Source organism: Artemia sp. Qi Xiang Cuo, chromosome 3, assembly GCF_049724085.1.
Source record: "Artemia sp. Qi Xiang Cuo chromosome 3, ASM4972408v1, whole genome shotgun sequence".
NCBI lineage: Eukaryota > Metazoa > Arthropoda > Branchiopoda > Anostraca > Artemiidae > Artemia > Artemia sp. Qi Xiang Cuo.
In genome coordinates, this window is record NC_142796.1 from 37,343,937 (window position 1) to 37,632,294 (window position 288,358).

Consider the following 288,358-nt stretch of genomic DNA (forward strand, 5'->3'; position numbering starts at 1 on the left):
TCTTGCAACTGCGTTGAACAAAATCGCTATCTCAAAATTTTGATTGGATGTGTTTGGGGAAAAGGTGGGCATGAGAGGGGTGTTAGTTGCCTTCCAATCACTTTCGACTATTAAAAAGGGCACAAGCTATTCCAATTCCTAATCGAATGAGCCCTTTTCGAAGTTTCTACGACAACATCTTCAATACGAAGTGCCCATGTCTAAGACCAACCAAAAAAAAAAAAATTAATTAAATAATACATTGTACCAATATCGTTCTTCAGTTAGGCAGCGCTATTGCGCTGCCTATGAAAAGAATGCAAAATTCCACATTTTGTTGATAGAAGCTTAAAACCTCTAGAGTAGGATCCTCTAATTTGATGAATCTAATGGAAGATCCTTTGGATTTTCGGGGTTATTCTGCACGCTTTTGAAAATCCAGAAAAGTTTATCAGGCTCTTAGCTTCTGATGGCTGACATTAGACTTCATGAATGTTGCATATTTGGAATCAGCATAAAAAGACAATTCTTTTGCTTGATTAGTTGTTATCAAAATACCGCTTTTTAAGATTTTTGGTTATTATTGACCCGATTCACTCCCTGCTAACAGTTCGTTGCCACGAACTGTTTGATTTAGGGAGAGGGTTACAAATATTGTCCAAACTTTAGTTAGAATAGCTGCAAGTAAAGAAGAACAATTAAAAAGTGGAAGGTTCAAAATCCTCCAGCCTAGTTCCTTAGCCCGGGGAAGCGAAAAACATAGAATCAAAAAAGAGGAAAACTGTGTTCAAAACTATGAACTGTTAAACGTCAAAAATATTGTCACAAATCCCCCAAAAACACTATATCTATTTCATGGTACTTTTCAACAAACGTGTCATGATCCCAAAAGGGAAGAGATTCCTGATTTAATTGACAGAGCATGCCAAATCTTAACACATAAGACCATCTCGCCACATCGACATAATGCCAGCTGCCCAAGGAACCAGTAATTACAAAATCCTTCCATACTTATTCGTTATCTCAAATGAATTTAACTAAACCATAAATGGGTTGAGTTTAGTGTCATACCTAGGGACCCATAATGGCAAGAATATGGCTATGCTAACACCAACATAGATGTGGCTAATTCCACACTTAATGATACAAACTGCATTTGTGCAACAAAATTAACCTAATACTTCAGTCGGAAGAGGGAAATCTAATTTTGAGCCCTACCGGACAGGAGTGTTTCAAAAAAAGAATTTAGAAATGCTTCTTGCGTTCCTTACAATGTATGATTTGGATCACTGTCAAAACATTGTAGCTAGGAATCAGAGCAAGTTGCACCGTAATTTCTTTGGAAAGAATGATGGAAAAAAAACAAGAAGACCTTTTAACATAAAACACAAGAATACAACTTATATAGCATACAATACAGAACCGAAGAAGGGAGGTTAGCAAAAGCTATTGTTTTTAAGACCATTTGCAGTAATTTTCGCTGCTTTTACTGAACAGGGAAGTTTTACTCCCAAGATAGATCATTAGTTAAAAGTGTAAAAGAGATATGACAGAAGAACCAAGAACAAAGAAAAATAATCAAGAAATAAAAAACCAACCTTATATGCCCCCAGGGCATAAATTACAACCCTTGCCCTGAAGACTGTTGGAGGAGTGTCCTCCTCAAAGACATAATTTCTAGATCTTTCAACTACGTTGAACAAAGTGGCTATCTCAAAATTTCAGCCAGTGAATGAAACAAAAAGAAAAAGTAGATATTTTGGCAAAGACTCCACCAATCATTCCCCCATGCAAAAGGAAAAAAATAATATTTTGCAGTTAAGCAAGTAAAAAAAACAAAACGACAATCGAAAATACAATTCACGGATGAAAGATCATTCAACAATTGGATTGCATATGAACTCTTTCGCTGCTATTTAATACAGTAGGTCTACTTTAATGGTTTTTATTGAGATGAGACTAACTGGTTGTCTCTTTTAAATAGAAACGATATAAGTTATATGTCTTTGTTTTAAACTTTCATAAATAGAAGTAATAGAAATGCCTTTAAAGCGAGATCTATACATATATTTTGATTCCTTTTTTTTCTACTCCTTGCCTAAAAATCTGTGGTAAACTATTTGCTGGCGAAGCTAAGGTTCCCTCATCAAACTAAGAAACTAAAACTAAGTAACTAAGTAATCTGGGAGTTCAAAAGACTAGAGGGCTAGCGGATAACTAAAGTCATGATTTTTACTTTTAGGCTTCAGATTATTGTCTAATGAAAATTTGTGTTCTTGTAGCCTTTCTCCCAACTGTTGACAGTTTCTTCTAATATAAAATTTTCCACAGCAATACTGGTCTATACAGGCGACGACCAAGAATAAGAATCTATTTTTCCCAGAATTGAAATTGAAGGAGACGGAAGGATTATTTTTACACAAATTTTTCAAATTTTATCGCTAAATTCAAGGATAAATGATTGGATTTTGAAAATTTTGCTTATTTTGTGAGGCTGGCCGAAGAATGGGGTATTGGGCTTATGATTGTTTTTTATTGGCTTTTTAAATCTTTTATTCTATGTTTTACTCATTAAGTTCAATGGGATAGGCATCATACGAAGAACGATGTGGGCACTATGTGTTTTTTTTTTTTTTTTGTTTTTTTTCTCCACCCGGGCACTTCGTATCGAAGGAGTTGTCGTAGAAACTTCGAACAGGGCTCATTCGATTGGAAATTGGAGTGGCTAGTGCCCTTTTTAATAGTCGAAAGTGATTGGAGGGCAACTAGCCCCCCCCCCCTCACGCCCATCATTCCTCCTAACGCATCCACTAAAAAATTTGAGATTGTCATTTTGTTCAGCGATGTTGATTTCCAGATAGAAAATATATTTTTGAGGAGGACACTCCCCCACAACCCTCTGGGCAGCGGTTTTAAGTTATGCCCTGAGGACATATAAGAACGGTGTTGGCACAATGTACTGTTTTAACTTTTTCCTTTAGAGCAGGGCACTTCATATGGAAGGGGTCGTCGTAGAAACTTCAAAAGGGGCTCATTCGATTCGAAATTGAGAGTTCTAGTGCCCTCTTTAATAGTCGTAACTGATTGGAGGGTAACTAGCCCCCCCTCACGCCAATCATTTAAAGGTTTTATAGAAGGTGTTGTCGTAGAAACTTCAAAACAGGTTCATTCAATTGGACATTCGAAGGGCTAGTACCCTTTTTACTAGTCGAAAGTGATTAGAGGGAAAATTAGCCCCCCCACCACGCCCATTATTCCCCCAAACACGTCCAATCAAAATTTTTAGATAGCCAGTTTGTTCAGCGTAGTTGATTTCCAGATAGAAAAAATGTTTTTGAGGAGGGCACTCCCCCACACCCCTCAGGGCAAGGGTTTTAAGTTATGCCCTGGGGGCATATAAGGTTTTTATAGAAAGCATTGTCGTAAAAACTTCAAAAAAGGCTCATTCGATTGGAAATTCAAAGGGCTACTGCCCTTTTTAATAGTCAAAAGTTATTGGAAGGCAACTAGCCCCCCCCCCCATGCCCGTCATTTCCCCAAACACATTCAATCAAAATTTTGAGATAGCCATTTTGTTCAGCGTAGTTGATTTCCACATAGAAAATATATTTTTGAGAAGGACACTCCCCCATAACCCTCAGGGCAAGGATTATAAGTTATGCCCTGGGGGCATACAAGGTTTTTATTGAGATCTTTGTCGTAGAAACTTGAAAAAGGGCTCATTCGATTTGAAATTCACAGGGATATTACCCACCTTTTCCTCAAACACATCCAATCAAAATTTTTAGATAGCCATTTTATTCAACGTAGTTGAAAGTTTTGGAAATTAGGTCTTTAAAGATGACAACTCCTCCACCCACAGCCCTCAGGGCAAGGGTTGTAAGTTATGCCCTGGGGCATATAAAGTGTTTATTGAAAGCGTTGTCGTAGAAACTTCAAAAGGGCTCATTCAATTCGAAATTGAAAGGGCTAGTGCCTTTTTTAACAGTTTAAAGTGATTGGATAGTGACTAACGCCCACCAGTTTCCAAAACACATCGAATTAAAATTTTGAGATATCCATTTTGTTCAGTGTAGTTGAACGTTCTGGAAATTAGGTCTTTTAGGATGAAAACCCCCTCAGAGCCCTGGGCAAGGGTTACAAGTTATGCCCTGTGGGTATATAAGGTTTATATAGAAAGTTATTGTATAAATCATAGGCAGCACGATTGCGCTGCCTAAGTAAAGAGCAGGGACACTCGAGAACGAGACAAGAAATGGGGACTAAGTAAAGAGGAGGACACTCCCCCACAAATCTCAGGGCAAGGGTTTTAAGTTATGCCCTGGGGGCATAAAGAACGATGTTGGCACAATGTATTAAATTTTTTCCCTTAGAGCAGGGCACTTCGTATCGAAGAAATTGTCGTAGAAACTTCTAAAAACGCTCATTCAATTGGAAATTAAAGTGGCTTTAATAGTCGAAAGTGATTGGAAGGCGACTAACACCCCTCTGACGCCCACCATTTCCCCAAACACATCCAATCAAAATTTTTAGATAGCCATGTTGTTTAACGTAGTTGAAAATTCTGGAAATTCGCCCTAACATACCTTAGGGTAAGGGTTGTAATTTATGCCCTGGGGGTATATAAGGATTTTATAGAAAGCGTTGTCGTTTCCAAAAGGGCTCATCCAATTAATAATCGAAAGGCATAGTACCCTTTTTAATAGTCAACAGTGATGAGAAAGCTCGGCATTGTAATACAAGAGATTGATTTGGGTAAAATGCATCAGCTGTTGCTGTTGTTGTTCTTCAGAACAGGGCAATTAATATCGAATAGTTTTTCGAAGAAACGTTAATAAGGGCTCAATCAATTAAAAATAAAAAGGGATGACTCTCTTTATAATAGTCGAAAGTGATTGAAGGGTAGCTAATCCCCCTCCCTCTCCCACCCTCCCCCCCCCACCCCCCCATTTCTGCTCGTAAAATTTAAACAAATCAAAATAGCGTAAGTGTATCCAAGCTATCAAAGAAAGTAAACAGATTTTTTTGCGAATGGTATCAAGTTTTCCATTTCAGGTCAACAAAAGCATGAAACTAAATTAAACAGTACTATTTGTGTCCAGATTTTTAAACGGGTGTATGTTGTAAAAATTGCTGAAAACGTTTCTCCAGCATACAAATAGCAGGCCAAACTATAAAGTCTTAAAAACGAAAAGATTTAAAGCATTATTTTCTTTTTCCCTGAAAAGACCGTGTCAATACAAATCGAACAGAAAATAATTTAAAAAATTTTTTGCACAAGATAGGTTTCTCAAAAGAAGGTAAAGAACTCCATTAAACAAAAAGTGAGGAAAAATAAAATCAAATAATCTACCAAGCGTGAAACTACCACAAATCAGCATCGATAAATAAATGAAACCCAAAACGAACATAAATTACAATAATTAACCGAGTTAATCTCAAAATGAGCAGAAATTAACATAAGTTGGGCGCAAAACCCCTATGCCTTCCCAAGGCCAGAACAAAATTTGTACTTTACTGAAAAAATACAAATGAATACGCATTGTCAGTTTAATATACGTATACTGATATTTAGCAATCAAAATGTTAATATTATTTGATTTATTAAAGTTATAAAAGTAAAAACATCTATATTTTTTCAGTAAAGTGCAAATTTTGTTCTGGCAAATCTTTGATATAGCCATTTTATTAAACGTAGCTTTAAGTCCTGGAAATTAGGTCTTTGAGGATGACAACTCCCCCCCCCAGCCCTCAGGGCAAGGGTTGTAAGTTTTGCCCTGGGGGCATATAAGGTTTTGTATAGACAACGGTGTCGTAGAAATTTCAGAAAGGGCTCATTCGATTGGAAATTTATTTGGCTAGTTCCCTTTTTAATAGTCAAAAGTAATTCTAAGGCAACTGACACCCCTTCCACGCCCACGATTTCCCCAAACACATCCGATCAAAATTTTGATATAGCCATTTTGTTTAGTGTAGGTGAAAGTTCTAAAAATTATATGTTTGAGCAGGACATTCTCCCCACAGTCTTCAGGGGCAAGGGTTATAAGTTATGCCCTGAGGGCATATGTCGTTGTTATGAAAAAAATGCTCGTATAAACTTCAGATAGGGCTCATTTGATTGGAAAGTGAAAGTTCTAATTCTCTTTTTAAGCGTCAAAAGATATTGGAGGGTAACCAGCTTCCCCCCAAAAAAACCCTCTTTTTTCCAAAAGTATCCGATAGACCATTTGAGATCTCTATTTAGTCCAAAACAGTTGAAGGATCATGTAAAAAGTCTCCACCGTTGACACAACCCCCCAAGGCCTGGGTGAAGGTGTTGTAAGGTATTACAAGGGAACAGATCTGGTTGTCCTGGAAGATATGCTCATATAAACTACAAAGACGGCTCATTTGATTGGAAATTGAAGTTCTAGTTCACTTTCTAAGAGTCAAAAGAGATTGGAGGGCACCTAGACCCCCCCCTCCATGCCCTTTTTCTCTCAAACCCATCCGATAAGAACTTTGAGACAGCTTTTTTTAAAATAGTTCAAAGACCATATAACGAAAACTCTGGGGTCAACACAGCCCCCCAGGGCCCGAGGGCGGGTGTTGTAAAATATGCCCTGGGGGAATATATGATTCTTATTGAAGGGATGCTCGTAAAAAATTCAGAGATGACTCATTTGATGCGGTTTTAGTTCAGTTTTTTTTAGTCAAAAGAGATTGGAGGGCAACTAGACTCCCCCCCCTGCCACTTTTTCCCCACATGCATCTAATAAAAACTATCCGGAGGCGGGCGTTATGAGTAATGCTCTAGGGGCTTATATAGTTCTTATGGAAGAGATGCTCGTATAAACTTCGGAGAGGGCTCATTTGATTGGAAATTGAAAGTTCTTGTTCACTTTTTAAAATTCAAAAGAGATTGGAGGGTAACTGTCCCCCCCCCTCCTCCACGCCCCAAATGTATCAGATTAGAATTTTGAGATAGACATTTTGTTAAAAATCGTTCGAAGTTCTGATAACAAAAAACTTCGGTGTCAACACAGCCACCACAGCAGAGGAGAATCTAAGGGGTCAGACCCGAATTTTCGGGACTAAACCTTATCTGCTTGATTAGTAGCTCATTTTAAAACCCATTTTCCTCTGATTCATAATATATACGTCTTACCACGTTTAAAAGTCTTGAATTCAATTTAGCTCCCAAATAAAGTTTTGAAACATGGTATATTATGAATCAAAGAGAAAAGGGCTTTAAAATGAGCATTTTTAAAGCTAGTCAAGCAGATATGGTTTAGTCCCAAACAATAGTGTCTGACCCCATAGAATCTTCTCTGCTATGAGCCAATAGCCAATTGTGATTGTGCTCCGATTTGTGGCAAGTGACAGCTCATTTGAAACGTCTCATCTGTCTGATGATAGAACTTTACGTTTTGACAAGAATAGGAAATTTATTCTCATTCTTTGACCATATAGATGTAAATTTAAGGCTAGGGCGATAAGGAAATCGCCCCGGTTAAATAAGAAAGTCACAAAGAGCTGTAGCAAAAGGAGAAAATATTGAACTCTATGGTAAATTCAAGGGCTATTGTTTTTCACTTCATAAAAACACTATATTGGGCATAATAAGCCAAAGCAAGGCCATCACCCGCTTTTTTGTAAGACATGAATTTTGAATTTCTTAGAAAAACTTTATTTGGGAACTAAATTAGAGTCAATACTTTTAAACGCGTTAAGATGTAAAAACAATTAATCAGAGAGAAAGGGGCATTAAAATGAGTTAATAGTCAACCAGATTTGGTATAATCCTCAACAGTGGTGCCTGATCCTTAAGAACCCCCTCCGCTGAGAGCCAATTGTGATTGTGCTCTAGGTTATGGTAAGTTACAGCTTATTTGCAAATCTTTTTCTGTCTGATGATAGCACTCCACGTTTTGACAAGAATAGGAACCTTTTTCTAATTCTTCGACCTTATAAATGGAATTTTAAGACTAGGGCGATAAAAAAGTCGCCCTGGTTAAATAATAAAGTCACAGAGAGCTGTAGCAATGAATAAAATGTTGAATTTTATGATAAATACAAGGTCTATTGTTTTTCACTTAATAAAAATACTGTATGGGGTACAATCAGCCAAAGTAAGGCCATCGCACGTTTTTTTGTACGACAAGGATTTTTAATTTCTTAGAAAAATTTTATTTGTGAACTAAACTGAATTCAAGACTTTGAAACGCAGTAAAACGTATATAATATGAATCAGAGAAAAAATGCCTTTAAAATGAGCTACTAGTCAAGTAGATATGGTTTAATCCCAAAAAATAGCATCTGACTTCTTAGAATCTCCTCTGCTCTGAAGTAATTGTGTTAAAGTATTTTTAATAGTCCTTTAGGTTAAAGGAGACAGAATTCGGCCACCAGGTAATCAATTTGAAATATTGGGTGATCGGCGAGGGATGTTTGCATCAAAATTTGGCAACACTAAACATAGGGTGATGGCCAAGGCGATGGGCGATGAGGTATTACTTCAGGCTGGTCAGAAATTCCAATAAATGACCGAGTAAAACTCAAAACGAGCTAAAATTAACATGAGTAGTGGTAACAACCCCTATGCCTTTTCAAAACTAGAAAATTTGCATTTTACTGAAAAAAAGGACCGTAGATTTTCAGTTTAATATACATATACTGATATTTTTCCTTGAAATTTTAAGAACATTTTTATTTATTAAGTCAAAAAAAGTGAAAACATTTAAATGTATGTTGTTTTCAGTAAGGTAGCAGTAGCATTGGCAGCAGTAGTAGCTGTCGTGTTAGTAGTAGTAATGGTAGCATGCAGATATTCCCTTTTTGATGATCTCCCTTATCATTTCCTGAAAATTCCAAATTAAAATACCAATTCATGAGTTACGCTGTTTTGACAATTCGTATACACATTATGTGTTTTGATTTAGTTGAACACTCCCCTCAATATTCTCTGAAAGGCTCACCCGAATCCCCTTCGTCTTTTTGGAAAATAAAGTTCAAATAGGCGTACTTTTCACAATAATATATAAAATATATATAAACCCAACGAACGAATTGCCTAACTTACAGCCCTTAACTTGAGGACTGTGAGGTGGTTGACATCTCCAAAGACACAATTACTGGATCTTTCAACACTGCTAAACAAAATAACTCTCTTAAAGTTTGTATTCGATGTGTTTTGGGGAATAATAGGCTTGTAGGGGAAAGGCTGGTTGCCCTTCATTCACTTTTGACTATTAAAAAGGGCACTAGCCCTCTCAATTTTCAATTGAATGAGCTCTCTTAAAGTTTCTACGACAACTCCTACTATACTAAGTGCTGTGGTCTTAAACAAACCAAAAAAGAAAAAAAAATGTGCCCACGTCGCTCTTTACTTAGGCAGTGCAATTGCGCTTCCTATGATTAGAAACACTTTGTGTTTTGGCTATGAACGTCTCAGGCCCAAAGTTTTTGGTCTTTGAAAACACTAGGCCCTGTATGTTTGTGTTCAGTTTCATGAAATGCTTCCGCTCTCATAGAGGAATTGGAAACTTTGAAATACAAGGCCTTCATTGTACACGGGCGGTATGTCCAATGAATTAGTTAAAGTAAATATTTCCAGGTGTTATTTTTATGCTTCTGTATGACTCTCCTGTACGACCATAAGCCTGTCCATTTTATTTACGACAATCATTAGGAATTATAAACGTTCAAGAATTCAGACATTCGTGTAGCCTCTATGCTAAAGTAATTAAAAAGAACTTTCTGAAAAATAAGTTTTTTTCAAGAAAAGTAAAGGCCATTCAAAAACTTAAGCTCAGCAGATACAAATACCTTTTAAAATTCAAACTCAAAACGACCAAAAATTACTATTAAAGAATAAATGAAACTGAAAACGAACAGAAATTAAATAAACAATCATAGCAAAAACATACAACAAGTAATAATATAAATGAATAAATAGATCTTAAAGCGAGTAATGCTTAGATTGAATATGCAAATCAAGCTTAAGACGAAAAATTGTTTTTCTATTGAAGTACAGCTGAAACTTAAAACGAACAGAAATTAAATAAACAATCAAATCAAGCAAACATACAATAGATATTAATGTAAATTAATAAATAAATCTTAAAACGAGTGAAACTTGAATATGCAATCAAGCTTGAAATGAACAAAAATCACCACAAACAAGAGTTTGGGTATGACATCCTTCTCTCAATGTAAAAGTCTAAAACCTACTGCGTCATTGGCGCTTTACTGAAGACCAATTTTTTGACAAACATTTTCTTTTGTACTTAATATTAAAAATAAACATTAAAATTATAGTAACGTTTTGAACTAATGAGCTTTCAGGAATTAATATGCTTATACATGTAATATTCATTTTAATTTATTAGCTCTTTTTTAAGTTGTTAAAGACGAATATAGTTTCACTACAAACAAGTGTTTGGATACTGCCTCCTTTCCTAACTGTAAATAAAAACCAAAGCCTACTGCGTCAATGGCGCTTAACTGAAAACGGATTATATTACAAATATTTTTATTTTCCAGTTCTTACAGCATTAAAAATAAACATAAAATTACAGTGAAATAAATTCTTGAACTGATGGATCTTTGAACAATTAATATCATTATTCATCAAATAATCAATTTTATTTTGTTTATACGCTCCAAGACTGTTCAAGACGCATATAGTTTTCAGTAAAGCGCCAATGATGCAGTAAATTTTAGACTTTTATAGTGAGAGAAGGAGGTCATATCCAAACTCATGTTTGTGGTGATTTTTGTTCGTTTCAAGCTTGATTTGCATATTAAATTTAAGTTTCACTCGTTTTAAGATTTATTTATTAATTTACATTTATATCTACTGTATGTTTGTTTGCATTGATTGTTTATTTAATTTCTGTTCGTTTTTAGTTTCAGTTGTACTTCAATAGGAAAACATCTTTTCGACTTAAGCTTGATTTTCTTATTCAATCTAAGCATTACTCGCTTTAAGATCTATTTATTCATTTATATTATTACTTGTTGTATGTTTTTGCTATGATTGTTTATTTATTTTCTGTTCGTTTTGGGTTTCATTTATTCTTTAATAGTAATTTCTGGTCGTTTTGAGTTTGAATTTTAAAAGGTATTTGTATCTGCTGAACTTAAGTTTAAAAGGCCTTTACTTTTCTTTGAGAAACTTATTTTTCGGAAAGTTTTTTTTTTAATTATTATTTTTCATTTTTGATTGCAAAAAATTTCAAGTTTTTAAAAATTCCTTATTTCAAAATCAAACTTTAAAACAAAGTCAAATATTCACCAAAGTATCAAAACTGATATCAAAGTAACAATATCAAAGTGAAAAAATCGGTTTTTGTCAGCCTCGGAGTTTTTATTATCTGATGTTTGAACTATTTTTAACAAAATTGCTATCTCAAAATTTTTATCGGATGGGTTTGGGGGAAAAGGGCAGGGGGGACTAGATTAAGCACTGATGTATTTTGAATCTTTAAAAGTGACATATAGCTTTTTATTTGAAAATAGATAAGCCTTCTCTTAAGGTTATACGAGTATATCTTCTGTAATAACGATTTATAGCCCCAGAGTATAACTTATAACTCCTATCCCTGGGCCCTGGGGGGTTGCGTCGACCCTGGAGTTTTAATATCTGATGGTTGAACTTTTTATAACAAACTGGTCACCTGAAATTTTTATCGGATGGGTTGATCCATCCTATACACCCAAGGCGTGGAGGGCGGGAGGGGTTAGTTGCCCTCCGATCTTTTTTCACTCTGAGAAAATGAACTACAACTTTTAATTTCCATTCAAATGAACCCTCTCTGAAGGTTATACGAGCATACCTTCCATTAGGACCATATATGCCCCCAGAGCAATACTTACAACACCTGCCCCGGCCCTGGGGAGGGGGTTGTGTCGACACAGGAGTTTTTCTTATCTGAACTTTGAACTATTTTTAACGAATGACCATACGTATAAGAGTTTTGTTATATGATCTGTGAACTATTTTTAAAAAAATGACTACCTCAAATTTTTATCAGATGTATTTTGGGAAAGAGGGCTTGTGGGGGGGCAGTAGGCCTCTGACCCCTTTTGACTCTTAAAAAGGGCACTAGAACTTTCGATTTCCAATCGAATGAGCCCCCTTTGAAGTTTATGCGACGACCCCTTCTAAATGAAGTGCCTTTGGGAAAAAATAAACGGAGTGTGGGGAGAGGCTAGCTGCCCTCCAATGAACTTTATAGGAGGCTAATTTGATTGGAAATGCCTAGTTCTAGTTCCATTTTAAGATTCAAGCGTGATGGAGAGAAAATAGCCCCCCCTCCCTGGAGAGAAAACATAACAATGTCTTCAGTAATCAAATATAAGAAATATTTAGGCGGACGCTGAACTAAATCAAAACAAACTATGAGCATTTAAACTTTCAAAAAGGTGACAAAGCAATATCTCAAGAACAACTTATATTATTAAGTTGGATGTTTAAGAGTAAGTTTAGGGGATTTTTGAACTAGCCAGAAGGCACCATGTGTATACTTTTAGCACTACAACTAGAGTTACTGCAACTAATGACGCTAAGGGTATTAAAGTGAAACTTCTAGGAAGTGTTTAGGGGGCATTCCAATTAAACGAAAAAAACTGTATACATTTAGGTTTTCAAAAAGGCATATAATATCATAGGCAGCACCACTCTATTATAGCTAGAAATATCATTGAGACTTTTAAAGGAGTTAATTCGATGCAAAATTAAAAGTTCTGGGGTCCTTTTTAAGAATAAAAAGATACTGAAGGGCAATAAGCCCGTCTCTCGAGCTGATTTATTTCCCAAACACATATAGTCAAAATTTTGAGACAACTATTTTGTTCAACGGTCCAGCAACTAAGTCTTTAGGGATATTACTCATGTCAAACCCACACAATTATGCCAAACTATGGATTCTTATAGAAAAATAAACGAAAAAAAAATATTATTTTTTTTCATGTAAATGACTTTGTCAATAAAAAATGAACAGAAATTCATCTGAAAAAACTTTTTCTACAAAACTAGCTTTTCAAGGAAAATTAAAGGACTCCAAAGAAAAAAATAGGCACAAATGAAGTCAAGTAATCATCCAAGCGTAAATCTACCACAAATCACAATCAATAAATAAATGAAACTCAAAATGAACAGAAAATAGAATAAATAGCCGAGTCAAACTCGAAACGAGCAAAAATCAACATTAGTAGGGCTGATAATCCCGATGCCTTCTCAAGAACAGAACATAATTTGCGCTTTACTGAAAATCAAATATGTTGAAATGTTTTCACTTTTTAATTAAATAAGTAAAAAAAACTTGTTTTACTCACTTGTTTTACGCATATTTTATTTTAAGGAATAAATGTCAGTATAGGTATATTAAACTGACAATGCACGGTCATTTATTTTCTTTTTTTTCAGTTAAGCCTAAGTTAAATTCTGGTCTTGAGAAGGCATGGGGGTTATCAGCCCTAGCAATGTTAATTTTTGCTCCTTTTGAATTTGACTCGGCTATATACTATAATTTAGGTTTGTTTTAAGTTTAATTTGCTTGTGGATAGTGATGTGTGGTAGTTTTACGCTTGTAAGATTATTTGACTTTATTTCTACCTATTTTTGGCTTAATAGTAAAGAGCTCTTTACTTTTATTTGAAAACTTATTCTGTGGAAAGTGTTTTAAATTGATACAAATATATGACACCGCTATTTGGCCATGGGGGATGTCTCCCCCCCCTCTTTGCTCCCCCATATGGGTGCCCATGGTCACAACTATGTGGCTTTCCCGATTTCCAATTATTATGCGGTATCTCGAACAGTTGGATCGTTTGATACTTTTCTTTCGGAGTGAAAGCTTTAAAAAAGGAAATAAGTCAGCCAAAGCAAGAGCTATACGTGAAAAATTGCTTACTCCTACATTCAAAGCTTATTTTGCTTTCTTTACATACATCCCACCATTTGTTACTTACCTCAATCAGTTGTTTTAGTCGGAGGATACCTAAATTCACATATTGTACGGTCGAGTTTGTGAGCTGTATAAAGCGATTATCAACCATTGTATGAAGCTAAGCAACGTGGAGACGACAAAAGCACCTTTGATACAGCTCAGGGAACCACAGTAATTTCGAGACATGAAAGAAGTAGACTGTGGCAGTTGTGTAGAGGTTATATTTATCAACTACAAAATTGTGTTATCAGCTGCAACTGCCTTCAAAATAGTGTGTACGGAATACATGATAGAACTGAGCGACGAAATAAGGGAAAGGTTTTTCAGTTCAAAATATTCGTCAGCTAAAAACTTAGCCAGACTGGACCCAAAGATAGCTGTGTCTTCGGATCACTCACCTTTAAGCATTGTCCCACTACTCGCGCAGTCTCCAAATTTGCCAAATGAGACTGATGTGGAAAATATTGCCAAAGAATGGAAAACCGGTCATTTTGCGCTGATGTCAAGGAATGTGCAGATTCTGACCCATTTTATTTCTGGTTTCAAGTACTAGAACGATGTGATGGCCCTCAAGTCAAAAAGTTTCTCATTCTTGGGTGAATTCATGATAATAATGCTTATCCTACCATAGTCTTCTGCTTGTTCCGAGAGGGCCTTTTTAACTATCAATTTAAACAAAATAAAATTGAGAAATAAACTAGGCTTTACTACCCTTAATGCTGTTCTGGGTGCTAAAGGAGTCGTTACCAAGGACATTAAACTCCCCCATGAGCATAGTGACACACCTCAGCTGGTGAAATACTGGAAAAGAGTACAGTAAATCTGCAATTGCGAGAGCCGCCATGGCTTCTGATTAAGATAGTGATGTTTAATCTCATATTTTTGGTCATTTTTTATGTACTGTTTTTGTAGTATAGAGTAGTTGGAACCTCAGATAATACAAAGTTTATAAAGCCGGTTCCAGTTTTAAAAATAATAGATGCCGTTATCTAAATGTTTAAGGTGATTTAAAAAATAGTTAAAGACGTATCTGTTGTACCATTTGTGGGGATTTCTCCAATTCAACTTAAAAATGTGATTGAAGGATCTTTTAAAGGCATTTCGGAGAAAAATATTGTTTCAAAATTAAAATCTCCAGTACGTTTTGGACCAGACCATAACACCCAAAGTTGCTTCTTTAATCAGTCTCAATTTAAACAGAACTTTTTTCCTGTATTGTTTGTAGACGGTAGCGTATATTAGGGGAGGGCTGCAGGAGCAATCCTCCCCTCTATAAATATCTTTATAAAAGGGAAAAGGGGGATTTGTATGCAAACTATTAAATGGAAAAACAGGTCCCAGCAACTGCTTTTGGGCGATAATCTGTAAGAATACAAGGTTAAAATTCGCTTTTAGCCCCTCATTTGTATTGAAACCGTCATTGGGGACCAATTTTAGATCAGTACTATAAACGGTCGTAAATGGCCGAAAAACAATGGCATTTTTGGGCTGTAGTAAAATGTTACTGTAGTAACATATATTACTCCGAACGATTTCTTCAAGTACTGTCAGGATTTATCTACTGTATTAGAAGAGAAAGAAAAATGAAGGAATGGAGAAAGAAAGTCAATGAAATTTGCTGTACAAAATTTTTAATGATAGTACTGTACGTCACAGATGATCCGCGTGCAACATGCGGAAAAAAATGGGATATGGTACGATTTCGTTGTCTTTGGTACATTTTTCGTGCAATTTTGTGGCACATTTTGTTTTGAAATGTTGGCAACAATGATCTACACATAGTTTTCAATAGAAGAGCCAGAAGAATAGGCTTCTAATTTACCTTCCAGTCAAAAAACTGTATAGTCTAGCTAGACTGAAAAGCCCATTCAATACCCAATGGAAGAACAACACCATGTAATTTGACAGTTCCCTGAACTGTTTGTTTGTAGTTTGGCTGCTTTTGATAAGAAATAGCATAGGTCTACTAAACTAGCCTAATTTCTAACCATTACAGATCCGAAGTTATTTTCCCCCCTGTTCAGAGTGACCATCTGAAAATTATCTCAAAGGAGAACATCTGGATAAGTTTTTGGTAAAATTCTACTTTAGCTACTTTTGGCTATCTTGGAATGGGTTTAGGTTAGGAAAATGAAACTTTCAGGTATGGGTCTATAGGCCAAAGAATGTCCTGGGAAGGTATTTTGAAGTACCTACCTCCACTCCTTCTCCCTCTAGAGGGTCCTGAAATTTGCCTACATGACAGGTCTTTACCCATTGAAATTTTGACAAAACAACATTTTACCTTAATTTTCAGTTATCAGCTTCTTTTTCTCTGGCTTTAGCTCTGAAAGTGCAATTTCAGTTATTTGAGCAGAAATTTAAGCCATATCAATGTTTTATTTCCAGAATTTAGGAAATGTATTTCCATATCTTTAAACCTTATAAATTAGGATTGAGCAAAGTTGTGAAGCTGAAAATAATTTTGTTGTACTTCATTTAAGTAGAAGATCTATTTTGCAAGGTTTCACTTCTGTAACTCACAGATTTTTAAATGTCATCAAATGTCAGGACCCTCTAGAGGGAGAAGGAGTGGAGGTAGGCACTTCAAAATACCTTCCCAAGACATACTTTAGCCTGTAGACCCATCCCTGAGAATTTAATTTTCCTAACATAATCTCTTTCTAAGATAGTCAAAAGTACCTAAAGTAGAATTTTACCAAAAAAGGCATCAAGTGGTATGTTTACTTTATTTGTAAGTCAATAATATGGACAACAAAAAATTTACCAACATCAGTTCAAAGAACAATACGATATTTGCTATTCTTAGAAGTTTTAAGATATAAATTCTTTGGAATAAAGAGTGTACAACCAATGATTGTATAAAAAAAAAATAGAAAATGCCAGTTCACTTTTTTATTAGGCTATCAATGTACATTTAGGACTGTTGAGAAGAGAACATGTTAAGAAAATAATTCTTAGCCTCCTCTATGATATGTGGAAAAATTGTAGTTAACCATTTGTATGTGCTTCACCTTACTTTACACCCCCCCCCCCTAATTTGCAAATATATAGAGGGCTAGTCCAAATTACATATTTTCCATGCATTTTTCTGTTTCTGATTTTGTCAAAAGCCTAATTTTTCAATTTATGGATATTTAATTGAAAGAAAAGAGAATCATATGAAAACAAACAAAGGAAATGTATAATTTGGGGGGGGGGGGTAAATATTGAGCAGCTCATATTATTGACCTACAAATAAAGTGAACATACCACTAGATGCCATTTTTTATGCTCTTTCTGAATATAATAATCACTTCTCTCACAAATTCAATTTTAAGTCCTTTTAAAAGTCTTGAAAATAATAATTTCATTCTAGGCTATATTTTTTTTTTTTTTATATAAGAATTGGTTATAATAATTGTTTCAAACCTAATATTTCATTACAAATCCATTTTGTAAAAGTTGCATAATTCACAAACATTGGTTTTTCAAGATTAAGTTGGATAAAAAGAAATTAAAAACAAATCCACCATGTTTTCTTCTTATTCTGCTAGGCCACTTAAAAACTACTATTTCACCTATATGTAAAAAAATATCAAAGCTGAAAGAAGAAACATGGTGGATAGAAAAATGGAGAAATTGAATTCTGAAACAGAAGAAACAACAGCAACCTTATAAGAAAATTAAACTATATTTTCTTGTGAATTATTATTGCTTCTAATCAGCAGTTGTACCAAACCAATCCTGCTCAACTGATACTCAGGGCTATACTGTCGTGTTTCTCCTCCCCATATTATAGTGCAGACAGTTTGATGTCATTCTATTTTCCCTTCTTGTTTTAGTTTTTTTTGTTTTTTTTTGTTTAAATCTTTTTCCAATAGGCAATGTTTAGAATTCCTCCAAAAAAAAGTCCCCCCAAATCCCAAATCAAATTCCAGTGAAAGTGCCATAGTGAAAGATACCCATCTTGGCTGGTCAAGCACACTATCTCAAAGTACAAATGATAGCTCCAATTCAGAGTATAGGACAATGATAAGTTTAGGGGTTAATGTAAACATAAATGATGATAATTGGTTTCTAGAGGTCCTCTCTAGAAGCACTAAAAAAAGGAAACAAATCTCACCAACCAAAGGCAATTCCCCTCTTCCTGCCCAAGATCCTTCCTCCAAAAACTTAGGAATTTACCTTAAAATTACTCCTACTACCCCCTTTGAAATAAAAATGATCACTGCAATAAGAGTTGCAATTTTTAAATTGGTAAAATCAATGTTCTCTCTTAATATTAACCATGATGGATCTCTGCTAATAGCTGTAGAAGATCAGAAATCAACAGATACAATAATTAACCTAAAATCCCTTCTGAATACCCCAATTATTGCATCTAATTGGAACCCAAAACAATCACCAACAAAAATAGTAGTTTATAATGTTCCCCCAGAGATATCCACTCAGGAATTAAAAGAAGGGCTCTCAGATAGGGCTGGAAACATAATCCAAGTTGAGGATGTTACCCAACTTGGCAAACCTAACTCTAATGCCCTAAAAACTAGTAGATCCTTCTTATTCACACTGAAGGAAAAAATTAATATCCCAGAAAAATTATTCCTATTTGGGCAAATCAAACCACACAAGGAATACAAACCTAAGCCTATCCAGTGTCAGAAGTGTCACAAACTGGGACACACGTCAAACAAATGTAATGAAATTCTCCGAGAGTGTAGTAATTGTAAAGCTTTCCATCCTAAAGAGCTGACAACTTGCAACAACACTCAGCCTACATGCATTAATTGCAAAGGCCCACATGAATCTACAAATAAATCATTATGCCCTGCATACAAGAAAAGAGCTCTAACACTCCAAATATCAACAGAGAAGGCCATCCCATACCCCTTAGCAGCAATGGAAGCAAATGCTGCCCAACAATACCAAATAAAGCCTTTAATGAAACCAACCAATCCCCCCCAGTCAAACACCCCAACTGCATCAAGCCCCCCATATAAAACACCATCTTCTAAGCCCCCTAGCTCAAATCCCTATCAGAAGGAATCACCAAGCCAACAAGCCTCCTTTTCCGGTGAGATGAGGTCAGCCTGGCCCCCCCTCCCAAGAAGAAACAAACCAGAAACACTACCAGGAATTAATTCCCTAACCGACAAACAGGATGCACAACCAAAAATGCAATCCCCAAAACTAGTAGATCCTTCTTATTCACACTGAAGGAAAAAATTAATATCCCAGAAAAATTATTCCTATTTGGGCAAATCAAACCACACAAGGAATACAAACCTAAGCCTATCCAGTGTCAGAAGTGTCACAAACTGGGACACACGCCAAGCAAATGCAATGAAATTCTCCGAGAGTGTAGTAATTGTAAAGCTTTCCATCCTAAAGAGCTGACAACTTGCAACAACACTCATTCTACATGCATCAATTGCAAAGGCCCACATGAATCTACAAATAAATCATTATGCCCTGCATACAAGAAAAGAGCTCTAACACTCCAAATATCAACAGAGAAGGCCATACCTTACCCCTTTGCAGCAATGGAAGCAAATGCTGCCCAACAATACCAAATAAAGCCTGTAATGAAACCAACCAAAACCCCCCCGTCCATTGCCCCCCCGGCGTCACGCCCCCCATAGAAAACACCCTCTTCTAAGCCCCCAAGCTCAAATCCCTATCAGACGGAATCACCAAGCCAACAAGCCTCCTTGTCCGGTGAGATGAGGTTAGCCTGCCCCCCCCTCCCAAGAAGAAACAAACCAGAAACACTACCAGGAATCAATTCCCTAACCGACAAACAGGATGCACAACCAAAAATGCAATCCCCAAAACTAGTAGATCCTTCTTATTCACACTGAAGGAAAAAATTAATATCTCAGAAAAATTATTCCTATTTAGGCAAATCAAACCACACAAGGAATACAAACCTAAGCCTATCCAGTGTCAGAAGTGTCACAAACTGGGACACACGTCAAACAAATGTAATGAAATTCTCCGAGAGTGTAGTAATTGTAAAGCTTTCCATCCTAAAGAGCTGACAACTTGCAACAACACTCAGCCTACATGCATCAATTGCAAAGGCCCACATGAATCTACAAATAAATCATTATGCCCTGCATACAAGAAAAGAGCTCCAACACTCCAAATATCAACAGAGAAGGCCATTCCATACCCCTTTGCAGCAATGGAAGCAAATGCTGCCCAACAATACCAAATAAAGCCTGTAATGAAACCAACCAAAACCCCCAAGTCACACGCCACCCATGCCTATAGCACCCCATATAAAACACCATCTTCTTAGCTCCCTAGCTTAATTCCCTATCAGAAGGAATCGCCGAGCAAACAGGTCTCTGTACCTAGTGAGATGAGGTCAGTCTGGACCCCCCGCCCACGACAAAACAAACCAGAAACACTACCAGGAATCAATCCCCTAACCAAAAAACAGGATGCACAACCAAAAATGCAATTCCCAAATATATGCTTATTCATTCTAAACTGTAATGCAGTTCAGGCCATGAATCATACATCACCTACAGAAAACAAAAATCATTGCAGAATTGGCAAAAATCTACATACCAGATGATATGCTCATTCAAGCAAAAAAAATCTTGCTTTACTTTTAACAAAGCTGAACATTCATACACAGTCATATGAAGAAAAAATCAACAACACAACATATATCAATGCTCCAATGGAATGTAAGATCACTCACAGAAAATAATCTAAATGAACTATTATCTTTTATGAATAATAATGACATTAATATTGCTTGTCTCCAGAATACTCATTTAACCCAAAATCAACAAATTAAGTCTCTGGAATATACTATCCTCAGAAAGGATAGATCTTCAAAGAGAAAAGGAGGTGGGGTAGCTTTATTAGTGAAAAATAATATAAAATTTTGTGGCATCAATTTTCCAGATTTTACAAATGATGTTGATGTATTTGGTATCAGTGGTTGCCTGAATAATTTAAAAACCTACATAATAAGCTTTTATAACCCTAATGGCCAAACTACAGATGCCAAGGATTTCTTTAATTATATAAATAATTCTAATATGTTAAAAAATATCATTATTTGTGGAGATTTCAATGCCCACAGCCTTTTGTGGGGGAATAAAGCAGCAAATAAAGCTGGTAAATTCATTGAGCATATGACTTCAAATAATAATGAATTAGCTGTTGCTACTCCTCCAAACCTGAACATATATATCAACCCCAAACGTGGCAGATTCTCCACATTTGACCTTCAAATTGTGTCATTAAACATTTTGAACAGAATTTAGATAAATACAATTGATAGTCTATCTACTGACCCCTTTGCTATAGTTTGATCTCTAAATGAACCTGCTGAAACTTGATCTCATACCTCAAAATATATCAACACTAAAGCAAATTGGTCTATGTTCCAAAATAAGCTAAATGATGAAATTACAAGTTTCACCCAAAGTTCATGCATTTCTAACACAACAGTTGACACACATGCTGAAGCCTTGACATCTTTACTAATAAATACAGCTAATCATGCTATCCCCAGGACAACACCTAAGAAAACATTCCCTAAACAAATTCTTAAAGCATGGTGGACAAATGAGTGCCTAAATAAATGGAGGATAAAAAAGGCAGCTAGGACAGAATTCATAAAAAAGACCATCACTTACTACATTTTAAAAAAAATTACAAGCAGAATCTAATCTAAAAAGGACTATAATAGATGCTAAGTATAAATACTGGAATAATTTTGCAAATAATCTCTCCAGAGAAACACATGAGCCAATTATACATAAAATCATAAGCCACATCTGTGCGAAAAAGACTTCCCTCAGCCCACTCCTGTATTAGCTTATACATAATAATACCCATTATGACAATGATAATGAAAAAGCTAACCTATTGGCAACTCTTTGTTTATAAGCTAACATCAAATAATCAAAAGAAACTGTCCCCCATTCCTATGAACCCATGTTACCAACCGCGCCTAGGATCCGAGTACGTAACTAACCCATTCTCAATCCAGGAATTGAACAAAGCAATACAAAATGTTAGAACCAAATATAGCTGCAGCTATGACAATATACACCCTACATGGATAAACAATCTCACACCCTCATACAAACAAGAGTTGCTAAATTGTTATAATCATGCTTGGGCATCTTCTATATTCCACAATATTTGGAAATGTTTGTCCCTCCTACCAATCCTAAAGAAAAATACACCAAAAGATAACCATGAGTCTTATAGTCCCATAATGATTACTCCTGTGATGGGGAAAATAATGGAGAAAATGATCTATCACAGACTCCTCTGGTTTGTTGGAAAAAATAATATGATACCTCACACTCAAACTGGATTCAGGAAACACCACTCCTCAACAGATGCTTTCATTTTACTAACAAATGCAATAAATGAATCTTTCTAAAAAAATAATGTCCTAGTTGCAGCTTTTCTAGATTTTTAAGGGGCATATGACAGTGTGAACCACCAAATCCTTTTAAACAAACTTGCAAACCTTGGAGTACCCCCTAAGCTAGTATCTTTTATTAAATCCTTCATAGAAGTGCGAAGTTTCATTGTTTGTGTTGGTTCAGCCTCTTCACCCCAAAAGACAATAACAAAAGGCCTACCTCAGGGAGCAGTCCTCAGTTGCCTCCTATTTGCCCTATATCTCTGGGACATGAACCTACCCCACACGAATCTACAATATGCTGATGATCTGGTGCTATGGTCATCTGGCAACACCTTTCAGATAGCACAGTCAAATCTGCAAAAGTCACTTTTCCAGTTTGAAAAATTCTCTCAACATTCAGATTTACCCATTGCACCCACCCAAGTCAAAAATAACGCAATTTCACCGGAAGCGAAACCATGTTAATGCAAAACTAACTCTAAATAAAACAACTATTCCAGAAGATAATCATATTAATTACCTAGGGGTCATGCTTGACCAGAAACTTAATTTCCACCTCCACATTTCCAACACAATAAAAAAATGATATAAAAAAACAAATATACTAAAAAGACTTCTTTCCACACCCTGGGGATGTAAGGAGAAAACCTTTCTTCAGTTTTATAAATCATATATAAGACCCCATATTGACTATGGGCTCATCTTCTATGGTGCATGTGCAAATACCCAGATGCAAAAAATTGAAACAATACTAAATGATATAATACGTTTCATATTTGGTCTTAGGAAACCCACAAGCACCAAGTTTCTGCTTATGGAGAGTGGATTAACAACAATAAGGGAGAGACATAGGTTTCTCTTGACAAAACATCTGACAAAAATTTAATCAAATAGCTCACACACATTACATAATTGGTTAAGAAATCCAGCCATGTATAGAGGCATTGCAGATGAGTATGCCAATATTCAGAAGAAGTTCCCCATACCAGCAAAGTCTATTGCACCCACTTTCCCCCGATCCCCCCCATGGAATTGGTCAAGTCCCATAATAAATAATGAATTCTCAAAGTTGAATAAAGATTTAACCCCCATTGCTTTTGTCCAGAAAAAATTTGCAGAACTTAATACAATTACCTATAAAAATCACTTCCAAATATTTGTTGATGGGTCAAAAATGCATGAGAAGGTTGCAAGTGGTGTTTTCCTTCCTCACCTGAAAATTGCAAAGGGGCAAGAGATTATATAATAATTTATCTATAATGACTGCTGAGTTAAATGCCATAATCATGTCATTAGAACACCTTAAGTAAAACCAACCTTTTATTGCAAATTTAAATAATATCATCGTATATTCTAGCCCTCTATTAAAGCTTGAGGTGCTAACGTCAGCTACTTAGTATAAGTTGGATATTGAAACTTATCATTGTCTTAGTATTATTTATAATCTTGCTTCAAGTGGCATAAAAACTTACTTTCAGTATATTCCTAGCCACTCTTGCATAAGTGGTAATCATCAGGTTTATGAAATAGCAAAAAATGCTATAAATATTGACCAGCCAAGTGGGAGACCAATCCCAATTAGAGATATTTACCGATGCAGGCTATCAGATATTAATTTTAATAGGATTAATCCTATCCTTTCCCTTTTTCCCAATAAGTATCTTTCTAAAATTTATCATAGAATTCGTTCTGGAACAAATGGACTAAATTTCCTTGCATTCTCATACAAGTTTTCTAATTCAAGTGGTTCAATTCCCCTGTCCCCTCTTTGCAGGCATTGCAATATGAATAATGAAACAATTGACCATTGTTTATTTGAATGTAATATGGTGATATCTGCTCAGCAGACCTTTCTTTGTGAACTGTTAAAATGCTTCAAACATCACAAAATATGATTATTAGTCAAGATCCTAGCCAACTATACCTGTACACAGAGCACAGAAATCAATATCTGTCATCTTATATTTGAACTCCTTGAGTCAAAAGATCTAATGAAAGATATCTGAGAATATCTAATAAACAAGAGACAACCAAGACAGTAGCTCTGTAGCCCACAGAGTGAAGCAAAAAGAAGAGGGCTAAATAGTATTAACTGAATAGCCCACCTGCTGTGAATTAGAAGAAGTTACAAATCAATGCTTGTGGGTTATATAACTTTAACAAAATAGATTTTATAATGAAATAGTAAGTTTGAAACCAGTGTTTTAACCTTTTTAATACCAAAAAACATCAAACAAAATTACCATTTTCAAGGGTCCAAAAAAGACTAAAAATGAATTTGAAAGAAAAGCTATTCAGAAAGCATGAAAAATGGTGTCTAGAGATATGTTCACTCTATTTGTTCACTGTATATGTTCACTCTATTTTTCACTCTATATATTTTGGATGATAGTGATGCAAATATGGCCACTTTAACTAGTTTTTGATAATGTGAATTAGTTAAATTGAGATAGCAGAATAGTGAATCCCAGAGAAAGAGACTGAGAAATAGAAACCTCCATGCATAAAGAACAATAAATTTAATAAAGGGACCCACCTGCTCCCCTTTGAAAGAAGATCTTTGGACATTGAAAAGTAAATGGATTAAGTACCATCTATTAAGTTGTTTGAATATTGCCACGTAAATAAAGACACCTATGGTGTTAATAAACATACACAGCTATGAAGTTTATTTGTAAACATTGATGTTCCAAAACATTTTTCACGTGATCTCGCTTTTTCTAATATTGTACCAATAGAGTGAAACCACAGTGCGCTATTCGTCCTATACTTGTAAAAATGCCGCCGAAACGACCTCGCACGAGTCCGAAAAAAGGACCTGATCAGTGTGCAGCTTGTGGTTGTAATTTAGATGAAGAATCAAGTGCGATGATTTGGGATGGTTGCAATCAATGGCTTTGTGTAGATTGTCTTGAAATGACTGAGCTGGAGTATGCTCTCTTAACAAAGATGACAAGGCGTATCGGATGCGAGTGGCATTGTCCTATGTGTAAAGGTGACAAACAAGCAAGACTAAATGCAACGGATATCCAAAATGCTATTACCAAATCCCTTGATCCGGTTCAACCAGCCCTAGCAGTCATTCAGGATCTTGATGTGAAAATTAAAGATGCCGTCAAAATGTCCTTTAGTGAGTTTAAGCATGAAGTGATTGAAGGTATGGATCATAGATTTTTAAGCCATTGAGACACGGATAGATAACCTCGAGCAAATGTCTAGTGCCGCCGTCGACCAGGACTTGCTGAATAGTCTTCTAGTCTCGCAGGTACAGGCTTTAAAAAGCGATCTTGATAGCCACTTAGAGAACAAAATGAAGCAGTTAATAGTCGAAGATAGGGACAGACAGAGACGTAAACTGAACCTTTTTGTGTTTGGAGTGCCAGCAACACCAGACGACGGACAGTTTATCCAGCAGTATTTGTCCCAAGAGTATAGCCTCTCAAATATATCCGTCATAAATCCCTGTTGCTTAGCTAACCCAAATAACCAAACTAGCTCAAACTCACCTATCATTTTTTCCATTGTCAACCTTGAAACAAAGAAACAAATTCTCCAGAAGTCATATGAAAAGAGAGGAACTGGCAAAATTCAGTTCAGAAATGACGTATCCAAAGCAGACTGGACTAAAAGAGCCAAGCTATATGAAGAGATCCAAGCTTGGCGAGCAAATGGAGAGACTGATATTGTGATTCAGGGTGGCAAAATCGTATAAAAAAACTTGCTACCTCCAGCCCCTCCAACTCAGATGGAACTCTAAGTGGGCTGCCAAAACCTGTACATAGTATCTCTTCTAGTGCATTATTAGATGTAAGTGATACTTTTGCTAGCGGGGAGTTGGACGATTGTTTTTACAGTGCTAGATCTGGACAAACTATTGATTCGCCGAGTTCTGAAAGATCATCAACTCCCTCTGATAGTGGAAGTTGTGGGAAGATTAGTGCCCTTAGTGTTATTTTCAGCAATGTTGACTGTCTAACTTCAAAATTTCAAGAAATTAAGTGTGTTATTACATCAGGCGCTTCAGATATTTATCCTTCTGTGAAGTGAAACCAAAAAGGACTACTATCCCTCTGACAGAACAACAGATACAGATACCGGGATACAAAATAATCAGCAACCTATCAAAGCAGGAAGGAAAGGGAATCGTCCTATACATCCGAGATACTTTCCAGGTAAGAAATATTAATATTGAATATGAGCCTTACCTAGAACAAGTGTGGATATCAATAAACCTACCTGGTGAGCCAATACAGATTGGTACGACTTACAGAAGTCTGAGTTCCCCTAATTTAGAAAGGTCCCTTTTTGAAGTAGTAAAATCAATTGATAGAAAAGTAGCGCTGACAGGAAACCTTCTCACAGTCGGGGATTTTAACCTACCTTCTGTCCAATGAATAGATGGTTGTGGCTATTCTGGACAGAAATCAGTTGTGCCATTTCTTGAGAGTCTAGCTAACTATTCACTTTACCAAGCTGTAAATTTTCCGACTAGGCACCGGGATGCCACCCCCTGTCATTGCTGGACCTTGTAATAGTTAACGACCATGAAGCGCTCTTAAACGTGGCCCCACTATCGCCGTTCAGTGCAAGCGATCACGCTGCCATACGATGCTCCCTTAGACTGTATCCCGAAAAATCCGTTTTTACCAAACATGTGTATAGAGATTACCATCTGATGAAGCAAGAGTTGCTGGGGCAGGATTGGTCCTTTATCACTGAGAATGATGTTGATAAATCGTGGAATATGATGAAGAAAATACTGCTAGAGGTCTCAGAGAAAAATACTGCAGTAAGATGGGCTTGTAAACCCAAATCGCAACCATTTATGACCAAAGAATTAAAGAGAGCAAGAGATAAAAAGAAAAGGTATTGGCGACTATATAAACAGAATATACACAATAAGAAACACTACACAAAATATACCAAGACACGAAATCAAGTCAGAAATCTATCCAGAAAGTTATTTGAACAACATGAGGAGGCTGTAGCAGCAGCAAGCAAGTTAAATCCAAAACGCGTTTGGAATAATGCCTCAGCCCGTAAACCTGGTAGACACTCTGTTACGCGACTTAAAGAGAATAACCGTATAATAGATGACCCAATAGAAATTGCCAATGCCGTAAATAGGCAGTTTAAATCTGTATTTACTCCACCTGATAATGCCCCTCTTCCAGACCCCCCCCCCCACCTATACCATCATAACCCCTATGCCCCCAATTACAGTCAATAGGGTAGATGTAGAGGCTCGCCTAAAAAAGTTGAATCCAAATAAGTCGGTGGGACCTGATGGTGTACACCCAAGGCTTCTTAAAGAATTGCATGTTGAACTATCAGGCCCGCTCACTCACCTTTTTCAGAAATCCCTTGATGAAAAGTGTATCTCGCAGGATTGGCGCACGACCCACATAACCCCCATACATAAGGGTGGCCGCAAAGTGGACGCAAGCAATTACCGGCCAATCAGTGTCACCTCTGCAGTCGGGAAGCTACTAGAAGCGATTGTTAACACTGCAATCCTGAAACACTTGACAACCAATAAACTATTCTCATCATGTCAGCATGGCTTTAGGTCTGGTCGGTCGGTTGAAACAAACTTGATTGATTCTTATAATTATATCACCAACCTTCTAGACCAGGGGTTCCCAGTCGACATCATACAACTCGATTTGGGAAAGGCGTTTGACAAAGTCTGCCATAAAAGACTTCAAATCAAGCTCCAAGCTATTGGGGTGAGTGGTGGTGTGGTTGAGTGGGTGATGCAGTTCTTAACAGATAGGAAACAGACGGTTAAAGTATTTGGCGAGGATGAAGGGATGTTTTTCTCCGAGGTGGCTGCTGTTGGAAATAGTGTCCCCCAGGGCACAGTTTTGGGTCCGACTTTATTTAATATATATATAAATGAAGTGCCAAAAAACCTAAACAGCAAAGTAAGCCTCTTCGATGATGACTCGAAACTTATCCATTATGCCGACACAGTGGAGAATATTAAGTCTATCCAACTGGACCTCGATACATTCACTCACTGGACTAATATTTGGAGGCTTGAATTCAACGCATCAAAATGCAAGACTCTCCTCCTTGGGAAGAAAAACCCACACACTCAGTACCATATGGATTGTAGGGATGGGTCCCAAAATGCCACTTCCAGCAGCCATGCGGAGAGAGATCTTGGTGTCCTGGTAGACGACGAATTGAAATTTCATATTCATGCACAAGCAACTATTGTGAAGGCTAATCAGACTCTTGGCTTAATCAAAAGAACGTTCACTAGCAGATCTCCAACTGTTGTGACCAAGCTATACAAGAGTCTAGTTTGACCAAGGCTAGAGTTTGGAATGTGTATCGCATGCCCAATCAATAAGACAGACCAAGCAGCTCTAGAATCAGTCCAGAGGAGGGCAACGAAATGTATTAGAGACCTCTATGATGTCCCTTATCCATCCCGTCTCCATAAGCTTTAACATATTGTTACAAACGAGGCAATGTGGTAACAGCAAACAAGCTTCTAAATGCTGAGGATACCATTCCTGGCCTTTTTCAACTGGACAATTCAAATAGAGCTCGTGGTCATTCTCAAAAGCTTTCCCGGAAATAAGCCAACACCAGACTAAGGAACAAATTCTTCTCAAATAGAGTTGTCAGCTTATGGAACTCACTTAGTGAAAAAACAGTAACCTCTACCAGCATGGATGCGTTCAAGTCATCAGTGGATAGGGAGTGGCTCAACAAACCGTGGTGCACCATTTGGGATGCCACAGATGATGATTAACTATCATCACTGAAGCTGGCGGACACAGGATTCGTCCTATCGCTAGCAAGTGCGATTTAAGGTAAATTTTAAGGTAAATTTGTTGGTCAATAATATGAACTGCTCACTATTCACCATTTGGGCTACATATTTGCATATTAGGGGAGGAGGCCCCTAGGGGAGACAGATTTTTGGAGAAATCCCCAAAAATATTGGGGACAGTAGAAGTACTGAACAGAAGGCAACTGATTAGTGATAAGCCAAAAGTTATGCAAGAGAGAGTTGATACTGAGCTCTCTGCTGTCATTCTTTGGGGACATCTGACAGTTTATAAGTGGCTACAGAATTCCTGTGTTGTTTTAAAATCTCTTTTCTATGAATAGGCAGCTCAGAAGCTAAGTGTAACTGGCACTTTGATGATAAATCACATCAGTCCAGTTTTCTGAAGAAAAAAAATCATCACTTTTTTCTTTTGTGCCCATTGGCATTGTTCACCCCTAGGCCTGGCCTATGCATAAATCCTGGCCTGACAATTAAAAAAACCTACAAATTAATTTAAACTTTCATTAGAACACTTTTTCAAATAAATGGTTGATAAGACCATCCATTAGGCTATCCAAAACTCTAAAGAAAGGGAGGGAAAGTTGAAGAGTGGAATAATCACAATGGTACTTATCTGTTAGCCAGTACACACTTGAGAACTTGGATGTACAGGTATGGGTTTGAAAAAACTGAGATGCTTGGGAGATAGATAGGATACATATAATTTGGACTTTACATTTGCACATTAGGGGGGTTGGGGTTAAAGTATAGCAGGGCTGCATGCAAAATGTAACCTAGCCAAAATATTTATTAAAATATAGCTACAATTTAGTTTTCTACTGAGTCAAAGCTAATTGTCTCCATATGCAAACAGCAATAAACTGGTTATTATGTGATTTTACAGATCTAAATTCCCAAGTGTATACTGGCTAACAGATGAGTACAATCACAACTTCTTAATGCTCAGAGTACCAAACTGTCTAGAACTAGATAAATTCTACCCAAAACTTTTGTATGAAATAATTTCTTGACCAGAGCAGCCATTAGGCTAGTTTTTTAAAGATAAATGTCATTTAGGATTCTAAAACAAGACACTTAATTTTTGAAAGATCCCATTATCTATGTAGAGACAAGATGAACACTAAGCTACTTGAAGCCATTTTTGTGCTTGTATATATATATATATATATATATATATATATATATATATATATATATATATATATATATATATATATATATATATATATATATATATATATATATATATATATATATATATATATATACATTCCCTATATATATTTAGGAATATAAATAAGACCATGAGTAGGATACATTTTGAGGGTAACAACTATTATAATGAAAAGGAGCATTAAGTAAGGGCAGCACTACTTTTATTGTTACCACTCTTGTCAAGTAGTGACAAGTTAGATTTCACTTTAGGGTCATTTAAGGGCTTCAGATTGGATTTGTGAAGGAAACAATCAATATATTTGGGAAGAGTATAAAAAGGTACTCAAGTAGTGTTTTTACTTTGTCCCTATGGATGTACTGTAACTGAAACACTACAGACAACTGGGTGAATAACAACACTAATCATGTGTGATTTAAGGTAAACATAGCCTATTGACTTATCCCTTAATGTGTGTCACATTTCACAATTACTTTGCTTTTTTGTTCTCTGTTCAAATTTTGCAACTAATGTAGTACTGATATAGCTAAGAAATAGACATACATTTAGAATCATATTTCATCATGAATCTAAATATATAACATTCATTTGTGCTGGAAATGATCTTCAGCCCCACTACCTTAATGTGCAAATATATACCTAGAAGTGTAAATATGCAATGAATTTTCCATTATTTTGACAAACCATTAGGCCTAAATCCTTTTAAGAAAAGAGTGATTTACAGAGAATTAAGTGTATATAAAAGTCTGGGTATATATTTATACATGGCGAGGGGAGGTTGCTAAGGTTCATTTCCAATGCAAGTGAATGGTATATTTGGTTCAGCATGGAATTTTGCTTCTAAAGGTATGTCTATGTCTTAGCTATCTTAATAGTACATTAATCAGGGAATTTATCAAATGTGATCTTATTTAAAAAGGCATGTTTTTACTATTATTTAGTGTTTGGTCTGGGAATTGTGGTTGCATATATTTTTTGTTGTGATTAATAACCAAAAGAAACGTAAATTATTTTATTAATAAAATGAGGTGGAGCAGAGATAAAAAAGGAGGACATCTGGTTCCAAGCCCCACTCAACTGTTGCTTGGTCTACTCTAGCTACACATTTTGTTTCTGCACCCTTTAAGTCACTCATAGTACATGGATTTCTTACTTTGGTAATATTCTAGCTGGTCAGCTGCATGAAATAGCAATATTAAAGCCTAAAACAAGCAGAAATGAAGTAATAAAATGAATTAAACTCAAACAGCCTAGAAATTACTACAACTGAATAAACAAACAGAAATTAGAACTCATCATTAGGTCAAAATTGAAACAACCAGAAAATACCACAACTAAGTATTGGATTACTCCCCCCTCAAACCCTCTGAACACTAGAGTGTCAGTTTCCTATATGGTTAAATGAAAATGATTTTTTTTGGGGGGGGGGGTATAGGTTTTTTTTAATGTCAATAAAGTAAATTGGAGCTAGTCTATTCTTCTTTTTATTATAGTTTTACCATTGAAACTCAACAGATTTTTTTTACAGTAAAATATTTCAGAGCAGCTTTTTGGTAACTCCAAATGCTATTGTGTTACACAAATGAAATTTTAAGGAATAGATGTACAAGCAAAACTAGGGTTAGGGAAGGCATTTGGAAGCCCATACCTTTATATTTTCTTAATTCTAAAGTATGAAGATGCTTTAAATCTTTAAATGGTTCCCTCACACTGAAAAAAGAAATGGTAAAATTATATTTTATCTCCATTTCCAGAGAAAGGGGGTAAAATAATCTAGTTCTTACCTTATTATTTAGCTTTATGTTGGCAACATAAAGTTTGAAAGTTCATTTTTTTCAATAAATTTTGTTCTAAAAAATGATTACAAAATATTTGTTGAAAATTGTAAATGATTCATCCATAATGCAATAAAACTTGGAATTAACTAAGGGCTCTTATAAAAAAAATTAGTAAAGTTATGCTGACACGAAAGAATCTGAGGGGTCAGTATCACATGTGTGGAATAGATGGTGTTGGGCAAATCATTGGTTCCTCTCATGCTGAAAGAGACCTGGGTATACTTGTGGATAATGAATTGAAGTTTGACCAACATGCTCAGTCAATTGCCTCCAAAGCACTCCAGACTAAGCATGGGCACTGTTCTGTTTTTCTGAAGAAACAGAAAAAAATAAACAGGGCTTGAATAAAACAGAACAGAAACAGAACAGGTCAACAAAAAACAGAATACCTGTTTCTGTTTCTGATCTGTTTTTTGGCAAAAACAGAAAACAGTTGTTTTTGATCAAAAACAGCTGTTTAAACAGCTGTTTTTGATCAAAAACTACACTTGCCATGGGTAGTGCTTTTGTGTGGCGGTAACACTTTTGAGAAAACCTAGTACTCTTGGAGCATTTTTCCACAAAAAAGTGCAGTTTTTCTAATATAGGGACGAAAAATTGTCTGCGCCCTTAAATATCGCTATCATTTTTTCCTTTATGGTTATTTTACGTCCATTTTCCCATTCCAAAAATAGACTTTTATGTTTATAATACATATTAGTTATTCGAGACATTTGGGAAAAAAAAAATTTCAGTATGAAATTACGCAGTCAGCTCAAAGCCATTAGTATTTAAGCAGAGCATATAGTTGATTTGGGAGGAGAAAATTTTCCCCTCTAGACAATACTTCCCCCCTCCACTCTATCCTGACGTGTGGAAGTCATCTTAAACAAAAGTAAGAAAGAAGAAAAATGCACGGGAAAATGACACTTCTTACTGCCAATTAAAAAACTTTTTGTTATCTTACAGCTTAAGGCAGCCTTTTAAGAATAATTATTTCCAAGCCAATTTGTGTGAAAATTTTTCAAATCATACCCCTCAAATAAACCCCTATGCCTTCCCAAGGCCAGAACAAAATTTGCACTTTACTGAAAAAATATAAATGTTTTTACTTTTATAACTTTAATAAATCAAATAATATTAACATTTGATAACTAATTATTAGTAATATGTATATTAAACTGACAATGCACATTCATTTGTATTTTTTTATTAAAGTGCAAATTTTGTTCTGCCTTGGGAAGGAATCGGGGTTTTGCCCCCTACTTGTGTTAATTTCTACTTTTTTTTAGTTTGACGCGGTTATTTATTGTAATTTCTGTTCGTTTTGGGTTTCATTTATTTATCGATGCTGATTTGTGGTATTTTCACGCTTGGTAGATTATTTTTGATTTTTATTTTTGCTCATTTTTTGTTTAATGGAGTTCTTTACTTTTCTTTGAAAAATTTATATTGTGGAAAAAGTTTTTTAATTAATTTCTGTTCGTTTTATATTGACATAGTCTTTTCAGGGAAAAAGAAAATAATACTTTAAATCCTTTCTTTTTTTAAGACTTTATAGTTTGGCCTTCTATTTGTATGCTCGAGAAAAATTTTCAGCAATTTTTAACAACCTACACCCTTTTAAAAATCAGGACACAAATAGTACTGGTTGCTTTAGTTTCATACCTCCTCTAGTTGACCTGAAATGGAAAACTTGATACCATCCGCAAAAAAATCTGTTTACTTTCTTTGATAGCTTGGATATACTTATGCTATTTTGATTTGGTTAAATTTTAAGAGCAGAAGTAGCAACGAAAGTTTGAACATAATACCCTCAGTCGTTCTTGGGATACTGCTGAGATGCCTAATTGGGAATTGGCATTATCACAGTGCATTTTGATTTTATCTTAAGGCAACTTTTTGTTTATAAACATAATGGGAAAATGGGAGTGGGGGCGGGGGTGGGGGGGAGTGGAAGGGGGATTAGTTGCCCTCCAATCACTTTCGACTATTAAAAAGGGCATCAGACCTTTCTATTTTCAATCGAATGAGCCTTTTCGAAATTCCCACGACAACTCCTTCGATACGAAGTGCCCTGGTCTAAACAACAACAGGAACAAAAAATATTACATTATACCCACATTGATCTTTACTATAGAAATGTCAAGCCTTCCAATCACTTTCGACTATTAAAAAGGGCACTAGGCCTTTCGATTTCCAATCGAATGAGCCCTTTTTGAAACGACAACGCTCTCTATAAACACCTTATATGCAAACAGGGCATAAATTACAACCCTTACCGTAAGGTCTGTTAGGGTGGTTGTCATCCTCTAAGACCGAATTTCCAGAACTTTGAACTACGTTAAACAAAATAGCCATCTCAAATTTTGATTGTATGTGTTTGGGGAAATGTTGGGCGTGAGATAGGTGGTAGTCGCTCTGCAATAACTTTCAACAATTAAAAATGACTCTAGCCCTTTCAATTTCTAATCAAACGAGCCCTTTTGAAGTTTATACGACAACACTTTCAATAAAAACCTAATATTCCCCCACGGGATAACAGACGACCCGTCTCCCGAGGGCTGGGGGAGGAGGGGCTTATCCTCAAAGGCCTAATTTAAAGAACTTTCTACTATACTGAACAAAATGACTATCTGAAATTTTTGCTTGGATTTGTTTGGAGGAATGGTGGGCGTGAGAGGAAGTGGGGGGGGGGGGTTAGTTACCCTCCAAACACTTTCGACAATTAAAAAGGGCACAAGCCCACACAATTTCCAATTTAATGAGCCCCAATTGAAGTTTTACGACAACTCTATCTATAAAAACCTTATATGTCCTCAGGGCAGAACTTACAACCTTTGCCCTTGGGGCTCATCCTTAAATACATATTCTCCAGAGCTTTCAACTATGTTGAACAAAATGGCTATCTCTAAACTTTGATTGATTATTTTTGGGAAAATTGTGTGCTTAAGAGGGGGGTTAATTACTCTCCAATCACTTTCGACTATGAGAAAGGGTAATTTCTATTTCCAATCAGATGAGCCCATTTTGACATTTCTATAACAACTTTATATATAAACTTTATATGCCCCCAGACCATAACTTACAACCCGTACACTAAGGGCTATGAGAAGGTCATCATCCTAAAAGACCTAAATTCCAGAACGTGCAACTATGTTGAACTAAATGCTTGTCTCAAAATTATGATTGGATGTGCTTGTGAAAATGATGGGCATGAGATGGGTGTTAGTCGCTATCCAATCCCTTTCAACTATTAAAAAAGGCACTAGCCCTTTCAATTTTTAATTGAATGAGCCCTTTTGAAGTTTCTACAACAACGCTCAATAAAAACTTTATATACCCCCAGGATATAACTTGAAACCCTTGCCCTGAGGGCTATGGGGGGAATGGTTATAACTATTAAAGATCTAATTTTAAACACTGTCAACTACGTAGAACAAAATGGCTATCTAAAATTTTTGAATAGATGTGTTCTGCGACAAAGTGGGCGTGAGAGGGGGGTGAGTTGCCCTCAAATCACTTTCGACTATTAAAAAGGGAACTAGCCCTTTGAATTTCAAATCAAATGACCCATTTCTCAAGTTTCTACGACAAAGATTTCAATAAAAACCTTATATGCCCCCAGGGCATAACTTATAATCCTTGCCCTGAGGGCTGTGGGGGATTGTTCCCCTGAAAAAAGTACTTTCTGTGTTGACATCGACTACGCTGAAAATTACTATCTCAAACTTTTTTTTGGATGTGTTTGGGGGAAAGATAGGCGTGGGGGGGGGCTATTTGCCCTCCAATCACTTTTGACTATTAAAGAGGGCACTAGCCCCTTGAATATCAAATCGAATGAGCCTTTTTTTAGTTTTTACGACAACGCCTTCTATAAAAACCTTATATACCTCCAAGGCATAACTTAAAACCCTTGCCCTGAGGGTTATGGGAGAGTGTCCTCCTCATAAACGTATTTTCTATCTAGAAATCAACTACGCTGAACAAAATGGCTATCTCAAAATTTTGATTGGGTGTGTTTGGGGGAATGATGGGCGTGGGGGAGGGGCTAGTTGCTCTCCAATCACTTTCGACTATTAAAAAGAGCACTAGCCCTTTGAATTTCCGATTGTATGAGCCTGCTTTGAAGTTTCTACGGCAACGCCTTCTATAAAAAAACCTTATATGCCCCCAGGGCATAACTTAAAACCCTTGCCCTGAGGGCTGTGGGGGAGTATCCTCCTCAAAAACCTATTTTCTATCGGGAAATCAACTACGCTGAACAAAATGGTTATCTCAAAATTTTGGTTGGATGTGTTTGGGGGAATGATGGGCGTGGGGGGGGGGGCTAGTTGCCCTCCAATCACTTTCGACTATTAAAAAGGGCACTAGAACTCTCGATCTCCAATCAAAAGAGCCCCTTTTGAAGTTTCTACGACGACCCTTTCTATATGAAGTGCCGTGCTCTAAAGGAAACAAAATAATAAATGATACATTTTGCCAACATCGTTCTTATATGCCCTCAGGGCCTAACTTAAACCTCCCTCCCCCCCTAGGGTTGTGATACGAAGTGCCCGGGTATGGAGAAAAAAAAACATTGTGCCCACATCGTTCTTTACTATGACTAGAAATAAGGAATAGTCGTATGTCTACTCTTCTTATTCTATATTTCAATAATTCATTATCCTCTTTGTTACTTGCTATGCTATTGGGAGCTTTCTTTAGGGCAGCAGCCTGACTTGATATATATATTTTTTGAGTTGATTTGGGTTTGTTATTTACTTCACCAGCCGCATATACTTTATTTTTGTGCACATCAATTATATCTTTCCTTTTAAGATGGTATATAAATCTCAAGGTAGAGACTCCCTTAGCCTTTAGAGACGCTTTGCAGAAATTTCGCCTGATACTTTCTGTGATTCCTGTTTCAAATAAGATACCCAGAGAGATAGCTTAGAAGTTTTATTTGGAACATTCAAGTCGTCTTCAGAAGATTACATCATGCTTTTCTTAGCACAAAGGTTGATTTTAGGATTTTTTACAAAATTAGAAGCACCTTCCAGTAGCCTACTATTTTAAAAATTGCACCTCCACCCAAATATCTGACCTCTTTCACCTCATTGGCATAACTAGGGGGAAAGGGACCAATTGCCTCCTTAACTGTTTTGTTGGCAGAATAAGCCAAAGAATCTGTCTGCTTATAAAAGCAAAATGAAATATCCCAACTACGGTTTCATAACAACTTAGACCATTTGAAGCACAATATTAATTTTTACGGGAATTAGCTTGTCTGTAATTGGTATTTATGAGACAGATATATGAAATAATTCACCGCTTAGTGTTAATTTTTTGAATTTCTTTTGCTGTATGGTAAAAAATACTGTGTTCACTGGAAGATTGGTATCCTATTGAATGAGAGAAGAATATCAGCATTTTATAAGAATTTGTCCCTTCCAGAAAATCAGCTAGTTTCAACTCTAGACTTTTCCTTGAAAGGATTTCTATGGATTTTAGAGATGATTTTAGTAACATGAGAAAAAGTATATTTGGCTATCTTGTTACGTTGATGCAAAAAAGATTTGCCAGCAAAAACTTATATTTCTACTGGACAAGACTTCAATACATTTACATTACTCTCTGACTAAGCATTTAAGAGAATTTTACAAATTAATAATCAGTATTTATCATGTATAGGTCAGCACGGTAATCGTAGCAAATCAATGTTATTTAGCAGCATAAATTCCATAAAAAAAGTTAGATTAAAGTTCTTGTGGTTAAAGGTGCAAATTATTTCCCATGTAATGTAGGAGACACAGGCCCTACCCCTACCACTAGAACCAGTATATACAGTAATAAGTGATTTGTTTGTATCCTGCTTCTCCTGGACAGTAACTGTGCAACTTTCCTGCTTAATTGATGGAATAATAGCCTATACTGTAAGCAATACATCGTTTTAGTGGAATTAAACTGCACCTTTACCGTCTTAACATTCAGGGGCGCATCTAAAGTAAAATCTCCGGCGAGGCCTACTGTGACAAGGCCACCAATGAGCAAAATCTTGGGGGGACCCAATGTGACAAAGGTACCAATAATTGACAAAGTTGACAAATTTATTCTAAACAAAGGAGTGAAAAAAAAGTAAGGAATGAGGGTGCAGGAAAAAATCTTGGAGGGGGGAGCCGGGTCCTTCCTGAATTCACCACTGCTAACACTTCAATACCTACAATCATCTGACTCCTAGTCCCTAATTCTGCCTAGCTGAAACAATCAAGCAGCACTATTTGATACGCTTGACAGACTGAGTTCCATCATTTTACTTACGTTCCAATTCTAGAAATTGCATGAGGCATAACCACGCTTCTACACAATTTAAAATTATGTTTTAAAAATCATTTTCTAAGTTAAAAATTCTCAAATATCTCATTCTCGTATCACTTAAATAAAATCAGAAACAGAACAAAAAGAGGTAGGAAAAAAACAGAAACAGGACGAAATAGCTATTATAAAAATAGAAACAGAACAGAACAGGCAAATAAAAAACAGGTCATCTGTTTCTATTCTGTTTTCTGTTTTTTGCATGAACAGAACAGAAACAGGTACTTTAAAAACAGAACAGAAACAGAAAACAGTAACAGTGCCCATGCTTACTCCAGACCCTTTGAATTGTAAAAAGAACATTCCACAGTAGTTCACCAAAGCTGATGTCAAAGCTATACAAGGGACTTGTTTGGCCAAAACTGGAATTTGGTGTGTGCATGACAGCCCCATTAAATAAAGGCAACAAAAAAAAAAATTATAGAGTGTCCAAAGCAAGCAACTAAATCAATAGAGGATTGTTAAAGCCTGAACTACCCATCCCATCTAGAGCAGTTACAGATTTTTACCCTCTCCTATCAACGGAAGCGTGGGGATGTCATAATGATGTATAAAATGCTGCACACTCAGTGCTTGCAACAAAATATGCTTGAGCTTGACCAATCAACAAGAACTAGAGGACACACCATGACACTGTACTGCCAATTCCTGACTACAAAACAACTTCTTCCTAAATAAAGTTGTTGGGCTCTGGAACTCCATTAGCAAATGAGCAGTCTCAGCCGCTAGTGTGGAGGCCTTCAAGGGAGCTGTGGACAAAAATTGGTTGTCTAAGCCATGAATTCGAGAATGGGATTCAGCTGACGCATTGGCTCAACATCTTCACTAACCAGCACCTACAGGATAATTCCTTATTTGCTGGACATTGCAATTTAGGGTAAGGAAGAAATAAAAGTTGAACTGTTTTTTCCCTAGGCCTTGGCATTGCAACTTAAAGAAATTTTCCTTTTTTTCTAATTCCAATGCAAGAAAGTTCTCTCAGTATGCTAGTAGAAATTAACATTTTTTTACATTTTAGTACATTTTTTTTATTTACTAATGAACTGGTTTATGATGATTCTAAAGAAGTGAGCTAATCCTTAAAACTTTCAGCTCAATTTGTGTTGATTTGAGTAATTCAAACTTAACATTGTGTATTAATAATGGTAGTAATTATTATTCTTATCATTTAAATGATACTGCAATAACTCCAGCTGAAGTGCTTGAATTTAAATTTGAGCTTTATATTTCCCTAAATGCTTCTTTTTTCAGACATGATACCATAATTTAATTTACACAAAAACCTAATATCATAGCACATCTAATGTAGGTAAAAGTACATTGAGAAACCCAACAGCATTTGGATTCCTCATGGACAAAATCATTTACCTTTGTCTTACTGTTATTGAAGTTAAACTCAAACTGCTGTTGATAACTATTGTTTCAACTAAGAAATGCAGTAATATGACATAATGGTGCTATAATATATTATAGCAAGTGTAGATAGAATTCAAAATTTGTCCAACCTAAAAAAATATAAACTCTTAATGTAACCTTTATCTGAAGCATATAAACCCCAGCATAAAATCCTACACAACGATCACATAAACTTGAGTACAGCTTTTTATTGCTTGCCATCAGGAATGTCCATAACTACCAATAATTTTAGAATACCCCAATTTAGCTTATTCTTCATATCTCAAAGTGTTTGAGGGTGAGAAGAATCCTAGAGAATTGCTGGCAGTAATCTCAAGCCATCAAAAAGAAGCCACTTATGCAAACGAACTATAATTCAAAGGATCAGATGGACTAGTTACATTAAAAATGAGATATCCACAGTTATCAACGTTTATCAGTAATCCAATATTTGGACAGAATTATACAGCCACACATTGGACAGAACACACCAAACTCAGTTTGACTAGTAAGATTCAAGTCATTAACATAACAAAGAAATGATACAGCAGTGAATCCCAAAAAGCAAGAACTATGTGTACCAGCCAAAACATTGTTAATGAAATCATTAAAGATTTAAGGAAAGAGAACTCTCCCTCTGTCTAACCCTACCCTTAACTGGTATGAACCAAGTTGACAAAGGGCATAACAAGTTTGAGCATGTCAATTATTTATGAATGCTGTAGATGTATCAAAGAAAAATTAAATCTGTAATTATTCTGAGTAGCTTCCTTAATATGCTTAATGAAAACATGGTGAAGCATGCTGACACCACATAACACATTGATTAGTCTCATAATTAACAAATTCCTTAGTTGATGTGAGTAACACGTATTCAAATAAATTAGACAGCATACAAGCAGCAGTAATCAGCATTTACTAATTACGTGAATTTAGATCTTTTCTGTTCTTTAGTACTGAAGTAAGACTTCCACATAAAAGTGAATCAGAGACAATATTTCAGTACCCATAGATCAAACTTTGAAAAGATGATACTTATAAGCTGATTTTGTTTTCAGCTTAATGCAAAAAATTAGCCCATTAACAGGTCTACTAGAAGTAATGCTCATCTTTTACCAAAACATGTCTTGGTTCTTCACTTTCTCAAGTTGGAGATCCAAAAACTCCTAAGAGTGGTAAGTCACATGTTAGTCAATTGAACAGTTATTGCTTCAGTTTCTATAATTGATGAAGTAATATTCCTGAACAATTTAGCCCACTGACGAGTAGCCATGAACAGCCATAGGATTCAGTTTTGCTAATTAGACCTTGTAACTTATCACAAGACTTGGCAAATCTGGAGAACAACTGTACCAATTTTTATCATGTCAAAGATCAGCATTAGTTTCTGTTATGTCACCTAGTAATGCAGCTAGAGGAGTCTTAGATGAGTTGCAGAACACCAGGGATAAATCAGCAAGGATCTGTCTTATATACCATTTAAGGTGATACAGGGTCATGAATATAAGTGGCTGAAGTGGATCCATTAATTTTTTTTTTAAATTTTGTGAAACCAGTAAACAGTTTTAAACCTAACTCGCAGTGATTATTATAATAGCGTTTCAATGAAATTTGAGAACAACAAAACTCTTTTTGATTGGGTTCAGTACTGCTAAGAAAAGAAAATTTTTATTTTTATCTATTCAGGCTTCAAAAATAGCTTAGCTAGTGTACATTTTTATGTTATATATATATATATATATATATATATATATATATATATATATATATATATATATATATATATATATATATATATATATATATATATATATATATATATATATATATATATATATATATATATATATATATATATATATATATATAATTTTATTATGTTATATATACATTTAGTTTCAGGTATGGCTTGATTCAAAATTCCCAAGTACTTTAAAAATGTCAAGTCCTGCATACATTAGTGATTGACTTTTTGCTTTTTTTCAGAGGCCAATGAAGAAAAACAATAGAAACAAGAAAAATGATGAGAATACCGGTGAGTACTGTCAAAACAAAGAAGTTAAAAAGCCAGAAACATTACCCAATGACTCACCATTAAAACGAAGTGTGCCATGCCTAAATTTGAATGGCCTGAGTAACAGCCCAAAACGCTCAAAAGAAGCTACTGCATCATCAGTATACTGCCCAATGTGTAGCTTTTTTAGTGCTGAACCAGATATAGTGGAACAGCATATCAACATCTTCCATTTTGAAAGTCCAGAGATTGTTATTCAAGACTCTGACTCAGAACCAATTTTAACTTGTCCTATATGTGAAAAATCATTTGAAAACGTTGCGTTGCTTCAGTTACATGTTGATAGTGACCATTCTAGTTTTTTTTCTGACTCAATTGAACAAATTAATGTGTGTCCAGTGTGTCAGCTAAATCATTTTAGTGATTCTGATCAGCTAGCAGTGCATGTAGAGCAGCATTTTTCCAACGTTTCCCCATGTACTCCTGTTACACCTGGCAATGTTGATTACTTTTTAGCTAAGGAATTCCAGATTTATGAAAGAGAGAAACAATATGAAAGGGAGAGAAAAGAATTTCATGCACTCCAAAATCAATATGGTATGGATAACAAAGGGAATTACAAGATTCAAAGTGAAAATAATATGGCAAAAGCAGTTGAATTAGGTGCAATGTCAGTTGCAGAATACCAAGAAATGAAAGTGACCATAGGCCTGTCTGAAAGACTTGGGATAGATGACGGACATTCTTGTACTAAAAGAATATGTTTTGTGATAAATTCCTTTAATGAAAAAGCAAAAAACAATTCAACATGGGTAACATATCTTGCAAACGAAACTAGTCATTTTGCAACAACCTATGGAGATACAGGCTGGGGCTGTGGCTATAGAAATATTCAAATGTTGTTAACGTGTCTTGTGAATAATCCTGATTATAAAAGCTGTGTTGAAGGGCTATGTCAAGTGTCTAGGCAAGACAGTCAAGAGAATTGGCTTTTCTCATCTAACCATGAAGGAATTGATATCCCCTCAGTATCAAGAATACAGTCATTTATTGAAAAAGCTTGGAAGGCAGGTTTTGATTTGCCAGGTAATTGAGCATTTATTCAAGGTATATGAAATAATATCCAATCAGAGTTGCCACTGAGAACTAAATTATCTTAAATCGCACTTGCTAGCGATATGGACGAGTCAGGTGTACGCCAGTTAGTGATAATAGGGCTGCGGGACATCTGATAAAACATCCTAAGGTTCATTTACAAATATCTCCAGGTTTGAAAAAAAAATGAAATCCTCAAAAATTGAAAAATATGTTATAGAGTGGCAGCTCTGTGCAGTAGTATGTTGCTTATTCAAAGAGTTCCAAGTAAATACTTCATTACCTGCTCAAATGACTAACTTAGAAAATTCTATGCACTACAAATATATGGTACAAAAAATTAAAGCCTTTTCATTCAGCTGTAATTAACTGTAATTATTATTTTGTTGGATAGGTCTTTGTAACAGGTTTATTAACACTTGTTGAATATATGGTATATGCTCCCTGTAAAGCATGCCATTTTGCAACAATCTTCCACTAAAAAGACAAGATACTTATGTAATCGAATTCACTAGTTTGACATCTAACCTTTCACTGAGCCAGATATGCTTTATCTTCAAGAATAATGTAAGTTACTGATTCAGTAGAAGTATATTTGTTATTTTTGTATGTTGTTGCAACCTTTTTAATGTACCCTATTTTTCAATTTAAACAAAACTGCAAAGTAAATTCCAAAAACTTTGTTCAATAAATTAATTTCATAAAGGAGAAAGCTGAATCTCAGCTACAACATTATGGAAAAAGTGTTTATCTTATGTTGAAAAATTAGAATGATAGAATCACAGAAAAATAAGATAGGATGAACTGGGGTAAGTGCAACACAGGGGTTCTTCTTCTTTCTTCTTCTTCTATTTAACAGCAGGCGGGCTTTTCAGTAACACTATTTAGCTCTTTTCCTTTTGCTTCACTCTGTGGGCTACAGAGCTACTGGCTTGATTGCCTCATATTTATTAGATATATTCAGATATCTTTCAGCAGATCTTTCGACTCTAGGAGTTCAAATATAAGATGATAGATGTCGATTTCTGTGCTCTGTGTGCAGGTATAGTTGGCTAGGCTCTTGACTGATAGTGGGATTTTGTGGTGTTTGAAGTATTCTAACAGTTTAGAAAGCAAGGTATGTTGTGCAGACGTCAGCATATTACATTCAAATAGGCAATGGTCAATTGTTTCGTTATTCATATTACAATGCCTGCAAAGAGGGGACAGGGGAATTGAACCACTTGAATTAGAAATCTTATATGAGAATGCAAGGAAATTTAGTCCATTTGTTCCAGAACGAATTCTATGATAAATTTTAGAAAGATGCTTATTGGGAAAGGGGGAAAGGATAGGATTAATCTTATTAAAATTAATATCTGATAGCCTCCATCGGTAAATATCTCTAATTGGGATTGGTCTCCCACTTGGCTGGTCAATATTTATAGCATTTTTTGCTATTTCATCCACCTGATGATTACCACTTATGCCAGAGTGGCTAGGAATATACTGAAAGTAAGTCTTTACGCCACTTGAAGCAAGATTATCAATAATACTGAGACAATGATAAGTGTCAATGTCTAACTTATATTGAGGAGCTGAGGCCAGCAACTCAAGGCTTGATAAAGAGTCGGAATAGATGATAATATTATTCAATTTTTCAATCAAAGATTGTTTTTGCTTAAGGTTTTCTAATGCCATGATTATGGCATTTAACTCAGCAGACATTATAGATAAATTATTAAATAATCTCTCGCCCATTGCAATTTTCAGGTGAGGAAGGAAAACACCACTTGCAACCTTCTCATTCATTTTTGACCCATCAACAAACATTTGGAAGTGATTTTTAGAGGTAATTGTATTAAGTTCTGCAAATTTTTTCTGAACAAAAGCAATGGGGGTTAAATCTTTATTCCATTTTGAAAATTCAGTATTTATTATGGGAAATGACCAATTCCATGGAGGGGATTGGGGGAAAGTAGGTGCAATAGACTTTGCTGGTACAGGGAACTTCTTTTGAATATTGGCATACTCATCTGCAATACCTCTATACATGGCTGGATTTCTTAACCAATTATGTAATGTGTGTGAGCTATTTGATTCAATTTTTGTAAGATGTTTTATCAAGAGAAAGCTACGTCTATCCCTTATTGTTGTTAATCCACTCTCCATAAGCAGAAACTTGGTGCTTGTGGGTTTCCTAAGACCAAATATGAGACGTACTATATCATTTTGTGTTGTTTCAATTTTTTGCATCTGGGTCTTTGCACATGCACCATATACAATGAGCCCATAGTCAATATGGGGTCTTATATGTGATTTATAAAACTGGAGTAAGGTTTTCTCCTTACAACCCCAGGGTGTGGAAAGAAGTCTTTTAAGTATATTTGCTTTTCTATAGCATTTTTTTATTGTGTTTGAAATGTGGAGGTGGAAATTAAGTTTTTGGTCAAGCATGAGACCTAGGTAATTAATATTATTATCTTCTGGAATAGTTGTTTTATTTAGAGTTAGTTTTGCATTAACATGGTTTCGCTTCCTGTGAAATTGTATTATTTTTGACTTGTTGGGTGCAATGGGTAAATCTGAATGTTGAGAGAATTTTTTCAAACTGGAAAAGTGACTTTTTCAGATTTGACTGTGCTATCTGAAAGGTGTTGCCAGATGACCATAGCACCAGATCATCAGCATATTGTAGATTCGTGTGGGGTAGGTTCATGTCCCAGAGATATAGGGCAAATAGGAGGCATCTGAGGACTGCTCACTGAGGTAGGCCTTTTGATATTGTCTTTTGGGGTGAAGAGGCTGAACCAACACAAACAATGAAACTTCGCACTTCTATGAAGGATTTAATAAAGGATACTAGCTTGGGAGGTACTCCAAGGTTTGCAAGTTTATTTAAAAGGATTTGGTGGTTCACATTGTCATATGCTCCTTCAAAATCAAGGAAAGCTGCCTCTAGGATATTATTTTTTGAGAAAGATTCATTTATTGCATATGTTAGCAAAATGAAAGCATCTGCTGAGGAGTGGTATTTCCTGAATCCAGTTTGAGTGTGTGGGATCATGTTATTTTTCTCAACAAACCAGAGGAGTCTGTGATAAATCATTTTCTCCATTATTTTCCCCATCACAGGTGTAATCATTATGGGCCTATAAGACTCAGGGTTATCTTTTGGTTTATTTTTCCTTAGGATTGGTAGGAGGGACGAACATTTCCATATATTGGGGAACCTAGACGATGCCCAAGCGTGATTATAACAATTTAGCAGTTCTTGTTTGTATGAAGGTGTGAGATTCTTTATCCATGTAGGGTGTATATTGTCATAGCTGCTGCTAGTTTTGGACCTAATATGATGTATTGCATTATTCAATTCCTGGATTGAAAAAGGATTAGTTATGTACTCGGATCCTGGGCGTGGTTGGTAACTAGGGTTCATAGGAATTGTGGACAGATTGCTTTGATTGTTTGATGTTAGCTTATTAACAAAAAGAGTTGCAAATAGGTTAGCCTTTTCAATATCATTGTCATAATGGGTATTTATATGTATAAGCTCATACAGGAGTGGGTTGGGAGAAGTCTTTTTCCCACATATGTGGCTTATGACTTTATGTATAATTGGCTCATGCGTTTCTCTGGAGAGATTATTTCCAAAATTATTCCAGTATTTATATTTAGAATCTATTATAGTTTGTTTTTAGATTAGATCCTGCTTGTAATTTTTTTGAATATGTAGTAGGTGATGGTTTTTTTATGAATTGTGTCATAGCTGCCTTTTTTATCTTCCATTTATTTAGGCACTCATTTGTCCACCATGCTTTAGGAATTTGTTTAGGGAATGTTTTCTTAGGTGTTGTCCTGGGGATAGCAGGATTAGCTGTATTTATTAGTAAAGATGTCAAGGCTTCAGCATGTGTGTCAACTGTTGTTTTAGAAATGCATGAACTTTGGGCGAAACTTGTAATTTCATCATTTAGCTTATTTTGGAAAATAGACCAATTTACTTTAGTGTTGATATAATTGGAGGTATGAGATGAAGTTTCAGCAGGTTCATTTAGGGAGCAAACTATAGCAAAGTGGTCTGTACACAGACTATCAATTTTATTTATGTAAATTTTGTTAAAAAAATTTAAAGACACAATTTGTAGGTCAATTGTGGAGAATTTGGCACTGTTGGGGTTAAAATATGTATCTAGGTTTGGAGGGGTAGCAACAGCTAATTCATTATTATTTGAAGTCATATGCTCAATAAATTTACCAGCTTTATTTGCTGGTTTATTCCCCCACAAAAGGCTGTGGGCATTGAAATCACCACAAATAATGATGTTTTTTAACATATTAGAATTATTTATATAATTAAAGAGATCCTTGGCATCTGAAGTTTGGCCATTAGGGTTATAAAAGCTTATTATGTAGGTTTTTAAATTATTCAGCCAAACACTTATACCAATTACATCAACGTCATTTTCAAAATCTGGAAAATTGATGCCACAAAATTTTATATTATTATTAACTAATAAAGCTACACCACCTCCTTTTCTCTCTGAAGATCTATCCTTTCTCAGGATAGTGTATCCCAGAGACTTAATTTGTTGATTTTGGGTTAAATGAGTTTCCTGGAGGCAAGCAATATTAATGGAATTATTATTCATAAATGATATTAGTTCATTTAGCTTATTTTCTGTGAGTGATCTTACATTCCATTGGAGTATTGATAAATGTTGTGTTGTTGATTTATTCTTCATATGACTGTGTATCAATGTTCAGCTTTGTTAAAAGTAAAGCAAGATCTTTTTTTGCTTGAATGAGCATATCATCTGGGATGTAGATTTTTGCCAATTCTGCAATAATTTTTTTTTTGTGTAGTTTATGTATGTTCATTGCCTGAAATGCATTACAGTTTAGAATGAATAATAAAATATTTGGGGATTGCATTTTTGGTAGTGCATCCTGTTTGGTGGTTAAGGGATTGATTCCTGGTAGTGTTTCTGGTTTGTTTCTTCTTGGGAGGGAGGGCCAGGCTGGCCTCATCTCACTGGAAAACAAGGCTTGCTGGCGTGGTGATTCCTTCTGCTCGGGATTTGAGCTAGGGGGCTTAGAAGATGTTGTTTTATATGGGGTGCTTGATGCATTTGGGGCATTTGACTTGGGGGTTTGGTTGGTTTCATTACAGGCTTTATTCGGTATTGTTGGGCAGCATTTGCTTCCATTGCTGCAAAGGGGTATGGGATGGCCTTCTCTGTTGATATTTGGAGTGTTAGAGCTCTTTTCTTGTATTTTCTTGCATAATGATTTATTTGTAGATTCATGAGGGCCTTTGCAATTGATGCATGTAGGCTGAGTGTTGTTGCAAGTTGTCAGTTCTTTAGGATGGAAAGATTTACAATTACTACACTCTTGGAGAATTTCATTGCATTTGTTTGTCGTGTGTCCCAGTTTGAAACACTTCTGACACTGAATAGGCTTAGGTTTGTATTCCTTGTGTGGTTTGATTTGCCCAAATAGGAATAATTTTTCTGGGATATCAATTTTATCATTTAGTGTGAATAAGAAGGATCTACTAGTTTTTAGGCCAGTAGAGTTAGGTTTTCCAAGTTGGGTAACATCCTCAACTGGGATTGTGTTTCCAGCCCTATCTGAGAGGCCTTCTTTTAACTCCTGAGTAGATATCTCTGGGGGAACATTGTAAACTACAATTTTTGTTGGTGATTGTTTTGGGTTCCAATTAGATTCAATAATTGGGGTATTCAGAAGGGATTTAAGGTTAATTATTGTATCTGCTGATTTCTGATCTTCTACAGCTATAAGCAGAGATCCATCACGGTTAATGTTAAGAGAGAACATTGATTTTAGCAATTTAAAAATTGCAACTCTTATTGCAGTGATCATTTTTATTTCAAAGGGGGTAGTGGGAGTAATTTTAAGGTCAATTCGTAAGTTTTTGGAGGGAGGATCTTGGGCAGGGAGAGGGGAAATGCTTTTAATTGGGGAGATTTTTTTCCTTTTTTAGAGCTTCTAGAGAGGACCTCTTGAAACCCATTATCATCATTTATGGTTGCATTAGGACCTACAGTTATCATTGTCTTATTCTCCGAATCGGAGCCATCATTAGAACTTTCAGATAATGTGCTTGACCAGCCAGGATGGGTATCTTTCACTATGGAATTTGATTTGGGATCTGGGGGGACGTTTTTTTTGGAGGACTTCTGAACATTGCCTATTGGAAAAAGCTTTAAACACAAATATAAAACTAAAATAAGAAGGGAAAATAGATGATATCAAACCGTCTGCACTATACTATGGGAAGGATAAACACCACAGTATAGCCCTGAGGATGACTTGAGCAGGATATGTTTGGTACAACTACTGATTAGAAGCGATAATAATCAAGAAAATATATTTCGATTTTCTTGTACGGTTGCTGTTTTCTTGTACGCTGAAAGTGGAAGTGGGGTTACTCCAACAGGGGTGTAACTCCAACACCCCTGTCTTATCTTCTTCTTCTTCTTCTAATTCACAGCAGGCGGGCTATTCAGTTGGTACTATTTAGCCCTCTTCTTTTTGCTTCACTCTGTGGGCTACAGAGCTACTGTCTTGGTTGTCTCTTATTTATTAGATATTCTCAGATATCTTTCAGTAGATCTTTTGACTCAAGGAGTTCAAATATAAGATGATAGATATCGATTTCTGTGCTCTGTGTGCAGGTATGGCTCTTATATGGCTCAGTGATCAATCAATCTTCTTCTTCTTCTATTTAACAGCAGGCAGGTTTTTCAGTAGTACTATTTAGCCCTTTTCCTTTTGCTTTGCTCTGTGGTCTACAGGGCTACTGGCTTGATTGCCTCATATTTATTAGATATTTTCATATATCTTTCAGTTGATATTTCGACTCTAGGAGTTCAATTATGAGATGGTAGATGTCGATTTCTATGCTCTGTGTGCAGGTATAGTTGGCTAGGCTCTTGGCTGATAGTGAGATTTTGTGGTGTTTGAAGCATTTTAACACTTTACAAAGCAAGGTATGTTGGGCAGACGTCAGCATATTACATTCAAATAGGCAATTGGTCAATTGTTTCATTATTCATATTACAATGCCTGCAAAGAGGGGACAGGGGAAATGAACCACTTGAATTAGAAAACTTATACGAGAATGCAAGAAAATTTAGTCCATTTCTTCCAGAACGAATTCTATGGTAAATTTTAGAAAAATACTTATTGGGAAAGGGGGAAAGGATAGGATTATTCTTTTTAAAATTAATATCTGATAGCCTCCATTGGTAAACATCTCTAATTGGGATTGGTCTCCCACTTGGCTGGTCAATATTTATAGCATTTTTTGCTATTTCATCAACCTGATGATTACAACTTATCCCAGAGCGGCTAGGAATACACTGAAAATAAGTTCTTATGCCACTTGAAGCAAGTTTATCTATAATACTGAGACAATGATAAGTGTCAAAGTCCAACTTATACTGAGAAGCTGAGGCCAGCAACTCAAGGATTGATAAAGAGTCAGAGTATCCAAGTAATATAAAGTATTTGCTCTCAAATAATAAAAGATATTTAGATGACCTTCTGGTGATAAATTGTTCAAATTTTGTAGAGATTGCAAGTAAAAATATATTCACCAGAGTTAAAGCTGGAATCTAGTAATGAAAATGGACAATATGATCATTTTCGAGATTTAGAGATTATTGTGATACCTAATAATACAATAAATTTTAAAATATATAATAAAAGAGACGATTTTTATTTTGAAATATTTAATTTTTCATTTCCAAAAAGTAATATTCATTCAAATATAACATATTCATCGTATTTTTCCCAACTATTTAGATATGCAAGAATTTATACTAATTACATCGATTTTAGAAACAGATGTATGTTACTTAGCAAGAAGCTAATCGTAAGAGGTTTTTCCGCCAATAAACTTGCTTGGCAATTTAAAAAGCTTTGTTTTAAGTATAATCAGCTTTTACATAAGTATAATAAAAGTTATCAAGATATCTTGAATGATATTCTACGGTGGCTGGTTGATGGAACAGGTTTATCTTCCTGCTTGTTGAGGGTTTTATTGCGACATTTGTGGTAAAGAGTAGGGTGGAATGCTCTGAATTTAATTCTTAGAATGTGAATGAAAGTGAAATTGTTCCGGGTGGAGGACTAGTGTTATTTATTTGTTTGTATTTAAATCGGTTGAAGTTCGGCTCTCAGTGTTATTTGAAGGTTGGTCAAGAATGTTTGAAAAATTTTTTCTGGGGTTTATATTTTTAATTCTTGGATTTTTCGGATTTTTTTTATGTTTATTTCATTGGTGGCACTGTATAGGGGTACGCCAGATTATTGCATGGCGCCCTCAAATTGCCTGGGTAATGAAATTTAAGCGCCGAAACCCATTTAGGCAATGAGTTTTCATCTGACGAGCCCCGATATATGGTGATCACCTTGGGAATATAATGTTTTTGTAGATTTAAGGTGCTATAGCTTGGTTTTGGAACATTGACGTATGCTTATTGATGCTGATTTTGCTCTATTTTGGACTTGAGTTTCGGATTGTCGGATTGGTTATACTGTCTTGTCCTGGGGAACTGGATGGGTGAGTAGGGTTTAGACCTTGTTCAAGTGCTCATTTAGCTCAGTTACTAAAGTAGGAAGACAGTTTTTTTTTTTTTTTTTTTTTTTTTTTTTTTTTTTTTTTGCCAGGTGATTACCGTAATACACTATAATATTATTTGAATTTGCAATCAAACGTTGGTTTTCCTTAAGGTGTTCTAATGCCATGATTATGGCATTTAACTGATCAGACATTAAGATACATTATTACATAATCTCTCGCCCATTGCAATTTTCAGGTGAGGAAGGAATACAGCACTTGCTACCTTCTCATTCATTTTGACCCATCAACAAATATTTGGAAGTGGTTTTTATAAGTAATTGTATAAAGTTCAGCAAATTTTTTCTGGACAAAAGCAATGGGGGTTAGATCTTTATTCCACTTTGAGAAATCAGTATTTATTATGACTTAATAGACTTAATACTACAATCAACTGTAGTAAATTACAATACTTCAGCTTCTTCATTTGGCTTGGTACTTGGCAACAGTTTTCATTATTGCCGCCATTTTCAATTCCTTTTGTAGTGAAGGAATTTTGAGGAGGGTATCTTTGCTGGCCACATGTTTGGTAGTAATTTTTAATTTATAGTTTAGAAAAATTGAGAGAGGATAGAATTATTCTAAACAGCTGAAGAGATAATAGGATAGTAGAAGTATTTACTGTAATTATTAGCGTTTTATTCTCATGGAAGTCAGGAGATACAAGAGGTGTCAGACTCACCCCAGAAAGCTCCTTCCTTTGCGGTAACTCTGACAAGTCGGACTTAACCTATATGGGATAAATTTCGACACCAGGGGCAGAATTTACCCTGTGTGTACGAGTGGCTAGTCTCTTGCAGGTCTAGCCTGGATTTCAGTGAAGCATATTTCTCAACTATTCATAATGTTAACAAATCTTAATCCCAATGGTGGTTCTGCTATAAACTGTAAGCTTTACTATTATTACTGTATCAAATTGTTATCATATCCAAAAACCTAATAGTAAACAACTAGAAAATATTACAATAAATATAAACTAAGTGAATAATCAAGCAAGGTGTACCAAACATATGAACAAGGTGAAGAATTTTGGTCCCAGCCCACTTCTGATATCTTAGAATCTACATGTTTTCCCTGTCATTTTACTATTTTCACCAATGTTTTGAGCTTTTCTCAAATATATGTGATTCAAGTGAGAAGCCGCCACCACTGGTAGTCTTCTTAGGAAAAAACGTTTTGAGTTGATGGCTAACCATTAAAGACCATCCATATGCATGTAATTTAGTTACTAAGAAAGGATGAATTACAGCAGACCTTTTCTGTAACTGGTTTAGAGAGGTTTTCTTGCCTCAGGTAAAAGAAAAGGCACTTCTTATTCTTGACAGCAATGACTCCCGTTTATCCTTTGCTCTTGTGGAGCTCGCCTCAGAAAAGAATGTTACCATCCTCAAGTTGCCAGCCCATGCATCCCATGTTCTGCAGCCCCTTTACAGGGTTATTTACAAAGGGCTGAAATCATCCTATGAGCAGAAGCTTGTGAACTAGCAAACCATAGTTAAACCATGATTATGTTACCCTGCCCTTCCATTAAAAATGAAAAAGAGTAACACCAACATGAATGGGCAAATAACTTCCATAAATGATAGTGGAACTAAGATACAAATAGATTCGGATATTTTGTATAACATCTACTTCTATTGGAAATCAAAATTTAGATAAATAAAAAGGACCAGAAAACCCATAATTTAAGCATTAGAAAAAAAAATTTAATAGCAAACTATCTCTTGCATCTAAAGAAACAGACTTGTTTAGCTTTGAACTTCAAAAACCAGAATGGTATATTAAATCAAACATGGCATAAATGAATTGCCTTCTGTTACAAGCATATATTCACACTGTGTAGTTGTATGTGATGAGAAGCATTTTTCATGCTTTTTACAACATTTAGCTATTAAGACTTGTTTGTTTAGGCATGATTGTTTCTCTCTTTTTTTATGTTGTCTAAATTGTTGTCATCTTTTTGTAATCTACCTTTTTCTGTTTCCATTGATAAAATAAATTTTGATGTAAATTCAAAATATGTGGTAACTATTCAGTTGTAGTTCCTTTGACCCATAATCAAAAGTTGATTACCCATGTTTTCATCAATTTTAAGTAGTTTTTTATCTTTATTTCTTACAGAGTAGAGACACCCAGCATTACTAAAAATATTTTAACAAAAGGAAATCCAAATAAAATATGCAAGAATAATAATAATAAAAGGTTATTTTGCTTTTGATTGGTGCATTTAAGTCATTTGATTGATTGATTGATGTAATGCATAAGGGCCTGTGTGTGAGAGGATTTCTTGTAAGGGTAGGGTGTTAATAGGAAAGCCCTCTCCCCTCTGTGCAAACAAGGTATTTTGTTGATATCCCCCCAAAAACTAATGTTAGCAACACTTCCAAGAATAAACCAGTTTGTTGTGGTTAGTTTATTTTTTATTTCAGGTCCAACAAATTTAAATTGCCAAAATCCACACAGTCATATATGATAATGAAAGAGTACTTGAGATAACCAACTACACAAAGAAACAAATACTACTACTACTGATAACAACTCATTGCAGCACCAAGCCGCCTAAGGTCAACACAGTTGCGCCTGCTCCTCCATCTCAATCTGTTTAAAGTTTCTCTCTTTACCCCCTTGCAGAAGTTCCCAATTTCCTTTAAATGCTTTCTTACGAACTGTTTCAACCCCATTCGGGGACGACCTGGTTTTCATTTGGTCTTAACAGGATAGCCAAAAAGGACAATCTTTCATTCTACAGCTACAAAACTTGTCCTAGCCATCTCAACCCCCTACCATTATAGCCCTAGAAAAGATGGAACCACTTTTTTTGTATATCTTGGTATTTGAAATATGGTCAGTCAAATGGGTATCCAAAGCTATCCGGTGACAACTCCTCCTCTTCTTTGGAAGCGCACACATTTCAGAACGATACCTGACCACTGTCGTCACTGCAGCTTCCAATATTCTAATCTTGGTTCACAGACTTATTATTACAAACATTTTTCAACTAATAAAAAAATACCCTGGGCCTTGGCTACTCCACTTTTAACCTATCCACTGCATCCAGCATCTTTTTTAATAACATACCCTAGTAAATGAAGCTGTCCACTTCATATCATTACCCAACATCACCTCTTTGTCTTCATTTATTCCTTGTCGAAGCAGCTTAGTCTTCTTAACAATAATGTTCAAACCTATTCTTTTACCCTGGACTCTCAAAACCTCCAAAAAACTATTCATGTTGCTAAAATTATTACCTAGGACACACAAATATTAAAATTGATAAGGATCAGTCTAGTAGAGTTTTACTTCCCCATTTGATTCAATGCTCTCCCATTGCTTTTGACATGCCATTTATGGCAAAGTCCATCAAAATGACCTGTATAAATGGGAATAAAACGCAACCCTACTCAACTCCATTCAATACCACACTTCATCTTTAACTACAGCAATATTTTTCTTGAATATAGCACTAGTCATTTTATTATATTTACCTGGTATACCCTATTAGGATAAGACCTTCACTTAAAGCTCTTTTATTGGCTGAATCAAACGCCTGTTCATAATCTATAAAACTGAGGACTAAAGAGGACTCAGTAATCAATCTAAGAGTGACAATTTGGTTAACACATCCTCTCCCTTAACTAAAACCACACTGTTCTTTTCTTAAAACTTTATCTACAGTGTCTCTAAGTCTAAAAACTATCATTATACCTAGTAATTAGCTTCCTACAGAAACCAAGCTAATGCCTTTATAATTACCACACTCACTCTTGCCACCTTTCTTATACAGGATCGCTACAAAAAATAGGAAGTACATAACCACTATTGAAAAAAATTACCCTTGAGGTAACCACGAGTCCAGTCGAATTTGCGACTTTCCAATATACCGAAACCAATATAGAGCAATTCCAAATAGAGAAAATAACGATTTATCTTTAAAAGTAATAATTCCTAGTGCCTTGCCCCTGAAAATAAAATGAATCAATATATCCTCCCTGAACGTCCTCTAACAGAAACTGTCATAAAGTTGAAAGTAATTTATACGTAGTTGGATTCAAATCCTAACAACTCATGACATTAGTCACAATCTAACACAAAAATATGAATTAAAAACACTTCCCACTAGTCTTTAAAGCATCTGGTAGGGTACTTGTGATAACACCCCTGCCAGTGGGTTCAAATTATTGATATGTTCTTTCAAAATCACCAAAGGTACATTATCAATATTTCCCCTAAAGCCATTTTGTTTATTTGAGATTAAAATGACGGATTTTTAAAGCTCTTGCAAAATTATACTCTGCATGGATATTTCTGCATTTTATAATCTTTCCAAAAGGTCAACAGTACTAGCAGCTTATTTTTTATTACCTGTAACTTTTAGGCCAAGAGCAGCTTGGTGGCACTTTAGTCAACACTAGGAAATGGATTGGTGCTACTGAAGTGGCAACACTTTTTTCATATATAGGAATCAAGTACAGATTAATTGATTTTCATCAACCAACTGCCGAAGGGAAAATGCATCCTGTTCTTTTTGAATGGGTCTTCAACTATTTTGCAAAAAGTGAAGCTTTCAAGCCATGCCTGTATCTGCAACATCAAGGTAATTTTTCTGGATTCTTGACTCAAACATTGTAGGACACAGATTTTTACTTCAAATTTTAAAAGTAAGTTAGCTATTAAAGACACCCTGTTGAGTATTGGGGTTCAAGGGGAGGAGACACATAGGAGGCAAAGAAGGATGCCATTCCTACAAAAGGTTGTAAATAAGTAACTAAGATAAAATGATGTAATATTCCCTACAAAATAAGACTTCATGAAAGACTTAATTTTGAATATCTCCCTTCCTCCTCTACTGTCTGATGAAGTATCCACAGGATTGTTCTCTTCATCATTGGGAATATTAGCGTTGGTATCATTGCTGGCTTCAAACATACAAATAGTGAGTAAGAGCTTTACTGTTTTACTTTGGGGCACAGAAATTTGCTAATTTGGTTTGGACAAGAGGGCCAAAAGCTGGAATTTTATGTGAGGTAGACCAAAACGCAAGAAACCCCTGTTTTGTTGGATTTTTAATAATGTTTCTCTTTTTTTACAATAATAGTTTTCCAAAGTACCATAGTACTCCCCCTTCCACAACAATATACACGAATGAAGTCCCTGATTTTTCGCCATTTGTCAACATCGTAATATCCTAAAGAATTTGGAAAACAATTTACACAACCAAACCGTAGCAGCATATGGTGTATATGCATCCTTAAGTTTGGACACTGCTAGTTGCTCTTTAGTGAAGTTTCAGTCGCCTTTAAAGCTATTGAAAAGCAACATAAATAAAATATTAGACTGCACTGCCTTTCTACTTATAAATCGAACGAAAATATAGAAAAATTGGCCTGTAAGATAAAAAAAAGCATCATAGGCGATTCCTATCTAACTGAGTTTCCCATTTTAGCTCTGTTTAAAAGACATCACTGTAAAGTCATCTTCACGGTAAAGTTTTTATCACTTTTAAAAATGCTTCGTGTTCTAATTAAACGGTCCTTGTGTTTGAGGAGTCGTTCTTAAAAAATTGAGACAAACAGTCAAACTTTAGTGTAAAGAGCAAGGTATTGAGGAAGGGGGTAATCCCTTAGGTACGGAATAATATCTGTTGGTTATGAGTTTTAATTCTGCTCCTTACTTTCAGTTGAAATCACCTTGTTTTTTTTTTGTTTAATTTCTTATCGTTTTTCAAATAATGTCGGTAAATTTGGCTCACCGTAAAATACTCCCACCTACCCCGCAAAATTCTCTTCGGATAATTCCATCCTCGCTGAAAATCCCGCCCTCTCTTTAAAATTTATTTCTAATCCTTTCTTTCTACTGGAAATCCAAATCCGCTAAAAGTGTCTCCTGGATAATTCCCCGGGGACGTCTTCACATGTAAAATTGAGATGGAAAAGAGAAAATAAGACAAATAAAAAGAATTTCATATAGGAATTCTGTCAAATCTCCCCAGTGTAAAATTTCCCCAGAAAAGTTCACCCCCGGAAATTTCGATCTGCACGGAAAATTCTCCCCATGGAAACCCGCCCCAAGCACGAAATCCACACAAAGACAGACACAGAGACAAGCAAAATGTTTGTATACTTCCTTATAACAAATACCATGTGCAAACAACGGGCAAATTTTGCAACTTACAGGCCTCTCCTCTTGGGCTGTGAGGGGTCATGTTACCCCTAAAGGCATAGCTATTGGGTCTTTCAACTATGCTGAACTAAATGGCTATCTCAAAATTTTGATCGGACGACTTTGAAGAAAAAAGGACGTGGGAGGCGGGCTAACTGGTCCCCAATCTTTTGGTCACTTGAAAAGGACACTAGAACTACTAATTTCCGTTCGAGTGCACCTTTTCCCGATATTCTAGTTCCATTAGCTCGATAAGAAATATCACCCCAAAAAATAAAATAAATAAATAAAGGCGCATCCGTGACCTATCTTCTGGCAGAAAATTCAAAATTCTGCATTATTATATATAGGAGCTTGAAACTTCTACATTATGATTCTCTGATAGGCTGAATCTGATGGTGTGATTTTCATTAAGATCATTTGGGGAAGCACCCTTTTAGGGGATGTTTTCCTCCTTTTTCGAAAATTAGGCAAATTTTCTCAGGCTCGTAGATTTTGACAGGTAACACTAAACTTGACGAACCTTAAATATTTAGAATCAACATAACAATCCGATTTTTTATATGTATCTTTTGATATCGAAATTCCGTTCTTTAGAGTTTTGGTTACTATTGAGCCGAGATGCTCCTTACTAACAGTTTGTTACCACGAACAGTTGGATCATAAATCCTGAATCTGTATAAGTCATAAAAACCCCGCCCATACAATATTTGATTTTCCTGCACAAGTTACCCAGATATTGAGATAGCATAATAACTTCAAAGCAGGCTCGTAATACTGAAGCAAAAGCCATGTACTTGAAACTTAGTTTCTAATTTTGTACTTATTTGTCCAGTTATTTAATACTTGATGCTTAAGTATGAATTTGGAAGTGCTCAATAATTAAAGTGCCAAGTACAGTAAAAAAAAAAAAAAGAAGAAAAATCGTAAAATGAAGTACAAAAGAAACGGTACTTTGGCCAGTAAAACGATAGGAAAAGACAAACTAAACGACCGATATTTGGCCTGTATAAAACTAGGCATCTTCAGCGTCAAATATAGAAGAAACTAATTAAAAGCACTAAATAAATCTGAAATGATCTATAAAATCTGTTAAAAAAATTTTAATACAAAAACAATGAAAGAATAAGAAACGACCCAATGTCTATATATACACAAGTAATACTACTGTCATTAACACCACAGAGTATCATAGGCAGCGCAATAGCGCTGCCTAAGTAAAGAGCGATCTGGGCACAATGTATTATTATTTTTTTATGAGTGACTTCAGCGAACACACAAAAGCAACCGGATAAAAAATAAGAAAATGGGTTTGAAATTAATTCTTTTGTTGTGAAATAATGCTTCTGTTGGCATCCAATGCTGCAATTCTTTTTGGTCTTCCCCTGGTGATTTACTTAGTCCCCTGGTGATTTTGCAAGGCCTTAATGCAATTTTTCACTAAAGGTTCATTTTTAAGAATAATATCAAAAATTGGGTCAATATTTAAATTTCTCGTATCTGTATTTATAGAAAGATTAGAAAAAATAGGTTTTTTATTTCAATGGCTATGGCCTCCTCAAATTATACGAAATGATCAGGGTGGTGGAAAATGTGTTCTGTCAAAGCTGAAACGAAAGTTTCAGGAGGTTTTATAAATTTTAGAGCCATATCGGCCGAATTTCGATGCTCAATAAACCACTCTACAACTGTTGGTGGGTCCGACCAATGTAAAATTTTCCACAAAAACAAGGAATGCTATAAACGCCACTCTTTACATTGCCACAAGTGCGATCCTTCTCAGAATTCAGAAAGCTACTCAATGGTCTAATTAATTCAAAGCAAGTTTCAATGTTATATTTACGTAAATTCGTTTAGGTTTTTTCACCTAGGCCAGGTACATAGGGTAAAGAGATATAAATATTCGTCATTTTCGATTCTGAATACTGTGCTACGTGGTACGTCATTTATTTTATCATTATGTTTACTGCGCCTATTTCTATTATTTTATTAACGAATTTAATAGGATAACCCTTGCAAAACAAGATTAAATACAATAATTCTGAATCAATATATTCCGAAGAACAAATTCTAAAAACCCTGTCAACTAATAAAATAACAACTCCATTTAAATAGCTTTCTTAAACAAACTAAGTTTACAGTTGAATACGAAGAAAATAATAGGCTACCGTTTCTTGATATTTTGCTAGTTAAAAGAGATAACCGTTTGTTTTTCTCAATATATAACAAATCTATACATAGCAATAGATATCTAAATTTCAACTCGTGATACCCGGTTTCAGTAAAAAGAAGAGTCGTTATTTCATTAGTGAAAATGAAATCTAAATTGCTCGAATTGATTTTGTTCAAGGTTTTATTATTAATACCATATTTATGCAACATATCAAATTCCGAACAGAGAGAAAACTTGACAGATTCGGGAACAAAAAACATGTAACACATAAATTTAAATTAATCGTACCTGTACTAATATTCCACATATATATTTAAACCAAAATCTTTAATTTTCTATTTCAAACTATCCTAAAAAAAAAAAAAAAAACAATAAGTAACTCACGTTTCCAGACTCCTCAACCCATAAAAAGGAAAAACAACCGAAAATCCAAATTTTATTACCATTTGTTCAACTCGTCAACTGGGGAAAATGGACCAACTTCCCCCAAAGACGCCACACAAAAAAGGCGTACAGATTTATGTACAGGTACACACTCGTACGCATACCAATATACACATATATACATGTACACATATACACATTTATTAAATAATCTACATCCTCATTAGACATTCCTTTAATTTTTTAGTGTTGACAGGGGAGGAGATAGATTACAATTTTTAACAAACTTGTTCCATACTGTCACTAAACTATTTTCAGTGAAAGACGCGATCTCTCGGATTGGAAACTTACGCATCCATATATCCTGAAGAATTAGGAAAAAATTCACATGGAGGTTTTGGTAGTAGCGGCCGTCAAATTTGAAAAGAGAAGAAGAAGGAAAGTGGGTGAAAAATTAGTAAAGAAAATAAAATAAAGACAAATAGCACGGAGCAGCTCAAGCAAATGTAGCTTTCCTTTGAAAGTGTAGTTGTCTTTGGGAATCGATAGATTGTTAGTATTGGAATTCTCATGAACGAAAAGCAGTGTCAAATTTAACTTTTTGCCTGTTCACTTTCATGGTTTTACGTTGCAACGCTGATGAAAAGGTAGTACTGCCCTACAGCTTCAAAATTTTCAAACAGTTAAAAGAAAAATTTTAGAAATTTTTGGTTTCTATGTATAAATAGACCAAGGAGGGGTCCATGGTATTTACTTTGATGTCCTTAGTACTTTAAGTACAGATTTAAGAGCTTTTTTGGTGTTGGCATTTTTTCAATATTGAAAATACCCAGGTCAATCATTAAATCATCCGTCGGTGAAATGAGAAATTCATGCATGAGTCGAGTGTCATATCAATGCCATTGTCCTTTTTTATCTTAAGATGCCGCTACTTTAGTTCTTTATGGCATAGTAGTAACAATTGAGTTATTCACCCGTCCTTTGTGTTTCATTTTCAAGGAGTTTTAAGCTCTTTTTACCGGGAAATTTACATTTATTGGTAAATAATCTTGGTGTAGAATAAAAATTTAAACAAGAACAATTCTTGGTACTTACGTGTTATAGCGAGCACACTTTGTTCTTGATCTGTAATAAAACCGGTTTTCTATGTCCACTCGGAGATAATCACCTTAGCCTGAGTGAGATAAAGTACTATGCAGGTATATTTTTATTAAATATTTTAATATATAGAGGTGGTTAGGTTAGGTATTTTGGTTCTAGACGTTTTTAGTTCTATTACGCTATGTAAAACTCGAGAACAAACCAATTTCTTCGTTAGTTTCTTTCAGCTTAGCGCAAGACAAGACAAAGACAAGTGACAGAATAAATGAGAAATACATAATTTGGGCTATATATTTGCACTTGAGGGGGGAGGGGTAAAGTATTTAGACAGTTTGAAGTCAGAAAACACTTGTTTTTACTTTAACAAATAAAAAAGTATTAAGACTAAGGAATAAATATCAGAATATGTATATCAAACTGACAATACACTATTATTTGTTGCAAATTTTTTTCTGGTCTTGAGAAGACACGGGTGTTGTCAGCCATAATCCTTTAAATATTTGCTCATTTTGAGTTAGACTAGGTTATCTATTGCAATTTCTGTTAGTTTTGGTTTCACTTATTTATTAATGGTTATTTGTGGTTGTTTTACACTTGGAAGATAAGGAAAACTAACTCGTAGAATTTGACAACGCTTTCGTCCCTAAAAACTTAAACAATAAGAATTTGTTGGTTCCCAAAGCCAATTATGCTTTCAAAGGATAGCTAAACCTTCTTAAATTTTTTGGTGCCATATGTTTTAACTTAATTTTGATGATTGTTGGCCTACATTTTTTTTTCTTCTTCAATTTTTTGTTTTTAATTTGGCACCCCCTACTGCCAAAAATTGCAGAATATGCAGAACTTTATAAGTCTTTTCAACAAAAATTTATTTGCGGTTGTTTTTTTTTCTAAGTTTGTAAGATACCTTTGGTGTGTAAATTCCTTTTTTTCTCGTTCCTTAGCACTTTCCAACAAAACTAAAAAAAAACTCAAATAAAATTCTCAAATTTGGAAACCTTGTTTTCCACGGGGGGGGGGGGGGGTATTTTCCGTGATGGTACTTTATTCTGATATCTATTCCTTATAGTCTTAATACTTCTTTATTTGTTAAAGTCAAAAAAAGTGGAAACATTTAAAATGTATTTTGTTTTCAGTAAAGTGCAAATTATGTTCTGGTCTTGAGGAGGTGTGGGGGTTGTCAGCCCTACTCATGTTAGTTGTTGCTCGTTTTGAGTTTGAATCGGTCATTTATGGTAATTTTTGCTCGTTTTGGATTTAACTCATTTATTTATGGTGATTTGTGGTAGTTTCACGCTTGGAAAATTATTTGAACATACTTATACTCAGTTTAGTCTTAATAAGGCTCTGTACTATTCTTTGACAAACTTTTTTTGTGGAAATTTTTCTTTTATATTAATTTCTGTTCGTTTTTTAATTGATAGTCTTTTTCACGTAAAAAAAATATTTTATATATATTTTGTTTCTATTAGACTCCATAGTTTTTACTTTGAAGATTATTTGACTTTATTTCTGCTCATTTTTGGTTTAATGATGCTCTTTACTTTTCTTTAAAAAACTTCCTTTTCCCATTAACAAATACTATCACTAAGTAATTCAATAAAAAAAAAACAAGTTTTTCAACTAAAAGTAAGGAGCAACATCAAACCTTAAAACAAACTGAAATTATTACATATATGAAAGGGATTGCCTCCTCCTCAAGACCTCGCTCTTTACGTTAAAGTCGTTTTAATAGAGTTTTAAAACAAACCTTATTGTTCTGATTAAACGGCCATGTGTTTCAGGAATCGTTCTTAAAGAATTAGGACAAAAAGTCAAAACTTTAGCATAAAGAGCAAGGTCTTGTGGAAGGGGTGACTCCTTTCTTATATTTAATTAAATAAAAAAAACAAGTTTTTTTTAACTGAAAGTAAGGAGCGACATTAAAACTTAAAACGAACAGAAATTATTACGTATATGAAAGAGGCTGTCCCCTCCTCAACGCCTCGCTCTTTACGCTAAAGTTTTCATTGTTTAAAAAAAAATAGAGTTGTGAGAAAGTCAAACTTTAGCGTAAAGAGCGAGGCGTTCAGGAGGGGACAGTTGTGTATACTACACAACTACCGAAATTCCTTCCCCCTTCGGAAAAAAAAACTCAAATAAAGTTCGCAAATTCGGAAAGCCTTATTTTCCCAGGGGGGCATTTTCCGCGGGAGGGTATTTTCCTCGGAGTATTTTCCGCGGGAGGGTATCTTCCGGGGGGGGGTAAACGCCGGTCACCAGGTATTTTATATAGTGCGTTCTGGGTGGCCTGCTTTCTATATTTCTCAGTTGTAGTTTCCATGATTTTGTTACTACAGTATTATGTTTTCATCATATTTTGGTATATTTCATTAAGATTAAACTAACTTCACTTCTTTGGTGTGGTCGCTATAATACGTAATTACCCAAATCTTCATCTGAAAAAGAAAATGTAAAGCTTCAGAAATTTCTTGAATAAGACATGGGTGAGCACAGACCGTTCTATGACACCACACTTCTCTGTCAAAGTGCAAAAATAATGCTAACTTACAGCTAACTCATTGATGACATATGCTTTATAAGGATGTACTTATTTTACATGTCCATATGCAGATAATCGATGCGAGGAAAACATTTCTGTTAAAGGTTTAGGAATATAGTTCTTGATGTGTCAGGATCGTCGCATGCACAACTTGTTTCAGGGAAAAATGTAAACTTTGCAGGAGGAGGAAGAAACTGCTTTTCTAAATTTTTTCATTTGACATGAATATAAATTAGGGTTGTCATTTCAAAGGCTAATAGAAAAAAGAAGACAATTTGTAAAAAATTTAAGGAAAAACGTACGAAAAAGACCTATTTCTTAGATTTAAGCAAGAATATCAGTTATCCATCGTGCTGTTATCTTTATACCTAAGTCTCAGATTTTTTTTTTCAGCTGTACCATCCCGCGAAATTTAACGTAAACTTTATATGGAAAAAAACTTACCTAAATGCAAAAGCTTATCTAAAGTTGATCACAAGGTATGCACGGTTGCCTTAAGCACTTTGTTATGCAATAAAGGTGAAAATATCGGGTTACAAGTGGTCAAAATGGCGCTCTGTGAAATTCAAATCTAGGACTTTAATGGGGTTTTAACTAATCATCACAAACTTTTTACCGTAATAGGTACTATCGGTAAATCCGAAATAGAATAAGGGACTGTTTGGATATTTTGTTAAATACTCTGGAACATACTTGAATTTATGCTCCTTGTCACTTCCTTCTTCTATATCCCCCCTTAAGGCTTTAACGTTTCTCCTTAGGGCGGTTTGTCTTTTTGAGAATAGTTTAGCTTAAGGCTTTTGGCAATTATCTCAACAGTGGGAAAATGTCAGATGCGGTCTTTAGGTATGACAGTGACGAATTACCAATTTTTATTATTCATATCAGATAAAAAACAGGATAAACTTTTTTCGGTGATCACTAAGAATTACTTTAAGTTTATTTAAATGACCCTGTTGAATAGCCATCCTAGCCGAGTGGTTGGTGTGCTAGACTTGAGTCCTTGACCTCGCCTTGTTCTTGAGACAGGGGTAGGAGTCCTGATGTCGCTCTTTATTTGGCTTGGAACGAGGGTCAGTGGCGTGACTGTAAGCTCAGCTAGAGTCGAACCAGCTCTAAATGAGTACCTGGAGAAATTTGGGGAAGGTAAACAGGAAGGGTGTGCGAAAGCAAAGGATAGCTGGCCGCCAGCAACCCCTTATTGCACTTCCTGGTCGAAGGATCATGAAACGGAGATCAGCACTGCCGGTAGAAAAATAAACTAGAAAACGGTAGAAAATTGTAAAATCTAGTGCCCTACTCGCAAACTGAATTCACACAATTGTATTTGATCATTTTTCAGGTCATAGTCGAACTATAGTTGGAGCGGAGAAAAGCTTAAAAAATGGAGCCATTCGTCTTCTAGTATTAGATCCCGGTCATTCGAAGGAAAGAATGGAGAAAATTATCTCTCAGGGACCTGATGGATTAAAACACATTCGACGCTATCTTACCTCATTGCAGGCAGAGCAGTACCAAATTCTGGTGATAGATGGGGTCATTGACAACGATGGAGAATATCAGGTTAATTTTAGCGTCTTTCTCTCTCTGAAGTATGGATACTAAAGAACGAAAAAGATGATATTAAGAGATGTATTCTGGAGAAGGGGCTTTGCGTCTGATCCACACACCCCCTCTCTGAAATAAATCGATATGTTTGTGTCATGGTATATGCTAGACCTTTTCGAAGCTATTGTTAACAACAAGGGGCGCAGCTCAAGCGTTTTTATTGGAAGGCCAGAGGGGTCTACATTCGGAGAGTCAAGGGGTATGGGCTACATAATAATTTTTTCTTCGAATTATTGGGGGGCAACTGCAACCCCCCCCCCCGAAACGCCGCCACTGTTAACGTGATGTACAAAAAATTATTCATTTTAATTTGTCAAAGATATGGCAATAAATATTGTGATAGCAATAGCTCTATTCCAACACTTAGCCTCCTAAATAAGTCGTAGTTCATTTTGTATGGACTACAGTCGTTTTCTAGTTAGCAAAGTTTGATTTTGAGAAAAATAAATAGGCCTAGGAGAAGCCTCTTAATTAATGAGAGGTGTTATTATGCTTAATGAGATGAGAACCACTAATGAGAAGTAATTTATTAATGAGAAATATTAGTAATAATTAATGAGATTTATTGAGAAATATCAGAAACTATTGTCTTAAGTGTTACCAGGTATATACACGGGGGGGGGGAGGAGGGAAAGGTGCTTCAGTAAAAAAAATTGTATCAAAAAATAAACGGTCTGTTGCGGAATAGCTAATAGAAAGAATTAGTAAAGTAGCCGTTGTAAAGGATGTATCTGATCAGCGATAAATGTTTCAAATAATAAAATGCTTGAAATTTGGTGGTAGTTGGTAAAGTGGAAAATGTAAATGAATTTGAATGGAAGAGGGACATTGGGAACTCTGTTGCCCTCTTAGGGCAAATTATAGACAAGACAAGTTTGGAGTAGTAGTAGCTGCAGTTCTTTTGCTCTCCGATTTAATCCTGTAAGGTCAGGAACCTTGTTGGAGACAAATCAAAATAATTTTTCTTCTTTACTTGAAAGAATTTTCTTGTTAGTGCAATTTACCTTTTGTAGCCAATTTTTGTCTTTCTGCTTGCATTGTATCTTTTAAAATTCTTTTATCCCTAGTACCATTCTGCTCTGTTCCTTGCATTATTACTCTCGCTTTCTAGACATTCCTTTGACGATCCTAAAGTAGGCAATTTTAGTTTCATTTTTTTTTTTTTTTTTACCAATTAATTCTGAAGGCATTAGTACTTAGCTAGTTAGGTCATCCTGGTGGTGAAGTTTTTGTTATGCTTGTGTTCTTTGTGTCTATTATTTTTCTTTTTATTTGCTCTGATGTTATCTTGGCGTATCACTTGTTTGTTCTTTTTCTTCCATTTACTATTTAACGGTATTTTCTAAGAACATAAAAACTTCTAACGACAAGAATACTTGTTAGTTTATTTTTTAAACATAGTTTTTATATTCTTTCCACAAATTGGTTGCAAACGCGTATAAAATTTTTTGGAATAGATGTACGGCTTATTAATAAAATTCCCAACATTCAATTAGTCACAAGTATGAATAGATCTGGATTTTGAGAATATTACCTTGAACATGCAACCAACACTGAAGGTTAAAATTACTAGTCTGTTAATTCAAATACATATATATTTTTTTTTATTCTAGGGAGGGGAAAAAAATAAACCATGTCTTCTTTCTTTGTTAATTTTTTCTGGGTTTGACACAATAGAACCCCACATATAATTCAGCTTCATACTTTTCCCAGAAATTTATTTTAAAAACTAAAGAATTACCTGATTGATAAGTGACATCCAACCCCCACCCCTGCAAGGCCGAAAATACGTAGAAAATCTGCATTGTTTATCTATAAAAAACACAGGTTACTATACTGGCTAAAAAAAATCTTGAGCCTTTGCTCCTCCCCCTGGGAAAATAAAGGAAATAAAAATAATGTATTGTTTATCTATGAAAAACACAGGCTACTATACTGGCTAAAAAAACCTTGAGCCTTTGCTCCCCCCTCCCCTGGGAAAATAAAAATAATGTATTGTTTATCTATGAAAAACACAGGTTACTATACTGGCTAAAAAAACCTTGAGCCTTTGCTCCCCCCTTCCCTGGGAAAATAAAAATTATGTATTGTTTATCTATGAAAAACACAGGCTACTATACTGGTTAAAAAAAACCTTGAGCCTTTGCTCCCCCCTCCCCTGGGAAAATAAAAATAATGTATTGTTTATCTATGAAAAACACAGGTTACTATACTGGCTAAAAAAAAAAACTTTGAGCCTTTGCTCCTCCTCCGGGGGAAGTTAAGGAATTAGATAAGGAATTAAAAATAATTCATTGTTTATCTATCACAGGTGACTATTATTGTTAAAAAAAAAAGCTTGAGCATTTGCTCCTCCTCCTGAGAAAGCTAAATGAAATCAAGGAAATAAATAAAGAAATGAAAGTAATGGATTGTTTATCTATGAGCAACACAGGTTACTGGTTAAAAAAACATCTTTTAACAGACTACTCTGGTTAAAGAAAAAAATCTTGAGCTTTTGCTCCTCCCCCTTCTTAGGAAAATTTTTACAGACTTGATCTGTCCTCTGGAAAAATGATGCGGGCTTTATTGTTTATTGTAAGAGATTCAAATTTCAAATTCATTTAATTCAAAACAAGACATAGGTCTCGTGGGCAAAGCCCAAATATGATGTCTCTTAGTCATAATTAGCAAAATAAAGTTGTCTGATAAAACTTCGTCAGGATAAATAAACTAAAGGATAAAAACACTTGAGATTGAGAATAAAATTAATCGTTTAAAGTTTAGAATAAATCATGCGATAAATCTTTTTTTTGTGTTTCTCCATTTTATTCAAATGTGTTTCACGGAGAAAATTATACCGATAACATTTGCTACGCGTAAAATGGTAAATTTCTTGGAGTTAAATTGAGAAATTTGGAAGGCAATCTTAAAAGTCCGAGTACTAGGTTTAATGTACATTGGAAAATGGAAATCTAATGTACAATTATATTTTTTAATAAAGCTTGATACAGAGGCGGTTTTATGGAAGGGATAGAAGGTGGACTTGTCTCGGGCGCAGAAACTTTAGGGGCGCAACATTTCAAATAAATGATCCAACGGTTATAATCATTTTGTAATTTTGCAAATTTCGTTTTTATTGAAATGAAGCAGAGGAATAAATAAAAATAATGAGACAATTAAAAATTAATTGATGAAGCAAAAACAAATGAAAAAATAAAAAATAATGAACTAATAATAATTTAAATAATTTAGTAATTTAAATAATAGATTAAAAAATAATTAAACATCAAATTATTAATTAATTTATAAATTGAAAATAATTTTGTTAATAAATAAAATGTTTGTTTTTTAAATTAGGCCTGGAAATTTTGTGGGACACAGGGATGTGGGGGGGGGGCGCTAATGAAGGTTTTGCCCCGGACGTAAGAGAGGTCAGAACCGCCACTGGCTTGATAGTGGAGTCGTTTTAAGATATTGGGAATATTTTCTCGGTTCTAATGCCATTTTTAGATGTATGAGCTTCTCAAGCTTATGGCTTGCTGTTTTTTTTCTTTTTTCTTTACTTTGTGTGTGCATAATGTACAAAGGTAATTCTAAAAGACTATAGACACTAAATTACTTTTAAAACTTCTCAACTTTTAACAACCTTTTCTTTAATACTCTTGTTCTCTTTTTTAGTCTTGATATATTTTTTTTCTTCTTTAATTCTCCTCTTTACCGAAAGTGTACGGTATTGTTATATTTGTCACGGTATTTTTACGTGCTCTTTAACAATGGATTTCTTTTCTATAGTCCAGGAATAGAACGGTTTGACCTGCATCAAATTGCAATAGGAATGATTCTTTCACTACCCGACTCAGAAAAATGCGCTGATTCCAAATATGCAAAGTTTGTTCATCTAGCTGTTTCAAAAATATGTTTTTTGAGGTTGAGTTTGATTTTGAGGAGATGAAATTCGTGTTTCCATATAAAGGCGTAGCAGCGCCTTTATCACGCTTATTTGAACGTAAAATTAAAACTTACAGTAATCTTTTTAGGTCGAACGATGAATATGTAGCAAACTACTTTTAAACTTTAAATTGTTAATATGAATTGTATCATTTGCAAAGAAGAAATAGTGGAAGAGTCGGGAAAGGTCATCATGGAACAGAAAGAAACAGACTCGGTGAATGAAGCTAGTCAATCAAGGAAGCGTGAAGGTGTCACCGCTGTTACTGGGGCTGTCCATAAGTCATGGAGGTCTAACTTCACAAACAAGAAATCTATTGTACTTGTCATATCACAGTACTATTGTAACAGTACTTGTCATAGTTGTCGCAGGTAAAGCAAAGTCATAGGCGAGAGTCTTCCCGTTGATCTAGAAACTTCAACTTCAAATCTGATCGTCTCTTTTGCTCTACGTGAAATATCTTTGACAGAACAAAGAAGAAAGAAGACCGTTTCATCAAGGTTAGAACGAGAGATTCTGAAAATACACTAAGAGAGGTTTGTGGAACGAGAAATGATGTCTGGTCAAGAGCAGTGATGACTAGAATTCTTGCTGCCACTGCCGATCTACTCACTACTGATGTGGTTTACCATAAATCCTGCTGCTCAAACTTTAAACTTTCAAACTTTCTTTCTAAACTTTCTAATAAAAATTTCTGTAATATCCCCAACAAGTATAGCGGAATTCCTTCACAGTCTGTAAAATAAAAATTTGAACGCGACAACCATGACACTAGCAAGTTCCTTTGTTTTCTTGCGGAGAATACCCCTTTCGCAGAAGACCCAACATTGCGAAACATTACTTCTGGAGTTACGGCTGATGAAAAAGTCAACGTCGACACAGCTAGATCCGTCGGACAAAAAATCATGGATAGCATGACATAGGAAAACGTCAACACGTACACATTCAAGAAAAGGTTTATGGCTGTAACGCTTGCTAATAAAGCTGCACCAGTTATTGACAGACAGTCATCTGCCGTTGATTCAGCATTGATGTTTGAACAGCTGATGACAGTTGCTGGAAATAGTGAAGACGATTTGGATTTGTACTTTAAGTATGTGTTCACGGTCTCCGTCACTTTTTGAAGCAGACGGACTTCCGCGATTACACGATAAGCCTGCCCTCGCCAATACGATTTGGCGTCTAGTTACAGAGCAGCAGCTGAAAACTGAAGACTTCTTTGACTTCGTCAAAGATTTGAGTGAGAAACATATAGTTCTCGATGGTGGGGCACTGCTTCAGCAAATTTTTTGGAAAAAAAATTCAACTTATGATAGTATCGGCCAGAAGTACGTTGACTAAGTTGCACGGAAATTCAGGGCGCTAAGGACGTCGGGGGTTTCCGACGGATACGACCAAGCACCTTCAATGAAAGACATCACTCATTTGAGATGGAAAGGGAAACGATCGTACCCACAGATCAATTTTAGCAAGAATGAGGTCTGTTGTATAAAGAAAGAAGTTTTCCTACGCAACTTGAAGAATAAGCAAGCAATCACAGCCATGACCACTGAGTACCTGACCAAATCTGGGTGTTAGGTATACCAAGCAGAAGATGACACTGGTCTTCTCATTGATCTAACTGCAGTTCGTTTCGTTTTTTGTTACCATACGGAAAGTTGACGAGCCATCTTTTTATTCCAGTATCTAAAGAGAGTATTATTTATTTAGTGTTGAGTCTATAAACCCACACACGAGTTATCCTCTCTGTGGGTCATTAATTTGATAGTTAAGGTTAAGTAATTTTATAAAACATTTTTGATTGATTAATACAAAACTTGAGCTTTTCTTATGCCTAATGTCCTGGTTGGATACGGCACAGATATGCTTATACTCATATGTTATCACGCACAGACAGGTAGCCCGGCGATCTACTTTTACTCTGAACCTCGAGCTGGAATCTCAAAGAATAGAATTTGGCATTTAATGAAATTCGAACTTGGACCTTGCATATGCAGCGCAATCTGTGTGTACAAGCCTTCCTTGGGTGTCATTCAACTTCTCGTGTCTATGGCTTTGAGAAGTCAGTGGGACTACAGCTTCTGATAAAAAAAAAAACGAGTTTTGCAAATCCGCTAAAGTTTTAATGGACCCACTATCCACCAAGCATCACATTTCAGCAGCTGAGGAAAACGCAATGATGCTTTTGTTTAAGTGTCCAGGCTCAATTTCAACCCTCAATCAATTGCGTCATCTCAAATTCATCGAGAAAGTTACAGCATCTGCTTCATATGTTAAGTCTAAAGTTCTCCCAAGAACCAAGAGTCAGGCAGTGGAAGAATCGTTTCTATTGCAATTTGTTCTGGGTTACGCCCTTATTTTCACACACTTCCTTGACTAATATGCCAAATTTAAATTTTGTAATGTTGCATTTCTCCTCTGTAAATTTTCGTATCCATTATAAAACAGGATCGGATCTTTACGAGGCGTAATAAGTCTAGCTATTTTTTTCTTTTGTTTAAGAATTACTTTCTGATTCGTACAGTTCGAACTAGTTATAAAATAACGGTGAATTATTGACCCTAGACAAGGTTAAAAGCATTAGAGAATTGTTTTAAATTAGCCCCCTTCCATGTTCTGCCTCGCCACAATCATCAGTAATTGAATAATATTTAAAAAACAGTTTAAAATTTTAATGCAAGGGATGTGAAGAAATCTTATTTTCTTCGAAGAATAAGTAATTTTTTTTTACGTTTAAAAACGCTTAAAATTTGTCCTTGGTAACATGAAATAATCATACAAGTCGTGTAAACAGAGATGATGGTGATAGAAAACAGTGACTAATAGGAATTCATCCGCGTGGTGACGCTGTTTGGAGACCAATCTCTTAGAACTCTACTGTCGAAAATATTAGTAAAAAAAAAAAACTTGGAGAAGATCCCTCATCTTCCAAAATTGACCTCTTTCATTCATTGATATATATTTTTGTCACAACACGATTGTCTAACCTGACTGTGAATTCTCCTTTTTTTGTACTTTAGTTCTAGTGTTTTTTCTTATTTTTTGTTAAGTTTTAACAATTACTTGATGAGGTTAAGTCACTTTGTAAACTCTATTCTTTTTTCAGAGGAGCAAGAATATAAGGTCTACAAGAATTCCTTGAGCATATCCATCCAGTTCATCTTTTTGGTTCTTAGCCGAAATTTCCTGCCGTCTTCTGACCATCTTTTTAAAAGAGTTTTCTAGGGTAGCTACGCGTCATGATTAGTTTCTAGGGTAGGTAGGACATTGTCGGCATGATGGAACCGAAACTTGGGTGTAGAAATTTAGTACTTCCATTTATGTTCTGCCAACCCAGGAAACTATTATATGCTTTCAGCGCGAACACGTGGGTGGGAATTTACTTCGACAGGGGTTCTCATAATTTTGGGATCCTGCAGATTGCTAAAATACACCTGAATTACGCGAAAATTACACTAGAAATATGCTAGTCGCTTGAATTGAATTAGGCTTGTCAACAGGGCTAAAATAGGAGACCCTCCCCCCTCTCCTTGTGTAGGGCGCAAGTTCCGACGTATTTGTAACTTTAAACATAGTCTGAGTATAGAAAATACATTCTACCATCGGCTTTGTGATAGATTCATAGTCAATCCCCCTGATAATTTTTGCTACATCATCATTAATTTGAGTGCATTTGTACTTATCCATTTGTAAAAAGCCATCCAAAAGTTTGGCAAGATATTCGTGTTCTTTCTTTTTTTATTATGAAATAAAACTGCCCAGAATATATATATATTTAAGTAAAACTGTTGAATCTTGCTCAAAAGGGATTTCCAATTTGCTATTGATAAGCATGCAAACCCAGGAAACGTTGTTGTTTGGTATGTATGTTAGGCAAACCATCAGTGCATAGTTTATTTGAAGATGCTGGACGTGGTATAAATTTGAATTGTATACGAAACTAATGAAAGATGTGGTTTAAGGTAAAAACTGAAACACGTTTCCTGTGCGAATTTTATTCCGGATTTTTTTTTTTTTTTTTTTTTTTTTTTTTTTTTTTTAACTAGGTCATTGAAATTCAAAAACAGTAGCCTGCCATAGTAAAAATAAATAATTTATGTTAGTTTTCTTTAGCTTTTCTGTTTCCGTCCGATAAATTTTCCATAGAAAACAACAAAAAAAGGAAATCTCCTGGTGCTTACGCGGGGGGGGGGGAGGGGAGTGGTGCTGCAGTTTCCTAGGTGGGGAGGGAATTCAGAAAGTCCTATCTTTACCTTGCATTCAAGGACCACTTTTGCTTTTGCCCAATTTTTTTTTTCTATTGTTATACGTGTAATACGGTGCATGTAGTAGTTGTATGTAATTTCGAAAATTTTCTTAAACTTAATGCGAAAATACCCTAGGAATGCCCAGCCGCCTAGCGACGAGATTACAGGGGCCGAGGTATCAGGCAATAGCGCTCGGTACGAAGGCACTATATCTGTTGCGGGCATGCAGGGTGGCATATGCTATTCCGTCTAGACGTCTAGGTTCTAGGGCCAGGGACTTGGCAGCTTAATTGTATTTTTCTTATGCCAATTTCGATTTCAACCGTTTTTAAAATGAAAAGTTTTTCAGCGTGAAATTTTATAAAATGGTCCTTTTAATTTTCAGCTAAAATCTTATGGGGTTTTTTTTCTTTTGGAAAAGTAGAATAACTACTAGCAAGGCAAAAATAACTAATGACCTACAGATAAACAATATCCTCGAAATAATTGTGAAATAAATCCAGCAAGGTGTGAAGTCTCAAAAATTTGAGCCGATTCTTGTCCATACAGCTATTTTCTACATTTTACTCCAATTAGGATTCTAGTAGATCATATTTTCAATAAAAAGACAGATTGAAAAACATATGAATATTTCTGTTGTATTAAAATAAGCATCTTCTGCAATTTCCGGATGACCTTTATAGGCAAATTTTTAGACATTCTTGACCATCCCAGAAGCCCAAAATAACTCTTGGATTTACAACCCTTGGAACAAGGAAAGCTACCCAATTGAACCGACTCTGATACTGTTCTATGTTTGAGAGTCAGCTAGAGTGAGTGACTTATTGGCATGAATATTTTAGTACCCAGTAGCCTATATATTGAAAGGTATATTTGATGATACTGAAAAGTCAAAAAAGTTGTAAAAAACAGACTATTTAATATAAGTTATGAAGAAAGACACGTAAATAATGAATAAGCTATATTAGTTCAAGTATAAATGTGTGCTTCTAGTCTGATCCCGTTTTTTTTTCTGGTTCGACACTGTAGTTAGTTCTTTGCTACCTTCACTGCATTTTGCTCTCGATTTTACTCTGGGGTTTTATTTAACATGTGTTAGATATCGGTTGATAATCACATTAGCGTTGGGGAGTTAGTCGTGAGGAAATGAGAATTAAGCGTGGAACACGTCCTACATATTTTAATTTTGTACTAGAACGCTAAATTACTGTTATAATCTTACTCGTTGAAAGCCGATGTTACAGTCTATCAAATAAACTATTTCATCTTTTAACTTCTGTGATTTTAATCGATTATTACTAGATTTATCTTGGCATAACCCTTCTAGATTGTCTAACCTTGAAAATTCAAAAAGCAAATCGTTAATCCGGTTTCAAAAATGCATTTCTACGTTACCGCATTTCTTAAGAGGGCAAAAGCACTGCAAGTCCTACTAGATGAAGTTTGCCCCTTCAGAATGCTAGTTTTGCATGATCACTGAGAATAACCGTGTCTGGTGAACGAAGCTTTAAAAAGCGTTTGTCAAACGAGGGACAAAGAAAACTTGAAAGATATCTGTAGGTTGGTCTTAAGTTATCTACAGCACAAAAATATCTGGTTTGGTCTGCCCCCCCCCCCTAACATAGCCAGGGTTTGGTAACCACCTAAGCTGATTTCTAAGCCAAACTCAATTTTTTTGCAAGACAGACGAATTTCCATAATCTTTGAAGCATTCTTGATAGGGAAGTGCGGATAGGAACTGAACAACACTTTCATGAGACTTAATTTGGGTCATAGATGCATTCCTACAAGATTAATGTGCCAAGGGTAATTGGAAAGCAACTTTCAATTTCAAGCAAAGAAGCCGCTTTCCCGTCTAGACCCCCCCCCCCAATAAAGAAAGAAAGAAGTAAACGCTAACTGAGGTAAAATTTGTATTTTCAGTTTAATAAAATACATATACTAAGCAAAACGCCTTAGAATGTTGTTTTTATGGGGTATTATTCCTTTTGATTGACTTGTGCATTTTTTGCACATTTAGTTTTAATGGCTTAACAGACGTTGAGTTTCCTTTCTATTTTTAAAAGCTTAGGTGTACAAACAGTGTTTTGGCTTTTTCCAATGAATAATCAGCATTTATTGGCATGTAATCTAGTTTTACGAAGCATGAATACTAAACAAAAGATATAGTTAGTAGCTCAGCATCATGGACGCCGGCAGGGGGGGGGGGGCATGGTCCCCCCGGGAAATTTGAGACTATAAAGTAATTATAGGGAAACCAAAGGAAAGAGAAAAGAATAGCGAAAAACCATGGAAAAATGTGTGTTGCACCATTTTTGGCTGCCTACCAATAGATTTTGACCCTAAATAAGGAAAATATAAGTTCTTATTTGTGACTGAGTGACCCCTTTATAGTTTTCCAGAAACATCTTTCTATATAACTGGGTTGGAGTAACAACCGATCCTCGTCAATAACGAAAGTATAAGAGCCTAACTATTGATAGTAAATCAAAGAATCAGCTTTTTATGGTGATCTGCAATATGTATTTGTTTATTAGTAATTAGTGCAGTTATTAGTACACAAGAAAGTTTGTATAATTATAGAAAACAACTTAATAAGGGGTAATTGCGGTAAAAATGTGCCGTCAACTTTTCCTAGCATTACAAGAGTATCCATGAGCTGATATATGAAGCCACCATAATCAGAAATGTATCGTTTGAACGGACTGTTGGGAATTTCTGTATTTTCCCCCTGAACAGATACGTTTTTGTGTTTTATTATCATTTTTTACAGTTATGAAGTATGAAGGTTCAACGATATTGGTTTTTGATTTTCAAAATTAAATTAAAAATATTGAATAAAAATTTTTATTTGATCTTCTTCATCTTAGTTTCAATGTTTTACTTTGAACAAACTACTTTGATAATGTGTTACTTTTTATAAACACCGAGTAGTCTAATGACATTAAATATTTTGGTGTTTGATAACAAAGTTCAATACTTTCGATATTGTTAAAAAATATCCATCCAGCGCTTCGGTATTGTTCAACAGAACTGAATGCTGGGAGTTTATATCTTAGGTTTTTGTAAGTAGGCTATTGTTTTGTGTATTTTTTTTTAATTACTTACTTTTTTAATTTTTATATACTTTTACTTTAATTGACATACTTTTTCTATTGCCTTTAGAAAAAGGTTTGTCTCTAAGCTTCATTAAATTAAAAAACAACAAGATGTTTCAACTGAAAGTAAGGAGCAACATTAAAGCTTAAACGAATAGAAATTATTACGATGAGTAGGGTTGCCCACTCCTCAACACCGGTCTTCATGCTACAGTTTTTTGGCACTTAAAAAACGTTACGTATTGTTCTAATTAAACGACCCTGGTGTTTCAGGAGTCATTTTTAATTGTGACAAAATTTTAGTTTTAGCGTAAAGAGCGAGGTGTTGAGGAGGGGGCAACCTCCCTCATATACGTAAAAATTTCTCCTTACTTACAATTCATTACCACGAACTGTTTGATTACCCATCAAAATCCAAACAGTGATCATTGAAATATTGATCGTTTTTTCTGCGTTACCAAAAGTATTATATTCATAATTCTTTACAGTTTCATGAAATGTAATATACAAATAGAAAAGGTTTTTCAACTAAAATAAGGAGCAAGTTTAAAACAAATATAAATTACTCTGTATATAAGGGGGACTGCCCCTTTCTCAACACCTTGCTCATTCAACAGAAGTTTTTTAGTGCTTTGCATTTTTCCAATTGCAAATTTTCTTTAAAAATTTGGACAAAAGCCAAATTTCACAATAAAGAGTAAGGACCTACGGAGGAGACGGCCCCCTAAATATTATAAGCAATCTGTTCAAATAGGTATCAAATGTGTCCCTTGCTTTGTGTTGAAAAGCTCATTTTTTTATTCAATTTCTAATTGTTTTCCAAATCAAACCCAGGCCTAACCAGGATATAATTTGAGGTACCGGTACCTTAAATCCCTGTTTAATTGCTTTTAAAATGTGTAAATCAGTAATTGTACGTTGATTAGTACCATCCAGTGTTTATGAAAATTCTGTGAGACTTTTGATCTTCTACATAACTGAAGCCATCACAACCTCTACAATAGGATTTTCTAATCGATAAATACATTACATACATTTGTTTAAATACATTGAAGTACTTCATATAAATAGAAAAAGAAAAATATTACCATTTAAAATTGCAAAAACTAGGTTCCTAGCAGTATTTGCCACCCCCAAAAAAATTCCTGGCAGGGCTGATGATGGCCTGCCTTGCCTCTTCACCTCTGGGCTGGTAGATATGGGAATGTAATATTTTAGCTGTGTAGAGAAACATTTTAATTTTTTCCTACTCCCCCCTACCTCTTTCAACATTTATCTGAAGCCTCATGAAGAGGAAGTAGTTTGTCCATTAAAAAGTACTTTTTTATGAATCTACCATATCCCCACCTAAACAATGGCTCACCCCCCCCTCATTATAGATGATATGCAATTACAGATCGCCGGACGTAGCCTAATTTCATTACAAATAAAGCAAATCAACTTAGTTGAATCCATTACTGCCATCGTATAGCATTACTTTTTTTGCAACTGGGAAGGTCTAAAATATAGTTATTGATAATTTAAATCAATTAGCTTCTCAGAATTTTGAATTGATTTTTCTCCTGGCCAAACCTGTATGGTCACTTAAAAAAGAACTTTAAATTTACGTTTGAATGAGCTCCCTTCCAATTATCTTGGACCTTCGGTTTGATACAATCATCCCTGGGAAAAAGCAAACAAATAAACGTGCATCGATCATGTTTCTTCTGAAATACAAAGCGAAACTCTACATTTTGAAGATTGGAGCTTGAAACCTCTACGGTAGGGTTCTCTGATATGATGTATGTAATAAAGGGATTTTCACTAACATCACTTACTTTCTTGAGGGTGTTTACCCGTTCTTTTCAAAAATCAGGCAAATTTTCTCATATTTTAACTTTTGGATGGTAACAATAAACTGAAAGAATTTTATATATTTAGAATGAGCATAAAAAACCAATACTGCTGGTGTAGCAATTGTCATGAGGATTTCATTTTTAGTGTTGGTAAATATTGGCCCAAGTTACTTTTTACCTCCAACTTTTTATCACAAACAATTTGATAAGTCTCTTGTGACAAAATTTTTTTGAACCTTTTGAACCTTCATTTTACTTAGTTGAATACGACAATATAGAGAACAACTGGATGCAACTTAGTTGACTGATTGCAGTTAGTTGAATAGGGCAATAAAAAGAACAACTGTAGAACAATTTTACAACTGGATAGTAAGTCTAGATTTTGTTTTTCTTTCGCTATTTTAATTTTTTAATGTCTGATTATATAAGGGATTTAAGTTTGAGGGGGAGAATCGTCCTGTTATGAAAGAGGTACATTTTACATGGCCGCTATAAAATCCAAACGTGGTATCTATGCAGGCAGGCTGATTTTTCAGTATCTCTACTCCTTCTGTAAACTATTCTAAGGCGTAGGAAATTGCATAAAGACAAGTCTACATCTGTTTTAATCTACGGAAGCAATAAATCTTTCTGTAATTTTGGTTTGAGTGTGCATAATAATTAAATATATTGATCCCTTTACCCCTTAATTGATCTATGCAGGCAGGATGATTTTTGAGTATCCCTACTCTTTCTGTAAACTATTCTAAGGCGTAGGAAATTGCATAAAGACAAGTCTATATTTTTTATAACCTACGGAAGCAATAATTTGGTTTGAGTCTGATTTTCTTTTAAGATTAAATGCATAATAATTAAATATATTATTGATTAAATAGTTATCCCTTTGCCAGGAATCCTTGTTGCTTGAAATTTATTTACTCTGTTTCATTTTGCATGCAATCTAATTGCTCTTTTTTATTTGAGTTTTTCATAAGAGTATTTAAAAATAAACTTATTCCTACAGAAAATATCCTGAAATATATTCCCTGTCACCCAGCCACGACTGCTATTTTAGCGTCTGCCCCCCCATGGAAAATTTTCTGCCGGCGCCCTTGCTCAGCATTAGACATGTCATTCGATGTGCTTAAACCTCTGATACAAGTATTTTCATAAATTCAGTGTTGGAAACATCCAGTTTTGTTGTGCCAAACCCTCAAAGTAAAAACTTAGTACTTGGGAAATGGGAAATTAAGTACTTGAGAAACGGGAAATATGAGTTTGAACCTGAAAATTATCCTCAGGTTTAAAGCTGGTATGAAACAAGGTCATAGTGATAAAATATGGCCATTTTTTATGTTGCAAAACGTTATATCTATCTAGCCTTTTAGGCAAAATGAAATAAAACACAGGTTTTCTTAACTGAAAGTATGGAGGGACATTAAAACTTAAATCGAGCGGTATACAGTACTATATATTCGTACTTGAGAGGGGCTACCCATTCTCAGCCCTCGGTCTTTACCCTAGTTCTTTACAAACACTTAAATTAAACGGTTCTTGTGTTTAAGCACCTTGTCTTCTTAAAGAATTTAGACGAAAAGTCAAACTCTAGCGTAAAGAACGAGGATTTAGGAAGGGATAGCCCCCCATCATATACGAAATAATTTCGGCTCATTTAAGTTTTAATGTTGCTGCTTACTTTCAGTTGAAAAAAAAACTAGTTTTTGTTCATGTAATTTCTGGCCGTTTTTCAAATTATCCCAGGATATCTCCTTCCCTCCCACCCCGGTATAAAATTTCCCACCGAAAACTCCCCCAAGTAAAATCCTACCGGTAAAAAATCCCCCCCCCCCCAAAAAAAAAATTATGTATATTTCCGAATAACGAATACTATACATGGACAATCGACAAACTGTGTAATTTACAGCCCTTTCCATGAGGGCTATGGGGGGGGGGGTGTTATTCCCAAAGGCATAGTTATCAGACCTCTCAATTATCCTGAATCAAATGGCTATAACACAATTTTGATCGAATGTTTTTGAAGAAAGAAAGGCCGTGGAATGGGGTTATTTGCCCTCCAACTTTTTTTGTCACTTAAAAAGGGCACTAGATTTTTTTTTTCTGTTCGAATGAGGAACCTCCCAATTCATTTGTTCGATAAGAGCTTGAAACCTTTACAGGACGGGTTCTCTGATATGCTGAATCTGATGGTGCGATTTTCATTCTGATCACTTGACCTTTTGGGGGTGTTTCCCTTTTTTTTCAAAATCAGGCAAATTTTCTCAGGATCGTAGCTTCTGACAGGTAACATTAAACGTAATGAATTTTGTATATATTCAGAAGGAGTGTAAAAACCAATTCATTTTAATACATCTATTATTACCAAAATTCCATTTTTAGAGTGCTGGTTACTATTGGGCCGAGTCGCTCCTTACTTACAGTTCATTACCAGGAACTGTTTAATTCGTACACTGGAATAAGTTTCGGTAAATTTTACAAAATAGCATGAAACTAGGAGATTACATGGACATTATGAAAACAACCCTTCGGGGGGATAAGGCCCGCTTCTCCTATTTATGTGATAGTTTTTAGCATACATATTTCATTTGTTACAAAAACTATAAATTAGCAGAATTCGCATGTAAATCAGGCTACGAAATGACTAAAAATAACAAGACACTCTTTAACCATTATCAGTTTAATTATAGTAAAAGACAAATCACCTTATTGTATTGAACACAAAGCACATATACTTGTTTGTACTCACTAAATTAAGTGATATAGGCTATTTGGAACTGGGAGAGAATTCACTCCTGTGATTTACAAAATTCTGCATACATTTTCAAATATAAAAAACATAGGCCTAGTAGCAGGTACTTTTAACTTCGGGGAAATCCTTATCATGAAAAAGCGGAAAACACCACAATGCTGGAATGAACTTCCAACTTATGAACAAGCTAACAAAATCACATATAGAAGAAGAGAACATCTGGAAAATCACTTAAAATGAAGAGGAGGAATCTAGAAACTTCTAGATTCTAGTTACTAAGTACTAAGTTTCAATTTTTATTTCAAATTAAAACTTTGATAGCAGATAACCACGTACATGTATGGGATAAATGTCACCAATGAGAAAATTTGGAATCACGCTATATTCATAAAAGGTCACAGTAGTAACATCATAACACTACCTTAATTGCAACGCCTATCATTAAAAGTGAACACATTTACTGAAGCTTACTCAAATCCAACATTTTTCAACCTCTTCATGAAATTCTGATTCATGAATCAGCCAGGATATTGCAGCAGTAGTCGGACAACATTTGACATCTTTTTAGATAAAATGTGAACCACGGCCATTTGCTTTTCTGTAATCAGGTTTTATTAGGGTATCATACTTCGCACACAAATTTACGCTCAAATATGGTCAGCGCTTCAATTTCACCCATTTTAATTTGGAAAAGATGCATCGTAACAGCTGCCTTATTTCCCGTCTTTTTAATAGCATCAATTGAAGATGGGTATAAATACAAAATGGATTTTCTGAAGTGATTTGAGCATTTGCTAGCCAAAATCCCCATCCAATTTGCCCCGCTTATTTTGCAACTTGCCTGCCTAGGTTACGCCCAAAAGTTCCGTGGAATTAAACATTCAGTTGCAATCGATTTTCAGTAGGTATGTAAGTTTATGAGAAATCAAACCCTGTAAAATCAAAATTAAACCTGCATTAAAAGCCTCAGTTGACAGAAATACAGAAAAACCGAGGTTTCGGAAAAAAAAAAAAAAATCGCAGGCCTATCAAACAAATATCCAAAAAAATATTGGAACATCATTCATTTTTCAATACCCCTGTTCACGTAATTTAAAGCAGTGTCCAAAAATTAGGATGCGGGATGAGGAACGGGGGGGGGGGGGTGCTTTCTTGCTATAACTTTAGTTAAGAATAAAAATTATTCAAAAAAGGCAGATACCGCTGTGAACTTCTCTTCTTTTTTCCGTTAAAATTAAATGGAAAGGCAATTAGGAATAAAGCAGTTTGACAACTAGAAAAAACTTATATAAGCAACAATTTTTAAGATATGTTGGAATAATAAATAAACCAGAAAAAAAAATAGCTGCAGTAATTAAGTTATAAAGAAAATACTGTAAAACTCAAATGAAAAAAAGAGAAGTTGTGTATAAAAAGTATAAAATAACACTGCAGCTTTGACAAAAACCTCTGCCATCCTCACGGGTGAGGAACTTGTGATGATTCTTCCCGTAAGCGGAATATACATAAGTTATTCTGCAATAGTTGTACAAATTAGCCATAGGAAATTCCAAAAGCTATATTGGCTCTACAGGGTAAACTTTACCCACAAAGAAAATAAACATGGAGATCGCTTAAAACAGCCTCACTTGAGTAAAACCATGGGGGTTATAACTTATAAAACTACAATAAGCGTAGGTTTTCACGAGCTCTAAACGCTTTTATTCGTTCTCCAGCAAAGGTTTCTTAAGTATTCCCATTAAAAGCCGTCTAAGCTTTTCAACTTGGCTCTGTAGCGCTTTGCTGCTCTTGGTAATAGTAGTCAATTAAACAAGTGAATAAGGCTGCTTACTCGCTTATGTCTTACAAGGAATCTTCAATGTTATGTGGTATCTATTCAACTTTTAAATATATGAGTAAAACCCACAACTTAAATTATTCACAATTACGAAGCGATTAAGTGATGTCGTGCCAACAGTTTATTTTTTTTACCAAACATTTTTTTAGTCAAAATTTGTTAAAAATATCAGCACTAACGTTTATTTACACCTTAGCTCAGATAAATTAGCGAAAAAGATAGACTATACAGATAACCGGGTAAAATAAAATAGTTTCAAATCACATTTCTAAGAAAAATCTTAGGGTACTCCAATACATCTACAAAAATGCATTAAAGACTTGCAAGTTGTGATTAATAGTTGAGTCCATCATGATAGTGTTAAATATCTCAAAGACCAAATAATTTCAAGGGACTCTTTGTTGCTTCTTGTGGCTATTATGAAAAATTTAAACCATTATATAAAGGGGCTCGTTGGCCCTTTAATGGAGGTGGCTCCATAATTCCGAAACAACAACAATTGTGAATCGTTTTTTTTTTTTTTGTTACAACGAAAAAAATACATAGATTTGAAAGATTGTTCAATGTGTTCAAATGAACAGATTGATTAATTCTTTGATTCAATGAAGCAGTTAAAATTCCATACCAAATTTAGGACCCAATAAACAAAGGGAATTAATTAATTCTGACATGAAATATTCCTAGATAGAGGTATATGCACACAGGGGAGGGGAATAGGAGAAGTTCCCCAAAAGACCCCCGCTCTGGGAAACTCAAAATAACCCACAAATGGCACTGGCTCATTTAAATCCTCGTCTCCTCCCCCCTCCAAAAAAATCTTCTTATACCCTCTGTCCAACACATAGTTTAGTTCTTCTCCAAAACTAAGCCGATGGTAATGTTTATATTATTCCACAATGTTATGATTTTAAATGCCCCTCCCCCCCACCCCAAGAAAAAATTCAATGAATATCAAATAGTTATCTCCATACAATATTTGGTTTGGAGATCTTTAGCACTTCCAAGATTAATTTAACACCATTCGTATTTACAACGCTAGAGCTCTTATTATTTTGTGACTTATTACAAGACGTAAATAAGCACTTGAATGTTAAATCATGAGAGATGTATCTTATTATCATTGGAGGTTTCCGAAATCCCGTTTTACCTTATTCTTCTGGTTTCTTTTTGAACTGAAGCACCCTAAAACAGTTTCGGAAATCTCATGGTTGATACGCCCCTTTCAAGTCATGCTAATTGTCTACTTAAAGTAAGCTACTTCGGAAACCTCTCTATTATGAGGAGTGTAATCCCTATTAGAAAAATACTTATCAGAAGTGAAGGAATAGACAAAACAAAAATCTACAAATAAAAGAAGGCGAAAACTGTGTAAAATGTCCAGAAATACTCAAAACTTACAAAATACTGCTAGATATAACAGTGCATAATCATAACATTGAGAACATTAATAACAATAATCAAAATAAATGGATTAAAAATGCTAGAGTAACAAATTAGAGAACATATGTTCAAATAAATTAAAAATGAAATTAAAAAAATTCATCATACTGGCTTTATAAATGAACGTGGGGGAAAATCCACCCATTTGAATAACATTTCTGGAACATACATTTCAATAGTAGATGATTAAATAGTATTTTTGACCATTATAAATCGAGATTCAGCAACTTTGTGATTCAATATGTTAAATTTCTAAAACCAGTTTCCTCAGGATAAAAGAGAGAGCCTGCTAAAAAGAGAGGGCATCACAAATGCACACAACTAGAAGAGTGTGAAAACCCTAAACACAGGGAAGGGATCCCCCCCCCCCTAAAGATCCGGCATGTGTGCACCGATCTTGTAGCAAATGCGTGGTTTGAGGAAGGGGCTTTCTTCAAAAAGGGTTATGGATCCAACTTTCCAAACGTTTGTACACATTTAAGTGTTTTTATTTAAATTATGCAAGGACTGGGTTTACTTAGACAGTTTTAATAGGGAGTTCTTTTTTGTCTGTAATGGCAGTATTTGGTTTCGGAGGGATTGAAGATATAGAGCAAAATTACGTCCTTCAATTTGAATATCCAAGATTTAAACGTAAAAATCTAGAAAAAAGCCTTTATCATTGATAAGTGACGATAAACGCCACCCCCTGAAAACCCCTCTAAACGGTGTACATTTGGATTAGAAACTTGTTCATAGTACTAAAACTTAAAAGAGACTCATAGCATGACAATGGCAACAAAATAGAATTAAAACGTGAAGTCATTCCATGTTAAATTAAAAGTTTTCACTCCACTTTATCACTTGATTTCTTTGTTTGCATGCCAGAAATGATTTCCCCTAATAAGTCACCTGTACCACTGGAACTGCTCATATTAACCCTCAAGGCTATATCAGCTTTAAAGTCTTTTTTCTTAGGAGTTTGATACTCCTTTCGTGAATTATTATTTTCCATTCCTTCAAACTTCATTCGCTTTTTGATCTTTTCAACACCCTCGTCGTTCCTCCTTTTTTCAAGTGGCAAAGTTCGATCATGTTTGGTTGTCGAATCCTTCTTTTCACATCTACGCTCAGATTTGCCACTCTGTTTATCTTTTCTATCACTTTTTTCATTATACTTCACCTTATCTTCTTTGATCGTATGTCTCTCAGATTTTAGACTTTGAATAATATTTGGATCTTTGAGATCTATCTGTGCATCATTTATTTTACGCACTGATTTGTCCTCTACAGGTAGTTGGTCTAGCTCTGTGCATTCCTTTTTAACTTCACAGTCAGTTTTAACTAGAATTTCACTTTCATCAGTATTTTTCCGCTCGTTTTGTCCAGTATCACATGTCACCACAATATTTACATCTGTTTGATGGACATGCAATTCATCCTGTTCTGTAGCTTTATATTGATTTGAGTCACTTTCTGGTAAGTCCTTTGATACTTCAGGACATTGTTCAGAAATACAATTTTCTTTAGAGGTGTTGCCCACTTCTGGAGATTTGATACATGGCGGAGTTGCACTACTAGCAGGTGGTGATGCAGCCTCGTTTTCTTTATCACTATTTGAGCTTTCAATTGCTCTTACATCATCATTTATAAGAGATGTAATTACACTTTTATGTTCTTTATATTTACTTTTCTCTTCTCTATGCTTACTTTCAGTCTTTTTGTCTCTGTGCTTCCTCGAATCTTTATGATGTTTTTCGGAGTCTCTCTCTCGTTTCTTCTCCTTTTTAATTATATCCTCATCAAATTTAACACATTTCTTTTCATTTCCCTCTTCTTTCTTATAATCTGTCTCTTGTTTTACGCCATAATCAGTAACATCACCATCATCATTTTCTATTTTTGTAACACGCGTCTTCAGTTTAACAGGAGAATTAGGTAAATCATAATTTTGATGAGTTGCACTCTGAGAGACGTATCTAATAGCTCCTGATCGGCAAAGGACTTCCTTTACTTCGTGCATGTTGTTATTTCGCTTGCCCTCTTTTACAAGCTTAGTTATGTCGGGATGGTACATCTTAAGTCGAACATGCCAGGCTGAAAAAAAATCAAATAGAACATCTTTAATTTATTTGTTTGTATTGGCTGAAAGTAGAAAATGCACTTAGCAAAAATATTTTTTATTGAGCAAAGGTTTATTATACACCATAAATTAGTACTGTGTGAATTATCTTTTCCCGTCCCTTTTTAGAAGCTGTGTGCTAACAGAAGATAATAAAAGTTATCAAGTGAGGACAAATAAGATTGGCACGAGGGTGAAAATGTATTTTTAGCTTATTTTTTTGCCATTTTTCACCAACGTTTCTCTTTTTAAATCGTCAGGTGAAGTGCGGTTGGCATGCCTGAACAAAAGTAAGCCTCTCTGGGAAAATCGAGAATACCCCGAGAATCTAAACAAAATCTTAAAAATGAAAATTCAAAATACTTTTAATATCTAAAAGGAATAGCAATAGTCTATTTTCACCATTGCACAAATAGGGGGCTTCTGATATTTTAAATAGAATTTTCTCAGTACAAGAAACGATTTTTTCAGTAAACATTTTTACCTCTGCTGGCTATGTTCTTCAACGGATATTAGGGAATATTGCTGTGTGCAAGGCATAATCCAGCTGTGTAAAATTATAAAGCTCTCCTTTCTTATTGGGCTCTCTTTTTTCATAACTCTTCAAACTGGTTTTAGAAATTCAATAAATTCAATCTAGAAATTACGGAGCCTCAAGTTATCAAGTTATAAACGCCAAAAACACTTTTTAGTGGAATATTATCGAGTTTTGTGCTAAAAAGATGCTATTCAAATTGTCAGGATTCAAAGTATTCCCTCAACCAAAGTTGGTCACAGGGAATTACTATAAATTTAACTGTTGCTCTTGCTCTAGCAGGTCATCATTTTCAGAACACATTCCCAGATTGGACAAATTTACTTTTTCATGAAGACTCGGAGAGACGTAACCGGTAACGGTTTTAATCAAATAATATTTCAGTGCTTACAACTCAAACTCCATCTGTCACAATATTGCTTGTTTTTTCTCATTCAAATTCTCAGGAAATAATTTCTCATTGACTATATTTTTTTTTCTCTCAGGTAATTATGAAAATGTTAAATATGCCCTTTTGTTTTGCTCTTTAGCTTTTTTTCGCTATACTTGAGATTTGTTATGATGCATATTTCTATTAACAATTTTAACTATTGTTTGCACTGACTATATGCTTTACCAAATAGCTTAGATCCTGGGCGATCTTAGCTGTGGGTTTTTTCGACACAGGCTGCAGACATGTATATTTGGGTTAGTTTTGCGCCAAAGTCAAACTGTGAATCTAGAAGACGAGAAAGATATAAGTGTAAAAACAAAATAAAAAAACAAAAAAGGGGAGAAAAAAACAGAAAATGTAAAACTTAGCTCTTAATGTAGAATACTGAGGAACCAGATTATCTCAACCACCCAAAAGTCTTCTTCAGCAGCCCAAAACTAGTTTACTTAGTAAGTCTAAGTCTTCCGTCTAAAAGAACTACCCTCAGTAGCGACAAAGATGCAAGTCTAATACCAACTATGAATCAGGATAATATTATTCCGTGAGCCTAAATTTCGAAATTTTGTAAATTAGTTGTGGTTGGCGTTTTCTTTTTTCCCAAAAATGAATTCCACTTCTTGTGTTTAGTAAACCAGTCTATTACGAATACCAAAAACTTACCAATACTAGTGACGGCAGTGACTGTCCGGAATTGATGAACAATATTTCTTGGCAAAAAGTAGATATCATTGTCAAGCAACTGGATTCGGGAATAGCGTACACCTTCTCTTCGGAGCTGATTTAGCTTGGCATCCTCTAGCCAGCCAACACACTAAAACAAAATGAAAATTAAATATTCAAGCGTCAAAGTTGCCATCAACACGACGGTACAATACCAATTGGACCTAAGTTACAAAAGAAAATGTGTCCACTGATTCTAAATTTTCCTGTAAAAATGGTCTCTCAGCTCGTTTTGAGAACCAAACTCCATTTTTCTCTATGACAGGTCAAACCTCTAAAATTTGAAAAATATTCTAGTATGAACACAAGATCTTTTTTCATTTTACCAGAGTCTGCACATACAATTACCTTGAAAATTTTGCGTCATACCCGAGCGTCAGTGTTTTATTATTTCTTACTCAAACAAGAACTAATGTAATTTTAATTATATTAATTCATATACATCCATTATGTGACATAATTATTCATTATATATATATATATATATATATATATATATATATATATATATATATATATATATATATATATAAAAAAATATATATATATATATATATATATATATATATATATATATATATATATATATATATATATATATATATATATATATATATATATATATATATATATATATATATATATATATATATATATATATATATATATATATATATATATATATATATATATATATATATATATATATATATATATATATATATATATATATATATATATATATGTCAGTTAACAATATTATTAACAATTAACGTCCCACATGATTCCCTCGAGCCAAAAAGATTAGCACTTCCTACTATGCACTAATGAGCCCTCAGTTTACAAACGAAGCAATTCCCAAAATCTAGAGCCCCATTCTAGAGTGATGCACACAGCCCTACCCCGAAGCTATATTATGAGTATTCTTGAACCTTCTGAATCAAATGTTTATCTTAAAATTTTGAACTGATGACATGCAGTCCTAAAGGCATATAGGACAGTAGTAAAGTAACACGAGTGATTTTAGTTTTCTTTTCTCAGACTAACGTTTTAATGTGTGCAATGAGGGAAATAACAATTTTAAACCTTACAAAGCTTATACACAAATTGCGGAGAGCAAATTTCGCCTTGGCTTAATTCATACATAAGACAATTATAAGAGACGCACCATTCTTTCCTTTAAAGTAGATGAGACAATTAGAATAGACCACGCCTACCTCTCTCTACATAATAACAATCATTCCGAACGTGTAAAAGGTATTACTTCAATACTTAGATGAATAAAAAATATACTGATGTTTCTGCTTTAGCTTTATTAGGGGCATTTTCCTTATTCACGTTATTGCACAAAAATATAGAAGCCTTATCGTTGTTATCCAAACCTTTAGATTATTTTTCTTAATAAGGATCTAGATACTGAATATAGAAATCTTCAGACCCATTTTCGACGTCCTGAAAAGCCTTCACCAAATAATATGTATGTGTTCAGAATAGGACAAAGCAAACCCACAAGATCCTAATAGATTTGTTCTTGGGTCGCTTATCAAGATGAAGAAAAAGATAGGTGAGAAAACACTTTAAACTGAATAAACTTGTTAAATTATTACTTTACAGCAATTGAAGCCATTTATAGTTCGGCTTTAAATATGAGGCAGGTTATTTTCTTATAGTTATTTATAATTATTATCTCATGGTTATTCTTTTATAATTCGGTTATTTTCTAGATAGGAAAGTTGCAGCAAGTTCATACTTGCTTGATGTAAGCATTCAATTTTTTTTGAAATGCTATGCAGAAGTTCCTTGTTTTATCTCTGACCTGAACCTTTTTCCGGTTTGAACAGATTTTTCTATTGGAAAGTCCAGAGAATTCAATCTACGAAAGTTCCTCATTATTTTTTTTTTTTTTTTTTTTAAGGAAAGGCCATACTCGTGTTACTTTATATATTCTTCTAAATTGGTTGCTGTGTGCCCTTTGGTGGCTTAAAGATTTTACTGAACAAGAAGACAGGAGATCGTTGAAAAAGATTTTGCATAGGATATTGAGTACATTTCCTTGTTCATCTGATCAAGGGTTCAATGACAGCCAAAAAACGCTTGAGGACTCAGCACCTGGTTTTCTGCAAAACTTATGCCCGTTTTTGTCATAGACATTTGGTCTAAACAGTAGGAATAGACAAAAAATGACTAATCCCTTAGCCACACCACAGTAACACTATCAGCAAAAAAATAAGTTTATAGAAGACATCTGCTTTTCCTTAATTAGAACGTTATACGTGTGCTACTGAAGCCGATAATTAACGAATGGCTTGTATCAACACTAATTTGTTCCAAACAATTGCCTACTAATACTATGTCTTAGTCTATTTTCCCATATTCATCTTATGGATAGAAAAATTGCTTCTCCAAGTTTACATCTTTTTTAATTTCAAAGAATTAGGCCTAAAATCTTTTCTCTGATTGGTCAATCTTCCACTTAAATTTTTGCACTTACACTTAAAATTGGTGCAGTAAACAGGCATAATTTGAACTTTATCCGCAAGTGCGACTGTTAGTTGAGATAGGTAAGGCCAAATCAAGGTCAATGCAAGACAGGCGAAGTAGAAAGGTCAGTTAATGCAGTAAATCTTATTAGTAAAATAGTGGTAAATTGGCCATATCCAGTTCAGCATCACCTGGGAGGAAGGGGGGGGCGGATGGTTGCGGAAATAACTTTTATAATTAATCGTTGTGACAAGACATACTTTACGCATAAAACATATTAAAAAATTATCAATCTTTCTTGAAAGCAAATTTCTTCTCTTTTCATTATTTCCAAAAAAAAGTCAAATTTTATTCTAGATTCTTATTCTAAGCTTTCAAATGTAGTTTTAAATATTTCGCAACTTCTGATAACGGTGAGAAATGGGGCGGAGGTACTCAGACAAACGCCTCAGCTCCCTTGGCACTGACCTTGTCTAGGGTCAATCTTATTTTACCTGAGACATTGGTGGTTCATGTAAATCAAGCTGAAGCTTTTCAACAACACTGTCAAAATCAGCACCATGGAATGCAATGACATCTTTGGTGATCCTGTTCTCAGCTGCTGATAAGGGTGCATCCTTACCACCATAAACAGCTTTCAATACACCTTTAAAAATAAATTGAATATTATAGACAGCAACAGTCAGGAAGATATAGTTTTTCACTTTGAGCTTTCGGTTTCTAGATTTAGATCCTTAGAAGGCAATATATATTTACTTATTTGTTTTAATTATTTAGAAGTCAATTTGAAAATATAATTGGTTCCTTATTTTTGTAAAGCCAATTAGAATTCATACTATTTCATATGGAGTAAATCAATTTAGGATCCAATTTAAAATGGATTTAAAGGCCTTTAAAACTTGGCTTAGTTTTAAAGTCAATATAATCTTATTGGCTGGATACTAACTAGATACTAAGTTTAGAAAAACTCAATTCGAAAATTTAATTGCTTGCATAACCAATTTAACCTGGATTTCCAGAAAGGATTTCGAAAACTTAAATCCCCCCCCCCCCCAAAAAAAAACAATGCGACAAAGTCGATCCTAAAATTGTGTTTAGAAAATTATCAAAGTTTTGAATACAAGTTCTTATATTCGACTAGCATGTACTTGGCTTCTAAGTTTTTGAATTTCAATTTACGTTGGCATATTTTTAAATTGTTTCTATTGGCTTTAGAAACCAAAAACATTTTTGGCCTTAAAGAAAAAAAAGAAGTTAAATACACGGCTTGTAATTGGCTTCTGAGGATTCTGAAAATCTAAATGGCTTTTGAAGCCAAATCAAATTAGCTTCTAGAGGGCTTTGGTCTATATGGACTAGCATGGACTCAAATTGTATTTTGGAGGCTTAGAAGCCAGTTGAATTTCTAATAAATTTTTAAATCCTTTAAAAATAAATTTCGAAAGTATTTTTTTTCCTATTTTTTTTTAAGCTGCAAGTGCATACAAGTATATATAGACTAAGATTCTTTGGAAGCCAAATAAAACTGGAATTAAAAACCTTTAAAATTTAGCTTAAAGCCTTTGGGTTTAATCGACTTTCCAATTCTAAGACATTAAGCCCTAACTTCTTTTAAAGCTTTTAAAGTCTATACTAGAATTTAATCAGCTACTAACTTTTGAAGTTTATTTTATATTTTGGCACGTCAAATTCACTTCTATCGACTTCATCGAAATGGTCCTCAAGAACTTAGAAGCCAACTACATTCTCGAGTTAGCTTTTAAAAAATTAGAAGCCAAAAAACTTCCTTTTAGATAATAATTTTCATGATTGGCGGGGGTCCTTTCACCTATAGATACAGATTGAAATGATCTTAGGGATCACTACTGATAGTGAGAATTACCCAGTAAAACTAGACAAATTTGAAACAAGTTTGAATTGAATTTCATTTGGTGTTTCATTCAATTGAATTGAATTTCAATTAAATATTAAATTCCACTGAAGACTTCGGTTTATTTAAAACAAAACTAAAATTGTCTGAAAGTATGCATATTCTTTTGTTTTTAATTCTATCTAGATTATGAAATAGTTAGGAACATTGGTTAATTTACAGATTATACGCCAGAATTGAAGAAAAATTTCGAAAAATAAATCTAGCGTGTTCCTCGGGTAAAGTAGGTCTTCTATCTTCGATAGTCTTTTATTCTATCTTTAATATAAAAATAAAAGATAAATAAAATAAAGACAACAATTTTTTTTAGATTGTATAATTAGCTTTGTAATTTTGATGGGTAACACTAAATCGCATTACTTCATGACTTTCTTCCTTGTTTATCAGAGACTATTCTCTAATAAGTTTTATATAGCATTATTCTCTAATAGGGTCCCTCTGCTCGCTCTTGCTGCGTCTTCTATACATCTTTCTATGTGGTAAAGGTTGTATGTAAGGTTACGTTTTGACTTATCATTACCTAAGAGAAAAGGAATAACAAAGATCACATGATTCCAATTTACAAGGGTTCAGTAGAAAAGTTTTTTTTTTCCTTCTCTTTTTTTTCGAAACCAGCAACTGGTCCCATTATCTCAGATATTTGCAATATTTACATTTTTAAATAGATCAAATATACAAATACACTAACTGAATCTCAAGCGCGGGCTCTGTAGCCTACTTGAGGATAGCGAACGGTTTTAAAATTTATTTGATCGGAAGGGAAACAGAATGGTAAGGAAACAAATGGTATAAGGTACAGTTAATTCAAAAGAAAAATACCATGAAGTCTAGAGTCATTAATAAATTATTATCTCAAGATCCAGTATTTGGCGACACATTTTTTTTTTACTAGGCCTTTATACGAAATCACTGTAGCTAGGATAGTAGCCTTTTGTCATTCAGACAAAACTCAAAATTTGAGAGTAAAAGGACGACATTTGGCAACTATTTGTGTGGTGAAAAACGATAGGAAGTTCACAGATAGATTTACACATCACAAAGAACAGGGAGCAATCAGCAAAGAGGTAGGTAATATATGTAGTAAGTAGTAGAAGATACCTATAAAAGGTGAGACGAGAGTAGCTTTCCAACTGCCAGTCCTAGAAAATACCTACAGACCATCACCAGTACATAGCCCACAAATTAAAAAACACGGGTTTACCATGTTGCAGAAATCTCGATGACACGGCTTTTTATATTAAAGTTGCCCCCCCCCCCTAAAAATGTACTTCGATCTCCCTAATATTCAATAAAGATTTTGCACATCAGCTTTCAGTTACAGAAAGTGTTTTGAAGAATAAAGAGCCTCCTCATCACTCAGAGTCTTGACTAGTTTTAATTCAATTTAATCTTCAAAACCTTCTTGTTTCCCACAGTAGCGCCAATTGGAGGAGGAGGGGGGAGCATGTATCCCATAATTTCATTTTACCCTCTCCCCCAAGTTTTAAATAAATACCTTTTTCTGAGGGTATTTTCATTGAAAAATGCCTTTTTTACTATTGTCATTGAAAAAAAAACGACAAACTTCAACCATACCTCTCCCCCAAATTTTAAAACATACATTTACCCCCACCCTCCCTAGGGTCCGTGAATGAAGGCAATAGAATTTCTTAATTCTTTCCATAATCTTAAGCCCAATTTTCAAAATTATGAAGATTATGAAGAGATTGCTTACCAACTGCTCCTGTTGTTTGTCGATCTGGTCCATATCCAACGTGGTCAGCATGGGCACGCGTTCTGTCTTCAAAGAAAATTTCTCTAGCTTCAGTAGTTCTGGGCAAATACTGGAGATTCCGTAATTCGTTTGCACCACGACTAAAAGAAAAACGACAAAATAGGAAATTCAAAATTCTTATGTTAAAAATGATAAAACTAAAAATCGCAATATGATTTGCAGCGTGTGCTTTGGCATCATCACTGTTCTGTGCAACAGATAAATAAACGAAAGTATTATTTTGTCGACATGTCGCCCCATCCGTACTGAAAGGAGACCAGTGCAAAAATCCCAATTTCGGACGAGAGTGACAAGGTTGTTTCAGAAGAAGCTTTTTTTATTATAGGAGCCATAGAGAGCCTCATAACAAGGTAAAAGGTACCCTCTTTGTCTTCAAAGTGATATGATACATTGAGTGAGAGTGAAAGCTTCATCTTTCCCATGGTGATTTATAGTGAAAGCTTCATTTTTCCCATGAAAAACCAGTGAGGTTCAAAATATGAACACAATATGCTCAATTGATGCGTAGATATTAAATTTATCATTTACCAGTCGCAAAAACGGGACGGTTCGCCAAAGACAGGTTTACCAAACCCTTAGCTCAAACAGGATGAGTTTAAGGAAGTAGTAGAGAACAGCGATTTAGACAAGCAATATGAATCTTGCAACCAAACTATTTTCAGGTTCACATAATTTTCTGAATTTAAGGGAATTATTACAATTACAGTGGGGAACCCCGTCCTCCTAGGAAGTTTTATACATGAAAGAAGTCAAAATCTGCAAGAGTATAGGTATTTTGGGATAAAATATACATTTTCAAAACACAATATCCTCTAAGAACATCAAAATTAACAAATTATATGGAAACTATAAACATGTATTGCAGAAACTTCGAAAATCTATGGGAGAGGGGGGAATTTTGTCAAAGGCACCCTTCTCCTTTCTTTCCAAACCCCCCAAAAATAAATAACTTTTAAGTTCATAATTTAGAGAAAAAAAATTATGGAATATACAACTATTTATTGTAATCCAATCTCTATGGATATTTTGGTGGGATATTTGCCGAAGATCCCTTCCAATCCTGCTCAAGAGTCATTTAGAACCTACCAGATGCCATCGTTCTAAGTTCACTGCTTACAGAAAAAAATAAAAACTTGGTAAATTAAACGGAAAATATCAGAATTAACAGAATTAATCTTGCTATTCCAGGGAAGAGTTGGGGGTCATTTGCCGAAGGCTTCGTTCCCTCCTGCTAAAGTGTACTTTCCAATCCCCAAAACACTTATCTTCTAAGTTCAAAGCTCACATAAAAAGGTAGAAATTTAGCAATTATAGGGAAAAATATAAGAACCTTTTGAAAAAATTTCAATGTTCAATAAGAGGGCGAGGGCAATGCTAAAATCCTTCAGTCTCTTGTTTAAGTGTCATTTAGGTCTATGGTCTCTTCAACACAAAACGGCAAAAACGTAATAAACGACACTCGAGACTGAGTAGAAAGCAAAAACCAGTTTTGGATTTTAGGAGAAGCCACGTAAGTTTTTTAGCCAACTGATTATAAATTAGCCAACTGATCATAAATACAAAAATGTAAAGCATCCTTTTTTAGTACAAAACAAAGCTTTTGTGAGCCCAGGGTGGTACCGTTTTGGTATAATTTAGAGGCCCTGGTACAATGCGGTACATTTGAAAATGTTTTGGTACAATCCAAATTTTAACGTCGTTCAGAAGTCGTGAACGATGTTATTGGCGAAGTGGGTTTCAGAGATCTGTGCGAAATCATCAAGAAGCAGAAATTCTCGATAATAGTTGATAGACCAGAATTGAGTAACAAAAACAGCTTGATTACAGTAGTTTGACATCTCCAACCGAATGTTGCTGATCGAAAAGACAGCTTTTTTGTAAGAAACTCCTTCTTGTGACTTATAGAAGTTGAGCAATGCACAGCCGAAGATATTTACCGGGCCATAACTGAACTACTTTTTCAAGAAATTGGAGTTCCAAAGGCAAACCTAACAGGATTTGCCACAGGCAATGCCTTGGCTATGATGGGGGAGCAAGGTGGTGTGCAGGCGAAGCTATCAGAAGACTGCCCAAGTTTATTTGTACTTGATCGTTCATGCCATTCCATTCAACTATGTGCTTCTGCTGCCGGCAAACAACTGCAAAAAGAAGTTGAAGATTTTTGTCAGTATGTATACGGCTATATTTGTCGCAGCCCAAAACGGGCCAGCGAGATTTTAGAATTGCAAGTAAATTTTGAGACATATAGCAACTCGATGGTTGTCTAGACAAGCCGTTGTAGCTCGATATTTGGAGCAGTGGGATTGCTTGACTTTATTCTTCCGTGCAAAGTCTTAAAGAGGCCAATAAGCCGGGGAAGGCCATTGTCATACTGAAAAATCCGTTGTCACCGGTTTTCAAGGCTTACTTTGCCTTCATGGCGTATATTTTGAAGTATATCAACGACCTAAACAAGCAATCTCAGTCAGGAGACACCCATATTCATCTTGCCTATAGTAGTGTTTCTAAAGTGTACAAGACAACAGAATTCCACTTTTTGTTGCCTAGTTATACCAAAGAAAGTGATTTCAGCCTCATAAACCCACATGACACCAACCAATACGTCGATGTCAAGGACGTGGGGGCCGCAGGTATTCATCCGTAAGAAACTTCGATAGGCTTCATTCACGCTACGCTATGGGAGTAGAGTATAATCAGCCAAACCTAGCACCGCTTCTGGCTCAGTTTCCGAATTGATTCAGTGACAAGTACCTGGAAGATATCGTCCAAAAGTGGAAAATATTACCCTTTAGCTCTGAATCAGATCCAGCCGTGTTTTGGAATCGGGTTTACAAGCAAAAAGAAGACAATGGGTCAAAGTTTCCTCTGCTCGGGCCTTTCACTTTAAGCCTATTTGTTCTCCCACACACTTCCGCGGCTGCTAAGCGAACTTTCGCTCACCAGCCACGTAACTCACCGGTGGGTAGCCTAATCCGTGGACCCATGGGAATCTGTGGTGTTAGCCACTTTCATGGCGTGATTGCTGATATGTTTTGTTTGTAGCTTCTGGCGCTCGTTGCCCATCCTGAAAGTGAATTATAAGTTATCGACACTACATTATTGACCTTCTTACTTTATCGATTATTCACCTTAATGCCCAAAATATCGAAAGAAGGGATTAACCCCAACAATCAGCTTTGCGAATGGTTTCAGAAAATTTTACTGAAACTTTCATCTAAAATACTTTTAGCGGTCTGGGACTGCTATTTTGCTAAGCTGAGAAAGTCTACGGAAGTATTTTTCATATTTCAAGCTATGAGGTTGCTATTGCCTTGGGATTATTTTTCCTGCTCTTGCCCTAGAACTTTTTCTCAGTTTTCAGCGAAATCAGTTAAACACAACTGCCGGCGAGCGTCGCAAGGCGACGCAAGCGGCAAATTTTCAACCTACCATTCATATGGTAAAAATTAATCTCTTGTGGTACAATTTTGGTCGGAAAACTGGTATAGTTTATCTCAAAGTGTGGGCGACGCTGGTACTTACTGGAATGCTTATTATAAAATGATCGTCAAGGCTTGAGCAAAATACAAAATAAAAGCGTCAGAGTATTTTAAAGGTAACAGAAAGAACTGCTATTTTCATTAATACTAGAACAAAATACACTTCCATTAGGGCATGCTCTGACATATTTGTTCCAGCATCAAGAAAAACTATCCCTAAACCAACATTAATATCCAAGAAATAGCACAAATGAAAAACAGTCAAAACCAAAACAACACTATCAGCGTAATAGCCAATGCCAGTTGTAAATATAGCAAATATTTGAACAACTATATATTACATTGCTAGTTGTTGACCAGGGTAATAGCAAGGAATAGGCCGCAGTGGTGAAAATAGACAGAAAACTGCAAAAACAAGATTACAAAAATATCTGTAAATAGTCTATGCTTAATCTAATCCAAACTATACATTATTTGGATATCCAACTTTCTTCCTAGCATTATACTGAATTTTTTTTTTTTTTTTTTGCAATTTTCATTCCTTTTCACTATTATGAGATGAATCTTTTTATACTTCTTCTTTGGATTTGGATACTTTAGAGTAGTCTCACCCCTGAAACAAATTCATGGCCCTATGGAGGATCGCTACAGCTGAGATCGAACTCCAGGTCCCATATTACAAAGCAAAGTCAATCTCACTCCGCCATCTCAAGACATCCTTTGTATAAATGTTAATTACTTTAAATACTATATACCAGTAAGGCACTTGCTCAGACCCACTTCCAAATATAGGAGGGTTGGTAAGAAGTAACTCTATTATGCAGCGTCCCTTGTTCTATACTTATTAGCCCGTGACCCTATGCTAATTTCAGGCTCCAGAAAAACCATCTTCATAAATTTTACATCTCAACGTAAGTAAATTTTCTAATACCATCTTTAATTGTGAGTAATTGTAATTTAATTGTGAAATTTATTGTGCTTTAAAGGATTTTCAAAACGCTTGGGACATTATAACTTTTTTTTTCATTAAACCAGGGATTTCCAACGTTTTTCAAGGATTTCAGCCCATACAACTCGTATAGCACTGAATTATACCCAATTAGTACAAGATACACGATTTTTTCTTAGACATTTTTGAAAATGTACCATATCATGTGATTATATAAAAATGTAAAAAAGTTGTTTCTAGAAATTTTTTATTCCCCCCCCCCCCTTAGGCATATTTACTCTCATTTGGGAGCCTCAGTGCTAAACAATACGGAATTTGAAATGATTATTAAAACAATTGCTAATGGTAGATTTGTACCCACCTTTTCCGCTTGAAAGGAGATTTGCCTGTCTCTCCGGTGGGTATCATTTGTTCACCAGGACGAATCCATAGAATTGGGCCGTCGTTGGATTCCATAGGATTTTCCATTGGCACTGATGATAGAGAACCCCAAGGCATAGTCTATAAAATCCGTAAAGTTAAGTATAGCAAGCAAAAACATACAAGTCAGATAAATATTCAATGAATAAATCACAAATACTCTTTAGAAAGGCCATAACATCCTCACTATAACTCCAATTGATTGTAAAATGGAACAGTAGATACAGATTTTTATAGCTTCTTCTGTTTTAAACCGTTTTTAGCAGGTTAGTCCTTGCCCCCCCCCTGTCAATGGCCCTAGACGATATCCTTTTGTTTTAAACACCATAGCTAAATCGATAATGTTTTTTTTTTTCATCTAGTAATTATTGTATCTGTTTTTTGTTGTTGTTTTTTTTAATTTGACTAACCTAGTTGTCTTTTTATCGTATTTCATACAGAATTTGAATTCAAATATTGACTATCATGTTCTCAATTATTTTATCAGAGGTAACGCTCTAGCATTGCATATAGTAAAGAGCCATAATGATTTTGATGTCTTTTTTCCAGTCACTTCATATGGAAGTGGTGATCGAATAAACTTCGAAGCAGATTCATTCGATTGGAAATTGAAAGTTCTAGTGGCTTTTTAAGAGTCAAAAGTGATTGGATGATAAAAAGCCCCCATCCCATACCCTTCTTTCCCCAAACAGATCCGATCAATATTTTGAGTTAGCCATTTTGTTCAAAATAGTCCAAAGGTCAAATAACTATGCCTCCGGACTTGACCAAATCTCCCAATTCCCCAAGGCAAGTGTTGTAATTTATGCAAGTTGCCCATTGTTAACATATAAGGTATTTTATTTAGAAAAGGGGGCATTTTTGATCCCGGGTCTCCAAAAAGCTTTGGCTATTGAGGTATAACTTGAGTCAAAACTGATCGGATGATAAAAAGCCCCCATCCCATACCCTTCTTTCCCCAAACAGATCCGATCAAACAGTGTTGTAATTTATGCAAGTTGCTCATTGTTAACATATGAGGCTTTTTATTTAGAAAAGGGGGCATTTTTGATCCCGGGTCTCCAAACAGCTTAGGCTATTGAGGTATAACTAAGGAAATGTTCAAGGGATGCTGAATACAATCAAAACACACTATATGCACGCTGGTTGTCAAAAGCGAATATCAGCAATATTAAATCAACGACTGATGTTATTAAGCTGAAAGTTTCAGTGTATATTGAAGAGCGATCAGAGGGCAACTAACCCCATGCCCTTTTTAGATGTCTCCTCCCCTCAACACTGATCATAATTTTGAAAAACCCCTTTTGTTCAAATTTAGTCAAAAGGTCTAATAGCTATGCCTTGTATGCAATTTACTGAAAACAATACCTTTTAGACACATTCTTTTACGTTTATAACTTTGAAAAAAAATGAAAATTGAATTGCTGATTTTCCAGGGATCAATATCATTATAAATTAAATATTCAGTTTATTTTCATTAGTTCTTTCCACCATCTTGATTCCTATAGCAAATTAGTTTTTTGTAGTCGTCGATGTTTTCAAAAACAAAGCACACTGTTTACAATACAAATTTTTTTCAATAAAACGTAAATGACGCAATAGGCTTTAGAACTTTTAAGCTTTGAGGAGGGGGAAGGAGCAGTGGCCAAATTCCTGTTTGTTGTAATTTTTATTCGCTTTAAGTTGGACTTCAATATATTGAAGATAGGGATTAAACATAGGGAATCATGTTTGAAGGGATAGCCTGTTGCTGTTTTTAGGATTTGAATTTTATTATGACTAGTGTTTGTTGGTTAAAATGTTGAACCTTGGTGTGTTTCTGTTTTGTCGTTTGTTGTTCTTTTATCTTTTTTGATTTGTATTATCTTAAGTTGTATTTTGTTCCTGAGCTTTGTTTGTAGACTGTATTATGTTTTGCTATGGCCCACAGGCTTTTTGCAATAAATCTTATATTATCTTATCTATATAATTTAATTTTTACACGTTTTAAGCTTTAGTCTATATTATTATATGTTTTCTTTTTGTGGCATGTAATCATTTATTTTAATTTCTGTTCGTTTTGGGTTTCACTTATATAAAAGTCATTTCTGGTCATTTTGAGCTTGAATAAATATAGGACTTTATTTCTTGACATTTGCTTAACAAACTTCTTTTCCGGGATTGTTGGACAAATTAATTTTATATATATATATATATATATATATATATATATATATATATATATATATATATATATATATATATATATATATATATATATATATATATATATATATATATATATATATATATACATATATATATACATATATAATATATACACATATATATATATACTATAAATATATATATATATATATATATATATATATATATATATATATATATATATATATATATATATATATATATATATATATATATATATATATATATATATATATATATATATATATATATACATATATATACATATATATATACATACATATATACACATACATATATATACATATATATATATACATATATATATATATATATATATATATATATATATATATATATATATATATATATATATATATATATATATATATATATATATATACATATATATATATATATATATATATATATATATATATATATATATATATATATATATATATATATATATATATATATATATATATATATATATATATATATATATGTATATATATATATATATATATATATATATATATATATATATATATATATATATATATATATATATATATATATATATATATATATATATATATATATATATATATATATATATATATATATATATATATTGACTTTAAGTATAATATTTATATATATATATATATATATATATATATATATATATATATATATATATATATATATATATATATATATATATATATATATATATATTTATATATATATATATATATTTAAGAAAGCAGGAGTTAGCCCTTGGGACAAGAAAGAAATGACAGGGTGGTCCTTGCTTTTGCCTATGTGTGATATAATGCGCTAGATGAAAGATGTCAAGTGATTACCATGAGTGATGAGTGTTTGATCGCGTGATTTATAAGGCTGGCAGTGGAGCACAGGAAAATATTTTTGTAATTTGTGTAATGCTTTTGTTCTGCAGCTTTAAATAATAAGAGTTGAACTTTTCATTTTGTATTGCCATGGAATGAGCAAAAATAAAGTCAAATAATCTTCAAAGCATAAAACTGCCACAAATCACTATCAATAAATAAACGAAACTCAAAACGAACAGAAATTACAAATAGCCGAGTCAAGCTCAAAACGAACAAAACTTAACATGACTAGGGCTGATAACCCCCATGCCTTCTCAAGACTACAACACAATTCGCGCTTTACTGAAAACAAAATACATTTGAAATGTTTTCACTTTTCTTAATTTCAGAAATGAAAATTAACAAAACTTTAAGGAATAAACGTCAATATATGCCAATTAAACTGACAATCCATGATCATTTGTTTTTTGTTGTTGTTTTTTTTCACTTTATTTGACTTTATTATTGCTCATTCATGGCTTAATTGAGCTCTTTACTTTTCTTTGAAAAACTTGATTTGTGGAAAAATATTTTTAAATTATTTTCTGTTCGTTTTTTACTGATATAGCTTTTTTCATGGACAAAATAGTATTTTATATCTTTTCAGTTTTTTTCTATAAGAATCCATAGTATGAGTTGCTATTTGTATGTTGGAGAAACTTTTTCATCAATTTTGAATCCTGAAAATAACAGTATTTTTTAATTTCATTTTATAGCTTCTGAAGGCGACCGGTAGCGCGTGGGCGGTCATTTATCCTACGGGGGGAGGTGTTGGGGTTCCATCCCTGTTTCTTTTCCTTTCAGATAAATGACCTGTTTTCGTTTTAATTACATTTTTTTTTAAATTTGCCTATTGTATAATTTACGATGACAATTTAAAAGTCTCGTTGCTAAGCTATAGTCGTGTTGCAGTAAGTAAGCTTTGAAGTAAATTCTAGTTTTGTACTTCCTGGTTTGAGTCATTGAATAATAGGACTGGGAAGATAGAATTGGTTATGAATGGGGATTGAGATAATTGGCTGGGCCAAGCGAAGGTCCACCCCTATGAACAGTTGTGTACAGAATATTATTTTTGATTTAGTCTGCGTTTAGACCCCACGCGGGGAAACATATTTTTGTGTTATTATTGTGACCATTTGGAAGAATACAAGTAAGGTATTTTCTGCAAACTGTAGCCTACTAGTTTCCATAACCCAGGCAGGGTAGGAATAGAGTTACGAGATACCGTCATTATTATATTGACAGTGGGAGTTGTTACCTCCAAGGAGAGAGTTAGAGATTTTCTAGCCATAACCCAAGGCGGGTACATTTAGCTTTAGAATGTGGCCATTTGACCAGTTGATCGCGTTATCATACCCTGGGACAGGATATACTGTAAATAGGGTAGTACCAAACCCGATATTAGCAGAACCGGTGTGGTAGACGCGGGCATCCCATTATAATTTGGGGCCGGGGCTTCCCCCTCCAATAAGTGGTGACACCTGTATATTACCACGCCAGTGGCGTTGTGGCCTACCGGTATAACACTGGTGGCTAAATACCACAAACATATCCGCCTAAATATTCCTTAAAAGCTTCCCCTCAATACCCTTAGTTTGCGTGGTAGCAATAATTGTATCATCATTAGCAGCAGTATGCGCATAGCACCTTTGGTTTCTTCAACACACGCTGAGATTTTCAGCTTAATACATAAAATCAACCATTCCTGAAGAATTTCTGATGTGGCCACTTGACAACCTGTGTGGGCATAGTATGTTTCGGTTTAGTTCCATATAGTTTCTATATATCCAAAATTTTTCGCCTTAATATCCTTGGTTTTAATAGCACTAGCACTAGTAGTAGCTGTAGAATTAATTGTAGTAGCCTAAGCTTTAGTGTCAGCAGTAGTAACAGAAGTAGTAAAAATAGTAACAGCAGTATGAGTAGAAGCAGTAGTATTAGGATGCAAATATTTCTGTTGGTTAGTTCAAGATCTGTCACAACAATCACTGTTAGTTTCAACTTCACACACCAAACTGTTCCTAAGATATTGCTGTTACACCCTTTTGACAACCTGCATACAGAAAGCGTATTCTGATTCAGTTCATCTTCCCCCTTAAAATTTCACCTTCATGCCCTTAGGCATAGTTGTAATAGTAGTCACAATAGTAGTATTCATATTACTAGTAATAGTATTGAATAGCGGTAGTACTGCTAGCAGTAGTAGCATTAACCTATTGCAATTTGGTCAGTTGAACTCATCTTGAGTAGTCTCATCAAATCCTGGAAGTTCCAATTTAATACAATTAACCATTTCTATGACATTGCTGATATGTCCTTTTAATAACCGGTATGTTCATGCACTTCTTGAAATTTTCATGTCAATGCTCTTAGCCATACAAGTAGTTGCAATAGAAGTAGTAGTAGTAGTAAATGTGGTAATAGTAGTAATAGTGATATTAGCAGTAGTGTGCACATATTTACTTTGAGTGAGATGATCTTCCCCTTTTAAGTATTAATTAAAAAAACTTTTTCCACAAAATTAGTTATTCAAAGAAAAGTAAAGAACTCCATTAAACAAAAATGATCAAAAATAAAATCAAATAATTTATCTAGCGTGAAACTACCACAAATCGGCATTGATAAATAAATGAAGCCTAAACGAACAGAAATTTCAATAATTAACCGAGTCAAACTCAAAACGAGCAAAAATTAACATAACTTGGGAGCAAAACCCCTATGCCTTCCCAATGCCAGAACAAAATTCCTTCAACCACATCGAATCGGGTGCTTCCGATGTTGACTTAAATTACAGTATATCGGGACGCGGAGGTCTGAAAGAGCATAACTTTGTATTTCTGCCAGTTGATCGTCAATACAGCTTTCAAGGCTTCTTCAGATTGTACATGGAGAGTATCCGTCATATTATTAATGGTGCTCGCACCTCGCGCTAAGTCGTTGGAGTAGTCAGCATCAGAGAGTACCCGGTCTCCGAACTGAAGACCAAATTGAAGGCGATTTATCGTGCTGGCCATAACATGGTCTATGACACAGTTGACAAGCTCGGGAGCGGCGGTGCAACCTTGCCGCACGCCAGTCTTCACCGGGAAGGTGGGACTGCGTCTTCCATTTACTTGCACGCAGCTTTCCGTATCCTCATACAGCTTTTCAAAGAGTGAGCAATATTTCTTGGGTAGACACGTAGTTCTTAGTATCAGCCAAAGTGAACGGCGATCAACAGAATCGAAGGCAGCCTTAAAGTCCACAAACGCGATGTACGCTTTTTGGTGGAACTCCCGCGTCTTCTCGATCAACTGGCGCATAGTAAACGATAACGCCTTCTATGACAATACCGTCTATAAAAACTTTGTATGCCCCCATTGTATGACTTACCACTGGGACCATTAGGGCTGTGAGGGAATTTCCTTTTTAACATCATAGTTTCTAACTTGAAATCCTCAGCTCAGGACGGAATAGTTGAATCAAAATAATGAGGGTATGTGTTTGGGGAAATGCAGGGCGTGGGGGGGCTAGTTGCCGTCCAATCACTTTAGACTATTAGAAAAGGGTACTAGCCATTTTAATTTCAAATCGAATTAACCTTTCTTGAAGTTTCTACGACAACGCATTCTATAAAAACCTTATATACCCCAGGGCATAATTTAAAACCCTTGCCCCGAGGGTAGTAGAGAAGTGTTCTCCTCAAAGAGACATTTTCTATCTGGTAACCAACTACACTGGACAAAATGGCTATCTCAAAATTTTGATTGGCTGTGTTTGGGGGAATGATGGGCGGGGGGACGGGCTAGTTGCCCTCCAATCACTTTCGACTATTAAAACAGGCACTAGCCCTTTGAATTTCCAATCGAATGAACCTTTTTTGACGTTTCTACGACGACACCTTCTATAAAAACCTTCTATGCCCCCAGGGCATAACTTAAAATCCTTGCCCCGAGGGTTGTGGGGGAGTGTCCTCCCCAAAATGGCTATCTCAAAATTTTGATCGGATGTGTTTGGTGGAATGATGGGCGTGGGGGGGGGGGGGGGGGTGCTAGTTGTCCTCCAATCACTTTCGACTATTAAAAAAGGGTACTAGCCCTTTGAATTTCAAACCTTATATGCCCCCAGGGCATAACTTAAAACCCTTGCCCCGTGGGTTGTGGGGGAGTATCCTCCTCAAAAAGATATTTTCTATCTGGAAATCAACTACGCTGAACAAAATGGCTATCTCAAAATTATGATTGGATATGTTTGGGGGAAAGATGGGCGTGGGGGGGGGGACTAGTTTCCCACGAACCACTTTCAAATCTTAAAAAGGGCACGAGCCCCACCAATGTCAAATCGAATGAGCCCTTTTTGAACTTTCTACGACAACTCCTTCGATACGAAGTGCCCGGGCATGGAGAAAAAAAAAAAAAATAGAACAACAACACATTGTGCCCACATCGTTCTTTACTTAGGCAGCGCTAGCGCTGCCTATGATTCTCTGAAAGTTTTAACTTAATACCCAAATCAATTCTTGAGATATACTATTTTTAAAGTGTGCACGCGCATAGCGTCTTTTGATTTAGTTCAAACTTCTCTTCAATGTTGTAAATGTAGTAGTATGGTAGTAGTAGTGGTGATAGTTGCAGTAGTATTGATAGCATGCAAATATTGCCTTTTTGATCATCTCCCTCATCACTCAATTTTCCTAATTAATATACTCAGTTATTCCTGTGTTGTACCCTTTTGACAATCCGTATACACATAACGTGTTTTGATTTAGTTCAAAACTACCCTCAACATTCTCTGAAAGGCTCACCTGAATATCCTTCGTCTTCTTGGAAAGTAAAATTCAAACATAATTACCTTTCTCAATAACATATATAATGTCTAAACAATGAACGAATTGCCTAACTTACACCCCTTGTCATGACGACTGTGGGGGGGGGGGTTGACATCCCCAATACTGGACATTTCAACAATGCTGAACAAAAATAGCTCTCTTAAAATTCCGATCGGATGTTTTGGGGAATGATAGGCTTGGGGGGGGGGGGCTGACGTCCCACCATGCACATTTGACTCTTGAAAAGGGCATTAAAACGCCCAATTTGCAATCAAATGAGCTCCATCCGATCCAAAGTTTATGCAACTACCCGTTCCATAAAAACCTTGTATGCCCTGGGCTGAAGTCCCTCCATTCACTTTTGACTCTTAAAAAGGGCACTAAAACTTCAGACTCCCAATAAAATGAGCTACATCCAATCCAAAGTTTATAAAACCACCCATTCCATAAAAACCTTTTATGCAAGGGCATAACTTACAACCCTTGCCCATGGGCTCTGGGGGATTGTGTCCACCCTACAGACATTGTTGCATGATTTTGGACTATTGGTAACAAATTGGCTATCTCGCATTTGGATTGAATGTGTTTTGGGAAAAGAGGATTTCAGGGTGGGGGGTAGTTGCTCTCCATCATGTTTGACTTTTAAAAGGGACTAGAACTATACATTTCAAATCAAATGAGCCTCTTCTAAAGTTCACATGACCACCGCTTCCATAAAAAACTTTATATGCCACTGGGGCATAACTTACAACCCTCACCCCCAGACTCTGGGGGATTTTTTCCACTCCAAAGGTCTTATTATATGATCTTTGGATTATTTTTAAACAAATAGCTATTTAAAATTTTATCAGCTGCATATGTGGAAAAAAAACGCAGGGGGGGGGGGGTGTCCCCGATCACTTTGACTCTTAAAAATTAAACTAGAACATCTGATTTTCAATCAAAAAAGCCCTCTCCTGAGTTTATGCGACCGCCCTTTCCATAAAAACCTTATATGCCCTCGGGGCATAAGAGGGTGTGTGTCATCCTCAAAGACATAATTACCAGATCTTTCAACTACGCTGATCAAATGGCTATAAAAGTTTGATTAGATGTATTTTGAGAATTGATGGGCATGAGGGGGGGCCTTGTTGCCCTTGAAATGGATTTTGATTATTAAAAAAGGCCCTTTCAATATCCAATCGAATGAACCTTTTTTGAAGTTTCTACAACAACACATAACCATCTTAAAGTTTCTATCAGATGCATTTTGGGAAAATACGAGCTGTTGGGGGGAGGGGGTATCCACCTTCTGATAGCTTTGAATCTGAAAAAGGGTACTAAAACTTCTGATTACCAATCCAGTGAGCTCCTCCGAAGTTTATACGACCACCCTTTCTATAGAAACCTTGTAATTTACAACCCTTACCCCGAGGGCACCGGGGGGTTCTCATCCTCAAAGACATAATTTATGACCTTTTAGCGGAGCCTTTTTCGAAGTTTCTGCAACAACAAATGACCATCTCAAAATTTCTATACGCTGCATTTGGGGAAAATACGAGGTATGGGGGAGAGGGGGTGGGGGGGGGGGGTATCCACGCTCCGATCACTCTGAATTTTAAAAAGGGCGCTAGTACCTCCGATTACCAATCCAATGAGCCCCCTCCAAATTTTATAAGATCACTCTTTCTATATAAACCTTATATGCCCCAAGGGCCTGTTTATCCCTATTTGAACTTTTATTTAATGCCTCAAGGGCATAACTTTCGGCCTTTTCCCTGAGGGTTGTAGGGTTGTCATCCTCAAATACATAATTTCCGGACCTTCTCATCTACTTTCTACAAAATAGCTATCCCAAAATTTTTAATTGGATGTGTCTGGGGGGATTGTGAGCGTGGGGGGATGTTAGTTGCCCTCCAATCACTTTCAATTATTAAAAAGGGCACTAGCCCTTTCAATTTCCAATCGAATGAGCCCTTTTCTAAAACATCTTCTTCGATACGAAGCGCCCTGGACTAACCCCCCCCCCCAAAAAAAAAATATATAATGCCCTGTGCCCACATCGCTCTTTACTTAGGCAGCGCTATTGCGCTGCCTATGATCATCCTTTACTAGGTTGCAAACGTCCTCAGCGTCGAGTCAGTTTGGCAAGGCCACCCACATTATAAAATTACATATACCAAATACAATACATAAACAAATACAAGATAATAACTTTACTCTAATAGTTTACAAATCCAGAGGCAATTCATTTTTTGACATTTAAACTGTTCCAAATAACTGCTAAAAATTAATGCCTGAAGAAGAAAATTTGTGTTCCTTATCAGAGATGAGCAGAACAAACAAGACAATTCTTTTTTCTTTGACAGATATTTAATTATCGGATAATTTGTTTTTAGTATACAATTATTTATCTTTCTTTCTTCTACATTTTTGGCGATTTTAAACACATTCACTAATTTTCTCAAGGTCGCATTGTCACTAGAATCTCAACAGGGTTGCCACCAAAAATGTGTACTTAGTTTAGTTATTGTCTCATATGAACATGAAATACGGCAATAAAATAAGCATGCTTACGAGACGTAGAAATACATTTTGCTCCAAAAGACTCAATAGTTTTGGAAAATAGCCTCCAACTTCCTCTGGAACAGTTCCGACTACTGACACAGTATGAAGAGGACCATAGCGAAATGTACCGCACTTATATGTCTTAGCCACCTAAAAAATTGAATATACTTACAAATTACCCTCTTTATATCTCCTCAGTTTGGAAGTCTTCATAGTTCTACAATAACTGAAAGCAGTAAATTAGGCTAGCCAAAACATTTACGAATACCTTCGTTCCCATGAACCATGTCCAAGAACTTCCCGTGTTTCATTTAATTATTAAAGTTAATTTACACTGAAACAACATGGAGAGACATATGGCCATCCCAAAATTTCTATAAGTTGCATTTCGGGAAAATACGAGGTGGGGGGGGGGGGTATCCACCCACTGATCGCTCTGAATTTTAAAAAGGGCACTAGAACTTCTTATTACCAATTTAATGAACCAATTTTTCTATATAAACCTTATATGCACTCAGGGCATAACTTATAGCCCTTTCCCTGAGGGCTGTGGGGGTTGACATCCTCAAAGACATAACTTCCGGACCTTTCAACTACGTTGAACAAAATTGATATCTCAAATTTTGAATTGGAGGTGTTTGGGGGAATAATGGGCGTGGGAGGGGTGTTAGTTGCCCTCCAATTACTTTCGACTATTAAAAAACGAACTATCTCTTTCAATTTCCCATCGAAACAACTTTGGGAGACAGTGTGACTAGGATACATATTTTTTTTTTTTTTTTTTTTTTTTTGCTTTAAATATGATTTTCAAGGATGATATGTCTTATTGATGCATTCCAGACCACGCACAAAACTTAATTTTAGAATGACCGATCATTTTCTGGTTATCTAGGGACTAGACAGAACTCCCAGTTACTATCAATACTGACTATGAAAGTAGAGTGCTTTCATAAGTTTACTATTAATTTTTTTTCAAGTTCTAGAACACCTTGACATATATACCAGTTAGCCTTTTATGTAAAGGGTTAGCCCTTTTTGTGGATTACCAGGACATTATACACAAAACTAATCACAGAGTTCATAGCATATATTAAAAATAAGTATGAGCTAGAATTCAAATTGAAGCAACAATTAAAGAATCTGAAAACTGAGCTTTTATGCCAGAGAGTGCTTTCTCTGCCCCCAACCCAGGAACATCAATTCACTAATATGTAAAGGGACAGGGTTTTTTTTTTAATTTTTGATTAATGAAGATACAAAGAAGAGATTTTTCAAAATCAAGGGGGGTGGGGGATCTTGCTTTTATTTTTTCAATGAAAATATCAAAAGAGGTACTTTTCAAAATCAATGAGGAGGCTATATAATCTAAGGGGATAGTTACACACGTCTCCCAATTGGCACCCTTGCTCCCTTCCTCCCTCATTTAGAAGAGCCCCATAATATCCACCAGCACCGCGGGGAGATTATTGGGTACCTTAGAAAACTAATGCAAAGGACATTTCTTCCAATACAGATTTTGAGAAAATGAGACATGAGAAATGAATGACATATCTCACTTGAGAAATGAGATAAATGCATACAATTAATACATTTGACATTAAAAATTAAACCAGTTTTGATTATCAGACATCCATTTTTTCAAATATCTAATTTTCCCAAGATATCCTATAAGAAAACCTGAAAGAAGTCCAACCTAAAAAAAGAAGTCGAAAGAAGTCGATCATGGTTTTATTACGTTGAAATTACCTGTTCTCTATATGATGCCATTGTACAAGTTTCAACATCAGAGGTTTTTCCAATAGCACCATTCTGTACTGTAAGTAAAGGGTAATTGTCAGCCATATAGTCCAATAGATCTGGTAAATACCTGGCAGCATCATGCACAATTCCCATTACATGTTTAGCATGGCCGTTTTCATCTTCAGCATATACAACCTACAAAAAAGAAAGAAAAAAGTATCAACAGGATCTCCATGTCAAACGCCCAAAAATCAAAAATATTGTCACAGCAAAAACTGAAATGTCATAAAAAAAGAAGGGAAAGAAGAAAGAAAATGCAGTCAATCAGATTTAGAATACTTTGGTATTTTCTTAAGAGTTCACCAAGTGGGAGGGACGAAGGACCAAAAAACTGGGGAATCATAGGCAGTGCAATAGTGTTGTTTTAATCTCTGTGTTTTTTTTAATGCACTTATTATAGAAGGGGTTGCTGCAGAAAATTCGAAAGGGTCTCATTGGATTGGAAGTTGAGTTCTAGTGCCTTTTTTCAGAGTCGAAATTGAATGGAGGGCAACCAACCCCCATCCCACACCCCTTTTCCCCCAAAGGTATCTAATCTAAATATATACATGACCATTTTGTTCGTCATAGTTGAAAGGTCCAATAACTATGTCTCTGGGGATTAAACTCCCCCCACCCCCACACAGCATTACGATTCACCCATTGTTTACATATAGTATTTGTCATCAGGAAAGGTAGGCAAGTTTAAACCTTGGTCTCTAAAAAGGCCAAAGGTATTTAGCTGAAGCTTTCAATTAATGCTGAGGGAAGGGTTGGACTATATCAAAACATGCTATGTGCATGCAGGTTGCCTAAAAGGCGCAACTTAGGAATACAATCAGGAAGTATTAAGTTGAAACTTTCAGGGAACGATGAGGGGGGTGATCAATTGATCAAAAGGCAATGTGTGCTTGCTATAACTAATACTACTACTATGCTAGAACTAATACTTTTACTGTAACTACTACTAAGGCAAAGGGGATTAAGGTGAATATCTCATAGAATGTTGAGGGGGAAGTTGAACTAAATCAAAAGATATTATGTGCACACATGTTGTGAAAAGGGTGTATGAGCAACGTCTTGGGTATGGCTTAGAGCATTATTTTTGAATCTTTCAGGACATGATAAGTGAGGTTCAATTGAAAAAAATGCGAATCGTGCAGTGCAGTACTACTACTACTGCTACTACTCTTGTTACTACTAATACTAAAGCTAAGGGCAATGAAGTAAAAATTTCCAGAGACATTGAGTGGTAAGTTGAACAAAATCAAAAAACGGTATGTGCATACAGGTCATCAAAGGGTGTATCAGAAAAATGTTAGGAACTTGCAGGGCATGTTGTGGGGGATGTTGAACTCTCCAAAATGCAATATTTACATATTACTACTACTTCTACTGCTGCTAAAGCTAAGGGTATTAACGTGAAAATTTCAGGGAATGTTGAACTAAATCAAAACACACTATGTGCATGCAGATTGTCAAAAGAATGTATCAGAAACGCCACAGGAACTGTTTAGGGTATTAAGTTGAAACTTCAACAGGTGTTGAGGTGGATGTTGAAAAAAAGGTGCAATGGGAATACTGCTACTACTATGACTGCTACCGATGTCTAGGGTATTAAGGTGAGGTTTTAAGGAACTGTTCAGGGGGGATGCTGCTTTAGTGTTGATATATTTGGAGGTATGTGATACGGTCCCAGCAGGTTCGTTTAGGTAGCAAACTATGGCAAAGTGGTCAGTACATAGACTATCAATTTTATTTATATAAATTTTATTCAAAATATTAGAAGACACAATTTGTATATCAGCTGTAGAGAATCTGCGACTTTTGGTGTTGAAACATGTCTTCAGGTTTGGAGGAATAGCAACAGCTAATTCATTACTATTTGAAGTCATACGTTCAATGAACTTACATTCTTCATTTTCTGATTTAGTCACACAAAGAAGGCTGTGGGAATTAAAGTCACCACAAATAATGATATTTTTCAACATATTAGAACTATTTATATGGCTGAAATAACCCCTGACATTTGTAATTTGTCCATTAGGGTTATAAAAGCTTATTATGTAAGTTTTTGTATTATTTTGTAGCAACATCATTTGCAAAATCTGGAAAGTTGATGCCACAGAATTTTATATTATTTTTGACTATTAAAGCTACTCCAACTCCTTTTCTCTCTTATGATCTATCCTTTCTCAGGATAGTGTATCCCAGAGACTTAATTTGTTGATTTTGGGTTAAATGAGTTTCCTGGAGGCAAGCAATATTAATGGAATTATTATTCATGAAAGATATTAGTTTATTTAACTTATTTTCTGTGAGTGATCTTACGTTCCACTGGAGCATTGATATGTGTTGTGTTGTTTATTTATTTTTCATTTGACTGTGTATCAATGTTGAGCTTTGTTAATAGTAAAGCAAGATCTTTTTTTGCTTGAATGAGCATATGATTAGGGATGTAAATTTTTGCCAATTAAGCAATGATTTTTGTTTTCTGTTGTTGTTGTATATTCATGGCCTGAACTGCATTGCAGTTTAGCATGGATAAGCATATATTTGGGGTTTGCATGCTTTGTTGTGCATCCAGTTTGTCAGTTAAGGGATTAATTCCTGGTAGTGTTTCTGGCTTGTTTCTTGTTGGGAGGGGGTGCCATGCCAACCTCATCTCACTAGGCAAGGAGGCTTGTTGGCTTGGTGATTCTTTCTGACAGAGATGTGAGTTAGGGGGATTAAAGGATGGTGTTTCGCAAGGATTACTTGGTGCATTGGGAATGTTTGACTTGGGGGTTTTATTTTGTTTCAATATGGGTTTGATTTGCTGTGAGTGGACAGTATTTGCATCAATTGCTGCAAAAGGGTATGATATAGCTTTCTCTGTTTTTATTTGGAGTGCTAGTGCTCTTTTCTTGTATGAAGGGGATTGCGACTTATTTATGTATTCGTATGGGCCTTTAAAATTGATTAAATAAAAAAAACAAGTTTTTTAAACTGAAAGTAAGGAGCGACATTAAAACTTAAAACGAACAGAAATTAGTCCGTAAATGAAAGGGGCTGTCCCCTCCTCAAAGCCTCACGCGTTAAGCTAAAGTTTTTTTTTTTTTTTGAAAATAAAGTTTTGATACAGTGTAAAAATTTAGCGTAAAGTGCAAAGTTTTGAGGCCGGCACGACCCCATCCATATACAGAATAATTTCTGTTCGTTTTAAATTTTAATGTCTCTCCTTACTTTCATTTAAAAAAAATTATTTTTTTATTTAATTTATTATCGTTTTGTTAGTTAATGCAGCTTTTATTTGCATAAAAATTTTACTTTTCTTTTGCTAAATGGATGTCTTTACAAATTAACTTATGTAACTAACTTCTATATTTGTATATTATTCTTCTGGGAAAAAATAAAAAGTTACAGATTTTGGCAGATATGATCTTGAAACCTATGTTAGAAAGTTTTTCGATACTTTGAATTCCGACGGTTTAATTTTCATTAAAATTCTTTCACTGGTAGGGGATGTTTCCCCCCCCCCTCTTTAAAATATCAAGCAAACTTTCTCAGGCCGGGAGTATTTGATGAGTAATACTTAACTTAATAAAACTTATAAAGAGCGAGGTATTGACTTGGGGGAGAACCCCCTCACATACGTTATAATTTCTGTTCGTTTTAAGTTCTAATATTCCTTCTTACATTTCAGTTGAAAAAACTTGTTTTTTTATTTAATTTCTGATCGTCTAATGATCGATTTAATTTCTAATGCTTGGAAATCCGGCGCCCCCTTCATAGAACTGTCTCTTACCCCATAGAAACATCCTCCACGGAAATATTCTCCAGAGTAACTCCCTCCTCTAGGCCCCCCCCCCCAGAAAAAATCCTTCCTGAAAATGGTTGTATACTTTCCAATAACCAATAAATAATGCTGGCAAGTCCGGCGCCCCCTTCATGGCAATTTCCCTGCCCCCATGAAAACTTCCTTCAGGAACCGATCCTCCAACCTAACCCCCGACCCACCCTTCCCGCCCCCTACCAGAAAAAACCTCCTGAAAACTTCTGTATACTTCCCAATAACCAATACTATATGTTAACATTGGGTAAAGTTCATAACTTTTAGCCCTCCCTCTGGGAACTTCGGGAGATTAAGTCACCCTAAAAGACATATTTATCATATTTTCGACCATTCTGAACAAAACGGCTATCTAAAAATGTTGATCGGGTGACTTTGAGAAAAAATAAGCATGGGAGGGGGCCTACTTGCCCTCCATTTTTTTTGGTCTCTTAAATAGGGAACTAGAACTTTTAATTTCCGTTCCAATGAGCCCTCCCACGATATTCTAGGACCACTGGGTCGAAAAAAAAAAAAAAATAAATAAATAAACACGCATCCGTGATCTTTCTTCTGGCAAAAAATGTAAAATTCCACATTTTTGTAGATAGGAGCTTGAAAACTCTACAGTAGGGTTCTCTGATACGCTGAATCTGATGGAGAGATTTTCATTAAGGTTCTAAAACTCTTAAGGAATTTTTCCTCCTTTTTTTGAAAATCAGGCAAATTTTCTCAAGCGCTTGACTTTTTATGTGTAGGACTAAACTTAATGAAACCTATATATTTGAAATCAGAATTGAAATCTGATTCTTTTGATATATCTATTGGTATCAAAAACCCGTTTTCTAGAGTTTCGGTTACCATTGAGCCGGGTCGCTCCTTACTTACAGTTCGTTACCACGAACTGTTTGATACATGTAGGCTGAGTGTTGTTGCAAGTTGTCAACTCCTTAGGATGGGAGCCTTTACAATTACTACAAGCTAGGAGAATTTCATTGCATTTATTTGTTGTGTGTTCCAGTTTTAGACACTTCTGACACTGGATAAGCTTTGGCTTGTGTTCCTTGTGTAGTTCGATTTGCCCAAATAGGAATAACTTTTCTGGGATATTAATTTTTTCCTTCAGTGTAAATAGGAAAGATCTACTTGTTTTTAATCTATTAGAGTTGGGTTTACACAGTTGAGTGACTTCTTCTGCAGGGATTGTGTTACCAGCCCTATCTTAGAGCCCTTCTCTTAACTCCTGAATTGGTATTTCTAGGGGAACATTATATACTACTATTTTTGTTGGGGATTGTCTTGGGTTCCATTTATATGAATTAATTGGGGTATTCAGAAGAGATTTTAGATTAAGTATTATATCTGCTGATTTCTGATCTTGGACAGCTATTAGCAAACAACCATCACGGTGAATGTTAAGAGAAAACCTTGATTTTAACATTTTGAAAATTGCAACCCTTATTGTAGCAATCTTTGTTATTTCAAAGGGGTTATTAGGAGTAATTTTGAGGTAAATGCCTAAGTTTTGGGAAGGAGAAACTTGGACAGGGGGAGGGGAAATACTTTTGATCGGGGACGTTTTTTTCCATTTTTTGGAGCTCCTAGAAAGGACCTCTTGAAATCTATTATCATCAATCGCTACATTATCTCCAACATTGATCATTGTCCTATTCTCAGAATTTTACTTGTAGTGTGAGCTTTGTGATAGAGGGCTGGCCCAACCGAGATAATGCAAAAATGGATCAATTCAGTTAGTAGTTACGGTAAGATCCGGAGGGACTTTTTTTAGGGGAAGCTCTTTCAATCGCCAGAATAGATAAACTTTAGTATCAGCAAGACAGTATATTTATGTTATAAAAGACCATCTATACAATAATGCGGAGAAAACATCACCATCCACAAAAGAAAACACCACATCTTGGCCCTGAGGAGGCTTTTGAGCACAATTGGTTTGGTACAACTACTGATAAATCGAGACAATAATTCACAAGAAACTTATTTTTAAATTTCTTAAAATGTTATTTTAAAATTTTCACAATCTTTTTTCTTTTTGTCTTCTCTTTTCCTCTTTTCTTTCGTTTTCATAGTATGATTGAAAATTCCAGAAATCTACAAGTTCAAATATCCTTTTTTGGGATATGAAAAATAAATCAACAACACAACACATATCAATACTCTAGTGGAACGTAAGATCACTTACAGAAAATAAGTTAAATGAACTAATATCTTTTATGAATAATAATTCCATCAATATTGCTTGCCTCCAGGAAACTCATTTAACCCAAAATCAACAAATTAAGTCTCTGGGATACACTATCCTGAGAAAGGATAGATCATCAGAGAGAAAAGGAGGTGGAGTAGCTTTGATAGTTAAAAATAATATAAAATTATGTGGTATCAACTCTCCAGATTTTGTAAAGGATGTTGTTGCAATTGGTATCAGTGTTTGGCTGAATAATACAAAAACTTACGTATTAGGCTCTTATAACCCTAATGGCCAAATTACAGATGCCATGGATTTCTTCAGCTATATAAATAATTCTAATATGTTGAAAAATGTCATTATTTGTGGAGACTTTAATGCCCACAGCCTTTTGTGGGGGAATAAACCAGCAAATAAAGCTGGTAAGTTAATTGAGCGTATGACTTCAAATAATAATGAATTAGCTGTTGCTACCCCTCCAAACCTGAATACATATTTCAACCCCAAAAGTGGCAGTTTCTCTACAATTGACCTAGAAATTGTGTCTTTAAATATTCTGAATAAAATTTATATAAATAAAATTGATAGTCTATGTACTGACCACTTTGCCATAGTTTGCTCCCTAAACGAACCTGCTGAAACCCTATCACATACCTCCAATTATATCAATACTAAAGCGAATTGGCCTATGTTCCAAAATAAGCTAAATGATGAAATTACAAGTTTCAACCAAAATTCATGCATTTCAAACGCAACAGCTGACACACATGCTGAAGTTTTGGCATCTTTACTAATAAATACAGCTAATCATGCTATCTCCTGGACAACACCTAGGGAAGCCTTCCCCAAACATATTCCCAAAGCATGGTGGACAAATAAGTGCCAAAATAAATGGAGAACAAAAAAGGCAGCTAGGAGAACATTCTTGAAAAAAAACATCACCTACTACATATTTTAATAAATTCCAAGCAGAATCTAATCTAAAAAGGACCATAATAAATGCTAAATATAATTACTGGAATATTTTGCAAATAATCTCTCCAGAGAAACACATGAGCCAATTATACATAAAGTCATAAGCCACATCTGTGGGGAAAAGACTTCCCCCGACCCACTCCTGTATGAGCTTATACATAATAATACCCATTATGACAATGATAATGAAAAAGCTAAGCTATTTGCCACTCTTTTTGTTAATAAGTTAGCATCAATTAATTATAGCAAAATGCCCGCAATTCCTAAAAACCCAAGTTACCAAGCACGTCCAGGATCCTAGTATCTAACCCACCCATTTTCAATTCAGGAAATGAAAAATGCAATTCATCATATTAGGATCAAGACTAGCAGCAGCTATGACAATATGCACCCTACATGGGTAAAGAATCTCGCCCCTTTATACAAACAGAAGCTTCTAAACTACTGTAATCATGCTTGGTTTATATCTGTGTTCTACGCTATCAGGAAATGTTCGTCCCTCCTACCAATTCTAAAGAAAAATAAGCCCAAAAATAACCCTGAGTCTTATAGGCCCATAATGATTACTCCTGTGATTGGGAAAATGATGGAGAAAATTATCTATTACCGACTCCTCTGGTTTGTTGAAAAAAAAAATATGATTCCTCACACTCAAACTGGATTAAGGAAACACCATTCCTCAACAGATGCTTTCATATTGTTAAAAAATGCAATAAATGAATCATTCTAAAAAAATAATGCCCTAGTTGCAGCTTTCCTAGATTTTGAAGAGGCATATGACAATGTGAACCACCAAATCCTTTTAATTAAACTTGCAAACCTTGGACTACCCCCCAAGCTAGTATCTTTTACAAAATCTTTCATAGAATTGCGAGGTTTCATTGTTTGTGTAGGTTCAGCCTCTTCACCCCAAAAGACAATAACCAAAGGCCTTCCTCGGGAAGCAGTCCTCAGCTGCCTCTTCTTTGCCCTATATCTCTGCGACATGAACCTCCCCCACACGAATCTACAATATGCTGATAATCTGGTACTATGGCTATCTGGCAATACCTTTGAGATTGCATAGTCAAAGCTGCAAAAGTCACTTCCGATTTGAAAAATTCTCTCAACATTCAGATCTACCCATTGCACCTACCAAGTCAAAAATAATCCAATTTCGCCGAAAGCAAAATCTTGTTAATACAAGACTAACTCTAAATGGAACAACTATTCCAGAAGATAATCATATTAATTACCTTGGTCTCATGCTTGACCAAAAACTTAATTTCCACCTCCACATTTAAACACAATAAAAAAATGCTATAGAAAAACAATTATGCTAAAAAGACTTCTTTCCACACCCTGGGGTTGTAAGGAGAAAACCTTACTCCAGTTCTATAAATCATATATAAGACCCCATATTGACAATAGGCTCATCGTCTATGGTGGATATGAAGAGACCCAAATACAAAAAATTGAAAAACGATACCACAATGGAATATATCTCTTTTTTGGTTTTTAGAAATCCACAAGCACTGCGTTCATGCTAATTGGGAGTGGATTAATAACGCAAAGGGAGGGAGGTTGATTTCTTTCGATAAAATATCTTAGAAAAATTGAATCAAATCGCTCACACACCCTGCATATTTGGTTAAGAAATCCAGCCATATATAGAGGCATTGCAGATGAGTATGCCAATATTCAGAAGAAGGTGGAAATACGTGGATGATGACTTGACGATCCTCGAAGTATATCATAGGAATATTAAAAGTGACCCCCTTGAAATTCTATCCCACATTTCGGATGAAGCTAAGAACCTAAATATGAAAGTAAATTCCACTAAATCAAATATAATGACGATAAATTTCTTGAAATCTATTCCCGCATTCCTTGACCCTATCCCCCCAGATATTTCTGTGTCTTCCTTTAAATTACTTGGGGTTACAATTTCCTCTAATTTAAAGTGGGATATCCACGTGAATGATATTGTCCGTAGAGCTAATGCGTCCATGTTTCTCCTTAAGCTCTTGAATAAATTTAACGTCTCCCCATCCCATTCTTTAAGGATTTATACTTCCTTTTTCCGCCCGCATCTTGAATATGCTTGTCCAGTTTGGCAACCTGGTATCTCCCGTGATGAATCTGATAAAATTCAATCTATTCAAAAAAGAGCCCTAAGACTAATTTTTAAAGAAGCTTTGGTATCATATTCACTCCTTCTAAAAAAAGCCAAGCTGGAAACTCTTGAGCACAGGAGAGGAATGCTGTTCCTCCGTTTGGCAAAAAATGCGATAATAAACCCTCGCACAGAAAACATTTTCCCCAAAAGACACTCCCCATCCAGACACCGCCTGCCACGTACTGTCACTGCACCCGTCCCTATCTTGTCCGCCATCCGTTGTTCTACCTCCAGATATAAAAAAAAACCTTTGTCCCCTTCATTACTGATCAAAAAAAACCACTATTTTTTTTTTTTTTTTTTTTTTTACTGGTGATACCCATGCTGGTGTCCATTTGGCTCTTCTGTTCCCTCCCCTTTTTATATATTCTCTTTTAAACCTTTTTAACATTATTTTTATCTCAATTTTCTTTTTTGGTTTTGTTTTAATTTGTGCCTTTTTAACTTTCTTACATTTGACACTTTTTGTTTTTTAGACTAATGAATGGCTTTGCCTTTCTGATATTGTTGTTTTTGGCATTGTTTAGCCAGTTTTTTAGTTGTTGTGATAATTCTATGTCTTTTTTTGTTATATGACCCCGAAATGCGAATTCGGCCCTTCGAGGCCTGTGATAGTCATTTTTCGAAATAAATATCTTATCTTATCTTATCTAAGTTCCCTGTACCCGCAAAGTCTATTGCACCTACTTTCCCCCCATCCCCTCCATGGAATTGGTCAATCCCCATAATAAATACTGATTTCTCAAAGTGGACTAAAGATTTAGTCCCCATCACTTTGTCCAGGAAAAATTTGCTGAACTTAATACAATCACTTATAAAAACCATATCCAAATCTTTGTTGATGGGTCCAAAATGAATGAGAAGGTAGCAAGTGGTGCCTTCCTTCCTCACTTGCAAATTGCAATGGGTGAGATTGTACAATAATGTATCTATAATATCTGCAGAGTTAAATGCCATAATCATGGCATTAGAACATCTTATGGAAAATAAACCATTGATTGCTAATTCAAATAATATTGTAGTTTATTCTGACTCTTTATCAAGACTTGAGTTGCTGTCTTCAGCTCCTCAGTATAAGCTGGATATTCACACTTATCATTGTCTTAGTATTATAGATAATCTTGCTTCAAGTGGCATAAGAACTTATCTTCAGTATATTCCTAGCCACTCTGGCATAAGTAGTAATCATCAGGTTGATGAAATAGCAAAAAATGCTATAAATATTGACCAGCCAAGTGGGAGACCAATCCCCATTAGAGATATTTACCGATGGAGACTATCAGATATTATGTTTAGTAAGAAAAATCCTACTCTTTCCCCCTTTCCCAATAAGTATTTTTCTAAAATTTATCATAGAATTAGTTCTGGAGCAAATGGACTAAACTTTCTTGCATTCTCGTATCAGTTTCCTAATTCAAGTGGTTCAGTTCCCCTGTCCCCTCTTTGCAGGTATTATAATATTAATAGTGAAACAATTGACCACTGCCTATTTGAATGTAATATGCTGACGTCTGCACAGTATACCTTGCATTTTAAACTGTTAAAGTGCTTCAAACACCACAAAATCTCAGTATCAGCCAAGAGCCTAGCAGACTATACCTGCACACCGAGCACAGAAATCGATATCTATCATCTTATATTTGAACTCCTTGAGTCGAAAGATCTACTGAAAGATATCTGAGAATATCTAATATATAAGAGACAACCAAGCCAGTAGCTCTGTAGCCAACAGAGTGAAGCAAAAGGAAAAGGGCTAAATAGAATCAACTGAAAAGCCCGCCTGCTGTGAAATAGAAGAAGAAGAAGAAAATTGTATTGATTATCCTCCTATAGCAAAAATCGATGCTTGATGGTGCGCGTGCGGCGTAGCCGCACGCGCAAAATTTTTTTTTGAGCATTTAGTAAAAACAGATACGATCTAGTAAATTTTTCCTCTCCGATTTAGTAAATTCTTCCAGGTCAGGGTGGCAACCCTGGTTCAAATAACTTGCAAAGAGAAGTAGCAATCGTGATTGGACGGAAAGAGGAGTATTGCATGGTAATTTTTCCTTTTTTAAGAACTGGCGTAAGATCTCCAATTGAGAAAGTGGTTGGGACAATACTCTGAATGAGGATAATCTGCATCAGGAGTTACGTGACTAATGAGAGCGGGCCCAGCACTTTTTAAATGGAGTGCGCTGATCTCATCAATCCCGAAAAATAAATATTATTTTCTTAACCAATAGAAAAGACTATGTTAACCAATAATGAGCAAAAATTAATTTTAAAAAACTTTCCCACAAAACGTCTTTCAGAGAAATGTAGAGCTACATTAAACCAAAGATAAGCAGAAATAAAGTTACATAATTTTGCAAGTGCAAAACTGCCATAAATCACCATCAATAAATAAATAAAAAGCAAAACAAACAAAAATTACAACAAATAGGCAAGTCAAACTCAAAACAAGCAGAAAGTACCACAGAGGAGTAAGGCTAATGTACCCTGTGCCTTCCAAAGACTAGAAAATAATTTGCGCTTTACTGAAAACGAAATATATTTTAGACGTTTTCTCTTTTTTAACTTTAATAAATGCAAAATTATTAACACTTTTAGGAATAAAATCTTTGAAAAACAAAGATTGTCTACAGCAAAGTGAAAATTATGTTATGGTCATTAGAAGGCACAGGGGTGTCAGCACTACTCCTTTGTAGTAGTCTCTATGCCTATACACCTTATTTCTGTCCTAGGATAGATTATAGAATATCATCAACAAGCAAAATGAATCATTTTTATACAACTCTGAAAAACTTATGCCAGCTTTGCCTCTCACAGAGACTATCTGTCTTGGCTTTACTCTAATTAGCCATGGCTCTCAAGTATGTATTCATTTCCACCCAGTTGTCTACAAGATCAATTTGAAAAAAAAAACAAATAAATTTTGAGGTTCATGTATGTACACTTGACACAGCTGGTATTTGGAGAAAAGATCCACTATGTGCATCCAACTGTTTTTTGTTGTTTTTTTTTCAATCTGCATCTTCTGGTTGAGGTATTGAAAAGTCTGCCTTTAATACGTTCTGGCCCATAAGGTTTCTTTACATAATTAATAAAACACTATTTCTATACAGAAGCACACACAAAAATTGTCTTACCTCATGAATAGTTTGATTTTCCAATCTATTAAACGTGCATGTAACAGTCATATTATAATACACATAGACTTTCACTTTCAGGTAGCAGTCTTAAGAATTATTAAATAAAAAAAAAACAAGTTTTTTAAACTGAAAGTAAGGAGCGACATTAAAACTTAAAACGAACAGAAATGATTTCTGATATGAAAGGGGCTGTCCCCTCCTCAATGTCTCGCTCTTTACGCTAAAGTTGCTTATTGTATTTAAAAATAAAGCTGTGAGACAGAGTGAAACTTTAGCGTAAAGAGCGAGGCGTTGAGGAGGGGACAGCCCCTATCATATATGGAATAATTTCTGTTTGTTTTAAGTGTTAACGTTGCTCCTTACTTTCAGTTAAAAAAACTTGTTTTTTTTAATTTAATTTCTGAACGTTTTGGAATTAATGCAGGTTTTGATTTTGGCTCACCATACATGAATAATTAAAACAAAATTTGTATATTAACTTTACTTTTTTTGGTAAATGGCTTTCTCTGAAGTTGTTTAATTTTATTTACGGAAGTTTTATTAGCAATAAATATACATAACTTACGAATTGACTTACGTAACGAACTTCTATATTTGTATATTTTTATTCCGTATCTTAGGGGGTTGGCCCCCTTAGTCAATATCTCGCTCTTTACGCTTAAGTTCGAATTTTTTTTTCCAATTCTTTAAGAATGGCCCCTTAATCACAAAGACCGTTAATTAGAATAAATAGCTCTTAGGAAAGTACAGAAGAAAACTTTAGCGTGAGAGAGGTTTTGACTAGGGGGTGAACCCATTCATATACGTAATAGTTTCTATTTGTTTAAATTTTTTATGTGGAAAAGTTTTCAGTTGAAAACTTGTTTTTTTTTTATTTAATTTCTGATCAGTTTTTTAAAAATAATGCTGGGAATACGGCGCCCCCTTCATAGCATTGTCCCTTCCCACATGAAAACTTCCTCCATGTAAGAATCCTCCGACGTAACCCCTAACCCACCAACCCCCACTACCAGCAAACATCCCCCCTGAAAACAGATGTATACCTCCCATAAACCAATACTATTTTTACGCATTGGGCAAAATCCATAGCTTGCAGCCCTTCCCCTGGGGACTGTGGGGGATTAAGTCATCCTCAAAGACATAGTTATTATATTTTTTGATCTTGCTGAACAAAATGGTTATCTCAAAATTTTGATTGAGTGACATTGGGAAATAAATGAGCGTGGGAGGGGACCTAGTTGCCCTCCATTTTTTTGTCACTTAAAAAGGGCACTAGAACTTTTAATTTCCGTTCGAAGGAGCCCTCCCGCGATAATCTAGAACCATTGGGTCGATATGATCACCCCTGGGGGAAAAAAACAAACAAACAAACAAATGAACACGCATCCGTGATCTTTCTTCTGGCAAAAATACAGATTTCCACATTTTTGCAGATAGGAGCTTGAAACCTCTATGACTTTTACGGGGTGTTTCCCCCTTTTTTGAAAATAAGGCAAATTTTCTCAGGCACGTAACCTTTCATTGTTATGGCTAAACTTCATGAAACTTATATATTTGAAATCATTATAAAAATTTGATTCTTTTGATGCATCTATTGGTATCAAAATTATGTTTTTCAGAGTTTCAGTTACAATTGAGCCAGGTTGCTCCTTACTTACAGTTTGTTACCACAAACTGTTGGATTAGCTGGCTTTACCTTCCAGAACTATTCCATCAAATGCATTTAGTTCATCAGTAAAATTTCAGATTTTTATCTAATGGCTGCATCTATAAAATCTTATAAAATTTCCTTTGAAGTTTTTATAAGGTTTTTGAAATAAAATGATTTTTTTATATTTGGCCCCAACCTCCAAATATAAATTCACTGCTACCTCCAAAAAGATTCTTCTGATCCTATTCCTCCTAAGAACACATACTTACCCTTTTCTCTGTTTTTTTAAGGGTTGACTCTAAAAAATGAAACTTATTTCATAGCAGAGTATCATTTAAAAAAAACAGAGATGAGTGCTGAGTCAGCTGGATATCAAAATATTTCCTTCCATAAAAACCACAATTTCCTTAGTTCACAAACTGACTGATGTATATTACCTCTAATGGAGCACTATAATTTTGATAGGATATATATTTGAAAGTAGCATAAAAAGTACAATCTCCATCAAATCTTTCCATAAAAAGAGCTTTCTCCATCAAATCTCCCAGTATTTATGAAAAATAGGAGAAACATACTTGCAAACTATGTAATTTTTTTAAGTACTTTTTTTTACTAGTTATGGTTCTTTTACTAGTTTTACTGGTTTACTCCTACTTCTTTTAATTTTACTATATGGATGTTGTAACTTAAAAAGTTCAGCTACAAAGCAAAAGAGGATATTTTTCTATGAAAGGAAGGGAGCTTTGGACATAATTGCCCTTTGCATTGATACAAAATGACACAAATATACAACATTCAAACAACCAGTCTATGATACCCAATTGAATCCATACCCCATCTCCTTTGAAAAAAAAAATCCAAACATTTTCATAATTTCAACCATATATTCTTGATAGTTTATACCTAATTTGTCACTCTTTAAATTGTACCCCCTCCCCCCATTGTAAAAAATCCTACTTTTGTTCCTGGCTGAAGGGAAACATTAATGAAAAACAGGTTATACTATGATAATGATTCAATGCAAACTTGTGTATGGTACAAAACTGTAAACCAAAGCAGAATGACATAACTAAGTATTTATGATCATTTTAAAGTACTTTTTGGAATTTTTTCAAAAATGCCCTGTTTTTCAGGTTTACCTAAAGAATTGAATCAGCAAACCTCTATCAAGTTTGTCAGATTATCCCTATGGTGGCACAGTGTGTTTGATCTTAGCTTGGTAATATACAACCCAGAGATTGAACCCAGCTGTAGCAAAGGCTTTCACTTTCAGGTAGCAGTCTTAAGAATGATAGGCTGGCTTTACCTTCCAGAACTATTCAACATTAATCAAAACAGATTATACTATGATAATGATTTAATACAAACTTTTGTATGGTACAAAACTGTAAACCAAAGTAATATGCCTTTAAGAATGACAAAAATAAGTATTTATGATCATTTTAAAGTACTTTTTGGAATTTTTGGGAACTTTTTTTTTTCAAAAATACCCTGTTCTTCAGGTTTACCTATGAAAGATTTGAATCAGCAAACCTCTATCAGGTTTGTCAGATTATCCCTATGGTGGCACAGTGGGTTTGATCGTAGCTTGGTAATATACAACCCAGAGATTGAACCCAGCTGTAGCAAAGGCTTTCACTTTCAGGTAGCATTCTTAAGAATGATAAGCTGGCTTTACCTTCCAGGACTATTCAACATTAATCAAAACAGATTATACTATGATAATGATTCAATATAAACTTTTGTATGGCACAAAACTGTAAACCAAAGCAATATGCCTTTAAGAATGACATAACTAAGTATTTATGATCATTTACTTTTTGGAATTTTTGGGGACTTTTTTTCAAAAATACCCTGTTTTTCAGGTTTACCTATGAAAGATTTGAATCAGCAAACCTCTATCAAGTTTGTCAGATTATCCCTATGGTGGCACAGTGTGATTGATCTTAGCTTGGTAATATACAACCCAGAGATTGAACCCAGCTGTAGCAAAGGCTTTCACTTTCAGGTAGCATTCTTAAGAATGATAAGCTGGCTTTACCTTCCAGGACTATTCAACATTAATCAAAACAGATTATACTATGATAATGATTCAATATAAACTTTTGTATGGCACAAAACTGTAAACCAAAGCAATATGCCTTTAAGAATGACATAACTAAGTATTTATGATCATTTACTTTTTGGAATTTTTGGGGACTTTTTTTTCAAAAATACCCTGTTTTTCAGGTTTACCTATGAAAGATTTGAATCAGCAAACCTCTATCAAGTTTGTCAGATTATCCCTACGGTGGCACAGTGTGATTGATCTTAGCTTGGTAATATACAACCCAAAGATTGAACCCAGCTGTAGCAAAGGCTTTCACTTTCAGGTAGCATTCTTAAGAATGATAAGCTGGCTTTACCTTCCAGGACTATTCAACATTAATCAAAACAGATTATACTATGATAATGATTCAATATAAACTTTTGTATGGCACAAAACTGTAAACCAAAGCAATATGCCTTTAAGAATGACATAACTAAGTATTTATGATCATTTACTTTTTGGAATTTTTGGGGACTTTTTTTTCAAAAATACCCTGTTTTTCAGGTTTACCTATGAAAGATTTGAATCAGCAAACCTCTATCAAGTTTGTCAGATTATCCCTATGGTGGCACAGTGTGATTGATCTTAGCTTGGTAATATACAACCCAGAGATTGAACCCAGCTGTAGCAAAGGCTTTCACTTTCAGGTAGCATTCTTAAGAATGATAAGCTGGCTTTACCTTCCAGGACTATTCAACATTAATCAAAACAGATTATACTATGATAATGATTCAATATAAACTTTTGTATGGCACAAAACTGTAAACCAAAGCAATATGCCTTTAAGAATGACATAACTAAGTATTTATGATCATTTACTTTTTGGAATTTTTGGGGACTTTTTTTTCAAAAATACCCTGTTTTTCAGGTTTACCTATGAAAGATTTGAATCAGCAAACCTCTATCAAGTTTGTCAGATTATCCCTACGGTGGCACAGTGTGATTGATCTTAGCTTGGTAATATACAACCCAAAGATTGAACCCAGCTGTAGCAAAGGCTTTCACTTTCAGGTAGCATTCTTAAGAATGATAAGCTGGCTTTACCTTCCAGGACTATTCAACATTAATCAAAACAGATTATACTATGATAATGATTCAATATAAACTTTTGTATGGCACAAAACTGTAAACCAAAGTAATATGCCTTTAAGAATGACAAAACTAAGTATTTATGATCATTTTAAAGTACTTTTTGGAATTTTTGGGAACTTTTTTTTTCAAAAATACCCTGTTCTTCAGGTTTACCTATGAAAGATTTGAATCAGCAAACCTCTATCAGGTTTGTCAGATTATCCCTATGGTGGCACAGTGGGTTTGATCGTAGCTTGGTAATATACAACCCAGAGATTGAACCCAGCTGTAGCAAAGGCTTTCACTTTCAGGTAGCATTCTTAAGAATGATAAGCTGGCTTTACCTTCCAGGACTATTCAACATTAATCAAAACAGATTATACTATGATAATGATTCAATATAAACTTTTGTATGGCACAAAACTGTAAACCAAAGCAATATGCCTTTAAGAATGACATAACTAAGTATTTATGATCATTTACTTTTTGGAATTTTTGGGGACTTTTTTTTCAAAAATACCCTGTTTTTCAGTTTTACCTATGAAAGATTTGAATCAGCAAACCTCTATCAAGTTTGTCAGATTATCCCTATGGTGGCACAGTGTGATTGATCTTAGCTTGGTAATATACAACCCAGAGATTGAACCCAGCTGTAGCAAAGGCTTTCACTTTCAGGTAGCATTCTTAAGAATGATAAGCTGGCTTTACCTTCCAGGACTATTCAACATTAATCAAAACAGATTATACTATGATAATGATTCAATATAACTTTTGTATGGCACAAAACTGTAAACCAAAGCAATATGCCTTTAAGAATGACATAACTAAGTATTTATGATCATTTACTTTTTGGAATTTTTGGGGACTTTTTTTTCAAAAATACCCTGTTTTTCAGGTTTACCTATGAAAGATTTGAATCAGCAAACCTCTATCAAGTTTGTCAGATTATCCCTACGGTGGCACAGTGTGATTGATCTTAGCTTGGTAATATACAACCCAAAGATTGAACCCAGCTGTAGCAAAGGCTTTCACTTTCAGGTAGCAGTCTTAAGAATGATAAGCTGGCTTTACCTTCCAGAACTATTCAACATTAATCAAAACAGACTATACTATGATAATGATTCAATACAAACTTTTGTTTGGTACAAAACTGTAAACCAAAGCAATATGCCTTTAAGAATGACATAACTAAGTATTGATGGTCATTTTAAAGTACTTTTTGGAATTTTTGGGGACTCTTTTCAAAAATACCCTGTTCTTCAGGTTTACCTATGAAAGATTTGAATCAGCAAACCTCTATCAAATTCGTCAGATTATCCCTATGGTGGCACAGTGGGTTTGATCTTAGCTTGATAATATGCAACCCAGAAATTGAACCCAGCTGTAGCAAAGGCTTTTTTCAAAAATACCCCTGTTCTTCAGGTTTACCTATGAAAGATTTGAATCAGCAGACCTCTATCAAATTTGTCAGATTATCCCTATGATGGCACAGTGGGTTTGATCTTAGCTTGGAAATCTACAACCCAGAGATTGAACCCATCTGTAGCAAAGGCTTTCACTTTCAGGTAGCAGTCTTAAGAATGATAAGCTGGCTTTACCTTCCAGAACTAGGCTTACCTTCTACAAATTCAACCCAGCTGTAGCAGGCTTTTTTCAAAAATATCCCTGTTCTTCAGGTTTACTTATGGAAGACTTGAATTAGCAAACCTCCATCAAATTTGTCAGATTATATCTATGGTGGCACAGTGGGTTTGATCTTAGCTTGTTAATATGCAACCCAGAAATTGAACCCAGCTGTAGCAAAGGCTTTTTTAAAAAATATCCCTGTTCTTCAGGTTTACCTATGGAAGACTTGAATTAGCAAACCTCCATCAAATTTGTCAGATTATATCTATGGTGGCACAGTGGGTTTGATCTTAGCTTGTTAATATGCAACCCAGAAATTGAACCCAGCTGTAGCAAAGGCTTTTTTCAAAAATATCCCTGTTCTTCAGGTTTACCTATGGAAGACTTGAATTAGCAAACCTCCATCAAATTTGTCAGATGGTGGCACAGTGGGTTTGATCTTAGCTTGATAATATGCAACCCAGAAATTGAACCCAGCCGTAGCAAAGGCCTTTTTTCAAAGATACCCAAGTTCTTCAAGTTTACCTATGAAAGATTTGAATTAGCAAACCTTCATCAAATTTGCCAGATTATCTCTATGGTGGCACAGTGGGTTTGATCTTAGCTTGGTAATATACAACCCAGAAATTGAACCCAGCTGAAGTAATACACTGCAGAGTCAATGCAAGGACTACAGTAGTCAAGAAGCATTGTAATCCATTTACTTATTTACTTACTTTGTCAGATTTTGTATGTTTTTTAAATCTAAGAATTTACAGATAAAACTTTCAAGCTTACCTGGAAAAATTCTTTTGCTAGCTCTTCAGTCTCCTTTTCACTTAAGTGAGCAATTTCATGTTGATACATATGTACAACAGAAGCTCCTCCATTGGGGTACACTTCAATATGCATATGCTGTTTATACTTCAACTTCCTCATGTCCACATCCTTATGAGAAGCACCTTGATCAGTTTTTGCAGATTTATCAATTCTGCATTGAACCCCAACATTGGCACGTCTTATTTTTGATCTTTCATAGCATCTTCTGCATTCATGTCTTGATTTATGTGAGCTATGTCTTTTATCATGACTACTTCTTTTGTCTTTGCGTACTCTTTCTTCTTTCTTTTTTAGCTGGTTTTGCTCTGTGACTGCCACATTAATTTTTTCTTCTTTCTCAGTTTTAATATTTTCTATTTCCATAGGATTTTCAACAAAATTTATGTACAACTTTCTCTCTTCTTCCTGTTTTTCTGTGATTCCAGTAGAGCTCTCTTCTTTCCTTTCTTCCTTGACTATATTTAGCAAAGTCCCATTTCCCATTTCTTCAACTTCATCCTTGGATTTTTCATTATAAATCTCTATAGACTTGGTGATTACTTCTGCCACAGAATTATATGAAGCATTTTCTTTTGAATCTTTTATATTACTAGTTACCTCACCAATTTCTTTTAGGTTTTTATCAGTGTCACTTTCAAAGTTTAAATAAGGTTCTTTTTCTGTGTCACCCTCAGGTGAAAAATTAGGATAATCACCAAATTTTTCTGAGTCTGAAAATGGTGGACTAATAAAAACACTTCCAAACCCATCATCACCCTTTTCTAAAATTCCATTACTGTCTGGTGCATTAACATCACCAAAGCTCTGGAACTTCTCAATGTCACCATCCATTTTAAATCTGAAACAAATACAAGGAGTAAAATGCAGCAAGTATAAGGTGGTAACATGCAAGCAATTTTAGGTTCCATTATTGTCAGGAAGATTACAAAGAATGCAGGCAGTTTATGGATTTTAATCGGCTGATTTTTTTAATTTATTTTTAACTACTATTCTCCTACTTATCTTGCTATGCATAATTTTTTCTGTTGAAAAAAACTTTGGAATTGAATTTGACATACTTTGTACCTATATTATCGAGGCTATACCATTTTTGGTAAAAAAAAAAAAAAAAAAAATTGTTTTAGTTTCTAGGCAACCCTTGTAAATACCAGAGGAAGTTCCAAAGAACAACACCCTAAGCAAAATAACAAGGTAATATGAAACATAACAATATTCAGCTCAAAGAGATGAGTAAGGTAACAGTCTGTTACTAATTATTTAAACACCCGATATTGATTATGACAATTAATTTTCTTTAAATTCTTGAATGCTGATGCTGAAGCATCAATAACATTTTAAATTTATTATTGCAAATTAAATCCATCTAAACAGTTCAAAGAAATGATGATGGTGAATTAGAATTAGGAATAGGGATTCTGACTCAAGGTTTATCAAAACTAGAATTGATATCATGTAAATTTTGCTAATTTATGAATTAATTAAAAAAAAAAACTTTCTAAAAAAGAAGTTTTTCAAAAAAAAGTAAAGAGCAATATTAATTTTAAGACCAGCAGAAATAAATTCCTATAATAATTAAAACTGAAAACCACCAGAGATTACTATTAAAGAGTAAATGAAACCCAAAACAATCATACAACATGTACTAATATAAATATGACTCTTAAAAAGGACAGTACAACTTCTGATTACCAATTGAATGAAACCCCTGCAAAAATTTACATGATCAACCCTTCAATAAGAACCTTATATGTTGACAATGGGTGTTGTTACCCTGGCGGAAAGGGGGTCAAACATGGGAGCATAGTGATTTGACCTTTGGATTATTTTGAACAAAATGGCTTTGATAGGAAGCATTTGGGGACAAAGGGGCAGGTTCCCCTCTCGTCACTTTTGACTCTTAAAAAGGGAACTAGAACTTTTGGTTTAAAATAAAAACAAGCCTCCTCCAAAGGTTTGACAACCACCCCTTCCATAAAAACGTTTTATATTAGCAATTTGCATAACCTATATTCCTTGCCCCTGGGCTGGGGGAGGGAAGCATAGTTCTATGACCTTTGGACTATTTTGAATAAAATAGTTATCCCAGAAATTTTATTGATGCATTTGGGGAAAAGAAGACATGGGGGGGGGGGATAGGTGTCCTCCAATCACTTTTGACTCTTAAACAGGGCAGTAAAACTTTCCATTTCCAATCAAATTGGCCCCCTCCAAAGTTTATATGACTACTACTTCCATATGAAGTGCATGTTGGGGAAAAAATAATAAATAATCAAAAATTGAAGAATTATGACTCTTTACTATAGGTAACACTATAGCATTGCCTCTGAAAGATTCAGTTGTTTAATTCAGTTTTTTGTATAAAAAGAAAATGTTTTTTTTTTAAATAAAGCTAATTGATCAACACTCCAAGACTGGTTGATCAAATTTGTATGTAGCAATGTGCAGGCACCAGTACTAGGCTATGTAATTAGCCATCTGATTATGAGACAGGTCAAGTGGACAATAAGGATAGATTGTAATTACATGACAATACTTGTTCTTTGTCTGCTTTTTTTAATATTACTCAAGAGAGGTCAGTTGCAACCAGTGGTGTACACCCAGGTCAGAACTTCAACTTGTCACCCCCTGCCCCATTTTTCTTTGGATTTTTTTTTCAAACTGTTAAACAACCAATTAACATCACTCATTTAAAATCTTTACATTATGGAAACAAAGAAGTCAAAGGAAAAGTAAAATTGTTTATTTTAAAGAATTTATTTGTAAACATTTTAACATAAAAAAAATTAATGCATACGTAAGTATAAACAAAAAACGGGATTTTGAAATATAGTCGCTCAACTAAAATTAATATAGCATCCATTGTTACATTATAATGGATCATAACAACATGTACTGTTTTTAAAAACCATTATTTTACTTAAATTCTCTTCTTTCTAACTTTGTTTCCTGCAAACTGAAAATTATCCTCATCAAAATTGATCTTTTCGGCCACACTGATCTAAATGGATAAAATAGCTAAGCTAGAGGAGAGCTGAATTTGGCTCATAATAGATCTAAGATAAATTTTAATACACTTCAGTTTGGAAAAACTCCTCTCACAAGAAACAACAGACACACAGCATTATGAAAAACCTTAATTCTACAGTTAGACAGGCAAAGAGTCTGAGAGCTCACATTCAACTATAAACTGCAGTAGTCTTAAAGAACTCTCCTTACAGGCTTCTTCTTCAGGAATGTTTGCTGAATGTAAAAACCTTATCAGACATGGGATTTAACTTAACATATTTTCTGAACACATCTCTTTGTATGTTTCGACTAAACTGGCAACTGATTTTGGCAGTTCAGCTTCTGAACTCCTTAGCATGTTCTGGGCCCCCAAGACAGCAATCCAAAGTTATATGTCTTTGATGTCTTGACAACAAGCATTGATTTCTAGCTGAAACATTTTAATACACTCTAATGTCCATCTTTTTAGTTCTTCCAACATTAATGGCTCATCTGCAGCTTTCTCTCTGGGCATCAATTTCTTTTCTTGATACTCCTTCTTTTGGCAAATTTAATCACCTTTTTGAACAGTACCATATCTATTATAAATCAACAAGGTCTTTAAACTTCTTATTTTGGTTAGGTACTGACCAAAATCATTTGGTCATGTCAATTTATTCAAAGAATTTGCAGATGCTTTTGGGCATAGTTGAATCCTTCTAAGACACTATCCTACAGTCACAAAAAGCATATAATGAGGAATCACACATTGAAGCAATAAACTTTGAGCTGCTGCCCTAATATATACAGTTTGTAAAGGATCATGAAGTTCCTCAATTGTTCCAACTTAAAACTCTAAAATGTGTTTTTCAGTATATTGTCAATTTAGACTGGATAAGCTGTATTCATATTATACTACATTCTAGAATAATATTCTCTGGGATAAATTTATCTTCTTTTGATTGGTTAGGGAAAGCTCTCTTTTGTCATTCCATCAGATCTATAGTCATATTTTTTAGTTGAAATTGTTTTTGTTTTTTTATCTGATGCATGTTAATCACATTTTGAGAAAATAGTTTGTTTGTTTTTTTTTCTCTGGTGCATGTTTATCAAATTTTGGAACTGTTTTGATATACATAAAATTTCTACAAATTTAACCAGGAACATTAACAGATTTTATTTTTGAAGTGGTAAACATAAAGCAGTGTAATATAACTTCGAAAAAAAAATGCAAATTATATAGAAAGACCTAAGATATTACAGGGTAGATTACCAAAACCTCATTATTCCAAGAGCCACAGGGATGAAAGTCCCTTACCCTTTGTATGTTTCTGATTAACTACTAATGAACAAAAAGTAAATTCTGATTGGTTATATTTGCTAATTTTGATTGGTTATATTAATAAACCAGCAATAGGAGAGAGTAAATAGTTTTTATAGGAGTACTTACTTGTACTTGTTGTGTGTTCAAGCTGCATCCAGACTCATTGTGGCGCCCAGCAGATGACAACATGTCTCCTTCCATAGGATTTGCTTGAGGATGGCAGGCTCCACCATTTCCAGCCACTGGTGATCCCAGCAATGGTTGTATTTTCAGAATCCTCTGATTGGCTCCAGATCAGACTTAACTGTTGCTAGCCACGTCTTCTTTTGGCCACCTGCCCTCTTCTTCCAAGCAGGTAGTGGTAGACATTTGAGGCATTTTTTGCTTATATGGTCATCTGGTCTGTGCATTGTGTGGCCAAACCATCTCAGTCTCCTATGCTTAACAATGTCAGAGACAAGTGGGTGAACCCCCATATCTTCTCCTTACTTCTTCATTCAAGATTCTATCTGAGAGGTGGATACCCAGGATATAGAACAGGCATTTATGGTTGAATATTTTCAAGCTCAACACTTTGGCTGCTTTAAGTGACCATGTTTCACATCCATAGAGGAGGACAGAGGGAACCATAGCTTCATATACTTGGAGCTTTGTACATGGCAATATTTTGCTCCACTTCCAGAGATACTTCTGTATTTGAAGGAAGACACTCCAGGCTGACAATATGTGGCTCTAGATTTCTTCTGAAGATTCACCAGCAGGGTTTACCATCAATCCAAGGTATCTGAACTACTGGACGTCCTCTATCTGTTTGCCATTTAGGGTCACAGGGGCTTCATCCATCCCATCCGTTTTCATGGATTTTGTTTTTGGTACAAAACAAAATGCTGTGATGCTACTACCACTGCTACAAGTACTCTCCATAGAACCAAGCTGGTTAGCTGATACAGCTGTATGCTCTTCCTCCACGCTAATCTACTCAAACCTTCACTCTGTAACCCCTCTCATTATTCTGTTTGTTTTAATATTGATCCTTACTTTCAGTTGAAAAATTTTTTTCTTTTAATTTAATCTCTCTTTAAAGCATGATTGTGTATGTATTTTATTGGAATTGCTTTTCTAAAACATTGTTGCAAACCATTTACTAGCAATACTGAAGTTACCTTATCAAAACAAACTAAGTGGTATGGGTATTCAAAATCATGGAGGGCTATTAAAGAATCAAAATTATCATTGTTAATTTTGGACTTGAAGACTGAAAATTCTATGGTTTTGTTTGTTCTTTCCTTTGCCCAAGTTTTCACTAATATTTTTCAGTCTGAAAAGCATCTAATTGATTAGGTAATTAACAAGATTTGTCACCTTGTGGCACTTTTGATAGGTTTCTATGCAAAGAGATACAAGTTCTAGTCAAGGAAAAAAAATATATGTAATTAGAATGGGCATCTTTGTTAGAAGCAACCTTGAGGTAAAATTCTGGTTAAGCTACTTTTTGCTATCTTGGAAGAGTGGTTCAGTAATGAATCTTGGGCCAAAAACATACTCTGGGAAGGAATTGCCAAGCTTCTATGTTAACCCTCTTCTGATTTTTAAGTCTTAAAAATTTGCCTACTTGACGGGTAGACAATTTCTCACTTTTCATGCCTAAAATGTGTCCTAACTGTCTCAACTTGTCTTTCATTATTGCCCTAAAAACCACATAGAACAATAAATTGTTCAACTTACAGGTGTAAGAACTATTTTTAGACAATTCCTCTCGAAACAATTTAACAAATGTTCCTTTGTCTTTTGATTCACTCACTTTTCAAAAGTCTCTTTAATCATTTATGCTTGAATTAGGGATGCAACCCATCAAAGTTTTGACAAAACAACATTTTACCCAAATTTTCAGTTATCAGTTTCTTTTTCTCTGGTTTTGGTTCTAAAAATACAAATCTTTTTATTTGAGTAAAATTTTAAGCCATAGCAATATTTTTTTTTTTTTTTTAATTTAGGAAATGTATTTGCAGATATTTACAACCTTATAAATTGGGACTGGGTAAAGTTGTGAAGCTGAAAACAGTTTGTTGGTACTCTAGGCTATTTAAGGAGAAGATCTATGTTGCAAGGCTTCACTTTTATAACACAAAAATTGGTAAATTTTTGCAGTTGACATTATTGAATTACAAATAAAGTAAACATTGATGCCTTTTTTATGCTCTTTCTAAATATAATAATCATTTTTGTCAGAAATGAATTTTACCCCACGCCTACACATACCAATTCAGGGTATATATTTGCACACTAGGAGGGGGGGGTAAATTTTATTTCTGATGTAAATGAAAGGCAAGTTTGGTAAAATTCCACTTTAGCTACTTTTGGCTATCTTTGAAAGGGGTTAGGTTAGGAAAATGAAACTTTCAGGGATGGGTCTACAGGCTAAAGTATGTCGTGGGAAGATATTTTGAAGGACCTACCTTCCATCCTTCTCCCTCTAGGGGGTCCCGAAATTTGCCTACATGACCTATTGAAATTTTTACAAAACAACATTTTACCTTAATTTTCAATTATTAGTTTCTTTTTCTCTGGTTTTAGTTCTGAAATGCAATTCCTGTCATTTGAGTATAATTTTAAGGCATATCAATGTTTTTTTTCAAAATATAGGAAATGTATTTGCATACCTTTAAAACCTTAGAAATTGGGGTTAAGGAAAGTTGTGAAGCTGAAAACAATTTTGTTGTACTTCATTTAAGCAGACAATTGATTTTGCAAGGTTTCACTTTTTGACACACAGATTTTTAAAGGTCATCAAATGTCAGGATTTTCTGGAGGGAGGAGAGGAGGTAGGTACTTCAAAATACCTTCCCAGGGCATACTTTAGCCTGTAGACCCATCCCTGAAAGTTCATTTTCCTAAGCTAACCCCTTCCCAAGATAGCTAAATGGAATTTTACTACAAGTTTAAACTTTAACTCCCCTCCTCACCCCTAATGTGCAAATATATACCCTGAATTGGAATATAGGGGTGGGAGTAAAATTCATTTCTAACAAAAATGATTATTATATTTAGAGACAGCAAAAAAAAGAGATCAAGCAGTAGGCTATGTTTATTTGTAAGTCAATATTATGAACTACAAAAAATGGTAAATATTTACCAAATCATATTATTGAGTTACAAATACCACTTGATGCCTTTTTTATGCTCTTTACAAATATAATAATCATTTTTATTGGAAATGAATTTTACCCCCGCCCCTATTTATACAATTCAGGGTATATATTTGCACATTAGGGGGGTGGAGTGAATTTTATTTCTGATGTAAATGAGAGGTGAGTTTAAACTTTCCCCCACCCCCCTAATGTGCAAATATATGCCCTGAATTGTTATATATAGGAGTGGGGGCTAAAATTCATCTCCAACAAAAATGTATTATATTTGGAAAGAGCATAAAAAAGGCATTGAGTGGTATATTCACTTTATTCATAAGCCAATAATATGATCTGGTAAATATTTACCAAAAAAATTTTAAAGGTCAAGGCCTAGAAAGCAAAGGAGTTGAGATAGCAGTCAATATTTACCAAATCATATTATTGAGTTTCAAATAAAGTGAATATACCATTCAATGCCTTTTTTATGCTGATTACAAATATAACAATCATTTCTATCAGAAATGAATTTTAGCCTCCCCCCCCCCCCTATATATGCCAATTCAGGGTATATATTTAAATTAGGGGGGTGGGGGCAAATTGTATTTCTGATGTAAATGGGAGGTAAGTTTAAGTCCACCCCCCCCTTAATGTAAAAATATATACCCTGAATTGGCATATATAGGGGGGGCTAAAATTCATTTCTGATAGAAATGATTGTTATATTTGTAATCAGCATAAAAAAGGCATCAAATGGTGTATTCAATTTATTCCTAACTCAATAATATGATTTGGTAAATATTAACTGAGATAGGTAGGTCTACTTCAAAATAGCCTACCTCCCAAGCACATAGGTGACTACAGTCTGTATACCCATCCTTAAAAGTTTCATTTTCCCAGCCTAACCCCTTTCCAAGATAGCAAAAAGTAGACAAACTAGAATTTTACCTAAAGCTTAATCTTAATACTTTACTTTTGGCTATCTTGGAAAGGGGTTGGGTTAGGAAAATGAAACTTTCAGGGATGGATCTACATGCTAAGGTATGTCCCGGGAAAGTACTTTGAATCTACCCCCACTCCTCCTCCCCTATATAATGGTAAATTATTGCACATTACTAGTTGTTTTAGCTCATATTTCATCCTATATTACTATCATAATTATAAATTACTGCCTACCTTACACAACTTCAGCTTTTAACCTTGTTCATTAAAATAAATTTCAAAATCCTATTTTCATTTAATGATCCATTTAATTTATTTACTATATAGCTGACATTGCCTATCAAACCTGTTTGTGATGTCACAACTTTGCTTATCATAACCCCTTCAAAAGTAGCATGCAGGTGCCATGGGGTAGAAGACAATGTGTTTATTAAACTTTATTTAAACTTTATTAATTAAGGAAGGATTTGACAAGAGATAGACCAGTAAATAAATCCAAATTGTTTTTAGAGGACAAATTATGTTATGAGAAGATGTTTTTATTTTTGTAGGTCCATGCGCTCATGAAGGGAAGAGGTTTTTAAAATCCCCCTTTCCCCCCAAACTCAAAATTTTCCAAAATTCTACTTTAGAAGCTTTTAAAATATTTCTAAAGCACTAATAGATAGAGTGCTACAAGCATCAGAATCGACTTTAGAAGACAAGCTATCTCATAAGATGTTTTTGAAATCCCCCCTTCTCAAAACTCAAAATGTCTAAAATTCTACTTAAGAAGCTTTTTAAATATTTCTAAAGCACTAATAGATAGAGCGCTACAAATATCAGAATCGACTTCAGAGGACAAATTATGTTATGGGAAGATGTTTTTGAAATCCCCCTTCCCCCCAAAACTCAAAATTTTCCAAATTTTTACTTCAGAAGCTTTTTTATATATTTTTAAAGCGCTATGACATAGAACACTACAAACATCAGAATCAACTTTCAGAGGACAAATTATGTTATGGGAAGATGTTCTTAAAATCCCCCGTCCCCCCAAACTCAAAATTTTACAAAATTCTACTTTAGAAGCTTTTTTTAGTATTTCTAAAGCACTAAGACATAGAGCACTATAAACATCAGAATCAACTTTAGAGGACAAGTTAAGTCATGGGGAGATGCTTTTGAAATCCTCCTTCCCCCCAAACTCAAAATTTTCTAAAATTCTGCTCTAGAAGCTTTTTCAATATTTCCAAAGCACTAACAGATAGCACGCTAAAATTATCAGAATCGACTTTAGAAGCCAAATTAATTCTACAATAATTCCCTTTTTTCCCCAAACTCAAAATTTTTTTGAAATCCCCTCTCACCCCAAACTCAAAATTTTCCAAAATTCTACTTTAGAAGCTTTTTCAAATATTTCTAAAGCACTAAGGCATAGAATGCTACAAACATCAGAATCAACTTTAGATGGCAAGTTATGTCATGGGAAGATGTTTTTGAAATCACCCTTCCCCCCAAACTCAAAATTTTCCAAAATTTTACTTTAGAAGCTTTTTTAAATATTTCTGAAGCACTAAGACATAGAGCACTACAAACATCAGAATCAACTTTAGAGGACAAATTATGTTATGGGAAGATGTTTTTGAAATCCCGCTTTGCCCCAAACTCAAAACTTGTCCAAAATTCTACATTAGAAGCTTTTTTAAATATTTGTAAAGTGCTAAGACATAGAGCGCTACAAACATCAGAATCAACTTTAGAGGACAATTTATGTCATGGGAAGAAGTTTTTGAAATCCCCCTTCCCTTCAATCTCAAAATTTTCCAAAATTCTACTTTAGAATCTTTTTGAATATTTGTAAAGCACTAAGACATAGAGCGCTACAAACATCAGAATCAACTTTAGAGGACAATTTATGCCATGGGAAGATGTTTTTGAAATCCCCCTTCCCCCCAAACTCAAAATTTTTAAAAATTCTACTTTAGAAGCTTTTAAAATATTTCTAAAGCTCTAATAGATAGAGTGCTAAAAGAATCAGAATCGACTTCAGAGGACACGTTATATCACGGGAAGAGGTTTTAAAATCCCCCTTTCCCCCAAACTCAAAATTTTCTAAAATTCTATTTTAGAAGCTTTTTAAATATTTCTAAAGCACTAATTGATAGGGGGGCTACATACATCAAAATTGACTTTAGAGGACAAATTATGTCATTAGAAGATATTTTTGCAATCCCCCCTCCCCAAAACTCAAAAGTGTCTAAAAATCTACTTAAGAAGCTCTTTAAATGTATATAAGGTACTAATAGATATCGCGCTGCAAATATCGGAATCGAATTCAGAGGACAATGTTGTGGGAAGATGTTTTTAAAATCCCCCCGCCCCCCAAACCTAAAATTCTCCAAAATTTTACTTTAGAAGCTTTTTTAAAAATTTTTAAAGTGCTAAGACATAGACTGCTACAAACATCAGAATCTACTTTAGAGGACAATTTATGTCATGGGAAGATGATTTTGAAATCCCCCTTTGCCCCAAACTCAAAATTTTCCAAAATTCTACCTTAGAAGCTTTTTAAATATTTGTTAAGCACTAATACATAGACCACTACAAACATCAGAATCAACTTTAGAGGACAAGTTATGTCATGGGAAGATGTTTTTGAAATCCCCCTTCCCCCCAAACTCAAAATATTCAAAAATTCTACTTTAGAAGCTTTTAAAATATTCCTAAAGCACTAATAGATTGAGTGCTAAAAGCATCAGAATCAACTTCAGAGGACACATTATATCAGGGGAAGAGGTTTTTTTAAATCCCCCTTTCCCCCAAACTCAAAATTTTCTAAAATTCTACTTTAGAAGCTTTTTAAATATTTCTAAAACACTAATTGATAGAGGGGCTACAAACATCAGAATTGACTTTAGAAGACAAGTTATGTCATGGAAAGATGTTTTTGAATTCCCCCCTCCCCAAAACTCAAAATATGTCTAAAATTCTACTTAAGAAGCTTTTTAAATATTACTAAGCACTAATAGATAGAGCGCTACAAATATCAGAATTGACTTCAGAGGACAAATTATGTTATTGGAAGATGTTTTTGAAATCCCCCTTCCCCCCAAACTCAAAACTCTCCAAAATTTTACTTTAGAAGCTTTTTTAAATATTTTTAAAGTGCTAAAACATAGAGCACTACAAACATCAGAATCAACTTCAGAGGACAAATTGTGTTATGGTAAGATGTTTTTCAAATCCCCCTTGACCCCACACTCAATATTTTCCAAAGTTCTACTTTAGCAGTTTTTTTAAATATTTGTAAAGCGCTAAGACATAGAGCGCTACAAGCATCAGAATTGACTTTAGAGGACAATTTATGTCATGGGAAGATGTTTTTGAAATCCCCCTTTGCCCTAAACTCAAAATTCTACTCTAGAAGCTTTTTAAATATTTCTAAGGCAATAATCGATAGCACGCTAAAAACATCAAAATCAACTTTAGAGGTCAAATTAATTCCACAATAATTCCCCCCTCCCCCAAACTCAAAAATTTTTTGAAATCCCCCTTGTCCCAAACTCAAAATTTTCCAAAATTCCACTTTAGAAGCTTTTTTAAATATTTCTAAAGTGCTAAGACATAGATTGCTACAAACATCAGAATCAACTTTAGAGGACAAGTTATGTCATGGGAAGATGTTTTTGAAATATCCATTACCCATTGAAATTTTGACAAAACAACATTTTACCTTAATTTTCAGTTATCAGTTTCTTTTTCTCTGGTTTAAGTTCTGAAAACGTACTTTCAATTATTCGAGGAGAATTTTAAGCCATATCAATTTAATAAGTTATGTCATGGAAAAAAGTTTTTGAAATACCCATTGCCCATTGAAATTTTGACAAAACAACATTTTACCTTAATTTTCAGTTATCAGTTTCCTTTTCTCTGGCTTTAGTTCTGAAAATCAATTGAGCAGAATTTTAAGCCATATCAATGTTTTATTTCCAAAATTTAGGAAATGTATTTGCATATATTTAAAACCTTATAAGTTGGGATTGAGCAAAGTTTTGAAGCTGAAATAATTTTGTTGTACTTCATTTAAACAGAAGATCTATTTTGCAAGGTTCCATTGCTATAACTCACAGATTTTTAAAGGTATTTTCAAAGTTTATGAAATCCTCCTTACCATTCATCCCATTCCCCCTTCATACTCTAAAATCTGGTTGATAATTTGAAAAGCCTTATTTTCCACAGGGGTATGTTTTTGTTTTTTTTTTGGGGGGGGGGGGGATTTTCTGGCAGCTATTCACCAAGAACCCCAAATTTGATGGTATGAGTTTTATTAAAATCTTTGACTTTTAGGGGTTGTTTCCCCCTTTTACAAAACTCAGACAATTTTTTTAGACAGGCAAATTATCAACCAGATTTTAGAGTATGATTACAGTGCAACACATTGCAACAAAATGGTCAGCTTAGATTAGTATAAGCAGGGGCACCGTGAGCAGGTTGCTGACCACTGCCCCTGCCCTCCCCCTCCTCCTGCTATCAAATCCCCTTGCAGCTAACCTTTCCACCCTCAGAAGAAAATTTTTATATAAGTTCCAGCATTTTTTACATATTTTAAGTCGCAGATGTAAAAAAGAAAAGCAAAATTTTTCATGATTATAGGATTAAGCTATTTGAATATGTTTGATGTCTTTGTCTAACAAATACCCATTTGTCTGGTTTCCTTGTACAGTCTATAGCAGTGGGTTATTTATAATGCATAAGTACTGAATAATCTATATTTGTTTTGATTATTTTTTTTTGGAAACCTCTTAACATTTTGAGTTGGGTAACCACAAAGCTTCTAAAGTAGAATTTTTGAAAAATTTGAGTTTGGGGGGAAGGGGGATTTCAAAAACATCTTCCCATGACATAACTTGTCCTCTAAAGTTGATTCTGATGTTTGTAGTGCTCTGTGTCTTAGTGCTTTAGAAATATTTAAAAAGCTTCAAAAGTAGAATTTTGATTTTGGGGCAAAGGGGGATTTCAAAAACATCTTCCCATGACAAAAATTGCCCTCTAAAGTCAATTCTGATGTTTGTAAGGCTCTATGTCTTAGCACTTTACAAATATTTAAAAAAGCTTCTAAAGTAGAATTTTGGAAAATTTTGAGTTTGGGGCAAAGGGAGATTTCAAAAACATCTTCCCATGACTTAAATTGTCCTCTAAAGTTGATTCTGATGTTTGTAGTGCTCTATGTCATAGCACTTTAGAAATATTTAAAAAAGCTTCTAAAGTATAATTTTGGAAAATTTTGAGTTTGGGGGGAAGAAGGATTTCAAAACATATTCCCACAACCAAAATTGTCTTCTGAAGTCGATTATGATGTTTGTAGCGCTCTATGTCATAGTGCTTTAGAAATATTTAAAAAAGCTTCTAAAGTAGAATTTTGGAAAATTTTGAGTTTGGGGGGAAGAGGGATTTTCAAAAAATTTTGAGTTTGGGGAGAAGGGGGAATTATTGTAGAACTAATTTTGCCTCTAAAGTCAATTCTGATATTTTTAGCATGCTATCTGTTAGTGCTTTGGAAATATTTAAAAATCTTCTAGAGTAGAATTTTAGAAAATTTTGTGTTTGGGGGGGGAAGGGGGATTTCAAAAACATCTCCCCATGACATAACTTGTCATCTAAAGTTGATTCTGATGTTTGTAGTGCTCTATGTCTTAGCACTTTCAAAATATTTAAAAAAGCCTCCAAAGTAGAATTTTGGAAAATTTTGAGTATGGGGCAGAGGGATTTCAAAAACATCTTCCCATGACATAAATTGTCCTCTAAAGTTGATTCTGATGTTTGTAGTGCTCTATGTCTTATCACTTTAGGAATATTTAAAAAAGCTTCTAAAGTAGAATTTTGGAAAATTTTGAGTTTGGGGGGAAGGGGGATTTCAAGAACATCTTTTCCCATAACATAATTTGTCCTCTGAAAGTTGATTCTGATGTTTGTAGCACTCTATGTCTTAGCACTTTAGAAATATTTAAAAAAGCTTCTAAAGTAAAATTTTGAGTTTGGGGGGAAGGGGGAATTATTGTAGAATTAATTTGGCCTCTGAAGTTGTGTAAGGTAAGCAGTGATTTATAATTATGATAGTAATATAGGATGAAATGTGAGCTAAGACAACTAGTAATGTGCAGTAATTTACCATTATATAGAGGAGGGAGGGGGGAGGAGTGGAGGTAGGTACTTCAAAGTACCTTCCTGGGACATAGGCTACCTTAGCATGTAAATCAATCCCTGAAAGTTTCATTTTCCTAACCCAACCCCTTTCCAAGATAGCCAAAAGTAACTAAAGTAGAATTTTACCTGGGCAGTCTATGCAAACAGCTTTACATTAGATAATTCCCATTCCAATAGGAAAGGCCAATCTTTTCACCATAACATTATGGTTCGAAAATAGAATTTAAAATCCGAATCACAATTGAGCCATTTATCAAATAGTAACCGCTTTCGTTTGTCAAAATTACACAAGACAGAATCAATACCTTATCCTTCATGAACATATGAATTATCAATTTTCATAACAAACAGCCGTCCATTTTGAAATGTTAATGAATTTGAGGAAAAATAAAATATGAACAGCGTTTGCAGAAGACATTTTTGAACGCTAGTGTCTAATCACAGACAAGAAGTATTGTCATGCATACATGCTTCTCATATTTTACAACTTATGTAAATTTCAAGTTGAACTGGGTCAACAGAAACAGTGAGAAATAAAACTGGGTCAACAACAACAGCAACCTTATAAGAAAATTAAAATATATTTTCTTGTGATTTATTATCGCTTCTAATCAGCAGTTGTAACAAACCAATCCGGCTCAACTCATCCTCAGGGCTATACTGTGGTGTTTCTCCTTCCCATAGTATAGTGCGGACGGTTTGATATCATTGTATTTTCCCTTCTTTTTTTATTTTTTTTTTTTTTTTTTTTTTAAAGCATTTTCCAATAGGCAATGTTTAGAAGTCCTCCAAAAAAAAACTCACCAGATCCCAAATCAAATTCCAGTGAAAGTGCCTTAATGAATGATACCCATCTTGGCTGGTCAAGCACACTATCTCAAAGTTCAAATGATAGCTCCAATTCGGAGAATAGGACAATGATAAGTGTAGGGGCAAATTTAACCATAAATGATGATAATGGGTTCCAAGAGATCCTCTCTAGAAGCTCTAAAAAAAAGGAAAAAATATCCCCAACTAAAAGCATTTCCCCTCTCCCTGCCCAAGATCCTCGCTCCAAAAACTTAGGAATCTACCTTAAAATTACTCCCACTACCCCCTTTGAAAAAAGATTGATCACTGCAGTATGAACTTCCATTTTTAAATTGCTAAAATCAATGTTCTCTCATAATATTAACCATGATAGATCTCTGCTAATAGCTGTGGAAGATCATAAATAAGCAGAAAAAATAATCAACCAAAAATCCCTTCTGAATACCCAAATTATTGCATCGAATTGGAACCCGAAACAATCACCGACAAAAATAGTAGTTTATAATGTTCCCCCAGAGATATCCACTCAGGAGTTAAAAGAAGGCCTCTCAGATAGGGCTGGCAACACAATCCCAGTTGAGGATGTTACCCAACTTTGCAAACCTAACTCTAATGGCCTAAAAACTAGTAGATCCTTCTTATTCACACTGAAGGAAAAAATTAATATCCCAGAAAAATTATTCCTATTTGGGCAAATCAAACCACACAAGGAATACAAACCTAAGCCTATCCAGTGTCAGAAGTGTCACAAACTGGGACACACGACAAACAAATGCAATGAAATTCTCCGAGAGTGTAGTAATTGTAAAGCTTTCCATCCTAAAAAGCTGACAACTTGCAACAACACTCAGCCTACATGCATCAATTGCAAATGCCCACATGAATCTACTAATAAATCATTATGCCCTGCATACAAGAAAAGAGCTCTAACACTCCAAATATCAACAGAGAAGGCAATCCCATACCCCTTTGCAGCAATGGAAGCAAATGCTGCCCAACAATACCAAATAAAGCCTGTAATGAAACCAACCAAAACCCCCAAGTCAAACGCCCCAAATGCATCAAGCACCCCATATAAAACACCACCTTCTAAGCCCCCTATCTCAAATCCCTATCAGAAGGAATCACCAAGCCAACTAGCCTCCTTGTCCGGTGAGATGAGGTCAGCCTGGCCCCCCTCCCAAGAAGAAACAAACCAGAAACACCACCAGGAATCAATCCCCTAACCGACAAACAGGATGCACAACCAAAAATGCAATCCCCAAATATATGCTTATTCATTCTAGACTGTAATGCAGTTCAGGCCATAAACATACATCAACTACAAAAAACAAAACTCATTGCAGAATTGGCAAAAATCTACATCCCTGATGATATGCTCAATTCAGCAAAAAAATATCTTGCTTTACTATTAGCAAAGCTGAACATTGATACACAGCCATATGAAGAATAAATCAACAACACAACATATATCAATACTCCAATGGAATGTAAGATCACTCACAGAAAATAAGCTAAATGAACTAATATCCTTTATGAAGAATAATTCTATTAATATTGCTTGTCTCCAGGAAACTCATTTAATCTAAAATCAACAAATTAAGTCTCCGAAATATACTATCCTCGAAAATAATAGATTTTCAAAAGGAAAAGAAGGCAGGATAGCTTTATTATTTAAAAATAATATAAAATTTTGTTTTGTCAAATTTTCAGATTTTGCACATATTGCGCATGCAATTGATATCAGTGTTTGGCTGAACAATTTAAAAACCTACATAATAAGCTTTTATAACCCTAATGGCCAAACTACAGATGCCAAGGATTTCTTTAATTATATAAATAATTCTAATATGTTAAAAAAATATCATTATTTGTGGAGATTTCAATTCCTACAGCCCTTTGTGGAGGAATAAACCAGCAAATAAAGCTGGTATATTCATTGAGCATATGACTTCAAATAATAATGAATTAGCTGTTGCTACCCCTCCAAACCTGAATACATATTTCAACCCCAAAAGTGGCAGATTTTCCACAATTGACCTACAAATTGTGTCATTATATATTTTGAACAAAATTTACATAAATAAAATTGATAGTCTATGCACTGACCACTTTTCTATAGTTTGCTCCCTAAATGAACCGGCTGAAACTTTATCTCATACCTCCAAATATATCAACACTAAAGCAAATTGGTCTATGTTCCAAAATAAACTAAATGAAGAAATTACAAGTTTCACCCAAAGTTCATGCATTTATAACACAAAAGTGGACACACATGCTGAAGCCTTGACATCTTTACTAATAAATACAGCTAATCATGCTATCCCCAGGACAACACCTAAGAAAACATTCCCTAAACAAATTCCTAAAGCATGGTGGACAAATGAGTGCCTAAATAAATGGAGAATAAAAAAGGCAGCTAGGACAGAATTCATAAAAAAACCATCACGTACTACATATTTAAAAAAATTACAAGCAGAATCAGATCAAAAAGGATTATAATAGATGCTAAATATAAATACTGGAATAATTTTGCAAATAATCTCTCCAGAGAAACACATGAGCCAATTATACATAAAGTCATTAGCCACCTCTGTGGGAAAAAGACTTCCCCCAACCCACTCCTGTATTAGCTTATACATAATAATACCCATTATGACAATGATAATGATAAAGCTAACCTATTTGCAACTCTGTTTGTTAATAAGCTAACATCAAATAATCAAAGCAAACTGTCCCCAATTCCTATGAACCCAAGTTACCAACCACGCCCAGGATCCGAGTACATAACTAATCCATTTTCAATCCAGGAATTGAATAATGCAATACATCATATTTGGACCAAAACTAGCGGCAGCTATGACAATATACACCCTACATGGATAAAGAATCTCACACCTTCATACAAACAAGAACTGCTAAATTGTTATTATCACGCTTGGGCATCTTCTAGGTTCCCCAATGTATGGAAATGTTCGTCCTTCCTACCAATCCTAAAGAAAAATAAACCAAAAGATAACCCTGAGTCTTATAGGCCCATAATGATCACACCTGTGATGAGGAAAATAATGGAGAAAATGATCTATCACAGACTCCTCTGGTTTGTTGAAAAGAATAATATGATCCCTCACATTCAAACTGGATTCAGGAAACACCACTCCTCAACAGATGCTTTCATTCTGCTAACAAATGCAATAAATGAATCTTTCTCAAAAAATAATGTCCTAGTTGCAGCTTTCCTAGATTTTGAGGGGGCACATGACAATGTGAACCACCATATCCTTTTAAACAAACTTGCAAACCTTGGAGTACCCCCTAAGCTTGTATCTTTTATCAAGTCCTCCATAGAAGTGCAAAGTTTCATCGTTTGTGTTGGTTCAGCCTCTTCATCCCAAAAGACAATAACCAAAGGCCTACCTCAGGGAGCAGTCCTCAGATGCCTCCTATTTGCCCTATATCTCTGGGACATGAACCTACCCCACACAAATCTACAATATGCTGATGATCTGGTGCTATGGTCATCTGGCAACTCCTTTGAGATAGCACAGTCAAATCTGCAAAAGTAACTTTTCCAGTTTGATAAATTCTCTCAACATTCAGATTTACCCATTGCACCCACCAAGTCAAAAATAATCCAATTTCACCGAAAGCGAAACCATGTTAATGCAAAACTAACTCTAAATAAAACAACTATTCCAGAAGATAATCATATTAACTACCTAGGTTTCATGCTTGACCAAAAACTTAATTTCCACCTCCACATTTCAAACAAAATAAAAAAGTGCAAGAGAAAAACAAGTATACTAAAAAGACTCCTTTCCACACCCTGGGGATTGTAAGGAGAAAACCTTACTCCAGTTTTATAAATCACATATAAGACCCCATATTGACTATGGGCTCATCGTCTATGGTGCATGTGTAAAGATCCAGATACAAAAAATTGAAACAATACAAAATGATATAATACGTCTCATATTTGGTCTTAGGAAAGCCACAAGCACCAAGTTTCTGCTTATGGAGAGTGGATTAACAACAATAAGGGAGAGACGTAGGTTTCTCTTGACAAAACATCTTACAAAAATTGAATCAAATAGCTCACACACATTACATAATTGGTTAAGAAATCCAGCCATGTACAGAGGCATTGCAGATGAGTATGCCAATATTCAGAAGAAGTTCCCCGTACCAGCAAAGTCTATTGCACCCACTTTCCCCCGATCCCCCCCATGGAATTGGTCAAGTCCCGTAATAAATAATAAATTCTCAAAGTGGAATAAAGATTTAACCCCCATTGCTTTTGTCCAGAAAAAATTTGCAGAACTTAATACAATTACCTATAAAAATCACTCCCAAATATTTGTTGATGGGTCAAAAATGAATGAGAAGGTTGCAAGTGGTGTTTTCCTTCCTCACCTGAAAATTGCAATGGGCGGAGAGATTATATAATAAATTATCTATAATGTCTGCTGAGTTAAATGCCATAATCATGGCATTAGATTACCTTAAGGAAAACCAAATTTTGATTGCAAATTCAATAATATTATCAAAAAATGCTATAAATATTGACCAGCCAAGTGGGAGACCAATCCCAATTAGAGATATTTACCGATGGAGGCTATCAGATATTAATTTTAATAAGATTAATCCTATCCTTTCCCCCTTTCCCAATAAGTATCTTTCTAAAATTTATCATAGAATTCGTTCTGGAACAAATGGACTAAATTTCCTTGCATTCTCATATAAGCTATCCAATTCAAGTGGTTCAATTCCCCTGTCCCCTCTTTGCAGGCATTGTAATATGAATAATGGAACAATTGACCATTGCCTATTTGAAAGTAATATGCTGACGTCTGCACAACATACCTTGCTTTGTAAACTGTTAAAATGCTTCAAACATCACAAAATCTCACTATCAGCCAAGAGCCTAGCCAACTATACCTGCACACAGAGCACAGAAATCGATATCTATCATCTTGTATTTGAACTCCTCGAGTCAAAAGATCTACTGAAAGATATCTGAGAATATCTAATAAATAAGAGACAAACAAGACAGTAGCTCTGTAGCCCACAGAGTGAAGCAAAAAGAAGAGGGATAAATAGTAACAACTGAATAGCCCGCCTGCTGTGAATTAGAAGAAGAAGAAGAAGAATTACATACTTCTTGTCTGTGGTCTTAATTTCCTTTTTCGAGTAAATTAGGCCAAATAAAACAGAAATGGGTGAAAGGTGCACCCGTATAGCATTGAACTGGCCCCAACCATTTAGGTTATACTGTTTCTTCACTGTTACAACCCAGATGTGGTAGATTATTCGTCATTAACTTTACAAGAGGGTTGGAGGTGTGAGTGGATTTTTAAGGTGGGCAAGGAACAGCATTTCTACGACAATATCAGGATTTCATAACTGTTTTTACGTCTTAACTATTTCTCTAAATGAGAAAAGAAAATAAAAATATTTTCTTTTGGATATTTTCAGAACCATGCTAAATAAGAGATAACGTATTAAAATAGTAACTTTTTGTTGTACCTATAGGGTTATATATGGACCTTAGGGGGGGGTATTGTATAGCTACATGTATAAAAAAAATATATATCGCTAATAGCTTTTTCAACTACCCAAATGAAAGCTGTTATTAACAAATTTTCAAAATGTTTGAAAACGAGCTTTTGTCGAAAAAGTTTTTCTGTTCCATTTTTTGTTGTTCTTCTTTGGAGGGAGGGGGAGATCTAAAGGAAACAAATTATTAGTTTTTATGCTCAGCGAGGGTTTTTCGTAAAATCTTAAAGCTCTTAAATCTTCCTGAAAAATATTTATTTTGAATTCAAATTTCTCTGTCTAAAAGGTGGAAGGCGTTTTTGTCATCCTGATTCTGAATGTAAAAACCATATCAGCTTTGAGATAGCAACGTCTCTCAGAACGTCAACTACATAATAAAAAAAAATTAGATTATCTCGCTTTTGAAAGTTTCTTATGAAAAATTACTTCTAACTAATAGCTCTTCAGTTAATCAAGGTTATTTTCCAGAATTTCCATCAAAAGAACACTGATAAAAATTTTGCTTAAGGGACTACGGTTGAGGCGGTAGGAGCACACCTCATTAATTAATTCTTATTCTTCTTGTGGTTTAATTCTCTTTTCCTGTTTCATTCGAAAAACATATTTTTTTTGTAGACATAATATTAACTTACAAACTAAAATTAGGTAAAACTCAGCTTTATGGAAGACATACAAGAAATTATTTCAGCAGGGGCGTTGTTTAGGGATGGGCAAGGGGTGCAGTTGCCCCTACCCCAATAGAATGGAGAAAAAAAATATTGTATATCCCATGCCCCTTGACTATTCAGATATAGACCCCTCTTGTCCCCCCCCCCCAACTAAAATGCCGGAGATTCGCCCCTGTATTTCAGAAACCATTTAGTCTTACTATTGCTAAACCTACTACTAGTACTCGAACCGCAACTGTACCTAGTTCCTTTTACTTTTAACACATCTTGTTTTTAGTAAAACGTAAATGGCCCTCCACTCATGGTCGTTTTAATGGGCGTGGTAAGTTCTGATTTGTGATAGCATCTGTCATTGAAGTTTTGAGTCAATATTAATTGTAATTTCTACTTTTTTATGCTCCAAATAATCATTAGCCCAGACTAAAAAAAAGGAAGCCACGCAATACTAAAAGTACCAATTTGTAAATCCCTTCTCTTGCTTAGTGTTGATACGACAAATGAACCTATTTTAAAAACTCCTGAAGTTGTCTAGTGTCTGAAGTTGTCTCTTGCAAGATATCGGAGAGTAAAGGGCCTTATTCTTTGAAAATATTATGCCAACATTTCCATGAGGCTCTAGCACTCTTAAGAAAAATGAGCTAAAAATCTGCTCTGAGCTGGCAAGTAGAGCAAAGGAAGGATTCACAGGAATTAAGTCTTGATGGATTAGATTCTGTCTGTTACAAGCTTGAATGTAGCTGTTTATTTTTTGTTAAGAAACTTGTTTATTTTTTTTTTGCAGGGGTCCAGGCATGAGGAGATTTTGGGCAGAACCTTCTGTTGGTGAAAGTTCTATGATAGGGTGCTATGTCATGGAGACCAGCGGTATTGGAATGCAGTGAAGATAAGGAGTGACTTCGGATGAGGTCCCTTTCGTTGACCGGGCTCTCCAATTTTTAAGCTCTCCAAAGATTGAAAAGGTGTCCAGTTTAAACAATGTATGGTATGCCTAATTTCTTTTAAAAATCTGAAGGCTTAGGAAGAGGGGAGGGGGGGGGGAGGTAAACTGGTTACAAACCCAGTTGGTTCCTTTAATTTTACAAATTTGGAATCTTTGCAAAATTACAATTTCAACATGGTGCCCATCTTTTATACTAACGAATCCATAAAGAGCGAGTCAATTGAAATGTCTGTGATTATTGTTCCTAGTGCTACATGGTTCGAAACCCTTCTAAAGATACACTTTTCTTATATTTGACCTTTTTGAGCGATGTACTTTTCTCAAAATTTTGGTCCAATGCAATTTAGGGCTTCAGGGGTTTCCAGTGGCAAAAAAGGGAGTGAGAGGGGAACTGCTTGGCCTCCAACTACTCTTAAGCATTTAAAAGGTCGAAGTAGTCCTCAAATTTTACTATACGATCTTTCTCCCAAGTTCCAACAGCCATTAGCTCCAGCTGAAGTGGAGTTTTACAGACTTTCAGATAAGACTATCCAAAGCTGTTCCTCCAAGCTTTCGTTTCTCAAAGCCATGTTTCAGCTATCGAATTCAAAGCTCCATTCTAAGAGTCAAGCAAGTAGGTGTTAGTTTCAAAATAAGGTAGAAGTTAAATCCTGAAATTTGTTTTAGAGTTCAAGCACTTTGTGTTTTAGCTGTTTGGCCTGGTTTTTTATTCTTCTTCTTTTTTTTCGTTGATAAAGGCTTCTGGAAGAAAATACCAAATTAGTGAATGTTTTTCAGTGTTTATTATATTTTTCTTTTACAATCTTAATCAAAAATTTTATCTGTTATTTATATGCCTTTATTTCACTTTATATATTCTCTAGCTCACGGAACTGAGAATATTTAAAAATCACATGTTAGTCAGGATGCCACGCTTGGCTATCTCGTTTATTTCAAGAAGGGGGTACGACAGAATGTGGTTATTATGAAGCATATACCAAAAGATAGCCTAAAAAGCGCTGAAACCGAAAAAACAGCACTTTAAAACAAGGGGGAAGTCTGTCAAATTGGGATCTGAACTTCAGATTTCCCGAAAAGCGCTACCTAGCGAACAAAAGCCGCAAACACCGATTTCAGAATTCATTTTCCGGTGTCCTTTAGAAGAAAAAAGCAAGATTGATGTTGTTTTGACTGCTATTGTTTTAGTATCAAGACCAAGTCAAGACAACAGAGGTAGAGAAAGAAGTTCCTGGCGATAGTTTTTGGTGAATTCAGTGGAGGTTGCATAGCAAGTGATGTTATTTGCGAGTAAGACCTTTTTTGTATGTCATCACTTGGTCTCATTGGGTAATTAAATTAAAAAAAAAAAAGTTTTTTTCAACTGAAAGTAAGGAGCGACATTAAAACTTAAAACAGACAGATATTATTCCGTATATGAAAGGGGATGTCCCCTCCTCAACGCCTCGCTCTTTGCGCTAAAGTTTGACTGTCTCACAACTTTATTTTTTAAAACAATAAAAAAAACTTTAGCGTAAAGACCGAGGCGTTGAGGAGGGGACAGCTCCTTTCATATACGGAATAATTCCTGCTCGTTTTAAATTTTAATGTCGCTCCTTACTTTCAATTGAACAAAAACTTTTTTTTATTTAATTTCTGATCGTTTTTTTTAAAATAATGCTTACAAATCCGGTGCCCCCTTCATTGAAATGTCCCTTCCCCCTTGAAAACATCCTATCATGTAATCCTCTCCCCTCAACCCCCCCCCCCACCTATAAACAATCCCTCCTGAAAACGTCCGTATACTTCCCAATAACCAATACTATGTGTAAACAATGGGCAAAGTTCATAACTTTAAGCCCTTCCTCCGGGGGCTATGGAGGATAAAGTCATCTTTAAAGACATAATTATTAGATTTTAGACTATGCTGAACAAAATGGCTATCTCAAAATTCTGATCGGGTAACTTTGAGAAAAAAATGAGTTTGGGAGGGGGCCTAGTTGCCCTCCAATTTTTTTGGTCACTTAAAAAGGGCACTAGAACTTTTAATTTCCGTTCGTATGAGCCCTTTTGCGATATTCTAGAACCACTGGATCGATACGATCACCCCTGGGGAAAAAAAAAAAAAAAAAAATACGCATCCGTGATCTTTCTTCTGGCGAAAAATACAAAATTCCACATTTTTGAAGATAGGATCTTGAAACCTCTACAGCAGGGTTTTCTGATACGCTGAATCTGATGATGTAATTTTCATTAAGACTCTATCACTTTTAGGGGGCGTTTCATTCTTTTTTCCAAAATAAGGCAAATATTTTCAGGCTCGTAACTTTTATTGGGTAAGACTGAACTTAATGAAACTTGCATATTTGAAATCAGTATAAAAATTAAATTCTTTTGATGCATTTATCGGCATCAAAATTCCGTTTTTTAGAGTTTCGTTTACTATTTAGCCGGGTCGCTCCTTACTTACAGTTCGTCACCACGAACTGTTTGATTTCTCTATTAAATCGTCTTGAGTGAAAGGGTATTCCTCTGAAGATGATATAAGAGTTCCCTATGTTTAAGGCCCATATCATTTCAGTTTTGCTTATGCTCTCTTGATCCATGTCAAAACCATTTTGACCGGCATACCAATAGCTGTTTTTTTGGCACTTGCCTGCCATGCATCAGAACTGGCAAAAAGTTTGTAATGAATCTCAGTGGAAAGGATTTTCCTATGCATTGCATGGATTGCATCCAGTCTGGCCATAATAAGATAGATATGAAATAAACAGACCATGTGATTCGTAATTTCATCCTCTATCTGAATACAACAATCATTTCATAAAATTTAGAAAATTCTGAAATTTTCAGTTGCCAGAATTTGAAAAGCTTGATTTCGTTTTAATTTTCAGCTATCTCGGAATTTGCGGTCGAAGCCCCTCCACCCAGAACCCTGTAGCCTGGCCCCAAAACCCTTTGTCTCCCCAAAAAGCCAGATTGATAGAATCTAGAGGATGTAGGGAGTCCCACCAGTGCGATATCTGGTATAAATGTATGACCATTCCACAGCATAAGAAGACATGTTAAGAAAACAATTCTTACTTCATAATATCGAAAATAATCCTAGTTGACATAATATCCAGGGAGAAAATATGTCATTTTCATCTCTTCTTTCCCCTTTTATCTTTCATCTCCCCTTTATCATCTCTTCTTTTACTCTATTTTTCAGCTTTTCAATCACATTTTCAATGTTATATATTGCTATATTCTTCATATAATTGATATATTTTTCAATGTGATGCATTTTCCATTGTGCTATATTTCGATGTGATATATATCCGATATATTGCAGAAAATATTAAGTCATGAACTTATTTCATATCCACAGGCACTGTTTCAGGTTACACAAAATGAAAGCACTGTCTTAAGAACTCGTGGTAAGTGTGCTTTATTGAAATTCCTGAAAGACTCTTACCATCGAAAAGTAGCCAGCTGAAGTACCGAGTTTCCAAGAGGCAGCAAATGTGGGAGTTGTTGTTGATTTTATGTCCTTTATGAGATGCAAACCTCCTAGGAGGGATGAAAATTTAGTAGACTTTGCTAAAAGGACTTTTACCAATCACTTAGGGAAACTTCCCCAACAAACAACTCAGCTGCATGTTGTACCAGACCGTTATGATAGACTATTTAAAGACATTGAGGGTTGTGAAGTCGGTTCTTTGAAAGACAGTAGTGGTTGCCATGAACAGCGTGGATCAGGCCTGGAAAATCCTTTTCAATTCAACCGAATATGTTTCTCGACAGCTGGGACTCTATTCTGCTTGATATCCAAAGTAAAGCAAAGCAGGGCGTAAGATCCAGATCTATGGACAACGGCCTCTGCAAAGGGCTGCCTCGACCTTTTCGGGGTACCTGCAAGACTGGAGACCTTGCCGTAAACTCTAGTCCCACTTGAGAAGTGGCGCCTCTCGTGGGCATTATAGCCTAATAAACGGAACAGCATTCGTACGGGATTCTGACTAATGGACAATTTTTTTGGGATTGGTATGTTTTGATGGGCGTCTTTGGGCTGAAAAACCTCTTCCTAGCTAATTTATCTATTACGGGTTGCCTCCCCGTAGTAGTATAATATTTGTGGGCATGAGTATGTAATGAGTCAGAGGTAATAGGCTTTAAATTATCAGTCCAGGATACTAACTCTTGTTCAGAGAAGAGTATCGCCGAGTGTGAAAAACCATGTTGTGACCAAGATGGGCCCAGGATTGGACAAAACCTCCATTGATGGAGGTCCCAGGGACTTCTTGCTGTCCGGTTCTAAGCCGGCTTAAGCACTTCGGTGTAGACTAGAGAAGATATGTGATCCCCGTCCGGCACTGGTATCTGGGATCATTGCTTTTCCCGAGACGAAACTAATTTCAATGATTGAAAGAACATGAAAATTGGAACTTGGAATGTTGCAACATTAAAAAATGACTATCGTATCGACATTTTGACTGACGAATTCAGACGATTCGAACTGGATTTATTAGGAGTTTCAGAAACTCATATCCCAGGGGTAGGAAGCATGAACTTAGGTGATGTGGAATTTATTTACTCAGGCAGGAAGGTTGGGGCGCATAGGCCGGGAGTAGGGTTCATGACGAGTAAGGAAGCTCCAAAGTCTTGTTTAGGCTGGGAAGGTACTAGTAATAGAATACTAATTGATCATTTTATGACTAAAAAGTTCAGGGTATCAGTTATAGTAGTATACGCCCCTGTAGAACCAACTGACGGAGATACTAGTGACTCAGATGAATTTTACTTACAGTTACAAGAGCAAATAGACAGGGTCCCAGGTAGAAATATGATGTTATTACTGGGAGATTTTAACGCCCAGGTTGGTAGAAATAAGGATAGATAGTATCCCAGCTTAGGTAAATTTGGTGTAGGAAAAGAAAACGGTAATGGATACAGACTTTTGCAATTTTGTAGGTATAACAATCTAGTTATAACCAATACGGTGTTTGGTCATAAAATGGCTCATAAGCTAACATGGTATTCACGTGATGGTAAGACAGCAAACCTTAGTGATTATGTTATAGTAAACACAAGACTGGCTGGATCAATACAAGATACTAGGGTATATAGGAGTGCTGTTATTGTTGTTAAAAGTAAAGATCACCATCTAGTAGTGTCAAGGGTTAATTTAAAGCTGAAATTTCGGAAGGGTAATTACCTCCCGGGAAGTTATGATGTTGGTAGACTCCTGTATGAAAATTTGAGAGAAAATTTCCCTGAACAGTTGAATAATAAACTTGAGAGTTTAAAATCTGATAATGTGGAAAATTGTTGTAATAATTTTAGAAAAATAATGTGTGAAGTTGTTGAAGGTGTATTAGGGAAGAAAGCTAGAACTGCAGTTAAGAATATTAGTGAAAAAGCTTTAAGTCTAATAGAAAGGAGAAAGGACTTGTACAAGAATTATCTGAGTGATAGATCGCATGAAAACAAAAGAAATGTAAAGAAAGTGGAGAAAGCATTGAAATATGAACTAAGGAGGTGTGAAGTGGAGGCCATGGATAAAATTGCCGAGGATTTAGAAGATGCAGGTAGACGGCATAATAGTAAAATATTGTACTGGCACGTTAACAAATTGAGATGTAGTAGTCAATCCGGACTTGTCCCAGTTAAAGATAGGAATGGGGTGGCAATTAGTGATAAGGAAAAAGCTAAAGCGAGATGGGCCGAGCATTTTGAGAACTTGCTTAACCAAGATAGAGTTACAGAAAAAAATATAGAGGAAAATGAAAAAGTTTGTGATACCTTGGATGTGAAGGAAGATTTGTTTTGTGAGGAGGAATTAGCAACAGTACTAAAAGGATTAAAGAATAATAAGGCTCCAGGTGCTGATAGGGTAGTAAATGAGTTTCTTAAATATGGTGGGTGTGAAGTTAGATATAAATTATTGAAAATTATGAATATGGCTTATGAAAAAAGGGAAGTACCTAGCGATTTTAGGAAAGCTTTAATTAAGCCCCTTTAGAGAAAAGGTGATAAAAGTGAGTGTGGTAATTATAGAGCCATTAGTCTGGTCTCTGTAGGTAGCAAATTGCTTAGTAATAAGATACTTTTTAGACTGAGAGATGCCGTAGACAAAGTTTTAAGAGAAGAGCAGTGCGGTTTTAGAAAAGGTAGAGGATGTGTTGACCAAATTTTCACTCTTAGGTTAATCATTGAGAAGTGCCTAAGTTTTCAAACACCTTTGGTCCTCAGTTTTATAGATTATGAGCAAGCGTTCGATTATGTTGATAGAGGAGCTTTAGTAAAGGTTTTATCCTTGTATGGTATACCAGACAAATACATTAAAGTGATTATTGCTTTGTACGAAAAAAACACTGGTGTGATTAAGGTAGGAAATGAGGTTATCAACTGGTTTCGTATTAAATTAGGAGCTAAGCATGATTGTGTTCTATCCCTCTTTATATGGATTATTTTGATGGATTTTGTCTTAAGAAGCACAGGAAAGGCAATGGGAGACCACGGAATCAAATGGGGAGGAAAAACTCTCCTGGACTTGGATTATGCTGATAATTTAAGCATCCTAGATGAAAGTGTGAGCAAAATGAATGAATTTTTAGAGGTTTTGCGAGTTCAGGGTGCTAGAATTTGTTTAAAAATAAATGTTAAGAAGACTAAGTCACTAAGGCTAGGAATAAGGGAAGATAAAAAGGTGACGCTGGGTAATGAAAAGATTGATCAGGTGGGCAGCTTCACTTACCTTGGTAGTATTATTAGTAGATGGTGGGAGCAGGGAAGATGTTAAAAATAGAATAGCCAAGGCTCAGGGTGTTTTTTCACAGCTAAAAAAGTCTGGAAGAATAGGAAGATAAGTCTGCAAACCAAGATTATAATTTTAGAAGCTACAGTGATGACAGTGGTCAAATATGGGTCTGAAGCATGGACGCTCCGAAAAGCGGATGAAGATTTGCTAGATGTTTTCCAGAGAAATTGCTTAAGGATTGTTCTGGGTACCCGGTTGACTGACCGTATTTCAAACAATAGGCTATACGAAAAATGTGGTTCAATAACGCTTTCTAGGTCTATAATGAAAGAAAGGTTGAGGTGGTTAGGGCATGTTGTGCGAATGAAGGATGACAGATTGCCGAAGATTGTTCTTTTCGGCCAACCATCTAGGGCTAAACGGAAAGCAGGTCGTCCCCATCTGGGGCGGGAGGACGTCATAAAGAAAGATTTAAAGGAAATGGGAACTTCGTGGGCGGGTGTAAAAAGGGAGGCTTGGAATAGATTGGAGTCGAGGAAAAGCGTGCGTAGCTGTGTTGGCCTCAGGCGGCTTGGTGCTGCGATGAGTTGTTAGTAGTAGTAGTAAACTGCGAGAGATTTGCCAATGAACTGAGCAGCATATACGAAGAATCGGATACTCGTGACGCTCTTCACACGGGTTTCTGTGCCAGGACGAGGTGCACGGATGTAATCGTGGAAGCAAATGACACAGACATTGTCGTCATCTTGCTTCAGTCTTTTAAGACGATTGAAAAGTAAAGCCATGCCACCCCTAAGGTTTTGGTTCCCTTGCGGGACAAAGTCATTTTGATCACTGAACTTGCAAATAGACTCCCACCTTCTCTAGTGAATTCAATTGCGTTTTTGCACTGTTTCACCGGTTTTGATACTCTGAGCTTCGTTTTCTCCAAAGGAAAGAAGACGGTCCCTAGAACAGCTGTGCCATGGTTACCTCGAATATCTGGTCTTACTGAACAGATTTTGGAACAAATCGACCGAGTATTTAAGCTTGAGGAAGATATTATGAAGCTATGTTGTGAGATTTTGATCACCTCGTACAGAAAATAAAAGGAATTTTTGTGTTTGAATGACCTCCATGTTCTCTTGTTTCCCTCGCCAGAAAACGCTGGTTACCTCGAATATTTACTTTTACTGAACAGATTTTGGAACAAATCAACCGAGTAGTTGAACTCGAGAAAGACATTGTGAAGCTGTGTTGCGAGATTTTGATCACCTCGTACAGAAAATAAAAGGATTTTTTGTGTTTTAATTACCTACACGTTCACTTGTTCCCTCGCCGGAAAACGCCGAAGAGCCTGCCTCCAACCGACGAACCCTTTGCCTTACATGTGAAAAGATCCATTTACCAGTAGTCGATTATGCTACAGGCCCTTGCGCATCACCCTTCGTACCTTTCTTCGCTTGATTTTGAATGGGAGATGAAGGACACATGGATAGTACCCATTAAATCAACCCATCCTGCTCGGCCATCCACTATTCAGAACACTTCGCCATATTGCAAGTGCAAATCTTTTGGACAAAATGTCCATGTGCAGACAGAGGTTACGATATTTTGCGCTCTTGCTGTGGGAAGTGCTGCGAGGCCGATTCACATGAGGAACAATAGTGCGTGATTTGAAATAGAGAGATACAAGGAAAAAACCGTATTGAATTTGGTATGTGAGTATTAAATAAACAGTGTTAATTTTGACCTTGTTTAGTTTCTTTACCTGCATCATTGCTGCTATTTTTTCTAACTAATCGTGTTAGTTTGTTAGGAAGACATTCTATGGCCTCTAGGCATTTCCATCTCGTATTTGAGCGGAAAACTGCACCTCAAACTTTGTGGAAGATGCATTTTCTTGCATGAAACACCAAAATGTAATAAAATCTCAAGTTTCAGAGTTTTCTACTCCTCGCAAGCAAGTGCCGTTGGTATTTTTCGGATCAGCATGGTCAATTTAAGGGGGGAGGGGGTTGGCTAATTCTCATAACTGCCCCAATCCGTCGTGGTATGGTTCACATTTTCAACACCCGGCGCCCGGACTATGTGTTGTGCTTTTGAAAGCACAAAATCGAAAATTTTAGGATCAAAATATAAAATTTGTGATCGTAAGGCACGATTTACCTTACTTGATTTGGGAGAACCTGGGTTACTGGAAAGTCAAAAGGCATGTTAAGTAGTCGCACTCTCTTGGCCTTTAGTCTTCCCTTTCTTCTTTTTTTTTGCACTGAGGACTGACCGACTGAGGACATGGACATTGGTCCAAAATATATGTAGGTATTACGACTCGTATAATGCATATACACGTAGATTGTAAAATTATTTAGTCTGCTCTCAGTCTGAAACGTACTCTATACCAACTGGTCAGCATCGAGGCTGCCACCAGAAAAAATTACCAGAGGGACGTATTTCCAAGGGGGGAGGGGAGGCATTGACAAATAGTCAACAGGCTACTTTCTTAGAAGCATCATCTGTTTCAACAAATTAAACTAAACGAAATATGTTTATTTATGGATTAATTCTAAAACAGGTCTACAAGCCTTTTAATTAAAGATCAAGGATAAAAATCCTTTAGTTCAAGGAAAAGAGAAAGATCTTTCCTTGATAAAGGAAAGATCAAGGAAAAGTTTCTTTAGTGTTTAACGAAACATGAAGAGGCACGTGAATGAACATCCTGGGATTAGCTCAAATATCAAACCAGAAGGACATATGAAAGTTTACATTTACCTAGCTCCAAAATTTTAGAGAGAGATTGTCCAGACAACGAATATTTACCACAATATGACAATAATTTTAGAAAATGTTTAGGAAATTAGTGTCGGTTCGCACAAGCAAATATTCACCATAGAATTGCCTAGTTGCACAAAAAGACGTTGCATCAAAGATGCAAGAAAAGATCTTACTTTTATTTATAAAAAAAAATAAATGCCACAATTCACTTTCACCAGTATTTTGTACTTTAAATTATTTTAAGCTAGGTTCTAGCAATAGTTGAATTTCGTTTCGTCAGCTGGTTTTTTCATCGACCCAATGAAAAAATTCTCTCGAAGTGGGCGAACACCCAATTTGCATTGTTTTGATAAGAGTTGTAAATTTATTTTACAGTCTTGCAAAAGTTAATTGAAAAAACTTCCTATCTATGGCCTGAAAAAATATACTTTTGCTATTCTCGTTTAGGTAGATAGTCAAGACAGTGTTCTTAAAGATTTTATTTTTCAGGACTCAATCAGCCGAAGCTCACATAGTGATGTTCCTAAGTAATTTTTCCGTGACAAAATTAACTGCCTTCTGTTCGAACTTAGCTTTACTCTTAAAACAATATATGGAAGCAAAGAGTCAATAAAATTTATGAGTTAACTCCTTATTATTGAATGTTCATACTCTCTTCAAAGGACCACATTTCCTCACTGCAGATTAAAACTCAACTCCTTTCACCACTAGGAGAACAATTCCAGGCATGTTTGCTCTTAATTAACAATAGTTCTCAATTTTCTGTTTTGGACCTTACTTGATTCATACATTTTAACCCTCTTCTTCAGCAAAAGGTTCAAAACAATATTAGGAGCAAAAGATTTAAACAATTCCTGAGTTCGCTTCTTGCTCCTGAATATCCATACTCTCTTCCGAGGGGCTCATTTCCTCACTACAGATTAAAACTGAATCAATGCTAGCGCTAGAAGTGCACTCTTTCACTTCTAGTTGCTCATCACTAAGTGTTTCTTCCTCATTTCCTGTTTTAGACCCAACAGGATTCTTATTTTCATTTATTTCTTTAAAAGAAGGTTTGAGTTCATCCTCCGCTCTCTGGAAAGGGGTTAGTGGCTCGTTAACGATGTCAGATTCAGTATTTACATCAGCTGAAGTTTGAAGGCTATCTATACATGATACACCTTCATTTCTTCTTGCTTCCTCTGTATCTTGTCCATCATTATCATCTTTTTTAACAGCATTATCATTAGTGACAGAGCCAACCTCCTTATCATCATTAAGCACAGAGATTTTACCTTCAACATTGGCAAAATGCCCCATTTCCTTTAAAATGACAGGCTTTGAAATGTTATCTTCACTTTTTCCATCAGCATTTCTACTTTTTTCGTATGCTTGCAGGGCAGACACTTCTGGGATGACTAATTTTCCTTCTTTAATATCATTATGATTAATAACGCGTTTTGTAGAACGAAGTCTTTGATAAATGACCCCTCCCCTGAGGTAATCGTTGTAAGGCAGTGATTCATCATAAAAGTAGTCGGACGGAGCATGCATAACAAAAGTCATATACTCCAACTTTCGTGGTATATCCTCCTCTGGACCTAAAAAAATAAATGTTTATTTATGAAAAACGTTGTTAATGTAAAGTTCCATTTTGCTGATGCTACTTCGCAGATATTTTTATCTTTAATAGTTAAAACTTAAGTTATAAATTTGGCCTTTATGACTAGCTAAGTGTTTCACAAAGTAATTTTTACTTAAGCATAACCAAATCACCATATAAAACGCTAAGACTGTAACTACAACGAGATCCGAAATTGGAAGGAAAACACTTTCTCTTTATTTTAGCAAAAAAGTTGGACAATTATTACTCTCCTGTGGAGCGCTCTTGCAGCGAGTGATTTTGGCTGGTAAATTACCACTGTATTTAGATAATATAACAGTAAGATCACGGCTGATGATTTTTGGTACTTCATTCTCGACGCGTACAAACAGCTCCTCCCATCTAGTCTCACATTAGCGGGTCAGTATGTATTTGTCAGTCACTGAAAAATGGTACGAATTTGTTTTATTCGTAATTGCGACAGCAAAAAGAAACTTGGTGAGCCGGATTTTTTTGCGAACACGTGCATATTACGAAGTAAAATTTAAGAATCAGGAAATCGAGACATACCTATCAAGGAAAATAAACTAGCAAGTAACTATTTTGGTTTTAGTAGTTTAAATATTTGATTATCTCTTTTCAAACAGTTCGTGGTAACGAACTGTAAGTAAGGAACGATCCGGCTCAATAGTAACCGAAACTCTAAAAACGAAATTTTGGCACCAAAAGATACATCAAAAGAATCGGATTTTTATGCTGATTTCAAATATATAAGCTTCATCAAGCTTAGTCTTACCAATCAAAAGTTACGCACCTGAGAAAATTTAACTTATTTTCGAAAAAAGGGGGAAACAACCCCTAAAAGTCATAGAACTTTAATGAAAATCACACCATCAGATTTAGCGTACCAGAGAACCCTACTATAGAAGTTTCAAACTCCTTTCTACAAAAATGTGGAATTTTGTATTTTTTTGCCAGAAGAAAGATCACGGATGCGTGTTTATTTGTTTTTGTTGTTTTTTTTATTTCCCCAGGGGTGATCGTATCGATCCAGTAGTCCTAGAATATCGTGAGAGGGCTCATTCGAACGGAAACTAAAAGTTCTAACGCCCTTTTTAAGTGACCAAAAAAATTGGAGGGCAACTTGGCCCCCTCCCACGCTCATTTTGTCCCGAAGTTACCCAATAAAATTTTGAGATAGCCAATTTGTTCAGCATAGTCGAAAATCTAATTAATATGTCTTTGAGGATGACTTAATCCCCCACAGTTCCCGGGGGAAGGGCTGCAAGCTCTAAACTTTGTACTTTGTTTACATATAGCATTGGTTATTGGGAAGTATACAGGCGTTTTCAGGAAGTTTTTTTTCTGGTGGGAGGGGGTCAGAGTAGGGGTTACGGGGGAGAATCTTTCCATAGAGGATGTTTCCTTGGGGAAGGGACATTACTATGAAGGGGGCGCCGGATTTCCCAATATTATTTAAAAACGATCAGAAATTAAATAAAAAAACTTTTTTTTTCAACTGAAAGTAAGGAGCAACATTAAAACTTAAAACGAACAGAAATTATTACGTATATGGGGGGGGGGAAAGGGTTCGCCCCCAGTAGAGTAGTAGATTATGCTTTGCATAAAGCTATAGGAATTACCATGCTATTTGCTTGAAGCTCTACACGTTTTCAAAGAGAGTGAGTATCCTCTCACACCTATGTTCCTTGGTACCTTTCCAAGCAAAGTGATCAAACACGTTTTGAAACTATAATTGAGATTGTATAATGCAATCAGACAGGTTTTCTGACATATTTTTGATTGACGGGTTTTGATTGAGATATGCTGTTAAAACATTTTGCGTAAAAGCTAACTCTATTTGCAAAAAAGGATAAGGGATTCGCGAATTGGACTGTACGAACGATCTTTTTTGAATAATAGGGAAAAAACAGAGCTAGATAACATTTGCGAATTGGATCATATGAAGGTTAAACCAATCATATGAAGGTTAAACCGGAGATAAAAGGGTTAAACCGATTAGCAGTTAAGGTAACCTCGAAGAGCATGTTAACTCATAGCTTATTGAGGGGGGGGGTTCGCCCCCAGTAGAGTAATACATTATACTTTGCATAAAGCTATAGGAATTACCATGCTATTTGCTTGAAGCTCTACACCTTTTCAAAGAGAGTGAGTATCCTCTCCCACCTATGTTCCTTGGTACCTTTCCAAGCAAAGTGATCAAACACGTTTTGAAACTATAATTGAGATTGTATAATGCAATCAGACGGGTTTTCTGGGGCAACACCTATTTTTTGGACAATTGCCTTAACTCGAGACTAGTTTCTTAGGAATGTGTCGTTGCCAATTAAAAATCGAAAGCTACACTTAGAATTGTTTGATTGACATATGCTGTCAAAACATTTTGCGTAAAATCTAGCTCTATTTGCAAAAGAGGATAAGGGATTCGCGAATTGGACTGTACGACCGATCTTATTTGAATAATAGGGAAAAAACAGAGCTAGATAACATTTGCGAATTGGATCATATGAAGGTGGAGATAAAAGGGTTAAACCGATTAGCAGTTAAGGAAACCTCGAAGAGCATGTTAACTCTTAGCTTATTTATTATAAATTTGGAACAATATCAATCTATGGAAATGGTTAACGATGATAAAATGGTCTTATGACGACCTAGCTTTACTTCTTCGATGTGTTCTGTATAATACACAAGTGGCGTTTGAACAGTGTTGTCAATTTAAAATAGAGTTTAAAGTTATAGTATACTAAAAAATTGACACTAAGAGAGATGTAGATGTCAAGAAAAGAATTTTAATAATGAAATTCAGAACAATCCATAGAAATCATTACAAATGAAGTAGTGAGGTATATATGAGTACGATTCGTCAAGGATCATAAGCACCAATGGCCCTAACCATCGGGACCTCAACCCCCACGGGTCCCCGCTCCCCCAACTCGACTGGGGTCCCCGCCCCTCCAACTTCTTTCCCCACCCCCCATTTTTTTAACATGATATATTTTTCAACTTCTTTTTACATCTCTTAGAATGACATGTAACATACTTAAAAATAAAAGAAATCACATTTAATATTTTCCAAATTCAAAATGAGAATGATATAGAAATGTTAGTTGCAACTTTTACTATTAGAAAAATATTGTTTGTAGTAGCACTTTTTTTTATTGGACTAAATTTTTTTTTTGGACTTCAATATTATTCAACTTTTTTTTCACGTATCTTAAAATGACATTAAATATGCTTACGGCTCTAACAATTGTACTCTATGCTTACTCAGATACACGATGCGGCTTTCCCAATGGTACTCTATGTCCATTTATCGACACTACCTAGTTTATTGGATGTATTAAATCAGTATTTTTTACACACTGGAACAATAAACACAACTCATATCTCTAAGAAGTGAAGATGAAACATTTTAAGAGAGTATGTTCACATGATAGTGTTATTGTAGCATTTAATGCTGACAAGGAGAAGTATTTAAACTATGAAATAAGTACAAGTGGTAGCACCATCGGAAACGTATGCGTGCATTGTCATGACAGTAAGGAATTAAATTTCTCTGGAGTACCAAAAAAATTCAACTCTTATGATGGTGGATATGCGACGTTGAGATCTCCGGAGATGATTGCACTCAAAGAGAATGCCAACATAAAAATAATAGTTCATGAAGAAGGGCATCTTCTTGCTAGTGCTTGTAGTAACATGTTACCCAGTGTTAAACCATATTGTCAGCTTTCGGGTATTAGCATTCAAATGAAAGCAAAGACGAAAAGAAAGGCCTACTGTTTTACTAATATCATAAACCATATCTTGTCTACGTGCCGGCACTGTTACCTGTGTAAAAATAGTGTGAAAATAGACAGTGAAATTGCCAGAAAAATAAAAAGGGCATTGGCAGAAAATATCACTAAGGAATATAAAGATGAATCGAGGAAAAACAAAGTACCAGCAAACGTTACTTCAATTGATCAAACAGTCAATGAACCAAATAATACCAAATACGAAAAGCATATTGAGCCTGTCGATGACACACCTGTAAAAATTGTGAATGACTCAAAATGGAATAATGATTATTCTACTGATTACGAACTAAGAGAAGACAACAGCTATAGTGTCAAGAGAAAAAATGGTGAACCATTTTATGGAACAGATTCGAAATGTCCAAAGCTGCTTATTATTTTTGGATATGTATAATAATAACATGTTTTTTGCATTAATATTCGGAATGACATTATTTCACTAAATATATGTTGTGTATTGCAATGAATGGTTTCAAGTATTTTTAATGTAGGCCAGCATATTAATCGTTTAAAATGTCTATTGAAACATTGGAGAAGTAAGAAAAGGAATTTACATACATCATATGTCGGATAGATAGGTTAACATAGAGAAAATCTAAGTATAAGAATGAATAAATTCTCTATCAACATCTATTGACTGATACTTGGGATAGCTTTGACGGAATATAAGCATCAGAGTGAATAAATTCTTTATCAATGTCTTTTGACAGATACGTTTGATAACACTGACATAATTTAAGTATCAAATTGAAGAAATTCTTTATTAAAATTCTTTATCGATATCATTTGTCAGGTACGTCAGATAACATTGACAAAATCTATCTATTAGAATGAATAAATGCTTTATCATCAGCCGTTGTAGGATTTGTCATTATGAAAAAATTTTAAGTAAGTAACAAACTCTTTTTTGAATTCACCTCTTGCATACACAATACAGAATTTATAAAGAAAAATAATTGTAATTTCCAGACTTCATTTGCATGCAATAGATACCGAGAGTTCTATGACTCCTCCCCACAATGCATTCTAAGGGTTTTATGACTCCTCTTCACAATGAATCCAGATGGTTTTAGGACTCATCCCCTACCCATAACTCCATTCAACCTTGAGCGAAGGTATAAAAGCCTGGTGAAGTACTTCTCTGCGTGGAAACTACATTAAGATCTTCAAAGGTGGTAGAAGTACATGAAAAAGAACTTATCGGTTTAAAAAAATCCTTATATGGTGTTATATTTGAAAATGCGTTTTTATTATTGTCTATGGAACTCAATGACATTGACTCTTATCACTGGATAGAGAGCTATAATATGTTTGAGCATGATAAAAGCTTGTAGAGTACTACATTACGTTATATAAACAGACTGGGATTCTACGATAGAGTGATTACGCCAATTAATAATAGTGGTCAGGAACTGAGAAATGTTCAGGAGGAAGTCAGTGAAATTTGCAGCTTTTTCGGGGTTGAAGCACTCTATGTAAAGGGTAATGTACCTACCGATAAAGTTTTGAATCAAAAGTGTAAACCTAGGATTCCACTTTTCAATCTAGAAGAATTTAAGTGTCCTAAATTTGAAGGGGCTTATCACCGCCCTGAAGACGAGGTTAGGTTCTTCGCGCAGTGGATACCCAAGGACATACCTGATCGCGATAAATGCATGAGACACGGTGAACTTTAAGTACTATTTTTATGTAAATATGTGTTTTCTCTCAAAAAATCTATTAATTTGTTTAAGTAATAAATATCTTTAAGCCTAACCTGTCTTTTTTCTGTAGAATAATTCCATGCATCTCAATAAATTATGAACTACTTGTACGTAACTGTTTTTTTCTTGAGCTCACCACTTGGATGCACAATTTAGAAACTCCATTCAATAAATTATGACGAAATTTTACGGAAGTAGCAATCTCTTTCTTGAATCCCATAGGCATACAAAAACACATATAAATATATGGATTCAGGCAAACAAACCGACAGAGACAGACATTGAGATAGGAAAACACCCGCCCAGACACATAAGCAGAGGAAGTGAGGGAGACAAAAACACATATAAATATGTAAAGATTCTGACATACAAACCGACAAAGACAGACATTGAGATAGGCAAACAGCCGCCCAGATACATAAGCAGAGGAAGTGAGAGAGACAAAAACACGTATAAATGTAAGGATTCAGGCATACAAACCGACAGAGACAGGTACTGAGATAAGCAAATACCCGCCCAAACACATAAGCAGAGGAAGTGAAAGAGACAAAAACACATATAAATATATAGATTCTGACATACAGATCAACAAAGAAAGTCACTGAGATAAGCAAACATCCGCCCAGACACATAGGCAAGGAGAGGGAGAGAGACAAAAACACATGCAAATAAATTGATTATTTCATACCAAACGACAGAAACTGGCATTGAGATGTGAAAACACCCGCCCAGACACACAAATAGAGGACGTGAGTGAGACAAAAACACTTATAAATTTATGGAGTCAGACATGCAAACCGAGAAAGACAGGCATTGAGATAGGCAGACATCCGCCCAGACACATAAGCAGAGGAAGTGGGAGAGACAAAAACACATATAAATGTAAGGATTCTGACGCACAAACCAACAAAGACAGGCATTGAGATAGGCAAACACCAGCCCGGAAACATAAGCAGAGGAAGTGAGGGAGACAAAAACACATATAAATAGATAGATTCAGGCATACAAACCGACAGACAGGCATTGAGATAGGCAAACACCCGCCCAGACACATAAGCAGAGGAAGTGAGGGAGATAAAAACACATAAATGTAAGACTTCTGACATACAAACCGACAAAGACAGACACTGGGACATGCAAACATCCGCCCAGACACATAAGCAAAGGAAGTGAGAGAGACAAAAACATGTATAAATGTAAGGATTCAGGCATACAAACCGACAGAGACAGGTACTGAGATATGCAAACTCCCGCCCAAACACATAAGCAGAGGAAGTGAAAGAGACAAAAACACATATAAATATATAGATTCTGACATACAAATCGACAAAGTCAGTTACTGAGATAAGCAAACATCCGCCCAGACACATAGGCAAGGAGAGTGATAGGGACAAAAACATGCAAATATATTGATTCAGGCATACAAACCGACAGGGACAGGCATTGAGATAGGCAAACACCCGCCCAGACACATAAGCAGAGGAAGTGAGGGAGACAAAAACACATATAAATATATGGATTCAGACATACAAACCGACGAAGACAGGCATTGAGATAGGCAAAAATCCGCTCAGACACATAAACAGAGGAAGTGAGAGACAAAAACACATATAAATGTAAGGATTCTGGCGCACAAACCAACAAAGACAGGCATTGATATAGGCAAACACCTGCCCAGACACATAAGCAGAGGAAGTGAGAGAGACAAAAACATATAAATGTAAGGATTCTGACATACAAAGCAACAATCACAGGCATTGAGATAGGCAAACATCCGCCCAGACACATAGGCAAGGAGAGCGAGAGTGACAAAAACACAAATAAATATATAGATTCAGACATACAAAGGAACAATCACAGGCAGTGAGAAAGGCAAACACCTGCCCAGACACATAAGCAGAGGAAGTGAAAGAGATAAAAACACAAAAATATATAGGTTCTGACATACAAATCGACAAAGACAGCCACTTAGATAAGCAAACATCCGCCCAGACACATAGGCAAGGAGAGTGAGAGACAAAACACATGCAAATATATTGATTCTGGCATACAAAACAACAGAGACAGGCATTGAGATAGCCAAACACCCGCCAAGACACATAAGCAGAGGAAGTGAGGGAGACAAAAACACATATAAATGTAAGGATTCTGACCTACAAACAGACAAAGACAGGCATTGAGATAGGCAAACATCCGCCCAGACACATAGGCAAGGAGAGCGAGAGTGACAAAAACACATATAAATATATAGATTCAGACATACAAAGGAACAATCACAGGCATTGAGAAAGGCAAACACCCGCCCAGATACATAATTAGAGGAAGTGAAAGAGACAAAAACACAAAAATATATAGGTTCTGACATAAAACTCGACAAAGAGAGCCACTGAGATAAGAAAACATCTTGCTAGAAAATAAGGTAAGGAGAGTGAGAAAGACAAAAACACATGGAAATTTTTTGGTTCACACATTCAAACCGTCAGAAACATTCAATGAGATGGGAAAGCACCCACCCAGACACATAAGCAGAGGAAGAGAGGGAGACAAAAACACATATAAATATATTGATTCTGACATACAAACCGACAAAGACAAGCATTGAGATAGGCAAACATCCGCCCAGACACATAAGCAGAGGAAGTGAGAGGAACAAAAACACCTATAAATATATAGATTCTGACATACAAAGACAGGCATTGAGATAAGCAAACATCTGCCCAGACACCTAGGCAGAGAGAGTGAGAGAGACGAAAACACATTCAAATATATGGATTTAGGCGTACAAACCGACAAAGACAGGCATAGAGATAGGCAAACACCCACCCAGACACATAGGCAAAGGAAGTGAGAGTGACCAAAACACATATAAATATATGGATTCTGACATACAAACCGACATTGAGATAGGCAAACATCCGCCCAATCACATAAGCAGAGGAAGTGAGAGAGATAAAAACACATATAAATGTAAGGAATCTGACACACAAACCAACAAAGACAGGCATCGAGATAGGCAAACACCCACCCAGACACATAAGCAGAGGAAGTAAGGGAGACAAAAACACATATAAATATATGGATTCAGCCATAAAAACCGACAAAGACAGGCACTGAGATAGGCAAACACCAGCCCAGACACATAAGCGGAGGAAGTGAGAGAGACAAAAACCCAAATAAATAAATGGATTCTCACATACAAACCGACAAAGACAGACACTGAGATAAGCAAACATCCGCCCAGACACATAGGCCCAGAGAGTGAGAGAGACAAACACACATGCAAATATATAGATTAAGACATACAAACCAACAATGACAGACATTGAGATAGGCAAACACCAGCCCAGACACATAAGCGGAGGAAGTGAGAGAGACAAAAACACTTATAAATATATGGATTCTGATATATAGACTGACAAAGACAGACACTGAGAAAAGCAAACCCCCACCCAGACAAAAAGACCCAGAGAGTGAAAGAGACAAAAAAACACATGCAAATATATAGATTGTGACATACAAACCAACGATGACAGGGATTGGGATAGGCAAACACCAGCCCAGACACATAAGCAGAGGTAGGGAGAGATACAAAAAAATATATAAATGAATAGATTCTGACAAATAAAACAATAATTACAGGCACTGAGATAGGCAAACCCACGCTCAGACGCACAGTCATAGTGAGAGAGATATCCAAAAAGTTGGGTTGATCTATATTCACTTAGAGTGGCGCGCCCCTCTTTAATTATTTTCTGAAGTAGCGCTTGGCAAAGTCATCCCGCCATTTTCAAAGAAAGTTAACACCCATTCTAGTTGCACATTCCGCTGGTTGGAGCTGAGTTTTGTTGATTAAACATACGGTGTTGTCTAGTAGTGTCGATACGCTAGCCGAGAATTGGACCGATTTAAACCAAATTTTATAACTAATGAAATATTGGTAAATAAGTTACATAATCCCTGTTTTCTAATTTCCTGGGAAATAACATAATATAGTTAAGTTGTAATTCGAGGAGTTTATGCTTGTCTTGTGCATTTCTTCTCGCCCTAAGCAATACCTAACACAGGAGAAGGCGAGGGAGCAGCTATCCCCGTTTTACATACAAGTCCAGTGGACATTCTTTTTCATTAGGCAACCCAAAAATCTCGGTCTTCCCCATTGCAATTCCAGCGGGCTTTCCCAGTAGGCAAAACTCATTTAAAATGAACAATCTCAGTTGTCCGAACGACTGAGCATAGAGCTTTGAATTCTAGAAAACTTTTTATTTTGGGTTTTCAATCGCCTTTAAAGGGCTCAGACTTGTACAGTTCTTGAATTACCCTTACTCGATGCTTATCAATCTCAGTTATTCCCCAGGATGGATGGAGATAGAATGTCTATCAATAAGTGTACATCATCATAATGACATCATTTTTATACAATTCTGAATAAGGGCTTATGCCAGATTTGCTTGTCACTCAGACTATCTCTCTTGGTTTTTTTATTAATTAGCCATGGCTCTCAATTTTTTCATCACAGTCCACCAAATTGATTTTAATTCACTAGACGTTTTAGCTAAGGAAATTGAAAATAAAGTAAGCATGTATGCTATGAACTGTACGAAGAAATCGTTTGTAATTTGAATCCCATTCTCAGGTATGAACACAGGGATAGGGATCTTTGAATCCAAGTCCTTTCTCTGGTCCTACAGTCAAATTTAAAATGATACTCAAGAAACTTCAAACTTCTCTTTAAGTTCAAACCGTGTTGATTGATATAGCCCATTTACGGTGAAACCCTTTGAGAAATAGCACAAAAAAGCCATTTTAGTGCCTTATGGCACTTGCAGATGGCAGAATTTATAAAAAGCACGTAGATATGAGAAACAGCTTTTGAATGAGCCATTAAGAATCTCTCTATGATGTTGTAGTAGCCCGCTAGAGCTGTTGAAAAGAAAACAAAAAAAAAAAAAAAAAAAAAAAAAAACGGAAGACAGATCAGTGCTACCGATGCAAAAAAATGATTTTCCTTGTTGTTCAAAGAGGGGGACTGTAACTTCCCTGTACAAGGTTTTGACCATTTTGATTCCATTGGTACACTTTTCCTTTTGATCTGGCGCCGTTTTCTAGGGGCTTGAGGCTTTTTTCTAAATCACAATAAATTTCCTTTTGCAATAAACTTTTACTTTTATGGAGAACTAAAACAATAGTTAACAATCTTCAGTCAGTGTCAGATGCGATTTTTTTTCACTTGGCAGTTTTTTTCAAAACGCGTTTTTTAACTTTTGGTTACTATGGGCTGTGGTTCGCTCTTTACTAGGTTGCAGCTGCCGCTGCAACCATGACACCTCACCTGGACATGCTTGAAAAAAATGAGCCTAAAAAATGACTGAAAAAACAACAGCGGATACCGATATTCCCGATACGATACATGCGACACCAATACGGACGATACCGATACGCGCGATATCGATACGCCCGATACCACATACAGCCCTTCCCCAGGGAGTATGGAGGGCCATATCATGATCAAAATAATGTATATTGCACTTCTGAACTATGTTAAACAAAATGGCTATCTCAAAAAGTTTATAGGACTAGTTGGGGGGGGGGCTGTAGGGATGGGGGCCTGTAGGGATGGGGGCTATTTGTCATCCAGTCTTTTTGGTCACTTAAAAAGGGCACTTAAAAATTTAATTCCCTTTCGAATGAGCTATTACACACCTCTCTATGATGCTCTGACCACCCCCTAGCCCTTCTAGAAAAAAAAGAAAGAAAAGATCATGCAAAAAATCTACCCATGCAAAAAAGTCATTTTCCTTGGTGTTCAAGGCGGGAGACTGTAATTATCCTATAAAACGTACTCGATCATGCTGATTCCAATGGTGCACTTTTTATTTCGATTTGACGCCATTATCAAGGGGTTTCAGGCTCTTTTTCGAAATTACCATAAATTTCTTTTCGCAATAAACTTTTACTTCTAAAATTAAAAGAAACAATAGTTACCATTCCTGATTCAGTGTCAAATGGCAATTTTTTCTCACTAGACAGTTTTTTTTTCAAAACACGTTTTTCAACTTTTGATTACTATGGGCTGTGATTCACTCTTTACTAGGTTGCAACTGCCTCTGCAAACATGATGGTATCATAGGCAGCGCAATAGCGCTGCCAAAGTAAAGAGCGATGTGGGCACAATGTATTTTTTTTTTCTTGTTTAGACTAGGGTTCTTTGTATCGAAGGAGTTGTCGTAGAAACTTTGAAAAGGGCTCATTCGATTGAAAATTGAAATGGCTAGTGGCTAGTAAACTTCGAAGGGGGCTCATTGGATTGCCAATCAGAAGTTTTAGTGCCCTTTTTTAAATTAAGAGTGATCGGAGGGTGGATATCCTCCCCTCTCTCCCACACCTCGTATTTTCCCGAAATGCATCTGATAAATTTTGAGATGGCCATTGTTGTCTTAGAAACCTCAAAAAGAGCTCATTTCATTGAAAATTGAAAGGAGTAGTGTCCTTTTTAATAGTCAAAAGTGATTGGAGGGCAAATAACCCTCCTCCCACGCCCACCATTTCCCCAAACACATCCAATAAAAATTTGAGATATCCATTTTGTTCAACGTAATTGAAACGTCCGGAAATTATGTTCTTGAGGATGACAACCCCCCCCCCACCAGAGCCTACAGGGCAAGGGTTAAAGTTAAGCCCTGGGTGCATATACGGTATATATAGAAAGGGTGATCGTAAAAACTCTGGAACGGGCTGATTGGAAATCAGATGTTCCAGTGCCTTTTTTAAGATTCAGAGGGATCAGCGGGTGGATAGCCTCCCCCCCATACACCTCGTATTTTCACGAAATGCATCTAATAAAAATTTTGAGGTGACCATTTGTTGTCGTAGAAACTTCGAAAAAATTCATTCGATTGGAAATTGAAAGAGCTTGTTCACCACTTCCTCAAACACATCAAATCAAAATTTTTAGATAGCCATTTTGTTCAACGTCGTTCAAAGATCCGACAATTATGTCTTTGACGATGAGAACCCCCCTACAGCCCTCAGGGCAGGGGTTGTAAGTTATGCCCTGGGGGCATATAAGGTATATTTAGAAAGGGTGATCGTATAAACTTCGGAGGAGGAGATTGGATTGGTAATCGAAAGTTCTAGTGCCCAAGATTCAGAGTGATCGGAGTTGGATACCCCCGCCACACCTCATATTTTCCCAAAAATGGCCATTTGTTGTCTTAAAAACTTCAAAAAGAGCTCATTCGATTCGAAATTGAAAGGACTAGTGCCCTTTTTAATAGTCGAAAGTGATTGGATGGCAACAAACCCTCCTCCAATGTCCACCATTTCCTTAAACCCATCGAATCCAAATTTTTAGATAGCCATTTTGTTCAACGTAATTGAAAGGTCCGGAATTATGTTTTTGAGGATGATAACTCCCCACAGCCCTCAGGGCGAGGATTGTAAGTTATTCCCTGGGGGCATATAAGGCATATATAGGAAGGGTGATCGTATAGCCTTAGGATGGGGCACATTGGATTGGTAATCAGAAGTTCTAGTGCTCTTTTTAAGATTCATAGTGATCGGAGGTTGGATACCCCCCTTCCCCACACTCACCTCGTAATTTCCTGAAATACATCTAATGTTAATTTTAATATGGCCATTTGTTGTCGTAGAAACTTCGAAAACAGCTCATTCGATTGGAAATTGAAAGGCCGGTGCCCTTTTTAATAGTCGAAAGTATTTGGAAGGCAACTAACCCCCCTCCCACGCCAACCATTTCCCCAAACACATCAAATACAAATTTTGAGATAGCCATTTTGTTCAACGTAAATAAAAGGTCCGGAAATTATGTCTTTGAGGATGACAACTCCCCCACAGCCCTCAGAGCAAGAGATGTAAGTTATGCCTAATGAGGGGGCTCAGTGGATTCGTAATCAGAAGTTGTAGTGCCCTTTTTAAGACTCAGAGTGATCGCATGTTTGATACCCCCCCCCCACCTCGTATTTTCCCGAAATGCATCTGATAAAAATTTTGAGATGGCCATTTGTTGTCGGAGAAACTTTAAAAAAGGCTCATTTGAGTGGAAATTGAAAGGGCCAGTGCCCTTTTTAATAGTCGAAAGTAATTGGAGGGCAAGTTTATCTAAATTGTATGAGCAGAAGTAGTAATAGTAGTATCCCCAAAAGTTTCAACTTAATACCCCCAGTCGTTCTCGACATATATTGCCTTGGTATCTTATTGGAAACCATTTAACACAATGCCTTTTGATTTATTTTTAGAGCGACATCATTTAATTTAAAGCATAATGGGCCAATTACGTAATTGGGGAGGGGCACGCTGAAACGCCTAATATCCCTAAGGACATAGCTGCTGGACCGTTCTACTATGCTGAATAAAATGGCTATCTCATAATTTTGACATAATTTTCATAAATTTGGAGGGGGGCTTCCGCCTTCATATATCTAGTAAAAACATTTTAAATTTTTTTTTTCAGTAAAGTGCGAATTATGTTTTGGTCTTGAGAAGGCATAGGGGTTATGAGCCCTATTCATGTTAATTTTTACTCGTTTTGAGTTTTACTCGGTTATTTATTGTAATTTCTGTTTCATGTATTTATTGATAGTTTCACGGAGTTTCATTTGTTTATTGATAGTGATTTGTGGTAGTTTTACGTTTAGAAGATTATTTGACTTTATTTTTGCTAATTCTTGGATTAATGGAGCTCTTTACTTGTCTTTGAAAAACTTTTCTTGTAGAAAAAGTTTTTTTTAAATTAATTTCTGTTCATTTTTTATTGAAAAAGTTTTTTTTACGGAAAAGAAAATATTGTATATCTTTTCAGTTTTCTTCTATAAGAATCCATAGTATGGGTTGCTATTTGTATGTTAGAGAAACTTTTTCAACAATTTTTAATCCAGATTTGATAGCTTCTGAAGTTTACCTGAAAAATAAAACTTCATTTTATTCCTAAAAGATTTCATCTATGCTCTTTAAAAACCTGGATACACTTACACTCATTTTATTTATTTAAATTGTAAGAGCAGAAGCAGTAATATTATTATCCCCAAAAGTTTCAGCTTAATACCCCTAGTCGTTGTCGATATATATTGCTGAGGTGTCTTATTGGAAACCACAGCCAGAGTGATACTTCCTGTTTGCATATGCTTACATATGCTTACTATGTTTACACAATGCCTTTTGATTTATTTTTAAAGCAACATTTAGTTTTAAAGCATAATGGGCCAATTGCATAATTGTGAGGGGTTGACATACCTAATATCCCTAAGGAGATAGTTGCTGTACCGTTCGACTATACTGAACAAAATGGCTGTCTCATAATTATGACTGGATGAGTTTGGAAAATGAATGGGCTTGAGAAAAGGGCTGCTTGTCCTTCAATCTCTTGTTACTCTTAAAAATAGCACCAGGCACTCGTGCCGTTATTGGAGTGCAAAGGGAAGGACTTCCCCCTTCACATATCCAGTAAAAACATTTTAAACGAGTAAAACAAAGTGAAAACATTTTAAATATATTTGTTTTCAGTAAAGTGCAAATTATGTTCTGATCTTGAGAGGGCATGGGGTTTGTCGGCCCTACTCGTGTTAGTTTTTGGTCGTTTTGAGTTTGACTCGGTTATTTATTGTATGACTTAAATAAACAAAGTACGTTTAAAATGTTTTAACTTTTTTAACTTTAATAAATTAAAAATTATTAAAACTTTAAGGAATATATATCATTAGGCTATATGTATACTAAACTGACAATCCATAGCAATTTTATTTTTTAGTAAAGTGCAAATTATGTTCTGGTCTTGAGAAGGTATGGGGATTGTCAAAGACATAATTTCCAGACCTTTCAACTACACTGAACAAAATGGCTATCTCACAATTTTGATTAGATTTGTTTTGGGAATTGATGGTCGGGGGGGGGGGGGCTTGTTGCCCTCCAATCACTTTTGACAAATGAAAAGGGCAGTAGCCCTTTCAATTTCCAATCGAATGAGCCTTTTCCAGAGTTTCTACAACAAATGACCATCTCAAAATTTCGGGAAAATGCGAGGTTTGGAGGGGTGGGGGTTATCCACCCCCGATCACTCTGAATCTTAAAAAGGGCACTAGAACTTCTGATTACATATCTAACGAGCCCCCTCCGAAGTTTATACGATCATCCTTTCTATATGTACTTTATATGCCCCCAGGGCACAACTTAAATTGCCCTGAGGACTGTGATGGGGGGGGGGGTTGTTATCCTCAAAGACATAATTTCCGGTTCTTTCAATTACGTTCAACAAAATGGCTACAAAATACGTTTGAAATGTTTTCAGCTTTTTTACTTTCTTAAATGAAAAATTATCAAAATCTTAACAAAGAAATGTTTGTACATGTCAATTTATCTGACAATCCACGGTCATTTTTTTTTTCAGTAAAGCGCAAATTGTGTTCTGGTCTTGGGAATGCACAGGGGTTATCAGCCCTATTCATGTTAATTTTTGCTCGTTTTGAGTTTGACTCGGCTATTTATTGTAATTTCTGTTCGTTTTGAGTTTCATTTATTTATTGATAGTGATTTGTGGTAGTTTTAGGCTTAGAAGATTATTTGACTCGATTTTTGCTCATTCTTGGCTTAATTGAGCTCTTTACCTTTTTTTTAAAAAACTTGTCGAGTGAAATAAGTTTTTTAAATTAATCTTAAAAAAATCAGTGAGCACCAATCGTTCAATGAAGCGGTCGGCAACTGATTCAAACGCTAATCATCACGTTGCACATACGTATCAGTTTATAAGCGGACCGATAGCCTACCCTATAAAGACCTATGATGGGTTATCTACATAAAAAGAAGAGGTTTAAATAAAAAAGTCACAAGATTAATCTGAATAAAAAAAAGTGTTACTATTAAATTCCTTATTTTATGCTATTTTCGAATATCATGGTCACTTTCTGACAATGCAAACCAACCCCCAGTTAGACCCAAATACAGGTCAAGGAATATAAAAAACTAAAGAATATACCAAAACAATGAGATTCTTACATTATAATATGCAGATTGTTTCTATTAATCAGATTATTATGGTTGCTTCCAAAATTATCAACTTGTTAAAATCATTTCAAACAATATTTATATTCAAATTCAGCAAAGCTGGATTTCATCACGACATAGAACACAACAATGAAACATAATATTAGGGTTATATCAGGGACTATCAGATGGGGGGGGGTACAATATCAGAAAAGCAACTATGGTATTTGGAAATAGCATAAATAAACAGAAATCTGGCTTAACTATCCCCCCCCCCTCTATGCTTGGTTATAGCCCTGGTTATAACCGAAGTTTGGCTCACTATTTTTCAGTTGTTTCTAAGTGTCAGCTGATCATAGTGCCATATAAAAAGCATCTAGTTTTGGTTATAAGCTGGGATTATGATTTCTTCTCTGTATAATGTTAGCATGAATATTGACTGAACGCAACACTGACTGCAAAATCTGTTCGCTTCCTCAACATTGCAAATGATGGTCCAAATGATAAGTGTTTGTCACTTCAATAATTGAAGATGCTACGAATATTACCCAATGCTTTAGGAAAAAATGTCCGTGCTCATGAAAGAGTGGCAAATTTGGAAACGGTTGAATTTTTTCACAGGGAAAAATAGATTGCTCAGAAAACGAGCAAGTTTTTGATTTTTCAAAAATGTAACAAACGTAACCTCGGTGGCAACCCTGAACATAAGCCTGAATCTTCCTATGGTAATTACAATGGGTGTTTACCCTCCGGTGTTCTGACTAACTGAGAGTGACACGCCATTTAGCCGAAAGAATTACAGTTCCGCCTCCTGACCCCACAGCATCATAGTGCAAGAAGACCCCGTCCCGTCAGTGAAGTGAGTCATCGACACCTGCGAATTTTCAAGTTTTAACAAATTAACAAATCTTGACCAATGTAAATAATTCTCCACGGAAAAAAAATGTAATAAGCTTATAGGGAATAGATAAATTATGAAACAACAAAAGAACATTTATCTGATAATAATTGCGGTTCCTGGTGGGTGTAAATCCCGTTCACTTTTCCCCGTGGCGTAAGCCCCTTTTTTGAGTCTGTTCAAGTGTGACAGCTTGAGGGGATTTATTGAGCTATACCAGGTCAAGGTAGCAGTAACTCAGTTTGATCCCAAGTTTCAGTTTCTCCAGACTTCTTTAGACTAAAGAGTACCCTACAGTTCCAATCTTTATGGTTATTCTGATTTTGGTCATAGTGTGTGCCGCAGTAACATTGGTGGCATTTTCTACTGTTCACAAACCAATATGGTGGTTAGATAGAAGCCAACTAAATAATACTGCCAATAACAGCATATAGCCAACAAACAGATTTGAAATCCCCGCCCAAAAAATTGGACAGAAAAATATGCTAGAAGAACAAGATATTGAATATTTGTGTCGAAAAGCTAACTCTTTTCAGATATAAACCAAAACCCTGGGAAAAATGTCTCCCACCACTCTCCAAGTCAGCATTACAGTTATAAAACTATCATTATACCCGTAGCCTAAAGGGAGGGGAGGAATAAAAACCAAAAAGCTAACTGTTGGGGTTCCACCCCTGTTTCTTTTCCTTTCAGATAAATGACCTGTTTTCGTTTTCTTAATTACATTTGTTTTTAGTATAATTTCAAAAGACAGGTTAAATTCTCGTTGCTAAGTTAGAGGCGTCGCAAAAAAGTAAGCTTTGAAGTAAGTTCTATTTTTGTACTTCCTGGTTTGGAGTCATTGAAAGATAAGCCTAAGAGGTAGAATTGGTTTTGAATGGGGACTGAGATGATTGGCTGGGCCAAGCGATGGTCCACCCATATGGACAGTTCTGTACAAAATGTTATTTTGATTTAGTCTGATTTTAGACCCCGTTTGGGGAGATAAATTTTTGTGGGATTATTGTGACCCTTATGGAAGAATACAAGTAAGATATTTTCTACAAACTATGTACTAGTTTCCGTAACCCAGGCAGGGTAGGAATAGAGCTACGAGGTACCGCCATTATTATATTGATAGGGAGGTTTGTTACCTTCAAGGAGAGGATTAGAGATTTTCTAGCCGTAACCCAAGGCGGGTACACTTGGCTTTAGAAAGTGGCCATTTGACCACTGGATCACGTTATCATACCCTGGGACAGGGTATACTAAATCGGGAAGTACCAAACCCGATATTTGCAGAACCGGTGTGGTAGACGCGGGACTTACATTATAATCTGGGGCCGGAGCTTTCCCCTCCAATAAGTGGTGACACCCGTATATTACCACGCCATTGGCGTTGTGGCCTACCGGTATAACACTGGTGGCTAAATACAACGAACATTGGTGCCAGCGGTGGCCAAAATACAACGAGCATTGGAGGCAGCAAGAAAAGGAGCTATCAGTTAACCTGATAGTAAAAGAATTCCGCGTTTTTAAAGAGACTAGTTGAGTTAGCCTACATAGTGATAGTAGCCTTTTGTGGTTATATATAAAGAGAGAAAAAAAAATACAAAATCAATAAGTATAAATGTAAAGATCCATCATGGGCGATACCTTGTTAGATAATAATTGAAAAATTTACGGATCAATATATCGCGCAACTAATTAGTCAGCAAAAATATAAGGCTAATTGACACACAGCAATTTTTCGCGAGAGACCGGCAGTTACATGAATAAAAGAATTTTCATTTAGACTGAAGAGGTAATTTAAGTTAATGAAATTTTGAAATTATGTCAGACAGAGATGAGATTAACTCAAGACCGAAAAGGGCGAGCGAAGCCCATAGAAAAAGTAGGAAAATAGAAAGAAAGGCAAATATGGAGGCCTTTGAGGGAGAGCACCGACAATATAAGAAAAAAATGAAGGCGGAGAAAGATAAAATAGTATAGAATAGAAAAGAGGACGACAGGGCTAGAGGACCCTATAAAAAAAGAGACAATACATATTGACGACGAACAGATTCAGAAAATGAATTACGAAGTAATAACGACAGACAGAATCAAAGTATTCCCAGTAGAAGGAGTAGTGTTGAATTGAAATCCAGCAGGAGCTCGCGAAAAAACACTCAAATAGATATGACACAACAATTATTAAATTTTAAGCAGAAAGAAAGAGAGAAAGATAGACAAGAAAGAGAACGAAAGGAAGAGGCTCATAGGATAGCCAGAGAAAAAAAAGGAGGAGGCAGACAGAGAGGAAAGAAAATACATAATGCAAATAATTGCAGGGAAAAATTTTCAAACGTATAAGAGAACCGTATGGGTTAGAAGCCCAGAAAAATATACAACTTCGCTGACTACGGGGGAAGGTGTACCGGCCCATAAAACAAATTGGGAGGCTGTGCCACCCTGTCGGAAAAACGAAATACTTGATACGCGTGTTCGAAATATTGATAATCCACAAAAATGGGATGCGGAAGTAAACAGACAACAAAATATTGAAAATAAGACGCGCGAGAATGATTTTTCGGGAAAATTTCCAGAAAATGGAAAACTTAAGAACACTTTTAATGAATATGAGACGCTAACAAGTACAGGCCAAAATAAAGCGCTGATTGTACCAGAGAATAAGGAGACAAAATTTATTGTACGCGCCTTTCGTCGGTAAGTTTGGGAAAATTTAATACAATATGAAAAACCAAATGTCGGAATGCATTTCCCATTTAATGATGAAATATTTGTTTTTGCGGTAAAAATAAAGACGACTAAAAGAGAGAAAAGAAATATTAAACGGAGCTACAATGAAGTTATGCAGTCAAAGATGGTGGACACTGGAGTCCAAATCAGATTTAATGATGATTTAGTATTTTGCGCGAATGACAAAATTGAGAAAAGTAGAGATGAAAAGAGGAGTGTAAAAGAGACAAAAATTGGAGATTCAGCCTGCAGTGGCGAAAAATAAAAAAATGTTGGATAGGCTGTGCCTTGATAACATAAATAATAGGGGGGGGGGAAAGAGGTCAAAGACCAATGGGGAATAAAACAAGATAGTTACAAAATAGAGATGAATGACCTACAAACGGTTGGGGGAAAGTTGGGAGATATGGAATGTCGAGTGGGATTGGAAAAACTTGGAAAGGAATTTGAGATTAGTAGTATCAATTCAAAAGATATGTCGATCCTTTATGAGGGGGAGGAATCCCTTGTGGAAGATCCCCTGCGAAAAGTTACAAAATATGGCCCTGTTCTTCAACGCACAACGTATGGGCAAGTTTTAATCCTCATACCGAGGATTTGGCTCTCTGACGTTAATTTCTTGGGGTATACTCGCCCCCTGTCCCCTCACATTTCAGCCACATCAGTGATTAGTGGCCCATATCCGGGTTTTTACTGTTCATGGTAATCGACAATTATTTCTGGCAAATTTTATTCAGTGACAGATGCATTCAAATTTCATCTTCAATTAGCATCAGCAGATATTTTTCATTTGATTATCCCAGGGGAGGGAACCCAGAAAAAAGTCGATTCATGGTTTGCTCAAAATTTTACTTCATTCTCAGTACCCTTATCGTTTTCACAGGCCTTTACATTTTCGGCCATAGATTATTTGAAATTATGCCAAGGGTCAATTTACTTTTTTATTGAAATGTGGGGCTGTTTCCATAGATGGAAATTAAGAGGATAGTGCAGCCAATTTTTCATGATGGCTGGCATCATCACATGCCCCAGAAACTGATTCTCTGCTCCTCTCAAATGTAAATTCGTGAGAGCGAGAATTTTTTTGTTTTTGACTGTGCTGCGCACAATCATTGTCTACGAAGCTTGGGGACTTACGTTTCAAAACATAATGCCGATGCTATACGATTTAGACTATGGTGGTCCTATAGCAGAGACGTGTTGATGACGACCAATCCAGAGCCAAGCGGTGGAAGTAGTAGCATAGACTCTGGTGGAAGAGAAAAGGCAAATGGATTTTGTAAAGTTGAAGTTATGTGTTTATGTTTGTAAGGGTGGACCAAGTTAGCGCATGGGCGGTCATTTATTTTACGAGGAGAGGTGTTGGAGTTCCACCCCTGTTTCTTTTCCTTTCAGATAAATGACCTGTTTTCGTTTTCTTAATTACATTTGCTTACAGTATAATTTCAAAAGACAGGTTAAATTCCTGTTGCTAAGTTAGAGGCGTCGCAATAAGGAAGCTTTGAAGTAAGTTATATTTTTGTAATTCCTGTTTCGGAGTCATTGAAATATAAAGCTAAGAGGCAAAATTGGTTTTGAATGGGGATTGGGATGATTGGCTGGGCCAAGCGATGGTCCACCCCTATGGACAGTTGTGTACAAAATATTATTTTGATTTATTCGGCATCTAGACCCCATTCGGGAAGATATATTTATGTGGTATTATTGTGATCTTTTTGGAAGAATACAAGTATGGTATTTTATACAAACTGTGTACTGGTTTCCGTAACCCAGGCAGGGTAGGAATAGAGCTACGAGGTACCGTCATTATTATATTGACAGGGAGGTTTCTTACCTCCAAGGAGAGAGTTAGAGATTTTCTAGCCGTAACCCAAGGCGGGTACACTTGGCTTTAGAAAGAGGCCATTTGATCACTCGATCGCGTTATCATACCCTGGGACAGGGTATACTAAATCAGGAAGTACCAAACCCGATATTTGCAGAACCGGTGTGGCAGACGCGGGAATTACATTATAATGTAGGGCCGGAGCTTTCCCCTCCAATAAGTGGTGACACCCATATATTACCACGCCAGTGGCGTTGTGGCCTACCAGTATAACACTGGTGGCTAAATACCACGAACACTAACCTAAATACACAAAACCTAATAACTTTTCCTTTCTACAGTAAAAGAAACATATTGCTATAACTCTAACTAGCTTTATAATTGGTTATTAGAACCTGAAGAAAGTAAGTAAAGCTCACCACAAACATAGTAGTTTGGATTAAATTCAAGCTCGGGTGGAGGTGCACTATCTATTGGTAACAACCATGTGATGGCTGCACTTTTTTCACAATACTGGTCTTGCATAAATCCTCGAATTTGAGCGTAAAATATTCCACCGTCTATGTCCGTTAGAGAGACTATGTCACCCTTTCTATAGTAAATACCCTGAAAGAAAACAAAATTCTAAAGCAAATCCATCACCACCAATGCTTCCTAGTGATGTGAAAAGGCAAGTCCTAAATAGTAACAGGTCTATAAAACGATTGTCTTCAAGAAAAGTAATTATGGGAATTTTCACCCTATATTTCGATAGGGTCTATGAGCAATGTACATCACCCATGTCGTTTAGGTGGGAGTCACGACATGAAGCAACAGCACTAAAAATTTGCAACTTTTAACACAAAATAGATTAAAGGAGAACAAAATTATAAAATATGAATTATAAAAACGTAAAGAAAGGAGCTTCTATTTCTGATAAGTTCCTGGCGAATAATACTTATTAGCTTCTAAAGACTAACAGGTCAAATTTTAAAAAGCAACTATCAAAGGACCAGAATAAAAACTATCGGCCAATCGCGTCTCTAACGAATATTTATTTTTAACATGGGAAATTAATATATAATAGTGGGCTCTATATATTATTTTTTTTCACAGAGGCACTTCCTATGAATTGAGTTGTAGTAGAAACATCAGAGGGGGCTTCGGAGGCAATTTTCATGCCCAAAAGCACATAACCTTCGCCTTTATATATCTTTTATCCGTCCACAGCTTGAGTATGCTTGCCCAGTGTGGCATTTTGGTCTTACTATGGATCAGTCCGATAGGCTAGAAATTATCCAGAAGAGAGCCCTGAGAATTATATACGGTCAGGGAAAAGTGCCTTATATTCTCCTCCTCAAGGATTTCCACCTCCCTACCTTGGCAGCCCGACGGGTTACTCTTTGTACTAATTTCGGAAATAATCTGCGTCGCAACCCACGCTTTCAATGTATACTCCCAGCCCTTCATTGCCATCAAAAGCCCCGTTTACCCCGATCAAAAGCACAGAAAATCCCGGTTCTAAATCCTATTAATGCAAGAACTGAGCGTTATAGAAAGAGCTTTGTGTCAGCGTTCGTTGAAATATTAAATAAATGAAAAATGTAATATATCATGTTGATGTCTCGTGTGTGTTGTTAATGTGTTTTTTTTTTTTTTTTTTATTTGACAGGCCAGTTGGATTCATTGCTGTGTGTTTTTCTAATATATATATATATATATATATATACTATGTAGGGTAGCTGACGAAGAGCAACAAGTTCGGCAGTTTTTTTTGTGTTGTGAGAGCTTGCTTGGTAATAAAGTAGTATTCTTTTCTATTCCATTCGACTAGAAATTAAAAGTTCTATTATCCTTTTAAGAGTCAAAAGTGATTGAAGGGTACCCAGCCCCAATCCCACGCTCATTTTTGCTACCCTTACCTCATAGACATCCGATTTGAATAAGCATAACTTACACAACTTTGAGCATAACTTACAGCCCTTACCCCAACCAATATGCCCACATTTTACATACAGCATTTGTTATTGGGATAGGGGGTCATGTTTGATCCTGGGTCTACCAAAAACGTAAGGGTATTAGGTCGAAGCTTTCAAGGAAAGTTTAGGAGAGTTTTGGACTGAATCAAAACAGAATTTGTGCATGCAGATTGTCAAAAGGGCGTCTAAGTAACATCGCATGAACGGCTGAGGGCATAAAATTGTAACTTTCAGGACTACACCATCTACTACATCTACAAATTCTACTTATGCTATTACTACTACAACTACTACCACCGCTACTGCGACTATTTATGACTGCTTTTACGACTATATACTACTGTAACTACTGGTTAACGCTTGCGTCTGTGATTACTTTCGACTGCAACCACTAGCGACTGCAAATACTTGCAAGTGCGACTACTTAAAACGGCAATCGCGACTACATACGACTGCGACTGCAGTAAATATTTGCGCATACAGCTAAGTACGACTGCAACTGAAACTACTTGCGACTGTGACTACTTGATACGGTGAATGTAACTCCTTGCGACTGCGACTACTTATGACTGCGACTGTAACTGCTTGCAACTGCAACAGCGACTACTTGCGGTCACTGCTACTACTGCTGCAACTGTGACTGCTACTTCTGTTACTACTACTACTGCTACTATTACTACTACGACCATTGAGGTAAATCAAGAGTTTAGGGGCATCCAGGTTGTCAAAATAGCACAAATGCAATATCTCAAGAATAAAATGGGGTACTAAGTCAAAAATTTTAGGGAAAATTGAGGGCGCGTAAAATCAAATCAATATAAACTATACGTATCCAGATTATCGAAAGAAAATGTGGAATAAATTGGGTATTAAGTTGAAATTTGTAGGAAAAATTGAGGGTGTGTAAAATTAAATCAAAAGAAATTATACATACCCAGATTGTCGAAATAAAATATGGAATAGAATGGGGTATTAAGTTGAAAAGTTTAGCAAACATTGAGGGCATACAAAATTGAATCAATGGAAACTATACGTATCCAGATTGTCGAAACAAAATGTGGAATAAAATGGGGTATAAAATTGAAAATTTTAGGGAAAATTGAGGGTGTGTAAAATTAAATCAAAAGAAACTATACGTATCCAGATTATCGAAACGAAATGTGGAATAGAATGGCGTATTAAGTTGAAAATTTTTAGGGAAAATTGAGGGCGTGTAAAATTAAATCAAAAGAAGCCATACGTATCCAGATTGTCGAAACAAAATGTGGAATAAAATAGGGTATTAAGTTGAAAATTTTAGGGAAAATTGAGGGTGTGTAAAATTAAATAAAAAGAAACTATACGTATCCAGATTGTCGAAATAAAAAGTGGAATAAAATGGGGTATTAAGTTGAAAATTTTAGGGAAAATTGAGGGTGTGTAAAATTAAATCAAAAGAAACTATACGTATCCAGATTATCGAAACGAAATGTGGAATAGAATGGCGTATTAAGTTGAAAATTTTTAGGGAAAATTGAGGGCGTGTAAAATTAAATCAAAAGAAGCCATACGTATCCAGATTGTCGAAACAAAATGTGGAATAAAATAGGGTATTAAGTTGAAAATTTTAGGGAAAATTGAGGGGGTGTAAAATTAAATCAAAAGAAACTATACGTATCCAGATTGTCGAAATAAAAAGTGGAATAAAATGGGGTATTAAGTTGAAAATTTTAGGGAGAATTGAGGGTGTGTAAAATTAAATCAAAAGAAACTATACGTATCCAGATTGTCGAAACAAAATGTGGAATAAAATGGGGTATTAAGTTTAAAATTCTAGGGAAAATTGAGGGTGTGTAAAATTAAATAAAAAGAAACTATACGTATCCAGATTGTCGAAATAAAATGTGGAATAGTTGAAAATTTTAGGGAAAACTGAGGGCATGTAAAATTATATCAAAAGAAACTATACGCATCCAGATTGTCGAATTAAAATGTGGAATAAAATTGGGTATGAAGTCGAAAATTTTAGGGAAAATTGAAAATTGAAACTATACGTATCCAGATTGTCGAAACAAAATGTGGAATAAAATGGGGTATTAAGTTGAAAATTGAGGGTGTGTAGAATTAAATCAGAAGAAACTATACGTATCCAGATTGTCAAAATAAAATGTGGAATAGAATGGCGTACTAAGTTGAAAATTTTAAGGAAAATTGAGGGTGTGTAAAATTAAATCAAAAGAAGCTATACGTATCCAGATTGTCGAAACAAAATGTGGAATAAAATGGGGTATTAAGTTGGAAATTTTAGGGAAAATTGAGAGGGTGTAAAATTATATCAAAAGAAACTATACGGATCCAGATTGTCGAAACAAAATGTGGAATAAAATTGGGTATTGAGTTTAAAATTTTAGGTAAAATTGAGGGTGTGTAGAATTAAATCAAAAGAAATTATACGTATCCAGATTGTCAAAACAAAATGTGGAATAAAATAGGGTATTAAGTTGAAAATTTTAGGGAAAATTGAGGGTGTTTAAAATTTAATCAAAAGAAACTACCCGTATCCAGATTGTCGAAATAAAATGTGGAATAAAATAGGGATTTAAGTTGAACATTTTAGGGAGAATTGAGGGTGTATAAAATTAAATTAAAAGAAACTATACGTATCCAGATTGTCGAAATAAAATGTGGAATAGAATGGTGTATTAAGTTGAATATTGTAGGGAAATTGAGGGCGTGTAAAATTATATCAAAAGAAACTATACATATCCAGATTGTCGAAATAAAATGGGGTATTAAGTTGAAAATTTAAAGGAAAATTGAGAGTGTGTAAAATTAAATCAAAAGAAACTATACGTATCCACATTGTCAAAATAAAATGTGGAACTAAATAGGGTATTAAGTTGAAAATTTTAGGAAAAATTGAGGGCGTGTAAAATTAAATCAAAAGAAACTATACGTATCAAGTTGAAAATTTTGAATATACGTATACGTATTAAGTTGAAAATTTTAGGGAAAATTGATGGTGTTTAAAATTTAATCAAAAGAAACTATACCCGTATCCATATTGTCGAAATAAAATGTGGAATAAAATAGGGATTTAAGTTGAACATTTTAGGGAGAACTGAGGGTGTATAAACTTAAATTAAAAGAAACTATACGTATCCAGATTGTCGAAATAAAATGTGGAATAGAATGGGGTATTAAGTTGAATATTGTAGGGAAATTGAGGGCGTGTAAAATTATATCAAAAGAAACTATACATATCCAGATTGTCGAAATAAAATGGGGTATTAAGTTGAAAATTTAAAGGAAAATTGAGGGTGTGTAAAATTAAATCAAAAGAAACTATACGTATCCACATTGTCAAAATAAAATGTGGAACTAAATAGGGTATTAAGTTGAAAATTTTAGGAAAAATTGAGGGCGTGTAAAATTAAATCAAAAGAAACTATACGTATCAAGTTGAAAATTTTGAATATACGTATACGTATTAAGTTGAAAATTTTAGGGAAAATTGATGGTGTTTAAAATTTAATCAAAAGAAACTATACCCGTATCCATATTGTCGAAATAAAATGTGGAATAAAATAGGGATTTAAGTTGAACATTTTAGGGAGAACTGAGGGTGTATAAACTTAAATTAAAAGAAACTATACGTATCCAGATTGTCGAAATAAAATGTGGAATAGAATGGGGTATTAAGTTGAATATTGTAGGGAAATTGAGGGCGTGTAAAATTATATCAAAAGAAACTATACATATCCAGATTGTCAAAATAAAATGGGGTATTAAGTTGAAAATTTAAAGGAAAATTGAGGGTGTGTAAAATTAAATCAAAAGAAACTATACGTATCCCCATTGTCAAAATAAAATGTGGAATAAAATAGGGTATTAAGTTGAAAATTTTAGGAAAAATTGAGGGCGTATAAAATTAAATCAAAAGAAACTATACGTATCCAGATGTTCGAAATAAAATGTGGAATAAAATTGGGCATTAAGTTGAAAATTTTAGGAAAAATTGAGGGCGTGTAAAACTAAATCAAAAGAAACTATACGTATCCAGATTATTGAATTAAAATGTGGAATAAAATGGGGTGTTAAGTTGAAAATTTTACGGAAAATTGAGGACGTGTAAAATTAAATCAAAAGAAACTATATATATCCAGATTGTCGAGACAAAATGTGGAATAAAATGGGGCATTAAGTTGAAAATATTATGGAAAATTGAGTGGATGTAAAACAAAATAGAAACTATACGTTTCCAGATTGTCGAAAGTGTGTCTGTGTAATATCCCAGGAAAAGCTACGGGTATTAAGTTGGAACTTCATGGCATGATGTTGGGGATGTTGAACTAGTCAAAAGACACTACGTGTATCCAATTTCGGCAAAAGGACATATCCGCGATATCTCAGAAACAGTTAAGAATATTACGTTAAAACCGCCACGGTATGTTAAGCTGGATGTAGGACTAAATCAAAACAGACTATGCACATCCAGGATTGTCGAAACGGGTGTATCAATAATATCCCAGGAAAGGTTGATGAAATTAAGTAGAAAATTCCAGGGCATGTGGAGGGGAAAGATTGCTTAATATTTGTAAATACTCAAGGCTTACACACTTTAATTTTGATTTAAGGTTTCATGAGATCAAGTCTTTTTCATCGGTTAAGAAAAGAAAATCTTAAGTCTTTTCGGTTTTTCTCTATAGGAATCCAGATTTCGAGAAACTATTTATATATTGAGACAAAATTTAATTTTACAAAAGTGTGTAAAATTAAATCAAAAGAAACTATACGTATCCATATTGTCAAAATAAAATGTGGAATAAAATAGGGTATTAAGTTGAAAATTTTATGAAAAATTGAGGGCGTGTAAAATTAAATCAAAAGAAACTATACGTATCCAGATGTTCGAAATAAAATGTGGAATAAAATTGGGCATTAAGTTGAAAATTTTAGGAAAAATTGAGGGCGTCTACAATTAAATCAAAAGAAACTATACGTATCCAGATTATCGAATTAAAATGTGGAATAAAATGGGGTATTAAGTTGAAAATTTTACGGAAAATTGAGGACGTGTAAAATTAAATCAAAAGAAACTATACATATCCAGATTGTCGAGACAAAATGTGGAATAAAATGGGGCATTAAGTTGAAAATATTAGGGAAAATTGAGTGGGTGTAAAACAAAATAGAAACTATACGTTTCCAGATTGTCGAAAGTGTGTCTGTGTAATATCCCAGGAAAAGCTACGGGTATTAAGTTGGAACTTCATGGCATGATGTTGGGGATGTTGAACTAGTCAAAAGACACTACGTGTATCCAATTTCGGCAAAAGGACATATCTGCGATATCTCAGGAACAGTTAATAATATTACGTTAAAACTGCCACGGTATGTTAAGCTGGATGTAGGACTAAATCAAAACAGACTATGCACATCCAGGATTGTCGAAACGGGTGTATCAGCAATATCCCAGGAAAGGTTGAGGAAATTAAGTAGAAAATTCCAGGGCATGTGGAGGGGGAAGATTGCTTAATATTTGTAAATACTCAAGGCTGTAGCATGATGGGGCCTAGAGTTCCTTCAGGTCTATAGAATCCCAAAGGTTAAGAACATTTTCAAGCTATTTATTTGAATGTTATTCCCTGTGCCCATCAATCCAAAGCACTATGATACAACTATTATTCATAATTATTGCGAAATTTTGTCTCAATATATAAATAGTTTGTCGAAATCTGGATTCCTATAGAGAAAAACCGAAAAGACTTAAGATTTTCTTTTCTTAACCGATGAAAAAGACTTGATCTCATGAAACCTAAAACAAACAGAAATTACAATAACAAACCAAGTCAAAATTGAAATGAGCAGAAACTATCATAAATAGCAGTAGGTTTAACAACCCCGTTGAATTCTAAGGACCAGGACGTAAGTGGACTTTATTGAATTTAAAATACATATTAACAATCTTCTCTTTTACAACTTTAAGAAATTTAAATTTGTTGAGACTTTCAGGAATGAAGATCAGTAAATATTAAACTGTCAATCGACATTCACATGTTCTTTCCAATAATCTTGGTGATTTTTTTTTTTGTATATGATGAGAAAATAAAACACATAGCTCGATATTAAAAATTGTTTTCAGTAAAGTACAAATTACGTTCTGGCCTTTAGAAGGCACAGATGGCGTTAGTCCTACTCCTCTTTGTGGCAGTTTCCGCTCGTTTTGAGTTTACCTTTGTTATTTGTTGTAATTACTATTCGTTTTGGGTTTCATCTATTCCCTGATAGCAATTTATGTCGTTTTATGCTCGAAATTAATTTGACTTTATTTCTGGGACACTTTTTGTTTAATTTAGCTCTTTATTTTTCTCGAACAAACTTGATCTGTGTAAAAAAAAAAAAATTCAAAATTAACACACGTGCAACCCCTCTTTTGATTTAATACCTCACATATTTGATATAGATTATATTCTCGCAGTTCATTATGCCTTCAATATTCTGTGATATTCTCGCAGTCCATTGTACCTTCAACTTCCTGTATTATGGAGACTTTACTCTGATTCCTAGGAAGGGGAAAGCTGATCCCCAGTGTAACTCTTTTTGGGCCATCATAATTGCAACCTCTCTCTCTAAGCTTTTCAACTTCGTTTTTCGACACGAGCTGCAAGCATTTAGCTATACATATCCCCATTAATTTGGATTCAACCAAAGAACTGGCTGTGTTGAAGCAGTTACTGTTGAAGCGCACTTGTTGACGCAGAATCAGAGGGCAGGAGTTAAGTTCTTGCTGATCACGATGGTAGACGTTCATTTGATTCCCTTATACACTCTGCAATGCTTCTTTTAAACTGGCAAGAGTGGCTTCAATCCAGATATCATTCGCACACTCAGCGATATTTATTCACGGTTCTTTATCCACCAAAAGCTTCCAATAGATGAAATGTACCTCCCATTTCTTGGCGAAAGTTTGTACCTGTCTAAAAGGGTGCCCGACAAGGTACAGTTTTCTCCCGTGATTTCTACAACAACTATGCCCAGGTGACTTAAGACCACCGCTCTTCTTTCTTAATATTGAAATCTATCAATCTGTCCTAAGTGTGCTACAGGGATGGCATCTTGATTCTCAGTCGTACGCAGCAGCGATCAGGTATTCATCTGGCAGGATTCCAAAAATTGCATTGATTAAGTAACCGCTTCTATGGTGCGTCAGCATAAACAATTTTCTGTGTAAATCCATAGTCGCCAAACCCCCTTCCACATCCAGTCCAAATTCAATAGTAAATGATGATTGTATATTAAAAATGATAGTACAAACTAAAATGCTGAAAAATTAAATTCAGCCGCATTTAATTCAAAACCTAATAATCAAATTTAACCAAAAACTAAAATTGTAAATCGAACATTTAAGTTCTAAAGCCAAAATACTGAAAAAAACTTACAAATATCTCAATTAAACCCAAAACAAATTCTTTCACAAAGGGTTTTTCGTAGAAAAATGAAGAGCTATATTGAAACTTAAAACTAAAACAAACAAAATCCATCTTAAAACCAAATGCTGTATAGGTTATAACTAGATTATTTAGCATGCATAATTATAGCAGTTAATTAGTATTGCCACCCATTATTTATTATATAAATGTCATTTGCTCTTTTCCTAACCCCTCTCCCCTTTGTTTACTAAAGGGTTGTAAACTTTCTTATGTCTTCTTGACGCGATTGTGTGTAACTTCAGTAGTTTATTAGTATTGTGACTTTCATTCTTTATACCAAATAGACCTAAGCTAGGACACCATCTATTTCTATCTGTACCAGGCTGAGCATGAAATTCAGGGGCGTAATTTGCAATGGGGAGGGGGGGGCAACTGCCCCCATGCCTCGGTTTCCCCCCTCCAGCTGAAATTTAGTTTCTTCCAAAATCTTGTCACAACTAAGATAAACCTGTTTAATTCAAGGATCAACAGAAACAAATCAGTTTTTTTAATACAAATTTAACTTTATAGTACTATAAAGTACTTTTATAGTACTAAATAGTACCTTATGGCTTATTTTTTAGTTTTTACTCTCATTTTCACTTAAATTTGGAAAATTGGCTCCAACTTTGACCCCCTCCCCCGAATTTTGACGAAATTACACCACTGATTAAATTCCCTACCCCCTGTACCTGGGATCAAGGAAAAAAAGCCAAAAACCAAACATACCCAAGAATAGACAAGGCAAGTAAAGCTGTAATTAATAAGCTTGAATACAGACAAAAAAAAAAGATAGAGATAGTATAGTACCTCATACAGGAGAATACAGTATTATAACTTATGACACATAAATAAACCATAAATTAAAAAATTAAAAGCGAAATGCAAAAACAAATAACTATGGGGTATTCGAAATTGTCGTTTTTCAAAAGTAAATGATCCGAAGGAATATCTCCACGATCTTCATTACTATTCTTGTATGCACTTTACTCTTGTAAGTTAGAACAAGTTCATAAGACAAGTGTTTTAACACTATTTTAATTGATAATACCACCTAATCTTAGACGAGAGCTTTCAATAGCTACTCAGACAAAACTTACCTCAAAATACATTATGTTGGAAGTGCACAAACTTGGGATCGGATCTGGTGCCTTAAATACCTGAAAAAAAAAAGGTTTTATACTTCACTTTGATCGTTTTTTTTTCATTTGAGAAATGAATTGTTTTTGCTGTGTATTGGGATTGGTTTGATTTTAGTAACATTTTATTCATCTTTTTTCTCTTTTTTTATTATCAAAATTTTTTGTTCTATTTACTCAAATTAAAGTATTATATTGAGTGGTTACGATTTAAATACCCTTGGTAAATTAAAATACACAACATACGACAAAACACATCATTTTCTAAAAAAAAATCTTCTTTTGAAGGCAAATATTTCTTCTTGGCTCTCAAGATAATAAATCGACACGTCAACAATAAGAAATGAGCAAATCACTGCAATTGTTACTACCAAGCACAGGGGCATTAGAAGTGAGACGTATAACGAACATTAGAAAATTTTTCCAGGCGTTTATGGGTTAGAGTTTCAGAGATTTTTAAGATCCGATTTCTAAGCCTTTTTACTCACTTTTTAAATTCCCCAGTTTTCCTCTAGACTGCCATTGGAAGGCAACTTCCTCTTCTACCACTCCCTTAAAAAAAAAATGCAAATAGGTTCTGGAAAACTACAGGAAATTAAAACTAATTTCTCAATCTATACTCGGTAATAACTTAATTCCGTAAGAATAGTTCCTGTAAATCCTGCAATTTTACCACCTGATCTTCCACGCAGTTACACAATTTTTACTGCATATGTGTCTTCAAGACATTAGAGTAAAATATGAAAGAGCACGATGTGGGTATTCAGTTTCCATTTAATAACTACTTATTTGTTTCTTCTGTAGAAATAAAGAGAACTAAAAGAGAGAAAAAAGATGCGAAACGAAACTACAATTTAGTAAGTCAGTTCCCATTCAATTCGAATTTATTCATCTCTTTTACAGAAGTAAAGGAAGCTAAAAGAGAGAAAACAGATGGAAAAAGAAACTACAATTTAAAAATTATGTCTGAGATGGCAGACACTAGAGTTCAATTTCCATTTGATGATTTATTTTGCATGATTAAGAAATACAAGAAAAAAAAAGGAAGAAAGAAATACAAAATGGAGATATAATTTGAAAATCCACGGCAGACAGCAATATTTCGGGAAAATTACGTTTGTTAGCTCAAAACCGCAGGAGGATAAAAGAGCTTAGAGAAAAGAAAGAGGTCCTCGTCCCCTTGGGGAAAATCGGAGATAATTAGGATTGAGAATTGAATGAACTACTACTTCCAAACGGGTTATGGAAAAGCTGGGTGGTTTTGAAGATCAGTTTGGATTGGGAAAACCTGGAAAGGAATTTGGGATCGGCCTAACCAACTTTCTAATACATTTGGCCCCGATTGATGAAGGGGAGGAGCCCTTCGGGAGGAATCCCTTAGGGAAGAGTCCATTTAGGAAGTCAGATATGATAGTCAGTCCCCTCAACCCACGATTGTCAGGCTGTGATTAGACCCCGGCGCCGCGCCGGCGGATCGACCGAACGCCGCCGACGAGAGGCCCGGTCGAACGCCGCCGAAGTGTCGTAACGCCGCCGGCGCGCCGCAGGCGTGCCACCGCCGACAGAGGCGGCGGCGTTCGGTTGACTTTAAATTAATTTTGCAGCAATTCTTTATTGCGTCAACCGCAAAGTCGGAGCTTTTCCTTCTCGTGTGGTTTAGTATTTCAATTTTCCAGATTAGAAATCAAGCAGGGCTTGCACTATCCCAAAATTTTCAGGTATTTCCCCGAAAATCTGCGTCACCCCGAAAAAAAATTAGGTTCCCCGAAAATCACGCAATCACGGTGCCACCCCTAGCGATTTATCACCAGTGACTTTCCCTGCCAAATATTACTTTGCATACCACAATTCTTCACTACTCTCTTATTCATTAATTTTCGTCTCTTTTGTTACTTTGCATAAAAACCAGAGAGATGCAATATGCAATTGCAAATATTGCAATATACACAGTTCTTCATATGTTGACAAAAAACAGTATCGTCTTTATGAAATGAATTTAAATCATTTCGAATGTAGTTTCCCAATGGCTATTTCTAACATCGTTCGTAGTCAAGAATTTTATTTTCAAGCTGAATAGAATTATAGAACAAATTCACTACTATACAGCTTCAGCCTTCAGTTGGATTTTGAAATTAACAGCCAACAGATTGTTTCTACAGCTGAATTTTAAGTTTGCAGATTTTTTTTTTTTTTGCTGTTTTTATATAAGACTACTATAATTTTTAAAACTCTACTACTTAACGCCTGTTAGAAAATAAAATATTCTTTCTGATACTCTTTTACCCCTTGGGAAAGATTAAAGAAAATCCGATCTTCTTTCTGAAAATCCCCCCTCCCCTGAAAAAAACCTTCTATTGAGACAAAATTTAGCTATAGACTAAGCTATGTACAAGGTTGGGGAATTAAAGATTGAAACGGAAGTTACCCCCAAAATATGATTCATAAAAAAATTTATTGCCCTATAGGGGGGGGGGATAGGGGCTATAATTTTTAAATGATAATAACTCATTTTTTTATTGAAAGCAGGGATGCCAAAAAGATAATTATTTTTTTCATTTAAAGAGGAGACAGAAGAAAATGATATCAAATTCCCTGGGAAACCATTGAAATATTTTGATAGACCCAGGACCCCCCATTAAGACTTGTTCATTGTCTTGGGTATTTTGCGATTTCTCATAGGCTACTGGCCTAATTTGGCTTTTGTGTGTGCTCCCTTTTAATTAGATTCTTTGGATCTTATTGAATGCCACGGCGAATCTATGACTCAGTTTTCAATAATTTGAGGTATATCTGAATAATTTCGACATTTTTGTTGTTGTCTTAATACCCCTTTACTCATACCCTCAATTTTTTTCAAGGAACACTAAGCTGTTTAACGTTATTTTGCATGTTTGTTTGAACCATATAGTGACCTAGTTAATTATTAAGTAAATTATTTTTCTAATGAAAGCTGAGACGGTATCCTATCAAGGTGGTATCCAGAGGGGAGGGGGGTAGGGGGGTATTACATTTAAATGATAATTTCTCGAATTTTTTTCATTGAAAGCAGGGATCCCAAAAAGTTTTTTTTTTTAGTTTAAAGCAGAGACGGCATTTTATCAAGGTGGTATCCAGAGGGGGGGGGGGTAGTGAGCTATCATATTTAAATGATAATACCTCAATATTTTTTTGAAAACAGGGATGCAAATAAGTTAATTATTTTTTTATTTATACCAGAGACGGTATCCTATAAAGATAGTATCCATAGGGGGGGGGCGTAGGGAGTTATTATATTGAAGTGATAGTACCTTGATTTTTTTTTTATTGAAAGCAGGGATCCCAAAAAGTTGTAAAGTTGACAAAAATTAACAAGATTTTCGTGAGTTATACCTGATACAGCACTTGCATGGTTTTATCGTCCAAAGGGAAAGGGACACATGCGTCCAACCTGTTTTTTTTTATTGATGAAACGGGTTTAATTTGAAAACATTCATTCATAAGTACCACGCAGATTCACACTAAAACGAATTGGTGTGACAAAAGCGATATCGACATCCCCACCTAACGTTGCACTCGAGTGACAATGGCGCCCTTGGTCCAGTGCCCAAGTCCCATTAAAAGGCCAGGTCATAGTAAAAGATTTCAATTTGGGAGGTTCAAGGATGAGTCTTTGACAGTCTTATCACCTCAGGGTACTAGATGTTGCAACGTTCTTACGCATCTAGAGTGGTTTAAAAAATTCGATCACCCCACAAATGATTACCAAAAATATGCACAAATATAACAAATATAACATTTGGAATATTATAACACTTTTTTCAAAACTTTGGATAAAAGCAAAAAAGGCTGAATACCCCTAACTATGCTTGAAAGCTATTTAAAAAAAGAAAACTCTGGAGATTTCCATGGAAATGACCATAGCAGAAGCTTCGAGCCTGGGTGGGTATCAAAGAGGAGTCTTCGAGTATTTTGACCACAGGTGACTTATTTTTGCGACTTTCTTAAATTTGGTAATTTTTGTGAGCGTTTGGAAATCAAAGCTCAAACTCAATAACTGATACTAAGTGTCCTAACATTTTGCTTGGATTAAAAGTGACGAACTAGAATGAAATTTCAACACTTCCTGGAGCTACTTCAATCTGCATATTATTTCATTTAGTTACATTTAAAACGGATGAGCTTTTCAATTTTTTTTTTACCACAAAATAGCTGGCACTTCATTTTTCTTCATACCAAATAAACCAGTAAGTGTTTTTTGGTTCATTGTAATTGAAGTGTTCTCATGTGAAGTGTTCATCATGTATTTTTCAATTTGATAAATTTACTCCTTTTAGATGTAGTTTATAATTTGGCTGATATTAGGTATTTATCAATTTATAATTTAGAATGAATCCCCAAAAGAAAAAAAAACGAATCAAACAGTTCGTGGTAACGAACTGTAAGTAAGGAGCGACCCGGCTCAATGGTAACCGAAACTCTAGAAAAAGGTTTTTGATACCAATAGATATATCAAAAGAATCAGATTTCAATGCTGATTTCAAATATATAACTTTCATCAAGTTTAGTGCAACCCATCAAAAGTTAAGTGCCTGAGAAAATTTGGCTGATTTTCAAAAAAAGGGGGAAACACCCTCTAAAAGTTATAGAACCTTAATGAAAATCACACCATCATATTCAGAGTATCAGAGAACCCAACTGTAGAGGTTTCAAGTTCTTATCTACAAAAATGTGGAATTTTGTATTTTTTGCCAAAAGAAAGATCACGGATGCGTGTTTATTTTTTTGTTTTGTTGTTTTTTTTCCCACGGGTGATCGTATAGACCCAGTCATCCTAGAATATTGTGGGAGGGCTTTTTGTAACGGAAATTAAAAGTTCTAGTGCCCTTTTTAATTGACCAAAAAAAATGGAGGGCAGCTAGGCTCCCTCCCACGCTTATTTTTTCCCCAAAGTCACCCGATCAAAATTTTGAGATAACCATTTTGTTCAGCATGGTCGAAAATATGATAAATATGTCTTTTAGGATGACTTAATCCCCCGAAGTTCCCAGAGGGAGGGCTAAAAGTTATTAACTTTACCCAATGTTAACATATAGTTTTGGTTATTGGGAAGTATACAGAACTTTTCAGGAGGTTTTTTTTTCTGGTTGTGGGAGGGAAGGGTGGGTCGGTGGTTATGTTGGAGGATCTGTTCATAAAGGAAGTTTTCATGGGGGAAGGGAAATTGCCATGAAGGGGGTGCCGGACTTGCCAGCATTATTTATTGGTTATTGGGAAGTATACAACCATTTTCAGGAAGGATTTTTTCTGGAGGGGGGGGGGCTAGAGGAGGGGATAACTCTGGAGAATATTTCCGTGGAGGATGTTTCTGGGGGGTAAGGAACATGTCTATGAAGGGGGTGCCAAATTTCCAAGCATTATTTAAAAAACGATCAGAAATTAAATAAAACAAAAAAAACAAGTTTTTTCAACTGAAATGTAAGAAGGAATATTAGAACTTAAAACGAACAGAAATTATAACGTATGTGAGGGGGTTCTCCCCCCAGGCCATAACTCGCTCTTTACGCTACAGTTTTTTTTTAGTTCTTTCAAAAGAGCTATCTATTATAATTAAACAGCTTTTTTTATTCTGGGTTTTGTTAATCAAAATTTTTTTTAACTTTTAAAATAGCGAATGTGGAATTGAATTAGGCCACAACCCCATCATATACTTAATAACATATACGTAATTAAAAAAAAAACAATCAATACGGCTCAATAGTAATCAAAACTTGTAAAAACGGAGTTTTGATGTTAATAAATGTATCAACATAATGGGTTTATAATGCTGATTCTAAATATATAGATTTTATTAAGTTTAGTATTACTCATCAAAGGCTACGAGCCTGAGAAAATTTACTCGAATTTTTAAAGAGGGGGGAAACATCCCCTACAAGTGAAAGGATTTTAATGAAAATCACACCGTCAGATTCAGCGTATCAGAAAACCCTTTTACATAGGTTTCAAGCTCATATCTGCAAAAATCTGCAACTTTGTATTTTTTGCCAGAAGAAAAATATACGAATGTAGAAGTTAGTTACGTAAGTTAATTTGTAAAGACATCCATTTAGCAAAAGGAAAGTAAAATTCTTATCTAAATAAAATCTGCATTAACTAAAAAATGATCAGAAATTAAATAAAAAAAACAAGTTTTTTAAACTGAAAGTAACGAGCGACATTAAAACTTAAAACGAACAGAAATTATTCCGTATATGAAAGGGGCTGTCCCCTCCTCAACGCCTCGCTCTTTACGCTAAAATTTAACTCTGTCACACAACTTTATTTTTTAAAACAATAAAAAAAGTTAGCGGAAATAGCGAGGCGTTGCGGAGGGGCCATCCCCTTTCATATACGGACTAAATTTTGTTCGTTTTAAGTTTTATTGTTGCTCCCTATTTTCAGTTAACGAAACTTGTTTTTTTTATTTAAATATCCAAAAGAGCAGCCAAAAGCAATAAAAAAGCAGCAGTTCAACCTTAGCCTACATGACATATATTCTATAAAGAAGCCAAAAACTTTAAAATGCATTTTTTTAAAATTATAATTAACAACAAGTTTTTAATACAATAATTCTTTTTAAGAATCTAAAAGAGCAAAAAAAAAAAAAAACAATCAATATCAAAGTCGCTCATTTCAACTGTTTTAAAGGTGACAAAACAGATATAGGCAAAGGGCATTATAAAAAAAATTAAGCTTCTAAGTTATATTCAAAGTTTTTACCCAGATAACTGACGAATTTTGTGATACGGTATTTGAAGTTTTGTATGCAGTAATGCTCGATGAAAAAACTACTAATTTTGATTATTATTTATGTTAAGAATACATAGCTAATAGATACTTCTACTACATTTCTACTTCTCTTGATGAATAACGAAGAAGACCAGTTTCCAGCCAGCGACTTGTGAATTTTTGAACTCATGAATAGGGTCGAATCTGTTGTAAATTTAAGCTCTGATTAGAGAAAGACTGATGAAAACATTAATGTTTGCGGGCAACGTTGATCACGCCGGCGGCGCGCCGCCAACATCTTAACAGCGGCGCGCCTCCGACATCTTACCGGCGGCTGGGCGCGGCGTGCTGTTTTTGGCCCCGCCGCCACCGGTCTTCCCGCATCGGCGCGGCGCTGGGGTCTAGCTGTGATCCCTTTATAGAGGCATAGTCTTTCCAAACTATGGTCTTTGGGAGATACTCTCTCACGTTACCAGTCACTATCTGTTACCCCCAAACCTATAGGCCTACTCTGTACCGTTTATCCCTTCTTACCCTGTATTGGCATTGACCCTTGTTCTTCAATCGACAAATGGGGTAACTTATTCATGTTTCCCTCAGATTTGTGACCATTTTGCTGTACAACAACCACTATTACGAACCTTCTAATTTTTTCGTCACAGGTAATTTTATATTATGCCATAGGTCCAAGTCGTGTTTTAAATCAGATATGCATTCGCTTCTACTATTCGAGGTTAGGAGGCTAGTTCAGCCGGTCTGTCTTGACGCTTGGTATCATCGTACATGCCAAAATTCTATTTTTCCCTTCTCTCAAGCACAAATTCGAGAGAGCGAGATAATTCCTTATATAATTGTGCTACAAGGCCCTGATAAGCTATGACCCAGAACCCATACGATTGTTGTCCCTTTTTTATTTTTCTATTTTACTGATGGGTTGGTGGATACAGGAATTCCTCTCAGACTGGGCATAAGAACCTCATCACTGTCTCGGCACTATTATTTTCCATTAATCTTACAGATTCCCTTCTTCAAAATTCCACACCTGGCTGAGATTGATATACAGCCAATGGCCCGTTTTACAGACACATTGATGGCAATAGATCCTGAGCTAAGCTGTCATGTAGCCGTGTTGGAAATTGGGCTAAGAAGAAAGACTAAAAGAATATTGGAGATTTTGAAGTTGGTGTTTTCTGGTTCTTGTTTTATGTGCTTTGAAATTCTGATCTGTGCAGGCGTGGTGGTGGGCATTCATCTTTGGGGAAAGGTATTGGGCCCCTGGCCCAAATTATCAGATAAATGCCTTTTTTCTGAACTCAATTTCCTCTCTAAATATATTATTCACCTCTGGCATTACTTATCAACTAAATATCTTATTCATAACTTTTCAGCTAACCCTAGTCTCGTTTTATCTTGCCGTATTAGTCTGTCATGCTTCGAGGGAAAGGGCTGCTAATTAAAAAAGGACAAAAAAATACAGCTAGACAACGATTTATCGAGTCTGATCAGTCGGTTCGGCAGATGAGACATAGAAAACTGTGTCGGCAGATGAGGCTCAACTAGAATTGAGATCCACTCACTCCCAAACCTGACCAAACAACGTCGTAAGTAGAAGGGGGGGTACCAGCGCTATCACGCACCCGTGCTGCCACCTACAACTTTTTTTACATAGTTTATTCAAGGATTATCGATCGAGTCTAATGGGGGTCAAGGTCAATGTTGTTGTTGTTTTGGACACGCGATAGAGTAATTAGGGAGAACACGTGGTTAATGGGGTCAATGTTATTGTTGTTGTTTTGGGCACGCTCTCAGCGAATGCCAAGGTCAATGTTGTTGTTGTTTCTGGGCAAAGTTAATGACACTTCCTTCCTGTTGTTGTTTGAGGCAAATGTTATGAGTTTCCGGGAAACAGTTAGATCGCGTGTTTCCAGTATTTGTTGTTGTTGCTCGAGCCAAATGTTATGAGTTTCCGGGGAATGTCTGACAGATGACGTCAAGTTAATTAATGTCTTTGGAGATCGAACAGAAATGTCTCCGGGGCAAAGTTTAGATCACAGATGATGTCATGATTGATTGAATTGTCTCCGGCGCGAAGTTTATTAATGTCTGGAGTTCTTCCAGAAGAATCGTTTCCGAGGCAAAGTTTAGATCTTAGCGATGAATTGTTTTAGCGCAGGAATCAGGTTTCCAAATAATTGAAATAAGCCAGCGCAGGGATGCCAAACAAAAGGAACATGCTGAAATTCCGTTTAGGGATAATTTTGGCGAAACCGTTTTAGCTATTTTATGGAATTATTTCGACGAAACAGTTAGAGACATTATAAAATATGATTTTTTGAAGAGATTTTAGAAGAGGTTTTGAGTGTGGTCATTATAATACACAAGTTCCATTTGAACAGCGTTGTGAGGTCCTCTACCACAACCCCAAAGGGCTCCGATCCCCCTACCCCAACCCCAAAGGGTTCCGATCCCCCTACCCCAACCCCAAAGGGTTCCAATCCCCCTACCTCAACCCCGAAGGAAGCCCCCGGTCCTCAAGGCCCCCCCAGGCTCCCAAAGACCCCCCAGACCCCAAAGACGCCCCGGGCTCCCAAAGACCCTTCCCCTGTCCCCAAAGGTCCACCGGGGCTCCCAAAGGACCAATCGGCGCTCAAGGGCCCCCCAGACCCCAAAAGGCCCTACCCGAGCCCCCAAAGGCCCGCCCCGGTCCTCAAGGGTCCCCCCAGACCCCCAAAGGCTCTCCCCGGGTCCCCAAAGGTCCTCCCCCGGTCCCCAAACGCCCACCCTGGGCCCCCAAAGGCCCTCCCCCGGTCCCCAAAGGTCCCCGGGCTCCCAAAGGACCAATCGACCCTCAAGTGCCGCCCAGACCCCCAAAGGTCCACCGGGCTCCCAAAGGCCCTCCCCCGGTCCCCAAAGGTCCACTGGGCTCCCAAAGGACCAATCAGTGCTCAAGGGCCCCCTCAGCCCCCCAAACGCCCCCCCGGGGCCCCAAAGGCCCTCCCCCCCTCCCCAAAGGTCCCCTGGGCTCCCAAAAGACCAATCGGCCTTCAAGTGCCGCCCAGACCCCTAAACACCCTCCCCAGGCTCCCAAAGTCCCTCCCCCGGTCCCAAAAGGCACCCCGGGCTCCCAAAAGACCAATCGGTGCTCAAGGGCCCCCAGACCCCCAAAGGCCTCCCCGGCCCCCCCCCAAGAGTCCCCTCTCCATTTTTTTAATACTTTTATGGCTTTATTATATCTTTTCTGATCAAGTTCCTTTCATAATGTCATTCCTAAACCCATTTTCCAACCTCAAAGAGTCCCCTCCCCATTTCGTAAATACTTTCTTGAATTTTTTAACATGGTATTTTTTTTTAACTTTTTTACGTATCTCAAAATGACATGAACACAAAAAAAAATACACACACACACACACACACACAAACTTACACACACACACAAAACTTACACACACACACGAAAACTTACACACACACGCCAAAACTTACACACACACACACAAACAAACTTACACACACACACAAAAAACTTACACACACAAAAACTTACACACACACAAAAAAAACTTACACCCACACAAAAGCTTACACACACAAAAACATACATACAAACACACACAAAAAATTACACAAACACGAAAATAATTAAATGAAAAAAAAAAATTAAAAGCACAAAAAAAATTACACACACACAAAAACTAAAACACAAGAAAAAAAAATTACACACACACACAAAAACAAAAACACACACACGAAAACTTACACACACACACGAAAACATGCACAGACACGCCAAAACTTACACACACACAAACAAACTTACACACACACACACAAAAAAAAACTTACACACACACACAAAACTTACACCCACACTCAAAAACTTACATTCACACAAAAAATTACATGCACACAAAAACTTACACACACACAAAAACTTACACACACACACACACACACAAAAACTTACACACACTCGCACAAACTTACACACACACACACACACACACACACACAAAAACTTACACACACACACGAAAACATACACACACACACGAAAAATTACACACACACGACAAAACTTACACACACAAAAACTTACACACACACACACACACAAAAAAAAACATACACATGCACACGAAAACTTACATGCACACAAAAACTTACACCCACACGCAAAAACTTACATGCACACAAAAACTTACACGCACACAAAAACTTACACACACACAAAAACTTACACACATACACAAAAAAACTTACACACACGCACAAAAACTTACACACACACACACAAAACTTACACACACACACGAAAACTTACACACACACACTAAAACTTACACACACACGCCAAAACTTACACACACACAAAAACTTACACACACACACACACACACACACACACCAAATTCCACATTCACACTAAAACTGACAACCACACAAAAACTTACATGCACACAAAAAATAACACATGCACACAAAAACACACACACACATTTAGACAAAAAAATTACGATATTTATGCACAGTTATGTTTAAGCAATAAATATCTTAAGCCCCAACCGTTTTTATTCTTTAGAATAGTCCATCGCCACGAAAATTATACTTTCAGATTCAACATGTCAGGGAACAAACTTTCAGGCTCAGCATGTAAGAGAACCCTAAATGCTCATCTCTAAAAAAGGTAAGTTAACCCTAAACGCTTAAAGAATTTCTCTGAAATCACACTTTCAGGTTAGGTTAGGTAGGACCCCGACCCCAACTACCCTAGCCCCGATTTAATGTCCTTGGTAGAAGTCTATACAAGATTTAATGTCCTTGGTAAAAGCATATATGAGATTCAGAATAGATATTTTTATAGTCATAGAATAACTAGACACAAACATTCAGATTTTCCCACAGTTAAGGGGGGGGGGGGAAGAGTAAAGGTCAACTGCGAAGATATTTAGTATAAGAAACTAGAATATGATGTTACCACCCTTCGCTAATAACTAGTGAAAACCAAGAACTCAAACGCAGATGGACTACTGTTCGCTATTTTCTACATTGCAGCTACTGCTGCAACCATGATAACTTGATGATCATTTCTAATTTTAACAATTTCTTGCATACATCCTTCAAACATGATAAACTCAGCCTTGAAGAGATTTTCTGTATTTTCCTATAATTTCATGCTCCTTTTCATATAAACACTATTTTTTGGCGGAGTCGATGAGTCCTCCCACCTTCCTCCAAAATTAATTACCCCTTCTTTGCCCTAGATTTGGGATTGAACACCAAATTAAACAAATGATAGACAAACAAGGTTAAAATAATTGATCCCGAGTTACCTTAGAAAATATAGCCTTCTTTGAAGTTACAATCATCTTTAAGAATCGACAGATTGTTAATGTTTAAACTTTTAAGTTTATTATAAATGTAATAAACAGAATTACTTAATTTTTTTCAAAATAACCATAAATTTAATGTCTAAAATTCATAAATTACTCGCAAACTTTTTTTTTTTTTTTTTTTTTTACATATGGGGAGAGATTTAATGTCATTGGTAGAAGTCTATAAAATATTTAATGTCCTTGGTAAAAGCCTGTACTTAATTTCCCTTTTCATATACAGAATAATTTTTCTTCGTCTTAAGATTTACTGTTGCTTCTTAGTTCCTACTGAAAACTTATTTTTTAATTTGATGTTTTACCATTTTCAAATCATACCATAAATATCCGTTTGAACATACCCTCTCTTATCAGTTTAATTCGATCTGAGTACTGGTTCGATTCGAACAGCAAACATTCTTTCTAGTCTTTAGACTTTTCATGCATAGTAAACTCGATTATGCTATGTAACTTGTAGGACCGATAGTACTTTCCTTCAAAAACTTTCTCGTACAGCTAACCATTGATGTAAAACTATTAAACTATTTCATTTTAAATATTTGCAATTGGAATAAAAAGCAAATTCTGTGTGGCCGTATTAGCTGCCACAGACTCAGAAGGGCTGAATTCACATTTTAGAGACAAAAAGTGCACACAAAAAAGCGAATATAATAGCAATTTAAAATCTCCCCCCCCCCAAACTCAAATTTCTGGGGGGGGGGGGACATATTTTCATTGTATTTTGAATATTTTCCTTTGGAAAACACACCGAAAAGCCATATTAAGAGCTATATTTGTGAGTTTTTCACTGAAAATTCCTTTTTTTTGCCAAGCCTTGACCTACCAAATTAAAAGATATGAATTAGAAACATGGGAAAGTATTGTCATATTATTTTGAGTATTTTAGTTAGAGAAAAAAAAGAAAATACATATTAAGAGCTATAGTTGTGATTTTTTCAATGACAATTCCTTTTTTTGCCAAGCCTTGACCTCCTCATTGAAAGATATGAATTAGAACCATGGGAACGCATTTTCATCGTTTTTTTGCGTATTTTCTTTGGAAAAAACACTGAAAAGCCATATTAAGAGCTATATTTGTGATTTTTTAACTGAAAATTCTTTTTTTTAGCCAAGTCGTGACCTTCCTAATGAAAGAATACGAATTAGAACCAAGGAAACGTAATTTCATCGTATTTTGCTCATTTCCATTGGAAGAAACACTGAAAAGCCATATTAAGAGCTACATTTGTGAGTTTTTCACTGAAAATTCCTTTTTTTGCCATGCCTTGACATTACTAATTAAAGGATATGAATTAGAACCAAGGGAACGTAATTTCATTGTATTTTGCATACTTTCCTTTGAAAAAACACTCAAAAGCCCTATTAAGATCTATATTTGTGATTTTTTATCTGAAAATTCCTTTATTTGCCCTGTCTTTACACCCCTAATTGAATGATATGAATTAGAAACAAGGGAACCTATTTTCATCGTATTTTGCGTATATCCGTTGGAAAAAAACACTGAAAAGCCATGTTAAGTGATATATTTGTGATTTTTTATCTTACAATTCCTTTTTTTTGGCATGACTTGACATTACTAATTGAAGGATATGAATTAGAACCAACGAAACGTAATTTCGTCGTATTTTGCGTATTTCCGTTGGAAAAAACATTGAAAAGCCATATTAAGAGCTATATTTGTGAGTTTTTCACTGAAAATTCCTTTTTTTGCCAATCCTTGACCTCCCTAATTAAAGGATATGAATTAGAACCATGGGAACTTAATTTCATCGTATTTTGCGTATTTCCGTTGGAAAAAAAACAACTGAAAAGCCATATTAAGACCTATATTTGTGAGTTTTTCACTGAAAATTCCTTTTTTTTGCCAAGCCTTGACCCCCCTAATTGAAGGATATGAATTAAAACCATGGGAACGTAATTTCATCGTATTTTGCGTATTTTCTTTGGAAAAAACACTGAAAAGCCATATTAAGAGCTATATTTGTGAGTTTTTCACCAACAATTCCTTTTTTAGCCAGGCCATTATAATCAATGGAACATAGTTCATTGTATTTTACATATTTTCGAATGGAAAACACACCGAAAGGTCATACTATTTGAACTTACATCAAACGTTGGAGAGCTTACATTTGAAGAACTACCACGTTTAAGTTAGGTTAGATTACGTTAGCTTATCATGAGCGCACAGGATAAGCTAACCTAATCTAACCTACCTTAAACGTGGAGAAACCTAACTTCTAACCTAACCTGACATAGCCTAACCTATAGTTTTGGTATTTCTATGCAATATTGTGTAATTTTGTGGTTATGGTAGTTTAGATTAGGTTTCAACTTTAGGGGGGGGGGATGGCAAGAGTGAGAGTTGAGGTGATGGGAAGCCCCACTCCTAAGGACTTTTCTTTCTAGTCTTGCGTATCAAAGTTGAAAACCATAGTTTTCACGCCCCCCCTACTGTGAATTGGTCACTATCCTCTTTAATTTCAAATCAAATGAGTCCTTTTCAAAGTTTTTGCGATGAGTCCTTCTATACGAAGTGCCCTGGTTATGATGAAAAAACCAAAAACAACATATTGTAGTCACATAGTTCTTTACTTAGGTAGCACTAGCGCTTCGGTAAGCAGGTTTTCCAGCGAAAATATTTAAATATGATGAGGATACGTTCCTAGAAATTTGTGTTTGGGGGGGGGGGGGTTTTAAAATCCTCTGGAAAATTTGAGTTTTGGGGGCAGGGGTGTGGTGATTTCAAGAGCGAAGGTTGAGGCGGAAGGGGGGGGGTAACTCCTAAAGACTTTTCTTTCTAGTCTTGCATGTTGTTGTTAAAAACCATAGTTTTCATACCCCTCCTGTGAATTGGACATTATCCACTTTAATTTCAAATCAAATGAGCCTGTTTTGAAGTTTCTACGACAACACCTTCTATATGAAGTGTCCAGCTATATAGAAAAACCTAAACAACATGTTATGTCCCACATCATTCTTTACTTAGACAGCGCTAGCGCTTCGACACAAGATTGATTGCAATTCCCTTTTTTCTTATTTTTATGCGTTTCTGGTCTTTTCTGGTTTTAATCTGCATTGGACATGACACGTTTGTCGCAATTAGACCAAATGATGTATGAAATATTGTTTTGAATCTGTTCCCTGTGAACGATAGATAGAGAGGTAATTATTGTTCTAATAGCGTGACCTAGTACCATTTTAGCGAATAGTTAATCGTTAAGTGCGTATATTTCTGGGTTTTGAAGTTTTAGAAATCAGTAGAGGTTGAAATATTGAACAATATATGCAAATAATGGATAGTTCTTCAAATGTAAGCTCTCCAACATTTGATGTAAGTTCAAATAATATGACCTTTTGGTGTGTTCCAATCAAAAATATGTAAAATACAATGAACTATGTTCCATTGATTATAAAGGCCTGGCTAAAAAGGATTTGTCGGTGAAAAACTCAAAAATATAGCTCTTAATATGGCTTTTCAGTGTTTTTTCCAACGGAAATACGCAAAATACGATGAAAATGCGTTCCCTTGGTTCTAATTCATATCCTTTAATTAGGGGGGTCAAGGCTTGGCAAAAAAAGGAATTTTCAGTGAAAAACTCACAAATATAGGTCTTAATATGGCTTTTCAGTTGTTTTTTTTCCAACGGAAATACGCAAAATACGATGAAATTACGTTCCCATGGTTCTAATTCATATCCTTTAATTAGGAATGTCAAGGCTTGGCAAAAAAGGAATTTTCAGTGAAGAACTCACAAATATAGGTCTTAATATGGCTTTTCAGTGTTTTTTTTTCAAACGGAAATACGCAAAATACGATGAAATTACGTTCCCATGGTTCTAATTCATATCCTTTAATAGGGGGGGGTCAAGACTTGGCTAAAAAAAAGGAATTTTCAGTGAAAAACTCACAAATATAGGTTTTAATATGGCTTTTGAATGTTTTTTTTTCAAACGAAAGTATGCAAAATACAATGGAAATACGTTCCCTGGGTTCTAATTCATATCGTCTAATTATTGATGTCAAGGCATGGCAAAAAAAGGAACTTTCGGTGAAAAACTCACAAATGTAGCACTTAATATGGCTTTTCAGTGTTTTTTTCCAACGGAAATACGCAAAATACGATGAAATTACGTTTCCTTGGTTCTAATTCGTATCCTTTCATTATGGAGGTCAAGACTTGGCAAAAAAAAGGAGATTTCAGTGAAAAACTCAAAAATATAGCTCTTAATATGGCTTTTCAGTAATTTTTCCAATGAAAATAAGCAAAATACGATGAAAATGCGTTCCCATGGTTCTAATTCATATCTTTCAATTAGGGAGGTCAAGGCTTGGCAAAAAAAGGAATTGTCAGTGAAAAACTAACAAATTTATCTTTTAATATTTCTTTTCAGTGTTTTTTCCAAATATAATACGAAAAAATCGCTGATAATACTTTCCAAGTATTCTAATTCCTTTTCTTCCAGTAGGGTGGTCAAAGCTTGGCAAAAAAAGGAATAGTAAGAAAAAAAATCAAAAATATATCACTTAATATTGCTTTTCGGTGTGTTTTCCAACGGAAAATATTCAAAATACAATGAAAATATGTCCCCCCCACCAGAAATTTTAGTTTGGGGGGGGGGAGGGAGATTATAAATTGCTATTATATTCGCTTTTTTATGTGCACTTTTTGTCTCTAAAATGTGAATTCAGCCCTTCTGGGTCTGTGGCAGCTAATACGGCCACACAGAATTTGCTTTTTATTCCAATTGCAAATATTTAAAATGAATCAGTTTAATAGTTTTACATCAATGGTTAGCTGTATGAGAAAGTTTTTGAAGGAAAACACTATCGGTCCTACAAGTTACATAGCATAATCAAGTTTACTATGCATGAAAAGTCTAAAGACTAGAAAGAATGTTTGCTGTTCGAATCGAACCAGTGCTCAGATCGAATTAAACTGATAAGAGAATGTATGTTCAAACGGATATTTATAGTATGATTTGAAAATGGTAAAACATCAAATTAAAAAATAAGTTTTCAGTAGGAACTAAGAAGCAACACTAAATCTTAGGACGAAGAAAAATTATTCTGTATATGAAGAGAGAAATTACGTACAGGCTTTTACCAAGGACATTAAATCTTGTATAGACTTCTACCAATGACATTAAATCTCTCCCAATATGTAAAAAAAAAAAAAAAAAAAAAAAAAAGTTTGCGAGTAATTGATGAATTTTAGAAATGAAAGTTATGGTTATATTGAAAAAAATTAATTAATTCTGTTTATTAAATTTATAAGAAACGTAAAAGTTTAAACATTAACAATCTGTCGATTCTTAAAGATGATTGCAACTTCAAAGAAGGCTATATTTTCTAAGGTAACTCGGGATCAATTATTTTAACATTGTTTGTCTATCATTTGTTTAATTTGGTGTTCAATCCCAAATCTATGGCAAAGAAGGGGTAATTTATTTTGGAGGAAGGTGGGAGGACTCATCGACTCCACCAAAAAATAGTGTTTATATGAAAAGGAGCATGAAATTATATGAAAATATAGAAAATCTCTTCAAGGCTGAGTTTATCATGTTTGAAGGATGTATGCAAGAAATTGTTAAAATTAGAAATGATCATCAAGTTATTATGGTTGCAGCAGTAGCTGCAGTGTAGAAAATAGCGAACAGTAGTCCATCTGCGTTTGAGTTCTTGGTTTTCACTAGTTATTAGCGAAGGGTTGTAACATCATATTATATTTTATTATAATAAATATCTTCACATTTGACCATTACTCCCCCCCCCCTGAACGGTGGGTACATGTTACGTGTTCTGGTTTGTTATTATCTGACCACAAAAATGTCTATTCTTAATCTAATAATTGATTTTACAAAGTAAATTTAATATTTTATGGAATTATACAAAGGACATTAAATTGGGGTTGGGGTAGTGGCGGTCGGGGTCCTACCTAACCTAACCTGAACGTGTGATTTCGGAGAAAATCTTTAAGCGTTTAGGGTTAACTTACCTTTTTTAGAGATGAGCATTTAGGGTTCTCTTACATGCTGAACCTGAAAGTTTGTTCCCTGACATGTTTAATCCGAAAGTATAATTTTTGTGGCGATGGACTATTCTAAAGAATAAAAACGGTTGGGGCTTAAGATATTTATTGCTTAAACATAACTGTGCATAAATATCGTAATTTTTTTGTCTAAATGTGTGTGTGTGTAAGTTTTTGTGTGCATGTAAGTTTTTGTGTGCATGTGTAAGTTTTTGTGTGCATGTGTATGTTTTTGTGTGTGCATGTGTAAGTTTTGGCGTGTGTGTGTAAGTTTTCGTGTGTGTGTGTGTTAGTTTTCATGTGTGTGTGTGTATGTTTTTGTGTGTGTGTTTGTGTGTGTGTGTGTTTGTGTGAGTGTTTGTGTGTGTGTGTTTGTGTTTGTGTGTGTTTGTGTTTGTGTGTAAGTGTGTTTGTGTGCATGTGTGTGTTGTGTGTGTGTGTGTATGTGTGTGTGTGTGTGTGTGTGTGTGTGTGTGTGTGTGTGTGTGTGTGTGTGTGTGTGTGTGTGTGTGTGTGTGTGTGTGTGTGTGTGTGTGTGTGTGTGTGTGTGTGTGTGTGTGTGTGTGTGTGTGTGTGTGTGTGTGTGTGTGTGTGTGTGTGTGTGTGTGTGTGTGTGTGTGTGTGTGTGTGTGTGTGTGTGTGTGTGTGTGTGTGTGTGTGTGTGTGTGTGTGTGTGTGTGTGTGTGTGTGTGAGTTGTTTGTGTGTGTGTATGTGTTTTTGTGTGTGTGTAAGTTTTGTGTGTGTGCGTGTGTGTGTAAGTTTTCGTGTGTGTGTATAAGTTTTCGCGTGTGTGCGTGTAAGTTTTTGTGTGTGTGTGTGTAATTTTTTGTGCGTGTGTTTAAGTTTTTGTGTGTGTGTGTGTGTAAGTTTTTGTGTGTGTGTAAGTTTTTGTGTGTGTGTGTGTAATTTTTTGTGTGCGTGTTAGTTTTTGTGTGAATGTAAGTTTTTGCGTGTGGGTGTAAGTTTTTGTGTGCATGTAAGTTTTAGTGTGCATGTGTATGTTGGTGTGTGTGTGTGTGTGTGTTTTTTAGTTTTCGTGTGTGTGTGTCAGTTTTCTTGTTTGTTTGTAAGTTTTTGTGTGTGTGTGTGTAAGTTTTTGTGAGTATGGGCGTAAGTTTTCTTGTGTGTGTGCGTGTAAGTTTTTGTGTGTGTAAGTGTGTGTGTGCATGTAAGTTTTTATGTGAATGTAAGTTTTTTAGTGTGGTTGTAAGTTTTGTGTGTGTGTGTGTGTGTGTGTGTGTGTGTAAGTTTTTGTGTGTGTGTAAGTTTTGGCGTGTGTGTGTAAGTTTTCGTGTGTGTGTGTAAGTTTTCGTGTGTGTGTGTAAGTTTTTGTGTGTGTGTGTAAGTTTTTGTGCGTGTGTGTAAGTTTTTGTGTGTGTGTAATTTATTTTGTTCATTTAAGTTTTTTTGTTAATGTAAGTTTTTGCATGTTTTTGTAAGTTTTTGTGTGTGTGTGTAAGTTTTTGTGTGGGTGTAAGTTTTTTGTGCGTGTGTATAAGTTTGTGTGTGTGCATGTGTAAGTTTTTGTGTGTGTAAGTTTTTTGTGTGTGTGTGTAAGTTTGTGTGTGTGTGTGTGTGTGTAAGTTTTTGTGTGTGTAAGTTTTGGCGTGTGTTTGTGGTTTTTCGTGTGTGTTTGTGTTTGTTTCGTGTGTTTGTGTAATTTTTTGTGCGTGTGTGAGTGTTTGTGTGAGTTTTTTTGTGTTCATGTCATTTCAAGATCCGTAAAAAAGTAAAAAAAAAAAAAAACCATTTTAAAAAATTAAAAAAAGTATTTACGAAATGGGGAGGGGACTCTTTGAGGTTGGAAAATGGGTTTAGGAATGAAATTATGAAAGGAACTTGATCAGAAAAGATATAATAAAGCCATAAAAAAGTATTAAAAAAATGGAGAGGGGACTCTTTGGGGGGGTCCGGGGAGGCCTTTGGGGGTCTGGGAGCCCTTGAGCACCGATTGGTCTTTTGGGAGCCTGGGGTGCCTTTGGGGACGGGGGGAGGGCCTTTGGGAGCCTGGGGAGGGGGTATCGGGGTATGGGCGGCCCTTGAGGGCCGATTGGCGTTTTCGGAGCCCAGGGGACCTTTGGGGACTGGGGGAGGGCCTTTGGGGCCCAGGGAGAGCGTTTGGGGGTCTGAGGGGGCCCTTGAGCACTGATTGGTCCTTTGGGAGCCCAGTGGACCTTTGGGGACCGGGGGAGGGCCTTTGGGAGCCCGGTGGACCTTTGGGGGTCTGGGCGGCACTTGAGGGTCGATTGGTCCTTTGGGAGCCCGGGGGACCTTTGGGGACCGGGGGAGGGCCTTTGGGGGCCCAGGGAGGGCGTTTGGGGACCGGGGGAGGACCTTTGGGGACCCGGGGAGAGCCTTTGGGGGTCTGGGGGGACCCTTGAGGACCGGGGAGGGCCTTTGGGGGCTCGGGTAGGGCCTTTTGGGGTCTGGGGGGCCCTTGAGCGCCGATTGGTCCTTTGGGAGCCCCGGTGGACCTTTGGGGACAGGGGAAGGGTCTTTGGGAGCCCGGGGAGTCTTTGGGGTCTGGGGGGTCTTTGGGAGCTTGGGGGCCTTGAGGATCGGGGGCTTCCTTCGGGGTTGAGGTAGGGGGATTGGAACCCTTTGGGGTTGGGGTAGGGGGATCGGAACCCTTTGGGGTTGGGGTAGGGGGATCGGAGCCCTTTGGGGTTGTGGTAGAGGACCTCACAACGCTGTTCAAATGGAACTTGTGTATTATAATGACCATACTCAAAACCTCTTCTAAAATCTCTTCAAAAAATCATATTTTATAATGTCTCTAACTGTTTCGTCGAAATAATTCCATAAAATAGCTAAAACGGTTTCGCCAAAATTATCCCTAAACGGAATTTCCGCATGTTCCTTTTGTTTGGCATCCCTGCGCTGGCTTATTTCAATTATTTGGAAACCTGATTCCCGCGCTAAAACAATTCATCGCTAAGATCTAAACTTTGCCTCGGAAACGATTCTTCTGGAAGAACTCCAGACATTAATAAACTTCGCGCCGGAGACAATTCAATCAATCATGACATCATCTGTCATGTGTGATCTAAACTTTGCCCCGGAGACATTTCTGTTCGATCTCCAAAGACATTAATTAACTTGACGTCATCTGTCAGACATTCCCCGGAAACTCATAACATTTGGCTCGAGCAACAACAACAAATACTGGAAACACGCGATCTAACTGTTTCCCGGAAACTCATAACATTTGCCTCAAACAACAACAGGAAGGAAGTGTCATTAACTTTGCCCAAAACAACAACAACATTGACCTTGGCATTCGCTGAGAGCGTGCCCAAAACAACAACAATAACATTGACCCCATTAACCACGTGTTCTCCCCAATGACTCTATCGCGTGTCCAAAACAACAACAACATTGACCTTGACCCCCATTAGACTCGATCGATAATCCTTGAATAAACTATGTAAAAAAAGTTGTAGGTGGCAGCACGGGTGCGTGATAGCGCTGGTACCCCCCCCCCCCCTTCTACTGTTGTATGACTTAGACGATTAAAACCTAGGATGAAGGGTGACAATTAGCTCAAATCTCAAAGAAAACCCAAACCCAGTAACCGTGACTATTGCGTCTTTTTTCAGGGATTAAATAAAAAAAACAAGTTTTTTTTAGCTGAAAGTAAGGAACAATGTTAAAACTTAAAACGAACAGAAATTATTCCGTATATGAAAGGGGCTGTCCCCTCCTCAACGCCTCGCTCTTTACGCTAAAGTTTTTTTTATTGTTAAAAAAATAGAGTTGTGAGAAAGTCAAACTTTAAGCGTAAAGAGCGAGGTGTTGAGGAGGGGACAGCCCCTTTCATATACGGAATAATTTCTGCTCGTTTTAAGTTTTAACGTCGTTCCTTAATTTCAGTTAAAAAAAATTTGTTTTTTTTTATTTAACTTTTGAACGTTTTTGAATTAATACAGGCTTTGATTTTGGCTCACCGTACATGAATAATTAAAAAAAAAAATTGCATATTAATTTTACTTTTATTTGGTTAAATGGCTTTCTCGAAACTCGTTTAATTTTATTTACGAACGTTTTTATTAGAAATAAATATATGGAACTTACGAATTAACTTACGTAACGAACTTCTATATTAATAGATTTTTAATAGCCTATGTATATTAGGGGGTTCGCCCCCTAGTCGATACCTTGCTGTTGAACGTTTTGAATTAATGAAGGTTTTGATTTTGGCTCACCGTAAATGAATAATTAAAAAAAATTGCATATTAATTTTACTTTTATTTGGTGAAATGGCTTTCTCGAAACTTGTTTAATTTTATTTACGAACGTTTTTATTAGTAATAAATATACGTAGCTTACGAATTAACTTACGTAACGAACTTCTATATTCCTAGATTTTTAATACGTAGGCCTACATTAGAGTAGAATGGGGGGTACCAGCGCGAACACCCACCCCTGCTGCCATCTACAATTTAGTCTAACTCTGTCAGCACACCATATATGGGCAAAGAGTCATTGGGGAGACCACGTGGTTAATGGGGTCAATGACCTAAATTTCCAAGTCAACAACAACAACATTGACCTTGAAATTCGCTGAGAGCGTGCACTTACAACAACAACAACGTCGACCTTGGAACACCTGTGCTGTCGACCTCAATTCACCTATCGTGAATCAATAATTCCCCTTAGAAACAACAAATTAATTCCCTTTCTTGACAGATCAATCAACCAATGACATCATCTGTCAGACTTTAAAAATTTTCGCCTAGAAACGATTCTCCAGGAATAGATCCAAGTCATTAATGTCTTTGCCTCGGAAACAACTCTTTTGGTCGAACTCCAAAGGACATTAATAGCCAAAGGCCATGGAAATAATTCTCCAAGAAACATCTTAGCGATGAATTGTTTTAGCGCGGGAATCAGGTTTCTTATTAATTTGAAATGCATTAGCGCAGAGATGCCAAAAACAAAAGGAACACGCTGAATTACGTTTAGGGATTATTTGGGCGAAACTGTTTTAGACAGGTTATGGAACTATTTCGGCGAAACAGTTAGAGACATTTTAAAAGATGATTTTTGAAGAGATTTTAGAAGAGAATTTAATGGTGAAACTCTGTGGTCGTTATAATACACAAGTTTCATTTGAACAGTGTTGTGAGGTCCTCTAACCCAACCCCAAAGGGTTCCAATCCTCCTACCCCAACCCCGAAGGAAGCCCCCGGTCCTCAAAGGCCCCCCAAGCTCCCAAAGGGCCACCGGCGCCCCCAAAGGCCCACCCAGACCCCCAAAGGCCATCCCCGGGCCCTCCAAAGGCCCTTCGAGCTCCCAAAGGACCAACGGGGTCCCAAAGGCCCTCCACCGGTCCCCAAATGTCCCCCAGGCCCCCAACTGCCCCCCGGACCCCCAAAGGCCCTCCCTGTGCCCCAAAGGCCCTCGCTATACCCCAAAGGCCCTCCCTGTGCCCCATAGGCCCTCCCCCGGCCCCCAAAGGTCCCTCGGACCAGAGAAGCGCCGAGGGGATGCGCCGTGGGCCAGGAAAGTGCCGTAGGATGTGCCGCCGGGATGCGCTGCGGGTCAGGAAAGCACCTCGGGGGATGCACCGCAGGGAGGCACCGCAGGAAAGTGCCGCAGGATGTGCCGCAGGGATGAGCCGCAAAAAAAAGTAAAATAAAAAGTAAAAATTTCGAAATGTTATCCCCCAAACGCCCACCACAGACCCCCAAAGGCCCGCCCCTGGTCCTCAAAGGTCCCCCGGGCTCCCAAAGGGCCAACCGGCCCCCAAGGGTCCCCCGGGCCCCCAAAGGTCCACTCCCGGTCCCCAAAGGGCCACAGGGCTCCCAAAGACCCACCCCCGGTCCCCAAACGTCCCCCGGGCTCCCAAACGCCCCCTCAATCCTCAAGGGCCCCCCGATCCCCAAACACCCACCCTGGGCCCCAAAGGTCCTCCCCCGGTCCCCATACATGCACACAAAAACTTACACACACACAAAAACTTACACACACACACAAAAAATTACACACACACACGAAAACTTACACAAACACAACAAAAAATACACACACACGCCAAAACTCACACACACACACACAAAAACTTACACACACACACACACACACAAAAACTTACACATGCACACCAAAAATTACATTCAGATAAAAACTTAAATTAACACAAAAACTTACAAAAACACAAAAACAAAAAACTTAAACACAAACACACACACGAAAACTCACACACACACTCCAAAACTAACACACACACAAAAAATTAAACACACACACACACACAAAAACTTACACATGAACACAAAAAAACTCACACACACAATCAAAAAAACTTCACACACACACACACACACACACAAAACTAATACACACACACAATAAAACTAACACACACACGCAAAAACTTACACACACAAAAAATTAAACACACACAAACACACACACACACACAAACTTACACACACACACACAAAAAAATCACACACACAAAAACTTACACACACACACAAACTTACACACACACAAAAAAAACTTACACCCACACACAAAACCTTACACACAAAAAAACTTACACACACACACACACAAAAACTAAGACCCACACGCAAAAACTTACATGCACACAAAAACTTAAATGCACACAAAAACTAACACACACACACAAAAACTTACACACACGCAAAAAAAATTACACAAACACACACAAAAACTTACACACACACACGCATTAAAAATTACACACAAATTCCAAAACTAACAAACACACTCCAAAAATAACACACACACACACAAAAACTTACACACACACACACACACACACAAAAACTTACACATGCACACAAAAACTTACATGCACACAAAAACTTACATGCACACAAAAACTTACACACATACACACACACAAAACTTACATACACACAAACACACGAAAACTTACACACACACGCCAAAACTTAAACACACACAAAAACTTACACACACACACACACACACACACACACACACACACAAAAAAATACACATGAACACACAAAAAACACACACACACTCACAAAAACTTGCACACACACACACACACACACACACACACGAAAACTAACAGATACACTCAAAAACTTAAACACACAAAAACTTACACACACACACACACACACACAAAAACTTACACATCCACGCGAAAACATACAAGAACAACAAAACTTACAAGCACAAAAAAACTTACACACACACACACACAAACACACAAAACTTACACACACAAACACACGAAAACTCACTTGCGAAAACACACAAAAGTTAGAAAAAATACAAAATATTCCTTTATTACCTCTGCAAAACGGCTAAAAATGAAGAATTCATACACATTTTCAACTAGCTAAGGGTAAGTGTTTTAAATATGAGCCATTCTGTAGCGAAAACACACAAAATAAAGAAAAAAAAAAATATAGTAATTTAGTACCTCTGAAATACGGCTAAAAATGAAGAATTAATACACATTTTCAACTAGCTAAGGGTGAATGTTTTAAATATTAGCCACTCTATTGTGTCAACACACAAAAGTTAAAAAAAATGCATCCTGTTCCTTTTTTAAATCTGAAATACAAGTGAAAATTAAGACTTACTACACATTATAAAATATCTAGTTGTTAATGTAATATATATGAGACATTCTATTGCGTAACCACACAAAAGTTTGAAAAAATGCAAAATAATCCTTTATTACCTCTGCAAAATGGCTAAAAATGAAGAATTCATACACATTTTCAACTAGCTAAGGGTAAGTGTTTTAAATATGAGCCATTCTGTTGCGAAAACACACAAAAGTTAGAAAAAATACAAAATGTTCCCTTATTAGCTCTGCAATACGGCTAAAAATGAAGAGTTCATACACATTTTCAACTAGCTAAGGGTAAGTGTTTTAAATATGAGCCATTCTGTTGCGAAAACACACAAAATTTAGAAAAAATACAAATATTACATTATTAAATAATCAAAAAGGCAAAAAATTAATAATTCATAACCATTTTCAAATAGATAAGGGTAAGTGTTTTAAATATGTGCCATTCTGTTGCGAAAACACACAAAAGTTAGGAAAAATACAAAATATTCCTTTATTACCTCTGCAATACGGCTAAAAATGAAGAATTCATACACATTTTCAACTAGCTAAGGGTAAGTGTTTTAAATATGAACCATTCTGTTGCGAAAACACACAAATGTTAGAAAAAATACAAAATAATCCTTAATTACCTCTGCAAAATGGCTAAAAGTGAAAAATTCATACAAATTTTCAACTATCTAAGGATACGTGTATTAAATATGAGCCATTCTGTTGCGAAAACACAAAAAAGTTAGAAAAAATACAAACTGTTCCTTTATTACCTCTGCAAAACGGCTAAAAATGAAGAATTCATACACATTTTCAACTAGCTAAAGGGTAAATGTTTTAAATATGAGCCATTCTATTGAGAATACACACAAATGTTAGAAAAAATACAATATATTCCTTTATTACCTCTGCAATAGGGGTAAAAACTAAGAGTTCAGACATATTTTCTACTAGCTAAGGGTAAGTGTTTTAAATATGATCCATTCTGTTTAGAAAACAGACAAAAGTTATAAAAACAAATATATAAACGATAAATAAATCAGCAATACGGCTAAAAATGAATAAATAATACATAATATCAACTATCTAATGGTAAGTGTTTTAAATATGAGCCATTCTGTTGCGAAAACACCCAAAAGTTAGAAAAAATACAGAATGTTCCTTTATTACCTCTGCAAAACGGATAAAAATTAAGAATTCATACACATTTTCAACTAGCTAAGGGTAAGTGTTTTAAATATGAGTCATTCTGTTGCGAAAACACATAAAAGTTAGAAAAAATGCAAAATGATCATTTATTAACTCTTCAAAACTGATAAAAATGAAGAATTCATAAACATTTTAAACTAGATAAGTGTAATTGTTTTATATTTTAGCAATTATATTTATAAAAAACAAAAAAGTTATAAAAAATGAAAAATGTTAAGTAATTACATCTGCATAACGTCTAAAAATGAAGAAATCATACACAGTTTCAACTAGCTAAGGGTAAATGTTTTAAATATGAGCCATTCTATTACGAAAACACACAAAGGTTAGAAAAAATGAATAATTCTCATTTATTAACTCTGCAAAAAGGCTAAAAATTAAGAATTCATACACATTTTCAACAAGCTAAGGGTAAGTGTTTTAAATATGAGCCATTCTGTTGCGAAAACACACAAAAGTTAGAAAAAATACAAAATGTTCCCCTTTATTACCTCTGCAAAACGGCTAAAAATGAAGAATTCATACACATTTTCAACTAGCTAAGGGTAAATGTTTTAAATATGAGCCATTCTATTGCGAAAACACACAAAAGTTAGAAAAAATGCAAAATGTTCCTTTATTACCACTGCAATAAGGCTAAAAATGAACAATTCATACACATTTACAAATAGCTAAGGGTAAGTTTTTTAAATATGAGCCATTCTATTGCGAAAACACACAAAAGTTAGAAAAAATGCAAAATATTCCTTTATTACCTCTGCAATACGGGTAAAAATGAAGAATTCATACACATTTTCAACTAGCTAAGGGTAAGTGTTTTAAATATGAGCCATTCTGTTGCGAAAACACACAAAAGCTAGAAAAAATACAAAATAATCCTTTATTACCTCTGCAAAACGGCTAAAAATGAAGAATTCATACACATTTTCAACTAGCTTATGAAAAGTGTTTTAAATATGAGCCATTCTGTTGCGAAAACACACAATAGTTAGAAAAAATAGAAAATGTTCCTATATTACCTCTGCAATACGGCTAAAAAGGAATAATACATACACATTTTCAACTAGCTAAGGTTAAATGTTTTAAATATGAGCCATTCTATTGCGTAAACACACAAAAGTTAGAAGAAATGCAAAATGTTTCGTTATTACCTCTGCAATACGTCTAAAAATGAAGAATTCATACACATTTTCAACTAGCTAAGGGTAAATGTTTTAAATATGAGCCATTCTATTGCGAAAACACACAAAAGTTAGAAAAAATACAAAATATTCCTTTATTACCTCTGCAAAACGGCAAAAAATGAATAATTCATACACATTTTAAACTAGCTAAGGGTAAGTGTTTTAAATATGAGCCATTCTGTTGCGAAAACACACAAAAGTTAGAAAAAATGCAAAATATTCCTTTATTACCTCTGCAAAACGACTAAAAATGAAGAATTCATACACATTTTAACTAGCTAAAGGGTAAATGTTTTAAATATGAGCCATTCTATTGCGAAAAAACACAAAGTTAGAAAAAATGCAAAATGTTCCTTTATTAACTATGAATTTAGGGTAAAAATGAATAATTAATACACATCTTAAACTAGCTAAAGGGTAAATGTTTTAAATATGAGCAATTGTATTGCGAAAACACACAAAAGTTAGAAAAAATGCAAAATCATCCTTTATTACCTCTGCAAAACGGCTAAAAATGAAGAATTCATACAAATTTTCAACTAGCTAAGGGTAAATGTTTTATATATGAGCCATTCTATTACGAAACCACACAAAAGTTAGAAAAAATATAAAATATTCCTTTATTACCTCTGCAATACGGCTAAAAATGAAGAATTCATACCGATCTTAAACTAACTAAGGGTAAGTGTTTTAAATATGAGCCATTCTATTGCGAAAACACACAAAATTTAGAAAAAATACAAAATGTTCCATTATTACCTCTGCAAAACGGCTAAAAATGAAGAATTCATACACATTTTCAACTAGCTAAGGGTAAGTGTTTAAATATGAGCCATTCTGTTGCGAAAACACACAAAATTTGGAAAAAATACAAAATATTTCTTCATTACCTCTTCAATACGCTAAAAATGATGTATTCATACAAATTTTCAACTAGCTTAGGGTAAGTGTTTTAAATATGAGACATTCTGTTGCAAAAACACACAAAAGTTAGAGAAAATACAGAATGTTCCTATATTACCTCTGCAAAACGGCTAGAAATTAAGAATTCATACACCTTTTCAACTAGCTAACGGTAAGTGTTTTAAATATGAGCCATTCTGTTGCGAAAACACACAAAAGTTAGAAAAAATACAAAATCGTCCTTTATTACATCTGCAAATCGGGTAAAAATGAAGAATTCATACTCATTTTAAACTAGTTAAGGGTAAATGTTTTAAATATGAGCCATTCTATTGCGAAAACACACAAAAGTTAGAAAAAATGCAATATGTTCCTTTATTACCTCTGCAATACGGCTAAAAATGAAGAATTCATACACATTTTCAAGTATCTAAGGGTAAGTGTTTTAAATATGAGCCATTCTGTTACGAAAACACACAAAAGTTAGAAAAAATACATAATATTCCTTTATTACCTCATCAAAACTGCTAAAAATGAAGAATTCATACACATTTTCAACTAGCTAAAGGGTGAATGTTTAAAATATGAGCTATTCCATTGCGAAAACAAACAAAAGTTAGAAAAAATGCAAAATCTTCCTATATTACCTTTGCAATACGGCTGCAAATGAAGAATTCATATACATTTTCAACTAGCTAAGGGTAAGTGTTTTAAATATGAACCATTATGTTGCGAAAACACACAAAAATTAGAAAAAATCAAATATTCCTTTATTACCTCTGCAAAACGGCTAAAAATGAAGAATTCATACACATTTTCAACTAGCTAAGGGTAAGTGTTTTAAATATGAGCCATTCTGTTGCGAAAACACACAAAGTTAGAAAAAATACAAAATATTCCTTTATTACCTCGGCAATACGGGTAAAAATAAAGAATTCATACACATTTTCAACTAGCTATGGGTAAGTGTTTTAAATATGAGCCATCCTGTTGCGAAAACACACAAAAGCTAGAAAAAATACAAACTAAACATTGGTTAAATATTAAATACGTATAAAAATGTAGAATAAAAAAAATTATAAATATAGATAAAGGGAAAATGTTTTATATATTAGAAATTATAGCGAATAAAAACTCAAAATTTTATATAAATGAAAAATGCTCCTTTTTTACATCTGAATTTAGTCTAAAATTAAGGATTCATAAACATTTTCAACTATCTAATTGTAAATTTTTTAAATATTAGCCAAACTATTACGTAAACACACAAAAGTTAGAAAAAATAAAAAATGTTCCTTTATTACCACTGCAAATCGTCAAAAAATGAAGAATTCATACACATTTTTAACTCGCTAAGGGTAATTGTTTTAAATATGAGACATTCTGTTTAGAATACACACAAAAGTTAGAAAAAATGCAAAATATTCCTTTATTACCTCTGCAAAATTACTAAAAATTAAGAATTCATACACATTTTCAACTAGCTAAGGGTCAGTGTTTTAAATATGAGCCATTCTGTTGCGAAAACACGCAAAATTTAGAAAAAATACAAAATATTCCTTTATTACCTATGCAATACGGGTAAAAATGAATAATTCATAAACATTTTCAACTAGCTAAAGGGTAAGTGTTTTAAATATGAGCCATTCTATTGAGAAAACACACAAAAGTTAGAAAAAATACAAAATGTTCCTTTATTACCTCTGCAATAAGGCTAAAAATGAAGAATTCATACACATTTTCAAATAGCTAAGGGTAAATGTTTTAAATATGAGCCATTCTGTTGCGAAAACACGCAAAAGTTAGAAAAAATACAAAATATTCCTTTATTACCTCTGCAAAACGGCTAAAAATGAAGAATTCATACACATTTTCAACTAGCTAAGGGTAAGTGTTTTAAATATGAGCCATTCTGTTGCGAAAACACACAAAAGTTAGAAAAAATACAAAATATTCCTTTAGTACCTCTTCAATACGTGTAAACATTAGGAATTAACTCATTTCATTTACTACGTCCTGACACCCCTAATTGAATTATATGAATTAGAACCATGGGAACACAAATTCTTCATATTTTGTATTTAAAACAAGAGTATAATTTTTAAGTAAAATTAAAGAGCTACCAGACTAAACCAAAGATATGGTGAAATAATAACAAATAATTGTTCAAACTTAAATTTTCTGTATTACGGGAATAGTTTATTTTCGAACCATTATATCTACCAAAGGTTCAATACCTGAGTTAAACTAAGAGGTTTCAATTTCAGGAAAAAATTGTCATATTTTGCTTATTTTCGTTAGAAAAAACACTGAAAAGACATATTATTGAACTCACATCAAACATTGCCGGGCTTGCATTTGAAGAACCTTCCATTATTTTCTATCGTGTCCTCTATTTCAGCATATACTGACTTTTAAAGCTTTTCAAAGCTCTTAAATATACTAACCTAACGGTTATATATTTACGAAATCGTGCAAACTGTTGATTTAGAACAATAATTACCTTTCTATATATCAATTAACACTCACTAGATTTGCCACTTTTCACTCGCGGAGAATGGTTTCAAAACAATACTTCTTACATCGCATAGACTAATTGTGTCAAACGAGACATCTTCAATGCAGATTAATTAATTGTTACGTTCGATTTTGTTTTGGACATAGGAAAGCATCAATGGGAAGTGAGAATTTCTGTAAAACTATCAAAGATTGATCAACTCTATGATTTCACAATTCTTGTGTAATCAGAAAGAAAAAAGAAGAAAAATTGATAAGATATTTTGAAATATGCCCCAAAATCAGAGCTATTACAACTTAAATGACGCGAGGGGACGGGGAATCAGGTTTAAGAATATCCTGGATATATCATTTTATATTTTCTAGGTACTCACAGAAGGACTCGTCACCGAAACATTGAAAAGGACTCATTTGATTGGGAATTAAAGTGACTAGCACTCAATTCACAGGAGGGGGGTTTGAAAATTTCTAGGAACGTATTTTCAACATATTTAAATATTTACCTACGTATGCATCACTTAGGTTAGATTAGATTAGGTTAGAGACAGACAAAAATTTAGGTGTATGGTTAGGCTAGGTTAGATTATGTTAGGTTAGGTTAATTTAGGGTAGACTAGCTTAGCCTACGTAGCCCCCCCTCCCCCACCACCTCAACCATCGCTCTTGAAATCCCTTGAATTAGGTTAGAGACAGACAAAAAGTTAGGTGTATGGTTAGGTTAGGTTTGATTATGTTAGGTTAATTAACGGCAGCCTCTGTGGTTAAGGTTTTTTCTTTTGTGGGGGGGGCTCCGCCCCCTCAACAAAAAGTTAGGTGTATGGTTAGGTTAGGTTAGATTATGTTAGGTTAGGTTAATTTAGGTTAGACTAGCTTAGCCTACGTACGGCCCCCCCACCCCCGGGGCCACGGGGACTGAAGCCTACCACGGGTGGGACCCCCACCACCAAGGTTAGGTTACCTAACATTTCAAGGTTACCCCCCCCAACCCTGGGGCCACGGGACCGAAAGCCTGACACGGGTAGGACCCTCACCATCAAGGTCAGGTTAGGTTAGATTAGGTTAAGTTACCTAACATTTCTAGGTTAACTTACATCAGGTTAAGTGGCGCGCCACTTAACCTGATGTAAGTTAACCTAGAAATGTTAGGTAACTTAACCTAATCTAACCTAACCTGACCTTGGTGGTGAGGGTCCTACCCGTGTCAGGCTTTCGGTCCCATGGCCCCGGGGTTGGGGGGGGTCACCTTGAATTGTTAGGTAACCTCACCGTGGTGGGGAGGGTCCCCCCCGTGGTAGGCTTTCAGGCCCCGGGGCCCCGAGGGGGAGGGGTGGGCCGTACGTAGGCTAAGCTTGTATAACCTAAATTAACCTACCCTCAAATAATCTAACCTAACCTAACCATACACCTAACTTTTTGTTGAGGGGGGGGGGAGCCCCCCCCCCCAAATAAAAAACCCTAACAAAAGAGGCTGCCGCTAATTAACCGAACATAATCTAACCTAACCTAACCAAACACCTCACTTTTTGTCTGTCTCTAACCAAATTAAAGGGATTTCAAGAGCGAAGGTTGAGGCGGTGGGGGAGGGGGGCTACGTAGGCTAAGCTAGTCTAACCTAAATTAACCTAACCTAACATAATCTAACCTAACCTAACCATACACCTAACTTTTTGTCTGTCTCTAACATAATTCAAGGTATTTCAAGAGCGATGGTTGAGTCTGTGGGGGAGCTCCACACCTAAGAACTTTTCTTTCTCGTACGTAGGCTAAGCTAGTCTACCCTAAATTAACCTAACCTAACATAATCTAACCTAGCCTAACCATACACATAATTTTTTGTCTGTCTCTAACCTAATCTAATCTAACCTAAGCGATGCGTACGTAGGGAAATATTTAAACATATTGAAGATATGGTCCTAGAAATTTTCACGCCCCCCTCCTGTGAAATGGGTGCTATTCACTTTAATTCCCAATCAAGTGAGTTCTTTTCAATGTTTCTGTGACTAGTCCTTCTGGGAGTACTTAGAAAATATAAAATTATATAAACAGGATATTCTTAAACCTGACTCCCCCTCCCCTCGCGTCATTTAAGTTGTAATAGCTCTGATTTTGGGGCATATTTCAAAATATCTTTTATCAATTTTTCTTCTTTTTTCTTTCTGATTACACAAGAAGTGTGAAATCATAGAGTTGATCAATCTTTGATAGTTTTACAGAAATTCACACTTCCCATTGATGATCTCCTATGTCCAAAACAAAATCGAACGTAACAATTAATTAATCTGCATTGAAGATGTCTCGTTTGACACAATTAGTCTATGCGATGTAAGAAGTATTGTTTTGAAACCATTCTCCGCGAGTGAAAAGTGGCAATTCTAGTGAGTGTTAATTGATATATAGAAAGGTAATTATTGTTCTAAATCAACAGTTTGCACGATTTCGTAAATATATAACCGTTAGGTTAGTATATTTAAGGGCTTTGAAAAGCTTTAAAAGTCAGTATATGCTGAAATAGAGGACAAAATAGAAAATAATGGAAGGTTCTTCAAATGAAAGCCTGGCAATGTTTGATGTGAGTTCAATAATATGTCTTTTCAGTGTGTTTTCCAACGAAAATAAGCAAAATATGACAATTTTTTCCTGAAATTGAAACCTCTTAGCTTAACTCAGGTATTGAACCTTTGGTAGATATAATGGTTCGAAAATAAACTATTCCCGTAATACAGAAAATTTAAGTTTGAACAATTATTCGTTATTATTTCATCATATCTCTGGTTTAGTCTGGTAGCTCTTTACTTTTACTCGAAAAGCGTCCTCTTGTGGGAAATGCAAATACGATGAAATTACGTTCCCATGGTTCTAATTCATATCCTTCAATTAGGGGGGTCAGGACTTGGTACTGAAAATGTGTATGAATTCTTCATTTTTAGCCATTTTGCAGAGGTAATAAAGGAATATTTTGTATTTTTTCTAACTTTTGTGTGTTTTCGTAACAGAATGGCTCATATTTAAAACACTTACCATTAGCTACTTGAAAATGTTTATGAATTATTACTTTTTAGAAGTTTTTAAGAGGTAATAAATGAATATTTAGTATTTTTTCTAACTTTTGCATGTTTTCGCAATAGAATGGCTCATATTTAAAACATTTACCCTTTAGCTAGTTGAAAATGTGTATGAATTCTTCATTTTTATCCGAATTGAAGAGGTAAAAAAGGAAAAATTTGCATTTTTGGTAAATTTTTTGTTTTTAATAAAAATATTTGATAATATTTAAAACATTTAACCTTTAGCGAGTTGACAATGTGTATGTATTATTCATTTTTAGTCGTATTGCAGAGTTAATAAAGGAACAGTTTGCATTTTTTCTAACTTTTGTGTGTTTTCGCAACAGAATGGTTCATATTTAAAACACTTATCCTTAGCTAGTTGAAAATATGTATGAATTTTTCATTTTTAGCCATTTTGCAGAGGTAATACAGGAATATTGTGTATTTTTTCTAACTTATTTGTGTTTTAGCAACAGAATGGCTCATATTTAAAACACTTACCCTTAGCTAGTTGAAAATGTGTATGAATTCTTCATTTTTAGCCGTTTTGCTGAGGTAATAAAGGAATATTTTGTATTTTTTCTCACTTTTGTGTGTTTTCGTAACAGAATGGCTCATATTTAAAACACTTACCCTTAGCTAGTTGAAAATGTGTATGAATTCTTCATTTTTACCCGTTTTGCAGAGGTAATAAAGGAACATTGAGTAATTGTTCTAACTTTTGTGTGTTTTCGCAACAGAATGGCACAGATTTAATACACTTACCCTTAGCTAGTTGAAAATGTGTATGAACTCTTCATTTTTAGCCGTATTGCAGAGGTAATAAAGGAATATTTTGTATTTTTCCTAACTTTTATGTGTTTTCGCAACAGAATGGCTCATATTTAAAACACTTACCCTTAGCTAGTTGAAAATGTGTATGAATTCTTCATTTTTAGCCGTTTTGCAGAGGTAATAAAGGAATATTTTGTATTTTTTCTAAATTTTGTGTGTTTTCGCAACAGAATGGCTCATATTTAAAACACTCACCCTTAGCTAGTTGAAAATGTGTATGAATTCTTCATTTTTAGCCGTTTTTCAGAAGTAATAAATGATTAATTTGTATTTTATCTAACTTTTGTGTGTTTTAGCAACAGAATGGCTCATATTTAAAACACTTACCATTAGCTAGTTGAAAATGTGTATGAATTCTTCATTTTTAGACGTTTTTCAGAGCTAATAAAGTAACATTTTTTATTTTTTATAAATTTTTTTTGTTTTAGAATCTTAATGTATAATAATAAAAAAAATAACACTTAGCTAGTGTAACATGTGTCTGAATTCTTCATTTTTAACCGTTTTGAAGAGGTAATAAAGAAATATTTTGTATTTTTTCTAACTTTTGTGTGTTTTCGCAACAGAATGGCTCATATTTAAAACACTTACCCTTAGCTAGTTGAAAATGTGTATGAATTCTTCATTTTTAGCCGTTTTGAAGAGGTAATAAAGGATTATTTTGTATTTTTTCGAACTTTTGTGTGTTTTCGCAACAGAATGGCTCATATTTAAAACACTTACCCTTAGCTAGTTGAAAATGTGTATGAATTCTTCATTTTTAGCCGTATTGCAGAGGTAATAAAGGAACATTTTACATTTTTTTTAACTTTTGTGTTTACGAAATAGAATGGTTCATATTTAAAACATTTAACCTTTATATAGTTGAAGATTAGTATTAAATCTAAATGTTTATCAGGAAATAATATGTCAAAAAGTAACAAATTTTATTATATCAATCTATTTTTTTTTTAATCACTATAATGTCTCATAGTTAAAACATTTTCCCTTATCTAGTTGAAAATGTGTATGAATTCTTCATTTTTACCCGTATTGAAGAGGTAATAAAGTAACATTTTGCATTTTTTCTAACTTTGTGTGTTTACGCAATAGAATGGCTCATATTTAAAACATTTACCCTTAGCTAGTTGAAAATGTGTATGAATTCTTCATTTTTAGCCGTTTTGCAGAGGTAAAAAAGGAACAATTTGTATTTTTTCTAACTTTTGTGTGTTTACGCAATAGAATGGCTCATATTTAAAACATTTACCCTTAGCTAGTTGAAAATGTGTATGAATTCTTCATTTTTAGCCTTTTTGCAGAGTTAATAAAGGAACATTTTGCATTTTTTCTAACTTTTGTGTTATGTAGAAAAAGACTGTCTCATATATATAACAATAAAAATTATATGTTTGAATATGTGTATGAATTATTCATTTTTAGCCTTATTGCAGAGGTAATAAAGGAATATTTTTATTTTTTCTAACTTTTGTGTGTTTTCGCAACAGAATGGCTCATATTTAAAACACTTACCCTTAGCTAGTTGAAAATGTGTATGAATTCTTCATTTTTACCCGATTTGCTGAGGTAATAAATGATTATTTTGTATTTTTTATAACTTTTGTGTGTTTTCGCAATATAATGGCTCATATTTAAAACATTTACCCTTAGCTAGTTGAAAATGTGTATGAATTCTTCATTTTTAGCCGTATTGCAGAGGTAATATAGGAACATTTTGTATTTTTTATAACTTTTGTGTTTTCGCAACAGAATGGCTCATATTTAAAACACTTACCCTTAGCTAGTTGAAAATGTGTATGAATTCTTAATTTTTAACCGTTTTGCAGAGGTAATAAAGGAATATTTTGTATTTTTTCTTACTTTTTTGTGTTTTAGCTACAGAATGGCTCATATTTAAAAAACTTACCCTTAGCTAGTTGAAAATGTGTATGAATTCTTCATTTTTAGCCGTTTTGCAGAGGTAATAAAGGAATATTCTGTATTTTTTCTAACTTTTGTGTGTTTTCGCAAGTGAGTTTTCGTGTGTTTGTGTGTGTAAGTTTTGTGTGTGTGTGTGTGTGTAAGTTTTTGTGTGAATGTAAGTTTTTGTGTGATTTTAAGTTTTAGTTTGATTGTGTAAGTTTTTTTTTGTGTGTGTGTGTGTTTAAGTTTTTGTGTGTGTAATTTTTTAGGTGTGTGTGTAAGTTTTTGTGGTGTGTGTGTGTGTGTGTGTGTGTGTGTGCTAGTTTTTGTGCGTGTGTGTGTGAGTTTTTTTTGTGTTCTTGTTTAAGTTTTTTTGTGTGTGTGTGTTTGTGTTTGTTTTTGTGTTTGTGTTTGTTTTGGGGTGTGTGTTTTTGTTTTTGTGTTTTTGTTTTTGTAAGTTTTGTGTGTGTGTGTGTGTGTGTGTAAGTTTTTGTGTGCATGTAAGTTTTTGTGTGCATGTAAGTTTTCGTGTGCATGTGTAAGTTTTTGTGTGTGTGTGTGTTAGTTTTGTGTGTGTGTGTAATTTTTGGCTTGTGTGTGTAAGTTTTGGAGTGTGTGTGTAAGTTTTCGTGAGTGTGTGTGTGTAAGTTTTTTGTGTGTGTGTGTAAGTTTTTGTGTGTGTTTGTGTAAGTTTTTGTGGGTGTGTGTAAGTTTTTGTGTGTGTGTGTAAGTTTTTGTGTGCATGTAAGTTTTTGTGTGCATGTAAGTTTTTGCGTGTGGGTCTAAGTTTTTGTGTGTGTGTGTGTGTAAGTTTTTTTGGGTCTAAGATTTTGTGTGTGGTTTTAAGTTTTTTGTGTTTTTGTGTTAGTTTGTGTGTGTGTTTGTGTGTGTAAGTTTTTGTGTGTGTTAGTTTTGTATGTGTGTGTGTTTGTTAGTTTGTGTGTGTGTGTGTGTGTGTAAGTTTTTTTGTGTGTTTGTTTTGGATTGTCTATTTATTTTTTCGTGTGTGTGTTTTTAAGTTTTGTGTGTGTGTGTGTATTTTGTTTTTTGTGTGTTTGTGATTGTTTTTTTTTATCATTTTTAATTGTGTTTTTGTGTTGTTGTGTTTTTTAGTTTGTTTTTTGGTTTATTTTTTTTCGGGTGTTTTAGTGTTTTCTTGTGTGTGTGTGTAAGTTTTTTGAGTGTGTTTGTGTTTATGTTTTTGTTTGAATGTAAGTTTTTGTGTGCATGTAAGTTTTCGTGTGCATGTGTAAGTTTTTGTGTGTGTGTGTGTGTGTGTGTAAGTTTTGGTGTGTGTGTGTGTAAGTTTTGGCGTGTGTGTGTAAGTTTTCGTGTGTGTGTGTAAGTTTTCGTGTGTGTGTGTAAGTTTTTGTGTGCATGTATGGGGACCGGGGGAGGACCTTTGGGGCCCAGGGAGGGCGTTTGGGGATCCGGGGGCCCGTGAGGATTGAGTGGTCTTTTGGGAGCCCGGGGGACCTTTGGGGACCCGGGGAGGGCCTTTGGGAGCCCTGTGGCCCTTTGGGGACGGGGGGTGGACATTTGGGAGCCCAGGGGTCCTTTGGGGTCCGGTTGGCCCTTTGGGAGCCTGGGGGACCTTTGAGGACCGGGGGAGGGCCTTTGGAGGTCTGAGGAGGGCGTTTGGAGGATAAAATTTCGAAATTTTTACTTTTTAGTTTACTTTTTTTTGCGGCGCATCCCTGCGGCGCATCTTGCGGCACTTTCCTGCGGTGCCTCCCAGCGGCGCATGCCCTGTGGCACTTTTCTGACCCGCTGCGCATCCCTGCGGCGCTGCTTGCGGCGCTTTCCGGTCCACAGGCGCAGCCCTGCAGTGCTTCTCGGGTCCGGAGGGCCTTTGGGGGGCCGGGGGAGGGCCTGTGGGGCACTGGGAGGGCCTTTGGGGCACAGGGAGGGCCTTTGGGGAACTGGGTGGGCCTTTGGGGGTCGGGGAGGCAGTTGGGGGCCTGGGGGACATTTGGGGACCGGTGGAGGGCCTTTGGGACCCCGTTGGTCCTTTGGGAGCTCGATGGGCCTTTGGGGAGCCCGGGGATGGCCGTTGGGGGTCTGGGTGGCCCTTTGGGGGCGCCGGTGGCCCTTTGGGAGCTGGGGGGGCCTTTGAGGACCGGGGGCTTCCTTCGGGGTTGGGGTAGGAGGATTGGAACCCTTTGGGGTTGGGTTAGAGGACCTCACAACACTGTTCAAATGAAACTTGTGTATTATAACGACCACAGAGTTTCACCATTAAATTCTCTTCTAAAATCTCTTCAAAAATCATCTTTTAAAATGTCTCTAACTGTTTCGCCGAAATAGTTCCATAACCTGTCTAAAACAGTTTCGCCCAAATAATCCCTAAACGTAATTCAGCGTGTTCCTTTTGTTTTTGGCATCTCTGCGCTAATGCATTTCAAATTAATAAGAAACCTGATTCCCGCGCTAAAACAATTCATCGCTAAGATGTTTCTTGGAGAATTGTTTCCATGGCCTTTGGCTATTAATATCCTTTGGAGTTCGACCAAAAGAGTTGTTTCCGAGGCAATGAAATTAATGACTTGGATCTATTCCTGGAGAATCGTTTCTAGGCGAAAATTTTTAAAGTCTGACAGATGATGTCATTGGTTGATTGATCTGTCAAGAAAGGGGAATTAATTTGTTGTTTCTAAGGGGAATTATTGATTCACGATAGGTGAATTGAGGTCGACAGCACAGGTGTTCCAAGGTCGATGTTGTTGTTGTTGTAAGTGCACGCTCTCAGCGAATGTCAAGGTCGATGTTGTTGTTGTTGACTTGGAAATTTAGGTCATTGACCCCATTAACCACGTGTTCTCCCTAATGACTCTATGCCCATATTTGGTGTACTGACAGAGTTAGACTAAATTGTAGATGGCAGCAGGGGTGGGTGTTCGCGCTGGTACCCCCCATTCTACTCATTAGGGGGTTCGCCCTCTAGTCAATACCTTGCTCTTTAAGCTAAAGTTCGTATTTTGTTCCAATACGTTAAAAATGACCCCTTAATCACAAAGGCCGTTAATTAGAATAAATAGCTCTTATGAAACTACTAAGAAATATTTGGCTTAAAGAGCGAGATATTGACTAGGGGGTGAACCCAATCATATACGTAATATTTTCTGCTCGTTTTAAGTTTTGAAGTTGCTCCTTACTTTCCGTTGAAAAACTTGTTTTGTTTATTCTGATCTTTTTCTTTAATAATGCTGGGAAATCCGGCACCCCCTTCATAGCAATGTCTCTTCCCCCATGAAAACTTCCTTCATGGAAAGATCCTCCCACACAACCCCCAACCCACCCACCCACCTCCCCACCTACCAGAAAAAATCCCCCCTGAAAACGTCTGTATACTTCCCAATAACCAATATTATATGTTAACATTGGGCAAAGTTCATAACTTTCAGCCCTCCCCCCGGGGACTTCGGGGGATTAAGTCATTCTAAAAGACATGGTTATCATATTTTCGACCGTGCTGAACAGAATAGCTATCTCAAAGTTTTGATCGGGTGACTTTGGGAAAAAAATGAGCGTGGGAGGGGTCCTAGTTGCCCTCCATTTTTTTGGTCACTTAAAAAGGACACTAGAACTTTTAATTTCCGTTCCAATGAGCCCTCCCACGATATTCTAGGACCACTAGGTCAATACGATCACCCCTGGGGAAAAAAAAAATAATATAAACATGCATCCGTGATCTTTCTTCTGGCAAAAAATGCAAAATTCCACATTTTTGTAGATATCTGTTTGAAACCTCTATAGTAGGGTTCTCTGATACACTGAATATGATGATGTGATTTTCATTAAGGTTCTATAACTTTTAGAGGGTCTTTCCCCCTTTTTTCTAAAATCAGCCAAATTTTCTCAGGCGCGTAACTTTTGATTGGTACGACTAAACTTGATGAAAATTATATATTTGAAATCAGCATTAAAATCTGATTCTTTTGATGCATCTATTGGTATCAAAATTCCGTTTTTTAGAGTTTCCATTGAACCGGGTCGCTCCTTACTTACAGTTTGTTACCACAAACTGTTTGATCAGTTTTATTTTGACTTTTATCGATTTAATAGTAAGTTTCTTACCTTTTATATTCCCTATAATTTATCATTTTCGTTGGGTTGTAGGTTTCAGAGTTGTAAAAAAAAAAGTTCAGTGTAGGCAGTAACCCCCCTATATTATTGAGATAGCTTCTGCAACAGAAGACTTTTGGTCAATACAGCTCAAAGGCCTTAGCCAGTTTGTTGAATACACAAGAAAACCATTTGGTAATACTAGAGAGATTTCCTCTCCCCCCCTCCACTTCAGCCTTGAGCGCTAGATCTAAAGAACCATGAGAATAAGGGTGTTTAAAAAATATTCCCAAGTGAGGGTTTTTTCCCAATAGAGATGATTTGGTTGGCTAAAGGGACATACCCGCACTAGTCGTAATTTATTTAGGTTATTTTGCTTAGAGAGCAAAGGAGGAGCCTCAGTACCATTCTGGCCACCTTCTCTAGCCTTTAATTCTGGTGGCAGCAAACCTGTAACACCACCACAGCTCTAGTAGCCGTAATGACGTAAATTTACAATCATTAACAAACGTTTTGCGGTTATCACCTGGTCAAATACATAGAATCTAATTGTTTTTATCATCAGAGACAAAGGAAACGATTAATAGGTATTATATTTGACCAAAAGTCATGTATTTTCAGCTTGTTTCTGATCCAATTAATTTTTAATATAGATTAGGTTAGCTTTTATGATGTGCGGCAAATTAATAAAGTATTTTTTCATATATATTGTGCATTTCTCAAGTAACATCATACATTGAACATCATGAAATAGAAGATTAAGTTGAATTTAAGAAGGACCAATATATTTTTAGTGTCATTCTTTTTTTCATAGATGAAAGGGATGTGTCGTCATTCTTTTTTTCATAGAAAAAATTTTGGAGAGGTTGACATATACCTCGTATAATTGATGGTAAAGAAACTTCCCATAACTTTAGTCCGCACAGCCAACCAAACATGACTTTAACAATTTATATTGAAAAAGCAATGTAAAATGTGTTTTTTTACTTTAGAACAATGGTTTTTTAGGAATAACCTGAATTTTGAAACAATCAGTGTCAAAACTGATTTTGCCATGCTTTAAAGCTCAAATATTGCAACAATTTGCATTGCCACAATCGAATTAATGTAGACAATTAAGCCATTAATTTCAGTTCTAGAAGCATTCCAAGAAGATTGGACAGAAATGTCCCCCACATGGCAAAATAAAATACATCTTTGTAATTAGTGCTTCAGAATTTCGTAGAATAAAATTTTTAGTTCAATTAATAAAGTAAATCATACTTTTTAAGAATAATATTTTGATAAGAGTGAAGAACAATATTAGCATAAGTAACTTCTGAAAAAAGAATGATGGATTTCAACTAATAGTTTCTACAGAATATTCTGATACCTGCTGTTTAAAAATGGACCGTCGTCCTCTAGCCACGGGCTCCTGGGTCTCTTTTTGAAGCTTATCAGCTTTCGTTTTCTTTATAGATACCATGCTGTCTTGAATCAATAACCTCTTTTTTCGTCTTTGGGGTCTTTTGGATTCTTCGTCTTGGCTATTTTCTTCCTTTTCTTCCTTGATTTGAATTTCACCTGAGGTCTCAACTTTAACCACAGTGGATTCAGACGCCATTGTTGGGTCTTCTTCTTTTAAAACTTCACTTTCTTTTCTTAAATCACTGTGTGTCTCTGTATCATTTATAGTTCCAGACTTACTTCTTTTCTTTTTTTCACCAGGCATGAGTTTTTGTTCAATTAAGGAACACATTCTTAGCAATGGATTAGAGTTAAGTGTTTTTCGTGGAGTACCAATGGGTGTTTCTTCAATCTTTTCAAAACGTTCAGCCGAAAAACAAATTAAACACAATGGCATTCCTTGCTCACTAAACCAAATTTCTGGAGTCTTTTCTTTACATTTAGAACAGGTCATTCCACTTTCATCTCGTCTTGGTGACATTTTGCGACTGAAAAATAGATTTATAATAACTAACTAAACACACAATCTATTTTTAAGAAAAGAGAGAATTGCCTATCTACCAAGTCAGATATTATAAATTAATTGATAAATTAATTTATCAATTAATCCGTCTTCATTCAGTCATTGACTAGTTAAGACAAGAGATAGAGTTATATTGTGCTTTTTGCATATATTAACTTGGATACTTGGTATATTTTCCATTGGCTGCATTCAACCCTACCTTTTTTTTTATCCCTCCCACTGTCATCAGTTACTGCTAGGCATTCATATACACAAGGTCGTATACATTCGTTTTTCGCAAAACCGGTCTGACTGTTTTTTTTTGTGTTAAGAAATTAAACATTATTAATCGTGAAGTTCCTTATAATATTAACGACGTTGCATTTCGGCTGTGGCAAACGTATAAGTTGGTATAACTGTATCGAAGAAGGAAAAATCATATCAAGTATTTGGTTACGGGTCATATGAAAAAGCAACAGTTAGTGAGGCGTTCATTTTGCCTTCTGAAGAAAATTTCGCCAATGCTTCAAAGAAAAAAACAAAAGGAGTTCAAAGTGCATTCACTGAACTTGCCACATTTCCGGATGTGTATAAAGAAATAATGGGAATTGCCTCGGCAGACAGTGTCTCTTCACTCTTGTCTAGCCTTGTTAGCGCACATAATGAAATTGCCAAGTTGAAAAAAATGTTCATCAAGATATTCACAAGCAGGTGACTGAGAAATGTTCAGGGGACAAAAATGTGATCAATGAACAAGTAATTAACACTATAATCACTAAGATCTATGATGCAATTAATCTGGACAACAGTTCCAAGTTTGCTAGTGGTGAAAAAATGCTTAAAGCATTAAATGCTTTAGTGTTGAAAGGGTTTCATGCTCAAATTATATCGCAAAAAAACCGTATTGAGATTCTAGAATATCGCAACGACGATCTAGAACAGGAGAGAAGGTCGAGTGCCTTTCTAATCCACGGACTGTCTCAGACAGGTGGAGAAACACTGACAAATAGTGTTTTAGGACTATTTGGTACTAAGTTGGGGACCAGTATGATTCCTATGGACATTAAGTCAACCGAGCGCCTACGTACTCGAGAAACTTCAGTGGATAATTTTCTCCTGCCTATTCTTGTCACCTTTTAATCCACTGATTGTGCAAAGCGCGTGTTAACGAATAAGAATAAACTAGCCCCATCAAAAGTATAAATATCTGAGTACTTAACACCAAAGCGCAAGCAACTGTTAAATGTGACACGTGATAAATTTGGTGTTAGGAATGTGTGGACTCCATGGCGGCCGCATTTTAGCTAAACCAGAAAATAGTTCAACCATCTTGAAAATCAGGTCTCTTAACCCCTTCCGTCACGAATTATTTTCCTAGGTGAAAAAAATTATTCCCTGATTTAAACCTACTATTTAGAGCATAAGTAAGCCATTACCGAAGTGATTTGCTCAAATTCATTTATTAGGATGACGAAAATAGATGTCCAGTTAATTGGACAACGTGACCACTTTACTTTACATGAAAATCCTTGAAACAATTTCTTTCGCCCCGAAAGCAGAGCTCGACATTGCATTTTTGACATCTAGGTGTGGTTTTTAGCTTGCAGCCGTCCATCTTGCATCTCTGGGCGTGCTTGTCCCCTGTATTTACAGGCCAGTGATGATATCCATCATATCGCACATCAGACACAGGCTTGCAGCTGATCTTCCGCTTCCTCCCTACCGTTGTTTGCTCTTCTGTTTCCACGTTTGATTCCCTTGGTCGACCAACTGATCGAAGTGTTGACGTGTGTGCTTGTATTAGGGCACAGGCGACCTCCTTCCGGAAAGCAACAAGATCCAGCTTGTCTCTTCTACCCAGAGATAAGGATTGGCAGTCTCTGATGTATTCCATCCATGAATTTGTGACTGCTAGATCAATCATGTGAAAAATCAATCGCAGTGGCCACTTTCGAGATCGGATGAAGGTACGATACAAACTCATCAGGTGGTCGACTTTATCCACCCCACCCATACTGGTATTATATCTTCTAATAACTTCTGGTTGTGGAACTTGTATGTATCTACTTTCGGCTTTCGACCACCGTCGTGCATGTCCTATTTCACCGATCCCAACCAAGTTTGAGGCCATAGAAACGATGTTGTTGTCAAGCCATCGGACTATAACCAGCTCGTCTGCACCTAGTACAATTTCTTCCATTGCTCCTCGACCTTCTTTTTTCATCTCTTTTTCTGGCTTGACGGGGCACCGAGCCATTCGATTGGCGCGAACAGTACCAGTTCCATACCATCCTTCCTGTCTCAGAGCTTGGAGCAAGGGGATTGACGTAAAGAAATTGTCGGTGTAGAGCTTGGTCCCTTTTGGAATCTTTCTTCCTGTCATAAGCTTCATGACAATGCCACCCCCAACCCCCAATGCCTTGTATTCTTCAGGAATGATTGTCGTCTTTCCCTGATACACGTCAAAGTTTAGGACCAAGCCATCAGAATTGCAGAGTAAATACAGCTTGATCCCCCATGGACAGGGCTTTCCTCTAATGTACTGTTTAATCTCAAGCTGACCTGTAAATGGGCACATTTGCTCATCTATAGAAACATTTTCATGGGAAAGCAGCTGCTGGCATCGTGCTAGCACCCTATCTATAACTGGTTGAACTTTCCAGAGACGGTTGTTCGGATCTTTGGCAGTTTCGTTGTCAACCAAGTGAAAGCAGGCTCTCAGCCTCATAAAACGGTTTAGACCCATGGCATCCGCAATGAGGGAAACCCTAGTTGCCTGGCTCCAATACCATCGGTACCTTGGAAATTTCATGCAGCCCATCACCAAGTGAATGCCAACGAACTTGCGCATTTCTGTAGGATTGGTTACAATGGGATTATTTACATTCTGCTGAGTACTGTATCTATTTGTTTCGATGGCAGCCAAATCGAAGAAATCGCTATCAATGTACTTACAGAAGTATTGAAAGGGTGTTGATAGTTGTTCGTTGGCAGCTGTTGCAGTATCAGACCAAGCTGGAATGATCGGGATAAACCGTTTTCTTTTCCATATCACTCGCTGTTGAGTAACGGTCTTAGGCCCAGCCTGGGATATGAGTGGCATATCATCGGGGTCGCTTGAATCAGAAGACACTTCATAAGGATCGAGTGTCTTTAGTGGTGTTAGTTTTGTTCCATTTGTTTCTGATAAGTATTCTTCATCGTCATCTTCAGATACTTCCATATCTGACAAGTCACTGCCAATTGCATCGAAGAAATCAAGTAGTTTATCTGGCTGGATGCGCATGGTATTTCGTCTTGATGAACCTACAAAAAGGAGAGTTTGGATGCGGCGCTGAGAGAGAGAGAGAGAGAGATATTTATTTCAAAAAAATCGCTATCACAAGCCCACAAAGGGCCGAATTCGGAGTTTGGAGTCAACAACAAATAAATGGTTACACTGAAAATGCAAAGAACAACAACGAAATAGAGAAAACCATAATGACAATCATTTAAAAGTCAATAGTTAAAACTTTAAAAAGTCAATTAAAAAATTAAAAAAAAGCAAAAATTTGTCAAACTAAACTTAGAGCCAGACATAAATGCATTAAAAACTGGTCAAACTAAACTTAGCACAAAACATAAATGCATTTAAATTAAAAGGGATACTAAGAAAGTGTCAGCAATTAAACTACAGTAAATCAATAAAAGAGTTAAAGACAATAAAAGCTGGTCAAGAAAGGGGGGGCAAGCAAAAGAGCGCAAGAACCTGGGCAGTACCATCAGCTAATAAACAACAAAAGAGGGCAAAAAAGAAACTATTGAGGCATTTTATTCATTTTCTCTGTAATGAAGGGGATAAAAGTTCTTTCGTATCTGGAAGTAACGCAGCGACTGGGGGACAAAGCAGGGATGGGCTCAGACACAGCTCGAGGCGGCCGTATTCTGGATGGGGAGTGACGTTTGGGGAAAATACTTGCCGTCCGAGGGTTTGTTATGGCATTTGTGCCATAACAAACGTGCTCTTCCGTGCGCTGGAAGAGCACGTGTCACGTTGTCCACTTAACTGGACAAGGGGAATAAATGACAAGCAGCAATGACATCTGTTCAATTTTCCGAGAAAAATATTCGTTTTTCAAGATAGTAGATGGCATCCAAACTACCATAAAACCAAGCCATGCGTCATTTATTTCTCTAAACCTAGTCGCGCAGTCCAGATAATTGGACAGAACTTCAGCATAGCCTCAAGCACATACTTCAAGTGATTTCGGCCATAAAAAAATACCTGTCTATTTCTAATGATCCAGATTTTGACACAATAATTTTTTTTCGATCATTTTATGTCTTTTTGAAGCAGAGAAATAAATTATTTTACCTGGTTTTTCCCAATCCATTGTTTCCAATAAAGTCGATGTTCACGTGCTGTCAGGGTGAGAATTAGCGATAAACTGAGGCGATTACACCCTTGAGGCTGTAGCCAGCGAACAGGAGAATATATTAGTGCGATCATATTTACGAAATTCCTAATAGTTAGGAAAAGAAGAGCATTTTTAATTTTGTCCAACTAACTGGTCACGGTGACGGAAGGGGTTAATGACGTAATCACAGATCAATAATCCATTGTTGTGTATTGAATCGATATTCAGTTTTCTTTTGCTATCTAGAATTCTTTGCTTTTGTATCCTCAGTTTTTTTTTATAAGTTTCTTGTTGGTTTGCTGTTTAGATATTTTAGACTTGCAATCTTTCATTTTGTTAAGGTTTTATTATGGATAGTATGACCAATAGACTTTCAGATATCGAAAGTAGTAGGCTGTCTGTTAACCATTTATTATCTACCTCCATTGTTAATGATAATTTAAGTGAAGGAAATAATATGCAAGCTATGAAAGCAAGTAATTATGTGGATAAACAGTCGCTGAAAAATTGGTCGGCTAAAGATGATATTGTTTTTTCATTTTGGAATTGTCAAGGCCTTAGGACAGCATATCCTACCCTGTGTCACATTTTGAGTGATTTACAAGAATCACTGTTAGTAATAGGACTTAGTGAGACGTTTGTCTCAAATAGGAATAATTATTCAATTTGGGAGGGAGATTTTAATATTAACCTCCTTAAAAGTTCAAATCGTCTACATTTTCTCAATTTTTGATTTCTTCTTTTTTATATCCACTGATAACTATCCCTACAAGAGTCACTGGGAAATCTGCAACGCTAATTGACAATATATTCATGGACGGAAATCTACTTGAATGTTCATATGATGATGTTTCAAGGGCGGATCCAGGATTTTTTTTAGGGGGGGGGGGACGAAATAGGTTGATCCGATAAACTTGCGTTAGGAGCAATTTTAATTAACGCAAACTTGCGTTAATTAAGTAAATTACACTACTTTAGACTATGTTCGGGGGGGGCGCCCCCCACGCCAATCCCCCTGGATCCGCCACTGGATGTTCTAGTTACAGATATATCGGACTACTTTTTCCTCATGAGTAAATTAAAGAATTCATGTGGAATGATAACTAAGAAAGATCACTTAAATAAAAAGTTCTTCCGTGATTTAAGAGAGGATAATTTAGAAAAAATTGAGATAGAAATGGGTGACGTAGATTTTTCTCCAGTATTTGAAGAAGATGACCCATCGGCTGCGTATGATATTTTTATTGGAACCCTTACAAATATATTAACAAAGACGTGTCCTCTTAGAAGACCTAAAGGGGCTAGGGCTAAATTCCCTAGAAAATTATGGATTACTCAGGCTATTCTAAATTCTATAAACCGAAAAAATGAACTTGGTAAGGCATATTTAATTGAACCATTTACAATTAACTTTCATAAATTTAAAACCTATAGGAATATCTTAAATGGATTAAAACGAAAAGCTGAAAAAACGTGTTTACAAAATAAATTTATGAAGCATAGATGTGACATGAAACAAACCTGGAAAACAGTAAATCCCTCCTGGGTCAAAAGGGTAAAATAGAGGTTATCACTAAACTACAAACTGAAAGGGGAAATTTGACCACTCCGAATGATATAGCAATTATTTATGTAAATACTTTTGCAATGAGGGTGCAAAACTATGAGAAGATGCTCAAAAAAAAAAATAAACAGGGGCCCAAAATAGTTCAATCTGAAGCTCTAGTAAATACTCAAATGACTTATAATACTTGTGATGTAAATTAAGTGGGAAAAATTATCAATGGAATGCATTAGAATTCAAGTGGTGTAGATGTGATTTCCCAGAAGATTAAATCGGTCCAGTCAGTTATAACACCTATTATATGTCATTTTATTAATAAATCAACGGAAAAGGGGATTTTCCCGGAAGCTGTGAAGGTTAATATGAAAATACCATTACACAAAGGTGGTAAAAGAGATGACCCTTCAAATAAAAGACCTATTTCTATTCTCCCGTCTTTTTCTAAAATATATGAAAAAGTAATTGGATCTAGGCTAAACGATTATGCTGAAAAAAATAAAATTCTTGTAAAGACTCCATTTGGTTTCAAGAAAAGACTATCAACTGAAATGGCTACAATCAAACTTGTGGATTGAGTAAATGAGGCGTGCAAATTGGGTTTAATTCCAGCTGCCTTCTTTCTAGATTTAAAGAAAGCCTTCGACAGAATTCACCATAAAAATTATTACTTGAGCTGGATAAAATCGGTGTGGCTGGAAACAGCATCTTATGGTTTAAGTCTTACTTGAATGGACGGAAGCAGATCGTGGTGAATGGGTCTTAAGCTTCTGTAGCTAATGAAATAACATGTGGAGTACCCCAGGGGTCTATACTAGGTCCTTTTTTATTTTTATTTTTATCGATCGAATTAAATATTATTTGTCAGAGGCTGGTATAACCCATTTTGCAGATGATACTCTGTTTCTACTTTTGATAATCTACTTTTTGATAAAACGAGAAAGGCACTGGTCGAGTTTATTGAGTGGGCAGATTTTAATCTTTGACATTAAATTATACCAAAACTAGTTACATTTTATTTTCTCGGACATCCAGTATTGAAACTAATTCAGAACTAATTGTAAATGGTAATCAAATAAAAAAGATTTAAGGTACCGAAGTATTTGGTTTTCATGATTGACAAAAACCCATCATCGAGAACACTCTCTGATATCAGGTTCACCATTGTCGGGATCTTTGGGTGTGCTTTCTCGAGTTAAAAAGTTGGTTAGAAAGAAAATTATTAGATTACTTTATTTTGCTATTTTTTACCCATATATTTCCTATGGTTGCTCTATATGGGCAAATAATTTTGTGTCATGTTATAAAAAAAATAAGAAAATTCAAAATAAAGCTGTTAAACTTTTGTCAATTCACTACTCAAAATATTAACGAAATGTTACATTAAGAATCAACTTCTTGATATTTCAAAAGCTAGAGATAATCAAGTTAGTATTTTCATGTGTAAATATCTTAATAATTTGCTTCCCTCTTCCAGTGGCGGATCCAGGGGGAGCGCGCGTAGTCCAAAGTAGTGTAATTTACTTAATTAACTCTAGTTTGCGTTAATTAAACTTGTCCTAACGCAAGTTTATCGGATTAACCTATTTTGCGCACCCCCCTAAATTTTTTTTTAGGATCAACCTATTTTACAGCCCCCCCCCCTTAAAAAAAATCCTGAATCCGCCCCTGCCCTCTTCTTTCGAAAATATTTTTTTCCATTAAAAGTTATTTCCATAGTCATGATACATGAGGAGCATCAAATCTAGTACATCAATTTAGAAAAACGACAAGAGCTTCTTTTGTAAAAAGGAATTTTGCTCCCTGCATATGGGATATAATATTGGTTGCAATTCGAAATGCAAATCATCTGGTAACCTTCAAGGCCATAGCCAAGAGATTTTTCCTTGCAAAAGAATAGTATTTATGAATGTGTTTTGTGTAAGTAGAAAGGTTTATGTATTTGTGTCGATTTAGTAACATTTGCAAGTGGAATAATATAAAAGAGTATTTTTTTAGAATAAATAGAATAGAATATTCCCATCTACTCCCAACAAGCCCTTAGAGGTTTTCTTAGCAGGTGCAGCAAAAATGTTCTGTATTTTTTTGTGAAACAAAATTATCTTATCTTAAAAAAAATTAAAATATTCTTATACTATATTATAATTTAGTAGATAAAAGACAACAAAAAACATTACATGGCTACTTGAATACCGTAACAACTAGTGGGTGGCAGTTATTATCAACGAAGATGAAGAGTAAAATTGTAACAAAATCATGGTGTTTTACAAATATATTACCCAGCATATTTATTGGGTGCTTGCCCTGCAGCCCATAAATGGAGGGAGTTGTCTCTTGAATACAAAAAAAAGAAAATGGACACCATTGAAGTAGCCAAAAGGCACAATCCATTTCAGCATAAAAAGCAAATAAATTTGCAGCGTAAATAAGAATAAAATACAACCCTATAAAGGAGTCAAAATCAATTACTTGCTGCTTTCTTAGCAATACCACTGATGAAAACGAACTTTAACTTCCTCATACCCAATTAAGTTCCTTTTTTTAGTTTTTAAGTCTGGAATTCAGAAACAGCATAATACTGACAGTCCAGCGTTTCAAAAGAAATATTTCAATATTTCTTTTAGTGGTAGTGTGATTGCCTCAAGTCTTTTAATTGTTACTGATGTCAGAAAACATAAATGTTCTTGAAATTGAAAATTGTATTAAAATCAAGAAATTGAGGTGGAATCAGGATTAAAATAGAAATCGGGAAAAATTCTGGCATTCCTTCACTACTAGCCAGAAGATTAAATTTCAGATTAATGACCAATAGCATACAAGAAAGGGACACATTGGTGAGACCTTCATGTTCCATGGTCCAGTTTTCAATCCAAGGTGCATCAAAGGACCCAGGAGTCTCCTTCATATAAGGAAGGGGGGGGGGGACTCACTCCCTGAGATTTATCCAAAGGAGTATCCAGGATAAATTGAAAAACAGTTGCCTAAAAAGGCACTGTTCTTTTTCCCCCCATCCTGCAGTGGTGTGATATGTGCATCTCAATTGAAAAAGGTATATATCAACAAACTTAAGTCAGTATAGTGACCATTTGACAAAACAATCAGAACTTTTGGTACTCAAAATTTCAACGAAGTCCCTTCAGAAGATCTATCCTTTCTCATTTTCACATCCATTTTAGGTCAGTCAATTTTATTTGCTAGAATTGTGGAAAGGCTTGGGTATTTCGGCAAGATGTTTTTTCTCATTACAAAAACTAGCATCAAACAGTTCATGGTAACAAACTGTAAGTAAGGAGCAACTTGGCCCAATTGTAGCCGAAACTCTAAAAAACGAAATTTTGATAACAATAGATACATCAAAATATTTGGATTTTATGTTGATTAATTTAAAAAACTTTTTCCACAAAATAAGTTTTTCAAAGAAAAGTAAAGAACTCCATTAAACAAAAAATGAGCAAAAATAAAATTAAATAATCTACCAAGCGTGAAACTACCACAAATCAGCATCAATAAATAAATGAAACCCAAAACGAACAGAAATTACAATAAATAACCGATTCAAACTCAAAACGATCAGAAATTAATGTAAGTTGGGCTCAAAACCCCTATGCCTTTCCGTGGCCTGAAATTAATTTCCACTTTACTGAAAAAATATAAATGTTTTTACTTTTATAACTTTAATAAATCAAATAATATAAACATTTTGATTGCTAAATATCAGTATATGTATATTAAACAGACAATGCACATTCATTTGTATTTTTTTCAGTAAAGTGCAAATTTTGTACTGGCCTTGGGAAGGCATAGGGGTTTTGAGTTTGACTCGGTTATTTATGTCAACAACTTTGATTGAATGTTTTTGGGGAAATGGTGGATGTAAGAGGGGGGTTAATTACTCTCCAATCAAATGAGCCCTTTTTGAAATTTCTGCAACAACTTTCCACATAAACTTTATATGCCCCCAGGGCTTAACTTACAACCCTTGCACTGAGGGGGTTATCATCCTAAAAGACATAATTTCAAGAACTTTCAACTAAGAAGAACAAAATGCTTATCTACAAATTTTGATTGGATGTGTTTCGGGAAATGGTGGGCGTGAGAGGGGCGTTAGTCGCTCTCCAATCACTTTCAACTATTAAAAAGGCACCAGCCCTTTCAATTTCCAATTGAATGAGCCCTTTTGAAGTTTTTATGACAATGCTTTCAATAAAAACCTTATATGCCCCCCGGGCAATAACTTACCACTCTTGTCCTGAGGGCTTGGGGGGGAGGGGTTGTCATTCTTAAAGACCTAATTTCCAAAACTTTCAACTACCTTGAATAAAATGGCATCTAAAAATTTTGATTGGATGTGTTTGGGGAAAAGGTGGGCGTGAGAGGGGGCTTAGTTGCCCTCAAATCGCTTTTGATTGGATGTTTGGGGAAATGGTGGGCGTGGGGGGGTTGTTAGTTGCCTTCCAATCACTTTCAACTATTAAAAAGGGTACTAGCCATTTCAATTTCAAATCGAATGAGCTCTTTTTGAAGTTTCTATGACAACACGTTCTATAAGAACCTTATATGCCACCAGGGCATAACTTACAACCCTTGCCCTGAAGGCTGTGGGGGACTGTCCTCCTCAAAAACATATTTTCTATTTGGAAATCAACAACACTGAACAAAATGACTCTGAAAATTTTGATTAGATGTGTTTGGGGAAAAGGTGGGTGAGAGAGGGGGGTTAGTTACCCTCAAATCACTTTTGACTATTAAAAAGGGCACTAGACCTTTGAATTTCCAATAAAATGAGCCTTTTTTCAAGTTTCTATAACAAAGATTTCAATAAAAACTTATATGCCCCCAGGGCATAACTTATAACCCTTGCCCTGAAGACTTTGGGGGGAGTGTCCTGCTCAAAGGTATAATTTCCTGAATTTTAAACTGCGTCGAACAAAATGGCTATCTCAAAATTTTGATTGGGTGCGTTTGGGGAAATAGTGGGCGTGGAAGGGGTGTTAGTTGCCTTCCAATTACTTTTCATTATTAAAAAGGGCACTAGCCATTTCAATTTCTAATCAAATGAGCCCTTTTTGAAGTTTTTACAACACTGCGTTATATAAAAACCTTATATGCCTATAACTTACAACCCTTGCCCTGAGGGCTATGAGGGGATTGTCATCCTAAAAGAACTAAATTCCAGAACTTAAAACTATGCTGATAAAAATGGCTATCTCAAAATTTTGATTCAATGTGTTTGGCGAAATGGTGGGCGTGACAGAAGGGTTAGTTGCCCTCCAATTATTGTCGACCATTAAGAAGGGCACTAGCCCTCTGAATGTCCAATCGAATTAGCCCTTTTTGAGGTTTCTATGTCAACGCCTTCTATAAAAACCTTATATGCCCCCAGGGCATGACTCAAAACCCTTGCCCTGAAGGCTGTGTGGGAGTGTCCCCCTCAAAAACATAATTTCTATTTGGAAATCAACTACCCTGAACAAAATGGCTATTTCAAAATTTTGATTGGATGTATTTCGGGAACTGGTGGGCGTGGAAGGGATGTTAGTCGCCTTCCAATCACTTTCGAATATTAAAAAGGGCACAAGCCACTCCAATTTCCATTTGAATGAGCTTCTACGACAACTTCTTTGATACAAAGTGCCCTGCTCTAAAGAAAAAAATAATAAATAATACATTGTGCCAACCATGGGCGTAGGGAGGGGGGCAGCTTCCCCCCCCCTAGACCTTCAAATTTACATTAGATATGGCTGAAAAAGCAGATGATTTGGAAAAAGCAGTTGATAAAACTCCATCACACTATTGACTGCCCCCCTAGACAATATGCTGCCTACGCCCATGGTGCCAACATTGTTCTTATATGCCCTCAGGGCATAACTTAAAACCCTTGCCCCGAGGGTTGTGGGGGAGTTAACATATTTAGAAAATATTTTCTATCTGGAAATCAACTATGCTGAACAAAATGGCTATATCAAAATTTTGATTGGATGTGTTTTGGGGATTGATGGGTGTGGGGGAGGGGGCTAGTTGCCCTCCAATCACTTTCGACTATTAAACAGGGCACTAGCCACTCCAATTTCCAATCGAATGAGTCCTTTTTAAAGTTTCTATGACAACTCCTTTGATACAAAGTGCCAGGGTATGGAAAAAAAAAAAAAAAAATAATAATACATTGTGCCAACATTGTTCTTTACTCAGGCAGCGCTATTGCGCTGCCTATGATTCTAAATATATGAATTTTTTTAAGTTTAGTGTTACTCATCAAAGCTACAAGCCTGAGAAAATGTGTCTGATCTATGAAACAGGGTGGAAATACCCCCAAAAATTTCAGTGATCTTAATGAAAACCACATCATCATATTCAGCATATTAGAGAACCCTGCTGTATATATTTCAAACTTCTTTACACAGAAATTAAAACTTCTAGTGCCATTTTAAGTGACCAAAAAGATTGGAGAGTACCTAACCCACCTCCCACACTCATTTTTCCTCAAAGACATCTGATTGAAATTTTAAGAAAGCGATTTCATTCAGCATAGTTGAAAGATCCAATAACTATGCTTTTGGTGATGATATAACCTTCAATAGTCCCTGGGAAAAGGGCTGTAAGTAATGCAATTTGCCAATGTTGATCAGATATAGTATTTGTTGCTGGGAAGTAACTGGTTCAAATCTGGTGGTCCTCTAATTTGTTTCAGAAAAAATGAAGATATAATACATTGAATGCTAAAGTTTGACTTTTTGTCACAATTCTTTAAGAAGAAGTTCTGAAACATAAGAGCTATTTAATTGCAAAAAGAAGCTTTTTAAAGTGGTAAAAAACCTTAGCGTAATGAGTGAGGTATTGAAATGATGAAATATATGAAATGAATTCTGTTTGTTTTAAGCTTTAATGTTGCTCCTTACTTTCAATTGAAATAACTTGTTTTTTATTATGTAATCTTAAGAAAAGTTCACTTAACATTATAGCAATAATTACACCTAAAGGGTGCAAATACACACTGTGTTACAATTTTTCTTTTTCAGAATGCATGGGGCACATGCATAGATGAATGGAGTCTTCAAGTCAATATCTATCCCCTCCAAATAAAATCTTTAGACTTTTACAGTAATTTTGGCACTTTCAAACGATTTTCTTTCTTTTTTTTACATTTTATTAGAATTTTATATGTGAATCATCTATAGCCCCCCATGGCTATAGATGGGTTTGCTTCATGAGCACAACAACAAAAGAGCCATCAGTTGCAGTTTACCATTAACTTATGTATGCATAAATAAAAAGAGCCTTAGGGAAGACAAAGCTCAAATTCAATAAAGTTATACAGTTTCTGAAAAGAAAGAAACAGGTGGACTTTGGAGCACAGCCAATGAAGCCAGTAGAACATCTCAGGTCATTTCAGTTAGCAATACAATCTGGAATAATCCTGCTGAGAAACAGAATATACATTTCCAATGCTCTACCTTCAGCATCAAAACTCAAGAGCTATACCAATGACTAGATTTGTTGTCTATACTACAAAACAGACCACACTTATCACACCATCTAGAAATATTAAAAGTCACCCATCCAAATGATAGAGCCCATGGGTGTCGTTTGGGGGGGGCACGGGGGGGGGGGAAGTTGGCCTCCAATAATGTGGAGAAAAAAATATTATATATCCTATGTCCTTTGACTATCCGGAGATGGACCCCTCTTGCCCCTCCAATAAAATACTGGAGATTCGCCCCTGATAGAGCCCATCTTCATGCTTCTAGCAGCCCAGAGAGGAAGAATATTCCAGCAGAAGCCCCATCAACCAGAACACAGTACAGATAGGGGTGTTACATTGAAACTTTCAAGGCATGTTGAGTGGGACATTTAACCAAATATGGATGTTAAAAAGGAGTAGCTACAATAGGCTATATCTGAAATCACTGAAGGTAATAGGGTGAAAATTTCAGGGGTGTACATTGAACAAAATCAAAATGCACTATATGCATGTAGGTCCTCATAAGGGCCCATCAAAAGTATCTCAGGAATGCCTGAGGATGTTAAATTGAACTTTTCACAGCTACTATAACTACTATAGCAACTTCTGCTGCTACTACAACTACATTCACTAATACTACTAGTAGGTCTTCTCCTGCTTCAACTGTTTGGATTTGTGACTACTTTTTGTCTCTAACTACTATTTTTTAAACTATTTTTTACTCTAACTACTTGTGTCTACAATTCTAACTACTTCTGATTGCAACAGTGATTGCAAATACTTGACTGTGACTACTTGCAACTACAACTGCTGCTGCAATTCTATTGCTGCTCTACTACCAATACTACTTCTGTTGGGCTAAATCAAAAGAGTTTAAATGCATCCAGGTTGTCAAAAGGCACATTTAAAATAGCAAGGAATCAAATAGGGTATTAAGTTGAAACTTTCAGGGAAATAAGAGGGATGTAAAAGTAAATTAAAGTAAAATATGTGTTTCCAGAATCTCAAAAGGGTGTCTGTGCAATATCCCAGGAAAAACTGAGGGTTTTAGTTTAGAACTCAAGGGATGTTACACTGAATCAAAAGTCATTCAGGCATCCAATTTTGTCCAAACAGCCTAAGTTAAAATTGTCAGGGCATGTTGACTGACAAATTGAAACTGAATCATAAAATGCACTATGAAAATCCAAGGTTAAAAGGGGGCATCTGCTGTACCTCAGGAAAGGTCATGGGAGTTAAGTTGAAACTTTCAGGGGACAAGGGGAAAGTGCCTCTTTCCCTCAAAGAGGGAATAGACACTGGAGAGCTATAGAAAGTATGCATGTTTGTGCAAATCAAATCAGGGGAAACATTTCCCTAGATTGTTGATGTGTTTAATATGTTTTAAACTAAGAGAATTACAAAGGTATTTTAATTTTAGATCAATATCATCACCTAATAGACAAATATTAGCATACTAGAATTTGAGGAGAACAAAATTAGCACTACTATGCAATTTCATTTTCCCCAAATTATCATTTTTGGAGAAAAATCTTAAAATTTTTGGGGTTTCCCTGAGAAATTTTGATGTAGTCTAGTGTAAGTACTACTATTGTCCAACACAAACCAAACAGTCAATTTTGAGTTGATAGCCTATATAAGTGCTTATAATATTATTAAAGTTGTTTCAGAATTTATGGTAAACTTTCTATAGTTGAATACATCTAAATGAAGCTTGCCAATAAAATAAATGCTGTATGCAACCATTAGATTCCTTATTTTATATTCTTTTGAAATATTGGAGGGTTTTCAAACAATGCAACCTCTCTCTTCTCTTCATGTTCCTATATATAGCCCTGATAACATATTTCTCTGTTGTTTTGAACTTGTAATACACACCATAATAATTGGTCTTAATGATGACAGTTCAGCTAGGATTTCTTCACCCTTTCTTCTAACTTCTTTACTACTACTACAACTAAAAAATCACCAAGCCACAACATCCTCCTGTCCCAACTGCAGACAACCTGCTTCCCATTTAGCCAAAAAGGACAATCTTTGGTGATCTGTCATCCTTCATCCACAGAATGTGCCCTAGCCATCTCAACCTTTCTCTCATCATAGGCCAAGGAAGTGGGATTGAACCACACTTTTCATACAGTCTACTGATTGAAATATGGTCATTCACCCAGACCAATCTATAGGCCACTTCTCTAGAGTACCCAGAACATATAGCAAATCTTCATCTGCTTTTTGTGCAACTTACACTCCAGAACCATATTTGACCACAGCCATCACTGTAGATTCTAGTATTCTAATCTTGGTTTGTAGACTTATCTTCCTATTCTTCCAAACTTCTTTCAACTGTGAAAAAACACCCTGAACCTTGGTTATTCTAACTTCTTTGAATACATAAAGTCACATAAACACATAAAGTGTCAAAGCTTGAATGTTCTTTACTTAATGTTTGCTTCACAAGAACTCAAGTTCTTGCATTCTCAAAAGGGTGAAATCTAGTTCTGTCTGACTGATTACAATCAAGCATTGAATAAAAACATTAAGCTATTTGAAATAATTTAAAATGTGAGTAGCCGAGCAATAGAGGGAACAATATAATCTGATTAGCAGAAACATGCTGTACATTATCAACTAATAGTATCATTGTCTTAGAATTTTCTTTTCATTGTCTCATTGTCTATCAATGACACAATGACTATCAATTGTATCATTGTCTTAGTATTTTGCTTTTCAGATCTATAGCTTATCTATGACTATAAGAGGAAGGGATATAGTGCATTGACAGAAGTGACAATGACATTTGGAAAGAGCATAAAATATCAATTATTGGAACTAATTTTTTCATTTGCAAGTTTGGTATTTGCCTAGTTTAGTGGCTCTTGAGAAGAAAAAATGTTAAGGAATGGCCCTGCAATACTTTACCCTCCCCCCTAATGTGTAAATATAAAGACCAAGTTCTATAGCCTATTTCCAATCCATTTCATCACTTGTCACTCTTGTTTTTCTGGTTCTTTTTTCAGCACTGTTGATTCAATTCATGGGTAAACAGGTTGAAACAAGAAGGAAATATTAAGAGAATATATTAGAAATAACTCATTTTGGCTAGGCTATATAGCCTTGGCCATTTGCACAATAGGGAGGCAGTTGGGATAAAGTGTAGCAGGGCTGCAGAAAAATGTGTTAAATACAATTATTCTGTATATTATAAAGGAAGAATTGTTTACTTAACATGTTTCATTCTCAAGAGCCACTAAGCTAGGCTTATACTGCAAGTTTGCTTTAAATATGGCCAACCATACCTTGTCTTCTAGGCCTACTGGTTAATAATAAGGAATAAGGAGTCATGATGTAGATAGCCTAATTTTAACAGACTTAAAATAAAACTTATTATGAAAGTAACTAGCTTAATATAGCCTATTTGTAAAAAGCATAAAAGGATGCACCAAGTGTTGTGTTCACACTTTCTCATGCTAAGTAATGGGAAAAATTCTAAGTTTACCAGACAGGAGTTAACAAATTAATTCATAAACAAAACACCATGGAATATCATACATTCTTATACCAGCCTTCAATAATCAGTTGCACAAATTTACAGTAAAATGTGTAATTTCCTTTTGAAGGGGGGACACCCACCAGGGTTGCCGCCCAGACCTGGAAGAATTTACTAGGCTCAATCGGAAAGGAAAAATTTACTAGATCGCATCTGTTTTGATCTGTTTTGGCATGAATTTCAATAACCATCATGGCTATGAACGGTTTCATCTCTTCCGTGAGTATTTGGCCCCCCCCCCCCCCCAAAAAAGAAGATATCTTAAAGCTGAATAAATTCTGGGACCTCTGAGTATTTCAGCAAGACGGGCAACCAATATTTGACTTCACTAGAAAAGAAAATTCTGGAAAAAAATATTTTCAATGACCGTAGTGAGCAAAGCAAGGCTCATTGCCAATGGTTCAAAAATTATCGTATTATGAATGAGCCTCTGTGTAAGGACCGATGGACTTAGCTTGAGATTAATTTTAAAGACTTTTTCCACGAAAGAAGTTTTTCAAAAAAAAAGTAGCAAGCTACAATAAACCAAAATGATCAGAAATAAAGTCAAATAGTCGTCCAAACCTAAACAAAGCCGGCTTTAAGTCTTTGGCACCCCTAAGCCCAAGAGTTCTTGGCACCCATAGACCAAAGCGATTTACGGGGAAATACCCGAAAATTAGGGGATATTTGAAGGCGAATAGAATTCAACTGATAAGTGATGAACCGAAAGTAACTTAAGAGATGCAAGCGACGCAAAAGTAATGCAACTAAAATGAGTAGGGCTGACAGCCTCCATGCATTCTAGACACCACACAAAATTTGCACTTTACTGAAAACTAAATACTTTACTGAAAACCAAATGTATTTTAAATATTTTTTCGAACCCCCAATCTGTACCTTACAATCCCGGAAATTAAGAGGGATTAAATATCAATTTCTACCAACCACTCGCCCGATCCTTCCTTATAACTAATTCTGTATTTTCCCGAAGGCTCAATGAGGGTTGTAAATGTTTGTCTGACTTTGAAAAACGCAATACGAATATATAAAAACCACATTTTTGATACGATTTTAAGCGTTTTAACCGCCCCCCACCCAAAAAAAAGGAATAGCCTCCAAACAAAAGTCCTGAATACGGTCCTTGGGATTATATATCAAATTCTACTTCCAACCTCCCCTTGCCTCTCTTTCAGAATTAATTAAAACCCAATTTTTCAGACAGTTCTAGAAATTAAATTGCTTCTAATATTCTTATTTCACTTAGACATGGTGGCATTTACAATGCAAGTGTTTCATTGCAATCAGTAGAGGGAGAATAGCAATTGTTGCTTTCATTTTAGGTTAGGATAGTGAGAAACCCCTATTTGTACGTTCAAACCATTTAGACGTTGGACGGGGAAATGATGTATGACAATGTTTTTTTGAAAAATAATTTGTAGACTTTATTCTTTGAAATAAAAAAAGAAGTGTATGCTTATCTCTGTTTTGCTAATATGAATTAACGAGTCGTACTTAATAATAGCCTGATTGATGTTGAAAGATATTGGTAAAAAGATAATGTGAAGTGAAATTAATAATGATACTATGTGATAATTACTATTACCAAATAGAAAATTGCCTCAATTAGGGAGAGGGAGGGAGGAGGGATTTTAAGGTAGAGAAAGATCACGGTTGCGTGTTTACGGTTGCGTTTCTTGCAAAGATTGACACGACTGTGAGCACCCCCCCTCTAAAACGTATGCTTCCAATTCAGTTAACCTTTTGTGTCTAAGCTACTTGCCTGGCATGGGCGCCCCCCCCCCCCTGACCGTTGAAAGTTGTTCCTTTAGAAAATCCCCCAATCTCATGGAAAAATCCACCAGGTAATTCCAATCCCGATGAAAATTTCCCTCGGAACATATCCATATGTTAAATTTAGTCAGCTAAGACAAAGTGACAAGAATTTTCTGTAGGAATTCTGGTAATTTCCTCAGTGTAAAATTGTCCCTGGAAAGCTCACTCCTGTAAAATTATCACCATGAAAAATATCCCAGGCAGAAAATTTACTCGCCCCCCCACCCACAAAAATGTCTATATACTTCCGAATAATAAATACTATATGTAAACAACGAGTACATTTTGTAACTTACAGCCCTTTCCCCAGAAACTGTGGGGGTTCATTTTATCCGCAAAGGAATAGTTATTGGACCTTTTATCTATGCTGAACAAAATCACTATAAAATTTTATGGGACGACTTCGAGAGGAAGGGCGTTGGAGGGGGATAGCTACCGTCCAATCTGTTTGGTTCCTTAAAAAGGACACCATAAATTGATCCACCATAACACGATTCACCCTCCCCATTAAAAGTCCCTGATGAACAACTAATATGTTAAACGTTTATTTTGCTTTAATAATAAACCAACTATAGATGAGGTAATCAGAAATTCTGCCATAAGGCTATTAGCTAAAAGGCTCCAATGTTTTTTTTCCAGAAGCGCTTCATATGGAAGAGAAATCTAGGCGATTACCTTCCCCCCCCCTTTATACTTTATTCTTTGAAATAAAAAAAGAAGTGTATGCTTATCTCTGTTTTGTCAATATGAATTAACGAGTCGTACTTAATAATAGCCTGACTGATGTTGAAAGAAGCATTATTATACGAGTAAAACAAAAAAAAACTAATAATGATACTATGTGATGATTATTATTACCAACTAAAAAATTGCCTCAATTAGGGAGGGGGAGGGATTTTAAGGTAGAAAAAGATCACGACTGCGAGTTTACGGTTGTGGTTCCTACGAAGACTGACACAAAAGTGAGCACCCCCCCTAAAATGTATGCTTCCAATTCAGTTAACCTTTTGTGTCGAAGCTACTCGCCTGGCATGGGCGCCCCCTGACATTATGAAAAAAACAGACCCATTACAATGGGTCCACAACAAAATACTATAAGCAAAGGAAAGACATGTGTTGATCCACATTTAAAGAGTTTTTGGAAGAGAAAGGGAAGTAAAGGAAAGGTCGTGTAGCTCATGCAAGTTCTTTAGATTTTTTTCTCCAGTTTTTTAGTTCTTTAGATTAACGAGATTCAAAGACCAATGACGGGGGGAGGGGTAACAAGTCTATATTTATTCCTAAAAAAGCAAATTTTAAAGCATTACAGTTTAACCTAGACAAACCTAATTACCTTGACCTTGTTTGCTTACGATTAGGCCTATAGTTTATAATGTTGTATAAGTTTTAAGGAATTATTAAGCACTGCATACTTACTGTTTTTTGTTGAAATAAATAAAAAAAAGTAATATGAAGGATAACAAAATAGAATGGAAAATAAAATAAATCACATTTATAGTATCATGTATATATAGTGATAAAATAAATTATTATAAAAATTATAAAATTAATATAATTAATATAATAAGCCAATTATAATATAAATGGTTAAATAAAAGAGTAATAAAATAATTAAAGATGAATAAAAAAAGTGAAAACTACTCATAAAACCGAAAAAATTACCTCAGGCGAAAGTTTGAACCACCATTACTGTCATCTACATTTTTTCTGTGAGGGAAAAATTAGGTATATAGATATCTTAAATATTTAGCAAGGTATAAAAAGATCACGGCTGCATGTTTACGGTTGCGTTTCTTACGAAGATTAACACGAATGTGAGCACCCCCCCTAAAACTGTATGCGTCTAATTCAGTAGCCTTATGTGACAAAGCTACACGCCTGGCATGGGCGCCCATAAGGGGGGCAGGAGAGGGCACCAGTCCCCTCGTGACTGAATGATACTGCCTTTTTTTAGAATTCTATTATATAGCATTAAAAGTGCTAATTAAGAAATAGATGAAATAATCCCTAACATTGAAATTGTTTAAAAATTTAAAGATGTTGACAGAAGTACAAATATATTTTTAAAAAACTACATTATTTTGGCCAGAGTCCCTCTTGCACGACAGTTTAAAAATATACAAATTCGCATACAAATTCAATACGAATTCGCAAACACACATGGATGTATCTTATATTTTCTGAAAGCACGTGTACTAAAGTTAACTAATAAAAAAAAAAAAAAATCAATTTCTAGGATTCAAATTTCTAGAAAAAACATATTTTCTGAAAGGTCTGTCAGAAAGGTCTGGAAATTATGTCTTTGAGGATAACAAATCCCCCCAGTCTTAAGGGAAATGGTTGTGAGTTGTGCCTTGGGGACATAAAGGATTTTTATGGAAAGTTTTGGCACGGGTTAAGGTAGAAAAACACCAAAGTCGCTCGTTTCGACTGTTTTGAAGGTGTCGAAACAGATATAGGCTTGGGACATAATGAAAAAATTAAGCTTTTAAGTTCAAAAATACATTCAAAGTTTTTACCCAGATAACTGACGAATTTTGTGATACGGTATTTGAAGTTTTGTATGCAGTAATGCTCGATGAAAATAAACTACTAATTTTGATAATTATTTATGTTAAGAATACAGAGCTAATAGATAATTCAACTACTCGTATTATGCAAGGGTTCAGAAACGCCACAGCCATTTCATTTCTACCAGATTTCGACTTCTCTTGATGAATAACGAAGAATACCAGTTTCCAGTCAGCGACTTGTGAATTTTGGAACTCATGAATAGGCTCGAATCTGTTGTAAATTTAAGCTGTGATTTGAGAAAGATTGATGAAAACATTAATGTTGGTGGTCAACATTGATCGCACCGCCAACATCTTACCGGCGGCAGGGCGGCGGTGCGCTGTTTTGGCCCCGCCGCCACGGGTCTTCCCTCATCGGCGCGGCGCCGGGGTCTAGTTAACACACTTCTAAATATTAGCATTATTACAATATTTCAAACTGTATTTCTGTATATCTAATTTGGTCGAGGACAGGTCTCGACGGAAATGTCTGCACATTCATCCTTCCATTTTTCCCTGGCTGGAATTATCCTCGTTTTTTCTTCTTCGAAAGTTTTTCCATTTGTCAAGAATAGCTGGATTTGTCTTAGAAATTATTTATAATTTTAATACTAACGTTAATAGACTAGAGCCATCCCAGCCGAGTGGATGGCACACAGAAATTGCGCTTCGCCGCAAATTATGCAAAATAACGTCAATAGGCGATACAGAGACAGTAATTCACTTGACACAATCAATTAACTTTTCTAACAATATTTTAGAAACCAAGTTTAGTTGTTTAATTGTTTGCTAGATGCATAAGTGCAAGCAGCCGAAATTTTGGATAGAGGGAAGAGTGTCTATTCTATTTGCTTTTAGAAGAATGACTGGACGTATATACACATTATCCAATTTTCGCTCAGAAAAGTTGACGTTTATAGACAAAATTAATCCCGTAAAAAATATTGAAGGTGAATTTACTTTACATCGCTTTTATTGCCTTTTGATTACAAACTATAGTACAAGAATATCTCTTAATGCTACGATTGACTATTTCTATTGGAATACGGAGCTGAAAATGAAGCGTTCTTCCACTAAATAGGCAAAATTGGACGCAATTTCATATTCAAATAGAGCATGATGAAACAGGGGTTTCAAGATTTAGGCAAAAAAAAAAAAAAATATAAATAAATAAAAAAAAATCCAACAAAAAGGCTAAAAAGAGTTGTATGATTTTTCTGAGGAAAGTCGAGCAATAGCCTAACATAAGAAAAATGAAAAATTAACCTGTGTCAAAACTATGTAAACCATGAGAAGGGATTTCACCCTCTTCCTCGGACGAGGGGTAGCAATTTTATTTTTCAGGCTGTAGCTCAAACTCATCATTTAGAAATTGGGCACGTTCCTATATACTAGCAGTGAATAATTATAGTTCTCTTGAAGGCTTTCAATGCTTCATTTAAGAAGGATGGGGGATTAGGGGTTAGACAATGCTAGTAAAATTTAGACGACTTTATCCTTTCCCCTTTGAGCTAAAGCCAAATGGTAAAAAAAAACACTACAGAACTTTTTGATCTACAAGTCGACAACATAAGCAAGTTAATTGGAGGGTATTGATGGCCCAAGTATAATTAGCCCTCCATGGGCAAAAGAGGGAGGAACAGATAACATTAAGCTGATTTCAATTTATTCAAGAATGTTTAATCAACAAAATGTATTTTATTGACAACTAATCTTCTTTTTTCTTTGAAGATTAAGACTAGATTAGTTGTTTTTTTTATTCCACTTTCTTTATCTACATAATCCAAATTTTACGTTTGTCTGTTTTCACATAGCTCAAAGAGGATTTAATTCCATGACCATTGCCATCCGTAACCAATTTAATCACACAAACTGTTCAAAGTTTTATCAAAATACAACATATACTAGTATTGGCTATTGTTTTACGGATTAGTGTAGTCTAAAAGACACAGGGGTCGACTTTTTATTACCCACAAAGGTCTAATTTTAGAATGAAAGTTCAGAATCACGACTATTTTCATCAGGACTTAGTGATGCCCTTGGAGGGACGAGCAAGTGATGCCTTTAAATTGCCCCTCGAGGGCAATTTAAAAAAAAACTAGTAGGGTGGAAAACAGGGCGAAAAAGCAACGAATCATATAGCCAAGACCAGTTTTTCAGGGCTAACGAAGGAACATTAACATTAGGCTAAGATATCCATAACTTTTTTTTGTTGCTATAACAGGCCTTATCCTATATTTTTTAGGGGGCAATTTAAAAAACAAAAACTGGTAGGGTAAAAATCAGGATGAAAAACCAATGAATCAAAAAGATAAAACTAAAAACTGTATAATTGTTTTTCAGGATTGAGGCCTGAGATATTCAAAACTTCTTTTGCTGTCATTGCAGGTCTTATTTTATATTTTTTTGGGAAATTTAAAATTTATGGATTTCCCTTTTCGTTTTCTGCAAATTTGAAAATTTTATTAACTGCAGCGAATCTGGTATAAACTGAAGCAGGAATATTGCCTTCGAATTGACCACCTGGAAGAAAGCATTTGCAGGTATAAATACAAAGATTAACCATTCCTGAATCGTTATAATGATTACCCTTAAAGAGTTCCCTCTGGGTCTTTCTCCAAAACACTCATGAATAAATATAAGTGGTGCCAAAGTAGGAGTTAGGTAGCTTGTCTATTGTCTTGCGAAAGTCTGGAAAATAATTGTTGGTTTAGATTACTGTTAGAACAAACCTATTCTTTTCTCTTAATGTTTCAATTACTTTTTTTTTCTTGCGTCTTTAATAAAATTTTCCATCTTGAAGTTTAATTTTTTATTTTTTAAAGAAAATTTTAATATCTTCAAAAGCAACTTCGGTAAGAAAAAACAATAAAACAAACCCTAATTGCTTGACTTGAGCTGCACCTGTTTACACTGAATTATATGCCATAGGACTTACAGTTCGACAGGTTAGTCTAAGCTTAGACAGATGACGGTATATTTTGCTAATAAAAATAAACTAAGCGACATCTCTACGCGAATTACTGCAAAAATTAATTCCTAAAAAAATTTCCCGAAAAAGAATCCATTGAAGACCAATCTAAAGTAGAAAATTAATAGTAAATTATACCATCCGGAAAGACGATTTTTATGAGCCAAAAATCCGGAATAAAAATGACCTGAATAATCACTAACAGTTTTGTATCAAGCGGCGTAAGATTCGACTGCCGACACAAAATTTGGTTCCTCAGCTGAAAAAGATACTGATATGAGCTTAGGAAGCACAATGATAACAAACAGCAATAAAAGCCTGAATTAGTACCGGTAATTTATCAGCTAAGATATTTTCAAGATCTTTTGGAACTGTAGCTCCGGCTAGTGTGACTTGTGCTCCAGTTCTCACTGAATTCTCGTCTGTCGGATTCTCCATCTGCAAATAAAATAGAAAACAATTAGTGATAGTATCAAATTGGCCAAGATACACCTCAAACACATTCCCAATAGTTTCAAAGCGTCAAACACAAATATGCCTAAACAAATAATACCCATCTACAGCTTATTAAGGTGAATCTCGTCACATATAGTCGGTAAGTGTTCACAATTTCTGGCCAGTCACCAGTGGGAAACATATCAATGATACTGTACACAGGGTAACTGAACCGAGTATTTATCCATTATATGATCAGAATCAGTTAACTTTCATTTCTAACAATCAAGACTACGTTTTTTTTTTATGATTACTTTTTTATGAATTTCGTCTTATTTTCCCTGTGGTTCGTCAAATAATATTTGTTGCCCAGTCTATTAGAATCCCATCTGAATTTGAAATGAATAAAATTAACCATTTATTTCAGGGTTCAACTCTTGCCGACTTGTCCCGAGAAATCCTGCAGCCTCGTAAGAATACGAATTAAAATTCCGAAATTGCAATTTCACTTAAAATGGTCAAAAGATTAGAAAAATGTCTCTTCAGTGGGAGGGGAGAATAAACTAGGCTGTTTAAGGGGCAATGTTGACACGATATTCAAATTGCCCATTCTCTTCAAATATATTTCAGTAGTAAAAAGTTGAGCGTGCTACAGCGTGCTAAGACTAATATCGTGATGGAGATTTAAGGCACTATGATTAGAGTCAAAAATCTAGCCCAAGGCCCCTTCGACCCACCGCCCTTCTCCCTGTGACCTTTTAGCATGAAGTTAAGCATTTTACACATTGTTCAGACCGGAATCTTGCAAGATTTTTAATCTATCTGACTGAAGGGTGATTTGTTGATCGTGGAAACTTGGAGTAAAAATGAGTTAAGACTTGAGTTGGTTTAAAACGGCCTAAGTCTGAGCTGCAGGCTGACTCGTTGGCCTACGTCCAAATTTCACGGTAATTAGTTTAATCTTTGTTTGCCGAACATACCTGCTCTGAGTGGTCAGAACTAACCTAAGACTACCCCCAAGGGACGAAACTAACTGCTCTTTTATTCCTTGCCGTCATCAACCCAGTCCTAGCAGAATTTGGAGAGTATTTTAATACGGAGGAATTTGTTCGAATTCCTACACGAAATTCTTTTTATTTGTCTTACATTGCCATTGCTAATGCAATTTTACATGTGGAGAAGTTCCGGGGAAATTACCTTGGAATATTTTTCAAAGGGGTTGAAATCGTCGAGAGTACCTTTCCGTGGGGATTATTTTTCTCCAGAGAAATTCTCAAAGGGGAATTTTCTACTGGCGAAAAACTCCATTGGGAGGGGCAAATTTCCAGGAAACATTTTCTACGGATGGGAGATTTATGGCATGATTAAAAAAAATTAAATGAAATAATAGTCGTTTTTTTTCAAATGAAAGAAGGCTAAAGAGAATTTTGTGGCCAGAATTGTCCACAAGAAATTTACCGGATTAAATTTTCAGCAGGGATGGAATTGTCTGGGGCATTTTTTGTGGAAGGAACTTTTCAAGGAGTTATTTTCCGGGGGGGGGGAGTAGTAAGTCATATAAAGGTTTCACGGGCTTTTTGTTTAATATGACTTACCACGGGGCAGTCACCTATGCACTTTCACGGGTGATTGCGTAATAAGACTTACCAGGGTCAGTCACCTATTACAATGAACGATACTTACCTTACCAGACGGGTTTTCTAATGTGACACCCATTTTTTGGAGGTCAAACAGAGAGTGGCGGTCACACTAACTACTTGTTTAGTAGTTGGATTCAGATATAAGGAGTAATTTTCATTGTAGTTCTTATTAGTAGGTGATTTTAATTCAGAGAGAAAATAGTTTATTTGAGAGGATATTAGTGGAGAAAAAAAAAATGAGTGGTGCATTTAATTTACACTATTGGAGATTAATGATGGAACCGACAGCAGCAGCATCAACGATATACGAGTACCCAATGTAGCTGTGGAAATAACCGCTGGCTGTAGACTATGTCTTGAATGGGATAGTATGTATGCTAGATACGTGATATGATTAAGCACTTTTAAGCAGGAGGAGCAACTATGTTTTGCTGGAAAAGTGAATATTCTCCATATAAATAAACTTCGGTCAGCATTAGATGTCCTATCGAAATATATTGATGAGAACAAAATGCATCAGTGAATATTATTATTATTGTAATTATGTTCAATAAAAATGTTTCTAAATCAATTGTATTTTTTTTTTCTTTCTATAGTAGACTAGCGTATATTTTCTAGAGTACAAAAAGAAATTTTGATTAGTCTGAAGATGGTTGTGAGAGAGTTAGGACTCTAAGAAATGGATAGATTCGAGAAAGAGCGAATCATGAGGAATCTAATTCTTATGGAAAAACGTTTGATTCTAGATGATGATTTTCTAGAGTTGTCTATTCAAAGGAAGATATTTTCTCGGGGAATTCTTGTTGATATAATGAAAACTGATTCTCCACGATTAGACTATTGTATGAAGCTTCTACATAGTGGTCCAAATGCATTTACACAATTTATTGATATATTGATCCCGACACGGCAAAATGATATTGTGGATATGCTTTTAATCATTAGTTTAGAAATTTAGGACTTTTTTCGTGAGAAAGATAATGCTCATGGATGATTTACTCTCTCTCACTCTCTCTCAGACAGTTTTTGTTGTTGCTAGCTCAGTTTCATTGTGGTAGTGAGAGTGTCAACACATGACAAAATGTTTCATACATGTCCGTTATGTATGTACTCACTGGACAGCTGGTCATCATCATGTGAGAATTGCACAATGATTGAGGAGTATGATGAAATGTGTAGATTATGCAACCCATGTAAGTTGCATAGAGGATATGCTGTAAAAATTAAAGGCTGTAATTCCTGTCTTGAAGAGGTATGTGACTCTCATCCTAGAGGTCACCTATGCTCCAATTGTTATTAAGATAAATTTAAGCAGTGGGAGAGTACATATCCCGGTATGATTGGAAAGAATCCTAACCATGATTTTAGTTTATTGCTACGAGATTGGTATCGTCGTGGTTTTAGATTGTTCTGGCAGGAGGAGCCGGGTCAAAGATTCAACTGTTGGAACAACAAAAGAATATGGTTCCTACGTCATCGTTGTGAAGACATTGGGTGTTATGATTATAAGCCCACTGATTTTTATTTGGCTGTGACGGAATGTGATTCGACACTTGAGTACACTGTTTGTGAAATTGCTTCAAATACGCAAATTGAAACATGTGAATTCTATAGAATGAATGTGAATAGTATCATTGACTATACAAAGAGATATGACAAGAGTGAAGTTACACTCTACTGTAGAAAATGTGACCCTGACATTGCAATACATCAGGATCAGTACACTGTGCATTCAGATAATCTACCTGCACTAGTTGTTGTCGACAAATACCCAGTAGTGGATGAAATCTAAAGAGTAGAAAAGTCGTTTTATAATGTATATAATTTTTTTTTTATTAATAAACAATTTCACATAAATATTTAGAAAATTTTATTCTTAGGGCACTAAAATCAATATTAAATATGCTTGTAAGTATACTCTCCACTAGAAAGTCGTTAAATTGAGGTGCGTCAACGTAGATGTCGAGAAACTACTTGTAGGTGTAGCCATGACATCTGAGCATAAAAAAGAGTACTGCATGCAAGACACAAGTCTTAGTTATTAAATCCTGTACTCTTCGTTGATTTTGAATAACGGTTTTCCCACTCCTTTCAATAAAGTTGCTGATATATGGTGCGTATAATTTATATAATAGCCCAAGAGAGTAAAAAACATCAATATTCTTCGCTGTTTGAAAGATGCATAGCCAATGACCGATCTTCAAAGTCGACGGACTGCTATTAACAATGATTGGGGTATTGTTAACACTTGGAATTTTTTCAATGAAGTCCGAAGGTATGCAATAGGACTTGTACTGGGACATGTTTGGTCCATACTAAATACGTTGATTATTTGGTTTGTGTTCATGGTGCTAGGTCTAGTAGAACACTGCCGTCGGGGGTGATTTCCCATTAGGTGTTAAATTGATTCAGTGATATCAGTTTGATACTCTCAGTCAGAGTATTGAAAAATGTACACTCTAAACGTACATTCTCTGTTCGTACTATGGTCACATCCTGTGTGCCTGAAAAATCCAAAACAATAACCCCATGACTTTTTGAAAACATTGAATCGGTTATTCCATTTTCAAATAGTTGAGAATCATGATCTAGGGATTGCATAGTCAACTCATACAGAGTTCTATAGGATTTTTTGTCAAATGATAAAGTGTACAGTGGAATACCATTCACTTTGCACACAAGGATAGATAGACCGAAAAAATTAAAATCGCGGGGGGATTCAGTCCAGGATCCAACGGCACTGCCACTCTTCACAAAGGCCAAAGCCAATTTTGATGGGATTTCTCCATTGATAAATGATGAATCGCTATAGCTACGAGAGCCGGTGGCAATGTGACGTTGATTGGTGATCGTATGGGGAACAAGAAGTTTAATGTTGTTGCCATTGACTCTTAGCTTTTCCACTGCCAATGCAACAGAGCTCATAACCTGTTGTTTTCGGACGTGGAGAATTGCCGATGTGATAATAACATTTGCATCGGGTGCTGCAGGAAGTGTTTTTCTCAAAATGAAATTTGATGGGGTCATCTGTAACTTTATGTCAATCTTGATATTGGGGGGTAACCATTGGGATATATTGAATATCTCATGATTTAATTTTCCAACTATATGATACTCTTGGGTCACTGCAGTAGTCAACTCACCATCAGTATCAACACCTGATCGATATTCATAGCCTAATGATTGTCCTCTCAACTCCTTGTAAGCCTTTGGTGTCATCATCATAAATAGTTTGATAAATTATTGCTAGTGCTCACCAATGTTCCATTAATAAATACATTAATTTGTTTGAATAGGTTGTGTAGAATACAGTTTTCATCGGAGAGACCATCACCGGCATTTGGAGTGGTATTATCTGACTTTTTCCTCACCACAACATTTAAATCAATGAATGTTGACGACAAATCAATGAAATAGTCTTCATTGTAAAATATTTGAAAGTGTATATTTTCCGAGAGGGGTTGTTGGGAGTAAAACTGTTCATAGTACCTATACCTGACAATGATATCAACGTTTTCAGCATTGAATAGATTCAATGAGGAACTAATTTATGGATATGAGTCCCTGTGGGGGAGATAAGTCATCCTAAGAGAAGAAATCCTTCTTTGATCTAGCAATCTTTTTCTTTTTGTTCTTCTTCTTCTGCTTATCGGGCTTCCTTGTTTTACTCCTCAAATTCCTTGTTGATGTCCTTTGCTTCCTGCCTGGGTGGAGACGGATGAGTGAATGACGCGAACGCATCCTTTTCAATCCTTCCCCATTTTGTCGAGATTTTAGTTGCTCACCAACGACTCTTGCTGAAGATCTAATATTTTTCTTAACACTCTCCTTGAAATTCTTGCCCGACCCCCAGTCCTATAGTTTGGAGGCAGAAAAATTCGATGCAGCAGGTACAAGATATTTTCTGGCAAGGGGTAGTGCAGAACGAACTAGCCTAGCAAACCAGCTACCAAGACCATAGCCGGACATTGTAGTACGCCCTTTGTAGTAGTCCAATCCATTGCCTATTTGACGTGGACTCAAAGCACCAACATAGCAATTGATATCGGGACAGACAAATGGAATTCTCCTATTGTTCATTTTAGGTGATTGTGCTGTCGTTGACAATGGGTCGAAAATGACATGTAATCACTGCTAAGCCTTTTGTTATTGCTAGAGGATCACCCAATTCACTTCTTAGTGTTAACTGACAGAGTTCCAAATACGAAGTGTTTACAGGAACATACTGAAGATGCTTTATATTATAATGATGAACAAGTTCATGAGTTTTTTTTCGTTCAAGAACACGTAGGAGGGGGACATTTGAATTACCGACTCTCGATGTTTCCACAAAGGATGCATAGAGAAATATGCAAGAGTCCGAGGCAAAACCAGCTGGATAATCAGCAAAAATAACTTGATCCATCCCGTAAACGGTGTCAGCATTTGCCCAGTCGATCACTGTCCGTTTATAGCCGAGAGAATCTCTCAGACTATCACCTAGAACAATAATTTCGATGTCCAGAAGTGAGCTAAGGGAAACCCTATCATGCTCAAACGAATAATTAAAATGATAAGCACCATATATGCATCAAGGGATTTTTCTATTCATTGCACGACACAAATCTCCCAAATTATCATATTCAACATATTTCAATTTGGCATGTGGGTAGTCACTAGATTTAAGTGCTTCAACCCATTCATAGTCGACATAGTTCAACCCTTTCATTGTCCAATCGAGTGGTATAACTTTTGTATCATACACACGATCCTTTCTCAGGATGTCATAGGTATTTTTGAGAATACAGTCGACAAGAGCCACTTCATATGCACCAGCAAATTTGATGGCAGGGGAGAGTTTTGTCCAAAAAACACTTGTCGTATTCAAGTCATTGTAGAGAGGATCGGAAACGTTGGACATGGGAGTCACATAGAAATCCATGGGCATTGTCAATATCTTCAACACCGATCCAAGAATCAAAATCAGAGTTGTATCCTAGCCACCGAACAAGTAACTGTTTCTTACCCCTGCGAGTACGTTTCTTTAATATCTTTTCAATTTGATAGATTTCACTAGCATTTTTAACTTTTTGGAATTCATAGTCATAAAAACTATCGAGGATATCCTTAACTATGGTATTGTACACATAATCAAGTACGGGCTTAGTGTCTCGGATTTTTGCCACTTTCAGAGGTTCGGTGGACCACGAGAAATTTCCTTTTTAAAAAATACCACTTGTCCTATTAATACAGTATCACCAGCATTGAATTTATTTTTCATCTTCTTGACAGCCGACGATTCATTGGAATACCGTTTAAGAAAGGTGTCAATTGTATCATGATCAGAACGATGAACTTCCATTGGCGTAGAGTTGGACAATGATCGATGAGGTCGTTGATTATAAAACAACATGATTTTATCAAGATCATGAATAAAAGCCGATGTATTTTTCAATGTACAATATCTTTAAATTAAAAGTCAAATAGTTCTTATCAATCGTTCGGCCAATACAGCCTTTATAAGACTGTGGCTATGATAGAGCAGTGTACTATATTTATCTCGTACTTTTGCAACATGGGGATTAACAAATTCACTACCGCGATACGTTGGAATTTTTTTATATGAATTGTGTTCGAGAATACTTTCAATGGCCTGAGCAACTTCAACACCTCTCTTTGATCGCAATGGAATTGCATATGCATAGCGACTATAAACACTGATTGCAAGTAGAATGTACTTGTACGGTGTATTGTGACGTCATTGACGCTCATCTAGAGTCAGGAGATCTGCTTGCATTATATGCAATGGGTAAAAGGCTTTAGTTTTTCGATATTGATCGGCACGAAGTCTACGATTTTTATGTAGAATGTAACTTGATTCATTTTGTGGATAGTCTAGTAAAGTTATAGCGTTAATACCAGTGACTTTGGAAAGAGTGGATGTTGAACTTAAACTCCCAGCCTCACCAATATTCTCATAAACACCTTTCAGAACTTCAACCATTTTGAACGTAAACACGTTGTGTAACGTCCGCTACCCTTTTGTATACTGCCCGTTGGTGGTGATGGTGAAGTTGACTTGATACGTCTTCGCTTTCGTCTAGCTATCAGTGGTGTGCTAGTATTTTCCAAATTGATTTAAAATCTTCTTCTTCTTCAAGCTCATTTTTTTAATGAGCTCAATGTTGTTGATGATGACGATGATGCATGTTCATTTAATCTTTTTAGAATTTTTCTATTGCCAATAAGACTTTTGGGGAAGTTTAATGTATTTAAAAGGTTGTACAGATGACTGTCAAATCATAGTAGTGATTTAAGATTTGTAACCATTTCATAGATTAAATCAAGAATATTATAGCTCTTGCCCTGAATTATAATCCCTTTCCCATTGGTCTCAACTAGAATGTGTTCTTGACCACTTTCCAGGAGATAGACTAGGAGTCGTGTTCATTTTTCAAAATATTAGTGGGGCAATAGATTTCAAAATTTCGATACAATTGAATACAAATCCTCCTTCTTCAGTTGTGTTCCAGCAGCAAACTCTTGAGGAGATGATTCTTTTTTGGAATCACCAGCAGCAGCAGTGGATTTCAATCGATAGGACTTGTGTTTGTCCAGTCGGCGAAATGCATCTCGAAGTAAAAGCAGTTTTTTTATCATCCTAAATATTTTCATTGTCAAGGAATTTACTCAGACTGTTCTCCAAGTTTTCCACGGGTGAGAGAGCGAGTTCTATTGGAGTCAATTTATAGGGTTTTGCCATTCTCTGTCTTTAGAGAAAACTGTTTACAAGTCCTGCAATTATTGGCAGTAAAAGTGTGAAAAAGCTACTGCCCGCCTGAAGAAGTCGTTTCCTTTTGAAATTCTTTCCTTTCTTTTTAGAGGCCAATGTACGTACACTGGAACGATGTTGCTTTGCCTGCTGCTTAAATACTTCTTGCGGTTGAACATTACCCTCAATCAAATTTAAACAAAGTTCGGATATTAGATTTATAAAATCGTCGTCAATACCGTGTTTGAGTATTGGTTTCCTGAGCGGAGGTTTTGAATTGCTTAGAACTGAAAACAAACGTCTATTTTCATGTAGTTTCTTCAGTATCATGATAGCAACTAATAGGTCTTTTTAGTGTTCACGGGGAGATATACTGTAATTTAATTGTCAAAAATATCTGTGACTACACGCAGATCCTCGGCTGTATTTTGATTAAGATCCAATAGGATGTAGCCGTAGGGGTTATTAGTTGCCTGATTGTATGCTGAGAGCAGAAATTTTGGGGCTCCCAGATAGATTTGTTTATTGAGAGTTATTAGCGAGCTAGAATCACGAACAACTCTGTAGATGATATGGAAGGTGCAGCTCAACGCAAATGTTTGCATACATTTGCTCTGATGAAAGAGATTATGTAGAACCAGAGTAACGGAAATCTATTCATGATGAGAATGAACAGTGAACAATTTTACTGTTTCATTGGTCCATTGTTCAATAGATTCAGCCAGATCGTCAATGATCAACCAAGAGTTTTGTTCAATAATGCTGAAAACATCAAGTCCCTGTATGAATTGTATCTGCAACAAACCCATGGTGGCAGCAATTGCTTTTATTTTATCGTATGACTCATGCCAAAAACTGTAACAATAGTAGATTTTTTTCGGCTTTTCAACAAACATTTTATCGCAATTTTTAATTATTTGAGTTAAGAGTGTTGTTTTGCCCGACATTGACGGTCCACACGGAAACGATCTGAATGGTGTTTTAAATTGATACATGGTCCCTTCAACAGTTCATCTTGACAACTAACTGTAGACTATGACTGTCTAATGACTAAATAATTTCCCTACTACTACTACTACTCCGTTCAAGAATAATAATTAGAAGAAGAAGAAGAAGAAGACGAATAATATTTTCTTTTATTAAACATAAAAAGGTAACAATACTTTAAAAAAAAAATACTACATTGAAAAAGCCCATTAAACATGAATAAAAAAAAATACACTTTTTTTTTAAATTTATTTTTAATAAAAAAGATACAACATTTACATAACCACTAGAAAAAAAAAGAAAAAAAAATTTAAATAAATACACTTTTTTTTTGTTTATTTATAAAAAAAAAATACAACATTTGTTAGACTAAAGCGCACACTTGAAATAATATCATACAATTTTATTTACAGCATTTTAAATTGTGGAGCCCCCCTTCCCCCTGGTGGGCAGGTGCTGCGGCGGCCGGCGCCGGGTAGCGCCGGGAAGGGGGGGCCCACGGGAGGGGGCCCGGGCCGGAGCCGGCATTAAATACTGGAAATTGATCTGCCTTGCACACACACACATTGTCAATTGATTGTGATAGAGAAAAAAAAAGAATAAAAAAAATAAAAAAAACCTAATTACCCGAAAAACCCTCCCACCCAATCTATACTTTTTTTTTAGTGAATTTAAGTTAATTTTTCTAGACCGAGTTGTTTTCTGTACTCTGTACATTCAACACGGTTTGAAATTAAATAATGACCGTGTGGTAGTACCTTCACACCAACCTCAAGTACATAGACTTTGTCCGATATGGCAGACATGGCGTTTTTCTCAACTCTAACTGTATAGTTTTTAAATCGTAAAGAGCGAATCGCCATCACTTTCTCCCTTGGCTCTAGACAACGTTTCACACAGTTTCTATAGGCACTCATGTCAAAATTATTTTTTACAAAGTGTGTAGGTACCCCCTTGCAAACTTGTTTTACATCCTTTCTGTGCATTTCACAGTACACCTTCGGTCCAGAAAACACACCACTGGATATTAGATCGCCATCCATGTCAGATTTTAGCATTAACTTTTGAATTGGGGCCTGGCGTCTCACTAGCTCCGAGTAGAGGGATTCATCTCAGATAGTGTAGTCCCTTCGTGAGCTAATGTACTCGCCATTTTCCAAATCATTCAATAGATTTTCAGTTTTGACTTTTAAAAGGAGTGAATCAGTGTCCCTGTAATAGACTTGGACTTGTCCCTCAATCGGCCACTGTACCTTGCATACATTATAATAAAATGACAACATGAGTTTCTTGGATATTTCAGTTATTGCACTTCCGCCTGCAATATTTTTATTTAATACAATGTTTCTTTTCTTGCGATGTAGGAGCACCATATTGGAGTCTATGATTATGAACGATGTGAAGTTTGGATCCGCAATGATTGGAGCACAATCTTTGGGGTTGGTTACAATGTCACATCGACTTCTGTGTCGTACGCTCTCGCACATTTTACCGAAAGCTGAGTTCAAAATGAGTTTATAGACTTCTTTTTCAACTTTCGTTTTCCCTGACAAAGGTGACAATACGCTTACTGACAAAGGTGTCAATAAACTTTTTCATGTAACGCTTTTGATCAAATTGGAGGGCTCTATGAATCTTTGTGACTTTGAAGCTATTGGACACCATCCATTTCAATAGCAGGTGATGTACAACAATATTCTGTTTCAGGTTGAGGTCGGCAATAAGTTTTTGATTTGAAGGTACCCAGTACATACTCCCGTCCTCTACTAAAGATAAATTGTAGGGGCTCAGAGAGTCCCTACCCACCGGTCTATTTATGCACGGAAAAACAAAGTCTTTTACCGAGTCATGGGTTTTCATGGGTATTTCACCGTCAATTTCAAAAAACCATCCCTGTGCCCCATTCTCCTCAACACTGGCAATGTCGGGGACATTCGAAGAACAGGGACTGTTAAGCCATTTATAATTACCACACGGCAAACAGTAGTGAGACATTGCCGATGGGTAAAGAGAATTCATATCCAAAAAAACTGCGTCCGACTTTTCATCGGTGTGCTGTCCACTCGGATCAGTTTTCATGATACGATCCCCGTGAAAAACATACCCCCCCCGCAATGATCTCTCTACAAAAAGATGCTGATCCACATCGGCGATCAGACCTATTTCTTCTTTCTGATTTTAAGTATAAAGTCCATCACCAAATGGGGAGTGGAAAAATAATAACCTAAATGCATCCCAAATTCCTCATAGATTTTATCCGTATTCTTGCACACAATGTCCAGAAGAGTGGGTACGTCACTAGCCAAGTATAGTTTACAATAACCCCACCCATTTTTACACCCACCCTTTGTCCAAACCCGTTTTAGCAAATTCGTAGTCACTAGTGATGCACTCACTCTCAGTAAGAGAATTGTAAAAAGCTTCAATGGGCGGTAGTGACACCTCATCTAGCCTCGAGCCAGAGTTGTAATAATCATATGGATATATACCCTTACACGTTAATAAATCAGACATTTCATCATCGGGGAAGCGCCGTTTAAGGAGGGGGAAGCTATAAAAATTTACACTTTTCCGCACCTGAATCAATTGACTTAAAGATTTGGGGAAGAAGCTGAAAGAGTTTAAAAAACGGACTTAACTCAGGCACGTGTTACCCTTGTCAACCGTTATCCACATGAATTCTAGCAGCAGTAGCTTCTCCGATGATTTGGGTATGATATTATATGAAAAAGAACCATCTATCCATGAGTCCTCTACAAAACCTCAATTGGCAATGAGGGCCAACGCCATAAGAACAAACTATTATTCGTAATTGGAATTGTGCATAAAAAAAGGTACGAAATATTGTTGTCTAAAGTTTAAATTGCATGACTGGTGGGCTACCCCTCTAAAGTTTCTCCCTCCCGATGTAATTTCCTGCCACAAATGATCAGGGTCGATCACCTTCCTCCTCCCCCCAGTCCCAACACCATCGTCAAATTCTCCCTTGCACACTCAACACATTTTACGATTTTTAAGGGCCACTATGTCATCGGGTGATAGGAGCATAGGATAGTTTGTATAACGAAGGCGCGAAATTGCACCGTTCGCTGTTTTGATTAGACTGACCAATGCCGAGCGCATGCAGTCTTCACCGTCACTCAACATCTAAACTACATCCAACACTTGCATGGTATTATTGGAATCTCGTTGCGCGTGAGCGTAAGAGACCCCTATGGCTTCATGTATTTTAACACGATTTGAATTTGACGGATCGCACACGTCTGTCAGCTTAGCTTCGCAGTCCAAAGCGATCTTATTGCTCTGAAGGGGCGTGTTTTGAACATTTTTAAAACGTAAGGTCGCTCTATCTTATCTTACCGTCTCCACAACCTGGTAACCATGACGTTTACAGTGTTTCATGTGATGCTTTAACTTTAAATCAGTTCAAAATCTTGAGAGACATGTTGGACAGTAATAACGCACATTCTAATTTTTACCCTCACTTAGAACCCAACTAATATCCGCACTTGGATTGAAATGACCAATTAAATTGGAGTCTGTAGGTGGGGTCGATAGATGCCATACCCAAGGTTGTACTGATTCATTTGAAGGAGCCCGCACTGGAAATAATACACCCTTCTTATCGGAATGCTGACCCTCTTCAAATTCTATTTCTTACTGTAACACCGTGACACCAATCTTTAAATGTGCATTAGCCCACTCAAAAATATCTATTCTTTTTAGTGTCACGGGATATTGACCATTTAAACAATTAAAATTTACTTTGGGGAACTTTGAACCCTCCCTACCATTAACTTCCATTTTATCCAAATTTTTCTTAGATGCATTTTGGCGCAAAGGCGTCTAGGAGTTCATCGAAAACATATACTCGAATCCCTTTATCGTCGTAACTACACAGAGTTTTCTCACGTAATAAGCCCACTCAAAATCCGAATTATAATTTAACAAATCATTCACCAATACCGCGCGGACACACCATGACTTTTTAATACGAAAAACGTAAACACTTAAAAAGTAAAAAAATAAAACAACAGATCCACTACCCCCCTAGTTATAATTTTCCCACTTACTTTGAATACTATTAGCCCAATTTAGAAAAACTTCTCCATAATTCTATAAATGTGGTCGAATTGCCAACATCTCTGTGTGCAAGTATTTCGAATACATCTCAACCGTACTTTTATTTTAAAAAAATATTTTTAGTAATATTGATGCTTTTAAACTGACCCCCGTTCCCCACACCCTCAGTTGTTGTTCAAGAATGGCTCGAATCTTATCATTATATAAATGTGTAATGGCCAAGGGGTCTGTTATTATATCCCCGACACTAGAGAGTTGAAGGGGTCACCGAATTTGGCGCTGTAGACCAATGTGTGGTGCAAGGCAGAGTTGGACAGAAAAAAATCCGGAAGAGGGGATACTGTTGCTGTTGTATTACTACTACTATCTATAACATTAAGTGGAATGGTGGGGAGGGTGACAGAGAATTGTCAATAACACCACCACCACTCCCAGTCTGTTCCATAGCATTGGGGGGATGTGGCATGAGGTCCCCTAGTACATATTCCAAAGTGTTTGGGGATAATTGGTCGAGCCAGCCTGTATTTTCCTGTGATGGAATTTCGTTATGAGGACCCGGTTCAGATGCACTAGTAGCATCACCTAAATGTTCACGCATAAAACTATCTGTCCACTCCGGATCCTCAAGCATGTCAATATCACAGCTTAAGTCCTCTAGGCTAGCAATGTCCCTAAAAACATCATTAAAGAACCCTCTATGCCACTCCATATCCTCTAGAACTAGTGTAGGTTCATCAATGAACTCCGGTGATGGTGACAGAATTGGTCCTGTAAATACACTTAGTTCATCACTCAACGGTGTCGCTGGTGGTGCTATACCCTTAATCTGTAGAAAAAAAAAGTTTTATTTTTTATGTAAAATAACCATTATTTTTATAAAGTTAATAAACTATGTCAATTTCTCATAGTCATTGTCCCACCACCTGAACAATTAAAAGAAGAAGAAGAAAAAAAAATTACATTGCCATATGTCTTTCATTATGACAACTGAACATGTTAAAAAAATATATATTGTTTTAGTCAGGAAAATGTAGTCTTATTCTTAGAAGGGTAAGTTAGAACAAGAGAATGATAAAAAAAACTAGTGGTTTTATTCCAAAAATTTTTAGAATAAAAATTCAAAATATGGGTCCAATTGTAGTGCTTGACCCACTTCAATAAAACTCTCAATGAAATTCGACCATCGTTCGGCTGACGCGCTATGCTGTACGAACTCGTGCTCCTCAGCTTTGGATAATGGACACAAGTCCCATATGTCGGTGGTTGATGGTGTTACTCTCTCAACAATACGAATTTTACTCTGTCTTTTGGCCATGGTTTTGCTTGAAGTTGTGGACGTAGTTAACCTGGACTAAATAAATCGTTGTAAGAGAGAGAGAAGAACTTTTTTTTTCTCCATCCATATCAACAATTAAAGTGCAATTAAAATGCTGGATGGTCTTTTAGAGCCCCCCTGTGAGGACCCTTGGGAACCTGGGGCGTCCTTCGAGGTAGGAGGCTCGATGCCCTTTTGAGTTGGGATATCGGACTTCACAACACTGTTCAAATAGAACAGCCTCAAATTCTTTCTCGAAAACACCTTTTAAAATGTCCTTAAGTGTTTCAATGAAATGAGTTTACCCCGAATAATGTTTCTTGACAACACTTTAAAGACATAATTGGAGATTATTAAAAAGCTTCTTCCTATGTGTTAATATATCTTATCGGAAATACACATCCTGTCACAAGAACCCCACTTAAAATTCAAATTATACCTGTTAATCGGAATAAAATTCAGGTGTAACGATGGGAGATTTGATAAGCACCGGATATGCGCAAAAGCTTAGCGCAAAAGATACACCAGTTTAAGAATGGTTGTCAACTGTGAACTAGTAAATTATATGTTTTCATATAGTTAGTTTGTTCAAGGGAATATTGGATTATTGTATTAGAAAAACGTCTAGGTTAGAAGAGAAGTTACAAGGTAAGGTTTTTTTTAGAAATTTATGATAAGCTATTTCGTTGTTATTAGCATTCCTTTATATATTGCTAATTTGGTTAATGAAAGAAAATGAAATAGGATTATTATAGGATACTTTAGAAGCAAATTTAAGTTCTACTCATCAAAAGCTATGCGCCTGAGAAAATTTACCTTTTTTTTGACAATAGGGAAAGAAAAAATTATGTATATACTTACAAATTCTGACTGGATTTTCACATCTGAACTCCTTGACAATATATGAAGGAGGTCAAGCTCACGATCTTGAGTAGGCTGGGCAGAGGCATTATTAGAAGTAGTCCATCCTGTTTTCAACTTCCTTACAGCTTGCGTGGAGCTAACACTGGGGTTATATGACCCTGGCAGTATAAGCTGGGTGGTTGTTGGCTGGTCCAGATCGTGTGGAATTCTACCAGCATATTCGATAATTGATGGCCTTGCGGCTTGCATTAATGAAACTTCGCTCCGTCTCGGTTTCTTGTCAAAAGGGGGGTTATTGCACGTATCCTCTTCCTTAAAAAAAGGCAAAATTTAGCATGAAAAAAAAAACAACCCCTTTTTCCATTTTGTTGGATAAATGCTTAATAGTTCAAGTTTTTCCCTCCTATTCCTCGTGTTTATTGCACATTAAGTTGCTCCTATTATTAATTTCATGACTCAAAATGAAAAAGGACAGAATTTTTAATTTTTGTGTGGGGTCCCCCCCCCCAAGTCAAAACCACGCTCTTTAAGCGACAATTTTTTTTATTGCTTTAAAAAGAGATATATCTTATAATTAAATCAGCCTTTGTGATTCATGGGGTTTTTAATCAAAATTTTTTTTTTAAGACTTCAACCTTAATTTTTTTGTCTTTTTATCAGATTGGACCCCTCCCCCTAATATCCTTAAAGACCTCTAGGTAATAGAAAAAAAAACAATAAAAAAACACTCCTTATCTTTAGGTCTTACAACCAAATTTTAAAAACGTAAATTCTTGGTCAAGCAATTTATAACGAGTCATGTCTATTAATGCTTATTCTATATACATTTTATTAAGTTTAGTATTACTCATCAAAGGGTACGAGCCTGAGAAAAATTTACCCGATTTTTTTTTTAAGAGGGGAGAAACACCCCCTACAAGTGAATAAATTTTAATGAAAATCACACTGTCAGATTCAGCATATCAGAAAACTCTATTACATAGGTTTCAAGCTCATATCTGCAAAAATCTGCAACTTTGTATTTTTTTTTTGCCAGAAGAAAAATACACGAATATAGAAGTTAGTTACGTAAGTTAATTTGTAAAGACATCCATTTAGCAAAAGAAAAGTAAAATTTTTATGCAAATAAAAGCTGCATTAACTAAAACAACGATCAGAAATTAAATAAAAAAAACAAACAAGTTTTTTAAACTGAAAGTAAGGAGCAACATTAAAACTTAAAACGAACAGAAATTATTCCCTATATGAAAGGGACTGTCCCCCCTCCTCAACGCCTCGCTCTTTACGCTAAAGTTTGACCCTGTCTCACAATTTTTTTTTTTAAACAATAAAAAACTTTAGCGTAAAGAGCGAATCCTTATGATTTCAAATATATCAGTTTCATCAAGTTTAGCTATACCAGTCAAAAGTTATGCGCCTGAGAAAAATTTGCCTTGTTTTCAAAAAAGGGGGAAACACCCTCTAAAACTCATAGAACTTTAATGAAAATCACATCATCAGAGAACCCTACTATAGAAGTTAAAAGCCCCTATCTGGAGGTTCATTCGAACGGAAATTTAAATTTCTAATGTCCTTTTTAAGTAACCCCCAAAAAAAATGGAGAGTAACTAGGCCCCCTCCCACGCTAATTTTTTCCCAAAGTCATCTGCTGTGACATCGGAATTAGACAAAACCTGTTTAAAGTACGAGCCTGTGAAATTTAACCCCCCAAAACTCTCACATTTTTTGTAAGACGCATGCTTTTCATTCAAACCAGAAAAATACCGCATGTTTGGAAAAAGCTTGTTTCCGAATGATAAAGAACTGTTTTTCAAAACAATTAAAACTTGTAAACATACCTATGGAGGAGAGGGATTTTACTTAAATCATAGAAAAAAGTGTGCTTTGACTTTTCTATTAAATATACTAATCCCCCTCAAAATATGTTTGATGGTTGGAGGGGAGGGGGGCTCAGCTTATCTTACGTTTGAATTCACCAGTAAAACGTTTTTAATTAAATTGTTTTTGGGAAATAAAATAATGAAATTTGTACTCACATTTAAAATTTACGAATCCATTGTTTTCAAAAGTTAATAATATATGGTGTACTATAAGCAATGTCTTAAAGCACAATGAAAATTGGGATGCAGGGTACGGACATTATATCGGGTTTTTTAATTGAGTACATTATAGCTTGGCAAGTTTTTTAAAAACCGACCAATCAAGTTATCATATGAAGTAACCACCAACTTTCTCTAATCGATTGACACACAAAAAATGGAAAACCTGTCTGCCAACCCATGTAGAGTTCATTGTAATAGGTCACTGGCCCCTGGTAAGTCTTATTACGCAATCACCCGTGAAAGTGCATAGGTGACTGCCCCGTGGTAAGTCATATTACAGAAAGCCCGTGAAACCTTTATATGACTTACTACTGGGGGGGGGGGGATTTTCCGTGGAGGAGAGAGGCAGATTTTGCGGTATTATTTGAAAAACAATCAAAAACCAAGCAAAAAAACAAAAAAAAACAAGGATTTTAGCTGAAAGCAAGGAGCAAAATTATGACATAAAAAAAACATAAATTATCCTGTATATGAGGGGATAGTTTATATATAACCTTTTTGTCCCAATTCTTTAAGAACAACCCCTGAAACACAAGGGTTGTTTAATTAAATAAGAAGTTTTCCTAAACACTAAAAAATTAGAGTAAAGAGCGAGGTATTGAGGAGGGGGCATTCCCCTCACATACGGAATATTTTTTGTCCGTTTTAAGCTTTAGTGTTGCTTCTTACTTTCAGATGAAAAACCTTTTTTTCATATTTAATCACTGAAAGGCAGAATCAATTCTGAGGGGGAAATGTTGACATGTTACTGATTTTGAATAGCCAGTGGGTTTTTTTTATTCATCCCGAGTCTGAGCGATTTCAAACCTCAGTTTTTGTAATATTCGTCTATGTAATTGAAGGTTGTTTTTACATTATTCAAAGTTTGGACAAAACTGTTTATCTATTTCATCTATTGAAATAGATTATTTCACCTATTTCTCAATTAGCACTTTTAATGCTATATAATAGAAATCTGAAACAAAAATATTAAAAAAGGCGGTATCATCTAGCCATGAGGGGACTGGTGCCCTCTCCTGCCCCCCCTCCCTTATGGGCGCCCATGCCAGGCGAGTGCTTCGACACATCTTTCGGTTTTATGAGTAGTTTTTCAAAAAAGAGAAATCAAAAAAGGCTGGGATGTCAGCACGCCCATCGTGTTCTAGCTTCCCTCTTAATTCTTAAGTGCTTCAGCACTTATTTATTAAGTGTTAATTAAGAAATAGCTGCTAATTAAGAAATAATCTCTATCATTGAAATTGTTTAAAAATTCAAAGATGTTGACAGCAGTACAAATGTATTTTTAAAAAACTACATTGTTTTTGCCAGGGCCCCTCTAGCACTGCAGTTTAAAAATATACGAACTCACATACAAATTCAATACGAATTCGCGAACACACAAGGATGTATCTTATATTTTCTAAAAGCACGTGTACTGAGGTTAAGTAATAACAAAAAAAAGTCGATTTCTAGGATTCAAATTCCTAGAAAAAAAATGTTTTCTGAAAGGTCTGTCAGAAAGGTCTGGAAATTATGTCTTTGTGGATAACAAATCCCCCCAGCCCTAAGGGAACTGGTTGTAAGTTGTGCCCTGGGGACATATGGGATTAAGGATCTTTATGGAAAGTTGTGGCACGAGCTAAGGTAGAGAAACACTAAAGTTTCCCGTATTGACTATTTTAAGGGTGAAGAGACAAATATAGACTAGGGGCATAATGGAAAAATTAAGCTTTTAAGGTCGAATTAACATTCAAAGTTTGTATCCAGATAACTGACGAATTTTGTGATACGGTATTTGAAGTCTTGTAAGCAGTAATGCTCGATGAAAAAAAACTACTAATTTTTATAATTATTTATCTTAAGAATACATAGCTAATAGATACTTCAACTACTCGTATTATGCAAGGGTTCAGAAACACCACAGCCATTTCATTTCTATCAGATTTCGACTTCTCTTGATGAATAACGAAGAATACCAGTTTCCAGTCAGCGACTTGTGAATTTCTGAACTCATGAATAGGCTCGAATCTGTTGTAAATTTAAGCTGTGATTTGAGAAAGATTGATGAAAACATTAATGTTTGTGGTCATGGTCAACATTGATCGCACCGCCGACATCTTACCGGCGGCGGCGCGCTGTTGTGGCCCCGCCACCGCCGGTCTTAAGGTAGAGAAAGATCACAGTTGCGTGTTTACGGTTGCGTTTCTTACGAAGACTGACACGAATGTGAGCACCCCCCCCCTAAAATGTATGCTTCCAATTCAGTTAACCTTTTGTGTCGAAGCTACTCGCCTGGTATGGGCGCCCCCCTGACATTATGAAAAAAACAGACCCATTACAATGGGTCCGAAACAAAAGGCTATAAGCAAAGGAAAGACATGTGTTGATCCACATTTAAAGAGTTTTTGGTAGAGAAAGGGAAATGAAGGAAAGGTCGTGTATTTTTTCTCCAGTTTTTTAGTTCTTTAGATTAACGAGATTCAAAGACCAATGACGGGGGGGGGGGATAACAAGTCTATATTTTTCCTAAAAAAAAGCAAATTTTAAAGCATTACAGATTAACCTAGACAAACCTAATTACCTTGACCTTGTTTGCTAACGATTAGGCCTATAGTTTACAATGTTGTATAAGTTTTAAGCAATTACTAAGCACTGCATACTTACTGTTTTTTGTTGAAATAAATAAAAAAAAGTAATATGAAGGATAACAAAATAGAATGGAAAATAAAATAAATCACATTTATAGTATCATGTATATATATATATATATATATATATATATATATATATATATATATATATATATATATATATATATATATATATATATATATATATATATATATATATATATATATATATATATAGTGATAAAATAAATTAATATAAAAATTATAAAATTAATATAATTAAAATAATAAATAAATTATAATATAAAACGTTAAATAAAAGAGTAATAAAATAATTAAAGATGAATAAAAAAAGTGAAAACTACTCATAAAACCGAAAAAATTACCTCAGGCGAAAGTTTGAACCACCATTACTACCATCTACATTTTTTCCGTAAGGAAAAAATTAGACACACAGATATATTAGATATTTAGCTAGGTAGAGAAGGATCACGGTTGCATTTCTTACGAAGATTAACACGAATGTGAGCACTCCCCCTAAAAATGTATGCTTCTAACTCAGTAGCCTTTTGTGTCAAAGCTACTCACCTGGCATGGGCGCCCATAAGGGAGGGGGGCAGGAGAGGGCACCAGTCCCCTCCTGGCTGAATGGTACAGCGACTTGTGAATTTTTGAACTCATGAATAGGCTCGAATCTGTTGTAAATTTAAGCTGTGATTTGAGAAAGATTAATGAAAACATTAATGTTTGTGGTCAACATTGATCAAGCCGCCGACATCTTACCGTTGGCAGGGCGGCGGCGCGCTGTTCTGGCCCCGCCGCCACTGGTCTTAAGGGAGAGAAAGATCACGGTTGCGTGTTTACGGTTGCGTTTCTTACGAAGATTGACACGAATGTGACACGAAAGGTGACAAAAACAGCGGCGGCGCGCTGTTTTGGCCCCGCCGCCACCGGTCTTCCCTCATCGGCGTGGCGCCGGGGTCTAGTTAGCCCACTTCTAAATATTAGCATTATTGCAATATTTCAAACTGTATTTCTGTATATCTAATTTGGTCGAGCGAAGGTCTCGACGGAAATGTCAGGACCTACATTTTTTCACCGGCTGGACTTATCCTCGTTTTTTCTTCTTCGAAAGTTTTTCCATTTTGTCAAGAATAGCTGGAGTTGTCTTAGAAATTATTTATAATTGTGATACTAACGTTAATAGACCAGAGCCATCCCTGCCGATTGGATGGCACACAGAAATTGCGCTGCGCCGCAAATTACGCAAAATAACGTCAATAGGCGATACAAAGACAATGATTCACTTGAGACAATTATTTAGCTTGTCAAACAATTTTTTAGACACGAAATTTAGTTTCTTAATTGCTTTTTTAATTGTGTGCTAGATGCATAAGTACAAGCACTCGAAATTTTGGACAGAAGGAGAAGTGCCTATTCTATTCACTTTTACAAGAATGACTGGACGTATATACACATTATCCAATTTTCACTCAGAAAAGTTAAGGTTTACAGACAAAATTAATCCCGTAAAAAAAAATTAAAGGTGAATTTACTTTACATCACTTTTATTGTCTTTTGATTACAAACTATATTACAAGAATATCTTTTAATGCTACGATTGACTATTTCTATTGGAATACGGAGCTGAAAATGAAGCGTTCTTCTACTAAAGAAATAGGCAAAATTAGACACAATTTCATATTCAAATAGAGCATGATGAAACATGGGTTTCAAGATTTAGGCAAAAAAAAATAAAAAAATAAAAAACATCCAACAAAAAGGCTAAAAAAAACAATAAAAAACAACAATAACAAACAAAAAAGGATAGCAAACACCAATAAAAGCCTGAATTAGTACCGGTAATTTATCAGCTAAGATATTTTCAAGATCTTTTGGAACTGTAGCTCTGGCTAGTGTGACTTGTGCTTCAGTTCTCACTGAATTCTCGTTTTGTCGTATTCTCCATCTGTAAATAAAATAAAAAAAAATTATTGATAGTATCAAACTGGCCAAGATACGATCAAACACATTTCCAATAATTTCAAAGCGTCAAACACTAATATGCCTAAACAAACGATACGCCTCTACAGCTTATTAAGGCGAATCTCACCGTATATAATTGGTAAGCGTTCATAACTTCCGGGCAGACACCAGTGGCACACATTCCAGTGACACTATACAAAGGGTACTTGAACCGAGTATTTATCCATTATATAATCAGAATCAGTCAGTTTTCGATGCTAACAATAAAGTGTATTCCTTGCCGTCATCAATTCAATCCTAGCAGAATTTAGAGAGTATTTTAATACGGAAGAATTTGTTCGAATCCCTACACGAAATTTTTTTTATTTGTCTTATATTGCCATTGCTAATGCAATTTACATATGGAAAAGTTCCGAGGAAATTACCATGGAAAATTTTTCAAGGGGGTTTAAATAGTCGAGGGGACCTTTCCGTGGGGAGTATTTTTCTCCGGAGAAATTCTCAAAGGGGGAATTTTCTACTGGCGAAACTCTCCAT

The 288,358-nt window shown here is 35.6% G+C and overlaps 3 protein-coding genes across 5 annotated transcripts; 1 reads left to right on the top strand and 2 right to left on the bottom strand.

Moving 5' to 3' along the window:
* Positions 1–15,719: 15,719 nt before the first annotated feature.
* LOC148954063 (zinc finger-containing ubiquitin peptidase 1-like) lies at positions 15,720–73,551 on the top strand. The gene is made up of 5 exons (XM_089085777.1): positions 15,720–15,809; positions 41,846–42,959; positions 55,976–56,194; positions 65,302–65,522; positions 72,605–73,551. Exons 1-5 carry the CDS (start codon positions 15,792–15,794, stop codon positions 72,638–72,640), a joined length of 1,608 nt encoding a protein of 535 aa, XP_088941903.1. The 5' UTR covers positions 15,720–15,791; the 3' UTR covers positions 72,641–73,551.
* Positions 73,552–81,342: 7,791 nt separating this feature from the next.
* LOC148954064 (uncharacterized) lies at positions 81,343–146,206 on the bottom strand. Of its 2 annotated transcripts, none has more exons than XM_089085778.1 (9): positions 146,165–146,206; positions 131,259–132,138; positions 111,731–111,919; positions 109,994–110,134; positions 99,465–99,604; positions 94,616–94,755; positions 91,466–91,617; positions 88,431–88,581; positions 81,343–86,777 (listed from the first exon to the last, which is right to left on the bottom strand). In XM_089085778.1, the coding sequence occupies exons 2-9, from the start codon at positions 132,129–132,131 to the stop codon at positions 85,528–85,530; spliced, it is 3,036 nt and encodes a 1,011-aa protein (XP_088941904.1). In that variant the 5' UTR covers positions 132,132–132,138; positions 146,165–146,206; the 3' UTR covers positions 81,343–85,527. The 2 variants fall into 2 exon arrangements, with proteins under 2 accessions (XP_088941904.1, XP_088941906.1); XM_089085780.1 differs by lacking the exon at positions 146,165–146,206 and adding an exon at positions 145,986–146,138.
* A 17,252-nt stretch (positions 146,207–163,458) lies between these two features.
* On the bottom strand, positions 163,459–257,805 carry LOC148954065 (uncharacterized). 2 transcript variants are annotated; one of them, XM_089085782.1, is made up of 5 exons: positions 257,728–257,804; positions 240,172–240,733; positions 197,351–197,410; positions 187,261–187,447; positions 163,459–164,885 (listed from the first exon to the last, which is right to left on the bottom strand). In XM_089085782.1, exons 2-5 carry the CDS (start codon positions 240,724–240,726, stop codon positions 164,149–164,151), a joined length of 1,539 nt encoding a protein of 512 aa, XP_088941908.1. In that variant the 5' UTR covers positions 240,727–240,733; positions 257,728–257,804; the 3' UTR covers positions 163,459–164,148. The 2 variants fall into 2 exon arrangements, with proteins under 2 accessions (XP_088941908.1, XP_088941907.1); XM_089085781.1 differs by having other exon boundaries at positions 163,460–164,885; positions 257,714–257,805.
* Between the last annotated feature and the right edge of the window lie 30,553 nt (positions 257,806–288,358).

Coding starts and splice junctions, on each gene's coding strand:
- LOC148954065 (XM_089085782.1), bottom strand. CDS start 240,726: ATGTCACCAAGACGAGATGAAAGTGGAATGACCTGTTCTAAATGTAAA. Junction 197,411..240,171: donor GGTCCATTTTTAAACAGCAG/GTATCAGAATAT, acceptor TTTTTTTTTCAG/GTATTTAAGGCACCAGATCC. Junction 164,886..187,260: donor TCCAAACTACTATGTTTGTG/GTGAGCTTTACT, acceptor TTATTTTTTTAG/GTCCAGAGGAGGATATACCA.
- LOC148954063 (XM_089085777.1), top strand. Junction 42,960..55,975: donor GGCAGGTTTTGATTTGCCAG/GTAATTGAGCAT, acceptor TGTAACTTTTAG/GCCAAGAGCAGCTTGGTGGC. Junction 56,195..65,301: donor CCTGTATCTGCAACATCAAG/GTAATTTTTCTG, acceptor ATCATTTTTCAG/GTCATAGTCGAACTATAGTT.
- LOC148954064 (XM_089085778.1), bottom strand. CDS start 132,131: ATGGATGGTGACATTGAGAAGTTCCAGAGCTTTGGTGATGTTAATGCA. Junction 110,135..111,730: donor TGGCATCATATAGAGAACAG/GTAATTTCAACG, acceptor TCAATTTTTTAG/GTGGCTAAGACATATAAGTG. Junction 86,778..88,430: donor CACTGCCGTCACTAGTATTG/GTAAGTTTTTGG, acceptor ATTTTTTTTCAG/CCTGGCATGTTCGACTTAAG.